The sequence below is a fragment of the Phalacrocorax aristotelis genome, chromosome 4 (genome assembly GCF_949628215.1).
Source record: "Phalacrocorax aristotelis chromosome 4, bGulAri2.1, whole genome shotgun sequence".
Taxonomy (NCBI): domain Eukaryota; kingdom Metazoa; phylum Chordata; class Aves; order Suliformes; family Phalacrocoracidae; genus Phalacrocorax; species Phalacrocorax aristotelis.
Genome location: NC_134279.1, coordinates 3,588,976 through 3,824,057, shown reverse-complemented (window position 1 = coordinate 3,824,057; position 235,082 = coordinate 3,588,976). Strand labels below are relative to the sequence as shown.

Below are 235,082 nucleotides of genomic sequence, written 5' to 3'. Positions count from 1 at the left end.
GAGGATTTGGTCCCGCATTTTCAGATTTGTTAATTCTAACTAACCAAAATTTTATAATGGCTTGTGAATATACAATGCATGGAAGTAGAAGGCTGCCAGGGACCAGACGGCCGTCCCAGGCATCCCCTGCTTGTATATTGTTTCTTTTCATGTCCATTATTGACTACAGCAAGAAAGGAGATCTTGGGCTACATGGTCAGTCTGGTCCAGTGGGCCTGTCCCTGTGTAGTAGGTTTCCTAGGAAATAAAAGACGGGCAACCTTGAGTTGCTACTTTAGGTTTTAAATTTTTTTTTCTTTAATGCTGTAATGAAAATGTGTTTGAGTTTCTCCATGAAGAGTCTTGTCTCACAGAGCACCTCTCGCTTGGAGGGCAGTGTGCTCTCTAGCCTCTTACAGCAGTGTAGCAATGGTTTGGGACAAACTGAGTATGGGAAGGCCATGTATTACTTGCCTTACATTCTGTAGAGATGGTTTAAGTAACTTGGGATTGGTACTAGAATGTAAGAGCTCCCCTTGCACCCTTTTGAAGGTGCTCATACTGTAGAAGTCTTGGTATTTAGGTCCAGGGCCTGCGTACCATGAAACACATAAAATTAATTTAGTTAAAAGTGCTATCAGAATTTTGATTTCATGAATACCCATGCAATCTTAATATTAAATGCAAAGCAGTTGTCCTAAAAGGCAGGAAAGGAGGGGCTGCAGACATGAGCAGGCAGGAATGGGCTGGCTGGCAGATGGAGGCTTCATTTCTCCCCAAGTGAAAAGGTCATCTTTTATCGCTCAGCACAGGCAGGAAGCTAGAAAGGGGTCTTCAGCACCTTATATCCCACTTCTGTGTGTTGTGTGTGAAATTATAGTCCCTCCTGCAACCACGAAGCCAAGTGGAGGGATTTGCTTCTGCTGCTCGGTTGCCTGTTTCTGGGTTCAGAAACAACGGGATGATGTGGTGGCACGTGGGGTGATTGCTGGACGTTGTCTCCTATGTTTCAACCAGCTAGACAGTGGCTGAGGGAAGCTCTGAGGCGTGTATGAGGAATGCTTAATCTTCAGCACTGCTGGAGCCTTTTACAGCCTTTTTTTTTTTTAACAAAAATTTAATCCCATTATTCTGACCGCTTGTGCTGTGGAGTCATGGTGACACAAGACCACGAAGCTGAACCTGTAGCATTACAGAGGAGGCGATAATGTTCGTGGCCAGTCACCTGCTGAAACATGAAGAGCAAAGCACAAACACAAGTTAATGAATTGGCTCGAGATATTTCTGTGTGTGCTTCTTTGCTCTTTTTAAATAATTTTTTTGGTTTTTATGTTGATGTGGGGAGAGTCCTTGTTGCATCTTTACCCTTCAGCTGTATAAAAGTTGAGCATCACCTAACCAAACTTTTTTCCACTTGCCTTCTCTGTGAGGTTTGTATTTACTACTACAACTGTATTAGTTCAGTAAAAGCCGTGGTGTTGCACTGCAAATCTGGCTGGTTTTGAGCACACCGTGCGGTCTGACGCATTACAGCTGGTAGTAGGTGCTGGTGCTTCGATCACTTCAATGAGGTGTGTTTAAATGGTGTGTCATTTTTAGAATCATACCCCATAGTTACAGGGAAGAAGGTTGACAGGAGCACTCTGTTTTAGCCCTGAGCTCAGCAACAGCGATGTTTGCGCTCCTGTAATAATCACTCGGGTATTGATTTAGTAAACGGAGAAAGCTGGTGTGAGATACATCAAAAAGACCCTTAAGTGTGACCAAGAAGGACGTTGGTTTTGATGGATTGGATTTGAAAAGCATCCAAAGGGGAAAGGGAGTTGCTCTCTGAAATCAAAAACCTGGTGCCCGGCATTAGACCTGGAAATCTTGTGTTAGTTCTGATGGAGTCAATGGGTCCAGGGTTGTTGCGTGTGCACGGTTTTGTTTGGTGGCTGTTGTGGGGGTGCGTGTCCTTGTTCGGGGATTTTTTAACAGCTAAAGAAGATTCAGTTCTGGATAGTAAAGACCTGGGTCTTAATAGCCCCACAGCGAGCAGGCAGAGTGGGTGATGTTCTCAGTGTCCTTATGGTGCACCAGAAATACATTCAAATATAGCTCACCTTACTCCCTTTTTCTGTAGAGACCCCATTAAAGCAACCCGTGTTTGACAGTCTCCCAGGAAGTACTAACTTCTCTCTTGCTAGTAGGAGCAGGAGGCAGACCTGATGCGAAAAGCTGAGGTGGGCCGTACCCATTGCTGCTGCCACTACTGAAAAGCAGAGGGTTAGACCTCAGGAGACAAACCAAATCTGTGCAGGGGGCTGAAAAAGGATGGCAAAGGTTGAGGCTACAGCTTCTTTTTGTGGTGTTGATGCTTCACTGACAAAAACTGCAACAGCTGGTATCCTTTTTACGAGACATTTTGAGACCTGACAACTGTTCTAGCTTTGGGCTTTTCTGAAACGCTGCTTTCTATGCCAATGTGCTTGCAGCAGTCGCAAAGTTCATAGCTGGGATATGGTGGAGGTTTTAAGGTGATGATGCAGGTGAGGGCATCTGTATTTAGTTCCTTAGGGAAATATGTTGTTCTTTGAAACTGCTTGCTATCAAAGGCCTGAAATTATAGGCTGTAGCACGTGGAGTATATATCTTGTACCTACAAAATTCACTGCTTACGTAGGTATGTGATGAGTTGTTAGCTGTAAATTCAGTCTTTCTGGGTTTTCTGGCTCATTTAATTCTTTGAGTCGTAAATAAATGTGTTCCAGCTGGCGTGATTCGGAAAGCACCCACAGGTTCTGCCAGGATGCTCCACTTCCTCACTGCAGTTTTATGGAATACATCAACTAAATAAAAATCTCACTGGACAGATGTCTCAGATGATACATTCATTAGTTTGCCCCCGTTTTGCTGAAGCGGTACCACCTAATCAATATAAGGAGACAACAGCCACGTGACTCTGCGTGTTCCGCACGGGGCTCTGTTTAGCGGTAGCTAGTGCCAGGATCCTCAGAGAGGTTAAAATAGCTCTCTACCGATCATAGATCCAAACCGCCTTCTTTCAGGGTTTGCTGGGGAATAGGGGCAGAAAATAACAGAGGCGCTGCTCATAATGTTCCCATTTTTGAGCTGGCTTACAGAGCTTTACAGTCAGACTAAAAAAACCTTGATAATACGAACATTTTTTATAAAACTCTTCAGTTTTACAGGTAGGTTCTGGATGCTGTGTATTGGTATACAAAAATAAAAGCCTTTCCTTTTTTCGAGGTGGAAAGGAAGAGTGAGTTGGTACCCGAACTGTTGCTGCCACTTATCAGGCCACGACAAGCACAAGGTTAGTCCCTGGATTTCACAACGCATGTTTGCTTAAAGGAAAAAAATTCTCTGACTTTATAAAAGGTGTTCGCTTTCAGATATTCTTTAGCAGAACTGGCCGGAGTCTTTCAGCAAATGAGTGTTTCTATTGGAAAGCGCTGACGGTGAGGTTGAAACTAGTCAGGCTAGGATTTAAAACCATGTTAAAAACACTGATACCCTCCCTCTGACACGTGTCCTGTTTCCTGTCGTAACTGAACGCTGCAGCACGACGAACACGCAGCGCGGTTCAGCGGGGTTCACCCAGCTGTGAAGCGTGGCTGGGGGCAACTGCATTCCATGCTGACACCTACCCTGGCACCCACAGGGAACGTGGCTGCCGCTCTCTACTGCTCATGCTCGACATGGCCTTAACCTTCCAAAATTCGTTAAATAAATTGGAGTAAGAGAGTACATAAATATCGTGCTGGCAGTACAGCCATTACTGGCGCTCTACAGCTGACACATGTTCTGATATGCACAGGATGGTAAAAATAAAGTAAGCTTTATCTGCTCTTTCTGAATTATTATATTTAATAGATCTGCATGGGGGAAAAAAAAAAGCTTGTTTTCATGTTTTACAAATGCTGATCCTGCAATTATTTCCTGTTTGTCCTCAGATTAATGTCATGGTTGTGTGGTGGAGGGGTGTTTTTTTAAGGTGGAGTTGTTTGCTGCTTGTGCGGGGGCTTGAGCTTGAGTTGGTTTTGTTTGATTGGGTTTTTTTTTAATACAACTGTCTTTCACTGGGAAAAGGAGGGGAAAGAGAGGAAAAAGTCAGTAGCCTTTGGCTTAGGTACCCACCCCGACGGGGTAAACCATGGCATGGTCTTGCTATGCCTGTCACAACGGATCGACCTGCGGTTTGATCCCCTACTCCCGTGCTCTGGGTGCAAGCTCTGGCCCGGCCTGCGGGCACCCTCCTGCTCTCGGCAGGGAGTTGAGGCGCGCCTCTCTTGGGCCCTTTTTGTCCCTTAATCTGGGAGGTTCAATGACTCTGAAGTCTGGCAAAACAACTTAAATTGATGGTTTCTCTGCTATATGAGAGGTAGGCAGGACTCCTTTGTCGGCCGTGAAGGTAGCGCGCGAGCAAAGAGTGGGGATGCTGCAGCAGTGACCTGTTACACAGCCAGAGATCCAGCTGCAGTAACAGAATTGGAACAGATTTACAGTGAAGAAATTTAAGCTGCAGCAAAACGGACTCTTCCCAATATTTTCTGTGCGTTACAGGGATGTAAGACGTGACAGAATTTCGCCCTATGTTTTTCTTCCCTTTCTTCTGGTTGAGAAACTCTCAGTAGCGGGCACTGAAAAAGTAACTGACCATAACAAACAGCCTGGGCCATATTTGAAGGAAGATGCACAGTTTGAGGCCCAATAAAATAACTAGAAAACACAGGTAGATACCCTTTCGAAAAACTAATAACAATGATGTAAAAAATAATTTGTATCTGACTGTTTTAATAACTGACGTTTACCAATCAGTGCTGAATAGCAGAACTAAAAAGACAAAAAAAAAAAAAAAATCTTAGGGAGCTGGATACAGAGAAGCTGTAATTATGATAGTTCAAGCCAAGGTACCCAAATGGGTGCTGTTCCTTTTTATGCTGCACTGGCAGTAAAAGAGAGTGAGCCATTATTTCTACATTTAACACTTGTACATTTTTATTTAGTTAAATCAGCCATTGTACACATTGCAGCTATGTATTGTTAGTGTTGTTTTTTTTTTTTTAATTTTTAACTAATACATGCCCTCATAGATATATTCAATTAGTGTTATCACCATGGGAACAAGATGCTGATTCGTCAACTTAAAATTCACTTCTTCTCACAGTATTCAAGTTCTTTGATAACACAGCAAAAAATCAAAATAAGAGGTGAATAACCATTATGTTGTTACACAGAACATCATCTGCACCGCAAATAACACAACAGAAATGCATTTCTTTAGAGCCCCATCCTTGAAGATCATCCTGTGCTGTCTCTGACAATAAGAAAGCCATGATGCGTCGTGAAATGTTTCATCATGGGTCTCATTCGGTTTGGCTGCCAAAACACTTCTTTTTTTGGTTTGTGTGGTTTTTTTTTTCCTGCCTGCCAAAAAAGTGTTAGCGTGGCACCTTGGATTGGTTTTCCTGCAGGAAGCCAGAACTCCCAAGATGTTCTCACACTTTTGGCATCGTTACCTTAATGAGGAAGTGCCTTGTTCTGAGCACTGAGTGAGTCATTAAAAAAAACCCGATCAACCTTGTAATAATGGAAGGCCAGATGAGCTTGGAAAAAGTACTACTGCTGGAGGAGAGGATTTGCTTCACTCTGGTTTTGAGTATGCTATTAAAAAAATCAAATAGCTATTTAAAAACATTTAGTTTGTGTGTGTGTGTGTGTGTGTGTGTGTGTGTGTGTAATATATGCTAAAACACTACAGAGCTCCCTCCATTAAATATTAAGGAATAGAACACCCAAAATGTCAGATCTCTATGTTCCCTTTTTTTGAAAATAAAAGTGCAGACATGCTATCATGGTTTTCAGAGGGTTGGTTTAGAAATATATATATATTTTATATATAGATAGATAGATAACAAAATATGAACAGAAACTGGCTTTCAAGGATTGTGAGCACTTTCTCTTTAAAAAACACTTGATTGGAAGATAAAAACTGCTCGCTCAGTGCTAAGAGGGCTAAACAAGCTGACATGATTATAGGAGGGTTTGGCTTTGACCTTCAAATGCCACATGCATGTATCGGATAAGAGGCAATCTTGATAAAACACGGTGAATTAATTATTCTCCTCGTATAGTGGGTAAGTCTTTCTCCCATAGTTATCTACAGTGCAGTGCCCAGCAGGAAGTACCACCAATAAGACAGTGTGGTTTGCTAAGCAGTGATGAAAACAGGAAACTACTGTAGTTATAATTGTTTAATACACCCTGCCACATGTCCAGATCTAAAAGATTTTAATACCGTATGCAAATGTGCCATAGATATAGCTGCTAGCGAGTTGGTTACCTAATTGGGTATTCTGGTTGTTTTTTTCCTTTTCTTTTCTTTTTCTGGAAATCTTTAAGTGGCTGTCCAAAGGTCTTAGAAGTATTAATGGCCACAGTCAGCTGTTACCTCATGAGAACAGCTTGAATTTCCAGGTTTTTAGCCTGACTCTTAGAGCCTTTAACTATAATAGATCCCTTAAACTGGAAGTCTTACGGATGCAGTAGATCTGCAGTGCTTCCTCCTTAGTCAGTCTGTGTTTGCAGTCGATTGTGTTAACATTATTTTATTAATCGCTCTTCAGCAGTGTCAATAGACCTTGTAATCCATGATGCTAATTGTAGTCGTAGGCAGTGTGTTTTCTGCAGTCTTGTAAGTCCAATACTCTTGCTATATACAGTTTACATGTTAACTCCCTTTTTTTATGATGCATGTACATAGTCACTTGAAGAGGCCTGTAGCTGAAGTTGGCTTGACAAATGCAATTTCGTGAAGCTAGTGCAGAAGCAAAGGAACAGCGAGAAGTGGCGATGCTGACAAATTCCCAGTACAGCACAAAGACGACGATTCGGTGGATAAATCATCCTGAATGAAGGATGCTATCTTTGGTCACAAATTAGCTTACAGGGTAAAAAATAACAAAAACCCCAAAATCAAATACGGGGAGGGGAAGAAATGAATTCACTGCATCTGCACAAGTAGAAATAGCAGTGTCTTCCAGTGATTATGTAGGTAACAATGTCTACACCTAGAGGAGATGAATGCTGCGTACGGGATGGGTGGTTATGTGGTGTTGCTGAGGGGTGGCAGCTTCTCACTTCGCCTGCTCTTTCCAGTCCTCTTTGCAGAAGTGTCTAAGAAGCTGCTGGAGGTCATGTTGGAGGTCATCCTGTGGTAGCGCTTCTGGTGTGTCTTCCAGCTCTTCTATGTGAACATGTTTTCCATACCGATCCTTCATCACAGTCCTCTTCTGTGTGCTGGCTTTACTCAGTGTTGTCCTGAAACAAAATAGATGGGAAAACTGTCTTTAAAAGCCCACAGTTCCTGAAGGTTTTAAAAAATGCTCCTTTTCAGCTGCAGCTTTAAGGCTTTTTCATTCCAAATAACATGGGAAGAATGGTAGCCGGCAGTTTAAACCAGCTACTGAGCTCAGATATTCGTTACGCATTCGGAACACAACACCCACCACCGCTTTAATTTGCTTTCATAATGCAAACTAATAGCAATTAATCTCTATATGCTGATTAAACATAGAGTTTTAGATGCCCAGCAAAAACATGCTGTAACACACCAACATGCAATGTATGTTGAAATTCACACAAGACCTTCCCGTTGGCTGTATTTAACTTCAACATACAAGAGTTGTCCTGTACAATAGTAATTTAAGCTGGTTAATTTCTTGAACACTTACTTCTGAGCAAGTCTTACTTCTCACAGCCAGTAAAACTACATTTGTGCTGATCTAGTGTCCTGAACTATTCTGTAAATTACTGTCTTACCTCATCGGAACCATCTTGCTCTACTAGTCAGAACCTTAAAACTCACCAAAGCCCTTCCAGATCTAGGCAAATAAATGTAGTTGTTATAGGACAGCTGGGTGTCTCTTTCTTAGCCTTACCCAGAAGCCCAGTTTTTGATCAGTGGTCTCGGGAGAGGACCACGGGAAGCCAAGCACATTGGAAATTCCTGCGTGCTCGGCCTGGAATAGCTCAATTTGACCAAGAGGTCCCTCTGTTAGATGGAGCACTTTGACAAGAATGCACACCCTTCGTCCAAAAGCAGGTGCAGCAGGTCCTCGGGCTCTCAGTGGGTCCTTGTGACACCACCCCTGCTAACTCAGAAACTGGTGTGTGTTTTACAGCTTGTTACAATTACAGGCACAGTTTGGTCAGGACGTTCTGTCAAATGCTAATATTGGCTTTACCACCCCAATGGCCACTATCAATTCAAACGGTCTGAATTAAAAGGGGTGTAAAAGATACATAGCCGGTAGCAGCCGTGGCTCGAGTTGTGTGTGGTAGGAATGAACACGCTTGCTGTGCTACAGTAGCTTTTTTCTTTTGCTCCCAAATATTTCCCTACTTGCCCTGCCTCATTCTTCGTAAGGCTCAGCTGTCACGTGCGTACATCTATATATCTCTATCTCCATATATCTGCTCATCTATTTTGATAATGTTCAAATTATCAAATAATCATGGAGTCAACTGGCATGAAAAAAAATGTTTTTGAAGCAACCTGGATTGCTGTTGTTAACTGTAAATCACGCCGTTACCCTTGTATCGCCTCCTGTGAAATCAGCTAGGCAGCGATACCCCTTTGTACTGGGTCCAGCCAGGACGCAGTTAACCTTCTTCATAGCAGCCTTCGTGGTGCACTGTTTTGCATTTGGGTCTAAAACAGTGTTGACAACAGACCAGTGCTTTGGCTACTGCTGAACAGTGCTTACACAGCATCAATACTTGCTCAATTTTCCCCGCTGGCCGCCTCAGTGAGTAGGCTGGGGGTGGGCGAGACACTGGGAGGGCACACAGCCAGGACAGCTGGCCTGAACTGGCTAAAGGGATACCCCGTACTATATAAAAACATGCTCAGCAATAAAAACAGGGTAGGGGAAGAAGCTGCAGGGGCTGGGTGGGTTAGATTGTCCAATATGGCCATTGCTCAGCGACTGGCTGGTTATCAGTCCGCTTGTGGGAGGTGGTGAGTGATTGCCTTGGCATCACTTGCTTGGTTGTTCTTCCCTCTTTCCTTCACTTATTAAACCGTCTTCATTCAACCCATGAGTTTTCTCACTTTTGCTCTTCCCTGTTGTCTCCCCCATCCCAAGGTGGGGCAGGGGGGTTAGGGAGCCGCTGCGGGGTGCTTGGCTGCTGGCCAGGGTGAACCCACCACAACCCCCATTCACCGAGTGCTTTCAAGCGAATGCAGACCTTTCCAGTGCATATATCCCTTCCTCTAACAGAACGTTAGTAGCAATCTTTAGTACTTTGGCCAATAAAGCTTTAAATGCTGCCAGTGGTTTCACTGCAAGCACTCACTAAAATCCACTCATTTATTATGAGTTTGTTAATCCATTTCTAGTAGCAGTTCATTGACATGCCAAGCCAAACCTTTTAATAATTGATCCGTCCTCTTTCATGATTTCTTTCTCTACTAAAGCAGGCAGTTGGACTTTCATTTGGTTACCTGTATAGCTCAAAGCCTCGAATTAAAACATAAACTTCAAATTAAAACAAAACCCCAAAACCTAGGACAGGAGAGGATTGCTCTTCATACCTTAGTGCTTTATATTAACGAAGTTGAACGCTGAGAAAATGTTGAATAGACAAGTAAGAGAAGCATCTGCCTGCCATTTGCATCCTATCAAATATTCCTCAGATGTACAGATCAGTTACAGTTTCTTGTATAGGATAGTTTTGTTTTACTGATATTTGTACTCAAGCATGTCTTGGCACTTTCTTTTCAACTTCGAAGTAGCCCAACTCAAGGCCTTGCAGTACCACCCTTGCAGGGCTCATCCTTTGTATCTGTTTATGATAGCCGCTACAGTGACCTTTTTCCTGTCACAGAAAACACTCCTCCTTTTCTAGCTGTTCCCACTGCCCCCTTGAGCTGCCCGTTCTCGGTGCTAGCAGCACAGTGACGGGTATACGTAGAAATGGTGGGTGATACTTTCGAGCCTCGACTATACTGAAATGGGAGAAGCAGGGAATGGAGCACGGCAAACTTTTCCCGAGAACATCTGCTGCTACTTCATAGAAAACAGAAAAATAGAAAAAAAAAAAAAAAAAGGGCAGGATTTTTATTTTCCTTTTGGCTGGGTGTGGGCTTGTCTGCGGTACCTTCTGCAGGCTTCTTGATTTACTAAAATGGAAGCTGCAAGCTGGGGAAAAAAAAGCCTTATTTCCCAAGGTGTTTCTTTGAACCTCTACATGACAGGTTTTGCTGCTTGTTTTGTTACTGCCAGGGCAGATGGATCTGGCTGCTGGGCCTATATTCGTGACGGGAAACGTGGCATCTCAGCCTAACAGCTTAGCGCTTGCTGTCTTCCTGCAAGCTAGAACACCATTGTACGGCAGAAAATATCCAGGCCGTGACATTGTTGCATCTCTGTTTTCATATGCTATTTTGTCAAATTAAAAAACCAAACCAAGTGCTTACGTTGCATCTAACGACACAAAACTTTTATCCACCTGGATGTTTAAGATGTGTTTTACACGTGTCATTCAAAGGGACAAGGAAATGGATTAAGAGTGAAGTGCTATCAGTTCCTTATAGGAAAAGCTCTATTAATTCAACAACACTTTTCTATTACTGGAATCTCTAAACTGATCAGTGAAAGCATAAAAACAGGAAAGGTGCTAATTAGCTTGGTAGATATTTCTTCCTTTCAAGGACAAATACATCAACAGACCCAGAGAGTAAACTTAAATGTATCAATTTCTAAAATCAGCTCCATGCGTGGTAACATATGAATGAACTTCTTTAACAGTAACCACGCCCATGATTTCTAACAACTTTACTTAAAGCCTCCGTGGGTTTTTTTTTTAGAATTTTAAAATGTTTCATAGCGAATTCTGTAATGTTAGCTTCCCCCCCCCCTTTATATACTAAACCTTTTATAACAGGCTGAGTATAACAACAGAGATTTACACTCAGTGGCTGAGTATGACACCTCACCAACGAAACTTTCAATAGAGTAGAATTTGTCGCCAGTTACGTTTTAATATTTATATTTAACAGGCATTTTTACCTCTTCAAAGTCCTCTTTGGCTGACGGAAGATCAGTAGCTAAGCTAGCATCACCCAGGTGTTTCTCCATTCTCTCTCCTTGTACTACAGTGGTCTTTATGACTTTACTGACCTTCCGGCCTTCCACTGGTTCAGACTGGAATTTGGAGGCACTAGGCAAAACAGCAGGCTCAGACAGGGTCACCTGTAAGGTTCGAAAGCGGAAGCAGACTGGATGTGAATTACATAATGGACACTAAGAAAGGGTTTTGTTACTCTATCATTCATTCTTAACCATTGCCAATTCTTGTTGGAACAAGAATGTAAGAAGTGTCTCACTTGCTATGTGTACGCATCAAAACAGCGAGTGTACCTTTTATTACCTGCTTTACGGGTCCGGAACGAGGCACTGTAAGATAACATGCCAGTTCAGAGAGCAGGAACAGCCTTGGATAATTTATTCTGCTGGCAGGGTGAAAACTGCTTCTGGAACCTGAACTAGGCTGAGGGTAGGAGGGATATTGCTACCCTCCACCACGCCACAGGCTGCCGTACTGGCTTTCCTGCTAAGGCCACTGGAGTTACACCGAGTAACAGGTGGACCTCTTGGATGTGAATCCTTGCTGTACTCACACAGGCAGTACCAATCAGCGGTACTGCTCGATCCCTTAATTTTAAGATATTCTTCTGAGCTCCTGTAAGAGTTCCTTGGTTTTACAAGTCTTCGCTCAGAAGAATATCTTAAAGCTTCTGAGAACTCTTACAGGAGCAACAGTCCAGAATATTAAAATTTCTTGTGAAAGTGACAAACTTGATTTTATTTACAGTACTTTTAAAATATACTTTTTGTTATACTAATTTAATGTATATGTGTTCCATATGAAAAAGAGTAGCTCTGGTATGGTCAACTAATTAAAAAAGCTACTTTGTTTTTGCGTTACCTTACTCCTAGAGAATTAATTCTGATGACTAGCTCTGGTGACAGAGAACAGCAATTACTTCTTAGCATTTCTAATGAACGCTTGTTAAATGTTGCTTTCAGCTGCAGTACTGCTGAAAGCAAGCCCTATTACTAGCTTCTGGCCCTCGATCACAACCTTAATTTTGCTAATACAAATGTCTGTAGGGCTACGTTAGTTCCCGTGAACTAAGGCAGGACAAGATAAACCAAAACGTACTTACCTTTTCAGGTTTTCTTTTTAATTACCTGGCTCTACAGATGATATGCATGAAAGTAATACTTTTGTTTTAGCCTCTTCAAAGCAAAGAACACACCAGTAAGTTAAACCTAATATAACTCTATAGTTTTAGAAGGGCTTAGTTGTAGAAACCTGGGGAACATCAAATCATTGCCTTACAACATTCACCAATTTTCTTATTCGAGTAAGGAGGTACAATAACAAACACAGATTTGCCATTAGTCTATGTGTTATCTTAGTACAAAACTGCTTTCTTTATGAATTTGGTAATTCTTATAAAGCACAGAATCTGTATGCTGACTTAACGTCAGAGAAAACTGCCCTCTTTCCCTGCCCACCCTCCCACCCCCTGCTTTTCCCTGTCTTTATTCTGAGGCCTTTCCATCTGCAAGGAAACTTTTAAAAGTATCATTCAACACTAGGCGTTGTTGGCATGAGTAAGATGTCGTTACTAAGTACACTGTTGGTGCCCTGCTGCTTTGTACCGTCGCAAAGAACTAGAAGATCTGACCTCCGACTGTTCGCTGTCGCTCTTCAGCACAACCCGTTTTACAACTTTGGAATAGCCATCTCCTTCTTCGACAGTGACAGGTTTTTGTGGCGTTCCTTGCATTACGACTTCCTCTTTTTCTGTGCCATCTGGAGAAACGTATCGCCGGATGATCTTTCTGGTGACCTGATGGAATGAGATGGAGCTTTGTCCAAGTAGAATTAACAATAACATATTCCTTCTTATTCTCTACATAGTATTTTCTACTCAAAGGACATTGTTTTCCTACACAGAAAACCCTACGTAGATGGTTCAGTGTTTGAGCCTAACACACATACTCACAAGCACCTGCAGGAAAGCTGCAAGTTGATGCATTTGCCCTACTCAGGCTACTACACAGCAAAGCTTCCATAAGCTTACTTCACAAGCGGGCACAGTATAGATACTGGAATGGCTCTCTAAAGCAGTAGTTATTATTAGGAAAAGAGGTAGAGTATTTTAGAGAGAAGACATATTTTACAACTGTACAACTGCTAGAAACCCTTTTCAGACGGGCATTTTCAAAAAGGCTTCTGAAAGTAAGAGGTGAGCAGCTTGGCTATCGAATGCCTAGAACTAGATTTACAGAGGGACTTGCACATCCCATTGCAACACTGATGGTACTCATCACTGCTGAACTAGTGAGCTAGAATTAACCTAATTAAGAGACTAATCTGGTGCTTAAGGTTTCTAGGCATTGGCAAGCCAAACCATGAGAAGCAGAAGAGAATTTCAGGGTTCAAGATAAGATAAATATCTCAGGAGGATGGGTATGCATCCCTCTGCGGATGACCTGGAGCTCTCCATTTTCGTACGCTTTCCCAGCCCCTTCTGACAAGGTGACATGAAGCAGTTACCTCCCGCTTTGTCAAAAGCTTATTTGCTGTGGTGCTCTATCAGGCTGGGTCACCTATACCTAAGAGTCACAGAGGCAGGGGCACTGCCCTCCTGGGCACGCACCTACCCAGAAGAATACAGTCATGCTCATGTGCCCAGGAATATTTGGCTGGGGTTGTTTATTTTACTATGAATTCAAACAGCTTCCAGAGACACACTAGTCATCTGAGGGTCTATGATGTTTTCTTGAGAGACAGAAGACGGAGTTTGCCACCAGCAGAACTCAGCCAAGTCCTAGACCGATTCTCTAAGCACTGAGCTGTCAGATAAAGCAAGGAGCACAGAAGTTCCTCTTCCACTTCCACGCTGTGCAGAATTCACTTTTATAAGCAGGGACTGAAAACGCTTATTTTATGAGGCCATCACATAAATAAGTACTTTCTATATCCTTTGTGCTATAAAAATTGAACTCTATGGATAGATAGAGAAATTTAGGAACCTGGCCAGGCACAGATGAGTGGAGATTTTGAAGATCTAAAGTCTGAATTTAGATGACACTTGCAGACCCAGCCCTCCACTAGTTTCATTAATATGAGCAAACATGATGTGGGTTTTTTTTTTTGTTTTGTTCCTTTTTTAAGAATGTTTTTCTCAGAAATGTGGATCTACGCAGATTTTTCAATGACTTTGAGTGGGAAAATTAACAAAATATGTCACATTAAGTTATAAACTGTAACACAGAGTGATCTTATGGATCAAAATATTTCTTCAAACTCTGGAACCTCTCATGAACGGAAATTCTGGTTCCTTCCGCACTCTACCCTTAAAAATCATGCCCCTTCACAAAAGAAAATCTGGCATGTATGTGGATGTATTTGTCCTTCCTTTTACAGCACAGGAAGAAGGTAGGCAAGGGGCATAACTGACAATACCTTCTTTACCACTGTATGGCCATGTTCATCTGTATATTGCTCTTCTGTGACTGTTTCTGGTGGCATTTCAGGCATATTATCAGCCTGTATGACAAAGAACAAAGTTTTATGAAGCAAGGCCTTCATGTAGGTAACTTTAAATAAGCAATTTTAAAATTGGTTAATTGGTTAAAGAATGAAAAAAAAAAATGGAGACATGTTAGAAAAAAATGTGTTCTGCAAATAAAACTTAGAAAGGCATGCAAAGAAGAGTTATGCCACATTGGGCAGGCAAATACGTGTTAGTTGACCGTGTTGCGCATGGGGCTGAGAAGTCTCTGTGCTCCTCCTACTGAGGCATCTAACGGAATTTAGAGTTGGGTTAGCAGTATTACTATAATCCTCCCTTCAAGAAAAGGTACTGGAATGGCTTATCCCATGCCCGTGCATTATTCAGGGGCATTCCAGCTTCAGGTGCAATATCAGCCAAGTGGTTGTCCAAGCAGCATGCCTGAAAGTGTTACCAGGGCCTAGCCACCACAGGCTCGTGCAGCCGTTCAACGCTCAGTACCTGAATAATCACCCGGCGACGAATGACCCTGGTAGTGACCATCTCGTCCTCGTCTGAGCTGGTCTCCAGCCCACCTAACTCCTCTGCTAACTCCTAGTGGAAGCATGGAAGCAGCGCTCTGTTGCATGCGGTACTAGCAGTACTTACAGGTTCTGTCTTGTTTTTATCAAAAACCATCCCCGCTTCTGAAAATTTTTGCTTTTAGGATTTTGGCCTCTTACCTGACTTTAATCTGTGAAACACTGATGCGGCATGGGAGGCTTTGGCTATTTGACTATACATTAGCTGTTCATTTGCATATTGAAAAAAGAAGGATGAATCTTTGTGGTACTGATTCTATAGGATGCTCTTAGTGCTCTTAAGGCTTCTGGGGACAAGTCTGAAATGTGTGGCATGATGTCATTGCAGGTGGACTAGAAGGTATTACTAACACCAGCTCTGGAATTCATACATTTTGCATATGGTTTCTGTATTAATTACACAGGAAAACATATGAAAGCCTTTTAATCCTCCATACCGGGAAGTACACAGTGCAGCATATAGACAGTAGGACTAAACAGTTTTAACCTGAGGACAACATATCAGTAGCCTTGGCACTGGAAAGATCAAGAAAAAGTATTAACAAGTGTTGAAGTTGTTCTCTCCCCTGCATAGGGAAGAATTAAAAATTTAAATGAAGAGGTCAGAAGGCAAAGAGAAGCTGAAAGGAACTACCTGGGAAATATCAACAATATAAAAGCATGGAGGGGAAGGTAAAGGGTGTGTGTGTGTTCTTTTTGGTAGTGCTGGTTGTTGTTTAATAAAAGAACTAAAAGAAAAAGAAGCGCCTTATCTCTGAGGGCAGCCTTTCCTTCAGCAGCCATTGTACTGAGTCCTACTGTAGCTAATCTTTCAACACCTGAGTTATCCTACACATTTTATATTCAACCTTTTTCTGAGATCCCAGATGCAGAGCTCTGAAACTCTTCATTCTAGAGGTGGTACATTTGGCAACATAAACAGCAAAGAAAGAAGAGCCTGTTTCTAGGTGAATGTCAACACAGGAAACAATTTCTGCTTAGGTAGAATTGTGCTTTCTCTGCTCTAAACTGATAAAACTAATTTCCTGCCGATTTATGCCTTCTCCTTTTCTTCCACTTAGAACAGGCAAAGAAAGCTGTTTATTCTTAAATCTTTATCTGCCAAGTAATTTAAATTCTCCACTAAAAGCCATATAGTTGCTTTCTTTCAATGCCTCTTGACATCTTCCCCTCTCCAAACAATGCAATAAAGTTCCTTTGTCTTACAGACCTACCTCACATAGTTTTTGTTCTTCTGTTCCATCTCCTGTCTCCATTTCTCTTTACTGCCTGCACACTACATAAACACCATTCTCAAGTTCTTTCCTTCCAGTACATCCACAGGATTCTGCAACGTACATCCTGCTGCCTCTTTTTCATCTCACAAACTTCATGCTCTTCATGCTGCTCTGGGCTAGCTAGTCTTGCCTTTCTTCTTACTACTTTGTCTTTCATTACAGCTGTTTTTCAGCTTTCACTTGTACATGTTTTTTTTCTCCACCTGTGTTTTACACTAATTCTCTCTCACATGGATGAACATAACTGCCAAAGACCAAAGCACAAATAAGGGCAGCAGAACCTAGACTAGTCTAGACTTTAGGATCTGAGTTTTGCTTCAGCTTTGAAAACCTCTACACAAATGACCCTAGTCCTTATAACCACAGAGGAAAGGAAAAAAGATTCAGCTGCAGATGGGAATTAATTATGCTCATCTTAAGGAATGAGCGAGACATAAAACTTATTTTGTGTCAATTACTTTGAGGCAAAGTTGTTATTTACCTTTTCTAAAGATTCCTCTTCGTAGCCTCTTCCAAACTTTTCCGTCTGCTCATCAGCTGACTCCACTATCACTAGACTAGTTCTCCTTGGAGAGGGGTCATCCTGGTGGAGCTGGGGGTCCTCGGGCTCTTGGACGATGGGAGAGTCACCTCTCTGAGCAGATGATGGGGGCTGTGGGGATGGTTTTCCTCTCTCTTCCTTTGCCACACTGAAGTGTGCAGGTTTTTCATTTGCTGCTTTTCCAGTTACTGGTGCTGTAGACTGCTCTGTTTCTGGAGTTGTGATGCTGTGAATTACAGGTTCAAGGGAAGTTACTACCGTGCAGCGCTTTCCAATTTCCATAAATGGAACATTATGCTCTGATTAGATACTGTTCTGTCGTCTAGCGAAGCCTAGAAATAACTGATACTCCTTGATAATAACAACAGAGCAATCTGGCTAAGAATCCCTCTCATCTTCCCGACCCAAGCAAATCTCCAAGTGGATGTCCAAACGTTGCACCCAATTCTGCAAAACCTGGTCTTTGTAAAGGATTTATGTGAGCTTTGCTGTCGCTTGTGCCCTCGCAAACCTATTACCTGTTATTTGGGTAGGGGGAAAAGACTGGATCACTACAGATGGATGTGAAGTAACCGCTACAATAATTACAAGCTGTACAGCTGCAGGTGAGGAGGGACCAACTTTTATGTAGAATTCTGGAGCCTTACCAAACAGAAATTTAGTAGAGAATCTTACTTTGTTTGTAATGTTGAACATTGCTATGATTTAATTGCAAGTTCTTTAAACATATTATTACATACTTTACTACGTAACATATAAAGGTAATACATATATTAAAGCATATACACATGCAATATTTTTCTGCTGCTTATGGGTGAATACTAGTGACTTCAGATATTAAGCTAACTCTCATCTAACTGAGTTTTACCAAGTGACTTTATAACTCTGATGCTAGCTTGAAAAGGTCACTTCTGATTTGTACTGATTACGAAAACATTACCCGCTTCACCACCTAGAATATTCTTCGGAGGTCAACTTTTCTCTTTTCATGTACATTGCCAAAAGAAAAAAAGACAACGCTATCAAAACTGGTGACGTTACAGCCTGAAAAATAATTAGCCTGCAAAAATTAGAACTTTCACTTCTAAGTTTTGAGATGCTTCAGAGCTAGCATCTACAAGCTCGCTTTTTTCCCCCCTCTCATCCTAAAAATTAACTGAGGAAATTGTTAAATTTTAATAATAGGAGTCCAGATTCCCTTCTCCATAACCAATCCCATGAGTAGACAACAGTAATAAAAACAGTAATAAAATAACTTGCACATATATGGCTTTTTCTTGGTACAAGTTGGGTTTTGACAATATGTTGTGCTCCCCCAACTACTGCCCTTGAAACAATTGTGTTCTAAAGTAAGAGGAGATTTCAGTTCCTCATACTTCTTTGGAAAGGGATCCTTGATATTTTGCTAGCCTATGAATACCCGAATCAACCCTGCATAGAGTTCTTGGCATGGGCACACGATTAGGGATGGTGGGAAGAAAGAAACATGATCCTTTTCAAGCTCCTTTCCAAATGAAACCAACGCCACTTACAGCCCCAAATGAGAATTCAAGGCTTTGCTGTGCAGGTCTTCTAAATCTATACTTTATCACGTGGTGTTCCTTTAAGTACTTTTGTCTTGTCTGTATACAACCCTGTTTCTGTTCCTTTGGCCATCTGGAATTTTTTTTTTTAAACATATATATATATATATATTTAAAAACTCTAGTTCCTAATATGTGGTTCTGAGTTTTATAAAATAGTTAGGTTGGAAAATTTTTGCCTCAATTGAAAAAGCCATCCTGAAGTTGAAGAAAGGCCCCTCTAGTGTTAACTCCACTAAGTTTAACATTACTTGCCATCTAACCTATGAAAAATGTACAGTTTGCAAAAAAAACCCCACCTCTACTTTTTTCTTTTGTTTCATATGTACTAGACTAAATTATTGCTTTGTGTTCACGGTGACAAACGGACTTTCTCTCCTAATCCTTAAGGCTTCCTCCTAATGGGATTAAAAAGTCTAACCTGCAGTAGGAACTAACGAACTGGTGCGCACAACTGGAGGGGAATTCTAGCGAGTTCATGTGTTCCAAAGAAAACCATCAAGTCCCCTTATTACATAGAGGAGAGGTAATCCGTTCCACATAGGTTTCATTCTGGTCTTTCGACACTTACAAATACTCATGTTGTGAAGCAGATGGTTTTTCTGGCACATCTTGGGGTTTCCCTGAGAATTCAGCTTCTACTTGTTCCTTATGTGCTTGTCTCAGGAGCTCAGCCATTGATACTTCTGCCTCACTCCTGGGAGTGCTGTCCTGAAAAGGAGAATAACTGACAGACACGTCTTCCTCAGAGACAATAGGAGGGTGTTCAGTTGGCTCACTGTCTTTAGATATTCTGTGTTGTTGTTCTTGCTTATGTCTTGAACTGTACAGCTCTTCCTGCAGTGCAGAAAACCCTTTAAAAAACAGAGAGACGAGAAATGTTATTACACATCTTACTAGAATGCAGGAAGTCCTTTTCATTCTCTATGTGCATTTAAAATCCCTGCAGGGAAAACATTACCTGAAATTTTTAAACACCTTGAGTGGGAGAGGACATAACCTCTCTGAAGGAACACTGGATTACCACTACTATTGCCAAATAATGAATCTTGACAGTAACAGGCAAAACAAAATTTACCTAGAGTAACTGATCTTGAAACCCTCAAAGTATGAAAGAAGATTCACAACAGGTTTTTTTTCCAGCAGATTAGGATAGGGTTTAGTGACTTCTTTCCCCCATCCATTATTTATCTGGTTATGGAAAAAATAACTACACAAGTGTGGCTTCAAGGCCCATAAACACCTCCACCCACTCCCAAACCCTAACCTCAAAGCAAGGGCTCTCATTCTACAAAAAATGTGAAGTAACGTATGCGTTTCTCTTCCACAGGCTACAAGTCACAAGCTTGGGCTTTCGTTTTTCCTTACTAGCCACATCCACTAGGAACCTATTGAACTCTGAAGAAAAGCTGGGGGGAGAAAACATAACTGCTTGTACTGAATTTGAGCTGGACATGGAGGTTAGCATTCTAAAACTGATCAGTTGTGATACTAGAATGCTAATTAGCGAACAACCTTCTTCTCTTAAAGATGGGATGTTTGCAGCTGACTAATGCTCTACTAGTTCAATACTCAGTTAAGGATGTAAAAGTATCACTTCCAGAAAAGAGAATTTTATTTCACGTAATTTGCAGGCATGTCTTTAGTTTACCACCATTGATCTAATCTACTGAACTTTTAAATTTAAGAGATCCAACAGCATCCCAGCAAAATTACAGTATCCTGGATACTTGAATCCAAAGGTTTTTTCCAAAGCATGGAGTAGTTTTCCTTTTACAAATCTTGGTCAAATCCTAATGCAACCTCCGTAACTTTTATGGAAGTATTTGTATAAGCAAAGATTCCCCAACAAACTGGGCATAGGTATTTACAGTAGTTTCTGACAACATTCCTTTATTTACTTTACAAGAATCGGCTAACACAGAGATCTTATACCTGGTGAAGTAGCAACCTGTGTGATGCCATGCTTGCATTCATCCATATTATCTGTGCTTTCAAAACAAGGTTCTAGTGCTCAGTCGTAAGAGTTAACAGATTATCCTAGCCAACATTTCGGAACAGAAGGTAGTGCTTAGGTGAGATAACCTGGGCAGTCTGGATCAGCAGATGTTTACCTTCACTATGGTCCAATCCTATTGTTTGTTCAATTTCCGCGTACGTGCGAGTGCCGTGCACCTGCATGGAGTCGATGCCGCAGGTCTCCATTAGGTGAACGATATCCATTCGGTTGATTTTTGTAAGACATTGGGTAAGATTTGTATCTGTGGCATTAGAACGACACCATGAAGCTGAGTTAAGAATTTCACATGCTCTCTCCTTTCTGTTTTCCACATGAAGGACATACATAGGATACTGAGCAATATAATATCATATACAAAATACAGATGCATTTCGAAGCTTCACTGTGCAAAACCTAAAACTAACTGAAGGGCTGCCTATAAAAATTGCCACTCATTTTGGTCTTTCCTTTAACAAATTTGTTTAGTTTCCCCAAACGTTTCTCAGCTTAGGAAAAAGGGGAAAAAGTGTTTTTCCACTACTACTTTGCTGTAAGATGTTCTGCCCAGCCCTCAAATGAACAAGATTAAACTATTTTCTCTAAGAATCCTATGACAAGCCATGTTATACAGACAAGCTTAAAAAAAATTACGTACAATCTATGGTCAGTCTTTGTACAGCTTAGATTTTACCCAACTTTTCTTTTTGTGATTATAAGACACATCTGTCACCTCAGCGAGCAAGTTGGAGAGAGTTGCATGTACTGTAACTGGAAACGAACCTGTTGCGTGTTTCCCATCCCTTTCAAGCCAGTATTTGAGGAGTGCATGGCTCTGGTCTTGAAGTGAATTAGGATTTTCAATTCGGATCTGGTGAATTTGCTCTTCTGTGAAATCTAGTTCTCTTGCCAGCTCTGAAAAAGAAATCCATCTCTGTAAAGATGTCTGTTTCTTTTTCCCCACCTATTTTACGGTTGTCAGCAGCAAAGTGGATTACAAACTTTTCGGAAACCCAATTCCCTCTGCTTCCATGTAACTTGCATGATATTTAGAGACATCGTTAAACAGTAAGTTCATGACAAAGACAGAAATGCGTTATGCCTGTAAGTGATGGGTCTGCGTGAGCTTTTAGTTTTTGTGTCCACCATTCCTAGTTCTCAGAGGCACGACACTACTGACAATATTCAGCAGCGACAAGCTATCAAATAGCGTGCAGTTGTGGAAATAGCACATGAGCAGAGAAAAATATTTCTAGCTATAGAGCACCCCATGCTCAGCAGATTCTACCCTCTGAAATCCTGAATATTTCAGAAACTTTTATCGAAATGCGGTAAAAGAACTAATTTTAAGTAACGCCCTTTCGTAGGGCTAGATTAAGGCATAATAATACCACTGCCCTGGACTCATTTCATGTAAAGAACAGTAAATGTCTATGAGCTACAGCTGAAAACCAAAAACTGAAAATGTAAAACTAGGAGTAACTGATGTCTGTCTTATATAGCATAGGCTCAGCCTGCAGGTCCAAAAGAGAGAAATGTTTTAACCATCTGTACCATCTTTATCGTATCCAGAACCGGGAGCAGCTTTCTGCCATCACAAAGCTAAGATGCAGCTGCTGAAGCAGCTCATCAAATAAGTTAAAGCCATGGAGAATTTGTGAGATTCCTGCTGTTATTCCTGGTCTCCAGACTTCTGCTTCTTTCACAAAGAAGGATTCGTGTTCTGTTGCATTGTTATTGTCGCTATAGTGGCATGGACTTGATTTTGCAGGGCGGAGGGAACCCTAACCCCAACCTTATTTCCAGGCTGGCTTGTAAACGGCTCCAAGTGTAAACTTCAACAAATAGACAGTAACTACAAGTTAGATTCAAATGCTAGGTAGTCAAATAAGTTTGAACAAAAAACAACCACTGTTTCATCTCCCTGCAGTAACATCTGATGCATTAATCTTTACTGTAATCATTCTTTTCCATAATGTAAGACAGGAAGATTTATGCAGGTGTATTGCCCTGCCCTCTCTAAAATGCTTTAAAACATTAATATCTCTTTTGATGAGCATCCATTTTCCTCTAGTTTTGTTTTCAGAACTGTCTATTCATTTATACACAATTTTCAGCAGATTCCTAATCTGTTACATTGCATAGGTCCAAGTCCTACTGATTTCAAGATCATCCATGTTGCGATGAGTGACATATGCTCCCAGTCTTCTCTATGGATTGAAATAGAGGACAGGAAAGGAAGAGGTAAGTAACATCAGCAAAAGGATCGGTGATATTTTGCATATACTCTGAAGATGCTTATAAAAACACTACAGAGCACAATCTTCATCATGAAGGTGTTAACATTTCTTCTCTGATGTACAATTCTTCTTTAACTCCTAGAGCCTTGCTTATTTTCAGGAGCGTGATACTGCACTAGGGATAGATACAAAAAAGCGTAGACTCGATTTAATTTTTTTTGCAGCGATTTTTGTTGGATTGCAGTTTGAGCCAGCACTCAGATTTCTGCACAGCTCTTTTTCTTTGTAAATGTTTTTGAGCCGATTTTCAGGAATAGGCATCTGCATTTCATTCTGTGTTACTTTCGCTTGTCCCTAATAATGTTATAACTGTCTCAGATCTATTAAATCCACAATATTAATGTGACTGTTACAAATAGGTCCCTTTTTATCCCTTTTTCCACAGCACAGTTCTGTAGAAAAGAAGCTGATGTCATTTATCCCTATAGTGGCCTTCCAGCTCAGGAGTTCCAGAACACAGATGATGTTTATTCATGTATTAATTTATCTTCTAGCCAGAGTTGTTGCATTTTGCGAGAAAGAGCAGGGTAACGTATGCCAGCTCTTTGTCACCCTCATCCTAGGGGATGCCACAGCAAGTGCCGAGGCCTTACCTCTGCGTCGGAGTTCTTACCTAATAGGCTATAGGAATCTTAGTAAACAGAAGACAGTAAGCTACTGAAATATTTCTATAGAACATCTTTAGGTAATCAGGAAATCAACTGAAAGAAACATGAAAAAAGTGAGAAGTGCTCCCCTCCTTTCTGGAGTAGACGGCATGCATTTTACCTGTCCAGCTGAATCCAAGATGATCAGCAATGTGGGCCAGTCTTTCCTCTGTCCTTTCCTGATCATCCTGTTGATCTAAAGGTTAAAGAGAGCCAAAAGTTGCCTTTTACAAGTTAAAAACCATTTTCATAGGTGACACAGCCCAAGAAGGGAAAGTGCCCTTGTTTTTTATTTTTATAACTTCTGTAATCTAAATGCGGATAGGCTGTTACAACTGGGTAACTGAAGCGAGGTCTATAAATCCCCAGGTTAAAAAAAAAAAAAAAGCTTGATTTTTGAAAAAGCACAAGACTATCTACATTTTCCATTTGAAAATCAGGCTTTCACACGAAAATGTGAACGAGGACTGAAGCACCTACTGTGCCTATTTTGGCCAAGCATTTTATTCTAAAACTTCATTCTAACATTAAACTGAAGACTTCAGCTAAGTCAAGAGCCATAATTTTCCACGCCTCCTTAGCAAATGCCAAGGTTGAAAAATTCATCTGGACTGGTGCTTCTAGTTATGTTCTTTCTGTCGTAGGGAAAGTTTTGTTCAAACAGTCCATATGGCACTTCATATTATGGTTTGTATTTGAGATATTGTTAATTTAAGTGTCTTTGACCATTCAGCTAGGGAACGATACAAAATACTTACAATGAAGGCCAGGAAAAATCAGGTGTTCATTCGCCAGTCTTGATTTATTTTGGTAACAGTGAGACTGACTGTTCCTCCCATCCCCAAAGCTAATTTGAGGATGGCAGGACTTGAGTTTTGGTTTTCCCTGAATGCACACACAGATTGCGATATCTCAGATTTAGAAAATTGCTTAGGGTTAATGATATATGCACGTTTCATTTTAGCTACTGGATTTCCACCATGGCTGCTCAGTAATAGCACACAACTAGGTGAGAGGAAAACCAAACACCAGAAAACTTGTACTAAAGCTACTGGTGACACAGAATTTTCTTGAGCCACAGATAGTCCGAAAAAGGAACATTAAAAACTTAATTGTTTAAAACTTCTGCAGAGTTCTTTGTGTAACAGCTTAAAAGGAAAAGAATTCACCTGTCTCAGTTTCAATCAATGCCCAAACATTTCATTATTAGTAAAAATTAATAGTTAAGAATAGGGCCAGGGAAAGCCAAAATGTGCATGGCCTGAGCAATCAGTTTAATGGTAAAACACGACATATTTTTAGAAGTGTTTTTGTTTATTAAGGTAACACTTCCATAAGCATTCATGGTTTGCAATCTTGAGATTGTTTCACAGACAAGAAAAAATACAGACACAACACAAAAAAACCAAACACAGCTCACAGGGGGAAAAAAAATACACAGCTAACCACCAAAAGCTTAAAAGAAAATGCTGCACACATTACACGTGTATACGAACATCACACACACACACCCCAAAGGAAACAAAAAAAACCAAAAAGTTTAATTCATGACATGCGTCGCACAGGGAATCCCAGTCGTTGGCAAATACCTTCAGCATGGTCATGGACATTTTCATCAGGGATACGTTCAATCTGAGTCTCTACAGACTCATCCCAAATGGGTCTGGTGTCAAAGATGTCTTCAGGAACTGACTGCTGAGTCTCACTGGATGGCACATTTTCAATAACTGAAACTTCTAGGGCGCTACTGCTTTCATCGTCTGAAACTATTTCTTGTTCTCTCTCTGACTGCGTGAGTCTTTCCACTAATTTAGAAGCTTCATCACTAATTTCTTCAAAGAATTCTATGGAGTTTTTGTAAAGGTCAAAAAAATGTTCCTTACTTTCCTTTGTGGGACTAAAAGCACTGCGGGAGGCTGTAGTGCTTCTGCTTTTAACTGGCAACCGTGATGAAAATACCTTGGGTCTTGCTGTGGTTGCCTCATCTGAGTCTAGCTCAAGCTTCATCTCCCTCTCCCTCTCCCTGGTCTCTGCTTCTGCCTCAGCATAACTCCTAGCTTTTATTGAACGTTTAGTCTTTGGGTCCATGGGAACACTTGCATCAGATTCAGATTTACTTCGGTTATCTGGTTTCATAGGTAGTTTGCTTGTCACGTCAAGAGCTTTGGGTGACTCTAGCTTGCGGACAGATGTGTCTGTGTATGTATATTGTTGTTCAGCTTTTTGGAAAACTGCTTTGACAGGAATTTTAGACTTTGGTTTTGCTAGGTCATCTTTTCCTTCACACTGCAGACTGTCTAGGAAGCTGTCTGTGGGAAGGCTCTCATCTTCCGATTGTTGCAAGGACTGGGATGCAGCAGCAGCAGCTGTTCTTACAGGAATTTTGGATTTGCTTTCACAAGAAGGCACTCTCTCCATTAGAGCAGTAGGGATTTCAATCACAGATCTCTGTTCCTCTGGTGAAGAGTCTGGAGACTCATCACCCTGTTCAGAACAAACTGATCTAGTGACTTTGGAAAAATCTAACTCATCTTCTACTACAGACTGCTCAGGAGAGATAGGGCAAGGCACCTGACTGCTATCAACCACGTCGGTCTCCGTTCTGGACAGGGGCTCAGCTTCAGAGGCAGCAGTTTCTTTCTTTGGTGATTTTGAAGAAGCTGAAATACCCATTTTAATCGGAATTCTGGATTTAAGATCTGCTTTTGTGGTGCCTATGCTGACACCTTCACCCATCATTTCTTCTGATCTATCACTAGACTCAGATGCTGGGGGTGAATATTTCAGCGTATCTTTTTCTTGGATTTCTGAGTCCTCTGATTCTGAAGGTGAAAATGGATCCGGTGAGCTCTTCGGCTTAGAAGATTCCACCTCTGCTGCTTCTGTCACTTCTTCAGATAAAGAAACTTCTTCCTGAGGCTGCTGCCCCACTTGGAAGAAGTGAAAGCTTTCATCTGGGTAGTTCCTTTTGGTCATGTCAATGGCACCACTTCTAGTCATTTCAAACAACTTTCCTTCCTGAAAAAGAAAAGGATTTTGTTCACTAAGTGGTGTCCCTTCTTCGGTGGGTGTTCTGGCCGGTGTTGTGTCAGGTGTCGTGCCTTGTGATCGCCTGTCTACCATCAACCCAAATATCTTTTGCTCCTCTTCTTTCACCCGAGCTTCAAAGGCTTCATCATCTTCACGTATTTCACTCCACGTGTCAGAATCCGCATCAGTTTTAGTGATGACGACTTGACTGATCAATTTCTCTGCTTCATCTCTTATACCCCCAAGGGCAGATTTTGTGGAATCTGATGCTGAAGACCCTTGTGACGTTTTCTGAAATGCATCCTCTGGTTTGGGCTCTATTTCCATATATACTTCCTCTGAAGAGTGATATTCACTACCTGTGTCTCTGCTAAGTAAAGCTTCATCAGTCTGATCTTTTCCTTCTTCAACAGAAGAGTCTTCCCTAGGTAGCAGACTTCTACCAGATCCTACCTTACTTTCAGAGTCAGTAAAGAAATGTTCAGAAGACACATTTTCATAAGGACTTACTATACAAGGAGCACTACTCTCAGCAGCATCTGCTACGCAACTTTCAAGTTCCACTGTTTCAGTGGTAAGGGATGAATACTCTGGTAAGGGTTCCTCAGCATCAGTATCTCTTTGAGATGTTTCAAAATCTGTATCTGCTTTTCCCAAACCACTTCCCAAAGCAGAATGGTCAGTGGTATCATCTTCAGCCAGTTTGCCATCTTGTGGTACAGAGTACTCAGTGGTACTGTGTCCACAAGAGCTATCACCTGCTGTCTCAGCCACAGCTCCTGCAGAAATGAGACCCATGTCTGTTAACAATGCAGCGGTTTTGACATCATTTTCAGTAGTATCATATTGCTGTAGTGTTAGTGAAGGCTCAACATGCACTTCTTTTTGAGAACTCTCACCCATGGAATGACACAGAGTACTCCCAGATTGTGTGGCTGGGGCACCGGGACTAACTGTCTCACTGTCATCTGTACTGTCACATTTTGATTCATCAGCTTCTGCTGATGCGCAACCATCTGAATGACAAGTGCCTGATTCTCTTGCGGAAGCCTTACAGCTGCCCCCAAGGGTAAGTGGTTCCTCTTTGTCATCTTCTGCTGGCTTATCCTGTTCTGCTTTAACTGCACCTATCCTGATAGGGCAATGTTTTGAATCAATGGGTTGAAAACCTGCTTCGTCGGGGCTAGAACTGGAGTCCATGCTGGATGGTAATGGTGAGGGTGGCTGCACTCGGATCACAGGCTCCATTAAGAGGCCTGAGGTGGCCTCCTTTTTTAGCTGAGTCAATTCTGGCTCACTTTCTGAAGAGGAAGAACTTTTTCTAGATTCAGCTGCAGACGTCACCACTGTAGGTATATCTTTTTCTTCTACAGCTGTTGACTCCGGTTCTTCAACTTCACATGCGGCTTCTGAATCCGCAACTACAGAAGACTCATCTTGCTTGCAATCCTTTTTGTAGTCTCTCTTCTGTTTTGCCTCTTGTTCTAATTCATCAAACGTTTTGATTTTGGTCACCATTTTAAACATCTCCTCTTCAGGGGTGAATCTCTTCTTTGGTTCACTTTCCGAATCATCCTCTGGTTCTTCACTGACTTCAGGGATCACGGCTGACTTCGGTATGTTTGACAGTGCCTGTGAGTCTGCTGTTTTAGGTGTGATTTCATAGCTAATTTCTTCAGAACTAGGAGTTTCAGGTGAAAGAGGACTTTTCCCTGAACTCTCCATGAGGGATGTTTGCTCTAGACTGTCATCATCAGCACTTCCCTCAGGGTCACGGAGAATCCTGGAACGTACTGATGCCAGCTCTGGACAGGTTTCTCCTTTGCTAAGAACGGACTGAAGAGGGCCCTGCCCCAAAATACCAGCCTTCACTGTTTGTTCTACAGGGCTACTTTCAAGGGAATCACGGCAGGGAGACTCTTTCATAGGACTGGGCTCCAAAGAATCAGGCGTTTTGTGTGATGAGTTATCTTCTAGCACTGGGCTTGCTTCCAGTGAGTCTTTATGACTTATAGCAAAAGAGTCATCTGCAACTGGGCTAAAGCTTTCACTATCATGGCTAGCAAGTGAAAGTTCCAATTTCTGGGGACTTCTAACCACAACACGGCGTTCACAGCTTATATCTTTTTCTTTCTCTAAAGCAGTGTCATGTGTTTCAGAAGACTTAGTTAAATGTGCAGTGGATTCTTTATCCCTGCTAATATCTTTCATAATGGAAGCTGAGCTACTTTCTTTAAGTTTATCAGCCTCTTCTTCAGAGGCTGTAGGTACAAGCTCTTCGGATACATGGTCAGAGTGAGACTTACTAGTCTCAGTAACAGCATCTAGCTGTCTTTCAGTAATACCTTTTTCAGCTTCCTTTGGAGAGAGTTCCTTCGGAGAACATGTTTCTGCTGTTGTGTGTTCTCTAGCTGCTCCTTTAGCTTCTTCAATTTGCCCATCGGTTTTCTTTGGTGAGAATGAAAGGCTTTCAGGGCTTGTTTCTGGAGTCTCTGCCAGACCCTCATGCTTATAACTTTCCTCAGAGCTGATCTGAGGTGTTCCATCAAGCAGGCTACCTGGAGAATCAGCCACACCCTCGTGTTTAAGGCTCTCTGAGCTCCCATCCAAAGCAGCACTTTGCAGAGAAAGTGCAGGAAGGAATCCATCTTTCACATACTCTGTAGGAAAAGCGACACTGAAAGGACTGGTCAGTACTTGCTCCAAGTTAAGCTCTCCCTCCTCTGTCACTGAAAGGTGTCGGAACTGTTGATATTTGTCATTATCTTCCAGTTCCTCTTTAATGACATCAGAAAAGTCTGTTGAGGTTTTTCTGTCAGGGCTGATCTGGAAGTCCGCATCTCCTTGGTCATCAGAAGTCCTGCCCTTCACAACCGCTGTATCTTTGGCACTTTCATCATCAAATACTGGAGGGAGAGGTTCAGCTGGTTTTTTGCCGCTCTGCTCTTTCACCTGCTCTTTACCTACAGCTTTCTTGGTAATTTCGACAGTAGAAATTTGCATTTTTCCTTTTTTTGATTGCGGCTCTTTCTCTGCTTTTAGTATCGTGCTTTGTTTGTCCTTCTGTTTGTCTGTCTTGTGGCTTGATACTCGCCTCGTTTCACTTTGTGAAGAAATTGTTTTCCTCCGAGTTGTTTCCTTCTCAGGGAGCTGTTGCTTCTGTTTGACAGATTTGTGCTCAAACAGTCCAGATATATTCTTGGACGGGTCTTGCCCTGACTGGAAGGCTTTCATCAGTTCACGAACTGACATGGTCTCTTCGAGTCTTTCTGTCTTAGAAGAAGGTGAAACAGGCGGTTGTGTTTTGTGTGCTACCGGTTTTTTGACTTGTACTGGTCTTTTAGAAGTCTTTTCAGCAGTGCCTTCTCTTGCTTGAATTCTGACAGGTAGTTTTGACCGTATTTTTTGTTCATCTTCCACTCGTTTCTGAAGAGCTTTAACTTTATCTTTTATTGAGCCTATAGGAGTTTCCTCTATAACAGGCGATACAGCTTTAGCCTCAGGAGCAGCTGTCAGTGTTAAGCCAGGTTCCTCACCTAGGGACTCATCTGAAGTGAGCTTCATTAGTCCTGGTTGTTCTTCACTGCTGCGCGCCTTGCCTTCCTTTTGCTTTTGCTTGTCTCTCAACTTTGTCCTAACTGGCTTTTTAATTTCTAAGGCTGGCTTGTGTTGCTCCTGCGGACTCAGCGCTTCAGTTGTTGGAGATTCTTGTCCTTCTTTTTCAGAATCCCTGCTTATTACTACAGCTTCGAATCTCTCTTCTACTAAGTCTTCTTGTAAGGCTTGCGGCTGTACGTCATGAAGAGAAACGTATGTTTTTAAATCCTCTGTAAGGTAATCTACCATTCCTGTCATGTCTGGCTTCTCCATTTCTGTTGGCCCTTTATCTACCCTGACTTCTACACAGGTAGGTTCAGTGACTTCTAGAGGAGCATTTCTTCTGGCCTCTTCAATTTCTTCGTCACTGACAATGACCCATTCTTCTTCTACAAGTTCTTGTTTGGAAAGGGACTTCTGCAAAACTTGTTCTTCTCTGGTATAGGATCCACCTCTCAGAATTTCATTGACTTTTTCTAAGTCTTCTTTCACTCTTTCAACTATTTCAAAAGGCTCTCCTGGCTCTTCTTCAGTGGGTTTTTCAAGATCTTTCACTTTAATGGAGCCTGATTTATCAGAAGGGTCAGTTGTCAAGATGGCAGTCATTTTGATCAAATCTTGTTTCATCTCAGAAACTTCAGACAACAGGTCTGGACTGGCTAGTACAGGGACTTCATTAACCAGATGGCTTTTCAGGATAGATGTTTCTGTAGATTCTGTCTCGTCATCTTTGATGTGAACGAAAACATTGAAAGTAAAATGGAAATCAAAAATAGAGATTGGAAAATGTAATCAGGACTGAAAATGACAGTCTTTGGTTGCAGTGGTAGGAAGGTCAACAAAATGGGCCAGGAATGGTGGATCCACAAGATCTGAGGGTACAAGAGCAAAGCAAAGCTAACGGGGGTGGGGGGTGGAGGGGAGGGAACCAAACTGAAAAGGAAAATGGCAGGAAATAACTTGCTTAACTTTATCAATATAGCACAACCACACATACATTATCAAAGCTGTAACAAACCAAATCAGGACAGCACTGAAAAAAAAACCCAAAACAACAACAACAACAAAATTTAAAATTAAAAACAGAAGAAACACAGTGAAGTTACACAAAGATAGGCATCTCAAGATTGTTCAGATGTTACAGATCAATGTTCAAATAAAAATAAACAAGAAAAAAGGGGGAAAGCATTAGAACTGATTGAAAGTCGATTTCCTCTAAGAGAAAGCCAGTGTTAGCAAACTGTCAGAATAACATCAGGTTAACATTTTTTTTTCTTAATGACCAAAATAAAAAGTTAAAAGTAATTCTGCTTAATCTAAAATATGATCAAATATGTAGAGATCTGAATCAGCTGCAAACCGGCATTTCATCTAAGGGGATTTCACACCTAAACAATGAAACAAACAGTCTTTTGTTTTAAGAGGCATGGTCCTTTCCTTGGAACATCCTCATTGACAACTAATGAATTGACTGAGGAAGGAGAAGACAGAGAAGAAAAGGAGAGATAATAAGAAAAAACTGTGAATCAACTTAGAAGTGATTTCAAAGTTTTAAAATATGTAATGTATGGCAACCAAAAATAGAGACAGTCACACTAGACACATACATACAATTCATGTAAGGCAAGTTATTTCCATGCAAAGCAGAGGTGTTGCAAATGCTGCTGGGTATGTAGCTTCGGTTAAAAAAAAAAACCAACAATAGCTCTAAAAATCATATGAATTAAAGATACAGGAAAATATTGTAAAATGGACTGTGGTGAAATATTTGTCTAATCTGTGCAATCAATATACAGCAAGTGGATGTAGGTAATTCCCATTATGCCATAACTGCCTGCTGGGAATATTTAATTTCAGGAAGGACCACTGGAAAATGTATATTGAGCAGAATGAAACATTGGAGGACTGAAACAAGTTATGAACAGAACGCAATGCTTAGAAAATATAATTGTACATTTTTCTTTTAAAGGTAGTACACCACATAAATCTTGACACATTTCTGCACCCCAGTCTAAAAGCCAAAGTAGCAGTGCAAACAAAGGGAACCTAAACAATACAAAATTATCCGTGTTTCTTTGTAAAAAATATATCCATTTGGCTACACTATTCTCTTGTGTGTAATGAATGCTAAGTATTTGTGCTGTACATTAATTATAAGCAGATTGCTGGGGGTGATTTTGGTGCTGAAAATGTGGTGCTTGGGTGCTGCTGTTTTTAGGGCGAACTGTCTAGTGCCTACTGAAATGCTATCTAGTAATTCTGTAGATTTGTAATACATATATTCATAAATGTCAAAAGGATGACTATCTCACTGGCCAAAGAATCAAGGTAATTAACCTGAAGCAAAGAAGCTCCAGTGGGTAGAAAAACACAAGTACTATCCAAACAGCGCGTGGCTGGTAGCAAGAATGGCTGCTGGGGTTCTCTGTGGCCTAGCTAAATTTGCAGAGTGAGGAAGCAGTGGTAGAGTTACTGCTAGCGAAAAGTGAGAGGACTCCTGAACTGTCAGGAACGGTCAACAGCTGTCAGTAAATGCAGCTGGTAGAGTGCAGGAGAAGGACCTTTTAGGATAGGCAGTGTAGTCATTAATATCCCAGATTATTACTCTACGAGCTTTCGGACATGACACGGCTGGCCTCCCTCACACCTGCACCGAAGTGTTTCTAGCTTGGATCGCAAAGCTGTTCATTCTGCCAAGGAAGGTGAGCGCAGCACAACCGTCTCGGTGGCTGCTCTGTCCCTCAACGTAACTCTGAAAATTAAAGTGCAAATGTTTGTTCCTGAGAATAATTCTTTAAGTAGAACAGCTGAAACAGAAGATGCTGATAAAACCTCTCTCTTTATTACAGTGGTCTGAAGGCTTTGTTGTCTGATTTTATCACTTGTTTCTTTTCACAGTGGGAATTTGTTTTGGATTCAGCAGTTTCTAATAATAATGGCCCGATTCTGTATATACAGAGGGTATATAAGCTGTACCAAGCTTAACAGTCATATTTCCAGCCATATTTCACCACAGTAAAGGCGGCGGGGTAGGGGGAGAAGGGTTAAACAGCCTGATTACTTTGGACAGTATCACTTTTTTGCACAGCTGTTATTTCATGGGTTTAATGAAATCTATTGGAGTGTTAATTAAGTCTTCATTAAAAGTGATACTGTCATTTATCTCAAATATGAGGCAACAATGTGTGTCAACAAATGGACAAAACAAAAAAATGGAGGGATGAGCATTCATACAAGCAAAATAGCAATAGCGGGATCACTAGGGATGTCAAAGGAAAGTAAATGCTTAGATGAACTGTTTTAAACTGTATTACTTGTTAATTTATACATTAAAATGTATTTAATTGGATGGCTGCTTTGGTATTAAATTGTTTTCTGTTACCTTTTTAAGGTATTGATGTTATTAGCAACAGCAGTTAAAGATTAGCTGTCTTTCATGCTTATCTTTATTCTTAACTGTCTTTCATACAAACTGCATTACAATGTCTTTTTTTAAAAAAAAGAAAATCTTACTTTTTTCTGAAGTCATATCAACCTGGAAGAGAAAAAACAAGGGAAATTTAAAAGTTCAAATATAATCAATACATATAAAGTCACTAGTGAGGTAGTACAGGTTGAGTCAAATCCACTAGATGTATGGAGACACACAGATTCATTGACTTAAATGGAACCAAGAATGTATTTAAAATAACAGTAAAAGCATGGCTTAATTTATTTAGTGTTTCTAATAACAGAAAAAGGGTTACTTTGCTATGGTTACGGTCAATAGTAGATGCAAAACTTTGCAAGGTATTTTCTTTAAATGTGACTAGCAGTATAGAGGGCCCAGACTTTTGTATTACTAGGAAACGTTGTTGCGTTTTTCTTAATTTATTTGTTCCCCTCTAAAGCAAAAAAAGTCCAATATGGTCATCTGAAGGCATATGTCCCATCTGGAAGGCAACTAGTATGCTTTATACAGAATTTCATTGTACGTATTCATTTTGAGATCACAGTTTGCATTTTTTGCCCCTGTACTTTGTGATGATGAAAAGCAGGAGCAGAAATGACTGCAGACTTGCTACTGCCTAAGGCAAGAACTAGGACTTGATGCCACTAACAGCTATTGGCACCTCTAAATGGAAGCCGTGATGGCCCTCAGAGGCCATCTTTTTGATTTTTCGGAGTGTATTTGGGTATAGATTGAAAAAGCCATAAAATTTTACCGTTACCCAAAAGAAAACACAGCCCTTGCAAAAAACAAAACAAAACAAAACAAAACACCACAAGAAACAATGTCAGGCTATGAAAATTCAAGAAGCAAATTTTTGAAGCTGCCTTGTAGCTTAACTCTTCGGTTCTGCTAGCACAATCATTTGTCCACGCAAGCAAAAAATTATTTTTGTTGTGTAAATTTGGATACGCAAAAGTGTGCAAAGTTCGAAGTAGCACTAAACATTTCATTTCCTATATAAACTTGTGGTGGTAGGATGACTGTGAGGAATGGAAATCAGCTATGCAGTACTGTTGATACAACATACTGTGTATGTTAAAGCCCCCAAGATAGTTTTTTAGTGAGTGTTGAAAAGGTTTTACCTGTTTAAAAGTATTCTTTATAAAGATAAATGCAATATATTGTCTCAGTTAAGATGTTACTAATTTTTGCTTTTCTATAAGCTGAAAATGAATACAAGTAGATCACTGGCAACACTTATATGTTCATACATGCCTTGCAATCATTTAGGCCTACATTATTAAACGTCACACTTAGCAGCGTGTATTACAGATCCATAATAGTGTGAATTCTCTGATGTACAGATTGTGCTACATGGTAACCTAAGACCCCTAGGATACTTTAATTCCCCTTACTTTAAGTTCCTCTGAATCAGTCTGGAATTATGTCAGCATACTGATTAATATTACTAACATAAAAATGAATAAAGTAAACACAAAAATAGTTTAAAATGGAAGGTGTTTTAGCTGTTGACGAGCTTGCGCTTTAGTTTCTTATATAAAAATATAAGAAGTCACCAATGTTTGGAAAAACAGTTTTCCAGTATCCTTCACACTGTTTTTACAGAGCATAGATTTGTTAAGAACAACTTTTGGGGACTTCTCTGGGAATGCATAAACGGCATTACAGAGGCTAAAATAATTAGTTTTGTGCTTTTGGTACAAAACCGAATGATCACCCGTTAAGAAATGTTCCCTTCCAAATGAATATAGTGGGAATTCGCTTAAAACCTTTGGCCACGTTTTCACTTGACAGTGCCTATACTTGAGCACTGAAATAGGAGTGGTAATTATTTCTGTAATCATAATAGAAAAACTACAACCCATGCAACGAAACTTCTGAACTCTGTTTTGCAGTTCATGGAGAAGATGCCCATCGTCTCTCGGGAGCAGGCTACTCTCACACTCCTGGCACTCTTACTTGTTTCCAACAGCTGAACATGATCAAAATGTGGGGAAGCTTTTCTAGTGTTACCCATCCATGTAGGGCTCAGACCTTAAGGAACATCTATGACTGCCAGAAAAGGGCTGGGAACGTAGCGGGGAGTTGGCCACGTTCCTCCATGAAGATGCAATTCAGTTTATGCTAAGGATGAAAACTCCACACCTTTTACTTGGGGTAAACTTCCTTGTAACTTTGGCCAACACTGATTCTGTACCGGACTGCAGTAATCCAACTCAGAAATCTGTAAGATCCAGTCTATTGGATGTTATAAATGGACAAGACTGGTGAATTGCAGCCCTTTCGGGTATACAGGTAGTGCATTCAATTGGAATCTGGTCGCAGACTCCCCCCAACAGCAGGAAACTCACTGATGGAGGTAATTATTGTATTTAGGTCTGTTCCTCTGCCTTCGTTCCCTCCCAACCCCCCACCACTAACTAGAGGAAGCATATTCAGACCATCCTTAGGGGTATTTAAAAAAGATATACCATGCCAATGACCCACTGGTTCTGAATACTTTAGATAAATCTAGCAGCAACCCTACGTTATTTTTAGCATGCAGGATGGTTCTCAGAATCAGAAAAAAACACTCCCATTTCCCCTTTTTTGTGCAACAGAGAGAAAGCTTAAAGAAATACACTTGTATGGCAAAATAATTTTTAAATTATAAAGGAACTGTTTTGAAAGCAAAATGAACTATTATCCACCTCCAAAATCATTGCATCTGAATCAGTAAAACTTCAATTCTAACATAGGGAAAGTTAAACTCAGCAAATTCCAGAAGCGAGCCGGTGCAAGATCCTTTTAAGTGCGCTCCTCTTCATTGTTTCTGTAGCACTGAGCTAATGATCGATGTGCCTGTTTCACTACAGATCTAATCTTCCAAGTCATATCTGTTAGTTACATTTTAGCAGTATGCATAAGCAATATCATGCTGTTATAGCAACATTACCTCTTCTTCTTGTTCTTGATCTGATTCTGATTCCTTTCAGTTCCAAAATGCCATGCAAAAAGAGAAGGGGAAAACAGAGCAGGCAAAATGCAATTTTTTTTTTTTTTTAAGAAGAAGAGAGTAAGAAAAAAATAACTTTTGACAACATTTAACAGAAAAGAAGAAAACTCAGTACTTTTCTGCAATTGATTTCTTATGTCAAAAAGCGGCAAAACTAAACCGTCGGTTTAAAACACAAAAGGCTACAGAATCAAGCAAATTGCAGACAGAAAACTTGCTTCTGGGTGTTAGACTTCTAGTGATCCTTCTTTGTACCAAAACTTACAATATATACATGCTTTTGCACCCACAAATTAGCACAAATAAATACTTAAAGTAGTTAAGGAAGTTACCCATTTAAAGTCAAAATACATTGAGATGTGTTATTTTTAAATTATACAAAAATGCTACCATGAAGATTATATTATACGCTAAAAATGCTGAGAAAAAAATGAACACCAACCGGCAAGACTTTGGGCAAACAGCCTAATACATTCCTAAAAGGCATGCAGCTCCTAATCTGACAAGGGCAGCAAAAAATCCAAGTTATCACAGAATAGCAATAAACCGACTCTTTCTAAGGAAACAAGTGCTTCTTAGTATCTGGTCTCATTTAAACAGAAATCCAGGGCACTCCCATGATTTATGAGAATTCGGCTGGTCTCAGTCTTGTTATTTATAAATACTAACTCATACCAGAGTTTTCCTCTCCTTTTTCTGCCCTTGATATTGGACGTGTTCTTCCCCAGGAACATTAATAACAACAAAATTCTGAAGAAAGAACATTTACATGATGTGACGTACTTACAGATTCTTGAAAGATTGGATCAGATGTAGGAAGAAAAGTTGCCAGTGTAATATTAAAATCTAGTCTACAAAACTATTTTTGGCACTGCTATAAACTTTCCACATTGTAGAGCTCAAGTCTGCTACATTTTTGTCATTATCAGCACAGATCAACAAGAGGCAGTTAGCAAAAAATGCTATGGTAGAGCCCATTAACTTTCAAATCGGCAAGTAAAAAATACAACAAATCATTTTCAGTCCTTCTGTATTTGGCGGATGAAGTTGCCGAGCCACTATCCATCATATTTGAGAAGTTGTGGTGGTCCGGTGACATTCTCACTGACTGGAAAAGGGGAAAGATAAACCCCGTTTTTAAAAAGTGAAAAAAAGGAAGACCTGGGGAACTACAGGCCAGTCAAGCTCACCTCTGTGCCCAGCAAGGTCATGGAGCAGATTCTCCTGGAAACCATGCTAAGGCACATGGAAAACAAGGAGGTGACTGGTGACAGCCGACATTGCTTCACTAAGGGCAAATTGTGCCTGACAAATTTAGTGGCCTTCTATGACAGGGTTACAGCATTGGGGGATAAGGGAAAAGCACCTGAAGTCATCTACCTGTGCTTGCGCAAAGCATTTGACACTGTCCCGCACAACATTCTTGTCTCTAAATTGGAGAGACATGGTCTGACAGATGGACCACTTGGTGGATCAGGAATTGACCGGATGGTTGCACGTAAAGAGTTGTGGTCAACGGCTTGATGTCCAAGTGGAGACCAACGCTGAGTGGCATTCTACAGGGGTCAGTATTGGGACCAGCACAGTTTAACATCTTTGTTGGCGACATGGACAGTGGGATTGAGCATACCCTCGGCAAGTTAGCTGATGACACCAGGCTGTGCGGTGTGGTCAGCACACTGGAGGGAAGGGATGCCATCCAGAGGGACCTCGACAGGCTTGAGAGTTTGGCCCGTGTGAACCTCATGAAGTTCAAAAGGCCAAGTGCAAGGTTCTGCACATGGGTCAGGGCAATCCCAAGCACAAGTGCAGACTGTGTGGGGAATAGATTGAGAGCAGCCCTGAGGAGGTGGTCTTGGGGGTGTTGGTTGATGACCCGGCAATATGTGCTTGCAGCCCAGAAAGCAAACTGTGTCCTGAGCTGCATCAAAAGAAGTGTGAACCAGCAGGTTGAGGGAGGTGATTCTGCCTCTCTACTCCACTCCTGTGAGGTCCCACCTGGAGTACTGCGTTCAGCTCTGGGGCCCCCGACATAAAGAGGACAGGGACCTGTTGGAGTGAGTCCAGAGAAGGGCCATGAAGATGAGGAGGAGGCTGGAGCACCTCTCCCTATGAGGACAGGCTGAGAGAGATGGGATTATTCAGCCTGGAGAAGAGAAGGCTCCAGGGACACCTTCTGGAAGGAGCAGCCTTCCAGTACCTGAAGGGGGCCTACAAGAAAGCTGGAGAGGGATTATTTGCAAGGGCATGCAGTGATAGGACAATGGGTAATGGATTTAAACTGAAAAAGGGTAGGTTTAGATTAGATATAAACAAGAAATCCTTCACTAGGAGGGCGGTGAGGCACTGGCACAGGTTGCCCAGAGAAGCTGTGGATGGCCCCTCCCTGGCAGTGTTCAAGGCCAGGTTGGACGGGGCTTTGAGCAACCTGCCTTAGTCAAAGGTGTCCCTGCCCATGGCAGGGGGTTGGAACTAGGTGATCTTTAAGATCCCTTCCAACCCGAACCATTCTGTGATTCTATAATTCATACCTTAAGAACACCGTATGATCTACAGACGTTATCCTTACACTTTGTGAAACAGGTATGAACGGTAACTTCGTCTCCAGAGAGGTGTCACAAGACACGGTCAGACAGTGTGGGAAGTCTTTGGTAAAACAGAAAATGAACCTGGAGGTACTCATTGAGTCCCAGATCTGTCTCACCCCTGCACAGAATCTGGGTAAAACTTCTGCATGAAATAAGATTGGCATAGATCTTGTGCAACACCAAATGAAAGCATGGGAGCTATGTAGTGCAAATTGGATTTTCACCTCCCTTCTGTCACCTCTTCTGAGTCCTAAGAAAATATTCAGTAACATCTTTGAACACTGGTATTAAGAATACCAAACCCAAGAAACTGAAAGCCCTTGGGTGGTATTTATTCTTCTTTAAAATACCTGACTACAAAGATTTAACAGTATTTTGCCCTCCTACTCATTTCTTGTCTATATTATAATGCCGATGACTGTAGATCAGTATAATTTCACAGTACCTTTGTGTAAATGGGTAAAGTGATGTTTAAATTACATATGGCTTGATGAACGAGGCCTCTTGTAGATTTTGGCTCCTTCATGAATGATAATCGTCCACAGGGTTCTTGAGTGGTATCTCGCACCTGGTAGAGCAAACGTACAGACATTTAATCTGTTATTTTGCCGTGTGATCTACTCACGCCACTAAAAACTGTTTAGCAGAAAGAGGCTAGATGTGGGAGTAAAAGCCCATGTAGACAAAAATAATGTGTCTTCCTCCTTTTTTTCCTGATTGTAAATGTACACACGGATGCATTTGTGCATCAAAGCAAGAGAAGGCACAAGCGTGTACAAGCTTACACGCTAGAAACTTATTCACATAAGGCAATTCTAACACTGTAATCACAGTCCTAAAAGAACAGAAACATTCCACGATGTTTTGGCTTCTGTCGTAACTTACAACACCCATTTTTCACTGAAATGGTCCCCAAACTTCACAGTCGTAACAGAGACTCATTTTGTATTAGGTGGCAGAATGAACTAAGTGATTTTCCCCATATGGCAAGAATACCTATTTATGCCAATGTTAGTGATAACTCTCTGCTCCAAATTTTAATATTAAATACTGTTTGTTCATTTGGCTACTTCTTTTGGCTGAAAACAGTGAAAGACTGCACTTAAAATTTCTTCTCTTGCAAAATGTTTTCTCAAATGTATTGATAAATCCCAGTCTTAGAATGTAGAAATTTGCTGGAATATAGTTATAGGTGTGACCATCTGCAAAAGATACTACATCACGTGATACTCTAAGATTTTGCAGAGAGTCTTAGAAAAATCTTTTTCACAGTTGTTAGTAGAAACAAGTGTAAGCACTTCAAACTGAAGATACTGGTGATGTACTTTTAGCTTTTGTACATGATGTCGGGAGGATTACGTACAATATCACAGAAGAAACACAACCGAAAGCATTACCGCATCAGTTTTCTGAACTGATAAAATGATACGATCAGATACACGTGTATTAACTTTATCAGACTGAAAATACCAGATGCAAGGACACAAACGTTCTTGAACATATTTTGGAAAATCCTGGAGAAAAACATGCATAGCCAACGGTAGGTGGTGGCACAGATAAAGTTCTAAATTAAAACAAGTTTATGAAATATCGCTGGAAAGGAGGGAGAGAGTTTAAAAGTTGTCTAGCAGCATACAGCAAATTTAATACAATGAGAGAGCGGGTTGATTTTCTCCGCTTTTTGGAAATCTCCATTCATAAAGCATTTTTTATGTAGGGGTAATAGTGTACCCCGTTATAGTCGGGATGTCCCAGTAGGAGGAAGAGTTTGTGGGAAGAGGTCTGCAGTGCCCTCTGAATCTCTGCAGAAGAGAAGGTGAGGGCGGCCCGGTGACAGCAGCCCTCTCTGCTGCTAGCACAGACCGCAGTGAGAGCACCTTTTCACACGACTTGCTGCTCCCTGCAGATCTCAAGAACGATACAGATGAGCCCCGTGAACCACAGTGTTTATGTCACTGGCTCTATAGCTAGGGCTACAGCATTAGTTAATTTTGGATGAACGGAGGTTTTTTTGTTTTGGCTTTTGTTTTACAAAGTTTCCTACTCACATAAAAGCTTTTAAAATAGGGATGAAATTCGGTTACAGTTGGGAATTTATAAAAATTACTTCCTTCCTTTTCCTTTGTTCTCAAAAATATGGTCAAACTGTAATTTGAAATATCCAGAAAGGAGCCATGCTTTTCTTACTGTACCCCTGAGGAAGCTTTGCATTGCTACTGAAGGGGGGATGGTTGGTTGAAGAACAGTTATATCTGTACTTACAGCCATATGATGCATATTTGCAAGTGTAGGGTACAACAATGGTATTTTGAGAGATTTCTGCCAATTCTACAATATTTTCTGACACTTTTTTGCAGTTTCCACATTTTTTCCTGCGATATATTGAACCATGATACATAAAACCAAAACAAGACCAAACTTGATCAGCTCTTTAGATTATTAGGTAGAGGATTCCTAGAAGTACCATTTTGGTGTCTGAAAGAATGCTGTGGACACATATAAGCAGAACTCAGGCACAGATAATTATATTTAGAGGAAAAACTTACTAAATTTTGGGTAGCCGCTTCTGGTCTTTGACTACCCAAGTCAACATTTAATCCATTATCGTAAGATAATTTGGAACCGTTCTTCAGTCTGCTAAGTTTAATGTAAACTCAGAAGTAGACCAAAAAAAAAAAAAACAAAACAATCCAGAGCTCGTATTATAACATTACCTTAACAAACAGAGGAAGTCTATTTTCTTTGAAGGCAAAAAAACTGAATATATGATGTTGCCCACTCTTTGTTAGTGGCACCAAATTGCCAAAGCAGTCGACATAGATGGGTTTTCCTTCTAATACCTATCGGAAATGAAAAAGAAGCAAAGCAGCAGTTAATCACAGTGAGGTGGTTAGGATTTCTTCTTAAGCATAATTCTACAGTAGTTCGGATCAATTTCTTAAATTGCCAGGACTCATCAGTATTTACAAGATTTGTTATGTACTGTTACCTAAAATCTGAGAAGCATTTCAGACTATTAAATTCCAAATGGAACGCTCTGTTAATTCAATAACAATAGCGTGACACTATAAAGGACAAAAGGAGTACTCAGTGTCATGAATCTGGGGAAATCCACAACTTTAATGTGGATTTTTTATTGGCTGCAATTTTAGCATATTTTGCTACCTTGGCCTCATCATAACAGTCAACAAAGTATTTTCTTCAGCAATCAAATCAGAAGTCCTTGTTTTGACCGGTAGGATAATAAGCCAGTCTGGGAATATCATGAAGTTGCAGAGTACCTTTTTACCAATGCATAAACCTTCTAAATTAGATTACCTATGTATTTAACCTACTTGCGACAGTCTGTTGCAGCAGGCAAAGACAGTGTATATCTATTTATTTCAGCTGGATTTGTAAAGGCCTAGAGCTTTTGAAAGTCAGGCCTCAAGTAAACGCCTCTCTGAAATGACTATATAATGACACTGCCTTCATCTTTGGATTGCTATTGTTATGGCCCTTCCACACGTTTAAATGTCAGCCGCCCAGTTTTGGAGATGTTCCCTTCAAGCTTCCGATACATTAATATCTCATCCTTACTTTCCAGAAATTCAGCCTTGTCATTCAGTTTTATAAGCCCTTACTTTATCTAGCTACTCTGTACAAGAAATGCCTGTCAGAGCTTCAGGAAAAGTGAGGACAGATTTTTTTAAAGGCGGGGTTCTCACGGAAAAGAGACCATATTAAGCAGAATAATATGCCGTGCACGTAGTTAAAGCACTTTCAATTTATCATTCCTCCTGAGGAAGCTGACAGAGCCAGAAAAACTGCATTTCGCAGGCAGTTTGCTGGATTCCACCTAGGAAAGTTTTTGCCTTTTCAGCAACAGATTTAACATTTCTTTGGTAAAGCAGGATATTTATCAAACCTGCTAGTTTAACTTCTTGGTCTCTAGTGGCATTCATTTATGGAGTTACTGGAAGTTGAGATTTACCTGTCCTTTTTGGCGTTGGCTATCTCCCCTTTTCTCACAACACCCGCTTAGTATCAGGCTCAGGAATGTAACAGTTCAGCAAAGAACAACCACCTCAAAACTCACCTTTACTCAGACATTCCTCTAAGAGGAAGGTAGTAACTAAAAAATTCAATGTGTCTCCTTGCAGTTTGCTACAGAGCTAATTAAAACTAAGTAATCACTGTGGACCACCACAGAAATGGCTATGAGGTACTTAGACTGAACTTAGGGCTAGCCTGCACCCACAGAACTTAGTCTTAGGCTGAGCAAAGAGGCCGTGTACAACACCTGTCCACTACCTCCCAGCTCACTGTTGAGTAACTTAAGTCTTTAGTCTTGTTGGGCACGTGAAACCCCAGCCAAGCTATGCAAAAGTCTTACAAACTAGTGCATTGTTTAATAAAATCCACGGGCAATACCTCCTGCTTGCATAACCAGCCATCTCAGAGAGATTTCCTAACACTTTGCAGTAGCTGCTCTACTTCTGAATCGGAATTAAAGACATGCTGACGCTGACACCAGAGAAACGGAGGACAAAGAACCTGAAACTGCTAGACTAAATGGTAACCTCCAACTTAATTTTATTACCTGATTTCCTAGCATAAAACCAGTCTAGTTTCTAAGTACAACTGTTTAACAGGTCCGCCATCAAAAAGCATCTTGGGAAACCAAAGTCCTTCCATTCGGTTTTGTCCTATAGGTTTGCTAAACCTTGGTCTTGTAACAGAGAGCTCAGGCTCAACCAGCTCACTTCCATATCTCCTTGAATCCAGCTTAAGGTTCCTGCACATATTTTCTTAATTGCTGAGGACTGCCCTGAGTACACATTGGATGTCCCATTTAAATGCCGATAATGCTATGGAGAAAGCAAAATAAAAATGATATTACCAAAGTCAAGACAGGGAATTCCTTTCTAACTTCTGATAACCAACCAGCTGGTTGGATTTCCTTGTGGGTGAAGGACACGATTACCTTCCACCTTGGTAGGCTGACCCAGGAAGACCCAAATGCAGCCAGCTGAACATAGCTAACCTTCCCACCAGCCCTGTGAACTAAGAGATCGGCAATTGCCCATTGGGAATAGGATTTCATCGCTCATATCTGGCAGCTACTTTTCCTTTACACCTGACAAAAGTCAAAGTTTCCATCTTATCACGGCGCATGGTACTGCATCACGACAGTATTTGTTGGCACGACTGTTTTTCAGTACTTGTGGCAGATAAAAGACAGAAAATGTTAGCCTAAAAACAGACATGAGAAAATGGGGAAAACTGTTTTATACAGTACCTCTACATCCCTGCTTCTGGCAACTTCTGCAAAGTTTTCTTGTTGTTCCAGAGTTTTATCCACCTTGTCATCTGTCATGCAGAAACATCTTAACCGTGCTTCAATGGGATCATGTGATTTGGCAAACACCACAAATTTGGCCATGTAGGGGACACAGATAATCTCTCTGTACACTTGGGAAGCAAAAGTAACAGATTCTTGTGTCTGTCGACAGTCTATCAACCAGAATCTGTAAAATAAAATGAAGAGTTGTGTAATCAGCACGGGAAGATTTAGGCGAGAAAATGATATGTTTTCCTATCTTGGCAGCATCAGCTGGTACCCACCCTGATTGTATATGACAAGTCAGAATAAAGGGGGGAAAAAAAAAGTTATCATTTAGGAATTTAAGGAATTTAAGAATGCTCATGGTACCCCATATGCATTTAGGAGCGTGCAGCAAAATCAACAGGGGAAGCATTTGGACCAGAACTTATTCTCCTAAATACCAGAGGCAACCCCCTCAGGGAGCCTCCAGCTGCACAAATTCCAGGCCTTTGTTTGCCCTTCTGATAAGATCTCACTCAGCTGGAAGCTTATTTGCCTCCAGGTACATGACTGGCTTTTATAGGCTTTAAGAAGTTCACTTGTCCTGCGGCAGTCTCATACACCTTCTCTGGAGATTTAAATACATGAAGTTTTTCATATTTTTGTGTTTATGAAATACGTATGTCTATAAATATGTTTATAATATTTAAACAATTATTGATGGCTTACCAAAATAAAGACATTCTGGAAATTCATCCCAGTATCCAATAAATGTTTTTCCTTCTACTCAGAAGTTGGCTATCACCTAAACATTGTTGTCATCTGAATTGATTCCTTATAGTGAGGATATGCGATCAAATGTTTCCTGCTTTTTATGAGAAAAAAGTCTCTTCTAGAATAAGCTCAGTGGTCTCTGTTTTCCATCACTTTCAACAGCTTCTGATGACATTTGAAATGGTGATTGATCTTATAGAGCCGCCCGAAAGGTCTCTGAATTTGTTTTTATCATGTCATCATTTGATTTCTATGCAAAATATAGAGAAGGGTGTACTGGAAGTGCACAGTTCAGATTTCCCCTTAACTGTGACTCTGCAATATGTGCCTTTCATCTAGAGAAATACAGGTTCCTTTTAGACAGCTGGTTGCAGCTACACGTCTGACGGTGCAGAAGAGAGTAACGTCCCATAAAAATCTTACTAAAATTGCCTGTATCTAGTCATATGCCGAGCCTGTCATTCCTCTTCCAGGTTATCACTAAATTTTTAAACTACAGAATGGGCATTTCATTCTTTTCTCTTTAGCCCCCTGAAATCTTCCCGGGCATTGTAAAATTCCCTGTTTGTTAAGCGCTGGACACCCTGGTATACCACACTCAGAAGTTTGTACTGCAGTTCGCTAACGCCCAACAGAGATGCTCTGAAAGTTCCCTGAATTTTATTGATGAGGAACAGGAGACTGAAACGGCTTTTGGCATGTGTTGCTATTCCTTCAACCTGTTCTGGAACCTCCATCTCTTAACAGGTGGAATATAAAGCTGCCTTGCCCCAGATGCTTGTTTTTCTTCTACCATCTAGCTCAAAGGTTAGCAGTACATTCCTTACGCACAATATCAAAAACTGAGGGTCTTCAGGTGAATGTAAATGATTTTGTCCACTGTGTAACACCGCACACAAAATCAGAAATTATTCTCATGTGAATTTAGTCACAGATTTCTAGTTTTCATTTTGTGGTAAGTTTTTGGTACACATATTGAAGACCAGCGAGATATATATGTCTATATCTGAGCCATAATATTTTGAAGGCCCTCAAAGCAGATGTTTCCACATCTGATTCCTAGTACCTGTGCCTCACAGAGCCTGTGATCACCACTGACTCACTTTTCATCGTGGTTTCTAATGTGCCGTTTTACAACACCGTCTTTCTAATATATACACCGAATCTTCTACGCCAGTGGTCCCCAGTCTGTGACACACATGCAAGTCAAACACAAACATGTTCAAAGCAACAGGCAAACACTACCAGAGTAAATTACTTCCTCTGCACGGTGTGAAGCCAGGAGGTGCCACTGCTATCTCATTCAGGTGCCACCATGACAGAGAAATACTTTAACATTACAGGGTAAGGTCACAAGGTGTCTGATTTCACAAACATCATTATTACAAATGGACGTCTGCCTCTTACGAAGTATTGCTAGTGCAGGTGAATTGGGACGAACAACTTCAAAACTTATCAAACATACACGGTTACTTAAGACATACCACGGATGTTGCAACTCAACTCTAGAACTTCAGCTTCCAGAACAGGTCCTCTTGTGTCAAAAACGACACTCCTCTTCACTGAAAACTACAGGTTCTTTACCCTTTCTTTCGGCCGTTCAGGCCAGGACAACATTGCCCAGTTATCAAAATTTACAGAATTTCCTTATACCTTTGTCAAGACAACTGAATTGTTATTTTGCAAAGATAACAACTTTCACTTAAAATAATTTTACTTCTACTCCTGAAATGTAACAGCAGTAACCCACCAAGCATTTTACAAGGAGTAACACCGTCTTGCTTGCTTTCTCAGATAGCACTTCATTTAGTTTCTCTGTGGAGCTGATGGTATTTCTCTTAAATAAAATTCACTGTGTGGGTGGAAAGCATGCTGGAGTTTGACACCCGTAGGATGGAGACAGAAGTCATGAGAGGTCAAAGACACCTCAAAAGCTGATATAATCTACAGGGGCCTTATTACTTACTGTAGATTACAAGGTATTATAACCCACAGAGCATACCTTTCAAGTGTGATTTCTCTGGTCTTACTCATCTGCAGTTGAAAAATAGCAAATTTCATGCTGTGCCTCTCTTTAGAACATTTAACAAACACCCTGGTTAAAAAACAGGCTGATGACATTTGAAAGAGAGAAAGCATGTTTGGTACATAAAGGCTCTGCATACCGATACTTTCCTTTTCGTGCGTGGGAGAATTATGCTATGCTGGACTCAAACGGGAGAGGCTATATTCTCTGAGAAGTCACCATATGCTCAAATGATTTGCTGTCTGTCATACACCAGGGGCTAAAAAGCCCCCCAAAATACTAAATTTTTAAAAAAGCTGCAGCTCAGGAAATGGCAAACAGCTATGCCTCAAAACCTGCAGTTTATTTCACATGTATTTTAGACAAATATATCTCTTTCCCAAGCTCATCAGAATTACTCTTAATGAATGGGAAAATTGTTCTCCATTATTAATGATTTAATTAGACATAACCAAGGTACTGAGAATAGCGAACAGTCAGGAATCAGCTGATTCTCAGCAGGGCACAGGGTAGATGCACTTTTAGACCAGGGCACAAGTGAAGAAATGCAAGTTAGCTTGTCCTTCAGCCAAGGTGGTAATTAATTCTCTGTAAATACATGAAAAATCCCATTTTCTAACTTTAAGAGCATTTAAAATCATGTTTGGGTTAAAGTAGTTTGTTGAACACTCATTTAGATTAAAAAGAAGAGGTAGAACCCATTCAAATCTCTGCATGGGACCCTGCCTGTATGACAGCACATCAGCAATAGTAATATATTTCAGTGTCATCGTTGGGATTAGGGAACATCCATTACTAATATGGATTGTAGTTTCGTAAACTGTCACCCTCATTCTGGCTCTATTTCACGTGTAGCTCTGCTGGGGGCTTCACAATTCTAGGGACCCTGACCTCTCAAACTTTGCATCTAGTGTCCACATCTGGTTCTTAAATTGATCTTTAGTTCAGCCCTTTAAACAGAACAGTGCAGGTAGCAGCTGAGAGCTGAAACACACTGTAAGATCTCCCTCTTGTGGTCACTGCTGTTAAAGAAAAATGTTTAGCTGGACTGAAAATAAACGTACATAAAGCAAAGCACCCAACTTAATGGGAAGAAAGCCGTTTCTGAACTGAGAAAGTATAGAAAAATAATACTTTATTTCACCTAATGTTAAAGTTATACTTTAGATCGGACTGCAAGAGCTGAACTCATTTTAACATTGAATAAATTATTTCATTAAATAGCGATAACTGCTCTGGACACTGAATGTTTGCGCTGAAGGAAATAAATTGATTTTTATGGGCAAGTTATCCAAGATTTTTGTAACTGTTTGCTAGACTACACGCCCTAAATTTAATACTTTCCAGGTCATGGACTGCATCTCCTGTTACAGAAAAGGAGATTTTTGAGCATTTCTATGATATAAATCATGAACAGTATACGAACTAAAGTACATAACTATTTTTTTTTAATATGAAATTCTGTTTTCAGAAAGACAGAATTTGAATCTCATCACAAGAACAGATGGTTGGAAGAGATTCTTCTAGATCACAGTTCGGTACACCTACGGGCCTTTCTGCTTGATTTCTCATTTGTTGGCTGTTCTGGAAGTAACATCTTTTATAAGGTGTATACTGAGCTACCCAAATAAGGGATTTCTGTTTCCATGGAAATTTGCATATTTCTGCATCTGGCAGAGAAGGGGTATTCAAAATGAAACCAGGTTTTTTCTAACTACCTGAAAATTGAACCGTCCCTCAGATTACTATTTCAGAAGAACGAGTATGTCATTGATTCATTTTTGGGATCACAGCAGGTGCTGACTGCAAAGGACTAATGGCCGGACAAAAATGAAAAGAACATTAATTTCTTTCCGCAGCTGGTAAGGACTGTAGCGCCTACGGCTCTTGTACATCATCTGTCTGGGCTAGGAGGCTCAGGCCTTCCAAAACATCTCACCAATTGGTTCACAGCATAGACAAAATACCTCTGTTCCTTCTACTGTACAAACTGAAACAGTTTAGAGGAAATACTTGTCGAAAAGAAGACATGCACTTGAAAGCAACACTGTAAAACTCATGTTTTGTTGTACAGGTACCTGGCGGACACATTTGTTGTGAAGGAAACGCATTCATTAACAAATGTCAGTGGTGTTGTTCCAGTGATGTCTTCCCATTGGGCAGGGGTGGTTCCTCCTGAAATGAGAGAGGTTTTAAAATAAAATGAAACCCAAGCAAGTCTGCAACTTTCTTGCTTCTAAGAAATAGTTTACATTCTTCTGAGTTTTTAATTGCTATGAAACCGGTAATAATCCCAGACATACTTTCTCCTTAGGCCCATGTTATTCCACTAATGCCAGTAGGACTGTACGGATTTCCCCTGAGAAAACAAAGTGCCCAAATGGTTTTCAAATGACGAGTCCTGTAGCACCGCTCCAGAAATGTTAAAAGAGGCTAGAATTTTGGGGAGAGAGATGTAATTTATTAGCAACTACTTTTGTTCACATATGCGGGGCAAAATTGGCCCAGATACAGTGCAGTTAAACCTATACTGTTACACGTGGGAAACAATAATAATGTTACTAATAGCGATAACTACAATATACGGTTTCTGTAATCTGCTCCTTTTTCAAATAATTCAAAGAGCCAGGTCCAGTATGTTCATAACTAAGAAATCTCTTTTGCACGTTGCTGTGAAAACCTGTGAAACAATCTGTGCCTGACAAGCTCCCTGGAAGTCTTGCAGTTGAAATGTGCACCTCCGTATCGTGCTGTACAACAGTCACCCTTCTGGACTCCTATCAGTCTATTAAGTGTTTCAGCCCTCTTTGTCAGGGGTGTCGCCAGCTTCCTATTTGGCCCATGCAGCTGAAAGCATGGGCACGTTCTGCCACCCTGCAGCTGTCTTTCCACCTTCTTCAATAGAGGTCCCTGCCTCGCCTTTTGGTGAAGAACGGCCGGTTGGTTTCCAGTTACCTTAAAACCACACTGAGCTGACAGAAAGCAGAACTAGAAGTGTTTATTTCTAACAGCAGTTACGAATATTTAGAAAACACATATGAAGAACTACAGGAAAAACTACGCATAACCAGGGCTAAGTCAGAATGCGTGTCTGACCCCCCTCTCAAATACGGCTGACTTGTTAGATATCCATTTGACCATCTTTATGCAAACCTTAAACCAAGTTGTACCTGTAAAGGAATATTAGTTTTCAGGACATACCTCCTTCCTCCTTTTGGTGAAGCATTCTTGGAACCAACTTCTCTTTTTGAAGTTTTCTAGAGGATCCTTGCAGATTTACCATCGCTCCAAGAAACTTACTCAAATTCCTCCTCTTTACAGAGGAGACTATTCTTCTCTATTTAAACAAACATCCTTGCACTCTCTTGGAAATGCAAATAATTCTTTGTTGACCAGATGCTTCTGGTATTTCAGCAGCTACCTAACACCCTTGTATCACGAAATTGTAAAAGCACCTGTTCTGCAGAGTGACTCACTGGCACATCTCAGTGTGTAATGCATCTTACATTGGGTTGGTATTTGAAATCAGCTTGAAAATTAAGAAAGATGCTACCTTCTAAATAGAATAAATGCATGCAGTTCATTTCTGCCTCTTAACTGAGGCTGAACGAGACGCTAATCACTTTGGAGTTATAGCAAGTATGAAGTGTTTAACTGCAATGCCTTCCTCTGAAGTGTACTGCGACAGTGTGTCTGTACTACACTTACTCGGCTAGGCAGGGGTATGCTGGTTCTCAAGGAGCAGACTGTAAGGAAAATGCAAAAAAACCCCAACCCGAAGTCTATGATTATATTACACATCTCTTGTTAGTCCAAACACCAAATGTTATTTCCGCTACAAAGTAATTGTTTGCAAAGTAGTTTATTTTCACAGCCTCTCATCCCAGTCGGGTTTTCACCAAGCTTTCCGCGTGTATAATCCGTTTAACATATTCAGCCCATGACGACTGACAACTTCAAGACGCACATAAAAAGCTCTAGTGTTTGCATCCTACCTGTTATGCTGCATAGTAACCTTAAAGTGGGTGTGTCGCCTCCATAACCATTCATGATCCCGTCACTGGAGGCCTTGGGGACGGGAATCGTCATCGTGATGGGTTTATGGAACTTCCTTCTCCTGGGCTCCAGTGTGACTATAGGACTGAAGGTAGCCTTGTTGCCTAAAATCTTCTTTATAAGTTCAGTATGCATAGGTTGAGCCTTTCCAAAGCAAAAGACAGTAACAGAATAGTTACTTGAAAACAGTTTAATGAGTACGTAAAGAACTGGGTCAAGTATATTGCCATGAAACCCCTACGCTTTTACACTAAATGGCACAATTTCCCACAGAAATCTGCAGACAGGAGAACTCGCTGCCAATGGGAAGGGAAGACCTCCCTCTTTCAACATTCCCACGCCTTCCTCCTCTTCCTATCCCCTTTCTTGGTGCTTATCAGACCCTCTGCAGCATTAATTTAATTTACTTAACCAGTAGCAAATTATTCCCTTGTCACCCCTTTTTTTTTCCCCCCTTAGAACCAGCTCAGAGCTATTTTAGTGAGCTATTCAGCTATTCACAGGGGAGTTCAGCAAGCACGGTCTCCTGGCCAAGGGAAGCTGTGGATGTCTGCAGCAGGAGGAGGGGATGGAGGGAGGGGAAAGACTTCCCCCTCTTTCAGTAGCGAACTGTTAGGCTGGTTTAGTTCATACTGAGAATCTGTACGTTTGACCTAGTTATTAACAGCACTTTGTAGTTCTCTGATGCCTTTCATAAGAAGTATTTAAGAAATTGCTCTATGACCTACGCTAACATCATCATCATCATCACCAAAATTAGGTGTTTTTCCCAAGATCATATACAAGAGTTAACAGACAGGAATCCGCATTAACCGGAATACCCAAAGCTTTACCACTTGCTTTGACTTCTGCACGGATTTTTTAAAAATTGTTTTTGCAAAAAGCATTCTAGACAGCAACATACAACACGATAAGCTGAATATGCTGGTGCTCCATTCAAAGAAGGTCATTTTACACTAAAATAAAAAGAAAGAAAGAAAAAAAGAAGAGAGAAGCCTTGTCATTGTTTCATTGTACCTGGAGGCCAACGCGAATTCGTTTGGTTAGAGCCCCTTCTGGGAAGACTGCCTGTACTTGCGGTACAACAGTGCTGCTCAGCACACCTCCCTCAGGCCCGATCAGGTTGCTGTCCTGTTTGATCCGGGATACCACTGCAAAGTACTGAGGGAAATCTCGGGTGATGATGCGGCAGATACGTTTCTTCTCAAGCTCCTCTGGCGTGTCGAGTACTGAGGCCAAAAGATGGTCAGGAGACAAGAATTTACATATCCCAATATTTTAAGTTCAGCTAAACCAGAGAAATCAAGCAAGGAATAGACAGACAGACTGAACAACTAACTGAAGGGAGCTTAAGACAGCAAACACATCGACAACATCCCCCAAATACGCAGGCAAACAAGCAAAGGGATCGGTCCAAGCCCCTTTCTACTTCACACATTTACACTGGAGCAGCATCAAGGAAACTAAACTCCAAATCAAAAGAAGTATCAAAGTATGAGCTCAGCCTTAAGTATGTGAGTTGGCTTGATTACTTTTGCTTTAAAAAAAAGAAGTGCCATCAAAATTAATAACGAATTCCACAGATCCTAGACAGCCCAAGGCCATTCTATTCTCTGAGAAAGCAAAAGCACCCATGACTGACATTTCCTCCCACACATGTAGCTGCTTGGAAGGGATGAGTATGATAATTGCCTTGTTTTGGAAAGATGTTTGCTATGGAAGCTTTTCGTTTAACGCTACAAAAAGGAGCGGTAGAAAACATAAGTCTAGCATCTATTCTCAACTTCGTGATGGTAGATTTTGTTTTGTCCCACTACTTCAGCAGGCCGTGCAAGGGAAGTAAGCACAAGTACACAGTGCTTCCGCTGGCGCCGGTACCGAGAACAGGATTGTGCTCCAGTGTGACTGAAATGAAGTACCTGGAGGACGCAGTGTCAGAAATTCTAGGGCAGACAAAACACGAGGTGCTAAACAGAATAAATGGTAGAAAGCTACTACCCCCAGTTACAGAAGTAACGCAGGAGCAGAAGAAAACCCAAGTCACACGGGATACCTTCATCCATTCCGTTCAAGATTTCATTCAGTTCATCCTCAGTGTATTCACAGAAATGCTCCTTCCAGCTGTCCCCGTTCTCACTGCGCAGGATCACCAGCTCCCTCTCTTTCCCACGCAGAGCAGCGAAATGGGGAATCTCCACAATCACAGGCCTGGCACGGCAACACAGCGCATTAAATGCACACGGAAGAGAGGAAGAAACAGGATTAACGGCAACTCTATTCAGTCTGCTACAAAGTGACCTGGATTCTACCTATTTCGCTGGAATGCTTTGGCATAATCCTAAACTAGTAGGTCACTAACACCTATTAGATTTTTACAGGGACCCAGTAAATGCCGAAGGACAGATTAAAAAGTGCATTCACCTCTTTCCACAGTGTGAATGATATTTGGTGCGATAATTGTGCTTCGCTAGAAATTTGGTAATTGTTTTGCAAATTCTTAAAAAACTCATGCTCATTTTTGTCGTCACTACTGTCTGGGTTAACCTGTGCAACTTCATTTCAAAGAGAATCTACTGTAACGTATATGAACAGTGGGACAAATTCTGATCTCACTTATACCAGTGCAAATCAGAATAATTTCATTGCAATCAGTGGGCAACTGTGTCCCGTGCCAATTTTACTTCATTGTCATTCTATATATTCCAATGAATTTGTTTCTGATTTACACACTGGGAGAGATAAAGGAAGCCTGAGGAGATCATCTAGGTTTCTATTTCAGTATAGGAGATAAGAATTTGCCTTGTTGCCTTACAAGCAGATGTCAATATACGTCTCAGTGTATGCGTCCATATATATACACACACACATATACAACAACGTGTACATATAATATATCTATAATTATATATACATATACATACATACTCTTAGAAATAAGAGAGAAAATACAAATATATTTGAATATACACTTCTCTCATTAGAGGACTCACACAAGTTACCATGTACGTAGCAAATGTTGTGTTCTACTAATACTGGTGGTACCCAACATATAACTTATCGATTAATCAGCCCTTGATACAAAAAACATCTCAAAATTTACAGTAGATTCCTTTTTTTTTTGTCCCACTCCAGGTTGCTTTGCTACAGACATCAAGCACATAACTAGGAAGATTTCATGCCAAAACAAAAATGAAGGCCACAGTACTTTAAGGAAAAGATACAAACATACCACCAAAACAAAACCACATACCACAAGGGTTGAAAAATGGTCCACTAAGGGTTAGGTATACAGAATTTCAAATGATAGAAAGGCACAATATCATGGGCATAACGACATAAAAAAATCATATTGCAGAAGGAGGAGAAGAATGGGGAGGTCAGCATCCATCAATTTGTTTCAAGTCTCTCCTACCCAAGGAATTTGGTCCCAGGAGGCCCCAGCTGAAGGATTCGGCTGACCAAGCTTTCTCCCTCATTAAGTGGGGGAGGAGCCGTAGGCAGATGAAGTTTACTGAGTACATCCAAAGCAGCAGTGAAAGAAAGAACATAAATAAACTTTATGTATTTTTTGTGCCAGAACGCCAGTGCCACTGTCTGGTCCACAGAGTGGAGTTAGGCTGTACACTGAATAAGGTTCCGTCCTAGCGCTGACAATTTCGTGATCAGAATCAGCAAAATTAGTTTTGTTTTGTTAATTTAGGATCTTTCCTTGCTTATGGGAAGACAACGGGAGTTTTGGCGGTGAACTCAATGGGAACGGGATTTGGACCTTAGAATGCATCTCCGCATTTCTGATTTCGCTGCCAGTACGATACCTCGAAAAACATTTGCAGGAAGGGCACAAAGAGCTGAGAATGAATAAAACTGTGCTGCATCCTGGTCTTTCACGTGAGGCGTTCTCATTAGATAGAGAAACCATTAAGAAGAAAATGGGTGACATAATTAAGGTCAATTTGTGTGTGACAAAGATAATGGGAAGACGGAATGTGACAGCACAAGATTTCTTCTGCTCTTTAGATGTCTTTCTGCTTCTCTTTAAAAGTGACCGAGACGTGAAAAGAATAAGCGGTACAAAGCATCTGATTAGCCAGCTTGTTTGCTGTTACTTGGGATATTAAGGGGTATCCCGCCTGTCAAAGGAAGGGGTGGCATGCTCTTGGCATCGCATCCGCACTGTTTCAGAACTGCTCTTGCTTTTTTTACCAGATTAGAACAACAGTGAGGTAGCCAAAACATGTCTTGGGTATGTTCTCCTTTCACACTCCATATCAAAGCAGTGGGCAGTTAAAAACTACCGATCAACTATCTCCTCTCGCTAAACTCAATCTTTCAGAAAAAGCACTAACAAAGATAGAAGCTCTGATGACTGCCTGTTACAACAGGATTTTAAAGCAACTGATTTGTTTGGAAACAGATTTAAGCTATTGCTGTTTACAGAGTCACCTTTTTTTACAATTCCTGAATGAAGCTTTTTATTGTAATAGAAGGGGTTCCTTCAATCATCCACTTTTGGATGCCACAGTCGATAGGGAGAACAGTTGGTAAAACAAATTAAAAAAAAAAAAGGTGTGGATAACTGCTGCTTTCAGCTGAAAATTGCTAAAACAAGCTCAGCAGCAGACACAAATCTGATCTTTCTACGGGTTTTGCAGCATAGGACAAAAGAAACGGCCAAAAAATTCCAGGGTTGTCCTATTGCTTAATTTAGCAATTTCAACCCCAGAAAAATCAAAGGCACTGTGCTTCCCTGATAGTCCAAATTACTGATAACACAACACAAGTCTCTCAAATAAGCGGCTGTAACTTGTGTTGTGTACGTAGCAGGCTTTACATTTGGGCTTTAGATCAGTGCTGTGCTATTCAAGCCTTATATGTAGATTATTTAACATAGAGTACCAACTGCCTTTTGTGGCTGCAAGGGGTTTTTTTCCCCCCTCTAATATCACAACACTGAGCAATAATTATATCCAAGGAAGCACATTAACCTTAGCGCTAGTGGTTAAAATACCCATTTTCAAAGGAAAAGGCGTAAAAGCTTTGTAAATTGTTACCTAACTGATTTGTATTTCGCACGACCAGTCTGTTACCGTACGTTACAAACATCTTTTTCAAGTCTTGGAAAAGGAACCATTTCAGTGCAACTTGCAAACAGATGAAAATAGACTCAACGTTTTCCTTTAGGCCGTATGGCACCCCTTACCCAAGAAACTGAGCACCAGAAGGTCCAACTTCAATCAGGCGGCTGGCCAGACCTTCGCCTTCCACCATGGGAGGCATGGTGGCCAGTCTGTGGCGCTTCACCAACCGGCAAGTCACTCGCGTTGGAGCAGTGCATTTCCGCGGAGGAATAATGATTCGTAGTCCGTTATGTCTGCAACCTCTCATGGCACCCCCGCGAGCATCCACCATGAAACTAACTAGGAAGCTGAAAAATCGGGGGGAAAAAAATTAGATACAAAACACACCAAAATTCCTTTGGTTATGCTCCACATACGTAACAAACCACGTGTGTAAATATAGCTCTTTCGCAAGATGTACAATTAGAAAAAGCCTTTCTCCCGTGTGAAGCACCAAATCATGCTGAGATCATTTATTAATTAAGCTGACAACTGCTACCTAAGAGTTCTTCACAGAAAGTCTTATTTTACAGTGCTGCTATTGGTAAAAATACCAGCAGTCACTAATAAACGTGAGGCCGTGTGTATGTACCTATTAGAGACAAAGTCAAGAGCAAATATCACTACTCTGTACCTGCAAGCATCTATATTGCATCGTTGGCACTCTTTAAATACTATACAAGCAAATACATCTTACTGAGGAAAATTATTTAGGGCTGAAGAATATCAAGCCAATTCTGATTGGAGGGGTTGTTGGGGTTCTTTTAGGTTATCTATATAATTTTCTAGTCATTTGCTAAACTGTAACTTCTAACAAAAAATGGGTTTGGGTTTAAAAAAATTCAAATAATTCAAATAATTCAAATTTCATTCTGGAGCACGGGGATAGAATTTCTAATAGATCAGTGGAGGTAGCACCTATTCATATCAAAACCCAATATGTCATTATTGTTTGAAGACTAGTTTTGGATTTTGGCGAGATGACAATAGCTACAGTCACTGTATAAGAGGTTTAGTGGTGGATTTTTGTTTTTCTGTGTTCTTTTTGCACAGCAATACGATGTCCCAGTGGAAAATTTAGAGATGCAGAAAGCCATATACACAGAGCCCTCTTCTAGCACAAGGTAAATTCTTACTTATTTCTTATTCTTTAAAAGGGAGAAAAACATTTCATGGAAATTTCTTTTAAGCTGAACTTTTTACAGTTCCATATATAACCCACAGGTAGTTTTTGACAGATTTGTTACAAAGACTGGGGACATTCTTGGGAAAGGAGTAGAACTACTTCCATTTAATTTTTTACTGGTTTATGACTTAGGATCATGCCTGATGTGGGATGGGAATGTTGGGTTGCTGGTAGTGAAAATAAGAGTAGATGAGACAGAACGGTATCAGGCCTACTTCTAGCCACTAAAATAGAATCATCACATGGGGAGTTGCAGAAATGCTACTGAAGGACCTGCAATAGAGAAAAGCCCTTACAACATGAGTAACAAATACAGGTATTTTTCCACTGCCCCCTTGACCGTTCTGTGCAACAAACATTGCATCCATTCATTGTCCACACAGCTACAAGTAGTTTCACATGCTGTAAAAACACAACACTCGACACACCGTGCAAGTCAGGAGAAAAAATGGATGATGGAAAGGAGCCACAAGCGCCAGTCAGAAGCACACCATGCACCACGGATGCCAGTCGTTCTCACACATGCAGTCTCCTATTCTACTGCCATTCATATACCTCTAGGTTTTGTTTAGTGTAAAAGTCTGGGTAGTACAACCATTATCTCATTCCTTAGAGGTTGGTGTTTCTGTGGTTTTAACAAGGGGGAAAAAAAGAAAATGAAAACATTTTACAGCTTTGACTCCCTGGGGATTCATTTAGAAAAGTGGGAGCTTCCTTCATAAAATACATACTTTACACATTTTAAAGCACAGATGAAAGAAGAGCTTAAGAGATACTAAATGCTCTATTGTTGCAATAATGCTCTGCGGCTTGCATCGCAATTTCCCTTAAACTGTACAAAGCAGTGTCATCAAAGTGGTTCTGAATTATGCTTCAGAGAATCGGTCCAAGTCTCTGTTATATGGGTGTGTTAGAGGTAGTTAATGACACTGAGTGCTGGAAGAAGAGTTTCACGTTTAGATGCTAATGCTACGAGCAACAGAAATACTACCCCCACAATTATCCGAGGCTAATGAGTGCGCTTACTGAATTAAATTAGCATTCACGTTTTTCATTGTGCAAGCTGTCATGAATACAATTTTTAGGACTGGATTATTTTCATTAGTGACGTAATGCTCAAGATTGTATACTTTAACAACAGGATCACCTTCTTTCGCTGCCCATCCCCAAAATGTTAGTGCTAGGTCATGCCCTCCTTAGCTTATCTCCCCACGTGCTCAGCGATGCCAAAACCACTGTTAACTGCTAGAAGGATACATACGCACAAAAGGTTAGGGCCCAAATCAAATCATCTCCCTTCTGACCACAGTAATGGGTTCTGTTGCTTTTAATGCAGTGCTCTGTATAGCAATTCCTTTCAGAGGAATACTATACGTATTCTCTGTACAGCAATTCCTTTCAGACTAACTAAAAGGTAAGTAGAGTGGTGAAATAGTAGTGCCTTCTCATAAAGCACACCTTACACAATTAAGATAACTAGCTGGTGGTGTGGAACCAATACAAAAGCTGAAAAAGCCAGAGTAGTCTTTGATTTTGACCGTCCGTGACCAACTGGTATCACACACACGGTCATAGCCCTCTGTTCCCACACCTGCAGAACGCGGCATCTCACACAGGTCAATTAAAAACGGAGTGTGGCATTTGTCTCTAGGAAGCACTCGAGATGCAAAGGGATAGCTGTGTGTGTTCAGGCCTTAAAGCTGCAACACCTTGTCTCAGTTTAAGTTTACTGAGTGTGCCTGGTGGGTCAGAGCAAGGTCTGCCACTGAATCTGCCGCAAGGTCTATCAGTCATTTATCACTGAAATTAGTGCTCCAAAGAGTAGAAAAACAGGCAAAGATAGGTATCATTGGAAAGGGGACACAAAGATAACAGTTAGGATAAAAACAGTGGGACATTATTACTTTTCACTGTAGAAACAGCTGTTTCTATCATAAAGATGATCTAACGTATTTAGTAACTAACAAGACACAAGCCGGCAAACAGGAGCGGTCATCACGGTACACAGCAAAAAAGATGATTTGTGCCATATCGCTGAAACAGACCCCCAGAAGACACGGGAGATTCCTGAAGGGTTCTGTGACTTCTGGATGAGTCTGAAGCCACCTAAGAGACTGTGGACAGCAAATGCAGGCAAACATAGCGTGAGGACAGCGTGGGAAGATTAGCGCCAACTATCACACTAACTATGGAGGGGCTGGTTCACAAAACCAGCTATATACTAGTATGAAATTTCTGGAAAACAGATTTGGGAGAACTAGCACAAATACAGTGCGAAAGAAAGAACCTGAAGGGGAAAATTCCTCAGCTCCAGAGCCACGGCCTAGAAGTCTGAAAGGATAGTACACTGATGCAGGACTTGTAGAGCTGACACAGAAGGTAAAAGTACATTATTTTCCACCACACCACCCTGTTCACTTCCCAACCTTTTGCCACGTTCATTTTTTTTCATCCACTTGTTTAATCCAATTCCTTTTAATATTTTTTAAAATCAGCATATTTCACGTAATTTTGGGTATGCAAGAGAGGCAAGCAAATAAATCATAACAAATGATTTTCCGAATCATAGCAGCCTCTTTTTTTCTGCCTATTTGCTCCCTAATAGGGCATCTGGATGGTGACATTACAGCTCCGGGACTGGAAAAGCTTTGCCCTTTTGAAGGATTCTGTATATCAGTACACAAAAACTTCATCCAAAACTAACGCATGACGTAAAACATGCTTTCTGAAATGTGCGTTTAGGAAAGTGAAAAAAACTGTATGACTAATATAAAGGAAAGGTAAAATGCAAGTTAATTATGTTGTTGCCCACGCGCGCACGCGTTATTTTTCCTCTGCCTAACGTTTCTTTTATCAGATGTTGTCAGGTGAAAAGAGTGAGACAGGAAGAGATTGTGCTCAGATGAACAAACAAAACTAGCAGGAGTAACTGGCAGATTAAGCCATCACTCTGGGAAGTGGTACCTTTTCATTATAAATTCCCATGGTGAAAAAGATGATAATACCTAATAGTAGCGTATGAATAACCCTAACATCGTACATACTCCCTGCGCTTAGGTACGGGGGTACTACTCTCATTGCACAGAGAGAGTGCTTTGCTTTAGCATCCCTGAGAGGTACCCGTTCAATCTTTGCCTCGGTCTTCCCTGCTCTGACTTAAAACTTCCTAAGATCCTCCTTCTGCAGAGGGCACTGGGCACCCGCTGCTCGTGCTGGCCGCGTGGGGCAAGAAGTGACTTTTGGCTAAGCAGGAAACTCGGAGCTTACTCCATGTTCCAACTGCAGGAAGCGCTACTACAGGCACCAACCATCTGCCTACACAGAATGAAGAGAGGGCTCATTGAAGAGAAACAAATGGCTGTGAAGAGTTTAAGAGGGGGTGAAAAGAAAGAAAAAAATGTTAATAAAAAGGGATTAAAGGGAGTCAGAAAGCTTTACAGGTTATCTCAGGAAGAAGAGAAAAAAGGAGGCTGATAAATGTTCCTTACATGCTTCTATGATCATTTCTTATTATATTAAAAATTAGGGAAACATAAAAGAAACCAGAATAACTTGCAGGCACTCCATGTAGATGCAATAGCTAAAATTTTCAGAAGGGGTTAAAAATGACATAGTAGGGGAAGGAAAATCTTAGCAGGGACAAACTACGGTTAAGAGAAATGAGGTAAAACTGAGAAGAGGGAAAACAATATAAACAGGAGAAAACTTTTGTACAGCTGATAAATAGGAAAACATTCTTGTGAGCCATTTAAGCCAAAGGTGGCCATAATAAGCGAACTGACTGATCAAGCAAGGCATCAAAATTACATGTACTTTCCGTCAGCAAAAGTCTATTTCAGAACATGCTTTAAATGTCCTTCCTATAGTAACTATATATAGGGGAAGCATCCTTCTGTCGCGCTGACTTCAGTTTATCCTGGCAACCCATGGCAAGAACTTGCATTTCAGTTAAGTGGTGATTCACACTCAAAGCAGATTATGGGTTAAAGCAGCAAAGTCAAAATTTGTATGTCAAGGGCGACTAGGGCAACAATGAGACAATCTTTCTCAGTACTAAGGCAGCCTTTGAGTAAGTAAGTTTCATTTTCTGCCAGTTTTACAGGTTCAGTTAGAAACGATGCGTGACACAAACACGTGACAGTCTTGCGAACTGGATCGATGCTGAGCTTTACTGAGATTTAGCAAGGTGGTGGTCAAATATAATAGCCAAATCAATTAAATAAATTAGGTTTGGGGAAATCATTGCCTTCTCTCTTTGAAAGAGAATGAAGGGGAACTCAGTTTTGGGGCTTTTTTAAAATTAAAAATAAAGAACAAAAGCAATTCTTTTCTCAGAATAAGTTACAGACTGCAGGGGAGTCTATACATGCTTCTGTTAAACACACGGTTAGCAGTTAGATAAAACATCATCCATTCTCCTCTAATTCAGCAATACTTGCTCATAAATTAGAGAGGCCATTTCATTCTCTTTAATTTTAGAGCAATTAAAAACTACATACTTGCCAAATGAAAGGTGACTATATCAAATAACATTGGCTACAGCATCCTTCTGGGTTGAGGGCATATATAAAAGGCCCCTAAATCTTTCAGGCTGTTTCCATGCCTTCTACAGAGAGCAGAGCAAATAACACTGAGTTTTCCAATGGCTCCACTTGACCAAAACACAGATAATATATACGAACTGGATCTATCCACCTTACGAGGACAAAAAGCTGCGGAGTATTTTCATGAAATATTCGTATTTCAGATCTGAGCCAGAGTTATTCCCTTTGTCGAGTTTATTCATATGCAATTAGCTTGGGTTTGTTCTACATCTATGCTCATTTGAAAGATAACAGCAGGACGAACAAATCAAATTAAAAAATGTATGTGTCAACACTGGAGTGTGTGTGTGAAATAAGATACTTATTGTGCGATTTGTGAAGAATCACTGCTATGCAAACAGCTTTGCAGAAGAGTCACAGTTTCAGGTGGCTGCGAATGCAAGCGTGTTGGCACTCAAACGCACTCCTCATTCTGCAGAACCACTGGAAGAGCCATGCACACCTAGCATCGCCAAGTGTCCTTCTAGAACAGGCAATAGTTCTCTGAACACACAAAACGCGAATAGGCAAAATCAATACGCCGCCACTTTCATACGGTCAGTTCAGGTATGATTATTCTTTCAAACTAGCTAGGCAGGCACACATGCTCTCATCAGGTAGCAGGAAACAAGAAAAAAAAAAGCTCTAACTAGAGCGCATCCATTGTAAACACATTTAAGAACTTTTCTGCATACGTTATCTTAATTTTTAAAAGAATCTGGGAAACAAGGAGATAGCAGCATTCAGTGTTAGTCGCAGTGTGAAGAAGCAGAAACAATCAATCAGGGTGCTTCAGCCATTGTAAAGTGTTCAGCTGGAGAAGGAAAACTGACAGAGAGTCTGAAATTAAGCAAAAAGGCCTTGATCCAGCTCCCGCTGAAGTCAAAAGCAAGTCACTCAACTACCTCAGTGTGCTTTCCATCAGGCTGCAACTATGCCATACATGAACAAGGCAAAATACACATTCCGGGAGGACAAAAAACATGATCCTACGGGGGAAAACTGCTAGAGTATTAACTTATGGTAACACTCCCTTCACTGCAGTCAACTACAGAGAGATTGAGTGGCATGACCTAAAAATACAGGTTTGTAGTTTGGGTTTTTGTTTAGCCATTTGATAATTTTGCACAGCTGACTATTTAGGATGGCGTTCACCTTTCTACGGTTAAGTTTAAGGAGACAAAGATACTGTGCCAATAAACACTCAGTTTGCCAAGTGAGGGTAATCTCCTTTGGGAAGGTACCACTTCAGGTGTTCTGGGCAGGATGCAATGTGCCAGTGATTCAACCCACTGATTAACCGAGGTCACACACAAAAATGCACATGGCATGGAAAATTAAATACACTGGGTCTGCGCTGTTACTCTACTAGTTCCAGTATGGTGGCACAGTTTGGAAAACATGGCCCAGGGAGTGGCTCTGCAATGTTCTTTATATAGACAAGTGAGATAAAGGGCCCACTTTGTAATATAACAGTTGAAACTAAACCCATCTACAGTGGTTTGTGTTGGATTATTTGGGAGGTGAGGGGGGGGTGTCCTTCCTTTTAGTAATGCTAAAACATACCACCAACAGAGAAAGTGTATTGTTAATTAAATCGAGGAATGTATAAGGAGCTTTGTTAAGATTTTATTAAGATTTTTTGCAGTGGACTTATTATGTGTCCAGTATTCTTGTCTTACAGAGGACATAGCAGATGGCAGAAAGTGGACTTACTTAACACTTAAGAAGTGGAACACTTAAGGGAAATAGGGCCATGTGTAACTATTACTGCTAGTCAGAGTAGATTTTTTTTTTTTTCCACTTGGTTAACGTGCACTATCAAAACACTAAAGCATCTGGAGTGAGGTAAGAGAGGAGGATAAATAGGGTGGGTGAGAAAGTGCAATGTATTAAAGAAAGAAATTATGCAGAAGTTCACCTGCTGTTGTCATGATCAAGACATGGAGAAGAGCATCTGCAATAGAATAGATGATTTAACATCCAAAAGGAAAAGAAAAGGAAAAGAGAATGAGTTAAATGAAATATTGGAAAAATGAAACAGATTGCTAAATTAAACACGTGATCGTATACATATATATGCATAGTCTTTACGTGTGAGAAGGTTGGAGTGAGTACGGAAAATAAGCCTACATAAACATCCTCGATTACAAACGGTTACTGTCGCTACAGCAGTAAAGCCAGAGCAATCTGGTTTCTCTACACACGTTCTCAAACTGGAAGTCAGATACCTAAAATGCACAGTTAGATTCTGACTAAATCTTTCAGAACCAAATTAGGGGAAATGCTGCTTGGTTTAGGTCTCCACATCTAAAATTTGGACCACGGTATATCAAAGGGTAAGGTATCTCAGGTAATTCCAGCCAGTGTTTCTGATAACACAGTATTTCATGGTTTGGTTTTCTTCAAATTTCCTATCAATACATTCTGTCCTCCACTTTCTTCCATTTCAACATGTTTCTTGTCCTCCTTTTGTTCTGCACTACAGAATGACAAATTTCAACCTTTCAGTTTGACCTGTTCAGGCTCCGAGTAATGTGTCACATGGCCAGGTAGGTTTCTGGTGTCCTTTTTTACTACATATATATCTCCACTGCCATTTTAATTCCATGGACACAAGCTGTGATTTGCTATTCATGAAACACACCTGCTGTTTCTCCTCATTGTAACTTTCAGAACAAAGGTCATAAAGGCTACAGTATAATTTGAAATCATTTAGACTATCAGGTTTTAGAAATGACTATCAGCTGGTCGCTGCCAGGTCCTGTTTCCATAACTACTTCCAGGAAATTAATCTCGCATTGGGGAAAACAATATTATGGATTCAAAATACAACACTTGAAATATATTTTGTTTACCTTGTTAGCAAGGATCCAGTCTCCTTTTTTGTAGACATGCAGCTAAGAACGATAATTCACATTATTTGTCACAGTTCAAGCTGCCCACTCCCTCGTCCTTCTCCCTTTTTCATTGATGGAAGCAACAAACTTCCAGAAGGCAAATTCACTAATAATATTCCAACTGTTTCATTTTGTCAGATACAAGTCAAGATACACCTGGATCATCTATTGGTCAAATAGGGACTTCTTCATCAAATTATATAAAAGAAATCAATATCTTTCATTAAATAGGAGTTTTACTGTGAGCAAGTCAGAACTGGAAAAATTGCAGAGCTGCTACGTATCTCGCTCTAGAACAGAAAAGCAAGTTAGTATCAAAGCATCAACTAAAAGCTCGCTGCTCGCCGTGCCACGTTCCTGACAATACGTCAGGTTTGCCCCTCTGCTTATCCACCATACCTTTATAGATTTGTCAGTAGAATGCTTCGAAACATAATCTATATAACTAAATTGCGGATTTTTTTTTTTTTTTTTTCACTGTATCACCAGAACCCAGGTATGGAAACAACATAATTTTGCACCTAAGTTATACTTTAAAAATCTTACAGTCAGCCTTATCTTTACCATTCACACTTAACTACTGCGGGTGACGGAGACATAAGCATGTGATACTGTCGAGCAACATCTAAATGCTGCAAGTAAAACCAAATCTTTCAGGGCAGTGCTTTTTTGCCTTCCAACTTAAGGAAAATATGTCTTCTGCAATAGGATGTTGTGAGGTATGAGATAAAAACTGTGAAACGCATTTGCATTTATGTAGGCAATAGTTCTGTCTCTCATAACGCTTCAGCAGGACATTATACGTTATATCCCTAATATGACCAGCAAAGCGACAATCCTCTATCTTACCGGATATTTTGCACCCAAACTTTCTGGCATATTCAGAGATCCTTAACTTATATCTAAGATTAGGTAGTTTTATCAGGAGAAGCAAATCTGATTCGCTGACAGGAAGTTTAAATACAGGAATTGATACTTCTTCCTTCAGCCAATGTTTGAAACTATTTGGAAACTGTTACCTGTGTAGAACGACCAGGAGATGTTTACGTTGAGATCATGAGCACCAAGAGAGTGTTACCTCTTAAAAGAGAGCTATTTGCTTGCTGTTGAAATGGCTGCCAAAGACTCCGCCCAAAGACCTTGCTTTTCTTTCCTTACTGATGAAATTCTCAACATATTGAAACAATAGTTACATTTCAAATTTAAATGGATGTTTAAAACATTTTCCCCTTGGGAAATTTCAGACATAGGAGAAGTTTTGGTTAGTTATGCAAAGGCTGAAACATATGCCTGTGAAATTCCGCACCAAGAGAACAGTTCTCTGTAAATTTATCCTTTTGCTTGGGGGCGTTACGCTGTGATCCACAGAAACACTCCCCTGCAATGGGAGCTCCCTAAGAACCCAACAACAATTTGGGGTTAGCCACCGAAGTAGTGCAGGGAGAGAACAGTGTCATTTTTGGTCTCAGATTGCACAGAACACAAAATTAAGATCATCTGTGCCAAACAAATTACTGTCCAATGCTTTGCCAAAGTGTTACCTTATAAAAACACAGTCTGAATTCAATACATTTCCGGTGTCTTGGGCAAAACCAAGGCCGTACGCTTGCTTAAAGCCACTAACAATGTTTATGTTGGATTTCTTTTCAAGCACTAAGAGTTTTCTTTCGTGACAGATAGATACTACGTCAGTGCGTGCACCTGAAATGTCAGCAGTGCGGCTAGTTCTTAAGAACCCAGCAATAGCGCGTGTCTGTGAATGAACGAGGGCGTAGGTGACAAGAGGGGTGTAAGTGACAAACATGTTTGTTGTGGTTGCAGCTAAGGGAATGCAACAATCATGCACACGGTACTTGTACAATCGTTTCGCTTTTAAATAAGGTCTTACGATGAAACTCTAGTCATCCACGTATTTTGCTAAGAAACAGATGCACCCCAGTTTATGATAACTTAATGACTCAGACGAATCTAAGCAAGATAAAAATGAAGTGTTGTACAGTCTTTTCCAAAGGCTGAGTAATCATTATTATAGGTTTCTTTATTACAATATTTAGTGGCAAGTCAGTTGGTACGTATAAAAAGAAGAACGTAATTTGTGTCATGCTAAATGTCACTATTTCACACAAGGCTGCAGACAGCGTTGCCCCTGTTAAAATCAGACATTCTTATCCTACCACTAGCATCCTGGTCATCCAAATGGATCTATGTACCACTAATGTTTTTAAAAGAAAAATGCAATATGTCTGCACATCCAAGAAATCAATGCCACTCTTTTTGTAGGAAGCTTTTAGTTCATCCTCTGCGATCCCTGGAAAGACCGACCTTTCTGAAAGTGAAAAGAAATACCTCCTTTGGAAAAAGCCTGTAAGCTATTTAGGGTTAGAATAAACCACCAAAACAATTTTAAAGCTTACGTACTGACATGTTTTACACACATACATACTGTACATATTAAGTACTATCATTTAATTTGTTAGTTTTAGAGCCCAAGAAAAGCAAATCCAGACAACACTGGTCACAGCCAAACAGCCTGCTACCAGCTAACAAACTTCTCGTATAAAGTCACGAATCAGTCAACCTGCAATCGCAGTCATGACAATAGCGCTCCTCTCCTAGACCAGGACTGCCTGCCTTTCCAAACGGGACTCCGGTTGTTATTTTTTTTTAAGGATATGGACTGTGAGATTGTTGCAAACTCATTTGAGATTAACAAACAAAAAAATATCTTTCCCCTTGTGATGTCCAGCCATGCTGCGTGCAACGTAGCTCCTCAGAAATGAAATACTTTGGTACGACATTGGTTTCTTACGAATTCGTCTGTATGTGCCTCATCAAATCTGACAGCAGGACACAAGTGTAGAATTCAGTGTCAAGAATAAAATTACTTAAAACACAGTAAAAAAGAGCACTTAAAATAAATGTACTCACAGATTTTGAGGCCAACCAGGATACGCTTTGTAAGTATGAATTTGGCTGGGCCTGCATTTTGACCTCTCTTAATCCATGTCAATGAGCTTGCCTAAATGCAAATGCTTACAAAGAGTCAGTTGTGAAAATACATGTACATAGTGGCCAAGTACGTGTAAAGCACATGATGTTTAGGTTGCTTGCCTATGACACGGTTTGTGTAATTTAAAATCCTTGGTCTCTTTTTTTAGTTATCATGACAAACACTAGAGTTGCTGCTTAGCTAAACTACTTCATTAGCATAGGAAGTACTCTCCACCTGCAGTGATTAGGTTCTTGGTCTCAGTTATTACTAACATCAAAAAGGCACTGTATTTATTTCTCTGTAAAATTCACACTGATGTGTGCATGTGTCAAGTATCTCATTCATTCCTCCTGAACCTGACTGAAAGCTCACTGGCATCAATTCACTGACTTGCAGTGATTTCAGTGGATAGCCTTGGTACCGCGGCTTGCTTGATTGTCAGAGCTTAAGAGATCACAGCAATTTATTAACAGCTCTAGGAGGCAATGAACTGAAAGATAACTCCTAGTTAAGCATTAGTTGAAGCTGCTGCCACTGCAGGTATTCTGTTTCTCTTTTTTTAGTATAATGCTAATTCATACACTCACCCTGAATGAATAGGGCTGGAAGAAAGAGCCACATTGTCCAAGTTTTCAGGGCCCCAGCTTAAGCGATATGAATTCCTTTCAGCTTCTTTGGCCAGAGTTGTTACCTTGGTAAGCAAAAAACCCTCCTTTTTACTACAATAAAATCAATTAATCGACCAAACAATAAGATGATGTATTTTGCATAGTAGTAGTGCCTAAAGCGGTTAAACATTTTTTGAAAAGAAAACAAAGGAGTATAATAGCATTAAGATACCAGAAACCCCTTATTGTAACATTTTGTACTTACTCGAAGTAATCACGTTTGTGGTCCCAGAGAAATGAATGCCATGATTTACCAAAGTGGCATCTCCTAGATATTTTTTTTTGAACTACAAGCATGCTTCCAGGTAGTATCTCTGAGGGTAATGGCCTTGAGTTCATTAGGTCACCTGAATATTTAGCCCAAGGGCTGCTAGCATCATTCAAAAATCGGTTAAAATGGAGAAACTTAAAGACAGTCCCTCTATTATATTCACACAGCTTATCCATTTATTTTGGAATAGCGTTTAATATCGCACAGCATAATACAGCGTTAAGTATCAATGAAAATTAGAGAGATTTAGATTAAAATAAACAAAGCAGCATACACGACATGGTACTGTTAGTACAACATAAACTGTAATCTCTTTATATTTCCATATTTATCCAACCAGTAAGTGAACTTAACGAGAATTTGCTTACCTGCTGGCTGGGGATTACAACGGTATCGTCAATCATGGCACTGTCCCTCAGGTAGGAGGCATGGCTCAATGTGTGGGACCTGTCTGAACTGAAGGATCGCAGGCTGGTAGGTTGGTAGGATGCCATAGCAATATATCAGCAGTACAGATGATGTTGTAAAGGTGTCATGATAGATCGAGTGGGAGAATGAAAAAAGCGTGCTATTAGCAATATGATGCAGCTTCCAGGGGGAGTAGATAATAGTCACGGGGGGGAAAAACAGAGCTTTACAAATCTGTGTTATTCTACCTTTCTGACCAAGGGCCACAAAGTCTTTTGACTGACTTATTTGCTTCAAAAACACAGAACCTAGAGATTAATCTAGATGGCGATTTATTTTATGTTCACAAATAGTTTATGCTTGGCTTTGTGGCATGATAGTTTCCTTATAATAAAGAGCACCAATTTCTTTTAAGTGAGGCTCTTTGGAGAAGTTCTCTGTCCTGCTACGTCACCCAAGCAAACCTCTAGGGAAAACCAGAATGCTAACATCTGAAGAAAAGCTGAAATGACTGTTTCTGAAGCTTTGTGATGCCCTAACTCTCTCCCCTTAAAACTGTAAATAAGTAAGCTTGAAGTTGTCCCCTGGAAGGTACACACAGCAAGGTGAATTGTGGCCAGCCGCAAGCTCCTGTGTAAAACAAAAGTCTTCCTTCTGTATGCCAACAGCACCTTTAGAGAGGCAGCACAAATGTGAGCGCTGCTTTCTTTGCGAGTACACACAGCTCTACAGACAACTGGTTGCTGTAGCAATGGGAGATGCAAGGCAGTAAATAAGCTGCTTCCAAGCACTGGCTCAGAACGTAACTGCAGTATCCACCAGCAAAAAGCAAAAAAAATAAAAAGACAAATAAGACACCACAGAAGGACATACTGAGGTAAATGGGGTTTCTGCTACCAAACAGCACTAGTTTTGTCCTTTAAATATTTACTAACAGCAGTACCACAATAGTGATTTTTCAAAACAGACCAACCACCTTCAGCTGTTGTACGTGTACTCTGTGATGTTGTTCCGTACCTTGAGGAACAGAGTGCATATAACTGAAGGACAGAGCTTTTATTTTCATGGCTTACACACCCATGAGTAGTACTCATAATGATTAACACGCTGGATCAGAACAATAGGCCATTTATCTAGATACTTAGATTTTTTTAAAGGGATAATTCATTTTCAGCAGTTTGCAATAAAAAGGTCACGTGTATGTTACGGACATGAGATTCAAACGCTTTAAATGAAGATCTTGTTGGAAATCATATTTTACCATCTGATTCAGACCAGTCAGCCTTTTTTAACAATAGCTACATACACTCAATAATTTTTTTGATCCATTTTAGAAGCAAATGGTTATCTTCTTTTTATTAGAAATATAGGACATGGAAGAAGACTAAATGCTATTGATCATTGATTTACACCAATGGCCTCTTTAGCAACCTGGATGGATTGTACAAAACTGAAAGCAAAAGTAAGCATTACACAAGTATCAGCCTTAGGAAAGCCTTGAGGAAAAGCCAAACCAACAATAAATAATCTCTCCTACATGTTGTGAAGTGTCTTTCACCCAGACAAGTGGAAGAGGTGAGACATGCAAGGTTGATATTTAATGGATTACTGGGATTATGCATTTCTGGAATAAAATTCTGACTCCATTAGAACAACCAACAACATTTTGATAGAGACAGAAGCTCACTCTAACTGTCTGCATATAACATTTCAGCAAAAAAATTATGAAAGGGAATCTTGACTGAAGAGTATTTTGGTTAAACATTTTAGTGTGAATTGGGTAGGCAGAGTACACCTTGCTTGTTCATAACAAGACTACTTCAGTGAACATGTGTTTTTGTTGAGAAATAAGCCTCAGTAGCAGACCCCATTTGCCATCATTATCCTTTATTCACTTCAACGTTCGACGCTTTCAGAACTGCTTTGCTGCGCCATGCAATGCTTGGAAGAGGTTCACCATCCAAGTTGTAGGTTCTGCTATTCAGCTAATGTCATGTCCTGGACAGACACTGAATGAAAGGAAGTATGTACCAGCTTCGACTGGTTATCTGTATGGTGATTTTGCCCATATTCTCCTGCAAGTACCTGGCACTGCTGCTACCACCACTACAAGTAGCCTGGTACATATCCACTCCATAATACATGTACGTAAGCTCCGGTAAATAACCAACACACTGAGGGTATGGATTTGTCTACCAGCAAGGTATGCACAAGTGTGATTGAGGTCTGCAGTAAATCAGAAGTTCAAACTTCCTACTACACTTAATTTCAAAACTAGCGTCCAGATGACACTGCCCCTCTTCTGTGCGCTGTCCCAGCTAAATGAAGAGCAAACCAGTAGTTAAGGTCTGTGCTTCCGAGACTTACAAGTAAAGGTACTGACTGAAACAGCAGTCCAGTACAGAAGTGCAGTGACACTGGACAGAACCTATTATTATTGTAATAAGTCTTCAGGAATCCTGTAAAAAAATAAATCCCTCACCACAGAGACAAACCTGATGTCTAAATACAGATTCTTCCTAAATCTGCTTGGTACATTTTAAGTCACAGGGGTTGTGGGGTCAAGAGGACTCTGCTCAGTCCCAGAGACTGAACTGTGGAACCCAGGAGCGCTACAAAGCTCGTGAACATAAGAGCGTGTCTTGCCCGTGTTAGGTACTGCACAGGCATGTATCATCCATCTCTTCTAAGCCCTGAGTATAGCCCAGGTGGTATCCAGAAAACCAGAGCAGCATACTCTAGCCAAGTTTCTAATCTGGATGACTGGGAGACCACGTTGCAGTACAGATCCAGTCGCCAGCCTAGACAGAGCTCTAGCAATCTCTAGGCCAGCTGAGTGTATCTGTTGTTGTGACAAGTATATGTTGTTTCAGAAGCTGGGAAAAGAACCTGGTATCATCAAAAATGGGATAAATCAGCCTCAAAAACATTTCTTTATTTAAAGCCTGAAGACCACCTCACACCTCTCAGAAACCAGAAAGGTGGAGGGGACTTAGAATGAAATAGAATCTTTTCAAACTCCGTCAGGAATCAGTTCTAGCTCTTAATATCCAGAGGGAGAATCCAGCTAGTGTAGTCCATTCTCTATTTTTTATTCTACCATTGCTTCTCCACATAGAGCCGCATGGTGACAGGAGGACAGCTGCCAGCTGCTGTGATCTAGTGCAACTTCCCCAGTCCTTGCCAACAGCATCTGTACAGGGATCAGGGAAGATTCTGTGGGACAGTGGCTGTGTCACACTGTGACCTTTCTAGTCAGAGAAATACTGTTAGATCAGTATTTACCACTACGTATCGTACTCATTTGAGACTATAACTATCTCCAACAGCAGCGCCGTTCATTTGGTTCTCCAAATCAACTTCCCGACATACAGCAGGCCTCCAAAATGGATGAGCAGAGACAGGTGCCATAAAAGGATATAGAGACAACATGTTTTCATGCTATGTAATACCTACCTGGGCATGGTGCTAATGAAAGCATATGAAAAGGAATGAAGGGGAGAGAGAAATGAAATAAATAGGGAAGATGGTTACAAAAGAAAAAGATATGCTTTTAAATCAAATTGTTTAATGCATAAGATTACATGAGTGTAGACTGCTAATACTACTTTGCTTTACTGAATTTCTTGAAAAAACAAAGTCAGTATAATGCAATGAAAATCACATTAAAGCAAAAGCAAAATAATTTAAGCAGTCAAAGATTCTTACAAGCAGTAACCTGACAGTGACAGAAAATGAGACCATGGAGTTAGAAAGATGTGCTTTTCTCTTTCATTCGTCCTCCCTTTATAATTTTGCTTCATTTCAATATAATCACACTTGATACAGGATGTGAAATAATTTTCAAACAACACAAAATAAAATGCATCAATTACATGCCAGTGAAAATCTACTGATATCTACTGACACTAAAAGCTAAAATATTCTAAATGGGAGCAGAAACTGGTTTAATACTTGCCTGCACAGTCATTTCTATACATCTTAAAAGTAAAAAAAACCCAACAACACAAAACTTCGTTACCATTGAAAGCGTGTGATAAATGGTTTTGATTTTTAAGCGTTCTGATATAGTTGATAAACATCCTCCAAGACTTAAAAAGCCACACAGTCACTTTGTTTTCAGTGGATTCACTGGAGCTGTCTAAAAACCAACAAAGAATCCACGCTTATAAAACCCGAATGGTGAGGGATTTACACGTGCTGTGAGGCAAACTGAACCGTTTCCTGACATCTTTTGTTCCCGGAACAATTCATAGCCTACTGAAGTAAACAGGATCCTACTGATTTCACTGAGCTCTGGAAATGCTGCCAGAATAACAAACAAGGCTGAGAAATGAGGTAGGCTAAATATTCTTTCTGTCGCCAAGATCTCAGCCTTTTTTTGTTTTTCTCCTTTTAGTGAACCCCAGTTCTAAAGGCAGTAAGTCTGGACACGTTACCAGTTTACACTAGACGTTGTCATTTTCAAACAGGAATGGCTGGGTAGCCTATTCTAAACCAGAACTGCGGGTGTTAATCTGCCAGTTTGAGTCTACGCTTACGCTCACTAGTAAAGGCTCTCATTCTGAAAAGGGAACTCCATATTTTTTGTAGACTATAATGACACTCTCTAAAATTAAACAAACAAACAAATTTAAAGCTACAGTCATTACTATTCCACAAATACATCCAGGCTTAAGTTCAACTTGTTAGCCATAAGCAAATCAGTAAGTTTTTCTGGACTGAACACATGTTCTTTTTTCCTTTTTTTCTAAATTTACAACATAAATACTGTGCTGTGCCAGCAGAAGGAAAATTATTCTCTTTCCTGCTAATTCAACCATGGTGAAACAGAAAGGGTCAATGTCCTTGCTGACAGCAGACTCACTGCCAATCCAGCGCGGAATGCTCAATCCCATTGCTCCTTTCCCTGTATCTATTGCCAGCAAACTACTCTAAAAAGTTGGCCCACCTAATGCTAAAATATCCACCCGCCCCCTGGCTCATGACATGAGGAGACGGGATGATTCATAAGCCCTTTCATAGACAGCTAGGCTCTTCTTCCTTTGCCTGACCACAAAGACAATAAAGCAAGTTCTGCCTTTTCAAGAACCAAACAAGGATCACAGACAAATTCTTCACTAGACTCTGAGAACTGTATCAGTGCCAAACGTATTCCGTTCTGGACTGGTCAGGAAATATTCCTCCTACAAAGGGGCAAGTGCCACACTGACATACCTAACAAAGAAATGTTGACAAGCGCATCCCACGTCTCCCTTCAGTTAAAGACCCCGAGAAAGGGATTTCAAACATTTATAACAAAATGTGTGCAGAGTTATCATAAGAAGAGATATGTGTCCAGGCAAATACCTGTCAGATCGTCCTCCTTCCAAGCTGTACCTTAGGTAGTTCATACCATCTAAGAACTGGCTGCTTGGTAAAGAGTCATCTCCTAGTTCTCTGAGGTCTTCTGGCCTAAGGTACTCTCCTCCATCTCCTGTCATTGTGTCATCACCTTTAAACCAACCACAGAAGGGACAGAGATAAGCACACACACAAGATTTCATTTACATGTTGGGATCTAACAGCTGGACGGCACAATAAACAGGAAGGCATTTTCCACTCAGGAAACACTGCAAACCACAAGCAATTAATGTATTTAATGAAACCGGCACATCAAGCAAGATTAAAAACAAAAAAAATAAAAATTGAAATCAAGGTGATTAATCAATTAGATTTAATCTAATTTTTGCTGTTGCACATACTGCTAAGGTGAAAATTTCTTTGCCACTCTCTAAAGCGTGGTCTCTCTGTACCTTTATCCATTTCAGCTCTCTGGTCACAGCTATACTGTATCACAGCCTGACAGTTTATGACTAAATAAAACCACTTACTTGACTGTAAGCTATGTGTTTTCAGCTGAAAAGGAGTTTTCTGTGGCCTTATGACTGATAGTTGCAAATCCTAATTTAAACTCTCCATTGTCCAAACTCCACATCATATGAGGCTGTCTCACCCCCATGTTCCAACATCCTTCTGTGATCAGCAAAAAAATTCTGATTTCTAGAACACGGCAATATCCAGAAACTGGAAATAAGCTCACATGTGTAGCTGGTAATGATCATTAATCAGAAAAATCATCCATAATGAATCAAAGCCTAAATGGGCATTGGTTATCTGACCTAGTAACCTTTTTTGCATATACTCTGAATAACAGGGTTTAATTTTTTTCTTTAGGTCCAAAATTATTTTCCCCAGGAAATTCTGGCTATATGAAGTCACAGTTTGGTTTTCCCCAGCAGGCTAACAAAACAGATTACATTGCCAAGCAACTTGTAGATGTTTCTTTTCATTCCCATTTGCAACGTGGTTTCTCTCCACAGTTTCCGCCTGGAGATTTCAGTCACTTTCCCAATGGTTAATTACTACTGTATGAGCCTGCCAGAGGCTTGGTGCGGCCCCCAGAACCACACATCGCCCCCCGAGGCCACCGATATCTTCAAACGTTCTCATTTGCTAAGCTGCATGGGCAAACGTCAAGAACCTGAAGCTCAGTTACGTGACGGAGGCTGCGGCTCAGGCTACACATCCCAGCTGCAGTAATTCACCTTGTATGCTGAGAAACACGAAGGATTAAGGTCGGACTAGATGATCGCTGAGGTCCCTTCCAACCTGTGATTCTGTGATTGTAAAGGTTGGGTAAGTGGCATCCGTGCTGCTTCAAACAGAATTCATTTGGGTAGCGGGACAGTTGCCACTTTTGTGATTTAAAGTCTTAATAAAGCAAAATTGGAGAAGGCAGTTATTGTTACTGCTGCTATTTCCAGTAGAGCCCCCTCCCGCCCCCGCAAAATATTATTGGTATTACAAGCTATAGGAGTGGTGCTCACTACTAAAGGAAGAACCCTGGATACTTGTTTTCATGAAACACATCAAACCAGTTTTTCTACCTTGATGTCAGCTAATAAATAAATAGTTTATCATTTGTCATGTAAAACTAAGTAATCTTTGGGGGTTTTAAGATTTTTTTTGGACACACAAATACGATATGTAAAAATGAAGCCTAAATCTTTTCAGTATAACAACAAAAGCTCTTGAAAATTCCATCTGCCCACATTAAGAGGGAGAAACTGGGCATGGTTTCACAAAAAACAATAAAATGCATTTAATCATTCCATGTTTCCTGTCTTCTGACAGATGATGCCTCCTGCTTCCTGGGAATGTCACATTATAAAGCATAGGGCTTAGTGAAAACTTGGAAGATATTAAGGCAATGCTGTTAATCAAACAGTAAAAGGAATTTCAAGTTATATTTCGAATACACTAGATAGTTATAATCACGCCAGACATTCCGTCTATAATAGAAACAAAGGCAAAGTCTTCACCACTTTCATTACGCCCACATCCTTTAAAAAAAAGTAAATCCAAACTCTACTCTTATTTCAGCTTTGGCCTCTCATCTAAGAGTTGTCAATAATGAGCCTAAGTAACGCTAGCTGTTTTATGCGATGTGAACATCTGCAAACAGTAATAAGACTATCCATGAATATTTCACAATGTCTTCAGAACATTTATCTGCTGGTAACAGAGCTTACTTGCTAGCATACTAGTCTTGAGTGAGTGAACTACAAGCTAAAGTCATTCCCCACCAACCCCCTGCATCCTTCCGTCTTTCCGTGATGAGAGGAACTCCCAAAACAAGTAGTGCCTCCTAGTATATAAAGGAAGAAAAAGAGGCATTTAAGTCTGAATTATTGTGTAGCGACAAAACACTTCATCCAGTTGTGGTTACCCAAGTGTCTTAATTCCTGCTTTGCAAGGCAGTGGCACATAGGCAAAGGGAATTATTTGGTGTAACAAGTACTCATACATCCTGCCAGTAATACTGTGTTTTCGCTAAAATATCTAACACGGCTATATTCCTGAGCCTCAGTCAATTCAGATGTACACAGATATGTTATCTGCTGAGAAGAAATAACATACTCAGCTGGCCGTGAGCTTCTTTACACAGCAAATCTTACCAGATGGTAGCTTTGTGGCAGTACAAGAAATTATCCTTTTTGATCACGCCAGAAACAATTCATCTGCCATCACATTCCCCAACAAACTAATGACAGTAATGTTTTCACCACTTATGAAGCAGTTTGTGACAAATACAGCCCTTGACATTGACGCTCCATGATCTGCAGTGGCCATCTATGAACTTAGAGGTGGACTTCCATGAGTTACCCACTTAGTGATTTATCTTCTAATTACCTGAAAGAACACCTTCCTTTCTTCAATGTACCAACGCACTTTCAGAGGTTTACTTGACAGGGGAAAACACCCTACAACCCTATAAAAAAATGTGCCCCAATTAAAGCATTCCTGTTCAGCCTCGGCCCCGTCACTGCCTACTGCCCATCTCTGAAATATCTCTAAAAATTTTGTCCAAATCTGCATTTCTGAACAACATCATCTTCTTTAGGGCAGGTTTGAAAGGAAATAAGATCCACTAGAAGGTAGTATCAAGTACCTGGACTCTCTTAAAAAAACGCTGGGGTTTTACTGGTAAGGACACTGGAACAAGTAGTAAAAAAGACAATTTTTAAATCCCCAAATGGAGGAATGCATTTATATTTAAACAAAAAAGTGGCCAACAGCCAAGTCCCTGCACTTGCTGCTGCTATTGTTTTTCCTTTTGCAGAGTGCAAATAACTCCCAATATGACGGGCAGCTTTTCCAGAGCATAACACACAAGGCATCGTGGGTCCCACCGCACTCTCAGCAACGACCTGGTTAGTCCATTAATCGGTTTCCGGTGGCCAAATTAATGCCCTGGAACAAGATGCAAGACCCCACAAAAGCATACATTTTGTACAGGTTCACAACACCTGGAGCTCATTCTTTTCTCCTCAGGAGGATAGAAAATAAAAAAATCCACTGAGAGAGATCACTTGAAGCAAGAAGATGGATACAACGGGTGGACTGGCAAGGGCCGGGGTGCAGGGAGAAGGGGTCGCAAAGACAGCAGAAGTTTAGTAGTTTCCAGGCCTGTTACTAGGAAAAAATGAAAAGGAGATATGGACCTGCTAAACAAGGTGCTAAACATTTCTATGAGGTGTTGGGCACCTACAAAAACTATTAAATCAAGTGGCCTCTTCTGCAAAACTGGAGACCCAGCACTTTGCAGGATCGGATCCAAGAGAGGGAAAGGAAGGATGAAAATGGAACGGAGAGGTGAAAAAGAGAGACAGTAAACCTAAGAATCAGCATGGTAAAACTAAATAAACTTTGGGATTTAAATACTATGCTTAATGCAAGGACGACCTGATACAGAAACTCAAAACGGGCAAGTGAAAACTGCATTGATGGTTGTTAGTAACGCTTTACACAAAGTTTTAAATCTTTCTCACAACCAAGCCACCCAAAGGCATATCTATTTTAAGCAGCAAAGAGCAGCAAAGAGATTCTTGGGCCGATGAATCCATATATACCAGACTGCAGAGCTGTGCAAACACACCGGTCCAGAAGCAGTAGAGCTACGGTGATTCAGCGTTGTACCTGAGCAAGCAAGCGCTCTCGCAGCAGAGGCCATCAAGCCAGCAGCAGCACCGTGCAGCTGACCTGAGCAGGCATCCCCCCACAGTTCTGCACCGTGATGTGCAACACATGCGGCATAGCCGGGGAACTTTTCCACCCTGCTGTTTCATACTGCAGAGGCACTCCAGAACACCAAACAGCTAGTTTTCACTGATTCAGAAGACCCCGAACCTTTACAACAGTGCTGCCACAGAAACGGAATTAAAACAGCAGCATTGGCATCGTTCAGCAGAGCTTCACGGGGCTCTGACGGAGCCTCACACAACCACAAAGCAGGTTGCACCCAGTTTAGCCCGCGAGGAGCAGTCGATGCTGCACACTCAGTGGTGCTGCAGTTAGGCAGGCGAAAAATGGACAAAGCATGGATGGGAACCTTCCCCACGATCTTTTAAAATGCAGCTGCCTGGAGTTTTCCCTCTTTGCCTAGACTGGGGAGCAGGAGTAAACTCCATCGCCAGTCACTGTCAAAGCCATGCAGAACCGTTTTCCAAGTCTGCATTGAAGTAGGGCCAACCAATTCACAAAAACCCACAACTAATTAACTTCTTGCTCAAGTCAGCAATATTTGTATGATGACTCTTACTGGTCTGCTGCTCTTTTTATTTTGTGTGTTTTCTGTGGACCACATTATTTCTGTATATCGTCACCCCTTAATATCCAAATATAGCAATGCATCTCAATTACTAATTTTTAAGATACCTGTTAGCAGGAAGGAAAGCACCCAGGCAGATCTGACTGGCCACTCAGGAAATATTTGCCTTACTCCAACCCGAGTAATACAGAGAAAACAAAAAGCTAATTTTGATGCTGATGATTTCACGTGTTTGAACCCAGGTTTTGAGCATTAGAAATCATTGAACGGACTACTTCGAGAAACCGGCCGCATGCTGAGACCACATATCTGCTCCTTCAGTGACACTTTGGTTTGGAAAAACCTGTGTGTTCAGCCATCGAAACTGGAGACTGATATTGCTGTAATTTACTTTTTAGTTTTCTTAAATTCTACAAAAAGGACTGGTATGTCCTACCTATATAACTGATTAAATGAAGCAACAATCATGAATCACTCTGAGATCAAAAACGTGTTTTAAACGCAAAGTAACATTTACAAGGCAGTAGCTCTGAGGCACCCAGCCACATGCAATGCTCAGCTTAGCAAATCAGCACTGCCTTGCAGGAGAAGTGTTTCATTAACGTTTCTAAAACAGGCAAGCTTTTTTTTAAAAAAAAATTTAGCCTCTGACATCAGGGAGCTATGCAAAGCTGTTTTAAAATTTTCACCGCATGCTTCTGGATATGCACCTACAGAGTCAGCTCGGTTAGGGAAGCCTCAGCAAAGGCAGTTCCTACCATTCCTATAGCTCTCCTGCTACGTAAGTGATTTGCAAAATACAGTCGCTGTATTTGGGATTGCTCTGGAATTGTTTCTCACAAAACACAGAGAAAATACAGGCAAAAGTTTGTGGTTTTTTTTTGTTTTTTTTTTTTTTAAAAAAAGAGGGCTGTTACAGAAACTGCCAGAAATTGCTTTTAATAGATGTTTTTGAAGCCAGATACAGTTATGTGAGTTTGCCAAAATTATTGTTTTCTCTGCAGCATGCAGATAAGTCTACAGCTCCCCACATAAGTGCTGCTCCTTAAAAGTAACAGATGGAGAAGGGACAGCTACGGGAAGCACAATTTTTTATGGAACATGTAAGTCCTGAAGCATCTTTAAAGGAATATATAACGCAGAGTTTCTCTGCCACTTTCCTCGGACACCTTCACTTCCCTGAAGTCAATCCTCTGTTTAATGGCCCCCCTACACTAGAAGTTTCCCTGAGTTACAGTTTGGCTAATGCTTTAAATTTCTTTTTATTTAGCCAGTCAGGAAATCAGGGCTTCACACATTGATGTGAATCAGTCACGTCAGCTATTGGTAGCTCAATGCAGCACTTGCGGAAAGACAGAAGGTGGAGGAAATGAAAAGTAAAAAAACCTGTATTTCTACCCTTCAGGATCTGTGGGGAGGGGAAGGCGCCTCGGTTTTGTTTTCTCACAAATAATCACGCTGCAAAATGAATTCACAGGTGGCTACTATGGTATTTATAAAGTTGTCCTGTTGGATCTAGGTAACAAAGAGTAAAAGCACTGCCTTTTTAGAAATGGACCAGAACAAACTACCTCTACCTCCCCAAGCCACAGAAGCCTTGGAAGGTCGTCGATACTAACCAGCATGCTAAAAAGTCTGAGGTGTGGTGGGGCTCCTGTGGCATGCACAGTCAAACTGGGACTTGAATGAGTTCTCTGCAGAGTTTCAAGAGGAGCAATAAAGCAGATCCCACAAAGAATTCTGGGCAGGAAATGACATTAAAAGAACATAGTGGGGAAAGTGATGGAGAACTCATTTAGCTGTTTGTTCCATCAGAACGCTGCTTTCTGCTCACAGAAAAGGAAAATTCACCCTAAACTGGGTAAATATTGCCTGTGAAATGGGAAATTTCCTCATGGTATGAAACACACTGGGCACTAAGGAAGGAAAGCATGTCTAGTAAAGATAACTATGGCTCCCAACAAATCTGCTGACCAAGACTCTCTATGCATTAAAGTGAAAAGAAGGGGGGGAAAAAGTCCTTTCGTTCTTCCCAAGGATACAAAGTATTTACTAATTTTGCCTTTGTGAAAATCACAGGGCAAGCACCGCTCCTTTATGTAGCGCTTTGAAAAATGTAACATGTTACGTACTGACCCACAGGTCATCTTTCACAGCCATGTTGGTCCAGGGAACAACAGCCCAAGACATTTGCTGCCCACGGAAAGGGTAACGCTCCTCTGACCGGGACAGCTCACTTTGCCTACAAAATATCTGTAAGTACTGTCAGCAGCCATAAAATCTTTAGCTAATTAAGGTTAATGTAAATGTAAAAGTAACTGTTTTTTATCGATCATGAGTGGGATTAACAACCAGTAGCTTTAAAGGCAGATTTAGATCAGATCGACAAGACTAGTCAAAAATACATTTCCCTGACAATTATTTACTTCAATGAACAAGGTGTTACAGGTTCCCCCTATAACTTCAATCTCTGAAGAAAATAATTCAGTGCTCTACCTTGCTTATAAAACAACAACTTAGGAAATAACGTGTAAGTAAAATACAGCAGTGTCGCCTGGTCATGCCCCTGCAATATTCCTTCCTTGCACTAACAAATGTGTGTCTGTAGTTTGGGTCATGCCTACACACCTCACTGACATCATTTATTATTGCCAACCTGGGCAATTCTACTTTTTGTCAACAACACTGATGCAAATGAAAACCAGCCGCTTCTTTACAACTTTTGCCAAAATTTTTGCAACCTAACCACAACCTCCTATTTTTCCTTACTAAAATGTTGACAAGAGAGCAATCTTTAGCAACTCTACCCCAACAAATTCCATTCCTTTCCAATGACAATAGCAGATACTACAAAAAAAAAAACACCCTATATCCTCTGTGAAAATATTTAAATGAAAAAATCCAAGTAAGACCTTTTGCGTTGCTACACCTGAATGAAAAAAAAGCAACAAATTTTCATATTTCCCATTGCTTTTGCACACCTGGCACTTAGGAAAAAAAAAATAATTCTCATTTTGCTTGGGGGGGGGGGGGGGGGGGGGGGGGAGTAATCTCAACAATACCATGTAAGCAAAAGCAACTTTCCAGAGAAGAATCTCCCTTCATCTTGGATGACCTTGCTTGTTTCAATTAAACTTGTAATACGTAGCTTTTGATTTACTTCTGTAAATCAACAATCTTTGGCTACATTTTATACTGCTGCTTATAAGAGGCTTAATTTAGAGTATGAATTAATTCTGAATTTACAGTGTTTTAATGTGCAGCAACAGCAACTTACTTAAGTCTAACCAAGAACAGTTACTGGCCGCAACTTTAACTTCCAGGTTTAATTAAGGAAAGTTATTCCTTAAGACTTCCAACTAACTAAGCCACTAGGCCAGTGGAATTATGTGCACATACAACAGCAATGAGTTCTGCCCAGACTTAACTGCTCATTTCTCACATATACGCCGTAATATGAGTGTTCTGTAAGGCCACGTGCGGAGGCACTCGGGTAATTCACTGTCATATTTTAGCACTGTTTGCTGCTGTTATAGACGCTATTAAGGAAATCAGCAGCTTATTGTTATCCCATCCTACAACTGGGAGACCAAGATAATTGGAGGGACTTCCACAGTCATTTAGGAATTGCCAACAGTGCCAAAAACAAATTCCTGAACCCTAGCGGAGCGTCTGTCTGTAAAGTAGTAACTCCTCCGTCTTTTTTGAGTGTATGGCTGAACCAGGCTTCCTAGGCAGTTTGAAAGTTCTCTCTGTTGATAGTTTCTCTACACTGGAAAAATATGTCTACACTGGAAATAACTGTTTTCAATAACAAAAAAGGATTTTTTTCTTTTTAGTCAGAAATCTGATGTGATCAGGTATGGATTAGCTGTGAACCGCTTTCTGGAATCTGAGATCACATTTTTGGTGTCCTTAAGTGATGCAGTCGTTCACAGATATGCCACCTTGTCACTGATGTATGTTCACGAGGGGATAGTGAACCCCGCTTTTACACAGATACTATTACTGTGAATATGTTTGAATGATGTAGTATCACAATTCTGAGTAAGCTTTAACACTAAAAAGGAGGAAAATAAGCAACTTGGTGAGAGGAAAAATGCAACATCCTGACACTAGGTCATTATCCTATGGAGGCGTTAATGCATATTTTATTTTAGACATTATTTAAGGACATGTGATGATGATGCTTCCATTTTTAGAAACACTTCAGCAAATTCAACCTCCTAATCACCTTCTTTTTAAGTTTACATCATTATTTGTTAATTTTTTTTAAAGAAACACAAGGTTTTTTTTTAAAAAAAGCCAACAACATCCCCTTGTGTCCCAGCCAGGCATAGGGTTGACTCTTTGGCAACTTTTAGACAGGCATCCCTCATGAAAGAGACGCTTTTTCTTCTTTGAATATTGTGATTCCAACTGATTTTTGAGACTCCATTGACTATTTGCACACGATCGTTCGCTCAGCATTTGCCTATCGCTTCTCTGCAATTGAAATGGCAGCATTAATTACGGTGCGGTGTGAACTGACCCTTGCGGCAGCCATCTCAGGGGCACGCTGCTTCTGACAACGGTGTCCCACCTTCTGCTTCAGCCTTTCCATTCCCTTCTGCCTGCAGAAGTAGTCTGGCCGAAAAATAACTTGTCAGAACAAACAAAGAGATGAATTTTCAGGCAGATCAGTTCTCTGGGTTGGTTCACCACATGGTGAAACGTTTGTGCTGACATAACGGAGGCTGTAGGAAAGTGTGGTTAGAGCTATGACAACTCCTTGCAGCAGCCAGAACTTAGTCTCAGAGAGACAGTGAAACCCGAGCTTTTGAAAATTAACTGGACTGAAAGCAGAGCAGGAGATGAGGAGGCCCAAACAGACGCAAAGGAGAGCTCTTCAATGACCTGTTTTACTGGTTGGCCTTGTATCGCAGCGCTACACTGACTGTACCCTCTCAGGTGGGAGTCACAATGATAAACCATTGCCCATTTGTACAGCTTTTCTGGCACAAAAATAACGTGCAGAACGAGTACAGAGAAGCAGCAACACGCTCCTCAACACAATATTAACACACGGGAGAATCTAAAAAAAAGGTTCCTGCCTTTTCTAGACTTTCATGTGTGTCTACACCGACTCAGCCCTAACAGAAACATCTGCTTGTGCTTAACTTCACTAATTCTGTAGAAGTCACTGAAATACATTGCACAAGATGCTTTGCAGTAATTGCCCTTCACTGCTGTAAGGATCCCCCAGGTGCAAATTGCTTCTTTTGTGGCAACAGCTTCAAAGGAACTAAACTTGGCAGCAACACCAACAGCTAAGATAGATACCACGATAAACACGCAGGTTTTTTCGTACAACTCCGTCCGCACAAAGCATTTCTGCTGGCATGGATACGTGTTTCAGAAACCACATCTCTTCACAGCTGAGGCTGTGGGAATCTGTAGCGCAATCCCTATCCTTAAGGAGAAGCGCTTCTTTATCTTTTTTGCAAGTAGCAATGGATGATTATCCTTAAATAGTCTTCACGGTGGACTACAGCAGAGAGAAAGCAGCAGAAACACACACACTTGCATGTATGTGTTTCTGTGGTGCATGAATAAACCGCTTAATAAAGCTGTGCTGATGCATCTCTGGCCCTGATGGTCACAAAGCAGGAAAGACTTATTAATGCCATGGAATATCTGAATCAGGTAGGACCATACCAGGCTTACAGCAGGGGACATAGGATTTTTCTATAACCGTGTTTTTGCTAGCCTATGAAGTTCCCTTTTCCCATTTCTTCCGTACACCCTTGTGCAAAAGCTTATGAATCCAACTTCATCTAGTCTGTTATTGGCATGGGTGTTTCTCTTTCCTTGACAATGCATACCTGCTTATGTACTTAACTCTGATACTTATAATCTAAAAACCAGCAATCTAATTAAAAAAAAAAAAAAAAGGCAATTTTAAATAAAAAATATAACCTGCTTCTGTTCAAAGGGAAAAAAAATTTCAGGTACAGTAGAAGGTAAAGAGTTCTGAATAATAATACAATTGCTAAACATAAAAAATGCTGTATGAAAATTAAAGAAGAACTAGTGGGACTCTCAGTCCATTCTAACGTTTTAAATACTAATAAAATAATGTTTTGAAAACGCCCTAATGTTTTAAAGTAGGCCACACAGAGCAGGACCTTGCATACCAAGCCGAGCTATTTGGTAGATTATATGGTCCTTTGTCATATACTGCTAAGACTGGATGGTGCGCTTGGATTTGTTTTAGGAATACGAGTACTCTACCATCAACGCGACAGCATACATTATGCAATATAACCGCTTCCCGGGCAAAACACAAAATACTTCTCACCGGTGACAAACAAGGTCTACAACGGGACCTGAAATACTTACTTGCTCAAGTACTCTTCTTGTGTCCAACTTTATAATTACATAATTACAGCTGGCAGGTTTACCATGTCACGCTGATTTATCTCAGAGCATATCGCGCTACTTTAAAGCGGCTGAAAACACAGCACTACAGAAACCTTATTGCTAGCCTCTTACAAAGGCTACCCCATCGCTAAAAGGTTCATCCTCTCTATTAAAAATGTTCTGCAGTTCCTCCCGCCCCCAGCTCTCTTAAGTTCCCGTGACAAGCACCATCCACATCAAGAATTTTCGCAACTTCCTGAGTGTTTTCTCTGTAGAAACAGATTTTACAAGGACAACGGCGTGGGGCGCTTTAACTGTGACCAGCCTGCCTAGCAACCCGCAGCGGGATCACAGCGCCGCTATCTGTACGAGTGCTCAGGGCTGAGCCTTGAGCAGCGATGTGCCGCGGTACCTACGCTGTATCTGCCGGCTACGGACAAACAGCAGGAGTGAGATGGTAACAAAAAGCAGAGAATGTTAATTCGAAGCACTGGAGAGCATTAGTCATGCTGGGTGGCCACAGTATGTTCTGCCAACATAGTCAACGTACAGATAATAACAAATACTGGGTTTTCTAGCTTCCCTTCTTCCTCCCACCTTTCAGGAAACACACGCCCAGCCACACTTCAAAAGTAATAAAAAGGAGCTGTGTTAGGCACCCAGATTAAGCAAATTCACGTTGCTTCAACACAAAAAAACTATACCAGAGTTAAACAAAAAGAGAAAGTTTGTAAGTCTTACTCCACGAACTTCTGCTAACGGCACCTGTGCCACTATATGCTTCACCATCACTGAAGCGATCATCATCAGAGTGTTTAAAGGCTGTGCAACATATAAATTGGTTTGAGAAAAAGCAATACCCTGTATTGATCTTGTAGAAAGACATACTCGGCTTTGTGGATTTAAAGATGGTTAAATGGTCATTCAAACGACTGGGAGAGAATTCAACAAAGTGAACATAAGGCTATTAGCAATTTAAAGGCCATTTAGCACAATAATGACACAAGTAGCTGAACGTTGTTCAAACACAGAAAATGTAGCAAAAAGACACCTGAGAGAAATCATGTCACTGATCGTGATGCAGCAGAAAAGAATGTCTTTTGAATCACACTTGTTTGCTTCCGCTTGCGGCTTTGCAAGCATTAAAAAAGTAGCAGTATCCGGCGCCTAAACGTCCTATTTTCTCAAGGGTGTAACCCATTTATCAGCATAAATCCCACTTCAAAAAGTAACACAAGCCATTTAGGAACATGAATGCCATTAACTTACAGTGCCATTTAGAACCACAAGTGCATTTGTGTTCTTTGTAAAAGGAAAAACCCCCAACCCTGTGACCTGTGTTCCTAAATCCCTAGGACTTTTTGAAATTAGGCAACTTACTTAATACAAATTATTTGCCTGAAATAATAATAACCACCGCAAAATGGCATATCTGAGATACTGTAAGATTAATTAACACTGCCAAGGGTGAAGAACTTAGAAAATCCTTGCAAATGTGTGGATATCTATCAGATACCACTGTGATTAAAATTTGTAATAAGTCATTCGTGAACTTTTAGAAAGAGATGTTTTAAAGCTACTTCCTTAATTCTGTGCTGTATAAAACCACGGTACCTCATCAATCCCTCCAGAAGCTCACAGAAGTTTCTTGGGACTTCGCTAAGCGGTACAGCATGTGCCTCCTGTCTGCACGTGCACTAGACCCCGAAACCAAGCTGCCAAACTTCTTAGCATGGCGTCACTTTATGTCATGCCGTATGTATCTGTGATTCGTGTGTGCCAAGGGCTCCCTCAAGGGAACAGCCTCCCCACCTTCCGCCTTACGTTTCCAATTAGGCAGAACTCCTAGATATATGTATCTCAGATAGGTGGCATTGATCCAAAAAATTTACTGCTCAAATTCCTCTTTACGGGAGGGTCAAACCCAGCTTTTGGACAGCTCTACATCTAAATTTTAAAATCTGAAGCCGGGAAATGTTCTCATTTGTCGATTTGGTTCAGATAAGCTTTTTCAGAAAAAGACATAGGTGTCCAGGATTTTGGTTTGGGACAACTTTTGGCATCTTTATTTAAATGATATAACGACTACATCATTAAAGAAAGGCCGTTACATAGAACTTCATTTCAGGCACCGCAAAATGAAGATGTCGGAGTACTTAAGCAGCCACCCTGAGCCTATAATACAGGTTACGTCAGTGATACGGAATAGAAACTTAGCAAAGTTGCTCACCTTCTTCATCTGAAACATCCAGGACCTCAGTCATTGTCTCAGGTACATTTAGCTTGTGCTTCTCCGTTACAGTCTGCAAAGACAGAATCATCAATCCTCAAATCAAACACCCAAAGAAGAAGCAAAGTTTACAGCAGGATATTTTTAACAGCAATGCGATCTGCTGAGACGTTTTAGAACGTGTTTCCCCTTCCCCTAACTTTACTTTTTTCTTTATTCCAGGAGTTCCCATCCATTCTCAGTGCTGTATAAGGTAACATTTATTCTGGCAGAAAAGTACAAAAAAAAAAAAAAAAAAAAATCAAAGACATTGAGCTGGTCAGTGGAATGAAAGAAAAGAAAAGAAAGCTCTCAGCAAACGTATTTATAAATGGTGCATGTAGAACAATGCAGCTCAATGTTTCCAAGATGATTTTAAAATGAATTAGGTAATGTCTACAGAAGAGCTTCAGAAAGTTGTATGTGGCATATGGAAATTATTAAATCGTAAAGCATTTGGAAATGAAGTTATGAATGATGTGAAATTTTTAAAGTAAAAAAAGATGTGAAGGATTTACACAGATCACTTGAAACATTTCTCCTCCCCCCCCCAAGTGACTACACTGCATATTAATGATATCCTTTTCATAAATCATGTACATTCCCCCCAAATCACATACACATCAGGGGGGAAAAAAAAAGTTATTTGAAGATTCTGATATATTTTATGCACCTAAAAGCTTAAAATATTGTGATACAAGGCAAGTAAGGACAGAGGACATCTGGGACGACACTGTTCAACTGTGAGAGCAGAGACTAGGAGAACACTAGAGGATTTTTTTTTTTGGTGTATGATTTTATCTTCATAAATGACTTCTGGGGGAAACAGAATATGGTCAGGGGTGCTGAATCAAGAACAGGGACATCCTTTTAGCATCAAGAAACACACTGGAGAAGGTAAAGAACATAATGAGAGAAACTGTAGGAAGGGCAAGGTGTGAAAAAGTTGCCTGCAGGAAACTCTTTGAGTGTGTTACGATACAGGAGACAAAATACCAAGGACTTAAAAAAGAGCAGCGATCAGAACAGCATCAGTCACAACAGAAGAAATACATATTTCCTTGGCTCTACCCAGATCTGCAGCCAGTCAGCTGAACTGGGGAGCTGTGGAGGGGAGTCAACACGCTGCTCTTTAAGGTACGCAGGAGCAGGTGTGCCCCTTTGGCATGGAGCGGAAGGTCAGGAGGCCACGCGTCCTGTGAAACTCCCACTGAAGTAGTACCTCACTCCCTATTGTGGATGCTATCTATCAAGCATAAATTTACATTACATGCAGAAATAGTGAAAAGAGCCTACAACCTGAGGGATAATTAATGTCAGCCAAATCCCGAGTCCCTTATGCAACACGCTTTTGGGAGGATGCCCACTGATATCAAGCAGTGAAGTCAACGGCGGCTTTTGTTGCACAAAACTTACTGGGTATTTCCCGATTCTGTCGTACGCTTCTCTATTTCTAACAAACCGACAGAGCGAGCGTTCTTGATTATTGTAAGACAATGCACTTTTGTAGATACCAGCTACCAACAGTCTAATTACCTCAGAAATCTGTTTTAAAAGTCTGCTTTATGGTTTTGAAACAAATAAATATAACTGTGACAGCGGTTTTCAGTTCACCCTCCTGAGGCAGAGGGAAAGAACAACGCCCTTTACGCCAAACGGCAATCCCAATTAGGCCTCCGAAATTCACTCTTACCCATGATTCAAGACAATTAAGTATTTCTGGTGCGGTGTTTTTCATGACCCATGTTCTGCGTTGAAAATTAGTTTATATTCACTGAACACCTCCACCAATATTTTTGACTTTCCCCCCCTGCACTCCCATGGCTTTCCTCAGATCGAAATGTCAGGCTGCAGCGGGGTGACAAAGCCAGCGACGACAGACGCTATCGTTCGGGTGACGTTGACCTCATCTCTTCAGCAACACAGCAGTAAGTTAACGAATACATAGTAAATGAAAGAAAATCACTGATGCTGGGCTAAAGAAATAAACCTAGGTGAAGGGGGCTGTATATTTTTCATGCGAAGTGGCAAGCACTGTACCTGAGTACCAATTTACTGGCATTGTAATTGTAATTGCCATTGCAACTGTAGCTACACAAAGTGTATTACAAATTCTCTATTGCCAGTTCGTACATTACCTACGTAAAATAACTGAAAAGTCAGGGGAAAAAAAACAAAGGCAGGAGGAGGCGACCAACTTCTGAAGAAAGGGGAAAGAAGGGGTCTGCCTAGGAGTCGCAAATGCTAGGTTTTGTACATCTGCCGTACGACCAACGTTTATTCAAGAAAGCTTGGTTCCCAGCCTTAGCTTCTGTACAAAACCTGTACATAATATACAGATTTCATGTACAAAATTTGATTAGAGGAACGCGAAAGTGCAAGGCTGCTACAAAACTCCACTCCACAAGCTACGGGTACAGAGGCACATTGTATCCTGTCTATTACCTTAGATCTGCAGGCCCTAGTAACTAAGGTTTATTTATCATTATATCAATTTATTAATAAATTAGGTTTTTACAGGCCCCTGTATAACAGCGATCTGGTCTCTGACAGAGGCTCTCAGACATTATTATTGATTTACAGGGAAGTAATTATTTACTTCCTGATTTTCCCTTCATTCAGAGAAAAATATAATTTTAATAATTGAAATAAAGTTTGGAAAACAGCATCGAGAGAGTGTGTGTGTGTGCATGCGCGCGTGCTTCAGAGAACAAAAAATCTGTAATGCCATCTCTGGAACACTGAACTCGGCAAGAATCATTAATTCTACATCAATTCCGAACAGAAGTTGTGAATGAATGTTTTTAAATGAGCTTTCAATACAATACTGGAATTTTTAAAATTGATAGGCGCATTAGAAATGTCAAATATTCGCAAAATTTAAAATCCATCTCTAGCCCTAGGAATGGCCCACTTTGAAAACTGCCCAGTGTATGTTTCTCAAACTTCCTACTGTTTAGTCCCACTGAGAATTCAATTATGTACTTTATTGTAGGCTTCTGTATATGAGACTTTCATCGTAAGGCCAGATTTTCACCTGGCGGCATAGAATAATTCAGATATATAATTCAGGTATATAAACCTATACATACACTCAGCGATTACTTACTCCGCAGCAGTGTGCTGTAAATAACCTCAGAGCTCCTCATGTATTCATTTGTCCACAGGAAGACTAGGCCTGCTTGTATAAAGACCCCAAAACTTGATTGCATAGCAAACCTTTCAAAGTCTGTCTTATTCTTTATTTTTATTACCTGCTTGTTTATTACCTATTCACCTCTAGTCTGTGAGTAAAAACAAGCGCACTTCATTCTCTCTATTGCTTTATGTTCATGTGGCTCCACTAATAACAACACTAATGCAAGCAAGAGGAAAAATTGTTCAAGGTCAGACCAAAGCCTTTGGCACTGGAGATCTTTTCCCCATCTCAAACACCAGTGACTTGAATATCAATAAAGCATCGGCCTAACTTCCTCCATGCATCATTCGGCTACAACCTTAGAGAATGAAGTAGCTATGGCGACAGCACCTTTTTTTCAGTGCTAAATGCTGTGTTCTGGTTTGGCAACACCAACCTCACCATCTGGAGAACTTTATTGCAGGAGTGCCTGTGATTTATCCCTCCTTTTTAGGACTTGCATAATTTAGAATTATGTTTAATCAACGTGACCCACCATGAACACCACCACCAGAGGTTTCTATTCAATATATCCCTAAGGGACAAGATTCAGACAAATTCATAGCTGAAAAGTCTGCCGAGTTTATTAAGGGTTCCCACCTGACTTTTAAAAGCAGTGCTTTGTATACAGACACAGCTCAAGATTTCAGATTTCTCTTATATGCAAGCATATAGAGGTCAACTATGCAAGTAAGGCTCAGTATTTGATTCGGTCCTAAACCCCAAGCATCTGGTATCTGGTAGGAAAATCCATTACCCTCAAAGTTTTAAGAAACATTTACCCAAAGTAAATAACTCACAGGTGTCTTTTCAGAGTGTAATCCCTATTATTACAAAGCATCTAATACTTCCATATGACAAGGCACGAGGCTCCACAGTGCAACACAATGCATGACGGAAAGGAAGTTACAACTTACATCAGGCATAAATGGAAAAAGCGTGCCAGGACACAGCTCAGAGAACAGCAAGGGTGTCATTTGAGGCTAGAAAATATACTTTTGAAATAAGCTAAAGTTTCTTGAAAAATTCTACCTAGGTTGTCTTTTTCTAAATCTCTGAAACGATACATGTGTCTACGCACGTGTGTCTGTGATGCGCTATACGATTAAATACAAACACAAAATATGTAATGACAAAACCATACAGTCTTTATTAACCGACTTCTGGAATTATGCTGGAAATCCTTGTCCAAACCTGACTCAGTCTGATCTTTGCAGGTCATTAATAAATTATGCCTCGCTCTATTTGTAACCTTATGCCATGTTGCTTTTATTCCACCTTCCTCGGTTATTATCAGTGGGACTTGCCATCAGCATGCGGCAAAATCAAAATTATTTTCCCATTTCTTTACAAGAGACTTCAGATTTATTCCCTTCCTCTACCCCTCTCCCTGACTGAGTAGTGGCATCTTTGAAGTAATCTGTGGATTTTTATGCCTCTGAGCTCCTAAAGGACATCTAGATCTGATAGGTTTTCTAGACTGCTACTCTTTCTTGCATTAAAAAAAAAGGCATGACCCTAAAATGGTGTTTCAAGATAAAATGCAGTAATTGAAATTTAAATTATTTTCTTAAATGATGCACTACTTGTAACGTTCTCCCTTCCTACCTGCTAAAACATTTGCAGATGGGAGGTAAAAGTCCAAGAAGAGAAAACCTTCCCCTCCCAAAGTGTCAGAATACATCCGTTTTTCCTGGCTTAAAGGAACAGTACCAGCCTGCTGCTGCTCAGCACATCCACAAACCCTGAAGTCAAAATACAGACTACCAAGAGTGTGGAGGACTGAGCACATCAGGAAGGATTCTTTTGTATTTTGCAAAAAAAAAAGGATCTACTTGAACTGCAAGTGACTTGAGTAAAAAGATGATTTATGTGATTTAGAGCTACCTAGTGAGCATCGTTAAGCTTAGCACCACTCCCTGGCCGGTACAATCCAAACGCCAAGAAGCTTGCTGTGGCATGCTGCAACGGTTGTGCCTCAGTAGGTGTCAAAAGCGTGGAAATGTAAGGACAGACCGAAAAGGAGAGGTGAGAAGAGAAACGGAGAAACAGGACAGGATCTAAACAACAACGCACAAACTTCGGGGAAGTTTGGGTGTGCAGCTCAGGCTCCTACCTAGAAAAAAAGTTTTACTCTGCTTTTGAATAGTTGGTTTCCAACCGTATGCCCATAGATTTTGTTACCCAGCTCAGTGAAGCCTGTTGTGTTGCGCACACTTCCACATGCTTAGACGATATACTGAAAGCACTGTAGCACTTTTGCAAAAATCCAACAGAAGGGGTGGGGGGGGGGGGCTAACAGCAGAAAATAAAAAAAAAGGAAAGAGGTACATGGAGAGTCTGAGGGAAGACGAGAAAGACAACATTCTGAATAAAGAAGAGAGACATTTTAATGCATCTGCAACTCACAGTTGTGGTGGTAGTAATCTCCTCCGTTACAACCTTCAGCGTATCGACCACTGAGATATATCCCAGACGCCTCGCAATAGCTAAGGCAGTGTTACCATTCTGAAGAGAAAAGAGAGAAGGGGGGAGAGAGAGAGAGAGCGCAATGAGAGGGAGGATTGTGATGTGAACCAATGAGATCACTCTCAACGCTGCATGAGCCAGCATTTCCATCCAAAACAAGACACAGCCTAGGAAAATCACTGTTTTTTTACTGTTACATCTGACTCTGTCTTTGTAACTTCTTTAAGACTATAGCCCTGATTTCCATGGTAACACAACACACTTACAACTGCCTGCTATTCTAAATAAAAAAGCCCTGTATGGTTTAACCCTTCAGTGCTCAAATTTCACAAGACTGAACGTGTCTTGTCTGCAGAAGTTCATGTTTTATTTTGCATAAATGGCTCTGCACCAGAAATACTCTTCTAAAAAAAAGTATTCTAAAACATTACAGTTTTGCTTCCAGTTGAAACCATTAAATCTTTATCAGGTACAATTCCCTCTTTGGGGAACACAAGATTACACCTGTATTGTCCCCATACACTTCTATTTCTCCTTACAACAAGCACGTATGGCCAATAAAAGTACACAAAAGCTAACGACTTAACACACACACAAACAACCTATGTAAGGCTGGGGGGTGGGGAACTAATTCCCATTTAATTAAATTTATTTGCAGTTTAAATGCCCATGATATATAGATGTGCCATTCACCAGACGGACATTGAAGTGATAGTTTAGTAAGTGTTTAGGTCTATTTATCTCCATTTCACACCCTGGATCATCGACAGTCTACGGTCCCCACATCACTCAGCTTGGGGAGGGGAGGAAGGGATGTGTTCCACGATTCTTTGTAAAAAGCTCTACACAGATTTGTCGTACGTTATTTTGCACTGAACCAAAGGACAACATGCTGGCCTACGGGGGGAATCATGGAAAGCCACTGCACCGCGCTCTGCTCTGAAATAATTTCTCTTGTGACGCCACTGCACAGTGTGCAGGGTATCAGCCCAAGGGCTTCTGTCTACTTCAGTGTTGGCTTTACTCATCTATAATTTAGGTTCTTCTATATTAGTCTAGCTCAGCAACCCTGAAGCAACACAGTGTTTGTGGCTTAGCAGCACAATATGAATAGATTAGCATCTCTGCAGCACAAATAATTTGACTGCTACTGTCACTTGCGACTGCTCATATCCCACGCTCCCATATCCCCCTGCCAGACGTCTCAGGTCGAAATTTTCTCTCATCTCAAGCTAGATGTTGCTATGTGTGGACAAGAACAGACCTAGTACCTGAGAAAGCATGCAAAGTGTGCAGTAAAGACACGTCCTTGAGACCCTGCTTGGATTTGGGTTAGATTTGGGCACGAGAGCCCCGACACGAGGACTGAAAGCAAGAGACCTTCGGTTGAATATGCCCAGTAGTACCTACAGCCCCAGAAGCTGGCTACAATGGTCTCTCGCTTGATGATCTGGTGCATAAACTGCTATTTTGGATAACTTCACAGAAGATTGCTCAACGTGATCGTTCCCGGGCCAAACAGGGCGCCAGCGCTGATTTAAGCACGCACAGTATATGTACATGGAAACCCGACCCACTCTGGGGAATGACAGGATTTTTGGACGTTCTGGCTGCATTTTAAAGATTACCCAATTAGAGGTGACTAATAACAACATCAACATGAAATAGGACAGTTGCATTCCTGGCTGACTGCAGAGAAGGAGCTGTGCCAGAGGTTATTGACGGTCTTTGAGGAGCCATTAACATCAGCGAACTCAGTAAGAACCTGAAACAGATCCAGCGTATAGAGGCACAGAAATTTGGGTCTAAATCTTCAAAAAATCCCAGGTTCATTATTTCCCTGTAATTTTAATGGAAAAATCCTTATCGAGATGTCAATTTACAGATGGAAGCGTTGAGGCAGAGGGCAAGCGAACAAGCACAGCACAGCTAACTGTGGCCAGCCTGACCCTGCAGCTCAGAGGCCAGCTTCCCCAGCTCACGTTTAGCTTAGGGCACAATGAGTTAGATCTGATCTGAACTACCTTAAGAGGATAGGGAAAAGACGAGGAAGTTACATTTACACATCTGACAACCAGCTGTATGAAGAGTACTTTCACCAAAAGAAAGGCTTGCTCTCAAGCCCTAAGAAAGGAAAGAAAACAACTCTGCAGGGAAATAATTTCCCACTGACACTTCAGACTTACAGTGGTGGTGGCGTTGGGCTTGGCCCCATGCTGGAGAAGAACGTTAATGATGTGAGTGTGGCCTTGTTGAGCAGCTTGGTGAAGAGGGGTGTACCCATTCTGTTGTCCGCGGTGGTTACGATAAAAACAAACAAAGAACAACAACCACCAGTAAGTAATTAGATTAGGCACTTTGCTCTGCTTCCTTCTGCTCCTTTTGAGACATTTCAAAAATAAATTATGCCATCAATTGACCCAAAGATAATAAATCTTCAGTCATAATAATACTCCTTCCCCAGATTGATGAAAAGATAAAGGAAGAGAATATTTTTGTCCACAAATCATCTTTCATCTCACAATATAAGTAATCTCTGGAAAGACGGATAATCCCTCATTTCCTAAACCAGAGGGAGGAACAACGAGGAACAGTAAAGTGGCATGCTAAGGACACAGGATCATAGCTGAGGCAGAGAACATTTTTCTTCCTCGCACATCTTAGTTTTCTACAGAAGCCCCAAGATTTGCCTTTAAAATATTTGAGCCAATTTAAAATATACATAATTTTTTAACAGCAGTCATTTGAGACCATGTGCTTTTTAAAAGGTTAACAACATAAACCTATCACAAATGTCAATCAATTTTCGCTTTACTTTGCCTTCAAAAGGCTTGATCAAGCTGTAATTACACTTAAACCATGTACAAACGTCTGTATTAATAAACACGCTTAACTCCATATTCTTATCTGCTCCAGTGATTCATTCTAATGTTACACAATAGAGAAACATAACCAAAGCGTACTTCAGCCAGTTGGTCCGAGATGGTATTGTGTAAGTTCAGTCAGGCAATTCATTTACAAAATTATTTGCAATTGGCTTTGAAAGCAAGCGGAGAATAAACTGGAAGAAAACACCGAGTTGATCTCACTGTACACTTATGTAAAGCCCAGGGGCAGGCCCTGAAAGGCACACTCTGAGAGTTATCTCTTTTGCCAACAAATAGATGCAAGTAACGCTTTGTACCACTAATTAAACAGTGATAGTTCAGAACTGTTACAGTTCTTACTTTTACCATATGTGTGCATGGACTACTAAGAAACCAAAGGAGGATTTTACTATAAGGCTGTAGTGCAAGGTAAATTCACTATCTTAACTTAAATATGAGTGCAGTCCTTCAAAAACCCAATTCAGCCATATTATTTTTCCCTGGATATGGCACAAAGCATCATGCAGGCTTTCTCTAAAGACCAAGCTGCAACAGAGGTTACTTATTCTTTAACACGCCTACCCTGAATCCAGCCAGGACGGATTTGCTCTTTAAACCGAGTCCACAGTACCAGCTGACAGATTGCCAGTATTTTTATTGGTCCCTAGGCGTGAGACTTTGGAGAACCACTGCCCTATGCTCTCATACAAACTTGCTGACTTCAATGAAATTATTCTAAATAAGTGAAATACTTGGGGAAATGGTGTCAGAACCTGGCCCGGTGGCCCCTTAGACACAGAGAGAGATCTAATACTAAAGACACAAGTATGTCCTTCCCTTTATTTAGCCTCCAAATACCTCAGCTGAATGTCTTGGCAGCTATCATTTGGATCCTGCTAGTGTCTGCTTTATTAATTCTCATCAGCTGTTTTTCTTATAGTGTTGCCTGTTCTTTTGGAATCCCTGGGTTTTGCCCACTGATTTTGGCTGATCTCACAAGGGATGGGCCGGCACCTTTTATTTTCTTACCACACCGAGTTGCGACCACTGTGATGAAATAGTGCCTTTTTGAGAAACGAATCCACCCCCCCAGGTCGCAGCTGGGGACAGAGGAGCTGGCCGGAGGGACTAGCAGGCCACAAGCCTGTGATTTTGACTGGATCTTACAAATACTGAGGACGTCACTAGAAAGATCAATGGACTTCTTCATGTCGATCCCAAGACATTCAGTCAGCTAGCTATTGCCTGAAGCCAGCTTTAGCTAAGCTGAAGCCCTGCAGCTCCCGAGTTAGCCTTCCTTTTCTGATAAGGGCGATGTGATTATATCTGGGATGCAACACACCATTGCTGTCACCAGGACCTCTCTGGGTATACTCCAGAGATACACAATTCGTGCCACAAAATGCATCACTGTTGCGCCCAGCAGTTTATTCTAGAAGAAACTGGTAAAGTCAGTGGATTCCGTTCAGGCTTTGTCTATAGGCAGTCAGGTCGAGTTCAGGGTAACTGGTCAGTAACAGCGTATCCAGATTCCCCTCAAAAAACCCCCAAACCTGTCTTCAGGAAACTGCATTCCCCTACCACAGCTGCTTCCTCTCCCCAAGTCATACCACCCCCGTTTTGATCAGCAGTAATTCTTCCCACTCTTCTCCCAGCGGATCAGAGAGAACCTGGCATCACCCTCAAAGTATCTGAATTGTTACTGGCTAGTTTGGCAGCACACCGGTATCACACTGGTGTAAGCTCACGTGTAAATGAGATCAGAAACAAGCTCGCATTTGTTAGTTTGCAAGTAAAAAGAAAAAAAAAAAAAAAAAACACACAAAAAACCCCAACCCAATTAAATTGATTCTCCACCTCCTTCTTTCATATGCCCAAAAAGTTACCTGATTTTTCTTTTGTGAACGCTACACAGTGAGAGGTAGCAGAGAGAAGGCATTCCATGACAGCCATGAACTGTATGTTGACACCTACCATGCAACTATTAGTTTCCTAGTGAAAAGGCACCTATGGTACGTATTTGCAGTGCTTGGTTACCGGGTTCACAATAATGAGTAAAAACAAGCAATGAAAAATTCTTTACCTTTGTTTTAGCATTGACATTTGCTCCCTGCTTGAGAAGAAAATTCACCATTTTGATGTTTCCATAGTGACACGCCACAATTAAAGGTGTATAACCAAGCTACAATAAGAGAATAAAGAAGTAAAACTGCAAGCTCAGTGGAACATTCCTTTCACAGTGGTAGCACCCTTTGGCACACCAGAGACAGTAGCCACTCTGTGATTTACCTTTGTCTGAGCGTCTTGGTTTGCACCGTGTTTTGTGAGTATTTCAGCTACGTTCACTTTATCCTCTTGAGCTGCAAGGTGTAAGGATGTCAGTCCAGTCTGCAGAGGGAATATACAAAATAAAGAAATAAAGATAAAAATAAGAATAAAACCTACTTTACATGAGGAGAGAAACCTAGACTTTCCCACTTTCTCATCTTTAAAACATGAAGAGACCCTAACTATAGCTTTTTTAAACAACGTAGAGTTGATGTTTCTCTTGATCCGGCTGACAAACAGCTCCAAAGCGATTACACCACCGTAACCACCAAGTAAAATTTTCCAGAGTCAATGATCACGCTCAGATTTTGTACAATAATGTCACTTGGGAAGCTGAGGAGCCCATTAATAAATCAGTGAATGTGCTTCCCACTCCTCAGACAGGAAAGGGAACCTTGACAACTGCAGGCACGAGTCAGAATGAAGAAAATAACTCCAGAAATAGATCCCATTCAAAGATGCCAAGGAAATGGATGCAGCCTTTAACTAAAAGCTCACTGTGACCGCGCACACAGTGCTTGCCTGTGAACGCAGCAGGGAACAAGTTTTGCAAGAGAAACAAAAATCACTTTGCTTCTCATTTGTTAGGTAGCATAATACATTAACCCCAGACAACGAGAGACGAGCCTTCTGTTTTGACTTCTATGAACAAAAGTTGCAGGCTTCTGACCTTAAGTAAATAAGACTTATATATATATGCCTGAAGAAATCTGGTGACCTATGAAGGTCTATAGTAACCGGTTTTTTTTTTTCCGAGGAACTTTTCTTCTATGAAGAAGTTGTCATGTACTGTCATTAAAAAAAAAAAAAAAAAAAAGGCAAAAAAATACTGGAAAGGTCCTCCATAGGACTTTTCTCACTCGCTACTCTGCTAATATTGTCGTTTTGTTATTTGCCAGACACTGCCAATTTCTTCCACTTGGAGAGAAGGCTGAAGGGTAAATATATGAGGAAAAGCGCCTTTTCTGGCAAAAGCACTGAACTATTTTAGAGTGTAGCTCTCAGGTTTCTGACACATCTCGTTAGATCTACCCATGCATCCACAAACTCCTGAATTTTACACTCCTCTTCCTTTGCATCTAACGTACAACTTCAGGATCACAGGCAAAACACCCGAGAGATGGCAAGGTTGCAGCGGTACAAAAAGACTGCAGTCCTGCCTTCTCGAATGCTCAGAAACAACTTTCTCTTGGTCTGCCTTTCCTCCTGTAACCTCTCTACCAGAGCCAGGTGTTACATCGTTTTCCTCTGGCCGCGGCAAACAGCTGCAGCTTCTCCCGTGCATTACCCAGTACAGCTATTAATTACCTGCCTAAGTTAACTGGTCAATCCATCTGCCAGTCCTAGATATCCCTCCTTCTCACGTTTACCGTTCACCCACCCGCTGTCCCTCCTGCAGTTATAGGTATATGTACACAAGGAAGTGAAGCTGAGAATTCCTGACAACATGACATCCTTCTGACACTTCACTTTACGTCTTCCCAGATACTCCCACCCGCAGTACTTGGTCTCTGGTTGTGCGTTACCTTTGTTGCCACATGGATGTTGGATCCTTTCTCCAAAAGCAAGGTCACCATGTCAGTGTGACCCTCTTGGGAGGCCAAATGAAGCGGGGTGACTCCCTGCTTGGTCAGAATGTTGGTCTCAGCCCCATAGTTCAATAGAGTGGTAGCTATCTGCATCTGATTTTTCTTGGCAGCAATATGCAGAGGGGTGTATCCATTCTAACACCAGTCAGGAAACAAAACGAGAATAAAGTTAACGCTAAGAAGTCAGACACCATAAACCAGCATTATATTATGTTACCCCTTATTACTGGAGGTAAGAGTTCATTAAATCTTCAAGGCCAGACATGTCCCACATGGCCCCGCTCTTGTGTTGCTTTGTCCGTCTGTTATTTTTGCCATCTAAACTAGGACAAAGCCAGCCCTCGCTAGGGTGGGCAGGAGTGGTCAGCTGATACCTTCAAATCATCCCGCGCCTGACACCTACGTTTTGAATAACCTATGTTGCAAATATTCACTTTTGACTGATGAGTGACACTCTCCGTGAGGAGTGATGGGTGCGCACTCTCCACTGCATTATGCGTTTTCGGAGCATGTGGGTAGAGGCGTGTTTGCATATGGAATTTTAATACGTGTCAGTCACGGCACTGGCTGGAAACAGCAATAGGGAGGAGTTTTTTCTGATCAAATTAACCGTTAAGCAAAGCAGAATGGCACTGATGGTATTTTCTGGCAATAAGAAAACTTCCCACCTTTAATTGCTTTACGCTGCACTATGGGGGAAAATTCTGTGTTACAGCAGAGGTGTTCGGTTGTTGGTCTGTGTTTCTTTTAGAAGGGAGCTTTACCAAACTAGCCCACCGCAGCTGTAGCTTTTGCTGCTCTCCACGCGCCGCAATGGAAACAACAGCTCTGATACAATCACTTTACAGGCGGGCCGCGTGCTTTGGCAGCGTGGACAACAGCAGCCTCACGCGGGGCAGAACATTCTGACATCAGCACCAATTCCCTCGTTATTTTCCCCTTTCAGTCGCCTTTGTCTCACGCAGGGATGTCATGACACTGTTCCTAACCCTGGAGTCAATTCTCCATATGTGTGGTCAGCATATACACATAATTTCTAATATTATGCAGTACTAAAGTGACTTCCAGCTACAACTTGCCCAGAGAGGTTGTAGAGGCGCAATCCCTAGAAACATTCAAGGCCAGCTTGGATGGGGCTTCGAGCATCCTGGTCTACTTAAAGATGTCCCTGCTCACTGCAGGGGGGTTGGGCTAGATGGCCTCTAAAGGTCCCTTCCAACCCAGAGCATTCTATGATTCTATGACTAAAGCTCACAAACATAAATATTGGCTGCGAGAGACGCGTAGCTGGGGAAGGGTCTGGAGAGCAGGTCTTACGAGGAGAGGCTGAGTGAGCTGGGGGGGTTTAGCCTGGAGAAGAGGAGGCTGAGGGGAGCCCTTCTCGCTCCCTGCAACTGCCTGAGAGGGGCTGTAGCGAGGTGGGTGTTGGTCTCTGCTCCCAAGTTACTAGTGATAGGATGAGAGCAAATGGCTTCAAGTTGTATCACGGGAGGTTTAGCTTGGATATTAGGAAAAATTCCTCCACTGAAAGAGTGGTCAGGCGTTGGCACAGGCTGCCCAGAGAGGTGGGGGAGTCACCATCCCTGGGGGTGTTTAAAGGACGTGTAGACGTGGCACTTCAGGGCATGGTTTAGGAGACCTGGTAGTGTTGGGTTGACAGCTAGACTCGATGATCTTAGAGAACTTTTCCAACCTCCGTGATTCTACTTCTTTTTCAACGAAGGTCTGAGAGCGCCGCACGCTAATGCAGGTAGGGGATCATCCAGCCAGGACCAGCTCGCCGCTCAGCGACCCACCTAATCACACCGTGACCACCTCCGTGTCTCCCACAACCCCTCCAGGTAGCCCCTTCCAGCGTCTGACCGCCCACACCCTGGCAATAATTTTATTTCTTTATATAGAGCGGACATTGCCCGCACCGCAGCGCGTGTCGGTTGCCCACAGACGCCATCCCCGCGCCTCTCGGGCAGGCCAAGGAGCTCACCTTGGCGGTCGCGTGGGGCGAGGCGCCCTTCTCCAGCAGCAGCAGTGCTACCTTCTGGTTGTCGTAATGGGCCGCCACGTGGAGCGGGGTGAGGCCGTTCTGTAAGGGCGGTTATGGCGTTAGGCAGTGCTCGCGGTGCGTGGGGCGGGCGCGTTAGGGAGCCGTTAGTCCGTGAGGTGACTGGGGCGAGGGAGGGAGCGAGGGGTGGAGGGCAGTCGTCAGTGGGGGAGAAGCGGTGATGGAGGGTGAATCAGGGCAGCCTGGTTGCTTGTGGCTACAGGCCTGGTTTCCATCTCCCCAGAGCCCACGCTAAGCAACTCCCACAGCACAGGGGGAAACCGGGTCTTGCCCCCTTCTTTTTCCATTAGGATTTTGACAGTTTAGACGCCTTCCTGAGCCACAGAAACACACCTGCCCTCAGACCTGCGTGCAGCGCGCCCTCCCACCAGGGACCCAAACCCCACGCGCTCGGGAGTGCGGTTTCTACAACCAGAGCACATAGGACCACCCTTGGGGGAACGCCACCCTAACAAAGCCAAAGCTACGGTGTGAAAACAGCTGCAGCCTTCTTTCTCGTGCATGTTTCACACAGTTCTTTCCTAGCAAAGAATCCAAAATGCTGCTGCCTTTTGTCTTCTTTTCTCATCAGTACCTTGCCGGCTGAATCGGGAGAGGCACGACGCTGCAGCAGGAGTTTTGCCACTTCCAGGCTCCCGTATTTGGCCGCCACATGCAAAGGTGTGAATCCCTTCTGAAAAATTCCAGGAGATAAAAAGCAGATGTTTGCGTTACAGGTCATGCTGACATCTTTCTTTTAAGAACTACGTATTAAATGCTTATTCTTCAACCTATATTCTAGCTGGCAGAATCTATAGCCATACCTAGAAAGAGCGTCATCTCTTGAAAGCACTTTGAGGAGCATGAAATACAAGAAAAAACTTTCTCTTTTATTATTCTACCCTATGTACACACTGTCAGGATGGCAGACGTTTGACACAGACATCTAGAGCAACACACGCTGAGTGTGTGGGCAACAAAGGCACTTGTTCAAACCTCTACTGCAAACCAGCTGCACTTTTTAGTTTCATGATGACAGCTTTAGAAATATTTCCTGTATCAATTGTTGCCAGTAACAATGAAACACCAACTAAATTCAGTGAGACAAGCCCTAAACTTCACATTCCTCCTTTAGAGAGTTTGTTGAAGAACGATTTGTGTTTGGACTCATGTATCCATGCAGTCACTAAGTTCTGCTGCAGCCTCTGAGCTGCAGCTGAAAGAAGTCATGCCTGACTCAATGGCAATGCTTTTGGAAACATGTTGCGACAACACTAAAAAACTTGACTTCTAAAAACAGTCCTTTTCTATTTGTTTTAATAATGCTTGTCAGGACAGCACAGGTGTAAGGTCTACATCAAACTAACATGCTCTTGGCCCATTCTTTTAATTTAAAAAACAATGTTGCTACGGAAAACTCATGGATGCAAGACAGTAGGTGGCAGACTGCACCGCTGCCATTAATTCCGGAGAGCTACGGTGACCTATTTGCCCGACACATAAGTGATGCATAATGTTTATTATCATTATCATCTTGTTCTGTTAATCCCACCTCAAAAAGAGTTTGCGTCAGGGAATCTCAAACATTTCCAGTTCATGAATCACAGGTTTGTTGGGAGATTATCTAGTGGACTATGCCTTTTCCTATTCATAATTCTAGAATGTTCCTGCAGTATTAAAGGAATTGCGATAAAGCAATACAGGAAATTAGGAAAGTATTTAGTGTATTTTTAGCCATTTTAATGTGATTTAACAGCTGGATAAAAGGAGAACATCAAGCACTCCCAGTAATCCGTGGATCATAATTTGAAAATTGCTGGTTTAGTCTTCTAAAACCTGGAAGACACCCCATTGTTCGAAAACACATTTTAATCTCCAGCTGTAAAATGGGGGGTACTTTTTCAGGACCTAAAACAATAGTGAGAATTAAGCGATTCTCACTTAATCACATGCAATAAGTTTAGAAAAGAGATCGTGGCATGTAATTCTATTCACAGCTATCTATTTTCTTACATGTTCACCACTCCGTACGGAATCAACTGGCGAACACTTTCGGCTAACAAAACAATAATGATTCTGCAGACTATTTCTTTTCAACCCCAGACAAAATGGCCTATTTTACTCTTCTGATTCTCTTCCCCACCCCACCAAGGGGGGAGCGAGCGAGTGGGCAGCTGGGCTGTGCTTAGATGCTGACTGGGGCTAAACCATGACAGTGTCATATGACACCTCAGCTCCAGACCACTGAAAATGGATTCAGCATTAGAAGTGACTGGAGAGATGCTGACTTGTATGATTTAGGAACATTCCTTTCACCTAGCACAGACCAGAATTATTTTGCTCTTTAAATAAACAAGGTATTGAAGAATAAGCAGGCCTGTTCATTTAAAAAGTGTCATCATCATCCCCTTCTCTTTTTTGAGAAGTTTGGCCAAAAAACCCCTACCCATAACACAATGAGGAAGAGAGAAACAAGGGCTTCATGTACATGTTAAACCTGCTGGGATCATGCATTTATCATGACCTGTATTTCGCTCCAGTGGGAGCCAAACCCCCAGCTTTAGATGACAGCAAAATATATCAAAATTTGATGAACTTCTGATACATTATTTCACTCTGTTGGATCGCTGTTGATCGAGTAAGAACAAAAGACCCAAATTTGTTCCATTTCTCAGTGTGAAAGTACGCTCCTCGTGGAACAGGCGTGTGCTGGCACACACTGCCTGTGCTGCTGGAATAGGGACATAAAGCGCTTTGTCTTACTTTGGTGGACATGGAGTGTGAGGCACCTGCCTCGAGGAGAACCGATGCGACATCGACTTGCCCCTCCCTGGCGGAGATGTGCAGCGGAGTGTACCCATTAGTTGTTGCAGCGTCAGGGTGGGCCATGTGCTGTAGCAGGAGTTGGACGATCTCTGTTTTACCCAAGCGAGAAGCAATGTGCAGTGGAGTCTGTTCTTCCTACAACTCAAATCGAGTAAATAATTAGCGCAGGCAGAACCACCCTCAACGTAATATTCTGGTTGATCCCAACAGATCTATCTATGCATTTGTCTTGCAAAAACCACAGAAAGTAAGAGTACCAAAAAACGGTGGGCTCGTGGGTTGATTTTTGCGATGAACTTCAGCAAAGTCTTATTAGAACTGAGAAAACTACGAAGAAAAACACTGGGTTTTCCTTTTGTCAAGCAGATAGCACGCATCACTGCGAGCATCACTTCCTCCCCTTTGTGTTCTTAATTTGTTTTACAACAGCTCTACCTTGCTCTACAATCAGTCCCTTTTGGTTTCAAAATCTGGCACTAACTGCTGTCAGAACCTCCAATGTTTGATTTTGGGATGCGGCTGTGCACCTCCTCGCTCAGACAGAACAGCTATTGCTGGTCTGAGTCAGGCACGTCGTACTGGCTCTAGACAGAATGGAGTTAATTTTCATCACAGCAGCCCGTATGGTGCTCTGTTTTAGTTTTCTGACCAAGACAGCGTTGGTAACACACCAGTGTTTTAGCTGTTGATGAACGGTGCTTACGCAGCGCCAAGGCTTTCTCTGTTTCTCCCTCAGTGCCCCCAGGGAACAGGCTGGGGGTGGGCAAGAGGTTGGGAGGGGACACAGCCAGGACAGCCGGCCCGAACTGACCAGAGAGAGAATCCATACCATATTAACGACATGCTCGGCAATAAAACTAAGGGGTGAGTTTTTCCAAAGGAGCCGTTGCTCGGAGACTGGCTGGGCATCGGTCTGCTTGTGGGAGGTGGTGAGTGATTGTCTTTGCACCACTAGTGAGGGGGAGGGCTTGGTTTCATGGTGGTTTTTTTTACCCTCGCTTTCTCCTTTGCCTATCAAACTGTCTTTATCTCAGCCCAAGAGATTTTCTTGCTTTTGCCCTTCCAGTTCTCTCCCCCATCCTGCTGCAGGGGCAGTAAGTGAACGACTGAGCGAGGCTGAGCTGCCGGCCAGGGTCAGCCCACGTTCTCTTTGGAAGATCTATGCATAAATATATTACTGTTTTCAGAACTTTTTCAGGTGTGTTTAATATTGAATCAACAGCTCAAATAAAAATTAAATCGTTCCTCCCTAGCTCCTCTTCTTCAGCTATGTTTTTGAGTAAAAGAAAGCAAAAATAAAAATTGCAAGCAGAACACCTACCCTGGCTCGGGCATCAACCAGGGCCCCGTTTCTGAGGAGGCAGCGAACTACTTCCACCTGCCCAGCACGTGCTGCCATGTGCAACGCAGTTTCTCCACGCTGCAGAAAAGCAAAAGCATTTCAGCGTCTTAAACCTCCACGAAGAAACAGAGCTCCGACGGTATAAATTCCACCCACGTCAACTCCTGCGGCGAGCCGCCTTTCCGCCAGCTGAGAACCTGGCTTCAGACCCAGTAAGAGGCAGCTCAGAAGGGTGCGTGCATACACGTCGCTGGGTACGCTTTGCTTTGCAAACTCGGTGAGCCCAGACAAACGTAAGCTCACTACAGAGGGTCAGGATGAAAATCCTGGCTTATAGAAAATTCTGCCCTATAGACTTCCCCTGGTCACATATGTTCCTCAGCTTTCTGCATAACACTGCATCAGCTCAGGAGATAAGAGTATATTGAGCCTGCCTCTCTCAAGGGATCGCGAGGCACATGAGCCTCAAGATGGAAGGGGATATTTTTCCAGATGGTCTCTTCCTGCACACTGTGTGGAGCTGGCAGCGTTAAAAGGCCTTGCAATGTCTGTGCACAACTGAGCCAGCATATGAAATGTGTAAAATCTGTGCTCAGCAGCGTGGCTCTGTCTGCAGGCTACAGAATGAATCTTGTTTCAAGCCTTTTTGTAGCTCACAGGATTTGAAGAATATGAAATTCTGGAAAGCTGACTGGAGTGATGGGGAACGTCAGATCAGGAGAATGCAGTACAGATGATACATTCAAAGCATTTACTTTTTGCACAGGTTTGCAAAGGAACACGGAAAGCGAGCATTCCTTGACAACGGTGTTTCTAGCTTAATTTTGCACTGCCCAACATTCTTTGAGCGCCCTGTGGACTAAACCAGCCGCTGTGCAGCTCACGGGTATCTGGTACATTAGGTACTGGGGCAGTTCCGCAACCAGGAGCTCTGTATTTATGCGCTATGTTATGACAACACAGCAGGACTGATCACTTCTTTGTGTTAACTGTCCCTTCTCCTTACACTTAGAGCTGGAGCATATTCTGCTGTAAGGCTTCTACCCCCACCACTATCAAGTGAAACTGCAATTGCCAAAATGAACACTCTATTCAAGATCTTCTGCATCAGAGCCAGGAATCATGTCTTCTTGCCCTTCATTTAGATGTAGGCAAAGAAGCAGCCAGAGCTTGCCTACTACTACGAACTTCTAAATGAAAGGCAAACCCTCTTCGCCAGGAGTTGATTTATCTTGTCATTTTAAAATGAACACTGTACTACCAGCTGTGATTAGTATCCCACAGCCCTAGCTACAAATCGTCATAGAGAATTTCATCTATATAAACTTTATTTCCCCAAGAACGAGCTGTTTAAAATGTGAATAAGGTTTACATTTCACACGCTTTAAAGATCAAATTTCTACAAAGACCCTTTTGTGCTTGAATTAGCAAAGCAGTTTAGCTTTCAGAAACAGTAATTCAACAGGGAACTTCAGCTTACCAAGTAAAAGCCAAGACACCTGTGTAGCATAAACTGTAAGGCATTAAACTTTGCACACAGATGCCCGGTAACACAGTACTTTTCACTGCTTCCACAAGAATTTCTCGTTGGCTTTCAGATCATCAATAAATTTCATATATAAAGATTGCTTCTATAAAAAAGCACGAAAGCAGTAAGAGACTTTGTCAAGAAAAGTCTGTTCTAAAGACTCAAGCAAACAGCTCGGTGTGCTCAACAGTTTTACTAGGTTCTGTAGATTTTTCTAACTGAGAAAAACTAATGAGTACCTGGATTAGGAGATTTTTGTTGTGGTTTTGTTGCTGGGAACGCTCATCTAGAGCACTATTCACTGGTAAAAAGCTGCTTTCAACGTGCAGGTGGTCATAAGTTGAGTATTTGTTTATACTGACAAATCTGAACAGGAAGGTATCTATGAAATACAGCTCAGAAAGCGATCGCCTCCTTTATATTGTTCTTTTTCTTGGTAACCAGGCTATTGGTATACAAACACTGATTTGTCTGGTAAGTCAGGTTCTGCATTTTGTGTTACCTCCCAAAGGTCACATTTTCTACATTTAAGCATGTCCTTTCAAAAGGCACCAGGTCCTGGAATTTCCTGTATAAGAGGAACATCTTGAGTTCAACATTTTTTACTTTTTATTTAATTGTTAGGTTTTAACCATTTTATACCCTTTCCATGATACGAATGACACAATTTCATGGCAGCCAGTGAAGCTGTGCAAGCAGAAATTAGAGCTATTTGAACTTCAATTTCATCCTTCAGAATGGAAACACAGTCTTGCCCGTGACTTGGTTTATAATCAGTTTTGGATGTATTTGGTGAGTTTTGCCTGTTTCTAAGGGAAACTTTACCTACTCGAGCATTATTGAAGAATACCTGAAACCACAGATGGATTAAAATGCATATACAATCACCATTTTCCCCTCTTCACTAAAGGTGCTAGAACATTTTGTCCTCAAGTGCAATAAAGTCATGAAGTAGCGTTGAAATGTGACCTTTGGGTGCACTACATGGCAGGCCAGACCCTTTTTGGAGGAGGAATTGCACAGGTGATTCTAGTCAAAGCCATACTCACAATGTTAGTGACATCGGGAGAGGCTCCGTTCTGCAGCAGAAGGAGGACTATGTTCAAGTGGCCCATAAATGCAGCCACGTGTATTGGTGTGAGGCCCGACTGCGAAACAAAGCAAGAGCAGTTTTACTCCTCTGCACGGGCGTGGGGAAGGGGCTTCTTCGTTTAAATAAAATATAAGTGAAAGCGAGGCATGAGAGGAGAGAGAAAAAAGGAAGCAAAAAGGGAGAGAGAGAAGGAATGTTTCTTCAGGACATGAAACATTTTTCTACCTCTGTTATAGCTTGGATTGAAGCCCCATATTTCACCAGGAGTTCCATGACTTTGATGCGATTTTTCTTGCAGGCAATGTGCAGTGGAGTAAAACCATTCTGTGCAAAAGACAGTCATGTTAGTTAAAAACATGCAGCTACACTTTCCACACAGCTCCATGCTGGCACACCGGGAGCAGAAGCGTTAGAGTACCAGAAGCAATTGTTCTTTAAGCACAACAGGTTACAAATTACAGACGTCTCCCAGTAGTCTGAGGCAGAACAAAGCAGTGCCGCTGCTTTCTTCTCAGGCAATGGAGAGAAACTGAACTTCCACCTCCGAAAACCAAATACAGACATGCCCGTCCTGCCTTTCAAGTGTATGCATGCGCACATGTATGTATATGGTTCCGAAGGTTGCACACATGGATGTGTAAGGATACAAGTGGTTCCCAAGATTGCCTAACACAAGGAAAACACAAGAAATGATAGAGTTCACTTTGAAATCAGTTAGTGTCTTGTGAAATGGGTAAAGCATATTCTATACCTCTCTAGGCAAAGAATGGAGTACTTCTTCCAGATTCCACTTTATTTTATTTGTCTTTTTAGAATATCTTGTAATCTAAGCATCTATGTGTATTTATTTTTATATTTACACATCAACCTACAGTATAGTGTATTCACGGTTATGTGTGTGCACACGTATTTGGTGAGGTATATTAAACAAATAATTGCTACTGCAGCCGTGATTTCACGATTCAAAGTGTTCACACGAAATATATGTGTGTGTCCCTTTCCTTTATTCCTGCCCTGCTGAGTCATAAAGCATTGTAAGCAAGGTGTCAGCCCTCATCGGGATTCAAATTAAATGGGGCGGCGACAGGAATGAAAGGGGGGTGGGGAAGGGGACATTTTAAATCCAGATTGCAACCTAGCGTTTTGTATTGCGAGACACTACTTTTAACGTTGTGCTTACCACCAGCACATATTCGTTTATTTGGAAACGCTTACTCAGTGAGATCGAAGCCCAAATCAAAGCATGACTTCATACTCTACACTGTAACGTGTGCTTTGACTTCAAGCTTTTTTTATGTACTCTTATAGTTAATGCAGGTTAAGTGTGGGCCTGAAGTTAAGCAAACACACTATTCACCATATGTGAATGTTTTAGTGAAAAGCACGGGTAACATTTTTAGATAACACTGAAAAATTGCTATATTTTCTAATGAAAAGGATCAGTATTGCTAAACAACCAACTAGCAGGAAACAACTCAACTGTGAAATCTTAGCTCATGGAAAGAGGCATGTGACAGATTATTCTACAGACAGCTTCTGTTAAGGGAATTGTTAATTACTAGTTGATTTAAAGCACATACAAATTGAAAAAGCTAAGAACTCGTATAGTGCTTGTATTCCCCAAAATATTTTGCAAACTTTAACGATGATTTTTTTTTTAAATCTAGCTGAACATGAATTATTTGTAAAATGTATTCCATCACAGGACTCTGCTGAATATTATTACTGCTATTAGCCTTCTCCAGTTTCTAAAGAAGGAACCAAAACCGTCAGGTATTCTACCTCCTGCACAACATCTCTCAATGTATTTCACAGGGAGTTTTACGGTTTAGAAGTTTCCATGTTTTCACTTAATTTTACTGCCTGAGTTGATTTAATTTTGCTACTTCTATTTAAGTGAGGAACAGTTTGATGGGGGAGAGGCATTAAAAACTGTAGCACTAACAGAACTTGCGAGCTTCATTTAATATATTAAATACTATAAACGAGCCAGAGGCAACAAGTCCCTGATGGGAGAAGAAACAAGACAGAGGGGAAAAAAACTGTTCTGGAGGGAAGAGAGGAGAGAGGCAGCGGCCTGAGGGTATTCTCCTTCCGTTTCAGATGTTCCTATGGGAGGGCGGGGGCGGGGGGGAGGAACCGAAGGTATATTTCTGGTCATGGAAGGAAAGAAAGAAGATGTGGGGGTTAGCATATAATGCGTATGTGCAGGTAGCTGAGGGAAGTACAGCTGCTAGATAATCAGGAGACTGGCAAGAAAAACAAGAAAGGATGAAAACAGCATTGAAAAAGATCAACCAAGTGAACGTGATACCAGGAAAGACAAAACAAGAAAAACATAAGAAAAGGAAGCAAGAGGGGTTATGGGATTTGAGGCCGAGAAAAATGAGAGGGCAGAAAAAAATTGTGTCAACAAAAAGTCAGTTCCAAGGAAGTAAGGGAAGTAAGGGATGGGGGGGCCTTCACAGAAAACTACAGGGTCATATCGAAGGCAAGAAGCTGGGGAAGACATCAGAGTGGCCTGCGGTGGAAGTTCTGTGGAGGCACCATATAGCGCAGGCCATGGCAGACTTCTTGCCGTGCAGAACACTGTCACGTGTTCACAGTCTCTTTCTTTCCCCCACTGAGTGTAATAGATTGGTATTTCAAATTCCATCCAGCTAACAGCTCGTGGGGACATTTCCTATTAGAGAAAACAGGAATCTTGTCTGCGCTGGGATAGATTAAAGACTTTTGAAAGCCTTATATGTTCCCGAAGCCAAACGTGATGTTTTTCTCTCAGTTAGGGGATAAGGGTCTGATCAGTGCGTGAAAGGAATCCTACCTGTTTTCTTGTAAGCATCAGAACAACTGTTTTTTTGAAAAGGAGGAGAAGTGGCACCTAATAGAGTGGAATGTCATCATTTGATAAATGCAGAAATATTAGCTTTTTAATATATTTTCTCCATGCCAAGTAACTTCCTGATTTAGCTGAAAGCTTAGAAATTATCTGTGTATCATATCACATAGTATGGAGAAAACAACTATCAATTCAGTAAAATACCAACGCGTATGTTAGCATCTGCTAGAAATGGCTCTGATTTTAGGAACTCTGTAGAGCTTCCAGACCTGATACGACAGCCACTTGCCACGGGACGCCTCCATGACTATGCCTAACGATACGAGATACAACACTGGTAACCAGCAGGTGTGACAACCCCTGTTGTTACTGCAACTATCTAAGGCTGTCAGAGTCTGCTGACAGAGCTTTCACTTAGCTTTACCGGTAAGAGCTACTCATTTGCCCTGGATAGCTTTGGTACACGACACGGGTGAGACAGGTTTACCAGGGCACGAGCATTGGGATTTGCTCTCTTGTCCAGGAGGAGTTTGGTAACACGATAGTGGCCGCAGTGTGCGGCCACGTGGAGGGCGGTCAGGTAATCCAGCGTGACATCATCCACGGGCGCTTTGTGCTGCAGTAGGTGTTTGACGCATTCCACGTGGTCCCCCTGGGCCGCCATGTGAAGTGGAGAGAGTCCGTTCTGCGGCAAAAGAAAATAGAACAGTAGCTTCTAGTAACTCTCACTTAGAATGTGGCATGTGTTGGGAGGATGCCATCATGAGTTTGCAGAGCACCCCCATCACTGAAACAGAGCCGCATCTGAGCTACTGACTGGAAGAAAAAAACTGAAGTTAAGCTGTAGCCACCCCTCCCCTTCCAGCAAATACGGGAAAACTTAGTGGAATATCATATAATTAACTAAAATCAGAATTTAATCAAAGCAAAGGAATCTAAGGGTCTTGCCTCATGATTTAATAAAATGTATCTTGACCTTAAAAGACAGTTCTGGGGATACTCACCATAACACTAAGACATAGGGTGTATGTCAATTAAGAGGAGAAGCACCTACCTACCCACCATCGTATTTATTAAGGACCTTTTTTTTTTTCTTTAAGTGTTCAATATAAAAACAGTTTCCATTGGCAAACCTGACCCCTGAGCTTCTGGGAAATGATCCTTTCAACCACCACGGCTGGATTTTTTTTTTCAAACCATAACACTTGAAGGGCAGTGGAAGCAAGAGTTTTATAGCCCTGTCTGGCTTCAATAGGTCATTTTGTAGATACTGAAGTCCATGGAAGGTAGACAATTAAGAGAAAAGAGAATTGTTGCTATTAATATGTGTAACAAGTTGTTTTCAGAAAAAAAATTTTAATATGTACGTATTTTTCTGTCTCAAGTTTGGAACCACCTGTTTCAGTTGGAACTTCGAAGAGGAAACTGCTTTTCAATCTAATTCCATTTTACATGCAATAAGGTACTTAAAGCACTGCGTGTTTAAAGATAGACTATAGCATATAAACTTGAACAGGTAACTGACTTGGTTTGGTCAAACTGTTTATTTGTCACCTGGAAGGAGGGAATTATTCACTGGACACTTCTGCTCTGCTCAATCCTCAGCACAGTGGGGACGTCCAGATACTGCCAGAGCAATGCTGATATTTTGTCCCGACTGACAACATCTGCCTTTGAACGGCAACATCTGGGAATCCTGCCTGAAATGTGCACAAAATATGTGGCAGGGCCTGTTCTTCTGAGCCCTCGTACCTCTTAGCTAAGTGAGGGTGTTGACACGTGAGGTTCACCTAAGCACCTTCTCCCACCTAAGGTATCAGTGAAACTATGAGGAATATTTTCCCTACAATTCCCATCTCCTTGTGGATTCCTCCTGCATAAACACATGACCTGGACTACTAGGCACTATCAAGGATGCATAGCTTGAGCACATCCTTATTTGATGCAGTTGCCCATGCCTGCAACCCAGTAATAAAACCTCCTGAAGACTGTAAAGAGAAAATCTTGAGTCTCCAGTTAGGATAACTATGGGTCAGGGTACACTAATTGCCCTTGTTTTGAGCCGTGTTTGAGAGACTGGGGCCCAGTAAACAGTGCAACGGTCTGAAACTGGTATTTAAATTGTTTGTCGCTCCTGATCTTCCAGGGGACCTAAAGCATATCATTGCAATACTCTATTCCACTGTTTTCCAACTAATGATACCAGGTACCTTTGTCAGGCACTCCGACATGAAGTGCTGCTCGGGGGGTTTGCTATTATGCTGCAAGTATCCTTCTCTCAGTAGTTTGACCAAAGGGACAGCATTTGTAGGAAATGCATTTATCTTAGACGTGCACTTTTCAGCAATCAGTAGGAACACACTGGAATCGTTTTCCAAGTCTGAAATACTCCACGAAAGCAATTTGGAGAAGCTGCAAGTCACAGGTCCTAGTTAGCTTATATGAAGGATCAGAAAATACATACCAGGAATCATCTCTCAGGAGTGACTGACCCAGCTTTTCCATCTCTGTGTCCCAGGGTCTTAGGAAGCAACAAAAGCGAAGCGCTTGCAGTAGCACTGTATATCATGTGTTTAATCTGATATTACAGAGACGGGCAGAGAAGTGTATACTGTTTCGTATATTGGAGAGTCCCAAATTATGTAAGAAAACCTTACTTTGGACCATTCTACCCATTAATACTTTCCTTTGGGAGAACAGAAGTGTTCCCGTCTTCTTCCTTGCCCTTTTGGTGACATTGAAAAGTCTGTGGAAAGTGAAACAGAGCTGTTAAGGTATTCTAATAAGACACACACCTTGGTCCGTGCAAGCAGCGGGGCACCTCGTTCCAGGAGCAACTCCACAACTTGGTCATGTCCACTTCTTGCAGCACAGTGGAGTGGGGTGAGTCCATCCTTAAAGTAAAAGGAGGGAAAACAAATGAGCACATCCCCAGCTGTCCGTCCCGGCACTCTGACGAACACCCTTCCAGGAATGCAGCCCCACGAGTATGTGAAAAAGCTCCTTTTTTAAATTTTGACTCATAACTGAAGCTGGCTCCACAACAGGAAGCTTCACCCCTAGTCGCCTTCTAGAGTAAAGGACACACCAGGGTTACCGTTTCAGAGGGGAAGCGCATTGCATGTTCAGATCTCTTATCGAAGACGAGAATGTGAGCATGCATTGCCTCCTCCCCTCCTTCTCCTCTGCATGGCTTTGAGACTGTGTTGCCTCTCCCTGGATAACGTGTACGGGGCCAAAGATGCTCCATTAATCAAACCATTGTCCTTTGGGTTGCTTTTGATGCAGGGATGAAACAAGAAATCTTCATACTAGAAAATTTACTCTAGAATTTATTTGTTTGGGTTTTTCTTTTTTTTTAAATAGGCAGCAGGAGAAAGAAGATTTTAAAACAGAGAAAAAGAGAGAAACAAACAGATCAAAAGCTTTCATTTCTGAAATGGAGTGGTGAACAAAGAACTAACAATTCTTTACTAAAATTGCTGTCAGACTACCCACTCTGCCATGTTTTTTCTGTTGCAGAACCCCACCCTATACCAGAAGACTTGCTCAGGCTGCTCAGTAACGACCACGGCAGCGGTAGCAAAAGAGGCGTCAATGAAACATTCAGATAGGAGGACGCATTCTAGATAATTCTGCTACAGTCTGGACTTTACGCAGGAAAATACAGGAAATATGAGATGAGAAGAATGGTTGCAAAAGAATATTAGTGCTGAATGACAGGAAAAAGAAAATGTGTAAGGTATAGAAACCCAAGTTCTCCTCTCATTAGACCTGAATACCGTTCAAGCATGTACTCAGAGTAGTCATCGATACTTATTCAACAGAGATAGGTTTATAAAGGTGAAATGGCAATGGTTTTTAATCACAGGAAAAGCCTTCTCCCTTTGAGACACACTGCTCATTTAGATGAGTTAGAGGCTATTATTCTAGCGTGCTTTTGGAATACTGGTCTGAAATAGATTTATTACTTAGAAGTTAAAAAAGTAGCAAAAATGCAAAACCACGGCCTTAAGTGTGCGTTAGCGACCCTGCTTCATACACAGATCTTCTGTTTGCCTTGCCGGAGTTTGGAGGAAGGCTACATCGCTATATTTTTACTTCTACTACTAGCATTTTTTAATTAAAAGCAGCTCTAAACCGCACAGTACCATTGCAATTGCAACACCATTTTGGCTAAGCAACCACAGCCCTGTAATAGTCTACGCAAGGTAGTTCTGAGAAGGCGATCCTCCCTCATCCTCGGTTTCAAAAGCCCAGAGCCCCTTTCTGGGTTAGTGCAACAAAGCTCCACTGCAGTGGGGAACTGGTGTCTGCAGGGAGGAATTTTTCTCCCCCATTTATCTACTGTTTCCAGAGATTTTTCAGAAACATGTGAAGGGGTTAGGTGTGCCTCGACACTCACTATCTCAGAGGCAGAAGCATCACTAAATCCCACGGATGCTTTGCAGTGAAATTCAACAGATGCAAGATGAAACCCACAAACAGAATTCAGGGCTGTTCAGCACCTGGCAGACTGGGCCAATGTAAAGGAATTGGGTGTAATGAGCTTGTCTGGGTTAGCCAGAGTCCCCTAAATCAAGTCTTTATATGCACAACTGAGGTGTATTTTCACCTCGCTGCCGGAGGGATTCAGACACATAACTCCCATTAGCATTACTAAGGTGAGAATGTATCCCAGATGTATTTCTAGGAAAGGTATTTATTTGTTATTTCCAGTTCCTGGTCTTGTGTGCTCTCCGTTTTTAATCGATGTGGGAAGTTCACTTTCCCTATCTGCACAGTGACTTGGATGTTATTCTGTTTAATGGAACAGCAAAATAAAGGTAGAATTGTGGGAACCCTTGAAAAAGCACACTACAGATCCCCAGAGGGAAAAAAAAAAAAAAAAAGACGACAAATACAAGCTAAGAAACAGATCAATTCCACATGGAAGTCTAGCTAAAACAAAAATAAGAACTAAATCATTAAAAAGCATTTCTCTGTTCTTATCTATAACTCCCTCTAAAAGTAGAGATAAAAATTTGCTACCTATCTCATTCTCTTCTGTCACAGCTCTTATAAAGCCATCATCATTTACTATCTGTGCACTTCCCAGCAGGTGTACGAAGCAATATGCTTTGCAGCCTTCCCATAGAACCCTCTTCTCTGCCCTCTTTCTGCCCTGGGGAAAACAACACGTCTATTTTTTAAATTATTGCATATTTAATAATTCAGATTCTATTTTTGCTTCTATCTTTTCTTCAAAGATGAGGGGAATTGCAAAGAGAGAGCTGCTGTAGCAGAAGAATTAGTACATAATACAACGAGGACAAACTGACATTAGCCAACATCAAAAGACACGCTAGCGTACCAAATCAGTCCTCTTTTGCACCATTATCCATTCGCGATGAACCTCAGTGCTCTGAAATCTATTGCAGGAGTTTGGCTACGTACTTTTTTAATCATTCCGTTGCTATTTGGTACACCATGTAAATTGAAGAACACATGCTGACCAAAATATCAAACACGCTGTTTGACAGGACATACAACACCGGGTCAAACACAGACTTTGAAGCACAGATAATGGATATCCCATAAACACAAAGGCCGCGATGCCAGGCAACAAGAAATCCAGCAATTTTATGTTTTAAGAAGTCTGGTATTTACCTCCTCATCCCAAACAGTACCTAACAGAGCGCTAGATGTTTTCGTCTTCCAAGTGACATCCTGCACTTGGTGTTCGTTGTTCCCATATGCAGTACTCTCCGAGCTCACGCATTGCAACATAACCAACGGCTGGGTCACTCTTAGAAATGACACTACAATCCTCTCCGTATGTATGGAAGCCATGAAATTCCATCAGTCCTAGTTTCCTCTTAAATGGCTGTCAAAATAGAAGGTAAACTTGTGCCTTTTTTTTTTTTCTCCATGAAAATCAATCGCTGGTCATTTTTTAATCTGCAAAATTAATTCTAAATTCCGTGCATGACTCCTAACTGCAGGGCTCAAGAAGAGAAATTATTGGGTCATATCACAGTGATTAAAATGTTTTGCTTCAGCTTACCAGGGAGATCGAGATAAAAAGAAGCTGTGCTTACGAGAGATTCTTAATGGGAAATGATATGGGCAGCATCTTAACAGGACAGTTGGGCACCTTCAGTGCTCATTCGAACAAAGACTGATGATAGCCCATGAACGCCAAAGGCCAAATTACCAAAAAATTCTTCTAAATTCTTCTCATTTTTATAAGGCTGAAATAGAATTCTAGTATTCTGTATGTTAGATATGCAAAATTGGTCTAAATTTTCTCCACAAATAAAGGCCTTTTCACTTGTTCATTTTTCGTTACTACTAAACCTCACCTCTTTAAAAATGAACAAGGCAAGTCTCCCTCTTACTCTAAGCTCTGAGTCTTGGCATAATTAGACACGCTCTAAAGTATTCCTCCAGGTCCGCCATTCAAATGACAAATCTTAAAAACACAGCAAAATTATACCATGCATTTGCTTGAGTAATAAGATATTAACTTAAATAATTCTAAATAATAGTCACTATCTATATAGCTTGCTTAGATAATCAGTACAGCATCCCTTCCTGCTCCCCTGTACACATTACATGAATCCACTACATTTTTAATAGCAAATGCCTGCATCGTGACTAGATGTTTATAATCTGACGTTGCTTGAGGAACGGCAAAAACTGCCAATGAATTATTAGTGCCCTGTGCACGTGAGACGACTAGGAGAAAATGTCACAGCAGCATTACTGCAGGAGAAAAGCACAGGAAACACAGCATGGTGCCAAGACGGGGTGAGGATCCTGCTGCAATGGCTTCATGGTAGGAAACCCACTACCACGTGGAAATAGCAGAGAGCCGTGCCTATTTTGTCAGGATGCGTATATACAAAAGGAGACATTATTACAAATAGAACTCAGTAGGTTCCCAGAACGAGTGCTAAGGGCTGTCTGAAGCACATTCACCACAAAAAACCCAAACCAACCCAACCAAAATCCAAGTTTCACCCCCCACAGCTTCCTTCCTTTTCTTTTCCCATTGGTACCATACATCTCTGTGACCGACCTTCCATTTCTTTCAGCTCCAGCTGAGCCTCCTTTCTTTTCTGTGGCCTTTCTCCAACCCAAATGGCATACCAGACTCTCTCCCCACCATTATCATGCCTGCTCCCCTCTCCAGCTCCAGCTGCCACGCTCCAGGCACACAACGTATTTACTTTCCCACACAATAAGCTTCCCATTCCAAGACTAGATGCTCCGTTTCATTCCAGGGATTTTTTTTTTTTCCAACTGTAAATATTCTGGACAAGAGCCTGCAAGAGGAGTCTAAAGAAAAGTCCCAGAGCAAGAAAAATTTATTTTCAGTGTTGGCAAGATTCAACAGAAAGAACACAAAACGTGTGACAACTTCAGCGTCTGAGACAGGTGAACATGTTCCTCCCTCTTTCTAAGGGCGTTTGCACAGTCCCACAAAAATGGAAATAGCAGTAAGGTGACAAAGGCCTGTGAATAACACTGTATTTTAAAAGCAAAAAAAGTATACAGAAGCTAAAAAAGCCTCACATTCTTGTTCTTTTTTTCCCCTACACAATTTATATAGAGAGATGATGAAAACAGAGATATTACAAAAACTGCATTCATAAAGAATATTCCTAAACCCTTGTAAGTGTCAGTAACATTCCAATATCCCACATATCCTTACTGCTACTATTCTATCAGAATATTTTTTGTAATAGAAATATATATATATTGGCCATGCTGAAACGGCTCTGCTTTTAAATGCTTAAAATGATTCTCCCTGGAATAATCCTTCCTATGTTTCGGAAAGGCTGTAAACGCTTTCCTTCTCTCCAAGCGAGAATGGGTAATTGCCAGGTCACTCTTGACCACACGACATCGATTTAGTCCTAAATTGAACTCCCCTACCATCTTTTAGGGAACACCGATTCCTAGCAACAGCCTGCACAACTGCCTCTGCAACCCAACTCCGCCAGTCCACCATCGTAAGCTGTACAGGTCGGAAGGTTAGCTAAATTTTAAAATTTTAAACAAACATATGCCACTGAAGTTCTTATTCAGGTAAACTTGCAGAAAATATAGGTCTGACTAGGATTTCAAATAGTAAAAAGCATAAGAAATATTTAATTTAGCATAAGAAATTTCACCCGTTAATTACTTCACAAACAAGACTCCAGATAAGGCTTGTATGTAACTAGAAGTAGCGCAATTGTAGATATAACACATAGTACTAATAAAAGTATTGTATTAATGTCACTTGGAATGGAGTTTACGTTTTTGCTCTAGATATCAAAGAGAAATGAAATTCCACATTTTAAAAGCTTATTTTGTAGTTAGTTGAGAAAAACGGTAAAACTTGCCCCCCAAAATTTAAGTAATTATTTTAAAACATGTAAGTCTAGCAACATTACATCTTTCGTGAGAAATGCCATAAAATTTCAGCAAATACATTACGAAATGTACAGAAAATAAAAATAGGTCATTGCCGCAGTAAGCAGGGCTCTCCTCTGACATGCAACATTAACAAGGGAACAGGAGGGCACATGCGTAATTTACTCCCTTTGAAGAACGTACATTTTAATTTATTTTTTCACACAATACAGGGGGTCCTAATGGATGATTCCAGTGGAATGTTTTCAAACATAAAAAGATTTCACAGATCAGCTCTGCAAAATTGAAGTACTGAGGCTCATCTAAAATCTGTTCAAATAAGTTTTTGCATCTTAATTTATGCATCATCAGATGTCACGTAATAAAGCAAGTTAAAAATAAACTGAATGAAAGCAATGACTACTTTTTTTTAACCAAAGAGCTTATTTTGATGCCCAAGCTATCCAGCAATGAAATATCCTACTATGTTTAATTCCACTGGTTTTCAGTGAGCCTGACCTACTGGAAGAGTGCAGGCGTTCCTCAGGAGGAATGAAAAGGCGAGTATGAGAAGGCAAGCACGTTACTACCGGGGTGGAGGAGGCGGAAGTCTGTCCTTTGAAGAACCAAACAGACGTACGCACGGCATGCAACACACAACCTACCTCTTCAATACCCTACATACTCACGGCCATAGCAAAGCACACAAGGCATGCGGACAAAGCAAAGGGAAAAGAAAAAGACACCGAGACGATATAAACAGCTGGCATGAAGACAAGATCACGCCACAGAGACACCAACAGCAAAACCAAAGCTCTGGAATCTTCCCCACTGTGAAGTACACGCAGCCGACCACCGCCGTGTGCCTTTGAGCAGAGAGAAGGCAGAAGATGAAAGCAAGAGGAAGCTGCTGAGCCTGTGCAAACTGGGATACCTGTTCTTTATAGGATACCTTCATAGGTTTTCACCAGTATCTTTGTGCTGATGGTTTTGGAGCTAACGTGGCAGCTGACAAAGGGCAGGAAGCCCAGACAATGAGAAGACTAAAATTAGCACCTTCCACCTACGCTGGGCAAAGTTCCATTCAATTTCATTCACAACTGCACATCAATCCTTGCGGGTGAGCGGGGAAGGCAATACACCTTGCCCTCTTAAAATCCAAGACGTCCTTTACAATCACCTGTGCCAACTCGTCTAAAACAGGAATCTAAATAATGACCAGGAAATAGGTGAATTCAATAGTGCAATTCCACAGGCCAAACGGACCATTTCTGTGTGAGTACTGTGCTTATGAGTAGGCGGAATATCCTGCCTGCAGCATATTATTACCATTTCATGTCTCTTTACCATGAGATTTTAGGCATTTATTCTGGAAAATTTGACCAGGGATGATTTACTGCACACCTTCATAAGAGGCAGCATTTTCTATCATCACTAGTTTAAAAAAAAAAGAAAAAGAAAAGAAGAAAAAAAGGCAAGAAAGACAATATTCCATAAATCATCAGAGATCAAAATCATAATCACATAAAGAGTTAAATGATAATCACGGTTGTCTTCCTAGCTTATGAAGCAACAAATGGTTGATGTAATTAATACCAAAGTAACTGCAGAGGTTGAATCAACCACAAGGGTAGCTGACTGCAGTATCCTCTACCTTCTTCTACCCTTCTACCTTATTAAACAAAAACTCTTATGTCCAGCTCTAAACTCTGTGTTCTAAAACACCCGCTATTACTTGGACATATAATTTTCCAGATCAGTGCTTAAAAACCAGCAGCTCTCAAGAACGAGTCGTGTGCAGTTCAGTTTGCACCAACGACCACAATTTCCTACGCGACTGCAAAACCCCATTTGAAATAATTAACCCTACCTATGTAAACGATGGGTTTCCCTTTTGTCCTGAATGAGTGCAAAATCACCCATAAACAGCGCGCACAGTACTGGCGTGGCATTTCAACAGGACAACTGGGAGGAGGAAGCCAGTGAGAGTCACCTAATTCTCTGTGGTTAGTCGGGGAAGAGGTGAGTGGCTGCTGGCACAGAGTAGGCTACTTGTTCCCGGTATCGACTCTTCAATAAGAAGCGACTGCCAGCCCGCTACAGCGATTTGCACGAGGCATACTGCGACTGGCACAGACATTTAGGAGTCAGGGGAATGACAGGCTTAGCTGAGTCCAGACCCTCCGCTTCCCATTGCTGTGCAGCACGCATATTCTTGCATCGTGTGAGGTTGGACCAACTAACAGGCTTAGTTCCTCGAAAAGACCAGTTTCATCAGCATTTGCTTGTATGTCGTAGGTAGATTATAGAGGAGACTAAAGAAAATAGTATTTCTGCCTCCTACTCTCACCGATACCTGCCACTCTTTAGTCTGATACCATAGAAAACAGTACAAATAACAAGCTGAAAACTAACGGTAAGATTCTGAGTTAAATAAAAAATGGTACAAAAATATTTCTTTATAAATCATTTTTGGAGTCACAATTTGTATTTGGCCCAAGTTTCAAAAAGAGTACACTTGTGAGGAGGCAATGTTTAACGTTTTTGGAACTGTGTTCAGCTGAACTTTTTTTTTTTTTGGTCATTTATAACAGCCGCATTTAACGTCTCACCTGACGACCAGAGAACAAGACACGATTACTGAAGCTGAATTCCTAACCACGAATCTTGGTGTTCCCAGTCTCTGGCTTGAAACAAACAAACAAAAAAACCCAAACCCAAAAACAAGCAAGCAAAAAAATCCAGTCCGTTCCCAAGGAGGGACAACATCGTATTCAGGGAATAGAAAGACTCACCCTGGTTTTGGCATCGATCTGCCCTCCGCGATCCAACAAGAGCTTCACCATGTTTGTGTTTCCCCTTTTGGAAGCCACATGCAGTGGGGTGATTCCATTCTACACCATGAAAAGAACAAACAATGAGCGCGATGGATTTGAAGGTGTATAATGGTGGTGAATTTGTGTTCGGATCACAAAAAAATGAGACCGTCACATTGTAGAGAATAAACAAAAATGTAGTTGAGCATCAGAGCTAGGCACACACCATATAAGCTAGAGTTAGTAATTCCTTTCTAAGCAAGAATCTTTCTTCGTTTTTTGGGGTTCTTTAATAAACGAAGAAGCGCATCTGCCAAAGCAGCAAACATCACAGTCCCAGAGTCAGACAAATACACAAACATATATCAGAGTCCCAATCAGTCGATATTCACAAAACACTGATGCGTTTAAATCACTGCAACGCACACAGAGTACACAAACGCCCGACTCCTACACAAAGGAACCTTCTTAGTGTAATGCCAATAGCGTTAAGGAGTAGCTCCTGTTTAGGCTGAAAGCCCCTGCAAACGCTTTGGGTGAGGAAAGAGGTGATATTAGCAGCTATTCCAGATTGGCAACAGGAGGAAGTCAGTCTGAAAGGCAGAACCCTGAAGTAATTCAAAGTGTGTGTGGCAAAATTAAACAGAAAACCGGTGTCCCGGTAGCTGTGGCGAGGTACAGATTAGCAGAGGTTTTCACGGCACCCGATGCCGTGCTTCAAACTACATGATGTACAACAGCAGAGACCACATTACGTGGCTCTGTGGTTGTTTACCGTAAAAGAGTAGTCATGATCAATTAGTACATTTATTGTTGCACTGACAGAATGGCAACATCCCTTACGTTACTTTTTCAAAATACGTTTACATGTGGAAATATCAAATTAAAGTAGTACGGTAAGTACCAAACACCGAGAAAGCCAAAAAATCCTACATATATTTCTGGAGTATGTCTAACTGACAGAAAAGCTGAAGTGAGTTGACACATAGCGAGAATTTCAGCCTTCTGGAGCTAGTCAAAGCAACCTCATTCCTTCAGCTGGGAACTCTGGGTGCTACTGAACTTGCAAGGACTCCAGTGCGTTGCATGGAGGCAACCTTTAGGAATTACTGCAAAAAGAGATGTCCTTGAACACAGAATTTCAGCGTTACCTTGCTCCTGGCTTACTCTTGGCTAAGAATTACAGAAAGAAACACTCCCACCATTGTAGGCCATTACAACCAAGAAGAGAAAGAAATTCCTCCGTACCCGTGCTGTGAAATCGACTGCAGCTCCTCGGTTTAGCAGAAGCGTTGCCACATTGACATTCCCATAGTGCGCGGCTATGTGCAAAGGTGTAAAGCCACTCTACAAAGGGAAACAGCTCTTATTATAGAAATCATCTGATACAAGATAATCAACTTAACTAGAACTTGATTTTAAAAGCTGCTGGCAAACAAATGCATCGTGCTGATTTTATCCAGTTCACCTATTAACACAGCACAGCCTTTCGGGCCCAGAGCGCAGCTCTCATATGAGAGGTTATCAAAGGCGCTTCATTCCTCCTTTCTCCAATTCAGCCTTCTGAATCGGTGGCCAATAAGTAGTGTAGCTTTCATCATAGAAAATATTAATATATTAGCCATTCTTAAAACAAATAAAGGAAGTTTCCTTATTACGATTAGGAAGCAACATGGGTCTTTTGGGCTGCATCTGTTTACTGGTTTGGATAAATGACTGCAAAAGTTGTTGGACTCTTATTTTACTGCTCTTCAAATTACAAGTGCTTTTTTTGAAAAAGCAACGGTATTCAATATGTAATCCAAGAATTTGGTGTACATGAGAAACTACTTAGTAGCACAGTGTAAGAATCGTAATTAGTTATATTTATATACAATTTGGATCTCAAAAGATCTGAAGGAACTTTGCCACCTATACATTAGAAAACACACAATTTCCTTATTGCTTCTTGAACACTAGAAGGTGGAACTTGCTCCAGCTACGAGACATAGGATTGCTTGACAACAACATAAAAAACTGATTAATTTTTCAGAAACTAGGGCACGGAGCAAGCTTTTAGAGTCATAAGTAATTCAAGTAGAAAGGATCTTGCTTTTGAGGTTAACACTGATTTGATCAGCTCTTACTGTTATAGGAGGAGAGAAACACTTCTGGCTTCTAGAAAATACCGTACCGTATTTTCAACTAGGTTTCATTTCTCTCAGCGTACAAATCATCCTTTTAAACTACTGATGGAATAAAGAAATATAGGCAGACGTTGCACTCCAAATCAACTTCGTTCCTAAAAGATACAGCAATCAGCCTGCTCTTTTACCCTAGTTCCATTGACTTCCTTGTCAGCCCACAGGTGACCCTGGCCAAAGTACAGCCAAACGCTCATTAAATTCATAGTCTCCTTGCTGTGATAAATTACCAGGGAAGTGTCTACCGAGGACATTAGGCACACAATCACGATACTGTGTGAAGCTATAGACCAAACGCACGTTGCATTAATAACTGCCTTCTTGCGGACACGTGTTTGCCTGGTGACAAACGCAAGGTAGCGAGAAGTAACGTAACGGCCGGTGCAGGAGACGTGACGCCCTTCGTGTTCGCCGTAGCGAAGAACACGCCCGTGGGCAGATGCCAGGGAGAGGCTGTCACCCTTCCAATTCCCATCGCCGGCTGCCTCATGGCAACCGGCTCGCGTAGGCACACACCAGGCACGAAGCACTCGCACACGGGTGCGTGTGTGCGTTCAAAACTCATTCCCTCATCTAACAAACCCCGTTACTTAAAAGCAGGCTTTCAAATAATGACCGCATTCTTGGAAATAACTCTCTTTCCTAAACGTGACAATAATCCTGAGGGGAGAAATTACACTTATAGCCAATCAGACCCAGGAGTTTTAGAGGAAGTGCTTGGAGATTTGCTACTTCCAGACTCCATATGAGAAATGTGATATTACCTGCGGCAGGTAGATTCTGAGTACGTGCTATCCCTTAAGGACTTTTCAAAACTTTATTGAGAAGATTGTAATAAGAACAATGGCAAAAATAAGCAGATGATCTGAACAAGTTTTTACCTTGGAGGATCTGATTATATTTATTATCGTAAAAGAAGGAAAATGAATTTTACCATTTTTCTGGTTGAGCCAGACACCTCAAGTTAGTTATGCCAAGTGAGTGCATTTTCATACTAAATGAAATTGAGCCAGTAAAGCACCTTTATTCTCTTAGCTCCATTACTCACTTCAGGCTTCTTTGAACAGATGTGAATTCTCAAAAGTTTGCTTCAATAGCGACACAAAGGATGAATAAAAATAGGTTTGCTGAGTCACAAACTTCTACGTATTAAAAAAGAGTCTTACATTCACGTTTAGTGCTAAATAATAATGAAATATTGCCACAGAGCAGAGAAAATATTTATAAGTAACAGAAAGAGTAATTAAAAATTTTTTATCTCGGTACCTCAGTCGTCCTATTCACCATCATCTGATGCAGCATGGTTTGGGAAAAAGAGGAAAAGTATTAAAGACTGGCCGCAAAACGAAGAACTATGTTGCTTTTTGAAATGAGTTATGCTGTTAATTATGGGACAAGCCATTCAAGCATGCATTAACTTTAAATACAACCTATGTTCCCATGGGCAATAAACCAGTATCCTATTGAATAGGGAAGCAGTGATTCTGCTTCCATTCCCCTGTCTTCTGGTTTACAAATAATGAGAGAAAGCTGGTTACCAAAGAAATGAGAAGTATAACTAAAAAGCAGAAAAATGAGTAGTTCGCAATTACTGTGTAGCTAAACACTGCAAGAGTAGATATATTACTGGTGATACTGGTCGAGCAACTCTGTTTTCCCCACAGAAGAAATTACCTTTAAGCATTAAAACGAAGGACGTAAAGTTTGTTGCCCATCGGCTCTCAGCCACGTGACTACCCTGTTACCTCTACAGCAGCATTGCGTTACCTTGGACTGCACATCGGCATTATGGTCGTTCTGCAGTAAGAGCGCTGCTGATTTGGTGTCGTCTTTTCTAGCCGCAATATGCAGAGCCGGTAATCTCACTTTCCCCTTGGTGTCATTTTCCAGGAGGATGGCCACCGCCTGATTGTGTCCTTGTTGCAGCGCAACAGCTAGAGGAGTGAAACCGTCCTGGTGGAGAAGAAACCAAGATGTGCTCAGTAGGCTGAAGGACGCAAAGCTTCGGTGATGTGCACGGCGCTGTTTACACACAGAAATTTCATAAGCACATTACCAGCCATCTTCTACCTCTGCACCACCACCTCTAGTGAAATGGTATCAGAAGCACAACATTTAAACCCAGGTATGACTTCAAACACGCCAGAAACATACGTTTTCCACTTCAAAGTAGTCTTTTCGTAAGTCGAGTACAAGCAAAGGATCATTCTACAGTATCTCTCTTAATTACTTCCCATCTTAAAATGGTAACATAAACAAAGCATATTTTTAGCAATATTTTGGTCAGGAGTAGCTTGCACTGAATGAAGCAGATGTGAAAAATATACATGGGAACTCTTTCTGAATGTCTCGCATCTCTGCGAAAAGGAAGCATATCTTCAAATGCATTTGCTGCTGTTACACAAGGACTATGACTCAAGAAAGCCAGATCATGTTTAGCAATTTATTCTAACTTGAAGCAGGGAAACATTAGATTATTTGTATTTTTTGGAAAAACAAAGTCACAGAAATATCCCTGCTTTTCATTCTGTTTTAGCTTTGTTTTAAGATCATTTTCAAATTGTCTTGCTCCTCCACAGACACCCCAAATTGCCAATGCTTTAAAATGTATCGTGGGATCATGACTTGCTATCTCAGCTGAAGTACTGCCTGCCCCCATCTCTCTTATTCTGACTTTAAAACTGAACCTAGCTCAAGTTTTGCATGTCGCCCAAGCAAGTATGTGCTGTAACCACATGCTAGATCGGAGGGCAGCTGAACCACGAGGAACAGAGCAGCTCTCTGGCTGAGTCTGTGACCAGAGACATGGTGAATAACAACGAAAGAAAAGGGAAGGGAATAAAACAAGGTCTTCTATGTCTAGGTCGGAAGGAACAATTAAAGAGTCAATTATAGCCAGAAAGTGAGAAAACTGATTTAGATACATTGTAAAAGGCATAGGGACGAGATGGAATGCATTTGGAATAGGAATATGGGAAGACAATAAAATAATGAAGGACGAGTTCGGAAGGAATGAGAGCTAACATATGCTAAAAGAAACATCTGAAGAATTGCCAAAGCAATTTTTCCCCTCAGTGATCTAATAACATTCACTCCCTTTTGCGCAGAACTGTGGGTAGGTGCGTTGTAACAGTGATACTACTACGGTTTCTTTCTGTAATAGAGATTAAATTCTGTACAGTGAATTAAAAAAGGGTGAACAGCTGACGAAACAGCTGAACTGTAAAGATAATTCTGAGATTGGGGCTACATTAGGTGTTGAAATGGCTTAATACATTTGCCTTTCGCCTCTGGGAACATGAGAACAAATCCTGGATTAGAGGCACTGTGAAACCAAGCTCATCCTTATTCTCATTTTGTATATATACGTATGTAAGCTTTAGAGGAAACAAAACATATCCAAAGGCAGAGCAAGTTTCAAAGCTTCAAAGACAAGATCATGCATTTGATTTGCTCCACTTTATCCTCCATCCTTCTGCAAAAGGACACAACTCTTTCTGCATTCCCTCTCCTATCGCTTCTGCAAAGCACGGCTGACCGGAGCTCGGAGAAAGCATTTCATTTCCCCACGTCCCCAGGTGAGCACAGCCAGTCTGGGATGCCAAACAGAAGGTCCTTCTCCATCTCCTTCGGTGGCATCCTCAGCACAGGCTGCCATCCCACCTTATTTAATGTACTATTTCTTCATTCTGTTCACGAGACTAACTCGGGGCACATGTGAAAGCTGACAGTGGCTCAGCCCATCCTTCACTAACACTTGAATCATTGAAACCAACACCTCAGCAAGACCTGCAACCAAAACGTACCTAGTTAAGCGATAAGGGGACAGCCTTTACTTTCTAAGCTACAAAACTGAGGACTGACCCTTCTGATGGCCTCAAGCTGCATCAGGGGAGGCTTAGATTGGATATTAGGAAACATTTCCTCACTGAAAGAGCGGCCAGGCATTGGCACAGGCTGCCCAGAGAGATGGGGGAGTCCCCGTCCCTGTGGGTGTTCAAAAATGTGTAGACATGGCACTTGGGGACATGGTTTAGGAGACCTGGGGAGGGTTGGGTTGGCAGTTGGACTTGATGATCCTAGAGGTCTTGTCCAACCTCTATGATGGCAGAAGACAGTCTGAGACTCAGCTTCAGAGTGGGGGATATTTTATTTTTTTCATCAGACTATACTGTGAGTTCCAGTGATGCCTGGATGTCTGCATTCAAGCAGAAGCCACATTAATTGTAACCATCTCAGCCTCACAGTTCCTCTAAACTGATGAATGAATTTCCAGTGCACCTGATCATCATGGCCAGTAAAAATTACTGGGAGAAAGGCTGCAAGCAGGTGAGAGCAGGCTGTAGCCAGGCTGGGCTCCTGGCGAGCCACAGTTCCACTCGGCTCCCTCACAAGAAGCGTGTTTCTGCCACGTTGCCTGGCAATCACACGGGATTTCATATTTCAGAAAGCTGACATGTAACACGATCACCATATATGCAGGCCACGAGAGGATTATTTTAGGAGCTATCATCAAATGGTACAGTATCCATTGAAAGAAGGGACAGTAAAGCAGCTGTTAACACTCACAGTTCGGTTTAAAGAGAAGGAGAGAGAGCATAAAAGAATCATCATTTCAAATTCATCCGCTTGGGATGGCAATCCAGAATGGGTAAGTTTCTGTAAAGACTAGGGAAAAGTAATAATCTTGGGCAAAAGCTCTGACAGGAGAGGAACTTTCCTGTTACTACTTCACATGGTACATCCATATCCATGGAACAAACACAGTGCCAACACACTTGGCAGCCCAGGGCCTGTTCACTTGTCCCCTGGGCTTGGAATAAATGAACATTCAGCAGAAAGAGAACAAGAGGAGGACACAGAACGAGCACAGTCCTCATGACCTAGGAGTTTTCCCCATTCCCCTCAAAACCTCTCATTTGCAGAAAGAAGTTCTTATCATTCAGTCCTTCTTTACAGCACTGCAGTTAAATCCAGAACCTAGCACCTAATACCCTCCTTCCGCTTATTTATACCCACACGGTCCGGCAGTAGAAATAAAGTATCTGAGGGCAAAACAGCACATTGCCTGCTGAGCTCATTGATGCAGTCCTTGTTGGTCATTTGATTTCAGATTTACTCTAATCACAGACAGCAATGGATAGTCATAGCTTACACAAAATCGCAGACAAGCCTCAGAAGCAGAGTAACTTAGATGGTCAGGGAGGTTCAGCTGCCATCACTCCTACCTTAGGGGAACAGGAGCAGGAGATTGGAGTAAGTGACCTCCTGAGGCCCCTGTCTACCTGAATAGTTCTGTGCACCCAGCATCACATACAGCCTACTCCACTTACTGTTTTTGTGCATGCACTTGTCTGTTTCTCACTCTTTCCATGCATAAAATATTCTGAACTCATCTAAAATCTCAAGACTCAACCTAAAAGTAAGCTTGTCAACAAATAACTGTTGCTACCAATTGTTTTTATACCACGTCACATGATACCCAGTCACCCTTCTGGACACAGTCCTCACAGCTCCAATTATGGTATTCATGTTATGTTCTACACGCTTTTCAGCTGGCTGAGGAAGGCGCTGAAGCAAGCCCCCAAACTTCCTTCCCCAGAAGACCCCTTGCACAGCCAAGAGTTGGACATGCATGCTATAACATTCTGTTCACCACTGTTTGCCCAGATCTTAGAGTGCCAATGAAAAAGCAGCAAAAAGACAGCCCCGCTCCTTGGGTGACGGCACTCCTAGGTGCTTGAGTTTTCACGGGCTTTGCTGGAGAAATAAACCTGTTCAAATGAAATGTTGTACCTCTCCACTTAGCCTATGATCGATCTACTATTCACTCCATTCCCCTGACAATACCACCCCGGCCTCCTACAATTTCTACAGCCCTAGGGACCTCTCTTCAAAGCCTCATTCATTTTTCAGAAATTTCCCCGGGAAGCTGATAGGAGAAATGGGCACAAATGGAAGGCAAAAATCCTGGGCTCACTAAAGTCAGCGGAAGTTTTGCTGTCAAATGAATCACGCTGGATATCATCCCTTGACTTTTCACCACTTCCAGAACAACTCACTCTTGTCTTCCGTGCATGTAGAAAAAAAGGATAAGATTCATAAATACAACTCATTGAAATGAAAGTGTGAAAGTTCTCAAAACACCCTGTTTCAAAAGTCTTCTGACTTCAAGTGAGCTGAATGTAAAGGCAAAGGACAATCAGAGCGTGTGTAATAAAAGAGCAATATACCTCACCTCAGTAGCTGTGCTTTGGTTGGCTCCATTCTCCAGGAGATATTTCACCACTTCAATGTGGTTCTCTTGAGCTGCCATATATAAAGGAGTAAAGCCATTCTAGGAAGAACAAACGAGAAAATATTGTAATGAGGAAATGGGAGTATACTGACATTAATGAACCCCAAATAAATATACTAAAATGCATTTGTGCTTTTTCAACAGAAACGTTTTGTCAGTAGAGCAACTTTGTATTTTTAGCTTACTATGGTAATGTTTAATGCTGTTTAAACCCACAAAACTCTACACGCTTTCACACTCGTTTTCTTCTGACGCGTATTTCAAGGAAGCAATGGACACACTAATTATTAACACAGCTATTCCTTGCTGATGATGCTCAGGGACTGTAAAGCTGGCAATAAAGTTTTATGAAAGCTGACAGGAAAGCATGAGCTTCCTCCATTTATTACATTAACTTAACCAGAGACATCATCCCCTGGAGACCGTAAAGTCTGTACCTCATGACAAGCTGAGTAGAAGTGACAAAGGCTTAGCATATTAGATAAAGTTTTGTAATACATAAAACATTGCGAATCATCAAATATAAAGGAACCCAACCTTGCAAAGTAACAACTGCACTGCTGACAGTACAGTAAGTTCATCTATCATTTAACTACAAACATTCATTAAAATGTCTTAAAGTCCTTATAAAAGGATCTGCTCTGGATAATACAGTAATTTAAAAAAAATCTTCTAAGTTCATCAAACTACAGGATAATTCATTAGAAATCTAAGTCCTTTCTTTCCATTAAAATACAATGGGAAGAACTGTATCTTCCCATATACATATGTATAATATGTATTAAAATGCAAACAATTTCAATTTATTAGCTACAAAATGCTTATGAAAGGAAGGCATGGAAGTGAGCTGTGTGCCTAATTAATAACTTTCTTCTAGGAGTTTTTAAGACTGTTAAAAAGGCCTTCAAAAATTCTTGAATATTTTGTAGATTACCATGTAGCATAAGAGGACAACATCACTTGTACTTCTGAAAACATTCTTCTGCCTTGGAATGGCGCTTTTTGCTAGAACATAAACACAAACCAGGCTTCAAACATGCCATTTATTTTTCTCTTGCGTGCTGTCACAAGGAATGCTAAGCTTGTGCATTTACACAAGCAGTCAGAATTAATGCAAGTACTGTGATAACTAAGAAAACTGTTGCAGAGAAGCCAGCACTAGTCTTTCTAGCAAACTTTCCTAATGAAACATTTCCTAATGAAACGAAATCTCATTTTTCAGTTGCTAGATAATACAGTTGATTGTAGCGCCGATGTCTTTACAACCCCCCTCTTCATTTACAAATATGTAAGATTGCTCAGGCAATAAATGTCACTTATGCTGTGTATGTCATATAATATACATCATACATGTCGTAGCAAGTCTTTTAATACTCCTTTGCATAACATTCTGGCACTTCCAGCACCAATCTTGGGACACAATTTAAAAACCACACCCAGAGAACAGTTAACTGCAGTTCAATGCCAAAACTGTGGGATGTATTTTGAGTGGCTTTGCACAGGGGCCTGTCTTTGGCAGGTATCAGCCAATATTCTCAGTAATGACTCGCAGGATGGAATAAAGTGCTTTTATTACAGCATGAACAAGATAGTCTGCAAGTACACCGCACAACAGGATCATCATTTGAAATGCTCCTGTGACCCTGGAGAAAAGAGCTGGAAATGTTATTTGGTAAGAACAGATACAAGTTTCCCTACTGTTGCAGGAAAAGCAAAGTATAGAAAAACAGGGATTGACGAGTTACAGACGAATTCTGCAGAAAAGGACCTGAAGGTCACAGCAGTCTACCAGAAAGCCACTGGTCAATGAGCTCATGCTGCTGTAATAAAGACAATCGTTGCACTGGCATAAAAATATATCTCCCCAGGGAAGCTATTTTCCTTTGGAAAAAAAAGACTCGCAATCGGTGGTGTTCTGTCTGGAGCGGGAAAGCTGAAGGAAAACAAGAGAACAATCTTTAAAGAAGAGGATGAAGGTCTGTTCTGCGTGTTCACGATGACTAGAACAAATAGAAAAGCACACAGTTTACTAAGGTTGCTAGAGAGAAAATTCAGGTTAGACATCAAGAAAAGCCTCTTAACAGTAAGGTCAGCCTGAGCTGCGTTTCGACGCATGGCTTCCCTCCTCCCAGATCACTGCTAACACCAGGCAGCGAACTGGGAGCACAAACTAGGCAAAGGAGCCGGCCTCTTCCACGTCCACCCTGTGGCTGGGAGGCCGGCAAGTCGGGGGTGCGCCGTCTCCCAGATGCTCCTCAGACAACTCTAATGGGGGGAGATAAGACATCCCATCTCAGCATAAAATAAGGGAACGCTCTTCAGCACGTAATTAGACAGGTGCAGGAGGGCAGGGGATTGCCAGGCATGGGGACTGAGCTGGCGGTGGGGATTAGGAACGGATTGGTTTCTTTTCGATGGCGCTTGTACACAATAGCACAGAGAAAACCGCAGGTAACTGACTTGGCTCACTCGTTCCGTTTTCCTTCCTGCTCCGGAAAGAAACAAAAAAGTAATCTATTACGTATAACTAATAGTAATTTTCCACCCCTCAGTACTTTATTTTATATTCCCACTGTCAGTATTTTAATATTGTCTAACGTAGTAATTTTTAAAATGGTAACACGTGCCATTTGTAAAATCCTTCTAGCACCAAATATTACATGGATTGATATAAGGATCACACCAACTAATATAAATTTGGGCAATATGGGAATTTTCAAGCCAGAGTAAATCAATTTGCTTAAAAGCTTTGAAGAAATTTATTTATTTTTTTTTAATCAAGTCCCTAGGTCTGGAACAGGATCAGGACAATAAATCCTGGATTAGGAGACCATAAACAATACATATATGACTTCATGACCATTTAGTAGCAAGAATACTAAATGCTTTTCCACACAGAGATGCAGAAGAGTGCCCATTATATCCAGGATATCCTCCTCATGTGCTATTATCATACCTCAAACTACAGCAATTGCGGGCAAGGAAATTATCGTACATAAAATCACAGCCTTTTTTTTTTTTCTGTCAAGCTTTATTTATAGTTTAAAACTACCGTATCTATTTTTCTTAAAATCTGGCTTATTTTGGAAATTGCAACAGCATGCCAAGGTCTATATGCAGAACTGCCCACACCAGACACACTGAAAAAGCTTCCCCTGAATTTTGCCCCCCGGCAGGTCAAGCCCATTTTTTTCCTGCTGGCAGGGAGAAGTCTGCTTTCTCAGTGAAGAACTGGTTTCAGAGCTTTCAATTGCAGCATTCTTGACCTCAACACTTCAGGCTTTTAGCCAGGACACTCCTATTTTAGGATTCCCAGTATTACCACTCTCCCTGGCAAGAGCTCTTCCCAGTAGGATCACCCGCTAGCCCTGCTGGAACTCTTCCTTCTCAGTTGTCCACCAGACTCCAGGACTTCCATGCCTCCTCCCATCCTGCCTAGTTTTTATGATGTGTCTGTCTGTCTGTCTCCCATACAGCAAGTTTCTGTCTGTCTCAGCCAGTTCTGCAGTTCAATGGAAATGCCCACAACAAAAGCATATCCTTCCCTTCAATTCCTCTACTTTCGTTAATCTAAAATCCCCTTCCCAGTTTCTCATCTTCTAGTTTCAAAGACCATTACGCCAATACTTGGCTTCTCTGTTCTGCTTCTAGAGATCTTTCAAAGCTCAAGATCCCAGATCTCTGCAAATTGAGGAGAACATGTTTTCCCTAGACTTTTGTTTCACTACCCCAAAGTGAATTCTACCGAATTCACATTCTGGTTAATGATCCTCCATGGACGTACTGCAAAGGGGACTGACCCCTCCTCTCCTTGTTTTGGCACGTGGAATGGGATACCAAGGGTTTATGGAGCCTGGGGTGGGGGTTCTACTTCAATAGATTTTCCTTCAGCTTATGATCCTGTACTGTAGGAACACAGCCCAGAATGAAAGTAAAAATACTGAGTGTGGCATGTAAATGTGACCTGGAAAAGGAAAAATGTACTTCATTTTGCATTTTCTGAAAGCCCGGCTGTGTAATTACGCCTGTATGTTTAGATTTTGTGCATCATCTGAAAAATAGAAATTAATTTTGTAATGAGATATAACATTCATTTTCAAACAATGATTTCATCAGAGTATTTGTAGTGAGGACAGAGTATTCAGATTTCATTATTCTTACAAATGTGTATGCAACGTGTTTACTGCTAAAATACAAAGTTATAATGAGAAATTAACGCTAAACAAAGAGTATATTTCATACTCCGTTCTTTCTATGACATTCACTGATTTACTTGCTAATTTGAGGAAATTAGTAGCTCTCAATCATTCTTCAAGCTATTAATGCAAATTGGCAAGTCTATATATGACTCAGAAGTTTTATCATTAAATTTTGCCCAAGCCCTAATGAAGAACAGAGTCTGAAGAAGCAGAGGGATTATTAGAGCATTTAGGAAATCACACAGTTACATAGCTTGGTTGAGCTTTATTTTATGGCAGATTTTCAAGGAACCATGCTTTTTGCACGCAGTACCGAACAAACAGAGGCACACATCTTCCAAGCTCTAGTCAGTAGCCGGCACGTTTGAATGACTAGCTTACCCACGCGTGCCTGTGACGGTGTGGCCTTTAGTGCCTATATACCTACAGTACCTATAAACTATATATCCATATATCTCTCTATATTCATACTGATAAGGAAAAGAGAGAAAACAGAAACACGGTATTTCTTCCCTCACTTTGCCTCTTTTAAGATGACATGTGAGTTAGCAACATACCCTGTGATTAAAAAGCTAATGTAAGCCCAGGTTAATTTATCTATTTTATTTTAACGGCCTCCAGGACCTGTTTAAGTCTGCATTAGAAGACCACTGAGATTACCAGGGAAGAGAAGACAACCGACATCTAATGCCATTGTTTACATACGGCAAACGCTCATTCCTACTCGCGCTTCAAGATGTAATTACCAGTCAGGTGGTCAACACAATCAGCAGATTGCCTGACCCAGGCCAGTTACTTCTTCTGCCTCTCCATCTTACTGCAGGGGTTTGGCTTGCCATTTTGGTAACCTTCTCCCCCCAGTTTTACCTCATATCAAGGAAAGGAAAAAAATTTCTCAAGGTCACAAATGAAAACCAAATTAGTTAACCTTTTTCTTCAACCTTTACTACAACTCTGCAAGTGCACTTCTCTCAAGCAACATCCCGGGAAGTTTCTGTGCACAAAATACACCCCATATAAAAGCTTGGTTTCCTTTGGGTCACTCTAGAGTTTCCTTCATAGGACCCAGCATTTAACGTAACCTAAAAGAAGCCTTTGTGAAATTACACTACCTTCCTCCCTGCGCCGCCTCCTCTTCCTGCTTGTTAGAATTCAAGCCAGCCCCAAAAAGGAACAGACATTGGCACAAAGGATGAGACAAGGGTGAGACGAGCTTAGATAACTCATGAAACGGCTCACACAGATTATAAAATCTTCTGATTTATAGTCATGTGTTAATATATCCTTTTACACAGTAAGATCATGGTCATTTCTGGAGCCTTTAATTTCAGTAATTTCAGAATATTGCTCAACTTCAACAAGAATGATAAGTTCCTGATTTAAATCTTTATTCAGTGACATACAATTAATCTCCCTGTTTTCCCATTTTTCCACAAATATTAGCCTAAACCAGTGACATCTACGCCTCACCTTACCAGTTAAAATAAGGTAACTCTACCTCCATTTGCAGTTTCCCTTTATCTCAGCCTCCAGTAATCTCCACAGGAGAGGAAATAACAGCTCCAGCAAAGACTATTCTCAAACATTATGCAGGGGAGGAAAAGGACCAGAGGTGACGGGCGCAAACTGACACACAAGAGGGTCCCTCCGAAGAGCAGGAACCATTTTTTTTCACTGCGAGGGTGACCAAGCACTGGCAGAGGCTGCCCAGAGAGGCTGTGGGAGTCTCCATCCTCGGAGATGTTCAGAACCACCTGGACACGGCCCTGGGCAGCGTGCTGGGGGTGGTCCTGCTTGAGCAGGGGGGCTGGACCAGATAACCTCCAGAGGTACCTTCCAACCACTATGATTCAGTGAAAAATCCTCTAAATAGCCAAGCAACTAATTAATTGTACTCAATGAAATAGGAGTTACAAATAAATGCAACACTGCAAGCTAAATTAAGATCACACACCTTGATAGAGTCAACAATATCACCATTCTGGGCACTCTGTTGTGCATTATGCTCAGCGCATTATTTTCAGCCAGTCTAAAAATACGCCCTTCATAAGAGGATTGTATCTGAGCAGGAGAGATTCTCTGCCTAAAAGGGTGAATTAAGGATAGATCAAGGTACCTACTTTAACTTTTTAAAGTCTCTCTTTTTTTTTTTTTAAGCTTAAATAAAAATCCAGAGGTTTTATACAGTGATAACTTGATCAGTTATTCACATTCCTCCTCCTTTTCCATTAAAATGCATTTTCCATAAAACAAACATATAATCCATATTCTTTTTAAAGAAAAAAAAAATATCTCAGAAATATTTGGACTACTACCTCTATATTTACACTACTACATCCATCAAGCAAATATACAATTGTCAAATTCGTGAAGACACGCTAAAGGGAAACGCACAGCATTTAATTTTAAGTTGCCAAATTTAAGGTGCCTGAGGAGTCTCATTTTGCCATACAGTCAAGGGAAAGTGGGCTACTCCAAAGGGACGGGGAACACTCGAATCAGGAGCCCATCTTGCTCGCTGACAGCTTAAGCAGCATGAAATTGAGAATGCGAAGGTGGATAGAAGGAAACTACCCTTTTTTACATCTATGACTAAAGAGAAAGAGAAATAACATGTTTACTATCAGAACTGGAACCCTAAATAGTGATTAACTGTATAATACTATATATATAGTTAAAAATCAGATTTTTTTAAAATAAGCAACTGTATTTAAACTGATTTATTTTAGCAGGCTTTCTCAAGTTGAAAACAACTAAAACTACTGCATTATTTTCTCCAGTGAGCCTGCAGTGCCCACCAAGCAGTCAGATCGATGCTGCCAAGGTGCAACATGTACTCTTGCATACTGCTTGATTTTATCATTAAATGCTTTATCATAAGAAGGTCTATTTGTGTAAAATATCCCATTGCAATATTCAGAAGGCAGTTTGACATTTGCCTATAGGTTCTCTCTGGGACCGTAGCAGGGAGTTTGATTCTACTTCAACTATAAGGAGAAGGGCTGAACCAACACCGGTGCAAAAAACAGATTATGCCTTTGAGAAACAGAATTCAGTTCAAGATTCTTTCCTTTTTCCGCTGCTCCAGCTTCACATCTGGCTCAACCTTGAGAGACTGAGGAAGAAAGCGCACTCTGTTCTCCTCTTGTCCTTCTGACTGCACTGTTGTGATGCTGACAGCACCATCACGGGGGTACCTTTGTTCTGTCCTATATCCACCTTACGAGAGAGTCAGTAAAAACATCCTTTGGATACATCAGCAACCAGCTAAAATTAAACACTGTGGATTTCTGGTATTGGTGAAAGCACCTGATGTTTTCTGACCAGATTCTTTCCTCCATGGTTCAAAATGAGCAGCCCATTAGTATATATTCATTTTCCTGGGGTATAATTTTCTTTTACAATAAAGCTGGAAAGCGCTAGTAAAAAGGACGACGCAGATGAGGTGTAAGCGCTTGCGAGCACAGAACTAGTCGATGTAAAGCGGCACATCTGTAAGGGCACAGGAGAGCCACTGGATTGTGACCTACGGTAAAACTCCCCAACGAGCGTTAGCTAATCGTTTAGGTGACGATCTTTGCGTTCGTTACACGCAGCAGATGCTGAGGCCCGCAGGCTCCCATAGACTGTAAGGATTAGAGCTGAGAAAAGCATTCACGAAAAAGGCCAGAATTACTGGATTTAGGGAGGCTGGCGATTCTACTTTATTGCGCCAAACGGTTAAACACAGAAAACAGTGAAAGAGTATTTACTTGTTTGAGATGATGGATCGTAAAACTAATTTGTAATAAATAAATTTTAAAAATGTAGCGACACAGAAGCCTGCACTGAAAATAGTACCACCCCCTTCAGCTGTCTCACTAATTCCCTAGTAATATAAATAGTGTTTTCCACTCTACTTACACCACTGCAATAATTGTAAAGCCTATGGATAAACGCTGTTGTCTGGGTTTGCGGTGAACTTGGTAAGCTGATTCATGAGCGATCACACAGCACTCCCACTGCAGCACCACATATATGACACCTGCTGCCTCCCCATTACGAGAACCCCTCTCCTGGGAAGTGTATTTTACTGTAAGTCATCTCCTAGCTCAGACGCCAAATTTAAAGAGCACAAACATTCTATTTTAGCAGCTTTAAACATCGCGATTTTCTCCTTGAGAACAGCAAAGCAACAACAACCTGAAACACAACCAGGAAGGAACTAAGATGTTCTCTGCCTTGGAAATGTCATTTTTACAAAGAGGGACCCTGTAATAGAAACTGAGCTGATGGAGAATAATGGGAAGAGAATAGATCAGTCGTGCACAAGGAAACATAACCTTGATACTGGGCAGGGGTTAGAGCCCAAAAGCTTAGCCAGGGCAGAGTCTCGCGTTTGAATTCTGGGCAGTCGTCCAAAACAGCATTTGGGGTTTGCCTTCCAAACGTGGTAAAGGAAAAGCAGTACTGAAAAAAAACCCCAATTTATTTTATGTATATGCTTGAGGGCCGGAAGGAAGACAATATTACACTAAAATTAGAAATACAACATCTGTATTCATTTGGTTGTGATTCAGTTATATCCACACTCTCATAAACATATAAGATTTCCACTGCTTGGTTCTTATCGTCGCAGACTGTGTCATTACAGTAGGGGTGAAACGGGGCATGTTGGTCTGGCAAGCCCTTACCTTGCCAGCTGCTAGGTTGGTTTACTGCGGGCTCCTAAAGTTTATGCATTTTAAGAATAAATATTACAGGCCATGTATCACATTATTAGCTTAAAAATTCCCTGTTTGCAGGGTTTAAATTATTTGTTTAAATTAAAATCTTTCAACCTGGACCATTGGTCCCTTTATAGCACTTTAACAGAGACTGCGAGTTAACAAAATAGACTAAGACACAGGTTGTAAATATTTTCAGATTGTTTTTAGTCTTTCTTCGTTGAGGTCCTGACACATTGAGTTATTTTATGGCTGCAGCTGGGATCCAAGAGACATATATCAAACTGCCTCAGTACCCTCCTTTGTTTTTTATGAGCTCCTGATCCTCAGAGCACATTTTGAGAGAAAGCCAACCAAGACCCAAACCTCCACATCACCACGCTGCCGCTTCTGGAGGTGACACCACAAACTGGGGACCCTCATAGGGTTATTTTTCCTTTAACTGCATGAATTGTTCGGGGAAATGGGAAGTCCCACATGAATGAGCTGGTATTAACAATCATCATCTTATGTTCACGCTCTGTTATCCTGTAATTCCGTGTCAATCTGCAAGCACCGCTCCAGTCTCGCGTGCGCAGGCATCCCGCTTGACCCCACTCTTCCATGGTTGCCTGAGGTCATACTTCAAGATCAGGAATAAGGGCTGTTTATCATTAACTGATAAATACTGTATGAGACAGGCAGCTGGAACTTTGATTAGTTTAAGGCAGGATGAATAAATATATCTGTTCTTTCATGGTTCTTAATGTAGTATTTTTGTTTACATCTCTCAAAATCCATATAATCTTCCAGCAGGCATTTCTTCCTTTCTTTCCCTGCCTCCAGTGCAGAGATAATGGGCCTGATCCTTTATTACATTAGCAATGATGAACTGCAGCGAAATGATACACTGCAGCTAAAAATCCGGCTCTCTAAACATACTGGTATAAAAGCTGAAAGCCCAGTTGGTGGAATTAGAACCTTTTGTCACAATGGAGTTGCAAATAGTCTGCAAAACACGCTCCACTCTGAAGGTAAGATTATCTTTACAAACCACGGGGAGAGCAATCTCTGGTAAAGCAAATCCTAGGGCATCCTGAGAGAGACAAGCTGATCACTTCTCCGAGAACCACATAAATCCTCCCTTTGCTTTTGTGGTAACACTGAATACAGACATTCAACAAGCTCTCTTATCGCTCATTTTTGGGAAAGCACATTGAGGCTGGAAATTTTGAAGCCATCCTTAGAGTAGCACAATTTGATGAATAGCCCAGATAAGAACACTCTAGCAGTCACGACAGCATCTCCGATGCGTTGAAAGAGGAAGCGGTAATTGTAATGGGGGCAAATTCAAACAAAAATATTTCTTGGCTAATGTGTTTGCAATGAGCTTAGAGAAGGATATAGAGGAAAGGAAACCAGAGGGCTTTTAAATAACAAGATCAGCTTGGGAGAGGACTGATTTATCTAATCCTTGCTTTCTGTATCTGGGTCACTTTAAATAATCTCATGATTAAAAGGTAGCTCCTCCTTTTGTGAGGGCCCCTAGATGAAGCAGTTGTCAAAGCACGACCTTAGCAGCTAACGGTGAAGGCGTTTCTATTCTAAACTCTGTTGCAGAAGTTTTGAAATTGAAGGGAATAATTTCTTTCTTAGGATATGACAGTTCCATTACAGTTACTGAACAGAAGAGAATTATATTTCCTCATTTTGTCTTTTCAGCTCTTTGAACCTCAATCACTTGACGCTTGTCAGATCACCTCACCCTAGGAGGAGCAACTCTTTGCACGAGGCTAACTTCTTTTGACCTTCTCTGGAATGGAGGAAGGTCAGGACTGATCCATTCCATAAGGTTTGCCTGGTCAGAACAGCTCAGCATCACTGCCACAGGGGACGGTCTACAGGTAGACTCAGTTATTAAGAATATTGCCGTAGGGGTATCATCACATTTGGCAGGCTAATATTGCAGTTATCAGACACCTCTGTTGCCTATACCTGAGTCAGATGATGCAATCTGACTTCAAGGGAAAGCTTTAAAGACAAACAGTAATTTATCAAAGGGCAGGGTTGGGCTGACTAAATCGGTGATATTTCTTCCACCTGGGGAAAAAAGATCAAGAATTGGCATAAGAATTTACAGTATATCGCGAACGTAGACACTCACGGAGAGGAAGATTAAAAAAAAGAATTACTGTTCTAATGCACAAGCAACAACTAAGGTTTGGGGTAAAGAAGTGATCCAGCTGCGAAAAGAGGGCTCAGTGAAAGTGTGTGATGGGTGGATGCGTGGGTGTGAGAGAGAGAGGTAAGTGGCCAATCCCACTTCCACGGCTCTGCATAATGAAACATTTCAATGCCCCCTGAGGACTTTTTCTCACTTCCCCTCTGAAATTCAGAAGTACCTAGAGGGTCACCCACACAAGTGAATACATGTTGCAAAAGATTACATCATTCCATGGGATGACCTTGTTCTGCTGTGCAAAGAAATGTAATCAAAGCTCGGAGGAATTGCCTGGACCAACCCCAGGAGATCTGTTGCCCACCTGACATTATAGTTTGTACCATCCAGTCCTCAGATGACATTTTATATTATCAATGAGCGCAGCTTGGGCAGATCTATACGTGACCAAAAATCATGGTCAAATCAAGAAAAGAAATGGCAGAAATTGTTGTGGGTTTTGTTGTTTTTTTTTTTTTTGCTTGATGATCCATATCTAGATCTGCTCACTGAAGTAGGAGCAGAGTCAACCAAGTGAAGGTTTTATAGATACTCATTATATAAATACATTTTCTCCAGCAATGCTTGCAGCAAAAGGCAATTCTAACTGAGCCAAACAATTGCACACTGGTTAAAGCCTAGGTGGAAGTATGCCAAAAAGGACCAGCAACTTCTAGATCTCTCTGGCCATTTCTGGGCTTGCCCTCGTTTCAGCATTTGCCTGAAACATACTCAAGGAAGATGTCAGCTCTCAGATGATATGCATGCAGGTGAAAGTGGAGTCATTCAATTAGTAATCACTGTGCAATTAGGCTTTGTATCAAAATAGAAATTACTTTTCTAAAAATAGTAGTGATGACGTATTAGCTCAAAAGGAACAGACTTTTTTAAAAGAGGAAGATGAATAAAACAACAGCTCTGAAGGCCAACACGAAGCTGAAGGGCAAAGCAATCTAGTAGAAAAACAAAATCCATAAAATCAAAGTCCTGAATGCATAACAGTCTCAGAGCGCACAGATGGGGTTTGTAATCTCAGTGGTTACGGTGTTTTTAATAGCATTTTCCAAGATAATTCTGTTGTTTTGTTGTTGCAAGGAACTGGGAAATCAGCGTGGTGTTTCTCATGTCACTGGTGGTAAGTTTCGATAAAGGCCAGTGTTTTTATGCAATTTAATGGACAAAAGGAAAACCAATAAACGGAACGGCCTGGAGCTGAGTATACTCTTTTATCTATCAGTTTTATCATCAGTGAAAAAATCTTGTCACTGTGGCAAATTGTCATCACTGAAAATGAGAATGACCTTGACAGATACCAAGTTCTTTAAAGAGGAAGTTATGGAGCAACCTGAGTAACTTCACTAGCATTAAATCACTACCAACAAATGGCATTTAGCAGGGGCCTAAAAAAAATAAAGTGTGAAATAACAGAGATACCAAGGAAAGGATGTAATATACCCTCAATACCGACAACTGTTCATAAAAGATTTAAGAGTGACAATACAGCATCTATTTTTAAAAATGGCATTGAGAGAAAACGTAAGAAATAGAAGCTGAGCATTTCAGTCCATTTCTCACTTTTTAAATTAAAATTTACCTTGAATTTGTATTTTTGTTCATTTCTGACCTTCTCAATTAAGCTCCTTCCTGATATGACTTTTCTCTTCGCCTTTTCATCAATGACACACTTCCTGACAAAAAAAAAGCTTAGTATTTGAGTATCTGAGCATATTCTCTTCAGTCATTCTCATTTCCTTTTTCTACGTAACTTCATATTTTTCTTTTTTGACCAGCTGTACTTCGGTATGCTTGAATCTTTCTTGATTTTTTATCATAAATCAAATGTCTATTCTTTATTAATGTTGAAGTTTCTGGTTTTCTCCTCTCTTTTTTGGTAACTTATTTATTTTCTGTGACACACATGATTCTTGAGCGTGTCAATGCAATCTCGAGTAGAAAGGTGGCATTCATTATCCTCATTCCATTCACGGGGCAGAGAGAAATCACTTTTTTACTTAATCTTCCAAGGGAGGCCTCTGGCGAATCAGTATTAGAACCAAATTCTTAGGAGTCTGCTCTGAGCCCTGACTAAAAAAAACATACATCCTTTCCACCCATCATATAGGCAACATCTGTTCATTCACATTCACATCACTAGCTGCATGGGAACATCTGTGTGAACGCTCACGCACAAACACTACTCGAAGTGCTGAACACTATCAATAGACATTACCCAAGTACATTTAACAGTTACCAAAAAGAAGACAGATCTGGGACATGCTCCTCTCTCTCCGTGTGCAATGGTTAATTGTTGTGCTCATGACAGTGCTTTGGCCAGGGAACCATATGACAGGGAGGTCCCTACGAAGGGACACCTTCCACTGGAAACACCCCTCGGCAGCCGCAGCAAGAGCCTCCGAACATCTCCTCCGGCCTGATGCAGCTATTACCCATCTCTTCTGGAAAAGCGCAGCAGGCCAGAAAGACACAACCCAAAGGCCCCCACAGCTGGATCATGCCGCATTAAGGACTCACCCGCCCATTCAAGTCAAAGGGAGCTGTTTAATTAAGACAACGTGGCACAAATCCAGGACATCTGTATCACAGCAGTTTGAATTTATCCCATCTGAAGGCAACCAGTGAGCAGCGCTGGGGAGAAAACATCCTCCAGCAGATTCATTCAATTAATACAAGTAGCAAATGCCTACTACTAACAGGTCTGCACACAGCACACCGAACATCCACTGCTAACAATAAATGTGTTTAGAGGACTGTGTAAAGTAATACCTGCAGAAACAATTTCCAATTCTCGTAGGAGTTTTTCTTTTTAAATTTAGAGAACTTCCTTTATTTTTCTGGCATCAGGAAAAGCCTTTATGAAGATTTTCTGAGGGATACTGCTTTGCGAAAGTATCATTTTTACAATTATTTCTCTTACCATGCTCAAAATCCTAACATTAAAGACATGATTTTATCTTCTTATACACATGAAAAGGCTGATAGATGTATGAAGAAGTCATCCAGTTAGGTCATTAGGAAAGGAGTTTGCTAAATTTTTCAGCGACGGAGTTAAAACTTTTCTTATCTTTAATGGAAGTAGAGCACAGGGAGTAACTGACCATCAGTTGTCCTGAAAGAGCTCTTTAGCAGTTGCTTTGGGGCATAATAAAGAAAATATTTAAAAAACCTTGGAATCGAGCACTTAAAGGTCTTTGCAATTTCTCTCTCTTGTCTTAAAATGTAACGAAGGTACAGACAAACCTATTCATTTTATAAACTTATTAGTTCATCTCCTGCTCTCTACTTACTTTAGACTGTCCATCATAAATTTGTAACACCAAACAACAAAAAGACCCCTCCGGGTCCCAGTTTCCCAGGCCTGGGCAAGCAAGATGTGGGGCTGGGCAGACTTAGGATGGACTCTGACAACTCAAAACCTTTAACAAACTCATCTGTGTCCCTAACGATCAGGGAATTTGCTACAGAAGAGGATTGGGAAGAGCATCTCACAGAAGCCCAGCTATCTTTCCTGAAACTCAGTTCAACCAAGGTAGTTCCCAGACGCACTGTTAAATCACATCACTCTCCTCTTGTTCTGCTCATGTATCCCAGCACGATTAAGCTAAGGGTCATTACCTTACCAATAGACAGTTAAGTGCTGGGAAAATTTAATTTGAAATTAAACTACCCCTGAAGCGTGACTTGTTTTTCTCATTGTCTTAGCTTACACCATTACTGCAAAAATGGTGTTTGTGGTCATTGAATGACGCACCGCGACTCAATCTGAACACTGTTAGTTAGCTCGATGAGTTACTTTGAGAATGACACAAGCTGACTAGATGCTTCAGAAAGATGCCGTTTCTTTATCATATATAGTCCTCATCTGTTCCATCTGTTCAGTTCTTCATAGCTAGAGACAGTTCCCCCAGTTAAGGTAGCATTTACAAACACTAAGTTATTTATTTGATAAATTGTCCCTAATACTAAGCAGGGGAAATAACGAGTATCTCAAAATATGGGTTAGGATAGCTTGGTGAATTAAATCTACAGCGCTAATAGCGTGCCTGTTCGGGAGGGCAGAGGAGACAGGGACAGCTAGCTCGGAAAACAAACCCTCATCTAGCTGGTTTGCAGTACGTTGTTAACTGCGAATCTAGCCCATGTTCACAGCCCTGAAACCACCGCAGGCAGGCAGCCGCCTCTACAGCCTCGGTCAAACCAGCGAGAGAACCGGCCGTCGGTCAGTCTCTGCCACACCACCACGTTCTCTGGTGTGTTTGGAAGAGCAGACAAGCTTCGTGTCCGTGGAATTAACTGGGCTCTTTTTACAGCTGGTTTGCCTGCCAGGACAAGGTGAATTTTCCCAATTCAAATATACCTTCCGAACTTTTCATTTCAATTCTTTCTGATCACATAAAGAATGAGTTTAGAGGCCTAGAGTAAGTCATCTGCAAATTTTGAGCCAACAAGAACCACGAAAAGCAATTCTATAAATCAAGTCTTTGAGAAATTATCTTTGTTCCTGCTCACCAAATTCAACTCAAACATACCATGTAATATTTACACACTTTGAAAAATTTCTGAAACAATTTATTAAAGCACACTAGGAATTCCTGAAAGATTTCAGTCAACAAAAATGTGAGGTCCTGTGTCACACAATGAGTATATAACTACTTCTATTTGTAGTTTACTTTTATTTTACTTACCATCGAATGCTATGTAAGCCTCAATTTGATCCATGTGTTGGGCTTGGACATGTGGAATCACTGCCTAACATCTCATATCTATCTTATAAAATTTCACCAAATAACTTTTAGAAGAGAGAAGGGAAAAGAGCATCATACCTGAGATTGTGCATTAATATTGGCTCCTTCCTTAACCAGAACTTTCACAACTTCAGCTTGTCCTGCTAAGGATGCAATGTGCAGGGCTGTGTTCCCTTTCTGTTATAGAGAGGGGAAAAAAAAAAAAAAAAAAGACATTACCCTTCCTTACGAATAATTTCAGCCAGCAGTTCTTTATAACGTTCATTTTCTGAGGACAATTTTACCTTACAGTTCCATGATGATAAACATCATAGGGGACAGAACTGGTAGTAGCAGCCATTGAGTGGTTGTCTCAAGTGGCTGTCTAACATCCTAACATAACTTTTGAGTGTTTGGGGCATGGGACAAATTTCTAGGTAAAGACTAGTACAGGCTAACAGGGTTTTTTGTTCAGTCCAGAGATCATGACCCATAGAAGGTAGCTGAAATGTAGGAGTCCTAAAATTCAAGGTGTGAATCCCATGTGAAATGAGATTTCCCAGTGCAAGACGCAAAAGGACAATCTGACTCTGTTAAGTAACAGAAACTAACCTTTTGAACACAGAAGATCAGCCTTTTTTTCTCTTCTCTAACTGGCATAAAATTAAAAACGCATGTTTTTGAAAGGTATTAACCTTACATTAGGAGATGCACTGCACAATAATAATAACCTCTCACAAAACAGCAGCAGTGCAGTAGACGTCTGCTTTTGTAAGAGCCTTGTATTTTTTCCAGGCCAATCCCTCATCCCACGAGCAATATTTAAAAGGCTTTAATAAAGAAACAAGGTTCATAAAACCAGGAAAAAAAACTTCAAAGCCCTATCTAGAACCTGGTGGTTCTACAAACAGCTTCACTGAGGGGTGACTTGAAGATGTTTTTGAAGGCGGGAACTTCTGGTTTTTCCATAGGTGATGGGAATAACAAGTGCAGCAAGAAGCACTCTGAGCTGAGGGCCAAGCGTTAACCTTGGTGGAGGTCCTGTGCATCAGAAATCAAAAAATGAGAGCACCATGAGCACACAGTGGTGGTAACTGAATGCAAAGGCTGAGCACAAGCAGCCAACCCAGACACTGGGAGTCAAACATCACGTTGTTCAAGACAAAACTCTGGCCCATCACAAGGAATTTACAACCCGTAGACAAACAACATATTGACCGAATGCTTTGGACATACCAATGCGCCTGCCTGTAGAAAGGCTGAAGGCAAAACAAATTATCACACGGGTGTGTTTTCAACTGTGCCCTTGAGTAAAAAATCTCTGGATGTGATATGGTCAATTATCCTTTTTTTTCCACAGGCTTGGAAGAAAAATCTACTATTCTGAGCTATATTCACTCTCTTTATAATGGGGACTAGTCATTGGAAATGATGAAAACTTTGGCATTGCTAAAACCTTTTAATGCTTCCCCTGTAAACAGACTGTATAAATAACAAACTTTCCATCTTTATTTACTACTGGTGAGCTTCAGCAAAGAACACAGACTCACAGGCCATAACAGAAATAATATTTGAAATATTGGTGAGGTATTTATATTCTCTTATTTTGCACTTTAATATTGTTTTTCTAAATTTCTCCCATTTATTTTACTTTTTCCTTTTGCGAATAAACTTACAGACATGCATGAATTACCTTCGTGGCAGAATCCACAGCCGACCCTCTTTCCAATAATTCTTGTACCAGTCCCACATGGCCTTCTTTAGCCGCCAGGTGCAGAGCATTGAGTCCATTCTGTAAGCACAAGGGCCATATCAATTACAAATATCAGCTCTGAAGATACACATTCCTACCTTACCCTGGTACAAGAAGAAGATTAGTAGCTGGAATACTATTACGTCTCTTAGCCGACTGTCTACATAAGTCAGATACTTTGGACTTGGCTAGTTAAGCCAAGGCACTGTGTGACAAACTTCTCCAATAATTTTTTTTCTCATAGCAACAAAGAGATCAAAACAAACCATATTTGCAGGTATCCATAAGAGATTCCTTCCTTTCTGAGTGTCTCACATTTCCCCAGACTACTACCCTGGGTATCTCCATGAAGCCCATTATTTCAAACTTTGAGTGTATTATCTGCCTTCTCTGTACCGCTACCTTATCTAGCCCCACCGAGGTATTACCAACACAGAGAAATCCCAGGACTTAACCAAATTTACACAGGATGCGCCTCTTCAGTCAGGATTATTCCAAGCTGATGTAGCTGTCCGGAACCCTGGACTCTCCTCCTCTCCTCTGGGATACATGGTATCAAACAGAAAACCAAAAGCACAACAGACCATAACGGTCGCGGATTACATGTGGCTTGCAAATTATACTGATCCCTGACTTATTACTTCTGCTGGTTTCTGATGAGCAAGTCCTCGCTAAACTTTGAGGTTCTGTAACCTCATTCAAAAAGTCAAAGAAAATTAATGAAATAAGAGCTAGGATTTTAAAAAAAAAGCAACCTAAGAACATTAGTATCCAAATCCTTTTCACAATAAATGGGAATAAGATACTTCATCTCTCATAAATTTCAGCCATGGAAACTGTACCTTCTTCTTCCTAGTATCCCTATTCTACCCAAGGAAAAAAAACATAAAATGACAGTCTACTGTCTCTGAATTGCCAACCTATTTTTCACAATCCTACGGTATTTTTCATGGTACATCAGGCAGGTGACAGCAACAGATCCTGCCATTGCCCTCAAGCGTTCTCCTGTTTTCCATATTGCAAGCATCACAAGCGATACTCAGGTATTCGAGTAACTTGCAGCAAGGTCAGCAGTGTGTAATCTTTTTATCACTTTACTTGTCTCGAGGCAGTTCATAGTCATTTAATTGCAACATAAACAAGCAGCTTTCTGGTCTTTTATTTGTCCATCCACAGAGGCAGTTCAAGCTTGTAATTCCCAGTAGGATTTTAAAGCACTTAGCACTTCACAGAAGGCATTTAACGGGAGTGGGTCCAATGGCTGCAGACACAGCAATCCAAATGCACTGCCGAATAACTCCATTTAATTCTACCTTCATGTACGCAGCACTGGCAGATTTTGTGGGCAAGTTCAGAAGCGCAACTACGAGAAAAGCCAGGGAACTGAAGGAAGGCTACATTCACAAGCTGCCAAAAGAAGAATACCCTTACGCAGCCTGGTAGAAAGGGAAACGCTAATGAGAAATGTAGTTTCAAATCCCATCATGCGGGTAAAGCAGTAGCAACCAGATCTTCCTTATTCCAGAGGATCACTCTTACTACCAAGCTGTGGAGCCCAGGGGTGGCACTAGTGACGTGCCCTGGATCAAGGATAAATTCTTAACTAAAATTATGTGGTGAGGTTGACCATAATCATCAAGATGAGGAATGCTTTTATGTCAGGGAATGTTTTGCAGGCTTAAAACATTTCAGAAAGCTTTAATCTTCCTTGTTTTTTTTTATCTCAGCTGAGTATTAAATAACCATAATTACTACCTACAGTGGTCGAAAGCTGTGAAACAGTATTTGGTGGGGAAACACGGTGTTGTTCTCATTGTTTGGGAACAAAGACCTGTTCTCATATCTAATCTCACACATTCAGTCATCAACCCTTTCTATGAGAGTATGAACGATAACTTTGACTCCTTGCAGCTGTTCAAAGCTGAGGTATTGCTACGACATGTCACTAACCTTTTCTACTCTTTGCGAGCAGATCGAAGACCACAAACAGCACAGAAGCAGCAATATTGCACGGCCCACATGAATTCTGTGCGTGCACACGCCTCTGAATGCAGAAAGTTCAGGGCAAGCTCTTTTTTTAGTTTACCATGTGGCAAAGTATGGAGAAAGCAGGGCTTGTCCCCGTGCTTATTCAGTAGCAATCTCTTTAAAATACCTGTGTTAGTACCTCCAAGACACATCTAATGATACCACATTAAGCAGATGAAGGCTAATATTGTTGCATAGATTACATTAGTTTCTTTGCAACATTACTTTTTTTTTATTCATTAAAACATAAGCAAAATGAAAACATGAGGTCCAGTAAAAAGGTTACAGAAAGAAACTATAGCCTCGCTACAGTTCCTACTGTACACGTTCAAAGTCTGTAACTCCTTAAATAAAGTAAGCCAGGGCAAGCAGCAGCAGAAGCAAGCACTGCACTTTAAATGTTGAGGGACAGCGCAACTGAAGCCTTAAAGCAAGCTTTGTTCCTCCATAATCGGAACCAATGCTGTAATTATTTCCCAACCCACATGGCTGATCCCTGCTACTTACGATGACGGAAGCTCAGATCTAATCAATGCAACTCCTCCGTTCCTGTCAAGTGGATTCTTGTATTTTAGAACAACAAAGGTTTCTGACACCTCCCTTCTTCTCTCTAATGCCTACCAAAAAGTTGTGGGGGGAGGGGGAGGAAATTAGCTGTCTGCTAAGCAAAACTGTACAGCATAGGTACTGCTCCTCCCCACAAAGTATAAATGTACCATAACTACCTTTCATTTAGAGGCTCATTAGTAATTCTAACTCTCATAAAAGAACATAATATTAAGCCTTCCAAGCTTGGTTCTCCAAGTGTTTCCCTGCAGAGTCCAATTCCCTCAGTTTTCTCCACCACCACCGAGCTAAAGCCATCAACATTTTGTACCCCGTAGAGGGTTACAAACATGCACACATACCACTACTGCTCACGGCGCTTATTATACCGTCACCCTACATATTTTCACCACACCAGAAAAGCCCACGTATTTCTTGCACGTCATAGAAATCACCAACCTTTTCTAAGCCAATTGCAAGTCAGTGACTTTTTGCCTGTAAGACAGGCACTAAGTCTCACTGCTGTTGTCTGAAAATCACCCAAAGGAGTCTGTGTTATTTCTCCCTTTGTACTGAGTTGTCTCATGGAGTGATCCTCATGGAATGGAAATTCTTCAGCCATTGCCCAGTTCAGCATCAATCCTGCTGGGCCATTTACTCCTTCTGGGACATCACCCAGACGGCTGTTACGTCCAACAGCAATAACAGCTAATTCCTGCCTAACGCAGTCATGCCAAAGCAAACTGACCCCGTGGAAAGGCAACTTCTTGGCAGAGCATCAGATCAACCTACAGTTCAAAGAACACTGGAAATCGGGGAGGTCAGCACTGCAACCTCTGCGCAGTTCTATCCCCAGCCACCTTTCTGCAGATCAGGTCCCTCCGTCGTTCGGTGTGAGGCTGCACGCACGCTTCTGCCAGCGCCGCAGAGAGCGCGGCACGGAAGCATGGCCATCAAGCCAGGGCAAGGTCAGGATTGCTTCTTCTGTAGTGGTATTGACTTATTAAAAAGAGAAAATACAGCCCCAGCAGCTGTCTGGCATTACTGCAGCTTTACTGACAAACTGCATTCCAAAGCTGCAATACGGGCACGGTGAGAGCTTTTACAGCCTCCCCTCTAAGCTCAGCTGTGACAGGTATAGATGATAACCTGGTAGTTCTAGAAAGCTTTACTCTCCTCCTGCTGGTGAGACTTAGTGACGAGTATACGGAACATAAAAATGTATAGATTGGGGAAAGAAAGTATTCGAAGAAAGTGGAGAAAAAATCTTTATACCAGCGAACGTTTGCTTGTGTTACTTCAGTATATAATGGCCTTGGCACTAAAGAAGACAACCTTTGGTAAATATAATGATACTTACTTCTGTTTGAAGGTATTAAGTACTTAATATCTTTAAGAACATTAGGAAGCAAGAACGCACATCAACAGAATTAACCTCCTTCTTCCCTGTGGCCTCTGACCCCTTTTAACTCCCATCGACTCTGATGGAAGTTGGGATGCGACATCTTCCAGGAAGATTTGCCAGCACTTGAGTTTCTTATTACTCTTGCCTTTGCCACACAAGGTTAGAATGGCATTTAAGCAACTTACAGAAAAACCATCACGGAAGTCAACAAAAATAAAACAACACAAAAATCTATTTTTTCAATGTTTCGGCATTCTCTTGAAGCATGAAACGCAATGCACTTTTACCAAGTTCCCTCCACTGATGCCGTGTTCACAGGCTTATATATATACACTAAAGGCCATTAGCAAGGCATGAGTTACAAACAAAACAAAATGAAAAAGCTATTGTGGCTAACTCTGCATGGTCGTGCTAACTCCTTGACATGTTTTGCCAGAGCTAAGGAGGCACCTGCCTTCTTAGTAGAGGCCGAGACCAAAAAGCAGTATCATAGTCTTTGTTAAAGTCAAACACTTTTCTCCATCTCTTTAACAGATGTCAGTCTAAGGTTGCTGCAAATTCTCTTTTCTAAGTAAATCTCTTGGGGAAGTAAAAAGTGCATGTGGTCAACCCCTTTTCAAGGATTTGGGAAAGGGCACATTAAAGAGCTGAGCAGAGCCCTCTCAAGTCCAAAGGTCTGTTGAAGTTTTCCCCAAAAATATCACAAAGAAATAAAGCAGATGGTTGAAAAAAGACAAATACTTTCAGATTATGAAAAGTCTCCCTTTATGTGGCTTTATAGCCCATGAACTCAGGAAAATGAATTGAACTACTGAGTGATAGCAATGTGTGATACTGTCGACCTCATAATGACTACAGTGCTACTTCAGTCTATAGTTAGCGCTACTGGGAGTGTTAGCTGCTTTCCATTTGGACAAAATGAGGGAGTAATTAATAGCTGGTGCTCTGTCTCACTGTAACTGAAGCAATAAAGACACCAGTCAAATTATAAAGCAGCCAACAAAGTGAGAGCAAAAACCAAACAGATCTAAGTTTTAAAAAGCCTTGGAGCTGGAAGCCTCCCAAAACTACCTAATATTTGAATCCTGTTCTGCTCAAGGTATCAGACTTCACACGCATTCCTGGTGAATACAGAAGACTTCTTCAAAACAAATGCCAAAATCCATCAAATTTTTCCTTCCAAGAAAGTAACTCTATCACCATGAAAACCAACAAACCTCCAAAGAGAGGGACACATTACTTGATGTTGCCTTTTGGATTACCAAATCTGTTTCAAAACACAGCATACAGCTGACGAACCCTTAGACTTGTCTGATTTTGGGGTCTAACTTCTGCGAGAACGACGGGCTGCACAAATGCGTACTGTAAAATTAGAGTTAATTTTGCTAGTCAACATTTTGACCATTGATTCAGAAGCAGGCTGTTTTCTCTTGCTACATTAACTAGAAATAGCAACCATGTCCTAAAATAACTACGTTTGTAACATAAGGAAAAAAGCTTTAAAGGAATGAGAGATTTCCAATGGCTATCAGTTTTTCATCCTATAAAACACCAGTAATTAGATTTTTTTTTAAAGGGACTGTTTCTAAAACAGGGGAACTTTGTCCCCTGACATTTTAATTCTCTCCAGAAATAAAGAAATAGAGATGATTTATGATTTTCAGGACAGAGAATGGTGCTCCAATTTAGATCAAAGTACAAAAATCCATAATAACTTAACTTGGTATGAAGGTAGCACTCAACAAAGCATAATTAAGCAACTACTAATCATTAGCTACATATATTATTAATCGTAACTAATGCCTGTATTCAGCATATCCAGAAACATTAGGTTCCACCCAATTTTGGAAACAGATAAATTGGAGAAATATTTTGATTATCTATAAAGACAGATCACTTTGAAAACTTAGGAGCTGAGAAACAAATGCTAAAACTGAAGAAAGCATCTTCTTGTGTTATCCCTGTTCAGAAAAGCTTTCTCTTAACATAATGTACTGTTTTCCGAGATGGGATCTGGTCTAAAAATAGCATTATACTGAGAAAAAAAATCCTGCATATAAAAGGCTTAATTTTTGAAAGAGCACTCAAATATCTCACCCTTAAAAATACACCCCCTGTGTTTTACACAGTACATTAGATTTTCCCCTTAGACCACTGGAACACAACCCATTCCAGCCCCTCGGAGGAGGAGGGATAACTCACAGGCTGCAGAAGCAGCTGCCATGGCTTATTCACTATTCCCCGACTTCTAGAAGAGGAGTCTGCTCCTACTCCCAATAAAATTTACAGTATTCCACTGATGCTCAATCAACAGAAGCTGAGGGTCTTAGTTACAAAAAAAGCCTTGCGAGCAATTTTATACGGCACCAGAATCGGAGTCTGCAAGAAGCTGAAGTGCCCGTTGACGCTCCATGGCCGGTGAAGGCTAAGAAGGCGGGCTCAGCAGTGCTGATGATGTACGGTGCCGGTCTCGGGGCATTGTTTGTACTTGGGAACTCCCAGAGAGTAATCAATGTCTTCAGCGAAACAGATTCGCTAGTGCACAGAGGGAAGTTTTTCCTGGCTGACAGGGCTGAGACAATCCAAATTAGAGATTGATTTTATTCATACGTCTGAAGGGGTTATTTTAGCTTTTTTTTTGTTTTGTACTGTTTGTCAGGAGCTCAAAACACCTCACAGAGTCTAGAAAATTCCTGATTTAACTCAACCCAGATGTCAGGTAAAATTACTTAATTAAGTCATGTTATTATGGGATTTTTCTGCTTTACGCACTAGTCAACCAACCACTCTTCTTACCCTAATAAGTGCAGGTGTAAGTCCAACTTTGATCTTAACCACAGCGCAAACCCACAGATTCTGAAAGTTGGTGATGTTGCCACCAATCACCCAGGAACACTTTATCTCTTTCAAGCCGCTAAGAAGTTATGCATCATCTATTCCCATGTTTGCGTGCATTCATCTGGCTCTGATTTCACCTACACAGTGCAAGAGGAGCTTTGCCAACCAGCTGCAGATGGGAGGCACTTTCCACAGAAGATAAATGTGCAGCAACCCTAGTCATATTCCTCTCATAGCAAGCAAGAGAATATGAACACTGGAAAAGAACCCCAAACTTGTAATGTTTCCAAGTCATTATCATATTAACTGTGCTCTGTCCTGGGGGTGATCCTTTTTGTTAATATTGGGGCTTATAACCAAGACACAGAATTTGCTGGATCTGTTCGAATATAAGAACTTGAGTCTAGATTTACTCTCTCCTAACTGGGGAACTTGAAGTTCACCAGGTTGCGTCCTGCGTAACTCGGCAAGTTTTTTTCTTGACAGTAGGTCTTCTAATGGAAACTTTCTTCTAGACAGTAAGACAAGATTCTTTCCATATGTTTTCAATAAGCAGCACATGGAAAGCCCCAGTTCTTATCCTGCTCATCATTAAATTCCTTGGCACAGACAACAGAACCGCTCTCACTTTTGTGTCCTAACTTCCATTTGACACATGCCTACTTTAATCATCTGCAGCTTTTCTTCAGCAGGGAAGATAATGTCTCAAAATACTTTAGATTATTTCCTTTCTTATTCTTCTGTCTACTCTTTTTTCAAAAATAAATAGTGGCCACAATTCTGGGGGGTTTAATTAGTTTTGACATTTTTACAGTCTGAATGTCAACATATAAGTATCAGAAAAGGAGCAAGGAATTTTATGGAGGCTTTCTTGGTGGTAAAGATAACATTTGGGTAATGTAAAGCTCCAGTTCGGGAAAACAGCCTTCTTCACACTAGCACTTAGCTGCATACTTAGATTAAATTAATTAGGACTTAAATGCAGTTTTAAAGTCGAACATGTAGCTAATCTTCCACAGAATTTTAGACCTGGAGATCTTGAGAATACCGAGAACCTTTGAAAATCTATGCCTCACACCCCAAATTCCTATGTCAGGCTGTCTCCCTGTGCACTTGTGCCTTGGCCCCCAGGCAGCGTGACACAGCACAGCTCACGTGCTGCCCGTGCGAGGTCTCCCAACAGCAGCCTGGGCATCCCACAGTACACACCGCCTCCTGCCCGCAGTCTTTTCCCGGCCCTACGTGGTGCACCATCTCCCGAAGACACAGCATGCATGGGTTTGTTTTCTCTGGGTGAAAGCTCCTGAAATAACATGACTTCTGTACCACAGGCTATCAAAGAAGAGGGTTTTTTATTATCATTAAATTTACCACAAGTAAGCTGTGCACAATGTGGCTCATGGCCTGAGACAAGGCTTACGGGATCAAGGTTTGCTCGGATATACTGGGGGACTGTGCGGAGCAGCAGCACCCCCAGGCTTTCCCTGCTGTGTGAAAAAAGCGGTCCCTGCACTGAACACTCCCTGAACTGCTCTCCCAGGTCTCATCTCAAAGAAAACCAGCTGCTTTACACCAGAAGGAGCCTGCGAGCCAACTAATAGATGTACAGCGCGATAATTAGGGCACCAAGACTCAGGGGTGAAACTGGGGAGGCGGGTCATTTAACAGCACAAACACACTCATTATGTTCCCAAACACAGCCAAAGCACAGGAGTTTTTCTTATAATTGTTATGTGCAGGGATAGGGAAGTATAACCAGGGATGCCACTCCAACGACACCTTTCATTAATAGTTCCTATTCACAGAGCCCTTACTCAGACAGATAGCACAGTCAATGTGTATCAGGGGCAGCATGTTCATAGCCTTCTCCTCTGCTCCCAGGCTTTCCCTGAATACCTACGCCTTTTTACTAGGAACTCTTCCCTTTACAGCTCTTCCACTGTTGGAGTCAAACAGAATAAACTGTGCTGCCAACAAGCTGAACCCAACGCTGTAATCTGCGAAGGTGAATAGTCTTTGACGTTTCTTTTTAGACGGTGCACTGAAATTTTAGCCCATCATATGATGCATGAGTTACAAAACAGAGCTTATGTGACATTTCCATTGAATGATTTACTGATTTTAATATTGTTTTAAAAATACCCTTTAAGCGACTGTACTTTCAAAACCCACAGCCATTGTCCAGTTAGCGGTCATTTGGATGAAACCTGGCTAAGAGTTAGGGGAAAGTTGGACACCATACAGCCTGAGCTTTCACGGCCCCCCTTCTGAGAAACCCACCTGATTTCACTAGAATGTCAAGGCATTTCTCAGGACTGATGCAGACACTTACTTGCATATTTATTTTAAGTCACAGTTACAGTCCTATTAAATTTGATGGTACTCGTCACTTAAATAAGCGTTGCAAATGTAGGTCCCTAGGCTATGAAGCAAAAGTAATTGGATTTATATGATAGACTTAACGAAAGAGCCAAGCTAAACCATTCTATCACATTACAGTCATATCAACGGTGAAACTTTAACAGTGTATTTTTACAGCAGTAATAACTTTCCTGAAAGGGGAGGTAGTATTTTAAGCAGAAAATTTAAAGTACCTTTTTATAACAATACGTAAAACAATTTAACTTATAGGTAAGATTGACCAGTGATAAAAACATATTTAAGTTGACAGTTTTCTGAAACAAGGTAAAAAAAACCCATGGCTCTCCTCTAACCATCCAAGGGTAAGGAGAATTGCACGGCTAATGCAACTGAGCTACAAGATTTTAATCTGCTTGGACACAAGTTAGCTAGTCAGCTAAAAATACCACCCCCTGAATGTTTACTTACCAGCTGAGATCTCACAAAAATAGCAAGGGAAACCTCAGACTTCCGCACCTTGGGTCACAGGGGATCAGGTGCTTCGTGTGGGATGGCTAAGGGAAATCAATGGGCTGACCACACTGCGTTCAGCATGATAAAGTTGTATATAGTGCTTCTATAACGCCCAGACTGCCCAGTGCTCCTTCCGCTATGTGAGCGCACATTTTGAATTGGATTTGATCTTGCTCTTGGTGAAGCAATTACCGCTACAGCTCCAGCAACTGCTCCTAAGGGAGGAGACTGGCACTGAGCAGCGCTAAACCTCCTCCTGCTTCCTTTGAACTTCAAAATGAAGTGTTTTAGAACCCCCTGAAGATATATGAGGTCGTGCACTAACTGTACAGTTGCGAAAAAAATGCCTTCTAAAATCTTATGAAGGCCAAGATAGGTCCTGCGCCTTGAATAACCAACAGACCAAGAAAGTCTTGATCAGAACTGAAGTCAAAGATGCACCAGAAATGCAAGAGAGACTGGTTAAAACAGTACAAAGCTCTTCCTTAGAATCACAGGTTTAGGGTATACCACAAGAAGCCAAAGGAAGACACAATGAATTTTTCAAAGGCAGCATTTATACAAGTCTTTCTGCCCCTTCAAAGTAATCCCCTTACAGGCCTCTGAAGCAATTTACTAATAATTTTCATGTAAGTGGCTTCCAGATATCAACGAAGAAAACAAAAGTTTAATTTCTTCACTGAGCATTCAGAAACACAGGAATTGCAACCCGAATTCCAGAGACCAGGGAATTTGCCATCAGCACTGCTGGCAGGGTACTATTCCAGAGCACGCTGCCCAACGATTTTGCTAAAACCCTTTCAGAAAAAGCGAGGTTTACAATTTCATGTGGGATTATTGCTCTTGCAAAGAAAACCCATGCTTTCATAGCATACCTTTGCTACCAAAGAAATCCACGGCTTCTAAAGCCCACAGTCATATCAGAGCAGGAAACAACTCAAGCTTTCAGTCTGATGACTGACTTGGAAAATGCGTATCTTTCACCTTGGTTGTTCAAAAATAATTAGAAATGCTGTTTCAACAGCCTACTTCCTTCTAGCTGCCCTGGAGAACAATTTATTAGCTGTCACGGCTTAACGGAGTCATAATATAATTTCCTTACTAATTCCAAAGATAAATAGAGCTTTATTTCCTAAATATTTTATTTATTTATAATAGGTACGTCCACAGCAACTACCAGCTCAGCTCCTGGGCACAATTTACATCAGGAGCCACAACACAGTGAGGAAAATCTTGATTATTTCTGATCATAATCTGAACATAATCTGATGAGAAGAGATAAGACAATACAGGTGTTTTCTCCACACAAAACCTAAAATAGTATTTTTTACTTCAATTTTTTCCACTATGTGGTACTAGTATATTCCATCGCTACATATTTCCCAAAGGACAAAGCAGCTCCAAATATACCTGAAACACTCTGCCAAAAAGGGGGTATTTTTTTTATTAAATCAAAATGTAAAAGTAATGTGAACGACGGTGGGAAGATCAGATTCACTGTGGAATTATCTTTCTTCAGTAAAGCACATGCTTTCCATCATTTTTCTGTCGTTATGTTATTTAGTGATATTTAGAGGATACTTTTCACCACAAAATAGAAAAAATTTGAAAAACCTAATTTTCATAGAGTATTGTGCACAAATAATATTTCAGTTCTAAAAGTTGTTTACCGAAATATTAACTGAACAATCTGGATAGAAAACATTAATAAAATCCACAGATAATGTGCAAATTTACTTATTTCACTAACATCTGCTCTCTTTGGTATGAATTATTCAACTGCTACCCCATTCGCCCAGCATTCACATTAATTTAATGAACAAGCCAAGCAATAACAAGCCCTGAAAACTACACATAAAACTGAAAACACAGACTCTATTTATTTTGGAGGAACGTGTATCAAGATACTGCAAATAGGGCCAGGATAATTTCTTTAAGAATAATAAAAAGGTTGTTACAGATTTAGACTTGCAATTTCTTTTTTTTAAGTTATTGCAATTGCTACCATACGTATGAGAGCGTGTCCTGGAAGAGGACCCTCGCTCTAGGTATGACAGAAAGCCCAGGCTCTTAAAAACGTCCCCATGCTACGGGGCTTAAACATATTACACTGAATATATATATAAAAAATAGTGTTTACAAGCTTCCTTAGTTGACTGAAAAATGTTTTCCAATTCAGTTTTGAAATCCACTCACACACTACCGCGTTCGCCTTTGCAAACTGTTGCCTGAGAAACCAAGTTGGTCTCTCTCAGCTTCACTTTTCTTAGCCATCTAAGCACACCTCACTTTTAAACTTCCAAGCGATGTCTTCACATCTAAGCTGAAGGTACCGGTTTTTTTTATACATGGCTTTCAACTTCTTCCTGGGCTCTGCCAAGGACGCCAGTCCACACCGTCCTTTGGACAAATGTTTGCAACAAGAAATTCGGAACTTTCTTTGAAACTAAACTCCTATGAGAGGGAGAAGAGAGGCCTTCAAAATAGCTTTAAAAAACCAAGCCAAAACAAAAAAAACTAACCCCAACAAAACCAAAACCTGAAGCTGGCATGCTGTGGAGTTTATTAATGACAGTCATCTCACTGCCATCCTCTGCTCATCTGTCAATTTGTTGTAATACCTATTGCTCTTCAAGCCCTATCTGCAACGCAAGTTCCCTGGAGAAAGGCATCTCTTTCATTAAAATGGGGCATTCCATTAAATGGGCATGCCTCATTACAATTAATAAATGGATACAATAAATAAACAGCAATAACTAAGAGAGCAAAAAAATGTGAGCGCTGGCATAGTCTCACTTCTCCAGACAAATAAAAGAATGAGAGACTCTCAATATGGGAAAGAAAAGGGGGTAACGGTGGGCCTCAGCCCTCCACGCCTCCCGTTCCGGCAGAGTTCAATCTCACTCTGCCACAGCAACACAAAACCAAGCAGACTGGGAGTGAGGTGGGGTTTGCTGAACGCAGACGCCTCACGACATCTCAACTGCAGCTTTCTGCAAAGAAACCAACCGAAATCACCGAGAACCTTCAACTTGATATCCAGGCATGTTTTATCATAGTATTTACCTGTATCGTGTCCAAAAAATACTACATAACTTCCTCAGCTAGACTTCTTTTTGGCATAACTTGAGTATTTTGAAGAATACAACTCTATCTAGTGCTCACTGCTCCCATGAGAACCGGAACTTCACAACAGCAGGTCCATGAGCGTTACGCTACCAAAGCGCACCTTAAGTTTCGATTGTAGGTACTTCACTAACATACACCCCTACCTGCAGGACACTGGCAAGAAAGAGGAGTCCAGAAAGGCTTACACGAAGCTTTACTAAACACAGCACAATTTTATAGACATCATCAGCTCCCTGTAGAAAGATACCACTGAAGAACAAGACTGAAACCATAGCTTGAGGTGAATCACAACATCTGTGTGAAGCAGCCTGAAAAAACTAGATTCTGAGGGGGGTTACTTGCAACTTGCTCTTGCAAATTTCCGCCCTTCAAATATCTTACCTGATTACATGTGTTAATGTCTATTCCACTTTTCAGGTATTCCACTACTTTGTCCAGATTGCCAGCCCTGGCAGCTCGGAGGAAGCTTGCATTGCTGTCAGACTGTAAAAAGATAAGAAGGAAAAAAAAAGAACAATCTGTAGTTAGCTTAAAAGCAAGCAGAACTTCATCACCAGTAAAAGGTTTCTGCAGAAAGCTGACTTTGCATTATATCTGCATTAATTAGCATACACGTACTTAAACAAGGCGATACTGGCACAAAAGAACTGCAGTCCTGTCAGAGTGAGCAAACGAGTGCAATAATTACCAAAGGTCAACATTTAGCAAGAATCAAAGAAAAAAAAACCAGAAATCATAGTTACTGATATTAGCAACAAGAAAAAAAAAATGTGCCTCAAATTGCTAGCCATAGTTTTCTGGAATTTTATACATGCACATATGCACACACACTCTGGAAACTCTAGAAAATAACTGACCAATCCTGCTATTGGCTATGCTACTTAAGAACACATAAATTGGCTTTGGATTTGTACTCGGCATAAAAAGTTACGCCACTACAGTTTATCTTCATGCTCACACACTGGCTTAACACAGAGGTACACGCTAGAGAAAAAACAATATCTGACAGCAAAAAAAGCCCTACAGCTATATTTTATCACCTGTGACACGGAAGCAGGGCACGTGAAATGAAAAATAAAGAAGTCCCACAAAAGCGAGCAGCACTGCAAGTATAGCTGCCCATACAACAAAGCGGACGACGTCCTCAGGTCTGGAGTGTCTAAATCAAGGGTAACATAAACATGCTCAACTCCTAAACTATTCGCATTTAAAGCCCCATTAGCATCTACGGGTTTAAAAAAAAAAAAAATCATGTCTGCATTTTTCATTTAGGTCGTGGTGTGTACTGTTAAGCAAGGAAGCGTGAAATGCATCAGCCTTCTTGCCTTTATCTATGATTATGGCATGCAATTATGTGGGCTTTTTGAAACCAGAACGTACTTTGATGGTCACCCGCACATGAACCTACACGAGGTAAATTGGCTGCTAATGCAACTGCAAGTTGTACAATAAAAGTAACGATTAAACAGCATATGCATTTGGGGCCGCACACAGAGAAAGTAATGATTCTCACACTCGAAATAAATAAATAGAGTAAGAGTGAGTGTCAAAAAGCAAATAAATAATTGTAAAAGCCTGTTTTGTGGGGACGTGATTAGGCAGGGACCAGAGGGCATGCACACCACTGGACCGGTACTTGGTGTTCCACTGAAACACCTCCGACTGAGCATCCTTCTCACCTAATTTCTCCGCCCTGTCAGAAACACTGGGTGAAAACCATCCTTACACGTCGTGAGAGCATCCTAAAAGCTTCCCGCTTCCAGCTTATTAACACTGGTTGACAAAGCAATTTATTTCAGCCACCCAACCCGTTTCGATGCGCTTATTTTGGTCACCCTACTGATCGCGCTGCACTACCTCACTTCACAATCCCCGATTCCAACCTATTTTAATCTGCAACAGATGGATGTCATCAAAGTGATTCTTCTTACAACTGCGCTACATGCCAAGACAAAAATATTTCCTTTTAAATTCCTTTCAGCAAACTTCAGCACATTTTCCGCATCTTTTACTGTTAAGAAAACAGACCATCTTTCTAAACACGCAGCAGGGTGAAGGGGAAGGTAGCGCAGGAATTCACGTTGACAGAACCCTTTTATAGCTCCAGGCTTCAGTCAGGGAAGCATTTGGATGAGGCTTGACGCGGGAGCAGATTCTGACAGGTACTTGAAAGAGATCCCTTTTACGACGGAAGGATAGCTATTAGCACTGCACCGTCTCCTGGGATGCGGATGTGCACGTAAAGACACAAAATTATACTTTCATGATTAAAAGTCCTTGAAAAATCAACTGTCTTGGTAAAAACGTTAGCAAAGAACAAGCATTTGTGCATGTGAGGGGTAAATCTGGACACTCTTGAAATTAATGGGGAAAGCATCCTTGCCCTCAGTAGGATTTTACCTTCCTTTTCCACATTTTTTTTCATGCTTTACTACTTCTACAATACCTTACCATGCCAAAACTGCAGTCATCTGGTTTTATACTTCTAAAAGGCTAAATGAGAATGATACAATAAATGAACATCTACTACTTCTGTTTTATCAGGGATCAATCAATCATTGCTTGCTTTTCTTTCATGCAGAGTAACGTGAAAGGCTGAAAACGTTGAAGTCTCAATTATTGTGGGAAGCTCAGGCTGTAGCTGAGCCCATACAACTACATCCCATTTGTTCCTGGCTAAGAAGATGCAAGCAGCGCTTTCAAGAGAGGTTCTCATTTTCATGAACCCTACTTTTGTTACCTCAAAATTAAATTACTGCAGTGCACATCACTTCAGGACACATTCTGTACACCCAAATATCAATCAAAATGCAGAATATGAACTTCTTGTTTACATGCAGAGTTATTATGAACTAACTCTTCATGATTAACTCCCTGCACAGGCACTTTTATTCCAGAAGCATCTCTCGCTGTGTATATCCTCACTCTGAAATAACAGAGCTTGACTGTGAATAGGAGAGGAACAAAACTGCTAAAATCCCAGTGAAACACAATGAAATCTCGATGCTTCATTTGGGTGCCTTTGAAAAACCTAGCCTACATGATCTTTGGAGTTTTATGAATTTTCTCACTGTAACATGTACTGATCTCCTATTAGATGAATATGATTGCACCCATCTCTTCATAGTCTGGCGTTTTCTGGCCTCTCCTATTTCAAATTAGCTTCTCAGAGACTTGTACGATGCTCTCATTTATATCAACCTTAAACACACAAATAAAAGACAGGAAGCAGCAATTCAGCTGCTTCATGTACAATTCACACACAAATATCAGTGAGGGCTTCCGTCAAATACTCAAAAGATTCAGCACTGTGTTTGAAAGCTTAGAAGTCCTAGAATTTCGGAGTACTCAGATCTGTATTTTCTTTCCTGGTTTGTCAGCTCTAATTTTTCAGTAGGTCATCAGTAGTTTGTCCTTTCCCCCCACCTGTTAAGGTCTTTAAAAAGCATTTTTGTCCGTACTACTGTCTCAGCAATTTATTCACTTTAGCACATTACAAATTCAAATCCAGTCTGACACAATTGCCTCAGTAGTCAACAGCAGCAGTTTTCTGTAGCCTCACCATGCTGGGAAACTGAGATTTTTGATCTGTGGGCTTTTCCAATTGATAGAGTAATCTCATGAAATATTTTGCTTCCTTACAGGTAGATTTTTAGTGAAATTCATGATGCATTTCAGTGGCACAGAAGCTGGCACGTTGGTCTTTACTGGCTTGTTGACTGGTGAAGACACACTGTCAACAAACTGCCATTTGAAGATAATGTCTTTACAAGAAAGAAGGTAACGACATGGAGCCAGAGCCCTTTGCAGCGTATGACACTTATCACATCATCTCCTCCTATGCACACACCCCTGAGACTTCTCGTTAGGAGTTGCACACACCTATGCAGATCACGCTCAAAACCAAGTGCTCTACCAATAAGGACAAGAAAGGTGCGCAAGAGGAGAGCATGCCTTAAGCACCTACCAGCAACCACGTGAACACGAGCGGCTTGCAATCTGGGAAACGCCAACGCTGAGCTGTTAATTTGCAAAGTCTCAGCTGGCATCTCTACGTGCCACGCGCGGTTCAGGTCAGTCAGAATTAAGGATCACTTCGTTTACGTGTCGCCACTACGGCTGGGCAGCCTTATCAATGCGTTATTAGAATAAGATATGAAGGACTGAAGAATACTTATTTTATGGTATGGAATGAACCCGCAATCTGTGGGCTTAACAAGCTGCTTCTACTGTGCTACTTTCAGATATCCAAACTGCTCTGTGAAAAACGCACCACTAACAGGAGCTAATATTTGACAGCTCCACAGAGAAGTTTTCTTTTCACTACAGTTGTGATTGAATCTGGGCTATTTAGTTGTAGTTCTACAGATACCAAATATTGGTCAAAGAGAAATACATCAGTCACTGTAAAAAAAAAAAACCCAAAACAAAACAAAACCCACCACCAAACAAAAATTCCAATACATATGCAGTGAGAGAGTACAACAAGTCTTTGATAACTACTTTTTTAAAAAAACCCTGTTTGCAATGCCATTCTAATACATGCTACATATTTCTAAGGAATAATTGTTGTTATTTACTCTTATAGAAAGCTCCTATCTTTCAACTTAACTTCTCTTCTTTACCTTTTGGTTGAGGATAAGTAATTTCAGCCAGAAATGAGAATTTTCAAAGCACTATAAACAAGCTACAATGTTGAAGATATTGCTATAACCTTAAGTACGCTCACAGCAGAATGCAAACGCGTTCTAAGTACCTAGTTGTCAGACATTGCATAAAAAAATATAATGATCGTGTGAATATATGATTTTTTTCTTTAAATGACTGAAAGGCTGTGAACTCAACTTCTTTCTTGCTAATTGAAATGCCAGAATTTTGTCTGAATTTGAAACGTATAGCTCAGGAAATCTCAGTAATTAAATCATACATGGAAGTTACTATTTTATTCAAGTGGTGGGAAACCTTCCCTTCTGGTTCCCCCATCCTCGCTCCAGTTGCCTTTCGGGCCTCGCAGCATACCACACCACTTACCGCACATAGAACACCCCTGTTTCTCAAAGGCGTTTTGTAGAGAGGTGTGCAAAAATGAATCGTGATGCATAGCGTTGAAATCATATGCCGTACCAAACTCAGAGGAATTTCTCTACATGTTCAAATTTGCTGCTGAAAGCCAGCTTCGTGCATAAGGAGGAAAAACTGGGGGAGTAGGAGGCTTCAGTTTTTCAGAAGACACTTTCATAATAACGTTATACAAACACTTATTTGAAATCATGTCTATAGTAACATTATTCGTGCAGGTTGCTTTGGTATTTTGCCCTCTCCAAATAGGGTGAATGACCCCAGCCTGTCCATAATCACAAATATCTCTGTGGGAGAACGGAGCCTAGCAACAAGGCCTACTGCACAATTCTCATCTGTTAAATCCAGTTTAATACTTGAATGACAGCAAAAACAGAATTCAAAACTGCTGTATAATAACCGAACTGTAGCTCTGCACCTTAATTTAACATTTTGGGTCGTATGTGTATTGAAGTGTGTACCTGAATACTAATAACCGTTTTAAACTTACCTTTCGAGCATCAACTCTGGGACCTATTACTTGGATTTTATGGAGAAAATTTATTTAGCTCTAAGTTTTGAAGAGGCTGGCCCTAATCAGGAGGTGAGCAACACCTGCTATTAACCTGTAAGCTTTATATAAGTCAAGAAACTCAAATCATTAACAGTTACAGAAACTTTAATGTTAAATTGAATCCTGTATTATTATTGCTCATAAAATCAGCATTAAGACAGAATTTGCCGATATGGCAGTCTTCAGGGTTATCTGACAGTGTTAATGCCATTTACAAACTTCAGAGTTGTGAGGCAGTGTCTGTCCAACAGCTGTTTCTATAATTCATAAAATCCTGGTGGCTTGTTAACTCTTCTTCATTTCAAAAACTCTTAATTGACTGGTGGCTCATCATGTTAATACATTCAGGTAATACCTGGAGTTAAGAATTCACGCTCACTGCAGAAGGAAAGCTGCATAATCTAAACTCAGGTTTTCATGGCTTCCTAATGTTTTTCAGTACTTAAAAGACGCAGGGGGGGAAATGACAGATGTGTAAGCGCAGTCCATTAAGTTTTTATTATGCCATACCTTCTAGAGTGCCAATTTATGCTCCTACCCTTGAGATAACCACTAAATTTTGTCCCAATTGGCTTGGTTATTCTCTGATTTCAGAAACCATCTGTTCGAACCAGCCATCATTTCATTGGGTGCAACTCTGAAAGCGGCACAGATGAGGTGTTACCATTACCCAACTCATTTGTCGCATACATACTTTTGGCCAGTATGGTAGCTTTTTCCATACCAGCATTCAAATGTAAAAGATGGGACCTCCAAAGGAACGCTTCTTCCTCATGGAACAGTTGCTGTAAGCCTTGTGGGCTGGTTTTTCAGCGGCTCGCGCTTTATCTTTTGTACCCTGATTTTTTTTTTTTTTTAATCGAGCTGAAAGTGCTGCTGATCTCCAAAGGGCGTCACAACAGAACAACGGCGATGACGTGAACCGCAAGCCTAAGATGCAGCTATGACTGCGAGATGGCAAAGGATTTATTTTTGTTTTTTAATTAAACTGCCACAGCAGAGTCTCAGCCTGCAATTCTGATACGCATGCCAGAACGTGAGCTAAATCTTGCAATGGCACAGGCTCGGCAATCCATCACCGGTAAATGAGTTAAATGAGATAACAACAGTCATAATGGAAACATATTTTCCCAGCCTTTAATGAAATAACATTCATCTGAAAGAAGAGAAATACAAAAGTGCTTTACTTTCATAGCCGCTTCCTTCGCTTGTAAAAATGTATGCTTTCCTCCCATTAATTTACTGGGAGACCTGAAGGAAGACAGATTAAATCGCAGACCTTAAAGAAATGTTGGTACCTAAATTCCTGGGTGAACAACATGCCCAATTTTCTTATTTCAATTTCAAAAAAGCATTTTTATCACACACCTTTTCCCATTCAAGCATGTACAGGCATTTCAGATCTAATCCATCCTGCTGTGTACCTTTGCATGAATAGAATTTCTTAAACAATTTGAATTTGAACTTGAAAGAGTTGAAAAGCCCACAATTCTAAAATAGCTGTCTTAACTAAACAAACCTCTCTTTCCCATAACCGAAAGCATCACCTTATCCAGGGAAAAGACACAACTGACCTTACAATAAACTAACATTTTTTTTAAGAAATGAGAAGCTGGATCATAGGAACTGTGACATGTGAAGAGGAAGGCGAGCTTTCAGAGACAAGAGATCACTAGCAAGTTACATACTCTCTACCAAGACGTAGCCAGTAGCATCTAGCAGTTAATTATTTTAATCTCAGGGATCTATCTCTCTAGGTTGATGATGATGGTCAGAAACCAGAAAAATAGCCTTTTAAGTACATACTATACACCTGAATAATTCAAGGTGCTTTGAATATTTAGGCCAATCAATCATAGAATGTCATGAAGAAGACGGAAGATGGCAGCGCTTTTACCAGCGCTGAGCTGGAACGGTGGCTGGAGTTTCCCTCGCTATAGTGTTGCATACAGTATGGACACAGGCCCGCACTTTGGCATAAAGACCACTGCTATTTACAGCAAAAAGTATCACGTAATAACAAGACGGTGAAACAGATTCAAGAAAAGGAAAAGCTCTTGTGCTGCACATGGCCCAGGATTAAAACATTCAGTGATTTCAAACCAAAACTAGTTTGCACGTATTTAAACACAGAAACCTGCGATAGAGTTGACTGGATTCAGAAGTGACCCCTTTGGCATGTCCTGTGTTCTTCAGCACCAATAGTCTCTCATTAGAAAAAAACCCTTCCCTGTGCGGGTGCCAGAGCAGGGGCACAGGCTGCCCAGAGAGGCTGTGGGGTCCCTTCCCTGGAGACATCCACCCCCCGCCCGGCCGCGGTCCTGTGCCCCCTGCTCTGGGGGTGCCTGCTCATGCAGGGGGTGGGGGACAGGATGAGCCCCAGAGGGCCCTTCCAGCCCCCACCAGTCTGGGATTCTGTGATTAGACCTACTAACATGTGTAGGAGCCAGAATTATACAGTGCCAAAGTGGGTGGGGGAAGACTAATGTTGTCTGCATTTATTATACATACTGGTAAAAGCTTTCTTATGTCGGAAGGAGAGGCTGCAACCCAAAGGAGATATCGTGTGTAACGATATTCAAGACTTAGAGCGTCCTTAAGAAATTAATTTCACTGGTATGACTGGAGATGGAAAGAGTCGTGGCAAAAAAAGAAGCTAAGAAAATAAACCTAGGTTGAGGAATGCATTACGATTTATGCACAGTATAAAGTCACAAATGCATTATGATTCCAACATACTTTTAGTAACTGTTGAATTGAAAAGCTTCTTCCAGTAATTTTAATATTTGCATATGATAGTTTTGTAGTAGTTTTATATCTTACTATGAAGACCATTCCCAGAAAGCTGCACTTGATATTTAGAAAGTTTCTTAATGCTGTTACGTTACCCGAACAAACACTCATTTCTGAGTAACGCAAGGAGGAGGAAACTATGCCTAGCTACCAGCTTTATCTGAATACCAGTTCCTGCTACAAGCTTGCTCCAGACAGCCACAACTGGAAGTTATTACATGCTTATGCACCCTTCTCATTTTTACTGATGGAAAAGCCAGGCATCAACTATGCTATCTTTTGATATTGATGGGAAAATTCCCAATTATTTGTAAGGGATTACTTTCATTTTATGCTGGTTGCTGTATTTCCACAACTTCGAATCTTTTGCAAACTCCTCCTTGAAATTCCAGCGCTTGCAGGATACCAGCCATCCAGTCACTCTTACCTTTCCACTGGGATGTACAAATGTTTAATCTGCTTTGCCTTGGTTTTAACCAGGAGGAAAATAAGGACGATAAAGGGCTACGTTAGGCAAAACACTCTAGCATATGCTTAATCTTTACCACATCTTTAAGTTCAATTAATCTCAAACTGAACAGGTTTAAGTTCTTTGCTACAGGACGGATTTAAATACACACTTAACTGTGTTCCTGAGTTTGGGCTAATATTAGCAAATACAGCAGCAGCGGAAGAGAAAACTAATGTAAAAATCAACTCTCACTTGAGCCAAGAAGCAAATGTCTTCTCTAAACCCCTTATGATCCTTAGCTGCCACAGACATCTGTAGGAGTCCTCCCACTACATTCATTAATTTGTCATGCTGGACTCGCTGCCAGCTGACTTTTACTATGTCAATGAAGGATTTGTGAGAACTGAGGCAAAACTGCATAGTTTTCTCTGAAAAAGAACAGAATAAAAGTATTTTGCCCAGCTGTATGTTCCTTCCAAATAAAGCATTTGAAATTATAGAAGTTATTTTAACCCATGCCGATTGTAAAATATAAAGTACCATCAGTAAGAGGGTTCTAATCCGGAACAGCACTTCAGTGCTAGCTGAACTTGAGGCATGTGTAATCCCTGGTGTCCCGCCGGGCTATTCATGTACCAAACATTTTGGTATAAGTCCCACCTTGGAAACAGTATGTGTAAGTCAGATTTATACTCATCAGTGTGAATCTAAAACACAGAATCTCAAAAGCGCCTGAAAAACATAGCCTGGATTTTTTAAAAAAGGAAGAAAGGAAAAAAAAAAAAACCCCAAACTAGAAAATCCCCCAAAAACCAACAAACCAAAACCCAAATGAAAGCTTTTACCATAGTCTGAGTAATCCTAAAACCTAGAAAAATCTTTGTGTCTTTGAATAAGACTTTTAAACTACTCTAAAAATAGAAATGGATAATTGTATTGTTTAATGGGAAAGTTTCCTGTGCTGGAATTCGAGTGAAAGTATCATTTAGTCATTTCCTGAAACAACCAGGATCCAGGATATGTTCAAATGAACCAGATCAGTCTTAATTCTCCTACTCAACACACACGTTTACTGAAGCCTCTTAAATACTGATAGGGAACCAAAGATTTCCACTAAAGGAACTGAATAATAACTAAAGGAAGGAAAAAATATTTGGGATCATCTGCACACCCTATATTGAGATTTTGAGGTGTTAGTAACCACTTTAGAACTTGGCAGGCATTTAAGTGGTTTCCATGGCAAGTTTCCATTACTAATGATGTTCCTAAATAGAGAGGTAATAATGCTAGAACACCTCTAGAAAGAATTAGGATGCCATTCCAAGCATGTCTAGCAGAGTGACAACTAGCCTTAACAAAAATCTAGCCTGTAGGTGAAGTTTATGACCGACTGTTGACGGATAATTCTATCGCTCTCGTTAATTTTTCATCCCTTTCCATCCCTTGTCTTACTGTCAGAGGGACATTCTCTAATAAAAGAAACGTGCTAACACCATCGGTTCTAAAGAATCAAACAGCTCCACTTACCTAACACCGTTAACTGATGGCCCATTGATTCAAACTTACTGATATTTAAACAGAAAAAAAATCATTTCACGTTCCTTTGAGATGGACTAAAATAGATGCAAACAAAACGGGTGTTACTGAAGTGCAGCAGTTTCTAATTCAAGGCCAGTTCTGACAGCAAGACTCATCGTAAAGACCTTACATGGACAGAAAGGTAAAACAGACAGTGAAGTAGGAAATGAAAAATTTTTCATTTTGTCTATTGTGGAAAGAAACCATGTTTCATTTCTAAGGGTTTTTTTAAGTATTCACACAAATAGCATCGTACCCCAGCACCAATAATTTCCTTTTCTCTCTTCACGTTAGTTTATCCCCAATCAGCTGGGGACTTACACTTGAAGCATATCTAAACCACACAAAACCCTTCGCTTCATTAACCACAACATTTGCTGCTTGCATATTGGTCGTGATATTAAGCATTATTTCCCCTTAATTCCCAACTAAATGCTACCTATAAAACCAAATTCATGTAATCCTGGGCCTAAATTTCAAACAGTTCAGCTCTGGGCAGCAGAGAGGCACTACTTTTGCCTAACTTCACCTGTATAAAAGCTACACCTCTAATTCAAGGAGGCCACGTAGGCTCCTTATGGCATCAAGTCATAAAAATAATGAAAAGGGTTACTTCCTAAAAGCAGTTTATCTCGCTTCAAGGGAAATGTCTACAATACCCAGAACGAATAGCTCTTCGGCTGCATCTTGCACCGCCTGTAAGCCCCTCTTTTACAAGACTCTAATGCACGGCTCTGGCCTACTTCAGTATTTAAAACTTTCTGCTTTCAATCCCAGGCACTCACTCACATTTGCTGTAGCAACAGGAGTGAAAAGCACTGGCCGGAGCGTGGGTCCGACACACTGCAAGCCCAGATATTTCCCAAGATTTTGCAAATCACTTATTTCTCAGCATCGCTGCTTCAGTCGGCTCCCTGTATTGACTCTCCCGCTGTCTCGTACAATGACATAAAAGCCCACATTGTCAAGTCCACTACCCTGAGCAGGGAGAAAGAAATCCTCCTCTGAATGATCCACTAGGAGTTTTGAGTGATGCTGCCCTGAAACTCAGAGAACAGTCTGTCCTAGGCAGTCTCAAACACAACATGATCCAGCCATATCTCCAGCACTGTGAAGCAAGAGTGGATCATGTATTTCCAAAAGCAAATATGAAAGGAAATAAATACCCAGTTAAAGAGGGGCACTGATATATAGTGAATGTGACAAACCCCAGAGTTTTGTCATCTGAGATGTCTTCGCTTCAGCATATCAAAAAAAGTAATTAAATCTATAATATATGATTATGAAATTGGTTGTGGTTTTTTAAATGCTGCTGTTGTTTCCAGTATGAACTCAGTATCAACTCCCCATTTGACAAAGTTTTTTGGCAACATATAGACAATTCAGGATAGTCAAACAGACACGTTACCGATCTCTTCACCAACATCGGCCTGAAGCAGCAGACTGTATTCGGTTTTAGTTTACAAAAGATTAGGTTATGCAAAGCAATTTTGCCATTTGAGTTGGCTGAATACCAGCTGAATTATTCTGAACCTTTAATCTGGTATCAGATTCATTGAGTCATCATGTTCCGCCTGATGCGGCACTTGCATGGACCAAGACAGCGAGCATGGCTACAGCTGTATAAAAGCACAGGAAACATATAGCTAACAAAGTATTGTGCTGGACACTGTATTCCTGGTTTAGGGAAGAAAACAATACACAATTTCTCCCTTCAGGACAAAACTTCGCAGATGTTTCTAATTTACAATCACTTTTTAAAAAATTTTTTTTAAACCTTTTGTAAGGAATAATAATAATAAATATAATGAGAGGCCGTAAACCTTCTCAGAGAAATACAGCAATTTTCCTTTGTAATCCTCCAAGCACTGTAACATCTGAATCAAGACATATTCTAAAGCAACTCTGTCAGTTCCTCCCAGGGCCATATAAAGCCAAGATCTTATGATTAAATGTATCAAAGACATTATCAAAGTGCCTGATCTCTGCCTGCTATGAAAAGCTCAGAAGGCTGACTGAAAAGGATCCGGGGGAAGAAAAAAAAAAAAAAAAAGGGAAAAAAAAAAATAACACAACCCCTCAAAGATCACATGCTGCCCGATTTGGCTCAGTCCTGCCTCCTCAAAGACCTGACCTTATGCAGAAGGGCAGCTCGGAGACTGTATGTTCAGAACGAACTGGTCAGAGCTTGCTTATTTGTGTCACAGGGAACTTCCATATGTTCGCTAATAACTTCAGGCTACTCACCTAAAGGGAAATACTAGAATGCCTGTTGAAATCCACATATTTAGGAACAGAATCATGCCTGCCCACCCCTCCGCTGTCCCGCAAAGTCCTGTGCTTGCATTGCCCGTGCCCCTGACTTCACATTTCCCATCAGAAAAGCTGGAGCTTATTTGTTAATTCAACCAAAAACTGCTTGGTGGGAGAAAAAAAAATTGTCTGAAAGCTCAAAGAAATAGTTTAATTTCATGTTTTAGCTCAAAGAAAGTTTTATTTCTGAAGAACTGATCCAACTGCGTTGTCAGTCAAATAAGCAATAGAACCGGGCAGAAAATTTCAGCCAAAAGTGTTTCCTACCAGAAAACCAAGACAGCATCAAAATTATTTTCTAGGACAAAGCAGAACTGCTTGGGAGATGCTGGTGGGAGTGCCTGTGGCCTCATCCCTTAGGAACACCGTAGCTCATCTCAGCTACCCTTCCTATAATGCACTGCAGTAATCCGTGCCAGTGCAAAGCATTAATATTGACCTGAGAACAGTTTTATTTTAGATGAATATGAGAGAACATAATATTTGGTTATATCGACATTAAAGGCTTTCTGTTCTTCCTGTTCTGCCAGAATTTTTGACACTACCTCCTTTCATTGCCAAGTTTGGATGAAATAACCATTTAAATACAAATTTCCAGAAGAAGAAAAAAAAAAAGGAGAAAATATAAAGGAGAAAAGAGGCACTTCATTTGCCACAGACATTATACAAGCATTCATCTCAACGATTTTCTTCTGGTTCGCAGAGCAAATGCTGACGTTACTGTTACAATCGCTTCCTGCACGCCTGACTCAAGTCCTGCAGTCATCAGCGTGACCCCCTTGGTGCGCCTGGTCCCGCTCGCTGTAACCCTCATCTGCACAAAGATCTGTGGGGCTCTGTCTCTACTACAAACGCAGAGAATAATATCATGTATGGACAGACAACAGCATAAAAATAAGTTACTGAGTTCAAATTTTGAGCTGGATCGATGCAGGATCATTTACAGCAGTCGCATAAACCAGGAGAGTCGGTTACGTCCATTCATTTGAAGGACTTGTTTCACCGATGGTGTTTTCTCTCCATATACCTAAGCCTTTTGGGAGCTGACAAGACATTTAAGTGACTGCACAGCTTAGCGACAGCTGCTTTTTTAATTACAATCCCTCACAATAGCAAAAGCAAAGCTTGAACATGGAAAATTTAGCAGGTCTCTTAATATTGCAAGTTAGCAAGGAAGAGTCAGGCTGAGCAGAGAGATCCTTTTCAAATCTAACATGCACGACCGTGACCTTAATTCTTCCCTTTGATTCCTGTTTTCTTCAGCCGAGACTTACCAGGGCTTCAGGATCTTTACTTTCTTCACTGTTGCATCCATAATAGTCAGGGATTTTATCCAAATCCTGCATGTTCCCTTGTGTTCTTAGCCCCTTATCTGAATGACACGACTGGCAAATTGGTGCATTGCCCATATCAGTTCTTCTGCTAACGCCTACAAGCGGGATTGCCCTTGTGCCGTACAGGGTGCCCAGCGCTCCCGAAGGACAGCCGACGATCCGGGATGAGGATCCCGCCAGTGCTCCGCTCCCCGGCCGCTCGTCCCAGGCTCCCTTTCCCGAGCCGTCCTGTGTCACAGCGAACCCGAAACCCCAGCAACTGCAGGCAGCAGTCGGTGACCATTTCCAATTCAGGCGCTGCCTGTCTATTTTTACACCTACCAGGCCAGCTATGCATGTAAATGGCGTTGGGGTGGGGTGGGGGGGGAACTGCTTTCCAGCATAAAGCCAGCCTGCCTAGCACGTAAAGTTAAAGTCCCACTGAGTGAAATGCCTCTACATGCGAGGGTTATTGAATTACCCAGTTGCATGCCTTTGAATGTTTTGATTTTTTTTCCCCTACCGCTCTCAGTCTCTCTGTGTTTACATAAAGCACTAAGTTTCAGAATGTTGCTAATGCCTTCGGAGTTTGTAACTCAAAAAAGATGATTAACTCAAGTTGCATCTACTTGATATTTACAAAACAAGACAAAATATCTGAGTAGACATTTCATGACCATTTCTTTCCCGTGATTCACGTGGTATTTCACGTTCATGCAGATAATATGTGATGAGCTTGCTTTGGAATTGATCTATCCCCCCACGTTGAATTTCAGGAGGAGCTCAAATATATCCAAAAAGGGCAATTTCTGATGCCAGATCACTTGAAATCTTGTCTATGTCATGTCTTGTTTTGGATTTTTATTGTTGTTTCAGTTTAGGGTTTGGTTTTTTGTGGGTTTCTTTTTTTTTGTGGGTTTGATTTGGTTTGGGTTAGAATAGTTAGAATAGAAATTATTAAAAGAAAACTACCAACAACAAAACCCAAAGCAAACAAAGAAACACAAAACCCACCAAAACTGAGAATAAGGACATTCCCTCTGGGTTTCAGTTAGTTGTCATGATTGTACCCAGCAGGATAAAAATCATTTTGAGGATTGCATTTTGGAATCCACACATTATCCCAGAAGAGGCCCACTGCAGAAATAAAAAAAACCCAAACCCAAACCGAAACAAAAAAACCACAGAGTTAGCTGAGAAATAATTAGCAGTTTCCAAATGCTTCAGGAACAGCTGGAGGTAACGGAGGTAATGGAGACAGACTGCCTGTCTGGATGTAACAGAGTCCCATCAAGTGTATCGCAACGCACATTCAACCCGTAAGTGGAGCTGGGCACGTATTTGAAAAATTAAGCCCAAAATTCCTCAGAAACAGAGTGATCCTCAAAGAACTGTAACATCTAGCCAGCATTTCTCTCTTTGGGGTTTCAAACTATTGCTAGCACTGCAATACACGTCTGCAGGCAGCTGTCCATAGCATCCTATTGATTTCTACCCAGTTACCCTCACAGCAGTGCCAGTTATAATCAGAGGCAGCAAGCTCTCCCCAGCCCCCTTTTAAGGATTATCGATCGGTACAGGCCTCTCTTTTGTGTTAATTACCGGGAGGTAGATTTAAAATGGCTCTGTAATGTTTCAATGACTGGTGGATGCTCCAGGACGGGATCATACAGCTCCTTTGAAGAGTCTCAGGCGCTGTGATGTGTAACTAGTATGGATACAGGCCGGACAGACGCATGCACAAAACAGCCAAATTCATTGTCACTTTTGGTTATGTGATTATATACTTGTACAGAACCGAATGAAACCTGAACTACAAAATGGCCCCGACAGCAACATTTTTGCCAGCAACTGGCAAATACAAGAGATGGAATGCTTAATCTTACATTCAGGCAGCCTGAATATCAAATATAAAATGACTAATGAACAAGCAAAGGCTTCAGCTCATGTTAAAATTATGCATTATGATATCCAATATGTGCACACATGACTTCTTAGCTACGGGCAGGTTCAGATGCAAGCTGACCGTACTGAGAACGACCGTGGTCTCAACCATTGCAACTGCCTTTGACGTTTGGTCCCCACAACACGAAGCAGTCGCTGCCTTTAACTGACACCCATGATGTTTAGGAAATTTTCATGCAGGGCTAGTCCTCCCATAATTAGCTGACACTGCTTTTCTTCACCTCTTCCAAGGCATTACCCTCTGACTGAGGTGTATATACATTGCCATAACTACTTCTTGCAGTTAGGAAAAGGATGCAAGAAGGAATCCCACCAAATCCCAACAAAAGTTCATATAACCAAGGTCCCAACATAAACTGGAACTAAAAATCCTTGGACAGAGCAATCTGTTTATGTGAAATAAACATACTAGAAAACATAGAAGAGCGCAAAACAAGGCATCAGCTGAAGGGGAAAGGGTGGCAAAAACCAAGTAGCGCACATGCTTTTGAAGTAACGCTTGCAGAAAGCAACAATCTGTGTAGACATCTGATGAAGAGCAATGGATAAGCTTTCTGCCAGAGCCTTTTAACAATATTACTGTTGTTTCTCCTAACGGCTCAAAGTCATTAGGGCAAATTACTCAGAAAGCAAACACGTTCGTCTTTTGCCAAACTTAGTTAGGACATCATATTCCAACAAAGTATACGTCTTACGATGTAGGATTCAAAGCCTCTGTGGAGGAACATGTTGCAGTATCTTTGTAAGTTCCCATGCTCTTTTTTGCTCTCGTTGTTTGGGCTGCAAATATACCCCAGCAGGCAGCAGCAAAGAAACCAAAAGACAAAGGCACGGTTTTCAAGCATGACACTCATACCAAAGCATCTCAGTCCTCCCCTCTGTGCAGAAAAGTCAGAGCCTGCTCTGTGTTACACTGCCAGAACCGCTCTGAAGCCCATGACCTTGTGTCTCTTCACAGGGAAGCAGAACATTTTTCAAGAAACTCCTGTAGGTAATTCACTAAATCCACTTGTTTTCCCACTCTTTAATATACCTTTTACTCCTCAGCAGCACAACAGATCGTTTTGCAACACTAACTCCAACCTTTCTTGTTCCCTTAACTAGAAAACCTTCAGAAACACTTTAAAATGCCTTGTAAGAAAGACAGCAGAGTATCTCATATACTATACTTAAGTGTTGATGCCAGGAGAGCAAGCAGCTAACCGAGACAGGATCCATCTTGTCCCCCAAAACCTTGATTCAATAGGAGAAACGTGAGAAGAACTCAGTAGTCCAAAACCCCACCTTTCTGCTCCAGTCTATGCCTTGCACTTGCGCTTTAAATGTGTATACAAGCCCTCACGCCTTTGTGGCAAAAAAATCACACTGTGCTTCATGTTGAGTGTTCAAGTCTGCCACCGCGTTTGCGGTAAGTGCAAACCAGTTCATTCGCCTTGGCAGGTTTTCCCCAAAATTAGCCTTGTCAAGTGGCAGCATCAACTGTGTCAGGATTTTCATTTCTTAAGAGAAATTTTATGGTAATGTGCTTCTGTCAGAAACCCAGTCTTCCCTTCCCTTCCCAAGTCAAATCCTAGTTATCCACACGTCCAACTTGCTTTGTTCTTGGCCAATAAACCTTTGAGTCTGAGTTTTCGCACACGGAATTCTGTCTGACAGCGAGAGAATGGGGAACAAATCAAAGAACCGGGGTACTATTTAGATCAACCAAGGGACCGCCCCAGTTCATTTGTTGAAAGTTGTCAGAATGCTACTCTGCTTCACCGCAATTTCAGAATACCTCTCTTTCCCTTGGCATCATTCTAACGCGATGCGGTGGCTCATTAGAACACTTCCATTGGCTAGAAGAATTCCATCCCTGCAGGGAGTTTTCCTCCAGCAACTTTTGCACTTTTGTACCCCCCAAATAATGCAAAGCGATCAGAATTTGCCAAAAAATGCAGACCAGCACGCTCAAAACCCTTGGTAAAGGCCACTAATAGTATAAAAGGCTCTCTGCAAAGAATATAGAACCATATAAAGACTACTATCAGTGGCCTTCTCTATTTCAAATCATGCTATAGGCTTTGGGAAACGTTCTGGCTTCATCACTCGAAGACTTTCTAAGCCTGCAGCAGTTACGATTATCAGCTTTTCAGCAACACAAAGCCAGCACAGAGAACAACAGACAAAGCCCTCAGCAGGCTTCTGGGAATAGCATCTTGCAAGATCTTTTCCACTAAGCGCAGCAAAACGTACCTTCAAGCTTCACGCAATCAGCCACTAAGTACATTTGTAGGAGTCTTATTCCGTTACATTTTACACTACTTTAAACAGTTTTCCTAATCATGACAATTAGAAGAGATACAGCTGTGGATAAGATTAAATACAGCTGAGTAAAGATAGTCATTATTAAACTTCACCAGAACACCCCCATATTATTTGTTTTTTTGACAGAAGTATGGTCTGGCATGTTATACCACGCCTGTTCCGAACAGCATCAGGCATTTTATAAATATTTTTCTCAGATATGTACCTGGCTCGGTTTAAATGTTAGCATGAGACAACTTCTGACAGAAGTACCACCACCGCCTTTGTTCCAGCAAACACCAGCATGTATTTGTGACTCTTGCCACGGTCTGGTTTATTTGCAGTTTGCCATCTCTAAAAATATCAAACCTAGTCAAAGGATGAAATACAGATGTAAAACACTTGGAAAGTCCTGTAAATTAAAAATTGAAAACAAACCCCAAAGGTAAACATAGGCAGTATTGCCTGAGACTATATAAAACACTAAGTGAAAAAAAGGGAAGCCTTACCATCCAGAAGAGGAATGTTACAGACAAAATAATATGGAAATAAATGTTTCTGCACACATAACGTTGCACCTTTGTCGTACTTGTACATCCGTTGTGCTTAATAATGTCATCGAGAATAAAAATAAGCATATAGTGGTTACAATGTCATCACCAACAAGCACTACTGTCCTAATTACCGCATTTCTTCTGTCACCAGTTTCTATTTTCACTTTTCCAAAGATTCTTGCAGTGGTTGGAGACATTGCTAAATACTTTGACTTTCCTGCTACTGGCCGTCAAGAAAAACAGTGCAATACAAAACCACTGATTCGCTGCTACTTGCAAAATCTCAACTAAGGCCTCAAAGACTAATAAGTGAGAAGCAGCGAAATCAAAGCTGCGACCTAATCTCCAGATGGAGACTTAGTTTTATGGGATACCGTTCATCAGTCCAGGAGCGGCAAAGCTTGTGTCTTGTAAGATGGAACAGGGCTAGGGACAGTCGTACACCCCTGGGTACGCAGCAACAAAAGCAAAACTGCTCTGCTGCCATCAAGAATGCTTCTTGATCCTTTTTTGCCATTACTATTAAAGCTCATTTTGTCAGTAGGGGTTTCAGTCATGCCCTAGTGTAGCACAGTAGCCAAAATAACAATTCAGGAGCTACTCTAAAAACATCTGATGCTGCAAAATAAAAGACAACAGGGGAAAGTGAAGAGAGAGAAAGACTTCCAAGTATCAAGACAAACGACAACTAATGTTGTTGACAAATCCCTAAATTTATTATAGTGAAATCTTTCCCCCAAGAGGTATTTCCTATTACATTTTTATGGTTAAATGTAGTAATTACAAAAAAAAAAAAAAAAAAAAAAAGAGTAAAGAGACCACACTGGGACGTATATATTTCTAGGAGATTTCCTGAACTTTGAAACGTTTCCTAAATGCAAAGGCTTTCACTCTTACAGATTCTTCTATGGGAAGGTCAAGTACAATATGGCTCACTTGTTTCTGGCAATTATTCTGGGTCACATCTTGAACTCGTGCAGATTAAAACCCTGATGATTTCTGCCTTCATATCATTTATGCCCCCTTTATGTTTTACAGTAATGACACTGGTGTGATTGTTATTTCCCAAATATTCAGCCTTTTTCTTTCTTCTGCTATCTACTGTATGCTGGTCACACAGGCCACAACAAATAATTCCTAAAACCCTTCATAAAGAGGCAGTTGTCTACTACAGAGGACCTAGCAGCTTAAATAATTTGAGTCCAATCGATTGCAAAAATCTATTCTGAGCCATTTTGAAGGGACTAACCATTTTGCTATGCTTTAGATGGTGAATCACTCAACACATTAAGCATAATGATCCTCTCCGGACAGCAACAAAGAGCTCTTAATCCAAGTAGTACCATATGTCTGTGTGTCCCAACAAGAAAGAGCAAACAGATATCCTGGTTTTTAATCACTGCAGCTACAGATCCTACAGTACTGGAAGTGGCACAGGTGGGACAGAATTGGGAAAAGATTGTTTCATGGATAGGAAAGTTTAAAACAAAGAAATATATAATATATACAATTATAAAAAAAGCAGCTATACAGCCTTGGTTATTCTGAAATATTTCTGGCTCCCCGGTGAATTTACAGGGACCTTTCCCCAAACGCAAGCCACCTGAGCCCCCGGCAGTCCACAGATAAAACACATGGAACAAAAAAAATTTTAGAAACAAAAGAAAAATCGAAGTGTGAACAATTCAAATTCAAACACACAGCATGCTGCCCGATACACCCTTCATACGCTGGTTAGAGCGTAAAAGGTAACCTTTTTATTCCAGCATTTGTAGTCTTCAAATATGTAATTTATAGAAATACAATATTAACTAATCCATTAATAATTTCGTTTCCTGTAATTCAAAACATACTGGTTTATTTCACGTTTGGTTTCATACTTATTCACAGAGGGGGAAAACATCTCACGTGAATTCTGAGGTAATTAGAAAAAAAGTTCATTGCCCTACCACAGATTATCAAATGATCAATATGCAAGTGGCTATCAAAGTTGCTTTTTTATTAGCATGTAACGACCTATTTTTCTGATTGGAAAATGCAAGGCCTATCGCGCAGAGAGGGCGCGTTTCTGAGAGCATCACCCTGGGAAGGCTCCGCCAGACGCCAGGCTCGGCACCTGCAGTGCAGCCTCAGCTCGCTCTCGGCTCGCTTTGGCTTGGTCCGTCTATGTGTTAGAAGAGTGTGGCACATACTGATTCTGCAGAGTTACTATAACGCTTTCTTAGTGTCTGTAGAATTATGGGAGCTTTTGGATGAGAGGTGTGACACAGGAAGATAAAAATCAAAACAAGTATTCATGGTCTATTTAATAGAGAAGCCCTCACAGGCACAGCAGTTTATGTATCACATACATATTTTTCTCAAAAATTAATCGGTATTTCTTTTGTTTCTCAGCCCTGCTTCAATCTTCCACTTTCCAAAGAGAAATTCTCATCAGAAATGTTAGCATCAAACACTGAATAACACACAGGAACTATCGCTGACTAATCACAAATCGAGCACAATTTATGACTGACTTTAAATGGCTGGGTTGAACCAGTGGAAGGAGAAGTATTCAGTATCTTTTTATCAGCTGGTCTTAACCTATTTAATTTGCTGACCATCATCTTCTCACGCCAGGACAAGAAAACCTGCAGGACTGTGTGGGCAGTTCTTTGGATGGAATCTAAGCATAGCCAGGAATTAGGAAATTAATACCTGAATGATTTCAATTCAAACGCACAACCACGTCGCTTCTCAGGGACTTGCATCTTTGCCACCCTTGCTTTGTAGATTGAAGGAAGTACTTTTAATGCAGAGCAATATTTGTATTTGCCGATATATATGGGAAAGTAGCTGTCATAAAATTACAGCCGTTCACTGAATTACAAAAGACGCACACATATGCTATTCAGCATAAACATGGCATATGCAGGAAATAATGGAAAGCTGCAGCCTCAAATGCATTCGCAGTGCTCTTGGCTGGCGCAGAGAAGCATTTAGATCAATTTAGTCATGCGAGCCCAACTTTGCTTTGATTAACACCGTGGGATCTTATCAGAAGGAGTAATCCAAGAGCAGTGATGCAGCAAAGCTTTCACTGCACCAAAACATGAATCTCAGGGTAAAGGGTTAAGAATGCAGCTCAGACCCAGCCCTGCCATCACAACTCATGTATACTATCACGTCTTGTGCCCCAAAGAGCTTTTTCTTTTTCTTTTCAACAGGAGTGAATGGTTTTTGAGAACTTTATGTTTTTATATCCCTCCAAGGCAGTAAGCTTTAACTGGTACCTATTTGTCTTAGGCAGTTCAGTCTAAATCTAAATCAAATCTCTGGCCCTTGATTAGCTCTAACTTTTGTTCCCTAACACAGGCGGGATATGAATTCTGCCTTAAGCCATCTTGTAGGATTTCGTGAAGCTATCTCATTCAGAATTTGGAATATCCAAGTAAGGCCGCAGTCCTCTCCTCTAAGATAATCATCCCATCTTCTCTTTTAAATAGATCAGCAGGAGACCGCTGCTGACTCTCTGAAAATCCCAGCCTCTCAAGTCCTTGTTACTGAATGAAGAGAAACAGTCCCACTACAGACGGCTGCACCACTCCGTTGCCTTCCCCCCGAAAGCACCACATGGTTATTCCCGTTGCGTTAGGAGAAGTGTGGCCCTGACATTTTTCCTACATGCTTCTGAAGTTCTTACTTCTGTTTGATTTCTTACAAATTTTAAACAACTTTCAAAGACAAGAATTCCATATTTTCATGTGAAATTGGTTTGTTGAGTGTATATTTTATGTATAATATACAAAAGATGGTATGTCTCACATAGATACGTATACATACAATATACATAAGAGTCTTCCACGTGATGCATCTTCTGTTTTACTGTAATTTAAAAGAATCAGTTAATTCAACGATGAATGAACGGTAACAATGGTAAATACATAATTCCTCCTTTCCAAAATATCTTGCCATTCAGTGACATTCACTAAAATGGACTTTATTCAGGCTAATGCCCAACATTTATTGAAGTCTAAACATTCTCCTGTCTAAACGTCAATTGTGCTTCTATTTTTTGTTTATTCAGCAGCAGCATCTGCAATGCTGGTAATGGGAAGCAAGAAGTTCATCGATTACAATAAACCAGAGCAAAACAGCAATATGAAACAGAGACAGGGTAACGGCCTTTGCCTGAGAGTTAGTATTTTGTTGATAAGCTAATCTAACATGCAAGGCAGAGAGAGAGTGAAAATACTTTAAGAAATGCTGCGTGTCTATTAAATAGCACAGAATCTTGTATCTGGAACACAAAGAAGCGCAGGTTCTGATAAATTTCCTCATATTAAACATCACTTTACAATGAAAACAACTATACTGTTTCAAAGGAGGTTTTTCTCCCCCCTAAAAAAGTTACCTTATCACAAGCTTTGAATATTTTCACACTGAAACTTCAAAGAGAAAAACAGTCTGTAACTAACTTATGTTCCCTGAAGCTCTGTCCTAGGCAGGATGATGAAACCTGCTTATAATCTAACATATGCAAAATGTCATAGCTGGTAATTGAAAGTTATACGGTCTTATCAGACCTTTGCTGGAACTAGGGAAATCAGCTTATTTGAAAAGTGTTGGGGGGGGGGGCGGGGAAGGAATAGCCTAATTTATTTTAGTATTAAATACACTTTGAAATTGCGACTGTGTAAAACCATTCTTTCTAAATACTGCTTGCAATGACTGCATAGAGAAGTATCTTCTTGTCTCAGAGGCAGCTACTCTCTGAGCATACATTGTAGTAATAGAAAGAAGTAGACTGAAACTTTCAATACCTAAGAAATGCTCCAAGAAATTGAAAACAGAATACAGAAACACAGGTTTCGGTGTCACCTACCAATTTAAGAATAAAAAAGAGCATCAGCTGTAAAGTAGATGCAATATTTTTTCCATTGCTATATTTACCAATTAAAAAAAAAAGGCATATTCTTAGGGAATCCTCAAAGAATGATACAGTTTTGGTTAGCATTGTACCCTTGGTTCTAGCTTTTACCCTCCCATAACAATTCATGGTTGCTGATGTAAATAATTACATAGGTTCTTAAGTACATACCAGTAGTTCATTTACTCAGTTTCTTCTTTATTTTGCAACCTGTGCCTGCCTATTATCTCAGAGCCCATTAAATACATGTGGTATAACAAGTGTTTCTATTCACCTGCATAATAAAATACTTTCATCTTGAATATTAAGCAGTTTGTTTTAGTAAATTGCTCTTTATGGTTAAACTAGAATCCAAAAAGTATATCTAGTGCTGCTGAAAGGCAACTATACCTAACGCCCCCCAATTCATACACGAGCACGAGTCAATGCACGCTGACGTACGTACACATGCACACACATACACACACACTCAATTTATCTGTATCCGTGTTGAAGACAACCTGGCTGGGCAAAATGGACTTATATTTAGTTGAACTACAACCATAAGCCAGCGTCATTTTTCTGTTCTGTAATATCACAACTTGTATTATATATGCTCAAGCAACCCCACCACTAGCTTACTTGAAGAAACTAAATGGAATCCAGCATTACTGATTCCAAGTCTCTGGCTTTAACAAGTTGGTAAGGCTTCTCTGCAGATGAAAAGACAACCTCTTTGGAGCAAACTTCAAAGGGCTTATTCTTCCAACCTTTGAAGAAAGACTGAGTCACGAAATGAAAAGTTATATGCTATACTCATCGCACGTCAACAAACAATATTTGAAAGTTTGGTTTTATAATACTCCTATCAGGTTTTTTTCCTTCTCCAGACTGAAGTAGTTTGTAATGGACGATAAATAAAAGATGACAATCTTCCAAAAGCAATTCTCTACAATGAAATGTGTTTTGAGTACAAACAAGAATTTTGGTTTCTGTATGCAAAGAACAATTTGCACCTTATATAAATCATCCAAACAAGGGAGAAAATAGCATGAAAAACAAGTATGCTATGTAACTGAATAAACTTTCATTGTTGCAATCACACACACAGTTCCAAACATACATTTTGAGATCTTGTGATTGAAAGCACATTGTTTATCAGCTAGTTAATACATGCCACCCAAAGAAAAAAACCCAAACAACCTCCACACAATTAATAGAAACACCAAAGGATGTACTGAAAAGCCTGTCATCTGTCTAGTATCTCTAGAGATCCTAATATCTGATGAAACATACTCACATGGCTTGCCTGGAAACCATAAGCTACGTAGGGGAACACGCAGCCTCTTCTTCCTGAAAGGATCCACGCAAGAACTGGATTCTCTCAAAACCCAAGAGTGCAATTTTAGGAAAAGCATAATTACAGCTGGAACGTGTGCTGTGCTGCCAGAGTCCTCGGGTGAACTGTTTGCCGCTTTCTCCTTTAGCTTGACCAATGACAGATGGCCTCCATCACAGCCCCGTTCCTTTGCCCAAACCCACTCGCACTTGGTGCCCAAGTATTTCTATGTTTAAGAGCGGCTGGACCAGTAGGCTCTTCACCTTTTAGGTAATTAACCACCTTCAAAGATCCAAAGGGCCCAAGAAATCAAAAGGCCTTGATACGCACTGGCCAGTGTATAAACACCACTTTCTAGTCTGTGTTTCCCTTTCAAGGGGATCAATTTTCTTTTTCTTCCTCTCACACTAGGTTATTTGGGATTTAGAAGGAAAACGAACACTTGGGTTGCATGTGCAGAACACAAGGTCTTCTAGGACTGCAACTACTATAAGTGGAATTACACAGCATGAAGTATTTTGATTTCTTCTTCCTCTTCTCCCCATAATGCTTATTCAGTGAGGAGCTTTTGGCTTTTTCTTTAGCATAATAATAATAAATGCATCTGGAAAGGCATTCATATTTTTCAGATCTCCGAATCTTGTAGGTTTTTACTGTAATAAATTGTAATTACCTAGCCAAAACTCGAGTCACCAGTATAAACGCGTTCACAGATACATAATGTTGATATGAAAAAGACAGACTGTCTACAAAAACATGGCCATAACAAAGTAGCAAAAGGCGCCAACCATAACGAAATAAATACCTGTCCTGTTGTAGTAGAAAAAATACGGCCTAAACTATTAAATGACTTCTATACACAAGGCTAACATTTTAAGACTTTAGTAAAAAAACATTTTACATAGATTTATTGCGGACTGGGCTGTCCCATTAATAGGAGTCACTCACTTTTTTGGAAGCCAGTGCGTAAGAACTGAATATATTCTTGAGATTTGCCAGGTGTACCAAATCAATGTTAATTAACTGGAACAGTGCATTCTTTGCAGCCTACATTTAGGGTTTTGGTTTACTCATTTTCCACTGGTAACTCCTCACAAGAATTGCTGATTGCTATTCTTGTTTGGCTTGATTCAACTTTAAACATGAGCAAATATTAGTATTTAAAGTAGTTGTCAGAAAGGGGAGTAACTGAACCAAAGTCCAGTTCTGATCTTGGATACACATAAAGGGCATTACTTTGAGTGAGGTTCCTTCAAAACTGAACCTGACTTGTAAGTCAACATTTCCATCCTCCAGATTTACTGGCGTTACATTTGGTCAAACTGAGGTTGCAGATCTTAAGACAAATATTTAAAAAGTCTGTGCTACCTTCACAGTGTAATCCTTGAGGGGTCACGGCTGGGTTATACTTTCATCAAATAGGACAGAACCAAAATTAGACGCTAGTAAAGTCTATCAATTAAAATGAATTATAACAAGAAAATAAAACACAACACACCACAGGGAGATTTACTGCCAGCAAGAAACAGAAAATTTACAAAATGACCTTTCACAAAGCCTGTGCTTTTCTTTCAAAATGAAAACTTATTTGGGAAGAAAAGTGCTAGTAGCATTTTAAATTCTACGCCACATTGTAATATTTGATCATCACCAAATAAATTATCTTACTGAATTTTCCTATATATCCTACAGCGTCCCCAAGAATCGGAGCAACCCTTAGCGGTGACCGCTCCCCCCACCCACCCCTAACAAAGTCGCGCGACTCCAATGTGCAAGCGGATGGAGTCAGGGTAGGCAGCGTAACTCGAATTAAGCAACGATGAGTTACGTCCCTCGTTGGCATGCAGCACTTTTCCATTTTGGAGCATCTTTTCACATCTGTATTACTTCTCTCCAGCTCCTTTCTGTCACTATTTCAGCTCATTTATTTGGACTTCATGGCCAAGGACCAAAATTTAGCCCAGAGGCAATTACAAGATGGAAAATAGGTCACAAGCCTCCAGAAACCACTCCCCCCTCCGATGCCTTCTCTCAATACTGCATTTCCAGCTTCTCTCTCTGACAGCATCTTTATAACACCAAATGGGACAGACACACATAAAATTTCAATGACATGCAGGGGGAAAAGAGTATGTTTCTAATTAGGTACGTGCAGTTGCTAATAGGCCGGGTCAGAAATAGATTCCGATTCATCCGGACCCGAGTCCCGTTACCCTTCCTTTCAGAGAGCAGCACTTCTTCGTACAATCAGCAGAAGCAACAGAAATATTGCTAAACTGGTCCTTAGCCTGTACTATATTGGCTAAAAAACGAAGTTGGGATTGTGCTTTATAGTGTTCCCCGCTACCTGAGAGTGCAATAAATTAAAAAAATTAAAAAAAAAAAAAATAGAGAAGAGGAACCAAGATTCCCATCTCACTTGAAGCAACTCCCTATTTTGTGGAATACTGCACTAAACTTACTCTTTCCTATGAGACTTGCACCTTTGGGAACTCCATCCAGATAATCTTTCAGAACAAAAGCAAAATGTATTCTAAATTTGAGATATAAATTACCATAAATCAGCCGTTTAATAATTTAGTATATTTCTCTGAATTTTGACAAGTCCCTGTTTGCCAGCTTTCTGGTAAAGCAGTTATTTTCTAAGCAAAACATCACGTAGAAGTTCATAACAATAAATATTTATAAACATTCTAACACCATCATAATACTTGCCTTAGTTTTATTACTTGTATTATGAAGCACAATAGGTACAATTATTTCCATTTTACATACATGGAAGGCAAACTCCAGCCAAGTTCAGACCTCAGCCTGAGGTCATGAAGGAGGTCACTGACAAAGCCCCAGGTCTTCATCAGCCAGACTCCAATTCCCACTTGAATTTACATTTTACCTTCAGAACGAGTAAAAATTACGGGGGGGGGGAGAATATTTTATACTGCAGGCTAAACAATAGCCAAAAAGAAAACCAACCCACCCAGATAAGTAAAGGTGCATACATTATGCAACGATCCTCTACAACAAAGTAATGTTGGATAATAGAAGACTTGAAGAGGCTAACGTTCCCTGGGCAAAATGAATATTGAGTGAAAGACCTCAGACCCTATGTGAGACTTCTGAAAAGTCCTACTGCATTCAAAGTGACAAATGAATTCTTTTTTTATTACTGCAAAGATGACTCATTTATGGGAGGATATCAACACCACATACATGGGAAGCAGCTGTCCGATTAAATGAATATTTGGCTATTCTTATCCATTCCCCGTAAGCCCCCTCCAGCACCCACTGAAGTCAACCCGACCTTTGCCTTGGGATTTCAATAGGATCAGTTTATCCCTGGCCAGGCGGTCCTCTCTCGGTCACTGCTCCAATTCCCTCTTCCACTAAAGAACTGTCATAGACAAAAAGCAAAGGAGGAAAACTCCGTGGCAATTCTGTCAACCGGCTTCTCTACGACCCACAGCCCCACTGATCAATGGTTGGGCACCCTCAGTCCTTCTGGAGGCAGCGAGGCCATCAGCATTTCTATGCGGGATGTTTCCAATACACGCTTTTTCCTTTTTCTTCCCCCTGCTCCCTTTACATGTACTATTTCTAACAACACATTTTCAATCACAGATTTTTTTCCCCCTTTCTCTTAAGCTCCCTCCATAAGCTCTATAGTACAAAATGAAGGCTCATATTCACCACAAGGAAGAACGTGCTGGTTTTAACGCAGTACGTGGAAAACCTTCAATTTTCCAATATGGAATATTTTATGTGGAAGTATAGGTGAAAACGCAAGAAAGCAAAGGTGTAAAAATGGTTGAAAATTGAAAGTATGTGAGCTTGCCACTGATTAGTCAATTCTTAAGTATTTGGGAGGTGTTTTTTCCTTAGACTTGGAGTGAAAATGCAGCAAGTAGAAAACCAAAATTCCCTCTCTCCCTGACTCTGAAAAGAAAATGGCCACGGCTCCAATTCTGTAGGACTACACAATCGCTTTGGAGTACAAGGACCATATTTCACCTTTCGTAACGATGAACACGTAGTAACTTGTTCCAAATCTCTGCAGAATCCAGCTTTCGCTCTACAGAGCAGAAATTCTGTTTGTGTGAGGGCTGAACGCCACCCTGACCTACATCTTTAACACTATGCTATCGGGAGAGAAGCCTGTGCACAATTTCTTAATTACTTTTTTTGAAATGACTCAGATGTTTTTCCAATATTCCTCAGCTGGACACTTCAACAATTCCATGGCTCCTTTGTATATTCACCTACACTGAAAAAGGAGTACAGGTATTGTTTAAAAATTAATTACAGTATTTCATATATATTAGAATAATTCTTCTGTGTGTCCACTGCAGGATGGTTTCTACAGAAACATTCTGTACATCTACCAAACAAAAAGTACCTACACACAGCAGAACTTTGGCCCGTCTTCCTGCTTAATCAGTGACCACCACCTGACGCTGTATTATCTTCGCACAGTGAAGATGTACCTTTTTTTAACACTTGCACAAATATCCTCCGTAAAGCCACAGATGCCCTAAAGCAGTATTTAGGAAGCAAAGATTTTTGGTGATTCTCTGATCCTGTTTCTCACTGACAGTAGGGGTCTCCCACCCCACAAAACCCTGAGGGCTTTAAGTACCAGCAAGTTTCTGTATTAATAATCTCAAGGAATTCAAAGATGTAAGAGACTACGTAACAATTTAAGAAGCTGTAATACAGTTTCAATAAGCTCAGCGCACACGCAAATGAACTAAAATGTATATCGCATTGATCTCTCCGTATAAAGTATATCACAGGAGCCCACGTACAACTGGAACAAGCATCTTGCCGCTGTAGGGACCGCACCACTCCTGGTTGCATATATTGCTATTATGAAGTAATGGGACACTATAAGCTAAAATAGGCAGCAAACTAGATTTCTGATAGCCCTTCCTGAACGGCTCAACAGAGTTATCGAAGCAAACTTAAAGGTCCATCAATTTGAAGGTTCTCAACTACTGAAAATTGTTTTCGAAAGTACAACCAGAAAAGAATATTTAGAATTTACGTTCAAATGGGTTCGAAGCGCGCTAGCTCCTTCACAAGGCTGAAGCAAGCACACCCATTCGGCAAAAGGCATGAAACTGATGGCACGTGAACATCTCGAGTTGCTGGTGTTGGGAAAAACTGCCTTCATTTTATCCCTCTGCCTTTGCAAACTTATCTCCAATTCCAGTTGTGGTTTTTCAAGCTCTTTGTGCTTTTCTAATTATTGTAATCATTCTCTTTAGAACCCTATTAGGCTTATAAATAGTTTCAGAACACCAAAGCTGTCCTCCTGCCAACAACGTGGTGATTTGAAGAGGACAGGTCACAGAACATAAGACTTATCCAAAGAACATTTTGGTCCTCAAGGTGTATTTGCTTAACGTTATTTTTCACCATAAGCAATCCCTCATTCCACCACAAAGCCATATGACAGAAATGGAGCAAATATTCACAAATTATATTTGAAAATATAAAGCACTAAGACGGTTATGTAATATGAGGTGAACTATCTCCTCTTTGAAATCTTCTGGAAAAAAAAAATCCTACATCTCTTGAAATCATTAGCAAATCTTTCAGGGAGCTGAATGACTTAAGATTATACTCTGTATTGCTATAAAATAAAGTGGTGTTTTATAGCCTTTAACTACAGTTCCCTGTCTCTATATTATCCTTGTCCCTCTCAAACACGTTTTCCAGAAGGAGGCTGGTTCCTCTCAAGCGTTCTGTTTTCATAACATTAACTTTGCATTTTAAAGTTGGCTTGACCAGCTTCATTAAGAAAAAGGATAAAATACTGCTTTCTGTAGTTCAAGCTTCTGAACCAATGATTGTTATTACAGCTATGTAGGCACTACAAAATAATGACGGTTTATTGCTTGAAATAAAGGAATATGCTCTGCTAAATATTCCCACATGACTTTAAAAAATGGCTAAACTGAGTTAAACAGAAAAGTGATGTTAGTTAGCTTTTTCTACTACCTACATATTCATAAACTGAAGCAATACTTTGGCTCCTCCTAAGCTGCCCTTAAGAGAATTTCTTTTCATTCCTCCATTTTAATCAAATTACCAAGAGCAAACACGCGCTAAGGTTTTCATCAGAGCACTGTACCAACAGTTAAACACAAATGCTGCAGGGACCAACCCCCAGCGTAACTCCAAGCTACCCAGGAGCCTACAGCCCCGCATCGGCTGTACCGGCCCCCCACCTCTGCAAAGAACCGTACCCTATCCACACTCCTCCTGTAGCTGCATTTTCATCAGCAACGCCACACGGCAGGCACGGGGAGGATAACCAAGCACTGACACAGATGGGTTAAGGGCTAGGCATCCTTAGCGACTGGGGGAAGACGGCCAAGCACACGCTTCCTTAAGCTTGGGAGACCTCATGCTGCAATGCAGAGCTCCGCTACAGAGCTACCTCTGGGTGCGGCTATCAATTATTTCTGATTTCATTTGTTTGGGAAACCTTTTTCAAGGCCTCTTCGTTCACCAGGCTAATACCATGCACTGCTTCAGGGAAACAGCCCTATTAGAGTACATATTGCTAGTGCTTGCATCTGAGGAAAGAGAAGTTAGTAAATAAATTATTACCAAAGAAGCGACTGAGCGGTTTATCTACCTTTCAGACAATGCTGCAGGCTTTCTGTTGTCCTTGTGATAATCAAGAAAAGGAAAGAAAATACGACTCGGGGAATTTTTTGTCATCCTAAAAATAACCCTGACGCAGCGGTCATTCGCTGAAGTTGCCATTTGCCAAACGCAATTAGGCTGAGCAGCACAGACAGCGTGGGTGCGGTGTCAGTGGGTGAAGGCTGGCTTCTTCGCAGAAAACACAGCAACAAGATTTAGAATATAGCACGTATTTGATCTAGTTGCTATGGAGCCCCCATGCATTTCAGCAGAAAAAATTGTCCTGCTATACATCAGTTGCTATTGGCACTGACCAGTCAAAATCACTTTTTTTTTTTTTAAAAAATCTAATTCACTTTTTTGTCTCCAGCAAATGTCATTTGGCAAAATGATTCCATGATCATTAAAGCCAAGCCTGCTTTGCACACAACAGCCTCGCACGCCAATTTAAGGCTCGCATAAGTGTTTTAAATTTTACTGAATTCCTCCTGCAAAGTCATGTCACTCTACCAAAATACTTTCAAAACAGATCTATCTGCACATCATTTTTCCCATGAGCAACATAAAAAGAAACAGGCACCATTTGGAAAATGACTGGGGTTTTGGTTTGGTTTTTTTGGTTGGTTGGTTTTTTTTTCTTTTGCTGTTACATCAAGTTTGGGGGTTTTCATAATTTGGTGCAAGAATGTAAGTTTTATAATGAGACAGACCAACAGCCTTATTTCAATAACCTCTTTCCAACAGTGACTAAACAGAGCTAATATTAAATCTGTGGAGACGCTGTGCAGAGGCTAAAACGGAGATAACTTACGCTGTTGCCTGACTTAACTAAGTGGAAATGAGCCTACCCGGCCTGGAAACGTGGGCGACAGCAACGATTCCTTTCCCCCAGGCGGCTCTGATGTCCAGCACCACAATCAGCAGAAATGCAAGGTACTTGCTGAGCATAACTATTCTCCATTTGCTGATCGGGGCCTGAAGTTCTGCTGTTTTGACAAATCTTAGTTACTGCCTCTTATTGCTAGAGTAGCAACAGTATTATCATGTAATGTCTTTCCTCTCTGCTGCGTTGGTGCCTTTAAAAAGAAAAAACGAAGCAGGGGAGTAAGACGACTCAACAAGGTCCAGCCACTCCCATCTAAATCATGGCGTGAGCAGCGAGGCACTACCTAGCTTTTATCTGTTCAAGCCTCCCATAGCATTGTCAGCTTCACGGCTTTTCAGCAGTGACGTGTCTTTGTTAGATATCCTGACATAGCATAAGCCAGAAATAGTAAATAATTTAAAAAAGCTTAATTTTTTAAACCTAAAACAGCGTAGGAATGTTAGTAATGGTGGCTCTAGAAGCTGAAATCATTTTCCACCAGCCTGGGGAAAGAAGAGCTACATCCATTTTGGGTGAATACTGATTCTCAACACTGGTTTTACTTTACATACAGAAATAAAGAGAACGCAGATTGGAATTGTCAGGGAAAATAAATCCACATCCTTCCACAGGCCCCATTCAATAGTAGCATCACATGAATATTTTCCAAATATAAAACACCACAAGTTTTTCATGACCCCATCCCACCATCTCTTTTGTAGAGAATTAGCCCCAATGGACTTCTTCAGTGTACCTGCAAACAAGGTAACTTTTTAAATCTAGTGTTACTTCCTTCCCCCTTTCTCTTCTTTCTTATTCTCTCTTCATTAGAAGGGGAACAGAGTCCGCAATTCAATCCCTACCAGCTATGGTGGGAATTTTGCTAGAGGATAAGAAGCTGACCTTAAATTGAAGAGTTACCAACTGTGTACTCTGAAACCTATTTAGGCTCAGCTCCCTAAAACTGTCTCTTTTCTGAAGCCCTAAGCAGCTAATAAGCTTGCTATATTTTGAAGAGGTTAAAGTGCGAAATTCTTCATTAGCATCAACAAATAGATGGTAATTACAGACTTTTTTTAAATTGCAGCCTTTGTTTTCAGTCACTTGTAAAAGGGCAGATAGCAATTAATCTGTATTGATCTGTATGTGGAGGGTCTTAGGATAGGAACGAGTGTTAACATGGTTTTGAAGCAATCCCTGGAAAACTATCAGCAAAACACTAAATCTATTTACAATATATGGAACTTTTGTAAATAATTATCGAGAGAAAACCCTTGAACAGTGCCAACACATTAGCACCTTGTACAGTGCCAACTCTGAACCATCTGAAATTCACTTAATTACAGTTGTTAGATTTCAATATTATATGCTCCAATACTGTATATAATCGTGTAACAGTGTGGAATATCTACTCCTACTTACACCCGGACAACTCCGCGGACTGGTGAGAAAAAAAAAAAATATATGTTGCTTTTAGCTTCTAAGGCGAAAGGATTACTAACAGGTTGCTAACAGGAGCGTTCATCAAGGTGCAGTTAAGCACAGTTCTTGCAAAGCGTGTACCTTCCCCTAAAGCAGCAGCTTCCAGTTCAGGGAAGAAAAGCTTGTCAGATATTCAAGCAGAACCACCCAGTGCCACGACGACTGCAGAAAAGGAATTGCTTGGTATCAATGGAGAGAACAGGAGTTACTTTTAAAAAAGCTTCAAGTAGCACCTACATTCTCCAAGAGTAACACCAAAGATACTTTGCGAGCATAGAGTCGAGTCAATAAAGCACGGAAACCCATTTCACTATCAGCTGTAATACTTGGCTAAAATTCTGAGGAAGAAAAAAAAAATTAAGTTTGGATAAAGTTGATCACAAGCTCACAAAGATACAAAAACAAATCCTAAAAATTAAAAGTAGCTTCGGGAACTTTAACATCATTTTGCTGGGACAAGAAGAGGTCCTATGGGAAACCAAGGTTTTTCATCACACTTGAAAAATGCTACGGGACTGATGCTGTTGACCTACAGCTGACAACTCTGACATCAGGGGATTTTTTTCTAAATAAAGACAAGTTCAGGTCTCTACTTTGGACCGTACATCTTGGCTGGAAAAGAGTATGGAAAAATATTCAAAAGGAAAAGTTTTCCATTACATTGGTCAACAAAACACCTAGTTACTGATAGCAGATCCATGCTTTGTTTAGTTCTACTCCTCGCAAATTCTTTAGCATGACGCTGCATGACTAACAAAGATCACTTCCTAAATTTGTATTTTCTTATCTGAATATGAGCAGGACTTGAAGGGATGAGTGCCAGTCACCTCAATAACCTCCAGTTTACACAATAGCTCACTTGTACGGCATAAGCACTAAAGTAGTTTTAGAACAACTGCCTTAAAGCCATCAGTCAGGAGTTAAATATCAGACAGCATCCCAAATCGTACACTGAACGCTTCTTTCCATCTTCACCACGTCGACTAAACAGGCAGAAATTCAAATAGACGCTTGACCAAGAAATACATATTTATAAAAACACATCTATTTAAATTCTGAAGCAATCCTAATGCGCATGTTTGAAACCAAAAGGCTGAAAACCAACTTCTGTGTGATAGATGCAGCCCGTGATGCTTCCTGCATTCCCGATGGCCAGAAATGCGCTCCAGTTGGGCTGTGAGTCTTTGCTGGTGAGGGCACCGTGTCAGGGAAAGAACTGTTGCCTGGATGGCAATAATCCTACTACACTGCTTACGGACATACTCACTGCTTCCACGCTCTGGATGCTCTATATGTTGGCAAATATATACACCAGGGCATGGCTCCAAATCTCGCCATTGAAGTATGATCTCTCAATGCTCATATGCCACTATAACTGCAGGTGCCAAACCTTCCCCAGGAGCTCAATGGAAAAGCCTGAGGGACCGAATTACAGAAGCCAGATTCCTAAAAGCTTGACGTTGCACAGTTTAACATCTGACATCTACATTACTTTTTTAGCTCTTGACCTCCATTTGTAAAATTTCCCTTTTAACACTTTTTTAAAATTGCTTAACACAAAACTGCCTAAACATAACATAACAATTCTTCCATTGGTGCAGAAAATGTCACCAATTTAAAGGACATGAGACAACATTTCATCAGAAGGTAAACAAAACCAAACAAAAAGCCATAAAAGTTTATCAGGGATAATTTCCTTCAATGTGTAAATGCTCTCGCAATTTTTTTAATCTTTTATGGTTCCTGATAAACAGGATTCACACTTGCTAAATTTGTAGAGACCAGGATAGGTCGAGTCACCCTAGGCAAGCGCTGGCATTTCTCCTCTCTCTTGGTTGCTCTTTTTAAAGTTCAGCAAGAGTTCTTTTTTGCTCAAATGAATGGAGAGAGAGACGAAAACGTAGGCAGTTTGGACACTTCCATAACTTTATGAAACAATCACAGTAAGAGTCAATCCAGCCATAAAATCCAAACTGTACACCATTAAATTGGACTGCATCAAGCAAACTTTACAATGCAAAAGGACTGGGCGTGCTAGGAATATACTTTCCTCCTCCTGTGTACAATACCTAGCACAACGGAGCAGTGAGCCCAATATTTATCTGTCCGGGGAAGCAATGTGGGAGAAAGAAGCAAAGAGATATATATGTATATTTGTCTTTTCATGGCTAGATAGAACTGTAGCCCCAGCTACCAGCGAGGAGTGATGCACCAGCTGCCAACAAAGTAGCAGCTTGGGAATGAAAGTCAGATGTCCTCCATCCAAGTATTCCTCCTGCCCCACCTTCTTGTGAGCAAAATAACAGGGAAAACTATTGCAACCTTTGTGAAAGGATTTTACTATAGCTCGATTTCCCTCATTCACTCCATGCCTGCCTGCACAAGTAGGAGGCAGTGAGAGAGGATCTCAGATTCAGACCACTTCTGTGCCCATCACGCCGATTAGCCAGAGGGGACAAGTACCCCTGGGTGCCATGTGTGTGCCGTACGAGCTGCAGACCCAAGCCCAAACATGCTTCTCTTCACTAAATATGAAAGAAGCCATTATCACCACTATCTTTATTTCATGATACCTATCTACTGGCCTACCCCAAAATCATGTCTATTGAGACAGTATTTTCTCCAGTACTCCAGGTATGGATTAATTCAATTTAAAGCTGTGATGAGGCTTATTTACCCAAGATACCGAAAACACACTTAGATAAGTGATCTGTGCTTTGAAATACTGTCTACGTATAATTTATTAAGACCAAATAAATCTTGTCTTTCAAAAATTACCAAGGAAATTATATTTAAAAGCCACACACAAATCATGGTATGGTTAGGCAACAATATAAAGGTGAGCGAATTTAAACTTGTAGTGGAGATAGCTCTTTTCCCATCAGAACTCAGGGAACGGGACATCATCAGTCTTTACCACAACCCCTGGCCTGCTTTCTTTCAGAATATTGTGCATTTATTCCCAGTTTAATTATGGCAAGCAGTGCAAAAGTCTCAAAGAAGAGTAGAGAAATAATGACACTTGGCACTACAGTAACATTCTGTATCAGCCGAAAGGTGAACAGAGCTTAATCAGCCATCATTTTAAAGCCCCACTCGGTTTTCCTCATTTAGATTAAACCCACAGTGAACCTCGCAGCTAACTGGCCCAAGAAAGATGGACTGAATGGGACATGCATATTCAAGGCAGCGCAAGTGCCTGCGCAGCCGAGTATTTGCAAGCTTCAGCAGTGTTGTAGTCACATACGTAGCGCCCCTCGGACAGGACGCCTAGAAACTGAAGCAGCAAATACCAATCTATTATGAAATGCAACGTCATCAAAAGAAGCTCCATTTTACCAGGAAGCAAACAGCGGGGTGTAATTTTCACACCAAGAAATACCCTCATAACGAAAACAGAAGTTTGAGATCCAGGAGGCAAATGCTCACAGGGCAGCAGGAATAGGCACCACCTACGCAAACACTCAGTTACAAAACACCAAAAAGATTCCCCCCCCCCCCCCCCGTGGCTGAAGAGGCATTTGAAACATCTAGAAATTCTAGTGAATCACAAAGATGTTTGCCAAGGCAACGAACAGAACATTGAACAGATAAGGCATATTCAGTGCTAAAGAAAAAAACAGTAGGTTAAAGCTGCAAGAAACTTGAAAGCTTTAAGTATACAGAGCTTAAACGCTGAGAGACACCTTCTCTCTCTTCCTTAGTGCAATACAAACTCTGTACTGATCTTGCGGCAGGTTCACACCAGGGGAGATACTGCTTGGCATCCACAAACCAAAGCAGGAGCGACCAAGAGCCAAGAACTATACCTCCACATGACTTCCTCCTCGGGATACCTTTCCCTAGCGCCCCCAAGCACTCATTAATTCCTCCGTGTCCTCCCTTCCTCGCTGAAGCTTTGGCCCTTTCCAAAGGTGTGGCCTTTGCGGCTACCAGCCTCAGCGCAGAGCCCACGTGCCAGATGACAAATACCCGCTTCCCCTGGCGAAGGTACGCTCAGGTTTCAAATGGGCTTTTCCACCCAGTTCCGAGATAAACGTGACATCATTTCCTACGTTAATTTTGTAACGTGAGATTTCTTTCTCACATGCACTTTGTGAGAAAGGAGACGGTAACGTGAAAAAAAGGTCTGCTGTGGAAGGCAACCAAAGAAAACTCGGTCCCTGTCTTCTGCAGCTACGCGATGGAAGCCGTTTACTGAACGTTGCCTCCTCCCCATACACACCGGATTCTGCTGACAGCAGCAGCTCTTCCCTTCTCCCTCCATCCTTGCCTTTTGCAGCTATCGCCTAGCGGCAGCAGCTCTCTGTGAGCTCTGACAGTGCTCAGGGTGTCAAGTGAAGGACAAAAATTCACTGAGATGCGATTGTTTCCCAATCTCTTTTGATGAGCAACGGTGAATATTCCAGACACTGTGGGACATTTTATGCTAAAGGATGCTGAACTCGTGAGGCTGGCCTTTAAAAAAAAGATACAAGTGTTTAAAAAACTTTTTTAAAATTGTGTATTTAAATACTAAATAAATACTCACTTACTACTAGTAGAGCCCAGAGGTCAAAGGCATGTCCTAATCACCGATGGTAAAAGGGTAACAGGTAACAGCTCACCAAATTTGTACGTTTAAAAACCAGTTTTGTTCGGCAGCAAAATCGATTTTTGAGAACAGCTCTTTTGGTTCACTGTTTTAGTCCTCGTGGCTTTTCTAAAATCTTTCAAACCCTTGCCACATGCAAAGACAGTCAGCTTTATCTGCTTTGAAAAGTATTTTAGACAGGGAAAAGCAAGTGTGTTACATACTGCCAGGGGGTAGGAAGCTAGATTCCAAGGCTGTAATTCTAGCTTTGCTGCTGACTCAGTGAGTGACCGTCGCATAATCACACCGTTTCCCTTTCCTCGCTCTGCAAAAGATGAGCTGTATTCAGCTACCTCAAAAGACACTGAGAGGCAAGTGGAGCTGGGCCTTACCCATCCTGGATTTAGGTATATCAGAATTAGTCATGCCTAAATTTCAATAAAAGCTACATATTTTAAGCTGCTCACCTCCTCTGTTAGTGCCTGGCTTTTAATGCTCTTGAAACATTCGGGTATCGATGCAACTATTCAGACTGTTGGGGATTTTTTGTTTACGTACAGGTCTTTGCATCAGTATGTGCTTTTCAACACAGCAAGAAAAGACTGCATGCATAAAAGTGCACATTTCCCATGTGAATGCAAGATGAGCAGAGCTGACTCTTGTCAACTGGCTTTAAAAAAAAAAAAAAAAAAAATCAATGAAGTCAGTCTCAGAAGAACGCAGGTGAGGGTCTTGAAATTTGTCTTCAGCCTGCAAACACCTTTTCCCGATTTTTGGGTGTGGAACACTTCTGTTACTCTTTAAAGAACTACAGACGTCTGAGGACTGCAAAGACATCATCTGCCGATGCTGGCCCTCTTCCCAGCTCTGCTAACGGCCAGGGAGTTGTTACTGTCCAGAGCTATGTCAAGTAGCAGACATTATGACATTTAAGAAGATTCTGGTCCTACCCGAGAAGCACAGAAGCTACAGCCCCAGTTTGTAATGTTGTTATCAAGACAGATGATGATCACGCTGCAAAATGTCATCAAGCAAAATACTCAAGAGAAGAGGCAAAGCCACAAAGATCGCCCACCCTTGCAGCATCCCTGGAAGCTAGGACAGGCACAGGACAGTACAAACAGATGCCCAACATGCTGGCAGAGTGGAAGACCTAAAGTCATGGCCCTGCATTACCCTCTTTTGCATAATCAGGATGTTCCAGGGTCAGAGACAAAGTTTCCATCCCAAGGCCAAATCAGTGCTTCACGCATACAGCCTGTCTCGGTATATGGCATCTGTCCAGACGAGGCTTTGAGAAGACAGTTCCCCATACCTCATGCGAGCATATTCCCCCTCTCACTATGGTTTCTACAAACAAAATGGATCTCTGTTGTACTGAAAACCCGGTCACTGCAATGCAACAGCTTTTAAATAAACCACAAAGCTGGGACTGCATTCCCCATACGTAGAAAGCGTTTAAGTGCCGAGAGCAATCAAACAATATTCATTTACATTTCGTCTCTTGTGGGCCTGCACATGCAATTTGCTCAGAGCCTCTGTTTTGCAACGAAGTCAACAAAACATGAGAGCTCTGCACCTATTAGGAGGCAGTCACATTTCGCAGCAGAACGTTTTATTTTTCTTCAGCAATTTAAGTGACGTACATATAAAAATACATGTATCTCACAGACATGTATCTCTCATCCTCCATAAAGTATATATTTGGTGTATATGAGTGTGCGTGTATACAGTTTCATATATCTAACGGGCTCTACACTGTGCATTCTGCACAGTACGAGCATGTATGCGCACAAACACGAGCAAAGCCATACTTGGGTTGCTGCTTGTCTCACGCAGAAGGAGCGAGAGGGAAGATGCCCAGCCTAACCCACACCCGTACCATCTGAAGCAAGTTGAGGGTGCAGCCAAGCACTTGTTTACGTAACAGCGAGGTAGAGCCGCAGTAAAAGGGTGACAGGAGCGAGGGCCGTTGCTGAATGTTGAAAAGGAAGAAAAGCAAACTGCATTAAGATGTTATCCATACTTTCTAAGCAAAGACTCCTGGCGTTTCCTAGATCCGAAAATCTGGTTAGCAGCCTGCATCACCACACGTTATTACTAATAACATGAATGCGGCCCGAGCCTGTCTGCTTGCAGTCAGGGATATGCAGCACTCTGGGAAAGAGATAGCAGAAGGTCTAGTATTAATTCTATCCAGCTTTAATTAAAGTAGTAGAATACACATTTGATTGAAACATGTTCATTAAACGGGGTATGTGAATATCTGGAAAAACAACACACACTGTGATGAAGTAACTGAGACGGGTGCTGGGCAAACACAGAAAAGACCCTCCAGCAAGAACATCCACACATTAAACAAATACTTTAAAAGGGATATTTTGCAGAGAATTCTCCAATCAAAAATGTAATCACAAAAACTACCTTATGCTGCAGTGTCCCATTTAGGGGATTAGGTTAGTAATCACAATCTGCCCCAGCATCCAAGCACTGCATACATCAGAAATGACATTCTTCTTTTGATAAAGAGATAAATTCTAATGCAAGTTAATGAACTCTACAAAGCGAGCCTTTTAAAAGTCTGGGAGATCGTATCCAAAGGTCCCAAACGTATCAAACAGCCTCGGTAATTTTATTTAAGTCATGCACTTCAGAATGGAAAAATCGCTAAGATTGAACATAAAATGAAATCAAAATTTCTCAGGTATGCCAAGGGAGCAGATGGCTTCTGAATCCCGGAGATTTGCCAAAAGGGATCTGGAATTCAAATGTTACATTGCTGGATTCTGCTTTTTTTCTTCCTATAGAGAAGATCTGTGTTTACTTGCGATGTAGCAAGAAAGAAAAAAAAAAGAACAGATTATGTCTCTTGATATTATCCCTGACAGAGGAAATTTCTAAAGAAGGGATCAAAACGTGGTGTCAGTGAATGAGTTAATGCACGCCACAATCTAGAGATTCCTGAGATGGGAGAAAAGGAATGGCAATGAGGAGGCATTAACACAGGCACTCCCAGGGTAATACGGTCCTAAAGCTAACCTTAACAGAAGCTTCTGGGTTTTTAATATTTTCTCCAGTTTTGTCTGTTATTTGTGTCCTCGGGAACTATAAAGTGATCAGGCAAATAAATCATCTCTATTGATTTTTTTTTTTCCTCTTCCCCCCCCCAAGGCAATCAGAGATGTCACTCCTCATTTCTAACACAGAAGGAAAACAACAGTCAATTATAAATTAGGAGAAGCCTCCCCAAAATCTGAGGCATCTCAAATAGATGTGCCTCAACAGAATCAAAGATTGCCACCAGCAACAGACGCAAAACACCCAACAGATTGCAGACTTGTGTTTCAGGCCCCAGCTAGAAAAATACACCTGCAGTGTGCAGTGTAAATGCACTGAATCACGGCTGCTAGCCCAGGATCAGTTACCGATCGCTAACTGCAGAACGACTCGGCTGACAGGCCTAGCACCACACGACAGGTCTTACATGCAGCATCTAGCATTGCTGGTGATGTGGGAACTGGAACTAAAAATGAGAAATGGGGGAAAAATGCTGTCACGAAGTACAGAAATGCACCTCCTCGCTGCGAAGCACAAACACAGCCACCTCCCTCCCTGACAACTTCTTCAGATCAGCTGGAGGCTTGAAAACACTCGGCTCCTGAACTATGACATGCATCTCTCGCCCTTTTGGGGATGAAGGGAAGGCGGCAATACCGGTGTGCCAATGGCCATCTTTATCTGCATGTTCCCTGTGTAGCTGTGGGCTGCCATGACTGGCAGCACCTTCATCTCACTGCAGCTGGGCTAACCCCACGGTGGGGCTCAGAGAGGATGGGAAGGGATGCAAATGGGAAACACGATATGATCGGTTAGGAAAATGAAGGGGAGAGCATTTCACATGGCAATAAACACCTGCAAAGTGCTGCACAGAGAGGAAGGGGGGGGAGGGAAAAGGGGGCTGGTTTCCCCTCATACCTTGCGCTTCCGATCTGCCCTAGAGATTTTCCGCTGCCTTTTCCTTTCCTTCTCAAGGTTTCTCTCCCTCTCTTCGAGTTCAGACTCTCGAACTTTTTTAATGGAAGCGGCTGCATGAGCCATCTTGGAGAGGAAAACACCAGCTCCAAGGAAGCCGTGTCCACGCGGCTATCCAGGTGATTTATTTTTTTCCACAAGGGCACTGGCTGCAAGCCGGAACTTCACGGTGTAATCCACTCTTCCTCCGCCGGCACCCCAGAAAAGGTCACAGCTCCGCTCCAGCCTCTGCAGCACCCATAGCTCAGGAGCGTGAGAGCCACGTCCACACACGCAATGTGCGAAAGTGCTCGTGGCCACACACGCGCAACCAGAGAGCAGCCGGCAAATATCTGCTAGCAGGCTGAAACTGCCTCAGCTTGGCTGTGGCTGCAAGCGAAGACAAGCTTCAGATTTAGCTGGGGAGTAAAAAAAAGAAAAGACAAAAAAGGAAAAAAGAAAAATCGGCCTTCAAACACACATCTCCAAATTGGAGAGGTCTTTTGGGATTCCTCCAGATAGGCTGCGTCTTCTGGCTGGGAGGAAGGCTCCACTTCAGCATCACCACCAGGTGGGGGAGGGGGCAGCTCCTTTCAGCTTCTCACATCGCCTTCATGCAGGGTGAGAAGAAAATGGTGCAGTCTGACTTACTGACTTGCTGCTGCTGCTGCGACCGTCTGTGCTGGAGCCCAGCATACGCTCTCCTCCTCTTCTCCTCACGATCTTCCCTTACTGCTGAGTCGGTCGATAGGAAACCGGGAGCAAAAGCTGCCGGGCTCAGAAAGACCAGCCTCAGCCTGCTCACCTGCAGGCAGCATGGAGAGCCGCCTGGAAACGGCTTGCAATATTCAAGTCCTCGTTGTGCCTTTATGCAGCCACGTGAGGCTGCATCAGGAGAGCTGCATTAAGCAGCGAACCAAACGCAGCGAGGAGGGGGACGCTGCTTGGGGAAGCACGCAGCGTAATCTGGGCTCAGCCTGCCCTACTCAGCTCAACTCCATGGAGGTAAAAATAATACCACCGAGCGTGCTGTTTATTATTATTCAATGCCAAAAACTGCTTTCACACGCTTCCTAAGAGAACCTATGAAGCCCTGTGTTGAAGATGGATAACGATTATAGCTGTGGACCAACAGACACCAAGAGAGACAGAGGCAACATGTCGTTAATTAGTCTCCCCCTTCTTCCCTGCCCCCCTCCAAATATCATTTGTGTTTGGGACATTAATTTATAGCATTAATACCAGAGACAGCTGGGTCTGTCATTCCCTCACTGCTTATCCCCCTGCTAAAACCTGCATATCAAAGCCCTACTCCCGCCTCCCTGGGTAACTGTTAGCACTATCAGCGTCAAGCATTTATTCATCAAAATAGGACAGGCGTAGACAAAAAGAGCCTTTGCGTTAGTCCCCGGCAGAGAGCTGACCACTTTTCAACTCCCTCCAACACCACCGATCCGGCCCCTTCCAGGCAGGTCCTGAGGGAGAGGAGGACTGCGATGCTCCGACACAGCGGAGGTGTTTGCATCCCTGGCTTAGCCACCCCAGAGAAGCCAGGTATATGGGAGCTCACCGGTGGCAGCACTAAAAATCACCAAATCAAAGAAACAACTCCCTTAGCCAGCCTTCCCTCTGCAATATAGTCCTTGACTTCAGGCTGAATTTGACTGGATGGCCACTAAACCCGAGCACCATGAATTTTACTCTCAGACAGCACCGCCAAATCTGTAACAGATGTCCTGTGAGCCCTTCATGTGACAACAGCTCACAGAGCAGGCCTAATCCCAACCTCACCTTATTTTTGTACCCGCAGAACTGGGTTGTTTTCAGTTCACATAGACCAAGACCATTTATTATTACCATGGAACTAATCATTATTGATGGCTTGCGTTTTTACTACAAGGTTTCCCTTTGAGAATGTCACAAATTTTGAAGACCAAATTTTCACAAAGTGCTTGCATATGGCAACTACAAAGCACTATCAAGGCATCTTTAAAACAGACATCTATCTTGTGTTTGAGCCAGCAATCTGTGCATTCCATCAAAAATGTACTTCTCTAGTGGAAGACGACATCAAAAGAAGCAGGATACAGAGTGCCAGCCAACCTTTTTTTGCGGCTCCTCTGTACATACAGGCCAATTTTCTTACAGTTGTTCCCATTTTTGAGAAACTAGGCTACACAAAAATAATGGCTAAAACACTAGCAGCGGCTGCAGCAACAGCCACCAGCAAAGTGAGGTAGGTGGAGGAAGCCAAAGGGATAAAACAAAGGAGCAAATTGAATTCTTTAATAGGACTGTAGCTTGCCTTGCCTTCTTAATGTTGTATGAACCTCATGGGTGGCATCACTTGTAAACCAGAAATGAACAGACAGTAATCTAAAACTCTACCTTCCCGATACAGTGGGAAAGCATGCATCTTTCCAACCTTTTTGTGGGATCTTAAGCAGGAAATTTGAAAATAAGACCAAATCATGGGCCACCACACTTGAAAATCCTGGTCTTACAATTTCCTTAAATCACGGTTCAAGGTTTCCTTAAGCCACGAAATGCTTAAATCCTGGTATGGAGCACACACAATAGGAGGGTTTATAGGAGGCATGATTTTAAAACGATTTGTCATCTTGTGATGATTGATATGTGCAGGCTCATCAGCTCAGTCTCAAATAATTATTCTTTCAGAAAACTCCCTTCGAAGTTAAGAAAGGACTTGATGTGCTTTGTAACCCATGCTACACAAAGAGAAAAAAAATCAGACACTTGAGTTGAACAACTGGTGCCAAGTAAGATAAAATGAAATAGCAAATATTCTTTAGAAGACCACCGGCAAAGGAGAACCTCCGATCAGTTCTAGGAGTTCACCGTTATGCCCCGTAAACGTTTTCCCCCAAACCTCAAAAAGACCTAAAAATATTTCATCATTATGTGGCAAAACCAAAAAAGTAACTTCCGATAGATTATTTTGGAAAGAACATATCCAACCTGGGGAAGAGAACATAAAGTATGTATCACTTAATACTTGACACAGCTAACGTCCCTGCAGGAAAAAAGTGTTCTGTTCTAAGATAGAAAGATTTTCCTGGCAAAAAGTAGAAAATGACTAGTCATTGCCCTGCGTCTACAGATCTGAAAAAGAAATCCTTCTGCAGACATCAGTCTGCAGATTAAATTTTCCAGATCTGTTCAGTAAAAATGGAGACTGACCAATTTCCCCCAAACATAAAAAAACGTATCGTGCAGCTGCTACATCAGAAAAACAGAATCTACAGTGATGCTGCCACAAACGGTACGTAGGAGGGGAGTGGGAGAGTGGGCAGAGGCACAGTGACATAAAAAGAACACGGTACCAGAAAAAGGGTGGTTTTTCTCTGAAAAGCATTTGTCATCATTAGCTCTGAATATAGAAATACATAACCCGTGAGATTCAACAAATTCCCATTTGGGATAATGAAGCTTCTAAGACTTCAACCTGTACAGTGCCCTGCGTGATTTGTGAACAGGCTCCGAGCGACCGACCTCCCCGTGAGATCCACGGATGTGTAGGTGCTTAATTAGGGTCACAGCTCCTACCTGCCTGGCTTACAAATTGGCACAGACCATTAACTTCCTGACCCGATCTCCCAATTTCACAGTCTCCAGGTTTCGTTGTTTTAACCTGGCCCACCAGCTGAGACAAGAAGCTTCTGCACTGCAGTGCTTTATTAGCAACAGCTATGATCAGCACTTGGGTTTAACTGCCAGCTTTCAGGTAGAGACACATGATTTGCTGACCAAATCAGCATTTTCTGTCTATAGAAACCTACTGGATGAAAATCAAGGGTAACTGAGTGCAAGAGGAGAGAACGTAAACAAGTGATTATCCTTCCTTGTAGCATATCCGCTAACAGGGTTCCATCTCAAAGACGGGGTTCTCACCACATAAATCATGTGGGCAGTGCAAAAACAAAGTTAAAACCCAGCCTAGAAATAACGCCAAAAAAAGCGTGGCTCAAACCTGCTCTCATCATTTCCCAGAGTTACAAAAGAAAGGGAAGCAGTGAAGGAGTGGGAAAAGCCTTTCATGCCTCCGTCCAGAATGGAGACTGTTCCTCCCAGTTCTAAGCTGTAGCACATTCAGGCGACAGGCTGGAAATCAAAATTGGTTTCAAACTGCTAAAAATGGGAAAGGGCTCTCCCAGGCAATAGTCTGGTCGGGATGAAAGCTGGGCAATTCAACTTCTCGCCTAGCACTGTGGAAGACCAAGGCAGATTGCAATTCTGTAGGGGAATCAGGCACTGCCTATCCCGTACAGAGTATCGAACAAGTACATCTACGTGTTATTTTGCAACGACCGCCGCCTCTGTGCTTTCAAGTTGTCCAGCGATTTAAACTTCTCCCCCTTGCTGAGAAGGACATGTTAGACCAGGCTTGGAGATGTGCACGCACAGCCGTCAGTGGCCTCAAAACCAGAAAGCACTCACTTGCAGAATTAGCTCACCTCTACCCACGGATGTCAAGCCACCCTCTCTGCTGTTATTCTAGCCAGGTTAAGTGCCAGAGGTTGGCATCCTTGTACTTCTGGTCGGGAAAGTCTGCCCTGAATGCTTCCTCTTGAGGGATGAGGATGGAGATGACGGAATATTTTTGACAGGGACAAAACCATGTGGAGTGCCAGAGCAGCGTAACAATGTACTTAAGTCAACTATTTAAAATTATTCAGATGGATCGTGCATATTAGCATATTCAGCCATTTCAATACCTACAGAATTACATACTCGTAGAAAAAAAGGCAAAATAATTCCTGTGGCAAGTAAAAGCACAAAGCTAACTATGGAGGTACACACTACGTTTATAAATTGCCTCCTGTCTCACTTATTGTTTAATTCACACTCTTATTCATTACTCACACACAGTAGCAATTGTCCTAATCCTACAGGTACAATAACCCTGCAAGAGAGTTCGCAATCACATAGCTATGCTGTATAGGTTTCATTTGATATTTTCCTCAAAGAAAAAACACTAAGGTTAAAAAAAGGCTCTACAATCTCTCATTCTCACATTACTGTGCATGTGAAGACAGTGCATTCCAGAAAGCTCTAGGCTGGGAATTAGTATCATGGAACTGATATTGAAAAGATGATATATAAAACTATGTTCTGGCTTTTTCGGTACCTTGATTACACCTATTTTATTAATTGAAAAGAGGTGATACAGAACAAGAAATGAAAAAGGGCAAGTTATGGCACATGTATTAATAGACATAAATCAGACCAGTCTTAATGTCCTTCCCTTCTCTTCTGTTATATCACCTGGGTATAATTCACAGCACGGACACATTTAGTGGTCAGTACTAAAAACATATTACAGATGACATGGTAATATTTGCAATACCATACCCTGCCTCGCACAGCGGGTTTCTGTCTTGAAGGCATTCAGTTCAACACTGACAAACTTTAAATGTAATTAATTATTACACCAGAAAGAAAGGAAGATACTGCTTAGCTACTTTCATCTTGAAAGCGTTACTGAAAGTATTCGTCTACTCTTAGAAAACTAATTTTTTCATACATTACAGATGATGAAACTGAGATAGTACAGTTACATATATTCTCCTAAGGACATAAGACATAAGGACATAAGGACATTGTGGGACGAGACCAAAGCCTTCTGTCTCCAACAGTGGCCAAAATCAGATGCCTAGCAAAGGGTAGAAGGCGGCCGACACGTATGGTATTTTCAAGCACCCTCCCAGCTTCCTGTCATTTCAGACTGATGGAGGACATCTGTGCTAGACATTTCAATTTATGTAGTCATCCTCACAGGCTGTTTTCCGTGAACTTGTTGAGTCTCTCGCCGAACCTTTCTGAATTTCCAGCATTCACAACATATTAAGGCAGAATTCTGCAGCTGAACTACACATTTAAAGTACCATTGTCACAGGCAAGTGCTTAGAGACCAGCAAAGGCGGCAAGATAAAATAATTGCTATTCTCAAATCACAGGAGTCCTTGCAGTCATCCTTCAGTACTGTCCAAGCTGTGCCATGACAAAGCAGTGCTTTGCACACACCACCAACTTTCTGAACACCGAGATTAGGATTTAGAAAAGCCCTTCCGAGACTGATGCCTCCCGTTTAAATAAATATCCCAAATATGAGGTAAAGACATTCCGGCTGCGCCAAAGTTTGCAGATCAAGAAATGTATTTTTTTTTCATCACATTCCTAAACAAACTAGAGAGAGACAGTTCTGGCAAGAGCGCCCATTTTGCAGTTTTCTGACGACAGCTAAGTTGTATTAATTCTAAATATCGCTCCACTTAGTTTTCATATTGATTGAAAATACTGACATCACATTCTATTTTAACTAAGTCAAACTGGGCCTCACCCAATAGCTCACTCTGGGCAACAGCAAATATTTAATTGATTTAAATGGACTTTGGATCAGGACCAAAATCATCTAGTTCAACACTGCAATGTGCCTTTGCATCTTCCTTCCTGTCCTGGCCTTCCTTCCCCACCTTCTTTTGTCTTTGATTACTGTGTTCGGTTTTGATCTTGTGGGGGCGGAAGCTGCTATTAATGCAAAGAAGGAGCCGAGGGATCAACCCGAAGGTGCTGCAGATCTGCCACGTCTGACTCCCCAGACACGCAGCGTGTTCCTCACGCTCCCTCGTCACTGCCCTCACAGCTGCTGGCTCTGCTGCAACGGGGCTCAGCCGCTCGCCCACGCAGGGCCCCATCTTTCGCAGGCGCACCTCGCCACTCCGGGCCCCTGCTCTGCTGACAGCACAAGAGAGGCTACGCTCAGCCAAGAGCAGGGCAACTTGTTGGGGTGTGCATTCATCCTGCCTGCTCCCCAGCTACTGTCTAGTGCCATGGACAAGTGGTCCAACACCCGGAGGGAACGCTCCTTCTCCGGTCCTGTGAGGTGGATACCTGCCTCCTCTGTGTGAGCCTCTCTAGCTGGAAAACAAGAACGCCACAGGGAGTGGCTAAGACTTCGGCGCTTTTGATTTTTATGATAAAAATAAGTGGTTTTTTTTTTTTTTTTAATGAATGCCTTCCCATATAATATTCTGGCCTGTTCTCAGAAGGCTTTTTTTTTTTTATTTCTTCTGAGCATTAACATTACAGCCACATACTGCTGAATTACATTAGCTCTGAGAGATGGGGCATATTTCAAGCTCAAGGGTAATTATCTGAGAAAAAAAAAAAATCACAGAAAGCAAGCTATATGCTGAAAGGTACTTGCATACATTTCATCTGTGTCACTGATGGATCAATTCTACCACTTGGGATTAAAAAGTCCTATTATTTGCTTTCCCAGAAACTAGGGAAGTCTTTCCACCGAGCTGTCTGAAGAGTCAAAAGGAGGGCTCTTTATTCTGACTTCTCTGATGTAATAGGTCATTGCATTTGGAAATTACCCCATTACAGTAGTGTGGCTGCACTACAGTGTTGCATAGAGTATAACCAATATACCAGGAACATTTGTTGATGTGGAAACAGAATTCTGTTATCTCAAAGCTGAGTGCTTCAGGGTGATGTAAATAAAAATAACTTTACAAATAATAATGATATGAAAAATAATTATGCCCAGGCAACAAGAGCACATAACAGGAAAACTGACTTGGTTGTCACTGCGTTGGAAGCCTATAAGCCAAGGTGACCCAGATCTCATCCACTTTAAATCCTTCTAGTTGCAACCTAGATGCTGCACATAATCAGCTCTGCTTAAGCATTCTTGCTGTTACATGTAAAAGCGTGCCTGCACTTCGGCGGTGGACCAGGTCATATGGGTTCACATTTGAATGGGCCCTATCTACCTTGAATCAAAAGTTTACGTGTCCATAGCTATCAAAACAAAGGGTTGAGTGATTGTTCCTTATGCAAATATTATCATCTATGTATGTATATGTAGTGGTCTGACCCAGGAAAAATGAGCCTTCCAAAATTAAAAATACCCACAAAACAAACAGTTGTCTCTCACAGTTTGTTTCAGTTTGCAAAAATATGGAAGAAGAGGAGTATGACCAAGTAACGCACCTTTATATTTCTGTCTACTACATACATATGCTATCTAAAATAGCATTTCTATCACCGACTTACCATCAGGTCTAATGATTTGGCTAGATTTCACCCACCCACCTGTAATCAGGCTTGCAGTCTGAATGTTTAGGCCACAATAGCGGACATCAAAAACAAAGTGACTACATATAACTAACCATAAGAAAGGTTCTAACTACACAATTTCTGAAATACGTCAGCAATAAAGTGCCTTAAGCAACAACCTACAGGAGTCTAGTATACCTGCTTTGAAGCCAACGATGTTATTTCCTCTCTCTTTTGCTTGTTTGATGTAATAAAAACATAAAGAAAAGTTAGATAATGCACTGCTTCATCAAATACTTACAGCAAAGAGGTGCATCATTTAATGTGTCTTTCAAGCATGTTTCCCACTGCTTATACCAAGAGCAGATCTACCTGATGCTTGTTTATAAAAACATAGGATAAAATATTTTATTCGGGACTTTCAAAGAGCTCTCAAAGACTATTTTTAGGTACTCCCCAAATTAACCACCACATTAAACCAATTAACATATTAAACCCTTCTTCTAAGCTAGATGGTTTTTACCCTTTCCTCACAAAAGAAAGAAGGTGGAGGTTCCTTTCTTTTTGGAGTCTTTCCCCACACACAAATAACTTCAGAGGTCCCAATGTCTGACCAAACCAATACACGGAATGGCATTATTACCTAGGGTGTACTGAATTCTTCTGGCTTACGGCCACACCTTGCCATTAGCACACGCTTATTCGGCAAGGCTAGGAAAAAATGATGGAAGTGATTTATTACAGAGCAAATCTCAAGGATAAGAGCTTTCTGCTCTCCAAAGAGCTCTTCTCGGGAGGCGTGTTACTCTTCCTAGAAAGGTTGGACTAGATGATCCCTGAGGTCCCTTCCAACCTGGGATTCTGTTTGTGCCTTTGGGGGACACCGCCAAGGGGTGGGCAGCACCATGAAGGGTGCCCGGCCACCCCACACAGGACCAGGGCTGCCCACAGCCTTCCCACCCAAGGGTGCAAGCAGCAACCAGGCACGTCGAAAAGCATCGGGACTGCAAAAATCAAACAGTCAGGAACCGTTGGGGACACAGCCCAGTGCCCTTTGCACCTGCATATTTGAACTGCTGCGCGCCTGTACCATTTCAGATCTGACCTGGGCGCCGGCGATCAATGGTGTGGACAGCACACGTTAGCTCCGAGCTAATGACCCCCAGCTCCTGCTCACCTGGGAAATCCTCTGTTCAGATGCTGCAAGGGCAGCAAAGACCACAGAGACCACGAGGAACCCGCACACTTCTAATTAAATATTTTCATCAGTGGCGAATACTAGGTCCTGAAAAGAAATAATAATTTTGGACTAAAATCCTAGCTCTAGAACAGCTGAAAAGTCATATCTCAAAGTTCAAGAAATCCAGGTCCGATTACTGTGGCATATGCTTATTCCTGTGGAAAACATGGAGTCGTGATAAGCACAGAACATTCACGTTGCATCTTCCACCACAGGTGCCTGGGGAAATGAACGGCAAATGATCCCCCTCTCCTGGTCAAGTCATGCTAAGGCAGCCATAGATTCACATCGCAAGACTTATTTCAGCATTACAGCAGCCCCAGCGCAGTTTTAGGATGTCACCCAGAGGTGCAAACGCTGTAGTAAGCATCCGAGTTCATGTATTTAATCTATTCAGGACATCAGTGGTATTCTTTATCCATAGTCATATTTTCTCATGTAACTGTCTGAACAGCTCTGAAACAGTTGGCCAAGGATGGCCGGAGAGGGTTTAACTAACGAACGTGTAAATTCCCTGGGGAAAACAAGATGAAATGCACTGACACTGATCACAAAGAGGAGCTAAAGAACTAACCCCATAAGAGAAAGGTCCTACTGTACAGATTCTGGCTCCATTCCACTATCCTACTACCAGTGAGGAGAGGGCAGACCAGGATGAGAGAATAAAACACTTTGTATCATATATGCCATGAAATCCTTGGTGGCTCAAAGACACAGACTACCAGGGAACTTCTATAGGAAGCACCTGAGAAGATCCAAATGCTCCTGAGGCAGCGGAAATGAAGAAACATTTTCCCTATGTGACAAATACAAGCCAGAAAGCAAGGCCTGAAGACCAAACCCAGCGACAGGCCGTAAGCCTCTGACCAGGGCATAACCTGCTGCTGAAGAGCCCTGCCTCGTGAGCTTCTGCTAGTCTTGGATTAATAGTCCACATTCTTTAGTAAGCACCTGCCAGATGACCTTTTGAAAGCATTTCATAACCTATTACAGATATCTTTTCTCAATAATATCAGTTTTTAAACAGTCATTTTTGAGTCAGCCAGATATAAAGTCCTCAGAAATCACAGGGGATGTAACTTATTGTCCTTCTATCACTTAAAACCATAATGTATATCTCATTTTCAAAACACTAGCCTTTTTCCTTGTCCTTCCTGAAAGTAATACTGTAGCATAATCTTTATTTTTTACCTTCCAGGCCCCTGTTTATGGGATTATAAAATGAAAAACCCCTCACAGACACAAGCAGCACAGGAGACCACTGCTATCATACGTACTTCCAGTATCTACAGGCATTTCAAGGACTATGGAATATAATTTTCACTTTCACATTTACTTGACATTTTTATAAGAAGAACCCTACTTATTTTTAATGCCTAGTGTTTCTGCAGGATTCAGCCATTGAAGAAACCAATTCTAGCTGTAGGAAGTTTATGGGAACCAGTTTGAATGGTCTGTCAAGAAGCAGGTTGGTTTCCTGTCAAAAGGACTTTCAGATCACCTCCGTGGTGCTGCACTTCCAGAGCACAAATGTGGCCCTCAGTAAATTATTTTCTTACAACGATAGGTTGAAATGATTTGGGCAATTATATCACCGACCTGCACAAGTGTGCTAAGCCCAGAACTGTGTTCATATTGAATGCAAGCGGCTAGTCTGATTCTCAATTTGTACTGAACACAAAACCATTCTAGATCTGAAGCTAATTTGCAGAGGCAACATGCCTCAAGCTAAACAGAGGAAGGTGTATTTGATGCAAAGCTTTTTCTTTTACCATAAAATCTGTCCCACCAGGTAAAAGAGCTTGTCTATAGCTACACCTTCAGTTCTGTGAAACAAAGCGTTCCCCAGGATCAAGAGACGTGGCTGACACACAGAAAGGCATACATTACCATGAATTTGTTCCTGAAGTGCCTTCAATTTCCATGAATTCCTGTGGAAGATGAGGATGAAAAGCTCATCTTCCCAAACAACTAACAAAAATGGGTCCTAGTACACAGCTAGAATAAAGGCAGAACTCTGTCTAGATTAATCATCATCACTTTAAAAGCAGGATCTTCCTAAAAGGAATAATTTCTGAAAAATGTTTTGTGACTTCTTGGGAGCCTTGGGAATAGAGACCCTACAAAAAGGGAGCTGTCTGATCCACTTTTCTAAACAACCTCTTGCTATTATGGAGATTTGAAAATGCATTGCAGAGATCATTACCAAAAAATATATCCTTGCAAAAGTATCCTGCAATTTGACATACCTGATGTAACTGGAAGCCTTCCTGTAACTCAGCTGAGTTCACCAAATGATCCCCCTTGACTATCACTATATACTTAGCAATTTTACATTTCACCATGACAGTAGCGTTAAAAACTATGAATAAAGAGTATGGCAATTTATCCATTTCCTCGGCCTTACTCTGAAAGTCAAAAATGGGATGCTCTGGCTCGGAGCCCTGGAAGCGTGCACTATGTAGAATGAGATGCTCCCAAGAGCATACACAGGATCTTCTTTAAAATTCAGACATCTGTCTGATTGTAGATATGTTGATAGTGACCCATGGCTGGAATGGACTACAAATATTTCTCCAAAAATCTAAGCAAAACTGACCCTCAGCTGCCAGACCAGTTCAATCTGAGCTGGCAGTAACAGTTTGTATATATGCAGCAAAAGGGCAGGTGATTTATTCACATGGGTTAAAGCTGTGCTCGACACTGGAAAGGGAAAAACGCAGCAAACAGAGGCTTCATGTTAAAAAGGAGGAGAAAAAGAACTGTGTCTTGGGCTAGGGCAAATACATACTTCATCCCAGGCTTTCCCTCACACCTCAATTTACCATCGTTAAGTTCTTGCAAAGAGCAAACCAAGGTTGCATCTCCACTCCACACAGCGCTGGATTACAGGCAGCGCTTTAATTCCACTCTGCCACGTCAGTGCGCCTGGAGCACCTGTGAGGAGGGTGATGAACAGAGGCTATCCTCCTTCCCGCTCACAGAGCTGCCAGACCCAGAATACTTTCCAAGACATGCAGGCCCTTCTGGTGACACTAACACTTACAGAAGAGGAGTTTCAAAGCAGGAGTTAACTGGTTTGTATGGAAAAGGCAGAAGCTGGACTTTCCAGTGAGAGATAACAAAGACAAACACTAGTGAGGATTTAGCACATTGCTGGCGATGTGAGAAGCCTAAATTCAAAACCCCAGGTGTCCTATCACCTCAGTGAATGATCTGCCCAATTAAAACACTATCATTTATGTAAAGTAGAACAGCTCCAAAAAAGGAGGAACGGACTAGTCAGGCACTAATGTATTCATTTGGGACTTCGCAAACCTCTCTGAATCAAAAATTTCCAAGTCAAGCCTTAACCACCAGCCTTTCAATGGGCGCTCGACACGGTGCAATGGAGCACGCTGTCAAAGCGCCAAGCCGGCCAACTCGCCTGCACGGTACAGCACACTGGTCAGCCGTAAAAGCAGAAAAGGCACAGCAGCACCTTGCACCCCGTCTTTTAGCTGGGTTAATTTGTAGCCTTGTGCTGACATGCTTCTCTTCTCTCTGCTGGTGCTGGCTTGAAGGTCATGGCATTGTCCGCCATTGTGCTATGCAGAGATATCCTGAGGCATCATCTTTTCCGTACTGAAGGAAATATTTGCAAACTTTTCAAAAATCCTAAACAGAACAACAAAATCTCTAGGATTCACCTCTCCACAACTGCAACCAGCCAGCAAAGAGGATTTATCAATCATCCCCGCCCTTTAGTTGTCATCTCTTTTCTTTGAGGACAGAAGGATGCAAAGGGAAGTGCTTTCTTATTAAAAATCAGTCTCTAATTCATCAGCCAAGACCGAGATTTGCGTTTGGCTAATAGTGAACGATACTCAAAACAACAGTAAAGGCCATGTTGTAGTACAATGTTATGTTTTTCTAATGCTAGTGGGTTCAGATGCTACAAGGTCTGAAGATTCTAAATACTTTTTAATTCAGGGAGGTTACAGATGTCTGGGTTCAGAGACTTTTTGTAGAAAAGCACTACTGTGAACTTAAACAAGGCAATTCTGTTCTCAGGCATTTCAGAACCATTGAGCATTCTTTCAGTCTAGCTCACAATATTCAAGTCCCCCTTCGATGCGCAGCATTCACATCAGGACAAAAGGACCACCCGGGCAGAAGAAAGCACCCCAATTTCAAACAGGTACTTCACTAGCTAAGCAAAATTCTATTCCCAAATCCACGTTTGTCTCTACTGAGCTAAATGATAGTTTCCAATTGGTCTTTGGTCCCGAGCCCTGGAAAAGCAAGCTTCACCTCTACCGTTCCATAGCTAAAACAGAACTTGCACACCCTCAAGAGGTGAGGTTTGGGAGGAGAAATGGTTTACCTGGGTATACAGAGTTTTTACAATAACTAGAATTGCAGAAGCATATCCCGGGTGTCTCCTGTTCCTCCCCCTAGAAGTTTACACCCCAAGCTGTGGTTAAAAGAACAGAAAGATTTATCATTTGCGTCATCCCTGTATGTACATAATTTTGTACAATTAGTACTAGAATTAAAAAAGAGGGGTGTTGCAACCCAGCAGAGAACAGCGTTATATATAGCAATGCCGTACTAACTGTTGGATTTTATGCATGAATACTTGGTCCATGCATTAGGACAAGGAAGGTTAGGTTTTGAAATGGTCTTGCAGTCTTACCAGATATAACAGTATGTTACGTATACTTTTAAATAAGAGAGGGAGGGAGAGGCAGAGAAGAACCGCGACATACCGACTGTAACACCGCACCATCGCCCTGCACTGCTGCAGGAGGGCAGAGGAGCCAGGAGTGACGCTGAGCCTGGGAAGGGGGAAGAAAGGTTTGCTTTAATGCTTGTCTTTTTGTTTCCTGCTACCCGAATCCATTTTAATCGGCAATAAATCTTTTTTTTTTTCTCTCTCACAAGTAGAGCCTTGTCGCCAGCTATGGCAGTCGGAGCGGCCAGCTCAGGCTGAGCACCACACGGTGGCACTCCCACCCCGGCTGTCCCCAGCAGCCACACCTTGCCAGCCCCAAACCTGGACCCTGGGATGCTCTGAGGCAAAGCAGGCAGACTACCTCATCATCTCTGATGCTGGCTTTCAGCCTGCCTTGAACTGTATTAATGGGCTTTGATACAATTAATACAGTTTAATAGCTTAATACAGTTTAGCAGAACAAAAAGTTGTCCACTGGGCAACTGGGTTTTACTGCTTGAAATAAAAAAATAAATTACTTTTTCACTAATTTTAAACTTCTCCTGGGGAAGGTTTCCTCCAGATTGTCTGGTCGAGGGCAGTGAAACGGCAATTCCGCTTGCTTGCACCCACTACTACAATGTTCACTCTCCAGCCATAACCCTGGCAGACGGGTGCTCCCAGAAGAGGCTCACCGTTCTCTTTCTCCCACCTCAAAGCAAGCAGGAAAACTAAACCCCAAACCCTTCTGAGTACCTCCTGGCAGAAAGCCTACCATAGAAGTAAGGAGAGAGCTTGATGATGACACCCAAAGTATTTTAAACACGCAGACCTAAGGAAATCCTGCGGGCGATGGGATGGTGCTGGTCTCTCCACCCGGTGCCTGGAGCTCTCCCTGCAGCAGCCGCCCAGGACTCCCGGGCTGCGTTTCCTTTCTAAATGTTTTACACGCCAAGAAGCACAGATAGCGGCACACAACCCAGCGTGCTGCTTGCCACGGCCATTCCTTAAATTAACCTAGTGTTCATTTTAGCATGGCAGATGCTCACAAGCATCAATAGACCATATGACCTTGGCAATTCTGATTTTACATCACATTTAGGATTAATCAGTCTGCTTTCACCACCCAGGACAGAGCAGAGTGCCTCCCGGTTTTTTTTGCACCGTGGCACGTTTCTCATCTCTCCAAATTTGCTACTGTATCACGGTTTAATACTGGCACATTAAGGAGGTTACATCATGCCATCCACGGTGTAACTCTGCACGTAAGACTCTGAGGACCATTAAACTCGAGAGTTTCCACATGAGAGAGAACAGCACGGGGTTTCTCGCCTACCATCAGCAGAAATGCATTTGGGATTTAATGTTGTCTTTTAACACGCAGGAAGGACAAAACTGCCACTTTCAAATGCAGAACATCATCTTTTTAGCCATCAACACAGGTGCCTCAGAGAACGGTGTTTTCTACAACCATCTCCCTGAGTCAGAGAGAAAACAGTGCCCAGTGAGGATAGAGAAGTAACTGTGGTAACCTTTAGAAGACTCCTGCTGTCTTTTGCTTCGTATGATCTTAGATTAGCTGCTGCTGTGTATAGGGGGACTATTTCTGAATTAATCATGCATCGGAACTGCACATGCATGCAGGAATAGCCACTTTGGCTGTTGTTTTGTACAGAAGAGTACAAGAAACCTGATTATTGGATTCTGCCCTTCAGTTTCTTTCCCCAATTCATTTGTTGTTGCTGTTTTAACCTGCCCCATGCTGCGAAAAGCAGGTACTTCTGCAACAGAAACAAAAACATGTTTGGTAGCATTCTAGGTATGGTCTCACCCCTAAAACATTTTAAACTGCATAAGATGTATTTTAACATTTTAAACTGCATAAGATGTAGGTTAAGAACCTAGCACTGCAATAGAAACACAACAAAGGTGAGACGTGTGGGGAAAGATGCGGATGGTAGCCTAGGAGAAGAGTGAGGGGACTGTGGAATAAAATGGTATCAGATGGGAAACAACGCAAAATCCTGTTAGTTTTATGGAGCATAAAGAGGCACGCCTCTAGCCATTTTCCTTGTGTGATCTCGGCATCGTTACAGGCTCAAATGGGAAAATAACGCCAGAGCTCTGGGAGCTCAACACTGGGCATTCACTGCGAAAAACGAGAGCACTGAGGCTCCTTGACAAGACTCCCAGGGTCGCTGCTCTTTGCTGTTCGTTCTTGGAAGCCTTTCAGCGAGTGCAGAGGGTCAGCTGGACAGCAAAAACCCTGATGAACGGCAGATTCAAATTCCACGTGCACCTTTTCATTGTGAAGGGCATTGCGAGAAGAACTTCTTGTGACTCGCCATTTCTTCTGCTGTGTGTATTCTGCCTACCTGGACTAATTTAAGCACTAACAGAGCGGGAAGTCTGAAAGCCAAATTTTTGTACAGAAGGTCTTAAAATGTTCAAAGCGACGCTTTTAGCATCTAGCCCAACGTGCGTGAAATGGCACGTGGTGTTCAGGTTGCAAAGACAAGCACTTTAAAACCTAAAAAAAATTTCTCCTTACGACCATAACCTTTATTCAACCCCCTCACGCATATGCACTGCGAGACCGCCTGTAATTAAGGATCACATACTATATATTCATGAGACCTCTGCCTCCTTCAGTGAGTAGGCCAGGCAGCACACGCTTAAGAAACTGAGCTTTGAGGGCTTACTTCCTCCTCGATGCTCAATGGGTGGCAGAAGGACTTATTCTGCATTATAAACCTGATTTCTGAAGATGAAATTATTAATTTCCTCATCAGCTTTTCTGTAGTTCTCTGTTATAGTTATATCTGTAATAAATACCAATGCATTTATTTTCAGTAACAGCTTTGTGAAATGAAAGGCCCTCATCGTCAATTTACAAGGCCAAATGTATCCTCTAATTTTGGCGGCACCAACCAGAAATGCTCTGGATCTTATTTTTAAGGACACATACATTACACGTAGCATCTGGAATTCAAAAGTGACCTTTCTATTGGCTTCATTTGCTATAATGGGTGCCCAGTATTGTTACAGGTAGACCGTGAATCACAAGCGAAGCTGTCAAACAGAAGGAGGGAACACATAACCGCTGGCAGCCCTTGAAAACTTGAGTTTTCTGATGTGAGCGGCATCACACAGCACCTCTGAGGAGAAGAGCAATGCCAGAACCCACGTCTCCGGGGCAGCGCTCCATTTCCTAAATGGCCAACTCTCCTCTCTTCCCCACAAACCCCCATCTTAGCGCAAAGATCCAATTTCTAACGCAATCCAAGCAAGACTGCTGCCCTCCTGATTATTCAACTGATTCACATGTAACTCGGGTCTAGCCTGTGCCCGCAATAAGTCAAAGATATTATGGAAAAATAAGCGCACAACTCCATCACGAGAAATCTGCATCTGAGAACAGACACACCTTATTTCAGGCACTCGGTCATCTTTACACATAGTTGTCGTCAGCCTTGCTCTTGGGAACGGCTGAATGCTCTATAACACCGTCACACCCAAAACATGAGGTGTCAGGCGATGGGTAACACTCGCCAGCAGCAGAGGTGTTACCGTTTGTGTACATACACGGATACACCAGCGCCGCTGAAGTACAGAACATGCCTTCCACTAGACAGTTAAAAAAACCTTACTGGAAGGGAATAATACATCTGTATGGCAAGAGCTTATACTTTTCAAGAATTGCACAGGGCTTTAACTTTGCATATTCAGACAGTAGGGTGGAATTACAGAGGTGAAAGTGGTTTTGATTCCCCTGATAATCCATTACTCATTGCGATCTATGTACAGAGTACATACATTGATGAAGACCATGTCCCTTTACTAATTAACAGCTAGTTATCTCCATAGGAAGGGATCTTCTTGATCCCAACAGAGGGAAAATTTATCATTCCCATCATGAGGGATGGGATACACATCCTATGTAAGTCTCCCTGGCTTAAGCCTCTCCTTATTCATATGTTTGGCAGCAAGCAAATCTCGAAGCACCTCTGTGCCTCTCAGTATTTCTGACCTCATAAGCAGAAATCCCCTGTCAGTAAGCGCTGTGCATAATACGCCTGCCTGTCGAACAAGCTCCTGGACTAAAGGGTCATCTATTGACATCTCCTTATGTCTTTTGGCAGCCTGTCTCCTATTACCTCTTCTTCAATGCCTTATCCTTGCCCACGCTGCAATATTTCCCCGTATACCTTCTTCTAGCCCCATTCCATGGCAGGGTGTCACTGCCCCATCCCTCCCCACCGGGCTTTTGATGGATCTGCCTCCAGGCAGCGCCTGGGATTTTGTAGAAAATCAGAAAGCTCAGCAGCAAGCCTGCTTAGGCTCACCCTTTCTGGATTCAAACACCTTCCCTCTTCCCGGTAGCACCAACACACACGTGATCTCCAGGGAGGGCACCTGGGGACCCGCAGAGCGGCTGCCACAGCTGCTGCAGCGTGCAGACGTGTTGACAAAAGGCAGGAGCACGTGAGGTGCGGACACGCTTCGCTTGCTGCGGTCGATACCGGCAGATGGGTTCAGCAGAGATCAGTGACGGGCCTCGGTTCCGGCTGCCATGTCCATTCCCTGCCCTGGATTACACGGCATGGTTAATGCCAGTTAGCGCTGATCGTTATTGCGGCGAGCCCCGGTCTCCATAGCAACAGGGCCTGTAATTCTGCATGCGGAAACCCAGAATTTGGGCAAAACGCATCCTCGCACACGCTGCTGGATTGACATCGGACAAGCAGAGTGAAGTTTTCAGGATTTCCAAACTAAATTTCTGAAAGGCCGTGCATAACAAATGCTTTGCTAAATCAATACGCGGCACTCCTACAGATCTGCCTCTCGCAGCAAACACTGGCGTAGCACAGAGTATAAACACAGCGTGGAGGGACTGTGCTCCAGAAGCTGGAGAAGGAACAGACACTTGCAGGGTATTTCTGGCTCATCTGCCCATTTGCTATTTTTCTTCAGTCAAAACACATGGAAACTCTGTAAAAATGTGTAGAATGATACATTCCCTATGGTTTTGCCAAGTGCTCCCATACCTTTAGCAGATAAACACATCTACAGAAGTAAGAAACAGTTATCCGACAGCAGACAGATAAAAATGGAAACTGAAGTTCGATGCACCTACCACCATGCAGATTAATTTGGGTTTTTTAGCACAATCCTCCACTTCCCACCACCCTCTTTTTCCCCCCCCACCCTCTGGCAAGTAGGGGGAAGAAAGTGGGTTTCCCCTCTGTCCTACGCCATCCACAATATCACAGTACTCACTGTAACATATACACAGAATAATAAATGGTCTACATAGCTTCTCTCCCTTTGCTTTGCCTACTTTCTCATAGTCTGAGCTTCCACGTAACTATACTATTTATAATATCATAAACCAAATTGCTTCACTGGTACTGAATAACAACACAGAACTTCACTGCCCCCCCCCCCTCCCCCCCCCCGACAGAAGCCATACAAGTCCTGGTCAACTTCCTATATAATATATACTGACTCAAAATATACTTGCAGTCCTGATTCTCTTGCCTTAAATATTATGTAAATTATTTTATTTCTTTACCCATAGAAGCCTGTTTCTGTCTCTCCGTTTCTCTACACACATAGACATATGTGTATATATATGAGGAAAAAAAAGTGTGTAGAGTTAAAGTGTTCCAGAGCAGGGGCACAGGCTGCCCAGAGAGGCCGTGGGGTCCCTTCCCTGGAGACATTCACCCCCTGCCTGGACGCGGCCCTGTGCCCCTGCTCTGGGGGTGCCTGCTCAAGCAGCGGGTGGGACGGGGTGAGCTCCAGAGGTCCCTTCCAACCCCCGCCATTCTGGGATTCTGTGTATATATATGAAAAAAACTTTGATAAAATTCAGCATTCAAGGAACCATAGTACTGTAGCACCGTGAATAGGCAACACTGCATTAACTCTGTGGTCATCCAGAATAAAACTGCTTATGAATAATCTCCATCAGGCAAGGTCAATCTACAAGGAATCATTAAAAAAATATTAATCATTTATTGTGGGTTTGCAGTTTGTTAGGCACTACTCGAAGTGCAGACATTGTCACCACTGTCCCAAAACCACAAGGGCCTAAATTGAAGTCCTGAATTAAGATTTTTAGATTCTCATAAACGACAACGATAATACAAGACCTGAAGTTAGATGACAACGCCGCAAGAATGCATACAACTCAATCACAGTAAGCTATCAGTAAAGTCTTGTTAGGAAAAAAAAAAGAGGAAAAAAAAGACCGAAACAGATGTAAAGCAGCTTGAGAAAAGTGGGATATGGAGCCAGAATAAAGGAAAACAAAAAGCAAAACAGAAAAAAAACCCCAAACAACCCCAAAAAAACCTAGTCCAGTTATCTGGAAAACACCATAGCTGTCACCCTGTGCAGTTTGTGGCCAAAGGATTTGTTGCAAAATTTCTCTTTTGTTGAACGAACCAAGTCTTTCGAGGCATTTTTAACCCTCCTGGCTGAAAAAAACCCAACCTACTCTGTAGGTATGAAACCAGAGTAAAGAATAGAGCAGTGTGACCCCGAGTCAACAGATCACCTGAAACGATACTGGAAAGGTTTAGTTCCCTATTTGTGAATAACTTGCTAAGCTTCGAAAGGTAAAGCATGTTACTTTATGAAATTTAAAAGTGTAAATATGTTGCTGCTGTGATTTTTACGCCAGCATCCCAAATCCTGACCGTTCCCCATGTAATCCTGAGATTCATTCTAACATGGTCCACACAAAACTGCTTTAACAAGAATGCAGCCATTTCTATGTTAAGATGACACTTCTGGATGTGGAATGAGCGATGCAGTAAATTACCTGTATTTAAAATATTCAACTTCCTTTGGCATTGTTTTCCAGAACACTTTTTCATCTTTTATAAACACAGTAACTTTCTGCATTTGATCAGCAGGTGGATAACATTCTCTTAAAATGGCAACTTTCTACTCATTCACATGCGTTTTAGGAATCTTTTGGCAAACTACTTCACTAGTTACTTAGACCACAAATGAGATTAAAATGTATTACTTTTGGCCCCAGCTTCTGCTGTTGTATGAATTCATTCACCTGACACTGCCTTCCTAGGGTATCTTTCTTGAATTTGGCATTATTCAAGGAGGGAACAACCGTAAGGCTGTTCCCCTTCCGGTCCTGTTCAGAGCTGTGATGCGACGAGTGTCCTGTGGGGCCAGCGGCGCAGGTAGAAGCCTCACAGTGGCAGCTCTCATCAGGTAGACAGTTGGGGTACAGAGCTGTCATAAAGTACAACAATAGAGAAGGCAGCTTCCTTCTAATTGACTCAATGGAGAAGAAAATGAGTTCTTGCAGCTCTACCAGCTCTATTAAACTACATTTCCACAGAAGCCTGCTTAAAACACATTAGTCAATTATAATCAGGGATTTCTTATCCCTTTTACATGCTTATGAATTAAAATCCGACTAAGCCAAAGAAAGGCTTCCATTAACTTAGAAGGCTTTGGAGAATCGCCCCATAATTTTCACTGATGCCAACAGGAATTGAGTTTGTAAAGGACAAATGAGAAGCTGATGCTTTACCAAAGAGAAAATTTGCTGAATTTTCCTTTAGAAGAGCTTTCACACGGCCAAGTGTGAGCAAAAAGAACCAATCTCATAACAACGCAAACTTACTGCTGCAGATGGGTTTTTACTAAACTGTTGCTTCTACCAAGGAACTTCTCTGAAGTCTTCTCCTAAGCCACCACAGGTGAAGGGAAGGGTTATCCAAATGCAGAACAGAATGTTTCGGCTCAAGCAAAGGCATTACATGTATCCACACGAGACCACAAACAACGTGCACGGGAAGGTCTCGGTGAAGAGCATGTGGAAGCAAGCTCAGTCTAAGCAGCGAAAAGAGAGCAGACAGCTCTATTTCACAATCGTTAATGACACAGGAGCTCGTACGGATGAATTAAAGCCAATCCCAAAGCAGCTAGGTCACGTACTGACAGTGCATTGCCATATCAGTCATCTGGTATAAATAATCTGCCCAAATAGCTGCTTTACGGTGAACGTTTCTTAGCACATATACACATTACTTGAGCTTATTTAGCTTAAACATTAATGCACGTACAGTGACCTCCGTGTTGGTGTCTTGTGGCTTAATTCTTCAGTACAAAAAGAGCAAGCCTTAAAATAGTGTTGCAAATAAAATTAATTCTTTTTACTGTGGCAACAATTTTTCCTAACTGCAACAGACTACGCGGCCCAGCACTGTGACAGCTAATTGGGCTCCAGCAACGGCGTCAATGCTGTTTCTCCAGGATTGCTACGCATTTCTGTGTTGTGACCGTATGCAAGTCATTTTAGTTTTGCCTCTAAGTCAATAATAAAATGTGTATTAAAAAAATAATCTCAGATACACGCATACGATTTTGAGAACAGTAAATAGAATTAAAAATTAAATGCACATGTCTTCAGGCTACATGCAGTCGTCTTATGCTTTTTCAAAGAACAGCCAGAGCCTTAGAACACTTAAAAAATAATTGCTCTAGACACCTCTTGTACTCTCCATAAGTATAAAAGAAACCCACGTGAATTTTGTACTCTATTTATACCAACAGGTGGGACAGCACTTTGGTTAATTTATAAAAAACCCTAACATACAGGAATATTTTGTAGCAGCCAGCATCAGGATACTGAGCTATCAATCACATGCTGGTGGAGAAGAGACTGTGGGATGCTCAGAATTAATTTCCACGCCCTGGGACAAAATTTGCTACTGGATCTGGGGCTCTTCCCTCAGTACTCAACAGCTCCAGAAACTCCTACCCAAATAATTGACTCTGGGGGAAAGGGATAGCCCTCACAATCAGACACCTTTAGCCCTTGCCTGAACTTTTACTGTGAACCGTGCTCCAATAGTTTATTACGTTTAGCAAAAATTAACCGTATTCATTCCCAACTAATGAGGGCGGCTAATAAGTCTTTGCAGGAGGCAATTTATTGTGTTGGTCTGGGGGTTTGTTACGGAGGCTTTGCTCAGTTTATCCCTGCTGCCAGCATAAATACGCTCTGTATGAAAGCTGGCGCAGCGGGAAGCTAACGGGAAGAGCTGGGAAAGATCTGGCGCAGAAAAGCTGCTGTGCAGAGAAGGTGGAGTAACCCTAGGGCTACTGCAGTTCTCAATACGACAGGAGTGCTTCCTCAGCATTAAAGAAGGTCTTTCCAGCAGTCCTTACCATTATCATATGTCAGCAAGATATCAACAGTCTCTTAAGCAAATCTGTATTTTGCAACTACATAAATTAGCAGGCTGACAACTCTCCTGGAAAGGTACATGTCCTCGCTGGGACCCTCAGCCAAAAGCCCAGACTCTGCGGGGCAGGGTCTCTGTGCTTCTCAGGAGGCAACCCAGAATATGACACCGGCTGCAAGTCGCCACAGACACGGCTGAATGGGGGCTCTGTGTTTGGGAGGTCTCTTAGACCGCAACCGGAGGGGCTGAAAACAAAAGGAGTTTTCATGGGTATGAAATAACTGCGACACTAGAACTGCTCGATTTACACTTGACTACGATCTATTTTACCAGGGTCACTTCTCTTAATGCAATAGTCACAGTTTTCCCAGCACCAAGACTTTATGAGAGGAAGGTTATAGCAACTTAATATTTTAAATCTGAGAGCTTTCACTGCTTGTTAAAGGCACCGGCAGCCCTACAAACTGATGACTCTATATCCAAAACAGAGACAGAAATAAGCGCTTCTCAGAACTGAACCTGAAATAATTGGCTTCCTCTCCTGCTCTGCAAGCCTGTCTCAAATCTGACACTTCCAACAAAGCCAGAAAGGCAATCGGAGCTACGAGGCTTTTGTTGGCGGGGAGAGGTGAAATGTTAGTGCTTGGGATGAGTATTTGCACACTGTGTGGAATCAGATCACCAAATCACCTCACATAGAAACTCAGAAGGTTTTTTAGATAACTTTCAGCATCTCCATATCTAAAATGTCTCTCTGTGGTTATAAAAAATTCCTATTGAAACTTTTTCAGGTGGAAAAATGACTCGTCAATACAACACTCTTAATGAGGCATCTTAGCATTGATCACAAAAACATTTATTTTCCACTGAAAAAGTTGGCCTTGCTTATCGACGGGGAGTGAAAAAAAGAAGGAAAAAAGAAAAAGAGGGGGAGAACAGCACAAAAAATATCTTCCACCCTGCTGAAACATTTCTGCAGAGGAAACTATCATGTTCAACAACAGCAGCCGTTGCCAGTCAGGACTCAAAATTAACGAGGAACGTAGGGATGGAAAAGAAACAAACAAAAGTATCCCCAAGCAAAGCCCATACTTGGGTAGTGATCTCCAGGACTACCCAGTGCTCCTCAGAGCTGTCTTCACCGGGGCACGAACAGCCACGCAACCTGTAGCTCTGTCCATGTGCAGGTTGCTTAACGTGCTCCAAGTTACCTACTTTGGTATCACCTGTTTTGTTGTCTTACCTTGATTTGCCTCAGGATATGTCTATAAATAAACCTAAGCACTGTTCCCACACTTTTCCACAGAATTACCATGCAAGAAATGGGCATCGTGGACAGTGGTAGTTTTGGCTCCAATAACTCTGAAAAGTACTTCAAAATGCATGTGTCACAATAATATTTTTTCCCCAATGTTTGCCAGAAGCCAACAATAATATACATTCTATTAAAAAAATAAACATCAAGCTCCGCTGCTCCATCTGGATATGTTTTAGGAACTAAGGCAGGGCACTGGTAACAAGACATATTCACCTTCTGCAACCACCACTTTCTAAAAGCAGCCCTCAGTGCTGCCTTACTCCCCGTCACGACATCCTCCACTTTGTGACAAGTGCCAAGAGAAGAAACTGCTCGACAGAATGAGCTACGAAACAGATACCAGAGTACGGAAGAAAGCCACCTGCCACCACGATATAGCTATTTCTGGGTTGGAGCGGGGGTCCTTTTTGGGGAGGTAACGCATATGGGGCAAAGCAATCGCAGGTTTGTTTGCATATTGCAGTGCAAACAAAAGATTGCTGGGTAGGAACAGATTTCCTTTTCATTTTAACGAAGCCGAGTATACAGGAGTTTGGCCAAATTATGTTCACGGAGAACAACTTCCAAAGTCAGCGTTACGTTACTAATTGCCAAGATATTTAAGATATCAAGCACAGCAAAAGAGTCAGTTGCTCAGTGCCGCACTGCTGGCATCTCTGTCTGCAAAGAAGAAATGAAAATCTGTCTGTTTTCAATCCATGCAGCCAACCAAGGCCAAGAGAAACCAACAAAGATGCCAAGACATCCCGAGATGTAAGATGCAAAACACGGCTATTTTGTGCATTTATCACTCAATTAACATCTTTATATGTATACACCATCCCAAATACTTGACTGTCATTATTAATGTGGATCTCTATTTATTCTAGCATCACTTTAAAAGACGACAACTTGCATTTGGCCTCCAGTTTGTATTTCTGCAGGTTAACGTGTTTACAGCCACCTGCAAAGGCATCCCCTCCCTTCTTTGCCAACTCCAGATTTTTCCCTGCGGTACGTTCCCAAGTACACCCTACGGTTCGGTTTTTTATAGCTCAAGCAAGAGCACAGAAAGCGGCAGCAGTGTGGAGCAGCAAAAAGTAAAAGCAGTTTAAACTGCTGGGGGGTGGGGGGGGGTGGTGGAATCATAGATCAACAGAGTGTGATTAACTCGTTGGCCCCCAGCCAGCCACCTCCTGCTCTTGCAAAAGAGCCATAAAACTCAGGATTACAACAAGTGGCCAGGATTGTTTTGTTCATCTCTTCACCACTCATATAGGAACAATGTCCTGGAGCAGCATGCATTACCAAGGGGTGAAGTGTCACCTATTGACGGACGGCTTCTTGAAGCCCTTCAGTTTTCATCCATAATTTGCTGCCCAAGTGCTTGTCTGGAAAAAAAAAAATCCTGATTACCTCAGGACACTGAACTAGATCACATCTCAGAATGGCAGAAACGCAGATGCCACCATGCTCTTTGTAAACCTCTGGTGAACGACACTTTGCTGCGCCACATTTCAGACGTGAAGGCTAAACGTACATGCATGGATTATAATTTCCTTCCAGACACAAGCATCTTGAAACTAGAAGGTAAAGCACAAGATGTGACAACAGACTTGGCTTCGATGCCTGAACCACTCCTCCAGGAAGGGTGCACACAGGAAGTGAAATAGCAACAGGCAGTGGATAACCTGCCATGCTTTTATAGGCAGTTTAAATTTCTTACATTGCACACAAAATAAAAACCCGTATCCCATGCTGCATGGGGGGCACTGACTGTGATACACATAGAAAAGCATATGCCGAGGGCCAAGCCCACTGGGGGATCAAAGTTGGGACTACTAAACTGTTTTCCCTTCTTTCTTTTTCCCACTAAAAGCACATTAAGTAAGAATTAAGTTTGCAGCTTTTTCAAAATTAGCAGATAAATTATTCAAAGGTGAAGATGCATCTTCAGGTAGCTACAAAGTAGGAACGGCTTTTTAAACATTACAGTCTGAGCTACTGTAACCGGCCTTACATATTTTTTATTTTAAAAATCACACTGCACCAGCCGTTCACGAAAGGCCAGCCCACCGTTATCACCTGATGTGGATCTGTTGAAGAAGTCAAAGAAATCATGCTGATTAGAGCCTGATGAGAAACGGTCCTTTGACATGGTCCTAAGGCAGGAGGAATGTGGTAATTAGGACAGTTTCCTTCTATATAATTTCATTCCTCTGTCAGACACGTTTGGTCACTTACAAAACAGAGATACACCAGCTCAGTAATTTTCCTCCATCCAAAGTTAGTAACATAACCGATCCAAAGTTTGTTCAAGCTGTTCTAGGAGGCTGAATAATTTTCTTTGAAAGACTGGGCTAATTACTATAATCCCCTGCAGTGTTACTGATGTGGCAAAATCTCAAGAGACTGGAGCTGGTGACGGAGTGACAATAGGCTTAGGGACAAAGTCTCTTTATATTGATAAACTGGGTGCGCTCAGTACCAGCAGCTGTAACTAATGTTTATTTCCTTTGTCTACATTTCTTTCTTATATTCAGATAGTATAAATACCAGTAGAAGTCAAACAGATGGGTAACAAAGCTGTGGAAAACACAATTATAGTTCAAAAGCAACAAAATATAGCAAAGGTTGAGTTTTGCTTTACCAAAACTTGAGAATAGGCAATCTGGTCATCTGACCTACATGCATCAGCATCTACATTGTTATATCATCTGATCATGGCGTATACATCATCATATGATCTAGTCATATGCATCAGCGATTTGTACCAAAGTCCTAGAACTAAGAAAAAAAAAAAACAAAACAAACCAGCACTGTGCCTGAATGCAGAGGTTATCTGCGCCAGTGCCCCGGTTCCTATGTACAATGCCTTCTCACAGTATTATTCAGGTGCCTACCTACCTGTAGTGAGGGAGTTATAGTCCCGGGGAAAAGTGACCCATGGAACCCAAGCATTCGAAGCCCTTGGCAGCAGGCTGCAATTCACTGCTCAGAGAAGTGCTGTAGAGGGACCTCCTCCAGGCAAGACAGAAGAGTTGATTAACCGCAACCATTGGCATCTCAGTTCTTAATTAACGTGACTACTAGAACACCAAGAACAGACTTGCACACCCAGATCAGGTAAAAGCAGAGAAGGAAGAGTTCCTGAGGGGTCAGCCAAAATTTTTGATAGGCGGAGAAATACTGAAAAACCCTATTAAACAAGTCAAACTGTAAGGATTTTAAGCAAGGCTCTGTTGGCCTAGCTATGAAGCTTTTTTGCCCTTTGAGATCTCAAGTACACGGTGGCTGTCACACTCCTGCAAGACCTGCTCTATCTTATTGTCCACTTGGCCTCCCACGCAGCTGTAAAGCTGCCTTAATGACACCCGCGTGGCTCAGTAGAACTGGAACTGGCAAACAGCTCCCTGCTGACTGGGTCTCAGGAAAAATTGGATAACCTTCACAAAATTACCCAGAGGACTTCCATAACAACTGAGCAGCCCTGACAGAAAGGGAATAATGATCATAAGCAGCAGCCAACGTGACTTTGTTAAGAACTAATCATGTCAAATAATTAGGCGGTTTTATTTTTATAAGGCCTTTCAAATGGACCTTCAGAAGGCAAGCTGGTATGGGATAGATGAAGATAAAATTACAAAAATCAGGCTGTTTCCTAGTAGGATAGAGCAAACCGTTCTTTGCTATGCATCTCTGACTCGTGAATGCTGGAGATGAGATGGTGGATTGGAAAAAAAAAAACACCTTTCATCGGCCATGTACACGGCTCTTACGCACACAAATTCTGAAGCTTCAGAGAAGAAACAAAAGCTTTTTTTGGCATATGAAAAAATACAGGGCTACACCATTCCTCCAAATCACTTGAAAGGTAACAACCCTGTATTAGCTACAGAAAGGCCTGTTTCTCTTGTAACAGAGTCCAAAATATCAGTTAAATACAGAACAGGAAAAATGACCGTGCTTCTTGAGTGGATTGACCTGCTCAGTAAAACTATGCAATTAAGAACAAACCTGCTAGCTTAAAAATAGTTCAAAGTGAAAGTTTAGCAAAAACTAGTTCCTGTTCCCAGGAACTTGCGCCCAACCATCATTTCAGAACAGAACAAACAAAAGAAAAAGGATAAGATTAATAAATCCACCAGAGACACGACCGCTGTACACCTTGAGGCCTTCCTAATGAACGCAAAGACCCATGACAGAAGATTTTTCTGGGCTAAACCAACAGCCCTCAAATCGTGCCACTATTGAAGGAAGATATTTCACAGCAGTTAAAATTACCCAGCGGCAGCACTGGAAGATCACACCCAGAAAGCATGTATTGGGCCATGCGCTTACGAGGAATATGATTTTGTAATCCTAGACGGGGATGTCCCATGTAATTTACGAGCACAAATTTAAGGGTCAGTGTCAGAAACCACAGGGAAAGACCATGAGTTTGCAGAAATTTCAGCAACTTGGAAGGTAAAATGTAGGCGGGGAGCTCCATCAGTTAGAAGAGGAGGGGGGGAAAATCAGACTTGCCCTGTTCATCATACTGCTAAAAACCTGAGTGCATAAGGTGATTTCTCAAGAGCTCCTACGTGTCCACTTTAGCTACTTCTCCACTGCTGGTTTAAACTTCAACAATCAGAACTGGGCAAAATTAGACAAAAAAAAAGTTTCTTTAAAGCAAGCACACATCAGTCATTAATTCTACCAGTCTCAGTGGAGTTTTTCTGATTTTCTGCCAGTACCGATGATGCAAAAATATGGTTGTGCACTGACACTTTTCCCCATGATACAGATTTTATACATTCTTCTGCTCTAATTGGTAATGTTTATGCAGTCATCTATTAATTTTATTAGTTGATATTTCCAACGCAAATACAGAACACGCGTATCTCCTTACTCCATTTGTCTCTTCAAAAGCATCGCCTAGTTTTACATAAAAAGCCTTCCTCTGAAAATAATCAGAGGAAAAAATTCTAAGCCTGCTGCAGATATGCTAATTCCAGCGTACGTCTTAGTTAGGAAGCCTTGCCTTTGATTTAGACACTTGTTTCAAGAAAATTAACACACATCACAGAAATTATCATAGATAAGACAAAGGATTAAATTAATTTTAACATTTCTGTCGTCTCTTTTTTTTTCCCTCCTTTATTGCCAGTCAGAACATTAGAAGTTCTGTGTTACATGGCTTGCAAAAAGGGGGCTGGTATCTATCTTCTTCTGTCAGGTGAGTTTTGGTACCATCTAAAGCAACTTTTGCCCTGCAGCATAAATACCGACGATCACTTTGTTAACGTACTTTGGTTCCTTTCTTGACACACAGAGGGTGTAACAAAGTCAGCTGCAGAGCTTCAT

At 41.4% G+C, this 235,082-nt stretch overlaps 1 protein-coding gene across 1 annotated transcript; it reads right to left on the bottom strand.

The window, feature by feature from the left end:
* Positions 1-5,392: 5,392 nt before the first annotated feature.
* ANK2 (ankyrin 2) lies at positions 5,393-176,661 on the bottom strand. The gene is made up of 52 exons (XM_075090087.1): positions 176,527-176,661; positions 162,867-162,968; positions 149,606-149,704; positions 148,012-148,110; positions 132,009-132,107; positions 127,538-127,723; positions 127,037-127,060; positions 124,836-124,934; positions 123,567-123,665; positions 115,182-115,280; positions 112,874-113,071; positions 109,773-109,871; positions 109,504-109,602; positions 106,906-107,004; positions 105,522-105,719; positions 103,354-103,452; positions 102,702-102,800; positions 100,655-100,852; positions 99,090-99,188; positions 98,884-98,982; positions 96,120-96,218; positions 93,874-93,972; positions 88,248-88,320; positions 86,759-86,839; positions 74,812-74,956; positions 69,423-69,525; positions 68,703-68,806; positions 65,082-65,123; positions 64,145-64,180; positions 56,538-56,762; positions 54,750-54,848; positions 53,391-53,545; positions 52,355-52,566; positions 51,277-51,481; positions 49,360-49,456; positions 44,455-44,683; positions 41,888-42,013; positions 39,619-39,741; positions 36,526-36,558; positions 33,650-33,671; positions 25,099-30,864; positions 23,631-23,705; positions 21,346-21,477; positions 20,681-20,827; positions 19,138-19,420; positions 16,924-17,209; positions 15,086-15,178; positions 14,536-14,619; positions 12,749-12,913; positions 11,061-11,243; positions 9,418-9,509; positions 5,393-7,305 (listed from the first exon to the last, which is right to left on the bottom strand). The coding sequence occupies exons 1-52, from the start codon at positions 176,659-176,661 to the stop codon at positions 7,122-7,124; spliced, it is 12,126 nt and encodes a 4,041-aa protein (XP_074946188.1). The 3' UTR covers positions 5,393-7,121.
* Positions 176,662-235,082: the final 58,421 nt, after the last annotated feature.

Excerpts from the sequence above, each read along its gene's own strand:
- ANK2 (XM_075090087.1), bottom strand. The coding sequence starts at position 176,661 with ATGGGCAATGCACCAATTTGCCAGTCGTGTCATTCAGATAAGGGGCTA. Across the intron at positions 56,763-64,144 it reads CTTGATCATGACAACAGCAG|CTTCCTAGTTAGTTTCATGG; the intron begins GTGAACTTCTGC and ends CCGATTTTTCAG. Across the intron at positions 11,244-12,748 it reads GCGACAGCGAACAGTCGGAG|GTGACCCTGTCTGAGCCTGC; the intron begins GTCAGATCTTCT and ends CGAACCTTACAG.